This window comes from Onychostruthus taczanowskii, unplaced genomic scaffold (genome assembly GCF_017590055.1).
Source record: "Onychostruthus taczanowskii isolate IOZ18803 unplaced genomic scaffold, ASM1759005v1 scaffold20, whole genome shotgun sequence".
Classification (NCBI taxonomy): Eukaryota; Metazoa; Chordata; class Aves; order Passeriformes; family Passeridae; genus Onychostruthus; species Onychostruthus taczanowskii.
In genome coordinates this window covers 579,418-798,051 of record NW_024499240.1, presented here as the reverse complement: position 1 = coordinate 798,051, position 218,634 = coordinate 579,418, and the positions used below count along the sequence as shown (strand labels likewise).

Sequence of the window (218,634 nt, the reverse complement as noted above, 5' to 3'; positions counted from 1 at the left end):
GCCCAAAATTTTTTAGCTTTTCTTACCCTATTAAAAAAAAAAAAAAAAAAAAAAAAAAAAGTCTCCTTTCTGCTTCTCCTTTTTCAAGAAGTGGGTGGGGGTTTTTGAGATGAAATACATTCTGTGTATTATGAATTTGAAGTACCATTAGGTTGGGTCACTGAGGAATTAGATCTAAAGCTTAGGCACAGGAATGCTTTATGAGTCCTAAAGAGAGGAGAGATGAATACCAGAACTCATCCCCTTTAGCCAGATTATGGGCAAGTGTTGCAACATGTATTAGTAGAATTTTAAAAATATTGATGGAAGACACTTTGGATTTTTATGAATTGCTCACTTGGTGTTAGCTTTTTATCTGTACTTTCATGTTTTTAATTTATTGAAGAGAAAAAGCATTTGGGGTAACCATTTGACCTTTTTTGGATTAATTAATTTCTGCTGCAGCATTGCTGTTTTATCAAAGGTAACGATAAGGTGGACATTAAGAACCTTTTCGCTTGTGTATCAGTTGTCTTATACAAGTTCATATAATTGTCTTCTGTGAAGTACATTGGAGAGAGGCTGAAAATCTTGGAGTCCTGTAAACAAAATGCACTACAAGTTACTGTTTTCTAGACCATGCAAGACAGGTGCACAATAACTCAAACATGAAGGGAAAATTTATGAGTTTTTGTTTTCTTCTCTTGCTGGTGTTTAGAACTGAATCTTTACAATGGTAACATTATAAGTGAGCATACCTGTGAGGACTGGGATTTTTTTGACTGTAATGACAAAATGTATTGCTAATGGGGCTAGAAAGTAGCTGATATTTCTATTTGAGTAAGTGGTAACAGGCTTTGGCACCTGAGACTCCTGGCTTTACTCGTACCTGGAGAAATGGTCTTCATTTTCTGTTTGCATAGTCCTCCTTTTGTTGCTGCTGGTGTGAGGGAAAGAAATTTTCAGTGAGGATAGCAATCTGCCAAGGTCTAGTACAGCCCATTCCTGTATAAAATTAAAATGGAAAAGTAAGGAAAGCAGAGGTCGCTTCAGGGATGCAGAGTGGGGAATACATGGCATAAGAAGTCTGAGGTGGGATTTCATATCTCAGAACTTGAGAAATCGGAGGGGATCCCAGTTCAGGGTATGGTGAGAGAGTGAAAGAACCCCTTTACAGAGCCCTTAACCTCTATTGAAGCATTTCAACCCATCTGCTATGAAATCTCCTCAATGCTCATCACTCTTCAAAAGTACCTTGCCTCCCTCATTCCCCCACCCACATTCCACCACCTGCTTCCATGTCTTCTCTTAAAGAGTGCAGAAGTCTGATGCAATTGAATCCAACTGGTGCAGAAGTTCCAGCCTGAGTAGTGTACACACATGGATCAGATTTCTGGATCATGGCCTAAGGCTGAAACTGTAGCCAAATATTTCCTGTTTTACGTGAGACCCTGCAGCACATGGCTGTGTCCTGGAACAGTGCATTACTTGGCAATGTTGCAAGTCATGTTTCTCTTTAAAACTAATTTTCTTCTATGAAATATCCATTGGAAATGGTACTTGCTTTTGAGTGGTTGATGGATTGCAGTAGGGAGGACTGATGGTAATCCTGTTTGGCTTTGCGTTCTTCATTTTACTTTGGGAAGAATGTAAGAGAGACTCTACACTTTCCATTGCCACTGTTTTTCAGCTGGTATTTCTGTGTTGGTGAACAATCCAGAAATGCCTTATTCCATTTTACTATTTACAGCAAGTGTACTACACACACTGGGATTCAGACAAATGTCCTGAATTTGTGTAAAACAGCTCAAGAAATTTGCAGTGTGAAGGATGCTGGAGGAATCCTTACTGCATTCGAGAATGGGCTACATAATGGCTTTTCATTATGTGCATTGGTTTCAAACTACCTTTAGATCTTGGATTTTTTTTTTTTATCTTAGCCTGTGCATTTTGATTTGTTCAATGCCAAAGCAACATCTATCCTCTACTTGATTTACTGTAGCCTTTGAAGAAATCACTTTGCATATTCAGTTGTTCAGGCCATTTTAGCCCAGAATTTCTTTTTGTCTGTGAAACTGAGGAAAAAGAATCATGTGCTTTCTAGACAGGGGAAAAATAGTATGTAGGCCAGCAGTGAGGTAGGTCCAGTTTCTACAGCACTCTTCTGTTATCTTTGTGCATGGTCACATAAGGTAGGTGGGGCTGCTGAGAGAGGAGTCCAGACTTTGAAGGTGAAGGCCACTGAAGCCAATCACTCTGAAAGACTTTTCTCATCCAGTGCAGCCAAATTTATGCAGTGACCTAGTGAGGTCATTTTAATATGAAGAGGAAGACTGATTGGAGAAACTAAGGAGATGGAAATGAAATTCAAGCAAGCCATTGCCATTTTCAATTTTGTAACCTTTTCCCTTAAATAACCTTACAGGAAGCTTTTCATCTAAGTGTGGTTACTTTATGGGATTACCCACATAAGAGGAAGAAATCAGCAGCCAGCTGGCTCATCAAAAACCCCTGATGATGTAAATTTCAAGAAGCTTTCCCCAGACATCTTGCACTGGAAATATATCTGGACTTGTAAAAATCTCCATAATTACCTAAAATCCCACAAACAATTGGTCTTAGTTTGTCAGTTGCAGCTTGTCAGCTTTATGTCCCCTTTGTATGTAAAAATCTGTGCTAATGCCACTGCCAGTCATTAGTGTTTCACTGCTCTTTGTTTTGTTACATTACCCAGTGTGTTTGAACTCCACCAGTCTCAGCATTTAATCAAAAAGCCTGTGTCTCTCTAACTCAGAACTGCTGGCATACAGTTGGGAAAGACCATGTTGCATAATTTTTGAGTACAGATTTATTGCAGATTTACTGTTTTTTTCCGAGTGAAGCACTGAAATTAAGCAATCCACACACAGTATTTTGGTACTGGTTCTGAAGAGAGATGATGTTACATTTATTTATAAACTACAGGGAATTTTCTGATTTAATATTTGTTTTTGTTGAAATGAAAATGATTTGAGGGGAAAGTAGGATTTTAGGAATGATTAAAACCAAAAAGATAAGTTAATTTAACAATATAATTACCTTCTTTAAATCTGGAAATACATATATGAAGAACGATCTGTTTTTCAAATTGTTAAACAATATAAGCAGGGCTAATAAACATAACAAAACATAATTTTGTATTTATCAGGATTAATTCCACTGACACTCATTACACACATAATTCTAGTGTCTAAGAGTTTGTCCTATAATATTCTTCAAGTAATTTAACTGCAGGAAAGTTGTAAACTTTGTAGGGTTTAAAATTTTATTTACAGAATCATATGATAAAAATTAGTTATCAAAGTAGCTCAGAAACTTTACAACTATTAAAACTGAGGGCACTTGAACACTCTAAGTACAAGTTTGGTGTTTTGGGGTTATCAGCCCAAGCTTATGAGGGAGATAGCTTTTTCTTAGTGGAACAAATTTTCCTGATCTTGAAAAAATAATTTCAAAAGAGAGGAAAAGGAAATATCCCAGAGACTAGAAAGGAAGGCTGTAGATGTGAGGATTTCTTCCTCAAGTTCCCAGTCTGGCCTCTAAACAAACCCAAAGAAGATTAATTCCAGGAGCAGAAAATACCTGAAAATTCTTTTTGAATCAAAAGCAGCAGAATTAATACATTTACACTCTCAAACAATGCACTTTGTTCACCCCATCATATCAGGTAATAAAGTTCAGTTTGTTTATGGAATCTAGAACTCTATGGTTCTGGACCCTGGCTAAGTCAAACTTCAAATTGTGCTTGAGTTAAAATCAGATTTGTATCACTATCCTTTCAGGAATGTACATCTTTAAATAGATTTCAGATTCTTGTGGCTAGATTCCCCAGACTAAATGCACTGCCCTTGGCAAAAGACTTGAAAATGGAAAAGGAAGTGAGAGCTTTAAAGCTTTTGTGGCTCCCTCCTCTGCAAGCTGGCTGAAGTCCATCCAGTTCCAAGTCAGTGTGCTCAGATGCCCCTGGCCTCCAGGAATTATTCTGGCAGTCAGCAACTGATGCAGGCAAAAAGGCAAGAGCTACTTACTTTTCCATCTGAGAAAGAGGTAGGAGAGGGAGACTTGAGCTAGGATCCTGGCCTGCTGCCTAAAAATTACCTTCTTCTAGAAAGGAAAAAGCATTAAGAATCTTTTTGTATTCAGAGTAGATTAATACTACCATTAGGAAAAAGATCTTGCTGTAAACTGAACACAATTTTGCATCAGGCTTACGAAGAAATTTGAAGGGGCAAAGGATCAGCTGGAGGATTTGGAAAGGAACAGATCAGGTGTGAGGATGATGGACATTGATTAAAACTGATGTTAGTGTAGTTGACAGTAATAATATGTTGCTTACAACTTAATGTGCAGAGACCTATAGCTGATGTTTGGCAAAGAAATGCTGGATTATGTACTTGATTTTGAATGCCTTGGTTTCTAGGAGCAACTAAGAGGACAGATGCTTAAATGTGTTGAACACAAAGGCTCTGTAAGTTAATGAAAGTTTTCCTTGTGTGAACCTATGACCAGCAAGGCCCCCAGGGTCTAAAGTTTGAAATGACGTGGCATCACACTGAAAAATCTCACCCTACCTGTCTCAGTATCTCTGCTTATAAAGTAAATATTTTTAGATAGCTATATACTTCTGTATACATTATATAAACTTACAGTTGTATTTGAAGATACTTCAGATAACTGCAAAAGACAACTAAAAATATTGTAAGTAAGTGACCACTACCACAAGTGTTTTACTGATGTCTACTAAGCTGACAAAAAATTGTGTGGTCTACTGTGTACCCGCTGCAACCAACATGTAAGTGCACTGTTTATTGTCCAAATTTAGGTGTAGAATCTTATAATGAACCCTAGAACCCTTTTGTCAGAGAGAGAAAAAGGAATAAGACACAGCCTAATAGACCACCCACTGATTTATAGAGACTGAAACAAAGATGTAAATGATTTTCAATGGAAATCAGTATATGCATTGACACAGAAGTTTCTCAAAATTTTAGAAATTTTAGTACATGTATCTCCATAGAAGTAAAAAAAAAAAAAAAAAAAAAAAAAAGAGCTTGTCAGAGACGCAGTTATTTCTGTGTCCTTCACAGGCAGAATATAGACACTGGAAAACAATCTTGAATCAAGCAAAGCAGCTTCAGGCAGATCCATATTTGCCCTCACATTTTTTTTCTTTAAATTTGATCTATTCTTGGGTTTATCTTTTCAAGGGATTTTAAAATGTTTGAACCATGATTTGAAAACACAGAAGAGTCAATAACTAAGCAAATGTCTTCTTGTGGTGGATATAATTTTTCTTGAAGGTTAAAGCCCAAAGCACTATGATTTGTAAGTTAAATTCCTCCCTATTTTTGATATGCTTCCAATTTATTAGCTGGATTTTCAGCAGCAATGGTTGAGAGACTTTCAAAATGGGGTTATGGGCACATGAACCTAGAAATAAAATATGGCTTCTCTTTAAAAACACTTTTAAAATATTTTTTCTAAATTTAGAATATCAGGTTCCTACATTTCATTCTTCAGAGCAGAAGGGTTAACAAATGTTGCAGACAGATCATTATGAAATGTCTTCCTCTCTCCAGAAGGATGATTTTTTTGCACCATGCAGTGCATTGTGCAATGTTCCATTGCAATGCAAACTATAGATTTCTGTGGCTAGAGAACCTCGTGTTGAATGGGAGGTCATGAAAATTCTTCTTTGCTCTCTGGTGATTTCATCAAGTAGAATCCATTCTGCCAAAACTGAAATGGCCCCTGCTCAAGCTTTCCCACAAATCAAAATGCATATGGAGGTTTTTTACTTATTTCTGTTGAGTTTATTTTCCTTCTGAATTATGCCTTTTTTCCCTCTTTGGTGGTGATGTGTTTCAGCTCATGTTCTCCTGTCTAGTGATCTCAGTTTATTCCAACTCAACTACCATCTGCAACATGTTCAGCATCTGCATGCATCTTTTTCCAACCTGGCTGTAGGAACACGTGATCATAGAGAAGGAACTACAGGCTTTGGGCCTCTGCCCAGAGCAACAGAGCTGGCCCAGCCATCACATAGTGTAGACAGAGGAAGCTAAGTGCCTGCAGTGGCTGTCACTTCAGAGCTTGCAGTGTGAGCTGATCCACCCTCAGACGCCACACAGGGAAATGCCAGTGTGAATTACTGCTTACTGTTATTTCCAAAACATGCTTAGGTCCCATTAACACTCTCTCAACTCTTGCTCATTAAAACAAAGTTGATTTTATCAGGGAAAGGATCACAAAGCCTCTCAAACCAAAATTTTATGTGCTCCTTTAATATCAAGTTTACTAAAGCCATGTTATCAAATGAAACTTTTAAAATAGACTTGCCAGCTATTTATGCCAACATTGAATCCAAAATTAATTTTCATTGTTGAGGCACACATCCCAAAAGAAATTGGGAATTTTGGAAACAGCACTACAAAACCAGTGGGCTTTGCAAGTCTGATTTGACTATATGTTATATAAATGCATGCTCTCCACATTCAAACCCCCAGTGGAGTTTGAGTTCTACCAGCAAAAATCAGCATTGCTCTGCTGGTGTCTTTGGAGTTACATTGGCTCACATCTGAGGAAGTTTAGATAATTAGCTAAGTCACTTAGGATCTTCAAGAGCTTTGTTGTAAACTGATGGACATCTTTCATTCCTGCTTCAGACTTTGTTTATTGTTAAAATTTTAAAAAATAGCAGCATAGTTGGATAAAATGTTCCAGCCACATCCCTGACTGCATTTTACAGAGGTGGATGATGCATGGCCTACAGTATTCCTGCCTTTATCTAGGCACTTACTTTACTTCCTAGATCATGAAAGACGATAAAAATCCTTTACTGAGAAAGGAAAGATGTTGCATTTATTTTGTGACTTGCAGTTTTAATGCAGACCTTGGAGACTCATTAACAGAAATTAATTATTGAGTTGTAGAAATTTTGTCATCATTTCAGTCAGATTAGAAAAGAGTTTAGCATCAAAGTAGGTCCATGAATATTTATTTTTCCAAGAGTTCTGTAAACACTTGGAAATGGTTTTGGAAGGATCTCATATGAACTCCAGTCCATAATACAACTTCAGTAGTAGTTACTACTATTATTCAATATTTTGAGCATAAACACAAATGTTTCACTCCATTCAGTTTATTTGTTTGGTTTGGTTTTTTTTAATATTATAGGCATCCTTACATCTGACTTATGTTTCCAGTTAGTAAAATTAGATGCTTATTGGCTTGCATAAAGTAATAACTATTTTGTTTGCTGAATTAAGTGCAATCAAATAAAGAATCCAGGCCTCTTATGTATTAAATATAAAAGTTGCCATCACTGCAGTTTGAAAAATCATGTGAGGAAAGTATTGAGTTGATGGGATCAAAGTAGTTTAAATTTTAGTAGAAAGCAGCAAATTTTCTGGTTTGGACGGGTTTAAATAATACATCTGAGACAATTATTAATAGTGGGACTGTGCTGTAGTGTTGTGTTCCCACGAACAGCAAGTAAAAACCTCAGATGTCAAGTGTCATGCTTCTCAATGATTTTATTCTTAACAAAGGTAATAGGATATGTAACTTTCCAAGGTGCTAATTCTAAAAACATGAAGCAAGCATCCATTCCTCTCCTTGCTTTTTTTTGATGAGTTCTCAAAATCATGTATTTGAAGTTCTTAAACAGAGAGGACATACAAAATGCACATGTGCTTTGAAAACCTGGCCCAAGTCATTTTATTTTTGTCTCTTTGCCAAAGAATGCTAACTATTTTCAAAGGCTATTTACAAGTTAGAGGAAGTTCCCACCAGATTAGAGCTGTTTTAAGAAAAATTAAAACCTGGCTCAAATTATTCCACAGCACAAAATCTTTTTAATCTGCACATACAGTTCTTGCATCTATAAAAAGAGTTAATTTTGATAAGGGAACCAAATGCATTGAACCTACATAGCAACATGTCTTTGTCAAAGGCTGCTGTTAGAGTCCCTGTGGTTGGTAATGTAAACAAAGTGCTGTAGGTCTGTTTTGATGAAAGATCGGTCAAATAACTCTCCTTCTGCTGGATAGTGGGAAATGCTTTGGACAGCAGTTGTAAAGATTCTGCTATCATTTTACTGTGACCTGAGAAATGAAACTGCCTAAATAAACAACAAGTAAATTTGACCTACCTTTAGTCACAGGCAAAAAGTTACATAGTGTCACTTTATTAATCTGATTATAACTTTTATTCTTTTTTCTGTGCTATTTTTTCCCACTATGGTACAGAAAAAAACCACTGTGATTCATAAAACAAGTTGAAAAAATAAACTGGGGATGTTTTTGTAACTTCAGGAGTGCTTGAAATTCTACTAATTTAGAAGATACATCCTCATCCCCATAGGACTATTTGTAGTAAAGATATTAAATGTATCTTGACTGTATGACATATAAGCAAAAAGAGTAATTCTAAAGATGAACAGAATTTCTTAAATAAATTGCATACTGTAACAACCAAAAGAGGAATTCTACTTATATCTGATAAATAAAATTTTAACTATGTTTGGAGGTACAAGAAGCATAAACACAAGCTATGTGTATCTACTTATCTGTCTATCTATCTATCTATCTATCTTTCTATCTCTCTACTTGTCTATTTAAATGAATTGGGAAGGTATGAATCACATTTTTTTCTAAAGTGGATAAAATGAAGAAATATAAATTCTTGAGTGATCTAAAGGGAACAAGAGCACAACATACTCAGGGGTCTGACGTTTTCTTCTGAGGTATCTTGATTTGAATACCTTGAAACCAAAGCATTCACATTTATTCTCCCTGCCATCTGAGCCCATCTCTTGTTTTATCCTTTGGCTACATATTGGCAAATAAGTTGAAACTTTATGATGACAAGAAGTGTATGTTCAAGAAGACTTTTTGCCAGAGCCATCATTAAATTAAATCTGACTGTTGCAAAATTGTTATGTCACAAGACTTTCTAACAATTAAAAACTCTAAAATGGTTAGTATGAAAATTATTTCTCTCACTGCTCTGAGTGACAAACTTGTCATCTCATAGCTTGAAAGATGCACTGAATCAATCACTTTATTTTTTCATCTTCTTGATTTTATCTAATGGTTCAATTGCCATCATTTGATGTAAAAGGCAAAGGGCTTCCCCTGCTTTTTGAGGTTTTTTGAATAATAATTTTATTCCATTGGGATTCTGTGATTCCATTGGGATTCTAATTCCCCTCAGCATTGATCATAACTGAGGGAAAATACTGAATTCCAAACCAGTACAAAATCAGGCTTGCAAATTAGTGGTTAAGCCGTGGAAATATATTTATATTATATACAAGAACTCTGGAACAGGTTCTGTTTCAGGAAAGTACACTTTTTTAAGAAAGCTAGTAACACACTAGTTTTTGCTATTACATGTTGTATAATTAACATGCATTATATGTATATATTTCTACTAAAAAGTCATATATTTTTAATTAAAATTGAGCAGAGATACAGCCTAGGATTGTTGTTTTGTTAATTTCTCATGCCGTGGAAAATTCAAATTGTAAAAGACTTTCCATGTAAGTCTAATATATAAAAAATTTTATCTCACAATAGGTACATTGGCATGGCTCTCAGGGTTCATATTTTTAATGTTTTTTAGGCAAAATTCTGATCTGCAATTCTATTTGTGTCAGTGCAGTTATACTGCTGTAAGTTGGGACACAAGGTCTTCAGGCTGTGCTGTCTTTACTGGGCCTAGAACAAAACTTAGCGGCTCAGCTAGAGCAATCCCTGCTTTCTGTTCTCCTCTAGAAACATCCTGTAGCTCTTTAACATCCCTTTATCTCTCTGGCAATCCAAAGAGGCCCTGCTCTCTGACACCAGCCTAAAAGGTTCATTCTTCATCACAAATCAAGATGTGTAATGGAGCCTTTTCAATCTGAAAGAAGATGACTCTTGCAATGGCAGCAGTCTAAAAAGATTGTGTCAGCAGGCTGCCTGTATTTATCTGGGCAGTTATTCCTGGATGAATCATCTGCATACAGGAGTACCTGTATATCTCTGTCTCTGTAGACATATTTGGAAGGAAATCATCCTATTACTGACGTTTACATTAGTGAAATATTTGTATATTTCATATCCTACTTTAATTTACTGAATTCTGTGGTAAAGCTAAATTGAAGTAAAGCATTTGTCATGTTGCTACTTCGACTCACTGTGTAGCTCGTCTTTGTGGAAGTCACAAGCAATTGTTTCGCAAGATCTGATTCCTGCTCTTGCAATTCTCACCTTGCAGTGAGATAATGTTCCCAGCCTGTCAGTATTCACACATAACACCTCAGGGCCATTTCCCCCCTGTTACATCATACAATGGAGATTACCTACTGCAAGCTGCTCTCTCTCAGAAGTCACTATTCTCTCACTACACTAAAGTAAGTATTTGTTTAAAAGCTGCTTTCCCCACTCAAAACTTCTTCCACTGAACTGGAGAGAGTAAAAAGTGCAGAAAATCACTTACTTGCAGTGCAACAAATAGTGAAAATCACAATCTAGAACACAAGGAATGACAAGTGCTGTCTTACTTTCTTATACCACTAACTTATTCTTTAGGAGCATCTTCTTCAAGAATCATTACACATATCAATAACAACCATATCAACCCCATCCTATCATCTTGTTGGATTAATTCTTGGAATTCCCCCAAACAGCAGGAGAAAGCAGCATAGCGATGCTTCTACACTTTCACATTTGTAATGATTTTTCTTACATTTTCTCTGAAAAGTACATTTCCAAATTCAAAAATATACATTCTTTACTCCTAATGTTCTCATGACAGTTATCATAAACAGAAAGCATGAGGAATAATTGCCCTTTATTTACGCAAAGCTGACATGCAGCAATCATTGCCAATTGATGAGCAATAGTTAATGTGACATCAGCTTGTGTTTTAAAAACATCCACTTCTGGATTCTTATACCAGGATCCTGTCTTATTTATAGTTGATCTGCTTGCTACCCACATACGAATATTTTGAGGTGGGATTTTATCTAATTTCTTTTACTCAAAATAAAAAATATTAAAAATAGTGTGTTATACTTCCTATTATAAACTAGAGTTGCTGAAGCATGAAGGGATTTTATTTGTAAAGTTCAATCATATACTTTTATCAAATACAAACTATAATAATGGAATGTTCCCATAAATGTCAGCACTTTATCATCCTTAACACTCAAAATCCCTTAAAGAAAAAATAAAATGAAGAACACGAAGACAAATGTTGAGCTTAGCCAGATGTGAATTTGCAGTTAGCATTTTATGGACCAAATACCATTTGAACAGAACAGTAGAGAAAACATTTTAAGATATTTTTATTTAAATGAAATAAAATATTTATGCAGGTGAATTTCTGTGGAATACAAAAGCGAGCATTCATCAACTCTTGTTGCCTGTTTTGCTCAGCTCAGTATTATGGTAAGTGAATCTGTGTGAGTCATAGAGCAGGATCTTTATACATGTTTAGTTATGTGGGTGGATCCTCACACTGATGTGGACTTGTCATAGCCAGCTGTCAGTGTAAGTTGTGCAGTAATCACTGATAAACTCAAAACCACAATATTCCTTGCATGCCTTCCTGGGTAGAGTCTGAATCTCATCACTGAAGTATAGAGGTACACTTCTTAAAGACATACAAGTGCTTTAGAAATAATCTTACAGTACTGAAGAACTGCAGTTCAAGGTAGAGAAAACTGATTACAGATATGTTTTTACCTGTAGGCAAAGCTAGGTATCCAACCTGCCTCTTCTAGCCCACTCCCATCTCACAACAACATATCTGTATTTGGTGTTTTTAAAAACATGACTTCATGGTGGTCTGAATGTGAGCTGGGATATTAGTGAGTCAAAACTCTGCTCAGATGCTATTTGCTCTGTAGGAGGACATCAGCTGCTTTAGCCTGGGTGAGAAGTTACTGCTGAAAAGATAGTCTGTGTAAATGATTTGTATTTTTTTAGACTTGAGACAGGCTGGGTCAGGCGATACTGGCATCTATTAAGTTACAGAGGTTTTCCTCATATTATTTGCTAATGTATTACTAAATGTATTCTCAGATCCTTCCTGTTTGTTTGTTTGTTTTTTTTCTTCTATTTTTCCCTTCAGTTCTTCTTCCTCTGTGTTATCTGCACCAGTAAAAATAAATTTCCTGTATTTTCTCTTATCTGCTACTAATGCAAATCTTTTCCTCTTACCCAATCTGTATTTCCTTTTCTATTTTCCTTGTTCTTAGATTTCAAAGTTCTTTCTTCTTCTTTTTTATTATTTAAAGTATTTTAATGGACTTTTTAAAAGTCTTTTTCCACCTTCTCCATATCTCTGCTATGAACCCTTTCTGCAATTCAGAATGGATAATGAGATTATTTCAAATGTTGAGCTGCCTTTTCTTCCCATCTATGCCCATTTTACCCTTTATTTAGTGTGAGCAGGTGGCACTTAATAAATCATAGGAGAGAATCTGCAGAATGGCTGTCAGGGTGCACACAAAACTGCTGTCAGTTCTTGGCAGTGTGCTGAATATATATATGCAGTCAACAGTAACCAATACAAAGGCACATTTCAAAAAAAACAAACCCACCCCAAAATCCCAAAGGTAAGTAAAAGTGTTCTTGGGTTCCAGTCCTATATTGAGCTGTCAAAAGTACACTTTCAGTAATGAATCCCAAGTTAACACCAGCTTCATTCAGCCCGAGCTCTGTTCTGAGATTTGTGCTACTGAGATTTTGCCAGGTGTCGGGGTCCACTGTTATGTGTCTCTGCCCCGACACAGGGAAAGGTGGTTCTGGGCGGCCGCGATTGCGAAGGATGAGCCTGGACTCTTAGATTTTCGGTCTTCAGTTCTGTTTATTATCTCTTATCTACAAAGTTTTCTCTTTGCCCAGCCGAGGTCCGCTCAGCAGGACAGTCGGGTGCACTCTCCCCCGCCCACAGTGCGGTTGTGTCTTTTTTTTATAGTAAAAATTACGTGTGCCATATTTACCTTTATTTCCCAATACTATTCATCCTTATAGACAAGTGCACTCTCACTACGAACCAATCTCCAAGTGCCAACATCACCACACAAAATGGAAGACATGAAGAAGAAAGAAGAACACAGGACCACGCCCTGAATCCTCCATCTTGCCTTCATGACCCCCCTGTACCTATTTTTCTAAAATTTATATTTCCCTCTATAAAGGTATCATTCACACCCAAGAAGTTCTCATTTCCTCTGTCACAGGTTCTTCTCCTTTTGATGGATCGAAATCCAACCACCAAACCCTTTTGGCATCATTCCAGGGTTTCCGAGCCCCCCAGGGGCTCCCCTGGTGTCTCTGCACATCCACAGTGATGTGCTGAGATCCCACAGCCAGGGGCTCCTTTCCTGCATGCAGAGCATGGTGAGCACAGCTCCCTTCCCAACCCTCAGCAGTTGCTCCACAGATGGGTTCTGACTGTGCAGGAGGTCCAGCCACAAGAAAGTGCTTCTCAGAAGGGCACAGAACTCCACGTTTTTCAGCTTCCAGGTAGCCAACTACTTCCCAGCTAGCCAGGTTAGATAGAGCTTAGATTCCTCTGCTTGACAGCACAGAGCTCTGCATAAACCAGGGAAGCCAAGGTGCACTTTAACTTTCTCCACTGATACCTTCTCCAAGCCCTGGATTCCATGGGATGGATGTCGAGGCGCTTTAGCCAGAAGGCAGCCAGGGCACAGTCACAGCTGCACATCCAGGGACTCTGGGCACCGAGGGAGGGCTGCAGCCTCTTCGGCAGCCACAGGACAGACAGGAGCCCTCAGAGTGAACAGCCTCCTCCTGGTATTCAGGCACAGATCTCCAAAGGGTAATGCTCCTGCCTTTAAAGGTATGAAGAGCCATCAAGTATTTTAAATAAGCATTGTCAAGATTTTTTACCTACTCAAATAACTAACGTTGGGTATTTTTGGTTACTACTTGCTGTGGCAGAAAGTTTCTTTTAACCACAAATGCATGCAAAGGCCCAAACCTCGCAACAGTGACTCCAATGGCACTCCTAAACCAAGCTGTATGTGCATATTCTTTCCAACACAAGCACTCAAGGCTCTGTTTACTGTGGGGCACAAGTAATGCTGGTTTTATTTTCTTTTGACAACTGTACTTTGTGTGCTATTTAAATCAGGGAAAGAAAAATGTATTTCCCCGTGTCCTTGTTTTATGGAGAGGCAACAAAAAACACTGTTAAAAGAACTGGTTTTTGCAGGTAAGAACAGTCCTTTGAAGTGTTTCAATAAAAAAAAGGAAAATGGTGGAGACCTGGGAGGACCCACATGTAATATGTTTCTGATCTGTGCATTTGACTGTTGAAATTTATTGTACCTAGCAATGCTACCTGGTGCTTGGGGCCAAAAAAAAAAAAAAAACAAACCCAAACAACCCAGCTAGTAAAAAAAAACCAGCTTGTTTCCTCAGCAAAACAGGTCTAAAGGAACCAGTCACCTCAGTGCTGTTCTGTTCTGCCTGTGCAGGTCCTCTGGGGGTAGACACTTGTCCTGTGTCTCTGCCCTCATATTGGAAGATACATGTAAGAAATCTCCTCTCCAGCCAAAACTGTGACTCTCACAGCAATTCTGTCTCTGGAAATAGGTACTTTGTGGATAATGCTGCAGGGAGGTTTGTGAAAGACAGCTGCTGTACAACATGGTCTCCTATTTTTTAGCATATTAGCATATTTACTGCCCGGCAACATACACTCTGTAAAGATATAAAGAAATGTAGAAATGACAGTAATGAGCAAGCTATTGCTAATCATACTGAACCTCATGCTGTAATCAGAGATGTCAATGTAAGACTTTGCTGTTGTCATTTGCCAGTGACTGCACTCAAACCATGTTTTGTTTCTGTGTACTTGGGTCCTATGAGAAGCACGTTCCAGTAACAGCAACTGAATAACAGAGTTGGTATTCAGCATGTGACAGTTCAAGATGAATTTTTTTTTTACTGTTTTGTGAGTTTATAGCAATGAACATCATGCATCAGCCTCACATAAACTGGTGACATTTAATCTGTTTTAATACATTTATATATTGCAGATATATATTGCAGATATAGTCTGTCAATTTAGTCTGGGCAAAATTATTACATTTCTCATAAGATAATAATGATTTCTGTATTAGCTACTCAATTTTATTATTGTGAGACGTCTTTTTAAGGATCAAGGCCAAAACCACAATTATTACTTCTTCTTATCAACATTCAGCTTTCACAGGCAATTACAGCTTATGCATATTTTATAACAAGTATTTGGAGCACATGCTGATTATGTAGTATTTTCTCAATGCCTTGTAATATCCAAGAATGCTTATGGCACTATTCAGTATTGTGGGATCTTATAGTATGAAAGAACACTTTTCCCTTTACTAACTTTCATAAACCAGCATTTTTTGCCTGACTCTGCTATATCTTGTTTGTTTCAATTATTAAACATGAAAAAAGAGGCCGAATATTCTTTCTTACATTTCCTATCTCCCTGAAGACATTGCATTACTATGTGATAACAGTACTGCTGCAGAGGAAAGCCATGTGGAAAGACACCTGAAATCCCTCCAGTATTCCAAATATGTAGCCTGCCTCTGTTAATGACCAGTTCCAGGAATTTTGGTAAAACAAGGAGGAAGTCATAGGAAAAGAGTCTTCATCTTGATTTTCAACAGGTAACTAACAGGCAGCTTTTGCTTTGTAATGCATCTGTACGTCTTAGAACAGCATGGCACATTTGAACTTATCCCATCTAATATTTTCTATAATTTCTATATAAATCTCTGGGTTTTTTCAGCAGTGCTCAGAATATGCTCCACAAACTGTGAGAATAGAAGTATGTCTACACGGTGTGCCATGTGAGACTCAGCATCTGAGGTAGCTGAGGACCATGTGGTACCCACTTCCCACTGCCGTCTTTCAATCCTGAGCCATCTCTTGGAAACTAAAATTAGGGTTGTATGGCATTATACTAATCTCCAACTGTGCCTCAGTCAAAGATTTTTCTGTATCAAGGAATGCACATCTGCCCCTTTAAATCTTTCTATCTTTTTTTGTGCTGTCTCAGCAATGTTCAACAGAAAGAACTGGAGCCAAGAACTCGGATCAAGATGTACAATTGAGCTTTGAATTCTGCTATGCATTCAGCTTTAATAGTAACTCACGGCTGAGGGTTCCACAGCTTAATCATAGAATTAATTGTCAGTCATCATGAAGATCAGTAACTTAAAGAGATTCTAGCCAAGCCCAGGAAGCATTTAAAAATTGTCAGTGATTTTTGAAAAGGTTTTATTTAAGAAGGAATAGTTTTTCAAGGAAAGCTTTTCAGAACTTTCATTTATCTTTATCCAAATTATGTTTAATGTTCCACTTTCTTCTTATGAATCTTCAGCTTAATATTAATATAGGTAAATGGGGAAAATCTGAGTACAAATGAAAATGTTTTATTACTCAGGCACATTGTGTTTTGTGTGTTCTTTCCTGCTGCTTTCAGGGGGGCAGGCACCAAAACCTGATCCCTCAAAGGGTAACAGCAAAGCTTTCAGGGACTTAGAAGGAAGTTTCCCAAAACTTAATATACATGACAGAGATGTTCATGTGTTACAAAAATCTTAGAGATGGATAAAGGAAGCCATTCAAACACCTATGTGTTCACAAAAATGTCATAAACTTCATTTTTTGGCATATGGTTTTCAAATTCAGTTATTCCACAGAAGTTTATGGCAATATATTTTTGCTCATCATGTGTTCTGTGGGAGTTCTCCTACACAGTATCTTAGAACTTTAAATGTTCACAGTCTCCATGAAAATGCTTCTTTTAAGACTGAAGTTTACTACGCTATCAAGGAAAGCAAGAACTCTAGCAGACAAAATCTTCTGAATTCCTTTTTAACTCCAGAGAAATCTCCAAATAGATGGGAAACATCTTCAAAATTTAAGCAGAAAATTTGCCCTGTCAGTTGAGTTGCAATCTCTCATCTAACTTTTAAGGACATATCTTAAGTAAATCTGTAACAAGTACCAAATTATAGCTTTGGAACTTTGTACTTCTTTCACACTGCACAAGGATTATGACTTTCTGTAGGTACAGAGTTTGGGGTAATTATGAGTGGGGCTGAGGCAGAGCCTCATCCTCAGTGGGTACAGATGTTAAAAGCAGGTCAGCAGCACTGACAGCAATGAGCCATGGAGTGCTCAGGGGCACTGACCAACCACCAAAGGGAGCAGAGGGCACACACATGCAATGCATGAACTTGAGGGTATAAAAGGTTGGGCTGAAGAACAAGAAGGGCAGATGCCTGCAGCCTCCTGGAGTGGAATGATGTTTTTCTGTATGGACAGATGCTTGAAGCCTTCTGGTGAGGTATGGTGTTATTCTGTATGGGCTGAAGCCTTCTGATATTGTATGGTGGCACTCTGTTTGTTGTGGCCATCTCAACTGCAGCATGTGCTGTGGCCTATGCTGTGACAACTTTACATATAAGGAACCTTCTGTGATTAAGAAACTTTTTTTGGCATGGATTCCAAAGGGGAGAATTTCTGTATCTCTGTTATGCTGGTGTTCTCCTGACACATGTGGTTAATTTCACAATGAGATAATGTGGCTTTTACCCGAACTTGTATTTTGACATATGTGATACAATTGAATCAACTTCCTGGTGAAAACCAGCAGCTGGAATGCTGATGTGTTTGTTGCTTGCAGGGTTGCAGGAATGCAGCCACAGCCATTCTCCAGTTATCATGGCAACACACAATTCTGGAAAGGCACATATCACCAATATGCCCCAGAAACAACTTTTCTCTTCTGAAATCCTCACTGTGAAAAGGAGTATATGTGTTTATTAATTCTTTGTCAAATGAGTACATTTAGAATCTGTCTAAATTAAAGCATAACTTACAGTCTCTTGTGAATAACTGAATAACTTGGTTCAATGTCAGGTCATTGTGGAACGTGGATTGTAACAGGAATATATAAAAGCTCTGAAGGGAGGAAAGAGACTTTATTCTGGAATGGTGAACATTGTTGCCAGAGTAACATAAACCTTGTGTGTTTTCACAAGGAAATGAGTCACTTGTTTCTGTTGGCTGGAACTCTGTTTTCTTTTAATTTCATATTTTAGCTGCCTAATATAGTTTGAAAGAACCTGAGGATTGCAGTCTTTGGACTAAGATACCTTGTTAAGTAAAGCAGAGTAGAAGGGTAGCATGCTAATTGCACAGAATCAAGAGAAATTGACAGTATATAGGATAGTCTCACATGTATGGAGGAAACGTTTATCCTTTTCAAGGACAGTTCTGTGAACTATTTACATGGTTTTGAAAAGAAGACTCATTTTCACGTGTGTTGTCTGTTCAGCTGTGTACTTCCATCTGTGCCTTGTGTTCTTTGTGCAGTGATTTGCAGGTCCCTCCTTGCAGCCGTGAGTCCCAAAGTTAACTTAAGGACATAAGCCTTAGTTGCCCTAAATGAAGAGACTGTATTAATGTTAAAGCTGTTGGTTCAGATCCATACGAACAGTGAGGCAATATTTCCTTTCCTTGGACCAACAACTCGTAACCAGTAAGATTCTTCTCTATTTTCCTGGTGCTAAGGCAGCACTGAGCGTTCTCACAGAGAATTCTCGCAGAGTGTCACCCTTTCGTGCTGAGGCGTCCTCACGAGACTTAGGATCAGCACAGCTCATTCCTAAAACACTTTCTATTTTCTCTTCTTACAGCTCCAAGCTGTGGAGGTTGTGCCAAGCAAAATAAGTAATACAGACTGTTTGAGCAATTCTCAGCTACACTGGAGAGTCTGAAGGAACATAGTTGGCTGCTCCAACATAGGCTACTTTATCCTGTATGTAATTTGGGCAGAAACTCCATATAGCTCTCTTCACTACTACAGCCTTAAATGGAAGTAGCAGAGAATGAGGGCCAAATATATTCAGTGAAGAATTAAAGTGTGTGTTATGGTTTTTTTTGATAGCATAGATTTATATACATAAATACTGCACACCTGTGCATGTATACATGATGGTTGAGACACAGGAGCGATTTTAATTCCACGTTGCACGTGTGTATTGGTGTCACAGATAATAACATGTTTATTGCATCATAAATTCAAACAGACCAAGTTCCTGTTCTCTGTGGTAAAGATTACTCAAAATGCAATGGTTTATGCTTAGATGGAAACACTGAAGAGATGCTTAATTTGTGCTATTCCAAAACCAATGTATGCATGCATGTTCCAACTCACCTGAGAAGCTGTAAAACATTTCTTAATTAAATATTGAAGGATATTTTTGGTTACCTAATGAAAACAAAATCAAACATTTTTAAGTTGTTTCAGTGAGGCGCAGAGGAGAAATTAAGAACATAACTGAAATTTAAATGTCATGTACTGTGATTGACTCAGGAGGAAAAAAAAGGGCCTGGCCCAAATAGCACCTTGCATTAAGAGTTTAGACAAGGATAGCTAGTTAGGACTTTCTGGGCATTTAAATAATGCTCTGAATCCCCAAAAGCACTGAAAGTGATATTCAGATATACATATATAGAAATGTAACTGAAGTAATTTGGTGACTGCATTATTAAAAACTCCTGTTTATTTTGAAATATATTATGCAGAGTAATTAGGGATGGGTTATAAAAAAGTGCACAGAAAGCAAAATATTTACAATACGTAAAGCTTCTTTCCTTGCCAAAAAGTGGTTTAGCTTATGGAAATTGATAGAGAAAGAAACAAAGGAAATAGTTTATGTACTTGTGCTGTAGAGTGTCCTTCTCTAACAAAGGGTGACCACTGATGGATGATGGTGTTGAAGAGCAACATTAGCTTGCAGTCTTGGTGAAACATGTAACTGCTAATTTCAATGTATTTTCCACTCAATGGCTCTGACCTACCTGATCAGTCAATTTACCTAAGCATTTTGACAGCTGCAGGCTTTATAGAGTGTGTGAGTGCCTTAAAAAGAAGATAGCTGTGCTATAATTTTAAACCAGGGTTTTACTATTTGTTCTCCCAGTCTCTTCTGTTCAGACAGGTGGAGGAATGTGGAGAGTGCATCAAATCTTCATGAGTTTTGTTATGCTGCTATTGATATATGTCCAACATTTTTTATTGTGTCTTCTAGTCACAGATTTTCACATTTGTAATGAATCTTTTCTTGTTTCTGAGGGACACTTCTTCTGTGGAAATCCACAGAAATATGGAAACCATTCTTATAACATGGTCAAATAGTTCCTTTGACCATTTCAAAATAATCTGTCCAAAGTTCTTCAGACATCAAGATCAGAATCTTGAATTCAGCAGGGATTCAGTGAGGGGGAATTTTGCCAGATGGGTGTTCAGATGTTGGAAACACTGAACAAAAATAAATTAGAATAAATACTATTATTTATAATTATGTTTAGAATCAAATAATATTTGCAAGCCTTGTTTTATGAAGTGAAAACCCTAAAAAAAAGACCTTACATGTTTCCCTGAAATGTCCAGAGAAGATTTTTGGGCCTGGGTCACAGCTGTCCTACCTACATCTGCTCAGTGTTCCTTATAAGTTTACATGAGTGATGAACACTGAGAAGAGAAATCTGTAAGAAATCTTGGATTATCTCTGTACTGGTTTTCTTTCAATATTTGTTCTTTTTGAGGGTGATGAAGATACAACAGACTTCTATCAGTATTTCTTTTTGGTGGTGGGGGTGGGCTATTTCCTTTTAATTCAGTAACCACAGCTCTAAAATAGAAAGGTCATTCTATATAGTATCTATCTATCTTGGTTTTTTAGCCATTAGAAAAATAAATTTAAAATTTAGCAAAACTTCAGCCCAGTGCTGATGCCTATACAAAGCACCATTTAATCTGAAAGCACTTTAGTATAATATATTACAGTAAAACAATATGGGAGATGTTATGAGCTTTTGCCTGCATTCACGCATCTATTTATCTAGTTATTTTATTAGTATATCATAATACCTTGGCTATTTAATCACAGTCTAGGTCTTGACTTTGTAATTTCACTGTTTTGTTATAGTTCCCCATGTATTCTCAATACAACAATAACTGCTCTAGAAGCCAAACATGCAAGCAAAAGGTGGAATCACAAACAGATAAAGATGGAGCAGGAAAGAACTGTAATAGAAATGACAGAGGCTCCAGCACTCTCTTTTAGGTGCTTCTGATAGTGCAGACTGGGCTAAGGGCAAGCAGACCCAGAGCAGACGAGCTGTTTGATTTTTGGGATATTATGGTTCATCACCTTCAGTTTGGGACATGAAATGGAGGCACACTCAGGTTCTTTCCCATTCTGTTCTCAGTCATGTGCTTCATGGGATACCACTCCCTCAGAAGTGTGTTGCTACAGTTTCCCTACTATCAGCTGATAAAACTCCAAGTTAAAACTTGATTTTCACAAGCTGCTCCCTTCAAAATATTGCCAGGCTTGAAATACTCCACAGAGTGAAATTCTAAGTAGCCCTGCAAAAGGAACTGATAAGACCTTGCCAAATTTCAGACTTATTGACAGATTCTTCCATTTTTACTGGAAACTTAAGCTCACACTGTGCAATAACTTCTGCATGGTCTATACTGAGAACTAGCTTTTGTTCTGGTGAGTAGTATAACTACCTCAGACGATGCCATCTCGCAACGTCATGCTTCACCCTCTACAGCTTACCCTTTCTAAAAACCTGAGTAAAATCTCCAAGTACAAATTATTGTTTGGACCACCTAAACTAAGAGTTTTCATTGATAAAATAATCCAGCTGGCAAATCAGAGGAAAATCCACAACTTCAAACAAAGTGGTCTTTACGAAAATCAAAAAATTGCGGTAGACAGTTTCACTTTTTCACAGCAGAAAACTCTCTTCTTGTTTCTAAATAATTTTTCAAGGACAGGTACAAAAAATAGGTAAATGCAGCTTCCAGATGGAGCCTGGACTAAACAATTTGTCAAAAAATTATATGAAGAACCACAGTATGTTCTATTTAATCAGCCCTCTGTGAATAAAAAGTAATTCTTCCTGTATATCTACACATCACTTTTGCATTGAGCTAAGCAATTACTCTCAATCATCTTAAAGGCTGGTATGTGTTTGTAGAATATGTTCCTATGATGATTAGTCTTTTTTATGAGATTGAATGATGACTTGAAAATCAAGGAAGTGCTAAATTAATAAGAGTCTCCCTTCTATGCTGTCATAAGTCTACAACTGTGTAGTTGGCACATACAATACTTCTGTTTTCTGAGAAAATCTGCAGTTTGATGGTCAAATGGCAATGAGCAATGTGGGTATCTTTTTTTCTTTCCATGAGATTTAGATTTCTGTCTTTGTAGTATGGAATGCAATGTAAGAGTAGGTGGCAACTGGCATTTGAGTAACAAGTCAATATGAAGTACATGGTTTTAATTTCCACTCAGGATAAGCTACTGGATAAATTACATCAGCTTTTAAACCCAGGCTGGATTTAGCTTGTGGTCTACATACTTAGGTCTGCAGTATTAAGTAAAGGGTTCCTGTGAAAAATCAGGAGAGAATATTAATTTATCATTTTAGCTCTGTCATGTTTTAAACCGGTAGACTTGAAAAGGAGGGAAGAAAAGATATTGTTGGTAAATTTTTCAGTAAAATGAACTTATATGGGAATAAGTGTTTCCTTTTTAGCCCCTGAGAATAGGCATGGAGTAAACATGGACATTGCTGTGCAAAGCCTGGTCTGCACTTACAGAATTGGGAAGCAGTTGGTTGTCTCTGTCATATAATGGTCCTTCTGTGTAACTAGAAGACAGTCTTTCAGGCCATGTCTAAGGCAAAACAGTGCTGTGAGTGAGGTTCCTAAGTCATGAATTCATGTTGCACTCAGTAACAAGATATTGAATTATTTTAAAAAATTAAGATTTCATCAGAGTGTAATTCTTCATTTACGCATAGTACATTTTACTTCCATGAAATTATAAAAATATCAATTAAGTAACCATTATACTTTGAGAGAAAGTAAAAAAATACCATTCAAAAGTAATATATAAATTTGGCACACAGAAATAAATGCTGATATGTCAGTACTTGGAACCACTCAATTTAATTTAGTTTCTGACTTTACAGAATAAATTAGGATATGTAAATCTGATATTTATCTGTAAATATCAAGGAGTCTTACATACCTATATTTGTTATTCACATTCTCTTATGTAAGAGTTTCAAATGCCCTAAGGATTTATGATGCATCTGGGCCTTGAATTTTAATCTTAATTTGTAAATTATGTGACTTGAGATTAATTGGGTGTTTTACACCTCCCTTGCTATGTATTTCTTCTTTGCCAGACTCAGGATAATTGAGCCAACTCAGTCCAGGAAACAAGATGACAGGTGGTGCTGTGCCCCCTCTGCTGAGCCCTCCTGCTTTCTAATTGTATCAGTTATGGGATTGTAGCTAATACCATTTCAGAGTAATTTTGCTGCCCCATGTAAATAAATCAGTTCATATTCAGAATGAATGTTAGTTCTTTTTGCTTGCCACTTGATTGCATGATGAGGATGAATATTTTTTGTCTTTCCATGCAGTATAAATGTTAAACTTTAAAAAAAATCTCCTTATTCTGTTTATGTTCAATCTCTGTACAAATTTATGAAATATTTTATACCCCGAACTTTTTAACTTTCTCTTGATCCCTTAGACAGGCTCTTCTGGCTAAGGGTGAGTTATTAGGATTTCTTTCTCACGGTGAAATCCACTATTGTTCATTTCAGTGGTTCTTCATCAGATGATGAAGTACTAACCACTGTTTAATGAGATAGCTGAAGCACTGGGCTATCAGTCTTATAGGGTGTGGCAAACCCTATGTTCCACATCTGTGCACTTTTCAGTGTGGAAATGAATTGTTTGGTACAATGTTCCTTCTGTGTCATTATGCATATACTTGTTGAATAAAATGCTGATTTCCACTCACACAGAAGATGGCTTTGGTAATTAGTTCTGCTAATTAATTTGGCATATCACATATTGGATATTGCCGCTGTTCTTGGATGGGACTGGATTATATGTTTGTAGTTTTCTAGAACATTACAGCATCATAAAGTTCCCAAACAGATTTGGAGCTGCCTGCTGTCCTCAGTGACTTATCAGTGACCTCACTTGTAGGCTGTCAGAGAAAAAACAGAGCAAGGACTGCAGGTGAGAGCACTCTGTTTGAGAAAGATATAGCTTACTGGTTTGGTAAATTTGCTCAGGAGGGACTGGTTCCACGAGAAGGCTGGGCTTAAATGGGACTGAATATTTACTTTTGTGGAGATGTTGAAAAAGCTAAAGAATAGGTACTGATAGTTCCTACTCTTGCCAAGGTTTTCAGAGGGAAAGAGTAGCTAGATAGTTTCCTTAAAGAAGGAAGCTATTCCCTTTTCAAACAGCCTATATTATGTAGCCTGGGTTTATACCAGAAATTATTTTTATTTTGTTACATTTTTTTTAGAAAGAAGTGTGAGGCAGCTAATAATTAGATGTCTCTGAATGTGCTGCATAGTCATGTGCTATTAGAATGCTTTCTTTTATTTTTCAAGAAGGAAGCACTAATGAAAATGAGCAGCTATGGTAGTCCTTGCGTGCTTCATAGTTTCAGGGAGAGTCAGAGCAATGCTGCAGTAATTAATACTGAAGTTTGTCAAGAACCACAATTCTTGGGATGCCTGCAGATCAGCCCTGCAAGGGTTTCCTGCAGAGAGGGATATTTTGAGCATTTCCCAGTCGCAGCAACAGTTTGTCCCTATGCTGGAGAGAATGCTTCCTTTGGAACATGGAAGGCCAAAGCAAATACCTGTTGCAAGTCAACCTCCAAGTGTTCTCCCCGTTCACTATTTGGCATGTTTTTTTAACCCAAGACCAATGGCAGCAGATGCTAATGAGTCTGGCTGTAAACCTGGGGGTGAAGGTTTTAATATAATTTTTACTGGGGCTGGTCTGGATGTTATCCCTGGGCAGTGGAGGAGGGGAGGAAGGAAGGCAAACTGCTGGGAACACCCCATACTGGGGTGTAATACCATCCCAGAGGATCACCAGAGTTTTATGAAAGGACTCTTTTGTAGTCCTCTTAGGAGCAACACAAACACTTTCAGAAGCAAAATGTAAGCCAGTGAAGCAGTTTTGAACCGGGACTTACAGAAGTGTAACTACTGATCCCAGGGTACCTTATCTGACTCTGCATCAGCTGAATGGAATTAATTTATTATGCTTGTTTTTCATGGAACATATTTCAAATCTTAGTTGAGGAATACATTGCCTTTTAATTGCTTGTAGCTTTTAGAATGCATCTTCTTTTTATATTTATACAATGTCTCATTGCCAATGCTATGGACTTACTTGGGAAATCTCACATCACAAATATCAAAGGAGGCATTTAATAACTCTTTTGATATTAGACCTGAAATGTTTTTTGTTCCCCCAATACAGCAAGGCTTTTTTATTGGCCTGTCAGCATTCCAAGAACTGCATTTATGTGAAAGATTATGTCATAAAAAATGTATGCAACAGCTCTGTTCTAGGAATGTGAATGCTAAATAGCAATGTGCAATAGCTAGAGTATCAGAAAGCATTTTCTTAAGAAAATGTTGTTTTTCATTTCATGCGAGAAGCTTTCTCAACTGTTTGGAAAAGAGGGTATCTACCAGGTATTTTTCTCTACCCTTTTCAAGCAACTGTTCAAGACTAAGTGTAAGTGTTAAACATTGCTAGGTTCATGCACTTGAAGAGCCCCCCAGGGTTAGATTCTAAAGCCCTTTCATGGCCTTTATACTCATAAATAAGGGATTTGCTGCATTTTAAAGCATATCCGATCACAGTGGAAGTTTAAATTAGCATTCACTCCAAGGAGAACAGGGTCTCCAACCCGTGTTAGTGCTCACCTCTTGGGTACATACAAAGATCGAAATGAGAGGCTTTCCAGACACTCTGAGCATTTCCCTCCTGTTCTCTGTCCCATTTTGCTCCTTCTGAACTGCTAAGCAGCAAGATAAATGCTGGAGGAAATCTGCTATATTGCTAAAAATGAGCTTTATGTTACTGCAGCTATACCACATGGGTGTATTTTATCAATTTGTGTAATAGCTTGATGGCAACCAATGGCAAAGCTGTTTAGGTGTTCAAATCCAGCTCTCAATTAGCAGCTGTAACAATAATCCATCCTAGCAGCTATTAGCAGAGTCAGTAATGGGATGTACATTTACAACCCGAGACTGAAGAAGTAATGATTATTTCTGAATGTCCTGTTTTGGAAAACACAGTGAGCTTTTCTCATTCTTGCAATTTTTCTTCCAAGGATCTTATTGGTATGCAGTTGGAATAAAGCATGCATTAGGGTGTATCTGATAAAAATATTTGGGGCTGGAATTTTCAGTGGCTGCATGGTGAGGCACAGAGTTTAGAACTTAGACTTGTAAATGTTTTCACCCAAACCAAATTTTCAGACGTACAGTTTAAGTGACTAATGCAGCTGAGAAGATTTGCCAGCCTATGCATTTATGACTGTACAATTCAGATATTGTTTTGGAAATATTTACATTAGTGGATAAGTACAATGAGAGTAAGAAGATAAAAAAAGCCTTTGCAGTGCTCTGCAATCTGTGCTCCTCTGAGCACAAGCCCACCCAGACTGCAGTGGGGGGATGCTGTGTAGGCAACCAACACAAGGTGCTGCAGAGCATCAGCTTAGCTGAGGCTTTCTCTTCTCTTTGGTGGAATGTTCTGAGGTTTTGTGTTTGGACATCTCTAATTCATATGGAGAAAGAAAAGAACATGAATAGATTGAGTCTTGCAGATACTGCTTTGTTCTTGTATCTAAATATTAGCAAAGATGTATGGGCTTTTATAGCACTTTTTCCTGTGACTCCCTGTACCTGGAAATTGGTAAAGCCAGGCTCTGACACGAATCAGATATTCACATACCTGCCCAGTGACTGGGATTTTTTTTGCATGGCTCTCAAAAAAGTTCAGGGTGCTCCTTTATAAAGCATGGTAAAGCTGAGGGCTTTGCACGGGGCACTCAACCCCCAAAAGTGAAAACTGGTGCTTTTGCTCCAAGATGATAAAGTTAAGGAAATTAACAGCAGAATTAGAAAATAATTATTCCAGACTGTGTCACTGAAATAGCAATCTCCTTCTCAGAGTTTTGTTGTTACTTTGCTTTCCTCAGTGATGAGTTTCATATGATCCAGCCTGAGTTCTCTACTGCCATGAAGCAAATATCACAAACAGTTGGTTCACTGCTGTGATAACAGAAAATCCTATTCCTACTTAAGTTGCTGCAGTACAACTTCTTGGTGCAGTGTTTGGGAGAAACCTCAAAGCTGCTTTTTGTCCATAAAGGAGAGGAATTCTCCTTCCTTTGTGCCAACAAAAAGGGAGGAAATGCTTCTGTATGATGGCTTCTCCTTTAATGTGTAACTAAGAAAAATGATCACTGTTATTTAGGAAATTGGGCAACTTATACAACATTGTTGAGAACAGTAATCTGAACAATGGACTACATCAAAAGAGATATTGCAAGGGCAATAAATGATGAATTAAACAAAAAGTGCTTGAGGGCTGAGAGTTGGAGTTTAGCCTTGGAATATTAATTAAAATAAGAGGTGGCATTCTGAAGAAAGAGCAAAGTCTATTGGAACAGAATCATTACCAGTACAACCCTGCTGAAGATCTATGAGTCACAAAGACTGCATTTGGCTCAATGAGTTAAATGCTGAATCACCACTTTGGGAGAGAGATCTGTCCCTGTTTCACCAGGTGCAATTAAAAAACTCAGAAGATGCCTTATCATTCTGTAATAATGACTTTTCTTTCAGCACTTAAAAGGATTGAGATAGTACTGTACACGAGAGTGAGGGGGAAGGGCTTATTTTTATAGGGTTATCTTGTTTTTCCATTCCAGTAGGGGAAAAAAAAATCTGAAATGGCTGTTTTCTTTTAAGGCAAGTTTTACAGGTTATTGGTCCAGTATATTCATTCTTTATCCAGTATATTGAAGATAATTAAAAAAAAATAATTATACTATTTTCATTTTGATTTTGTTGTTATTTTTACAAAACCCACAAAACATCCACAGAAAGGACTTTCTGATGGTGATCAGCTCTGTGTTGATGCTAACACATCTCCATAGTAAGCAGTCTGTTGCAATTAACAATCCATTCTTCTTTGCTTTTCTCTTACAATTGCCTCATGATAAGAAGGACAAAGGAACAAAAGTGTGGAAAGCACAACCAGAAAAATTCCTTGGTAGGAAATAGCATCAGGTAAGGATTTGCATACACTTTCACAAATGCAAAAAGATTTTGCACTGCGCAGTGAATGTGCAAGGAGGAAAAAGCAGTGTTCTCTGACTACAGTAAGGCTAGAGGGCTAAGCTTCAAACTCTTTCTTGGAAAGCTGGTCCTGATATCATTCCATCCCATTACAGGATATTTGCCACTTCCTATGTGAAAGTGTGTATTCAATGGTCCCTCCTCTGGCACACATCCAAAAACTCTATCCAGAGCCCTATTCAGGGTTAGCCTAGTGTAAAATGGGTCAATTTAACAGACTTTAATTGGATCAGTTTTCAACCATGGGTAACAAATATGGGTCTCTTCTTTTTTCACTTAGCTCTAATTGCTACTTTCCATGTACTACATGCCTGCGTCGAATGCTGAAGTACAAAGCTGTTGCTGTAAACTGAGCACCTCATTCTGAAAAGGGAGACCTAACTGATTTCTCAGTAGAAAGCATAGAAAAGCACTCAACAGTGAGTTACTTAGTTCTTAAAAAGATTAATTTCTACTTACATTGATCTCTATAAAAACAGAATTCTCTTCTCTCAGCTACTTTTTAAAGCCTCTCATTAATTTAAGCCTACAAAGTCCTTGCTGGTAGAAAAGGAGAATGGCTGAAAGATTGCTGATTATCCACTTTAGCATGACTCATTCAGTATGAGCAACTGTGAATCATGAACAAACTATCTACAGGCGGTACCAATAAGACTTAATATCTTCCATGTTACTGGATGCTTCTAATGTTTCACTTTAGTGTTGCTTTCTTCTTAAAAGCTCAAAGGCTTACAGTATTGTATTGAAGAATTACCACTTTAAAAGTTGCACTGAAATATTAATAACCAGTTACCATTGCATAGGCTCTAGCCAATCTTTTCAGATTCTGGTGAATGTAATTTCAAACATGCTTAAAATTAAAAGGAAACATGTAAAGGTTTGTCCATGGCCACGTGCTGTTATTACTGTCTATGTGGGTCACTACAAGATTGAAGTATGTGATGCACTGCTCAGCTGCTTCAGCAGGCACAGCCACTAGCAGGATACTCCACTGGATGGGGAAGGGACAGCCAAGGGTGGGAGAGTATCTCAGCAGGATTTACAGATGTTGCTAAAAAGAGAGAAATTGTGAGATTTTAAAACATTTGGGTTCATACTGACTCCAGCATGCAGCATCCAGTAATGGGTGACAGTCAGAACAGCAAACACAGACACTTGACTTCTACTGCTATTCCAATCTTTGTTCCATCATGATGTACTACAGCATCCAAGAAATCTACTTATTTTCTCATCCTAGCCTTCTTCTTCTTCCTGAGAGAGACCTTTTTTTCCTAGTGTTGCTTCCTGGCACTAATCCCACAGTTTCCTAGCCTGTCTGGAACTACCTGTATCATTCCAGGTTCTTTTGCCTCACTTCTCCCTGTTCAGTTTCTTCATTCTTATTTTTGGTCTGGTTTCTTCTTCATCTTCCTTCAAATCTTTATTTACTCTGCCTCACCATCTCCCCTTTAGGTCTCATTTTCAGCCTTCACCTGACATTGAGCCTAGCTCACAGTCTACTTGTCCAGTCAGTCTTATCTCAATATTCTGACTGGATGTATAGGATGAGGGGCCTATAATCCAGGCTGTTACCAAACATGTCTGAGCTGTTCTATTGCTTTCCTGTTTTCAGCTTACTTACTGAAGCAGTCCTTTTTGGGGTCAGTTCTACCTTGAGGTCATTCTCTCCCAGTCAACCAATTCCCAGGCATCCTCTATTCATCTTAAAAAATTTTTGACCCTAACACAATCAATCTTTCTATTTATTTCCATTTAACCACTCAGTCTCAGTATCACCAGATTCCTTCCTCTGGATTTTCTTCCCTCTTTATCTCCATATGCTCTCTGGTATTCTGCCTGCATTTGTATCCTGCAGCTCCTTGTGCATGTTGTGAGTGCCAATGGGACGGTCTTGGAGAAGGTAGCCCACCTTACAAGATAGTTCCTCAAGGATGCCTCTCCTGCTCTATGCCCAGCTCAATTCTTACACTTCTCAGCCCATCCTCTGCAAGCACAGGAGTTGCCTCAAATGAACAGGACAACCAGGAGCAGGCTCTGTGAATTCCCAGAGAGACTTCTTCCCAGGTGGTCCTGGAGCACATAGGATTAAACCTCAGTGGATGTGTTTGCAGTGCAGGTGTGACTGCTCTGGCATTTGTGCTCCGCACAAAGCACGCAGGGAGCGTGTCAGGAGCACTCCACTGCTTGTGCAGGAGCAGCCATGCAGAGCCCCCGTACCCACAGGACCTGGGGACACACGGGTGACCACTTCTCAAACCCTTTGTATGGTTTTAGCTAAATAAAACTAAATACTTCATTCTAGGGAAACTTTATGTTAAGAAATAAAAGTTGAGGTTTCTTTTTATGTACCTGTTTAATTAGTGAAATTATTAATTTGAAATGTTCTCCTCTGTGGTGGCATAGCAAACACTTTTTTTAGTAGATGTGTGTTCAGAACATGAAAGGCAAGAGAGAACACAGAAAAGACTATTAAGAAAAATAACTTCCTATGGCCAGAGATGTTTTGCTCTACTTCTGAAGAAAATCAATTTCTCTTCATAAATTTGTATGGCTTCCTGTATTCTGTGTTCTGAACATACACTCCCTGAACAACTTATGTTGCCTGGAGTCCTTTATGTAAGCATTCCTAGATCAATCCTAAATGCTGCTTGTGTATAGCCAAGCACTACATGATAACTGAACACTTTGCTTCTGATAGTGCCCTTTTAATGAGTTGCAGGTGCCACAAACTTCATGTTCCCTTTAGTGCTTTATTGCTTACTAGATGCAGTAAAACAGTTGGCACACTGTAAATTATCAAGTGGTAATTATATTCATGGCCTCAATACAAGAAGAAAATCCACTGTTAAGAACATATTTCTTCCAAAATGTGGTAATGAGATGTGTTGCACCTCCTAAGAAGAGCTTGCAGGGTGACTCTGTATTTAGAATACTGCAATCACAGTTCTATTTTCGGCCAGCGTCTCCATGGTCAGAACGGAGAGTGACTCTGTACTCCCAAACATGTATTCCTCATTCACTATAGGATTTAATTTTTACTCATCCACTAATAGAAGGTAGTTCTGTGGTTAAAACTGGAAAGATGTGATATTTATTTACCAGAAAGGTATCCATGTGAATTTTTCATATGATCTGATTTTTAAAGGTTGAGCTGTGAGCTACAATAACTTGGTGGCTTAACCAGGCTATTCTAGTAGTTTTCCACTGTTCCAAATATCTCCTGTATGTAAAGACTCCATGACAGCCACCTCTCAGATGGTAATAGTGTCTCTGAATAGCATAGGATGCTTCCTATCTCTAATGGGCTGCTTTGATATACCAGTCATATAATGATGCTCATCAGTACAAATTACCACTGCAAGGTCAATGAATGTTAATATGTTTCCTGCAACAGAACCTTGAAGAATAATATGATCCCCTCCTCCTCTCTAACTAAGATCATTCCAGGCTGAGTACTGTTCTACAGCAAAATAAATTAAGTAATACTGTAGTGGCTATGCTGACGGTGATTTTTGTAAGAAAAATAATCTCATCTTAGAATTCTCCTCAAGTGTTATAATAATTATTAATCTTTAATGGTTTGTGTAATCTGTGAAAATTCTGTGGTAATTGTAAACAACTAGGATAATTAGGGAGCAATATTCACAGAAGATTTAATTTAAATAATTTCGGTTTTAATATTTGGAACCTTTCTCCAGGCTGCAAAACTCTACACAAGCAAACAGGTGCATGAAGTATATGTAGCAGTCACACCATGAGAGAGCTGCAATAGATCCTGGCCCTGTCACTAAAGAAATTGGGGTCTTAATAAAATTTATTTATATTTTTTTCAAGCTACTGTATGTTACACCATTTTTAAAAAGAAATTATCTGCTTTCTTGTTATTTCTTATGGGTTTTTTTCTTGCTTTTTGGAAAAATACTAATGTACACTAAAAATGAAAGTTAGCCTTTCACACGCATGCACTAAATCATGAGAAATTTAAAGCTGTATTTGGTGCACCTCTATTTAAGATAGTATGTGAAAAATAAGTTCTTAACAGGAGCCTCAAGCAGATTAACTTTAATGTATGAATCTTTAATTCACTATTGTCTCCAAAAGTTCTTCAGCAAAGAAAAAAGGTTTTCTGAATATTCTGACCTGTTTTCTTTCACAGCTAACTTAGCCACCTGTCATATTTGTAGCAGATAATTAATTTCAGAGCATACAATTATTCTAGCTCAGAATAGTCTTTGCAGCATACTACCTTCTTATTATTTCTTTATCACGCTTCCCAGGCCATTGACTCATTACTTCTGTTACTACATTTACATTTTACTCTTGGGTGAATCCACAAAATAATAAAATGATAAGATAACAGACTGACACTGCTCATTATGTATTGTAATAACCATAATAAGAGGAATAATCACATCACGCTTGTATTTCATGCATACTTCATTGCCTTAAACTCTGGCCTGTACTCACTGATGATTCACGGGTTTTATTGCCTTGGCGTTTGCTAGAAGAACTTAATCTTAAAGAAAAAATACATTAAAGAGTAATGGACAATTTATTTGATAATGTAAGGGTAAAATCATGATAAATAGGTATTTGAAAAACACTTCTAAAAATAATGTCTTTATTTAAAATTATATTTCATCATGAAGCTGATAGACAAATTAATAAAAATAGGGTTTGCTTCATAGCATATATTACAGATACAAAGGGACTCTCATGAGAACAAAAAATGCATAAACCATAGTGTACTGCTTTTTCCTCGATACATAATTCATACATGCAAATGTTCTGCAGATATTTCACTATAAATATAATTAATTGCTGCAGATTCACAGATGAGGCCGTGTGACTGTGCATGCACACAGTGCCAGCCACACTCATTTATGCTGATTTCAGGCTAGAGACTCCTGTGACAAGCATAATAGGTAAAGAGGGGGGAGGGAAATCAGCATTTAGAGACAAACAGCATCATGCAATACCATGTAGACAGTTCCTTCTAGAGATGACAGCATTTCCACCAAGAATCTGATGAAAGTGGTCTGAGGTAAAAAAGAAAAGGTCTCTCATATTAATAAATATATGTACAGAGTAACATTGCATAACATCAGCATAATGCAGTTTGGTTGAATTTATTCTATTGTCACTCAGCAATTATCTCTTTATGATGTTGCTGATTCTAATCATTGTGAAAACTGAAAATGGGTGTAAAAAGTTTCAATGACAATAACGTTTTTAATAGCTTTTCAAGGCAGAGGCTTTGTTGCTTTTCTTATGGAAACTTTTGTTATCAAGTTGTACAGAAATTTTAACCATAGTCTTGAAAAGCAGGGAATTCAGGTTGATAAATATAAACATAGGGGCCATTCTGAAAATTCCAAGCAGGGAGGAGCAATTTGGTTTTGGAGGAGGGAAACAGATGCAGGAGATGATCTAATAGGCCTCTCCTTTTCTGTAGTATGTGATTTCATCACTGATAGTACAAAGCAGCTGTTTGCACAAAGAAAAAATAAATTATTTTTATTTTAGTGCTATTTCAAAATTTTAATATCAACATAATCTGAATATTAATTAATATTACATTTAATCATATTTTTTGAAAAATTCAGTAAGACCAGGCACTGAGAAAGGAATTTTTAATTTCTATCTAGATTTTAAAATTCCTACCTAACATTATATCAAGGAAAAAAAAAAAAAAAGAGAAAACCAGGAGATTCCATTTAGTGATTTATTTCCAATGGCATAATCAGGTGAAAAGGATATACTCGGAAATGTCATTACAATTACATAATCAATTTACCTATTTGAACAAGCTGTTGAGTTCTCAGTCCTTAAAATCAAAATAAACACATTGATTTTTAAAAATCTGACTACCAAAGGCCTCCAATGCCTCCAGCAGGAAATCCATTAATCCCTTCTGAATACTAATGCCTTCTCATAAATATTTAGAGATCATACATTACCACCTGGAATGTCTAACAAAACTCCAAATTTATGTCAGTGTCTAAAGATTCATGCCTGAATAGATTCCTAGAGTGCAACTTTTGGAATTTTTATGATTGCTGTGCTCTGTCTTGTCCATTTCTGTGACAAAGTTTACAAGAATTTTCAGATTTATCTCTTCACTTGTCTTCTATAATGTTCAGCTAATACCTTCAGCCTTGCTTTCTATACCTTTTCTAATTAACTTGATGGCTAGATTTAATTTCTTAAAATTATTTTATTTATTTTACTTGGAGATGGGTTTGGTATGCCAGCACAAGATTCAGTTTCTTCTGTTTTGATATTACCCACTAAATATCTGTTCAGAACACGTTGTCTGCATCTTTAGCAGCTTGTGCACAATGTCCCAAAAGTAAATAGGACATGGATTCCATGCTCTGCTTACACTGACACTTCTGATATAGTATGTTTTAGAAGAAAACTCCTGGTTTTGTGAGTCATTTCTTAAAGCCAAAAAATATTTTAAATTATTTCCCTATATATATATATCATAAATGCTACAAAAAGAATCCAAAACAAATCTCATTTTTTTCTGACAAATCAATATAAATTTTTTTGTCAGGTTGTTTTCTTCAACCTGATTCCCTGAAGGAAAAGGGGGGAAAAAACCTTTAAAATTTTCTATAGAATAAAATCCTACCCATTGTTCTTCAACACTTAAAAGCTTATTGCAAGTGAAGATTTGTGGGAACATTTTTGTCCAGCAATATCTCTGTTCTTGTTATAAAAAGTTGTTACTATCATTTTTCCTTGCAAATTGACATCCCACACGCTTTTCTTGTATATCCTTTGAAAAGCAGCAATACTTGCTCTTCTACCTTTACCAAGATTGCAGAATTTGTAGACTGGTATACCACTCATTATCTCAAAAGATTTCTTAAGAACTACATAATTATTCCCATCTTATCTATTTTTCTAGGTCTTTAAGTATCTCAATGAAAAAAAAAATCCATCCCATGTGTAAGTTCGAATGGCCTTTCTTTTCTAGTGTTAGAATGTAATCAGAACTCCCCCCTGCCTTTGATTATCATTTTGTTTTCTCTGGTTACTGCAGATCTCATTAAGATTCTAAAATCTCTCTCATCCTTTATAAACACCATAACTAAGATACTGTAGCTAAGAATATTTGCAAGAAGTTGAGGAATGAATGAGAAGAAAGATTGATAATCTTTTAAAAAATACATAATTTTCTAATTTGGGGTTCATCAATTTGCTCTATCAAATAGTTACTGTAGAGCAACCAATGGAGACATGGAAAAATTCTCCTCTGGAGGCACATATGCTTGCAGAACCCACAGCAAACACAAGACCAAATGGCAGAATTAAAAAGATTCACTGATCTAAATCCTATTCAGAGAGATGCTAGAACTAACTTGCTCAAAGAGTACATTTTTTTCAGTTTGACTTCATCAGTTGAGCTTGTTGCTGGGTTATGCTGAAGCTGAGCTATTGCACTGAATTAAAATAAATGCGGTAACTAGCAACAGAGGTTCATTGTTGTGAGACTGCTCTGTGTAAGAGCTGTCTTTGTATTTACAGAAAATAATTCATAGCATCACTGTTCACCTATGAGAATTTACCATGGTCCATATAATAGCTATGTTCAGTACAGCTACTATTGTTTCATAATGTACTTGAGTTGTCATGGACCCACCACAAACTCAAAGGCCAGTTGGGAGGATCAGCACTGATCCCATCATTCTTGGTGTTTGGTACCAATGCTGGTGAGCAACTTTTTCTCTGAAGAGCCTTTACACGCCTTTCTAAGAGCTTGTCATCCAGAAAAAATGTTCTGAAGTTGCACTGTGTATGCATCTTCTAGTAACTCTCAACCCTGGTGCTGAAATTGTGGAAGATTACTTGAAATTTTAGGCAGAATGGCAGAAATCTCACCCATTAAATTCCAGCAGGTTTTGTGAAAATTAGATTAATAGAAAGAGAGAAGGAAAGAGACACCAAGCAGTGCCCCCAGGAGGGAGAGGCTACATGAAAAGCTCAGCAGTGATCAGTGCTGTCACACTGTCACCAGTCAATCAGCTAAAGTTGCCTGGTCTGCAGTCACTTCTTGACTAGGAACCAGTGGCTGGATCTGCTGCCTCTGGCTGAAGCAGTAGATGGAGGCAGAGGAGTGCTGTGGAGGTCGTGCAGGGAATGAGAGTGCCTGGGAACACAGTAGGAACTGGCTTTGTCACAGGACGTGTGCAATCATAAGGGACATGAAGTTGGGTAGCTGGTGATGAGAGGTTTCCAAGGCACAAACACACAGGTAATCAAATTTTGGTGGGTGTACTGTTCAGGGAATACTTTGATTTTTATTTTGATTTTGCTCAAATATATCCAATAATGAAATTGCTTTGAAAAACGTCTGTTTTGCCCACTTTCTTTTTATCTTACCACTCTCAAGTCTTCTGCTTTGCAGAAAGACAGATTTTGCTTTCCATTCTATCTGTATAGAGATCTGTGTACAAGTTGATCAATTTTTCCTACATTAATGAATTTATGTTTGGATCTGTCCCACGTATGAAAGCATGTGTGCCTGCTTTCCTAGTGTGCTGCAAATCCTACTCTGCTCCGGGGCCCTTGGGAAGTGCTTTACAAAGGAAGCTGTCACTGCACAGTGTGAGTGCTGTAAGCTGTTAGTAAGGAAGTAGTGAACCAAGGACAGCTGTAACAGGAGAACATGTATTTTACAGATTGAATGAAGAGGCAGAGGAGCTTTGAAAGGTTTATGCCCTCTATGTCACTCATTTTCATTTATCTCACATGTTCTGATGTGGACACACCAACTTTGAGTTATTCTGGATTTTGCCTTCAAGCAAAGCCAAGGTGAAGTACTTTCCAGCATGGAATGCTCACATGCTGTTGAAAGGGCCCTCCACAGCTCTAAAGAGAGATACACACCTCATACCTATAAGGCTTTTCACCACTGAAGAGCTGTTGCAAGCTAAAAAGTAAGAAAGAAAGAAAAGTAAGTAAGGTTTTAGCAGAAATTTATCTCCCTTCTTGAGGTGCGCTTTCCATGTTCAGAAAGATTCAGGTGTGGTGAATGAATCGCTATAATTAATTCTTATATATTATCATTGAATTGTGCTTAAAATTTCTAGTGGGCTGGTTGAGATAATGCTATGGAGAATGATTGACATTTTATCCTATCAGCTCTTCACCTGCTCCTACTCCTGTGAGGATGCCTGGGAATATTTTTTTGTTGAAAGAAAGCAGACCACAGAGTCAGTCATTTTTCCCCTCCATCCATGTACTTCTCTCATGACCAGGTGGAGATATTAATTTTTATCTCCAATAAAATGTGATGAAGGCATTAATTTTAAACAGATGGAATATATGTAGATTGGGCTTGTCTATTGTTCTCTACTTTTACCTTCCCTGTTTATACCATCTGTTCTGGGTCTGTGTTAGTTTAGATTGTAATTCTTTTGAAGGAAGAACTAAAGCATCTTATACATCATTAATATGTAGCAAATAATATGACAATGTAACTGGGAGATCAGTTAGTTCCTTACTATTATCATACCCTAGATGTTTTTATTAATGTTTGCCTTGTAATGTGCATAGTTCTAGATTCTTTTCACTAAGGCCAATTATTTAAAGCATGTTTTCTGGTAAAATATTTACAAGACAAGTATTTCTCTGCTGTTTCACAGTTTAATGCGTGACACTATTGAAATTAAGGGGAAACACATTAATTCAGAGTAGACTTGTGTTGGTTTAAATTTTTAAAAAGCATTCTAAGTTTATGCTTTCTTTATACGCAGAGATTTTTTTTTTTTTTTTTTTTTTTTTTTTTTTTTTTTTTGTAATTTATAATTGCCTGACACTTCTTGGGCTTTGCTGGCACTGGGACTGGCAGCACCAAAATACCCTGATAAGGGCTGTTTTGTGCAATACTTCCTGCCTTGCCAAAGGCAGGAAGTGCTAACACCCCTGCAGAAATTTCCCAAGTTTCATGGTCCAGAGCTGTTCAACAAAGACACTGAGCTTTCTGGATGCTAAATGCTAACTGATCTGGGGGTTTTTTTTATGTTTGCCTACCATTAGCTCTGTGCCTAAAATGATGCCAGTTTGTCCTTTTGAATTGTTGGCTGTCCTTGAAGGCTAAACTCCTGTACTTATTTATTCTTTCAGTAGGACAACCACAGTTTTCCAGCTTCTTTGCAATTTTTGTTGAATGCATCCCAATTAATTTCCTGGAATAACCATGAAATTAGCATCTTGGGAAGTCACAGTTTAGTCACAGTTTAATTTTTGCTAACTCTTTATGCTGTGACTGAGGTGGGTCACTGCAAGCAAGTTAGGGTGAGGCACTGTTCAGAGTCTTCCACAAGTGTAAAACAGAACTGTCAAACATGATGGTTTGGAAAGAAAATTGCCTCTGTGCAGCTCTCTTTTCTCTCTCTTTTTTTTTGTGTGTGTACAAATGTTTCCACTTGCTGTGAGTGCACAGCTACTGAGAAAAGGACAGACATCTCAAGGGGCTTTTTTGAAAGGAAGACACGGGTTATAAGAATTTGGAAGTCCATGGCAAATTATTACTGTGAACACCAGTGCTGAGTAAAAATGTTTATCCATAAGACTTGCAAGAATCTTTTAGTGATAGGGGCCTGATGGAGTTCTATGCTATGCATAATGCAGGACAATCCAGTGTTTTAGAGTAGTGCTTTTTTACCTTTGTGTGTAAGACGAGACTTGATAGTGAGATCATTATATAATTTATCTGAGAGCACATATTGCAACTTCTTTTTCTAACCCAACTAAGTAGTGTTTCGTGTCTCCACCTGAGAGAGAGACAGATCTAATTTAGGTGGTTTTTTGTTTGTGAGCATGTTTAAGTGAAAAGGGAAAGAAAAGATTCATAGGTATCAAGCTTGAAAGGGAAAACAGTTCTTTCTCTGCCCCTGTCCCCACCTTTTTCATCTATACCTTTCAGAAAACTAACTCCAGAGAGAAAAGAGCCTGCTGCTATTCTTCTTGGAGAAGGGAGTCAATACAGCGACACAGCAGACTGTAAAAACAAAATGACACAGGAAATAAAACCTTTTTTTCCCCATCCTGTGTGAGCTTAGGTGCTTTTATAAAAACATCTTGCTGGGATCCTGTGCTCCATCTTCATGATTGTCAGTCTATTCCCAGAGGGATGGAGTCCAAAGTCTACCACATCTGCTTCCTCTTTATGAATAAGCTCTTTACAAGTTGTCTGCTTAGGCCAGTTTTCTAGATAAAAGTGGCACCTTATTCACTTGTTTCATAAACTGTAAGCATCTATATTTTTAAGATCCAAGGAATCATAGCATGTGACCCCTTATCTCTAATTCCTCAACCATTTAAATTAATCTAATAGGAAAGGATTAGAGATAGGGAGATAAACAGGGGCAGGGACAGCAGCATGGAAAGAATTGTGCAAGTAAAAGTAACTGGGTGACACTCACACCCATGAAAAGGACTATTCATAAGAATTGGATCATCAGACACAAGGCAAGGCCAAATGACCCATGTTAAAATATGTGTAATGCTTACCTCTTAGCAATAAAATAAATGTTGTTCATGAGAAGATATGATCCTTCCTGAGCAATTTTCTCAGCTTCCTGAATGTACAGAGGGATGGAAAAATTGAGACATAAAAACTGACACCTGGATTTGAATCATACTATGATTGAATGGCAGACTGAAGAAAGGTCATTATGAAGGTCTTGTCTGTGAGGGACTGAGACTAAAGCCATGTCTTACCTTTTCCTTTGACAAACTGAAGAGGCTGAGCTGAAATGTGAATCCAAATATCAACGTTCTTCATGCAGACAAGTAATTTCTTTTCATTTTAACTATGCTGTTTGGAAGAAAGGTTCCTCCCTGTTTGGAAGTCTCTTATTTATGCCTACAAGAATACCCGTCACACACACAAATGTGCTTAACTGCTCCCAGCTGAGTTGGTTCATATATATGTTTTACAAAAGGACTTTATATTGAGCATATGTTTTCTAGGAATGTCTTCATCTCTTTATCCTTCTAAGAAATGTGTTGTCTTACTATATCATGCTAAGAACATACTTAAAAGAAAAAAAATGAAATGGAAAGGACAATGCAATCTCTCCATTGATTTAACAATCTAGATCTTAAAAAGATATGGGTTTTTTTTTCCTTTTACTGGTTACAAGAATCCATGCACTGTACTAAAAACTGACAGCTGTGGTTAAAATCTTGTATAAATATGTTAAAAAATATATGGCAAATTTCCTTAGTTCTGTTAAATACTCATGTAAACATATCGTCAACAAGTATTAATTTCATTTATTTTAATTATTCAAATTTTCAGTTCTCTCAGATTACTTTTACTTCCTTTGCTGGTGTTTTGAATGCTTAATTGGATTCTGAGATGGGGAAAATGTCCAGGACTGGTAAGAAAACGCACATTCAGTAGTTAAAGAAAGTAGTGCTAAATGTATTCTATGTGGTGACCATGGTTAAAACAAACAGTATGGGGGAAAAAAAAAACCAAAAGGGAGAAGGGCTTTCAGCATGGTCTGCTGTCTCTTTCTCTTTAAATACAAATGAGCAACAAAGAACAAAAACCTAATTTCTTTTATTTAGCATTCAGAATGATGATGTGTCCTTGCCCATGGCAGGAGGGTTGGAAATAGGTATTTAAGTTCCCTTCCACCCAAACCATCCTGTGGTTCTTCTGAGGGACGGCCAAAATCCGGGAAGCTCATAGGGATAGGAAACACCGGCTCTTGGAGCCAGGCACGAGCGGAGCCGTGGGACCTGCGGGCTGCTCCCGGCCGCGAGGAGACCTGGCCCCTGGCGGCACGGAAGGTTCCAGGGTGGGAGCTGGCGTGCAGAGGCTGCGCTGGCGTTTCCCGGTGCCGAGCCGAGGGCCCGCGGCCTCGGCGCGGCGCGCTAGGGGGCGCTGTGCCCCGGCGCGGGGCCCGGCCAGAGCCCGGCTCACAGCGGCCCGGCCGGGGGCACCGCCTGCTCGTCAGGAGCTGCTGCCCCACGGCCTCTGCTGAGATGGAAGGGACCCACAAGGATCATCAACTCCCTGCCCTGCACAGCAGCATGGCCAGGAGCCGCGCCGTGTGCCCGAGAGCATTGTCCGAACGCATCCTGAACTCCTCCAGGCCGCACTTGTGACCGCTTCCCTGGGGAGCCTGTCCCGGTGCTTTTTCTTATATCCAACCGAAACCTGCCCTTACGCAGCTTTTCCCTCGGGTCCCGTCACTGTCACTGCTCAGTGTCTGTCCCTCCTGTCTCCCTTGGGAAGATGCTGCAGGCTGTGATGAGGTCTGAGGACCTCATTGTTGTTCTGTCCAAGACACTGCTGCTCCTGCCTGGCAGGGCTGCCCCACGCACGGAACCGTGTGCGATACCCCGAAAATTCTGCCCTGCAGCTGTTGTCACACGTGCTGGCGTTCCTTAGGTTTTGTAGGGAGTCTAAGGTTGTAAATGAACTAGAAATTATAATAAACTAAACCTATAAAACCTTTGTGAATTCCTAATATATTTGATAAGCTGCTATTGAAGTATGAAAATCTGAAACTGAATTCTAAAGATGACTGCAAGGTTTATCAAATACTTGCTAGTCTCTAAGTCCTCTGAGAAAAACTTGTTAATGTTCTTTATTGCTAGAGATGTGTTGATTACAGCTCAGACTTTGCCTTGTTTATTTACAGTTTTTAGGTCCCCTTGGAGCATATGTTTGGAGATTTAATGCCTTTGTGTCTCCCCTAGTGAAAATGGAAGCAAAAGTACTTTATATACATCAAATTATTTTTTAAAAGCATCAAAATTCATAAAATGATGCAATAAATATTGCTAGCATCTGATAGAAATATTATCCCACAATCAGAGAGTACTTTCATAAGTTTCTCAGTGGATTAAAGCCCCAGAGACCAGAACTGCAAATGCAATATTTTTGTTTGGGTAGCTTTCCACCAAAATAAATATACTTTGGTTTATAAAGAGTTGTTGTGAAACACAGGAACTGGAAAGGTTTTTAAATGGTATGAACATTTTGCTGTCTATCTGAAACACTTTTTTGGTACTACAATGTTTCTGACAGACATGAAATCCAATCCTAAGGAAGGGAAGAACTATTAAGAGAAGACTCATAATTTAGGAAACAAGACAGATACGAAACAGTTAAACCTACAGATATAAGAGTTCAAAGTGTTTTTTTAGTGCATTCAATTACTTATGTTAGAAACAACAAAACTGGAGAACTTGGAATCACAAAATCCAAGATTATGGTGTTGGGTTTTTTGTTTGTTTTTTTTTCCCCCTAATATGTATTGTTCTTTTATTTCTATTGTTTGCAACAAAAATTATATCCTTTATAATATTGTAACAGTCACATAGACCTTTCTCATACCAGTTTTATGTCTGTGAATGCACTAAAAAATTGTTTCAGAAAAGTATTGTGAAGATGAATCAAAAAAATACTGTGACATCACAATAAAAGGATGGCTAATAAATATCATAAATGTTTATTATTAAATGCAAAAGTGTTTGTCTTCTCGGTCAGGAATTTGGCATGTCCTGAAACATCACAAAACGGACCCAGAAGGATCTCAGTTTATCAGATTGACTATTTTCCTCTATGATTTTTCAGAAATAAGAAACCTTTTAAATCACCTGAGAAATACACCATAAGTGGGACATCTACCTGGGCCTTGCTGTTAGTTCCACAGATTCCCATCAGCACTGGCATTACTGTCTGCCAGACAGAGGAGAATAAATGAAGTTGCCCAACTTTGCTTTGTCAGTGCTGCATGACTTGAGGACCATTTCAGCAGCGAGTGCTGGGGCTTCCACAGCAGGGTCGTCAGCTAGAAAGAATCACCCAACCCAGCTGGACTGAAGAGCTGGCATTTCATCCAGACCACAGAGATGGATCCAAAGCCAAGGAGGAAGCTTCCATTTTTACAGGAGATCAAGGGTGCTGACACTTTAATGTTTTTCTGAATTATGCAGTAGAGACACATCGCCTATTAGTTCTGACAATGTATTGCACTGTGTTAATCTGTAAGTACACAGGCAGAGTGTCCAGCATTTACAAATAGTTTGTGATAAACATGACAAATTGTGAATGAAGCTCAAATACATGCACTAATTCAAAATGGCAATGTGGTTTGGTCCTTTTTTTGTGTAAAGAAATCAAATAAAAATAGCACTGAGAGATATCTGTTGAGATAAATACTGTGTTTTGTTCGTGTGAAAAAGGGGGTTCAAATGTTCAATAAAATGACATTCTTTGGTTTCATTAAATTAAAAATTTAAGACATCAAAAATGTAGAACCTAATGATAATGAGTAAATTGCCTATGCTTTTTGAATTATTCATGCACTTTCTTAAGGAAAGCAAGCTCATGCAATTGTTTTCCCTATTCACCTTCATCATCCCTTATGTCATCATGATTTTTGAAGCCTCCAAGAGATTTCAGTGAAAGGTGATGGTAGAGCAGAGGTCACAGCTAGGATGACCCTGAGGGCTGCTTGAAAGTCAGTAGGTGGGAAAGGGCAAGGAAACTTCTGTGCTGCTTGAGAGCCCCCAGGTGGGGTTCAGCCTGGGCCCTCTGGCCAGACAGCACTTGAATTAAACCAGCTCACCCTTATGTGGGACCACACATGGGTGTGGGGCAGCTCAAGGAGTTGCTGTGTGTGATGGAAGCAGCAGGAGGAGTTTGAGACATTGGAAAGATTTGCTAGATGGTTTATAAGCTGTACAACTTGTCTAAACTGTGTGTAAATTGGAAGGTGTACATTTCATGCTTTGGAATAGTTTTATTCCAAAAATAGGAAAATTTAGAGGCATTTAGGGTCATACTGGAATGAAGCCTGGATGTTGCATCCTTCAGTTGCTTGAGATGTGGCTAAAGACAGTGCAATATGTCCGTAAAGTCTTCAGAAACAAGATGGCTGTTATCTGTGTGAATTAAACTTTCAGTTTTTGTTTGCATGGCAGGAAAACCCCCATATTTGTTCCAAATTATATATAAATGTTTAAAATCAATGGTTGGAATTCCATCAGGACCAACCATGGCTGGTTGGTCAAACTAGTAAAAAGACACCCACAATTCTTCTTATTATACTGCAGCCAGAGCAGGCTGGTGTTTAAGGAAAAAGGGGAGGAATGGCAAATTCTGCCCTGAAACTGAGATGAGAAAACTGGAAGGGAATATCTTAATGAAAGAATTGCAGCTGATCAGTATTTCGTGGAGGTACAATTATTCTGTTCCTTGTTCATTTGCTCGCACAGTGAAGAGAGATTATTGCTAGAGAGACTCCAGGATAGTTAAGAACTGCATGGGATGGAAGTTTCTGATAAATAATATATGAATAGAAGTGGGATTCTTAACTATTTCCACCCTAGAATGAACATAGTCGTGTAATACAACTCACTTTTGGCATCATGAGAAGACTATTTGCATAAAACATGTATTAAATAGATCTATAGAGCTGGACCAACAAGAGGTGCCTCACAAAGTTTTACGAAGAATGCTGGAAAAAACCATATAGAAAATGGGGCACTTACATGGGAAAGGATACTCTCAGACCTGTCTAAACGTGAGGAAAAGGTTATCACCCAAATTCATGGTGATATGTTTAGCTGCAAACACAACCTGTTTTCATGTGCAGTCTGGAGGCATCTTTTGTGGGCGTCCATTGACAATAGTGGAAGCATTGCCTGGTGCACATGAAACCATGAAAGGGGAGCTTCAAATGCAGAATATGCTAGATGCCTGCATGTTAGTGCCAGTTAAATACTTCACTTGCACAATCTTAGAATGCTGTATAGCCCTGCTGTATAGATTTTCAGAAGTGAATTACGGTGCCTGCAGCTGTCAGGAGCAGCTGAGCCAGTGCAGTGCATGGCTCAGCTGTAAGGATAAACAAGGGCATGCTACATTCAGCAGTGTTCCAGGGAAATGCTCTTACACCAGGACAGCTACTGTAAAAGTACAGAATTGTAGTCACTCCGTTGAAATAAATATTTAAGAATTTGCTGAAAGGGTTAATTGCCACTAAAGCTAGAGAGCTGATTTAACTGATGACAACAATCAAGTGCTTTTCATCTTGGTGGCCCATGAACAATGGCTGTTTATTTAGCCTTTGTGCTTGAGTGTGGCCTAGTGCGACCTAAATTGAAGAGTCTTTCATTTGTGTTGCAAAGCAGTCAAGGCCCTGCGATGGGGCTAAGGGGTGGCATTACAACAAGGAGGTTTTGCAAGTAATTGGAACAGTGTGTGTTGAAGGCAAGAAGTTTTGGTGGACAGCTTAAACCCCACTGCATTTCCGTAGCCCTAACGTGCTGTCTGAGGATGTAAAATGGATTCTTGGTTTGTTAACATTTGTATGTGAATTAGGATGCAGTACCTGGCTTCTCTGCATTCACAACTGATGCACTGCCGCTGCTTCCATTTGCTTTAGTCCTTTCATGTGAATCGAACTCGGCAGATTCTTAGCGAGTGATTGCGGTGCCCTGTGCAGGCAAAGAATGGGGTGAATGTTTGACACAGTTTGCAAACAGAAGTAAGGCACAGGGTAATTTAGCGACTTGCTCACCCTCTCACCCACATGCTGTGGTACATCTGGTTTCGAAGAAAGATCTCCCAAAACTCAAGCTAGATCTTAACTAGAAAAAAAGGTCTTGTTCAAATATCCCTGACTGTGGCATAGTAATAGCGGTTTCAGCACAAACATGTCTGTCTCTCGCAGCCCAACCAATGCAAAGACCACTGATGATGCAGAGGACAGCAGTCCCCTCGGTTCCTGAAGTGAGATGGTTTAAATACATTTGCCTCCTATTCTGCATTGCATTTGACTTTTTCTGCCCTAGGGTAGAACTCCTGACGTTTGAGTTAATCTGTACAGCGTGAATGGGATTTCTCTTACAACACTATTGGAGTCAGTGCATAACCAGTGATTGGGTTCAACCGAGTTGCCCTAAAACTCCTCTGAATGGCAGCACATACAGCACTTCTCAGACATTTGCAGCAAGAACCCAACTGTGTTTTCATCATATTTTAATCACTCCTGAGCAGTTAGAGAATATCCGTGATAAAGTAGTAATGTAAAAGAAAAACACCTAGAATTTAATAGAATTTAATATTGTTTCATTAATACTCAGTGAACTCTGGCCATAGACAAAATTATGGAGTACTGTTTTCCTTAACATGTTGTAGGAAGTCAGCTTTTTACTCTTTTGTGTATCCACTTGCTTCCAGAACACACCTCAGTGTTTATCTTCCTTCTTAATGTGGTGCATAAATGAGGGAAGCATTTTAAACCTTTTGAGTATTTAGTCATGATGACAGGAGTTGGTACCACCAGCCAGCATAAACTGTTTCAATTTAAAAATTTTTATGTGCCCTTGCAATTAACATAAAATAAGTATTTAAATCCAAACATTTCCATTAGTATGAAAAGTTAAGAAATTAGTAATTTGGTTTAAAGTTTCATTTGCAATGATATCCTGTCTATAATGCACAACTTGCATTCATATTACTAAGTTGGCTGAATAATCAACATATTAAAAAGACAAATGCAGAGATTGCCTTGTGTGATGCTAAATTTAATTTTTTTGACCCAAGAATTCTTAATTCATTAATTCAGTAAACACCTTAACTATAATTTAAAAAAAATTAAAAATGCTGTAACTGAAGTTTATGTAAATGATCCCAATAAAATAATTATATCTTCTAACCTTTTTTTAATAAAAACTGAGTATTATTTTCAAACTTTCAGTGATCACCACTGGGATCACTACACTGTAATGTTTGCAGTATTAAGTTGCAGGCTTATTTTTTAAATTCAATGGTAAATATTAAACTATGAATTTTGAACTTCTTTAATGTCAGCTTCACAGATATTCCAATAGAATAAGATCTTTAATTAGAAAATATTCTGGTTGCAAATGGAACTAAACTGGTTTCATCATTATATTAACAGTGACACATCTTTGGGGATGAGATTAATCTTTAGAGCAAAAGGCTTTGTTTGAGAAAGTTCTAAGTCTTTGCAAGGAGAGACTGGGAAGGAACTTGGAGATCAGCTTTAGCTGTTGTGGTTGAAATCAAATACTCTCTTAGCCAGATTTGTTCTTTCATCACTTCCAGGAGCTGTTGTGGCAGAGTGCATTGCTGCTTCTCTTGCTGGCAGCCATCAGCCATTACCTATAACTTGACACAGTTAAGCTGGAGACTGTTGCAGTTGTAAATGCTGGAATGATATAGGCTGCATTTCCCTTCTCCTCATTTCCTGAAGGTTTTTTGTTGGTTTCTTTTGTTTTTTTGGTTTTTGTTTTTTTTTTCCTGGATGCTCCTCTCCTCATTCAGGATTGCACAATGTACTTTTGACAACCACAGTTGCTGTTTACATGAAAATGGATTCTAGGAAAACACTCTTAATTTCCAGATGTCTTCAGTATAACGTTTTCTTTCAGATCTCATTCTTTCTTTCTCCTCAGAAAAATCCCCACAAAGTGCATCCATCAGTCCATCAGTCTTGATTTCATCTTTTTCCTTGTTTGGTTTTGTTTTGTTTTTTAAAGGAAACTAAGTGTACTAGCACCGGTAACCTGTCAGCTTATGAGAGGCCAGCACCACATTCTTTGAAGTTCAACCAAGAACTTCAGACCACAATTTGGCAGTTCTCAAAGCAGTCTACAACAGTATCCTCACGTATCTGGGCTGTAGTAACACATTTCCCCATGAAGTTCTGAAGCTTAATTTCTGCCGTCCTCTGACAACGCACTACCCTGGAGCCATATTACCTGGCATTCTTTGGAGATAATTGCTGCCTGTATGCTTTTTCCACTGCATAAATGCCAGTAAACAGGAGACAGCTGATTTTAGCCATGGCCATTTCAGTTCTCCAGATGCACATTCTTAACCCCCTCAAATACCTGATATTTCTGTTCTGTTCAGCTTTCCCCTAGCTTTAATCTTTGTTCCTCTCACAAGAAGATATTACCAGCTCCTATGTTTTTTGTGCTTCTACTTGTTTTCATAGTCATTCTAGCCGTGTGCTGACAAACAAAAAACCACCCCAAAACAATACAAACAAACCCCCAAACCTAAGGAAAACTCAAAAGCTCCCATGCCTTTTCTGAAGAAAACGCCTTCTCCTAAAGATGCCACTAGTCCTTTAATCTGCGTAGACTGCAAAGTGTGTACAATTCTCTTTCCTGGAAAGAAAAAACCCCAAACTTTTAAAGTGATCTTAATAGCTGGCAAGGAGAGCTGCAATGTCATTTGTGTAATTGTCCTCTGCTCAGCTGGAATTTGGAAGACCATCTGCAGTTACCTCTCATTGCTCAGCCTGCACCAGGGTTTCATGGCTGCACAAAGGCTGCCTTTGCTATCACCCTGGGATACCTGTACATCCTTCAGGTTTTTAATTCTTTCCGCTATTATCACATTTAGTTTGGCTGAGGTTAATAAAACCAGGGGTTTTGGTGGGCCTTATATACACGTTTTATTAATCAAACAGTACCGCAATACAAAAATGATTGTGGTTAGTGTGACAAAGAAATGGCATCTGCTTAATGCTCTGAGGATCAGCTCATCTTTTGGTTGAAAAGAGATGGATTTGTCAGAAGTAAACCGACTGGACTGAGTTTTTTACACACAACAGTAGAGCATAGTATGCAGCTGGTCCCTACTTCTAACGTTCAGGAAATCAGCTTTCTCAGAGAAAATATCGAGTGAAAAAATATAGCTATTACTGTCTATAACAGGAATGTTTCCTGTTGGAGAACTCAGCACCACTGGCTGAAGTGCAAATTTAAGAACGTGCAATGGGCCAGACAGAGAATTTGGTCTGGCTTTGTGGTTGCTGCTCTGTAAACTGATTTTAGCACTGCAGTCTCTTCTGCTCCGGCAGATAAATGCACCCTGTACCGTCAGGCGGAATTGAAGCCAAATTTGGTTTTCCAAAATTGTACCCAGTTTCCCCCTCCAGCTTGTGCCCTGCACCACTGCTCAGCTGCGGGATGCACAAAAGAGGGAAGGCGATAACAAAGCACAACCAGGCTAATTAGGTCAGAGCCGAGCCGGGCGCGATACGGCCACTGCAGCCCTCCTCCTCCTCCTCTCCTCCAGAACGTGGAAAGCCTCCCCTCCGCTCCCGCCGGGCACCGCAGCTTTCCCCGGCGCTGGAGCGGCCCTCGGGCCGAGCGGCGCCGCTCGCGGCTGGGGCTCGCCCCGGGCGCCGAGCGGGGCTAAGCGCCTCCCCTCGCCCCCGTCCCCCGCCCCTCCGGCAGCCCTGCCCCGCCGCCTGGCACCGCCGCGCCGGCCCCGAGCGCTCCCCGCGCCGCCGCTCCGCTGCCGCTGCTGCTCGGCCCGGCCGGGCGGGGACTTGGCAGGAACTCCCGGGCAGAGAGCGAGAGTGCCTGCCCCCGCTCCGCTCCGCTGTGGCTTTTGGGTGGAGGAAGGTCTGAGCTCGGCCGAGGAGCAGCAGCAGCAGCCGCCGCCGCCGGAAAGGAAGAGGCAGGAGGGGAGAGAGACACGGAGAGGCGGCTGGAGCCCCCCAAAGTACCCCCCCATCCCTGCACTGCAGGCTACATTTCCAGCTTCATGGGCAAAGTGTGGAAACAGCAGATGTACCCCCAGTACACCACCTACTACTACCCCCAGTATCTGCAGGCGAAGGTAGGGTCCGGCACGCCGGGCGGCGCGGCGGGTCTGGGGCTGGCCCCGCTCCGGGCGGCCGGACAGGGCCGGGCCGGGCGGGAGCTCCGCGGCTGGGGCACGGCCCGGGGGAGGCGGTCAGGTTGCACCGGGGGACGGAGACAGGAAAGAGCCGGCAGCCCCTTCCTGCCGCCGCCCCGGGAGCCCCCGCCGGGCTTCCACCGCTTCTCCTCGCTCCCGACCGTGCAGTCTCCGACCTGACTCCCCTCTCGCCTTTCCCCTCCCGCTGTCGGTCCCTCCTCTTCCCCAGGGCTCTCGGCGTGTCTCCTCCTTCCCAACCACGTCCTCGGCCACCCCGCCGCAGAGCGGAGCGCTGCGGGCCGCGCTCCCGCTGCCTTCGCCCAGCGCAGCCCCTGGAACGCGGGCAGAGGAGCCGAAGTTCGGCCGGCTGGGGCTGCCATGGCCGTGCCTCGGCCGCGGCGGGGGTGCTGTGACATCCCCAGGGGTGGCAGGGCGTGTTTACTGCTGCGGTGGGGATGGCCGTAATTCCAATTAAATACGGGCACTGGGGAAGCTGTCGGATTCGGGTGGATACTCATTGTCTGTGGAGTCGGACCTTTGTGAGCTGCCACCTCACAGTTTTCAAACTGGATTAAAAAACGCATTAAGGGTCCAGGTCGTGATGATTAATGTTGTGCACGGGTAGCTGCTGTTTGCGGGGATATTGACGTTAATAGTTCTTGCGGTGGAGGATCTCCACCTTTTTCCCTTTCTCCTTCAAGTCTTTAAGGGCAGCCAGCCCCACTGCTCTAGAAGCATCATGCTGCAAACTGGCAGATGCAGAGGTGGTTGCATCAGCTGTCTGGAACATTTAGCATAAGCCTTTCCAACCACCAGTGACACTCCTCACAAATCAAAACAGACCCATATGAGGCTTCCATGTGTGAACTTTTTTTTAGAGGTTATTACCGTGGTGTGGGTTTGCTTATGATTTTTAAATTTTTTTTGCTATTGAACTGCCTTGCCTCTTTGGCAATGACGGGAAAGAATTCCTTATGTATAAATTCTTTATCTGCACACTTGATAGGCTCTTCTTTTTATTGTGTTTGTGTTATTGTATTGTGAAATGTATTTTAGACTGCTTGGCTGAAAAATAAATTCCATTTGACAATCATGAGACATTTTACAAGGCAGCAATGAGGAGGCTTTGAAATGTGCTTTCATAGATACAGAAATTGATAGAAATGTGACAAAGGTCTTTAGATGATTTGAAATGACTAATCTGTTAAATGTGTAATTGACATCAGGCTAAAGATGGACAGACTGTAGCCATTTAAAGGTTTAGCTGCAGAGTAATCACTGCAGTAACTGTTTACATATATATTTAATATATATATGTGTATGCATATATTTAATGCATTATTTTAAAGAAAGGTGGAATGCCTAAAGGACAGCCTTTTGCATCACTTAGCTGTAAGACAATATGTACATTCTCAAATGAAACAAATGTCTTTATTCAGGAACTTTTACCCTCATGGTTTTGTGTGGCAATTGTAAGTTACAAACCAAGTACCTAACATAGAATATATAAAAAGCAGTATCACTTGACTGTTTTGACCTGTAAATAATTGAAGAGAGAGATAAACTCTGATAGCTTATAGAAGTTATTAAAGAATGATCCAAGAAATCCATGATCCTATGAGAAAACAGGATGGACCATCTTTTGAAAATGTTTCCTGTACAGATAATTTAATATTGATTTGTATTACAGTCAATGACATTTTCAAACTGCCTTGCAGTCTTTGCTATAAAATTATACAGCCTGAAATTACATTGCTCTGTTTCAGCAGAGAGAACACAGAGCCATCTGACCTACACACATGAAATGAAATATCTGAGATCCAGTGAAAGTTTCCTATTTTCAGAGATCTTTATTTTATAAAAGAAATAAAAGAAAAATTGATGTCTTCTTGGTATAGATACAGGGACCAGTGACTGTAGGTTTTGGTACTCAAGTATGCAGAATCCAGTAACATAAGAAATCTTCCCACTGTGGATCCCCTCTGGACGTAGAAATATTCATTTAATTCATAGTTTTTAGCCGTTCTGTTCTTTGAGCCCTAAAACAGCTCACTGTCCACTCTGTCAGTAATTCTGGAGAAATCTTTGGGTTCTGTTAAACGCAAATGATAATAGAAGTGAATTGCTTTTGCTGGATGAACGATGGGTAATAGTAGGTGATTATACTGGAGGGAAATCTCCTGAACCAGAAGTTCTGCTTCTCATCTTATCCTTTTTTAAATAATGATGGAAAATCTGCTGACTAATAATCTGCAAATCAATAACTAGGAGGTGACAGGAATTTCTTGAAGATGAATTTTTCTGTGAAGTGCTCAAAAATACTCGTTAGGTAAATTGCATATATTCCTAATGGCTCTTTGGGTTAAAATGTTGATGTGGTCAGCTGTTTTAATTGATATTAATATGTTACAGATTTAAAAAACCAGGTTTTGTATTTGACTTATGATTTTCACAGTCTTATTCATGAAGTATTCAAGCTGGTTCAGTGATATATTCTGTGAGGAAATATAAACATTTGCTGTGATTCAGCACCTCCCTCCTCCTAGTCTTAGGGAGCTCAGCATCAAAAGAGATTAGTGAAACCATGGACTTAAATGAAAAGAAGAAAATTAACATTGGAAGAAGACTTTTAAAATTAAATACCATTATGACAATGAAAACAGTTTGAAATGGCTTTAAGTTGATGCTGGTAAAAGCTTCATTTTTAGGACAGTTTTTACTCTGGAATGATATGCTTGACATACCTGGTAAATTTTGTGTCTTCTAATGAGTGTATGTTTTAGGACAGTTCCTGTATTGCAGCATTGTATGGCTTGTCAGAGAGCATCAAAAAATATTTTCCAAGTTCAATGGATGTTTCTAATGGTTTAGGTCCTTTCTTTAGCCATATTTCTGTAACATTGCTTTTCAGATTTCAACTCAGTTGAATCTAATTTCCATACTTGAAGGTTTACTTATAATTGAGAGATTTTTTTTATTTCAATATTTTGGAAAATTATTTTCATTAAGATACATGTGTTCTACCAGTACTTAAAGGCCTGTCTGTCCAGGAGTAAAACCTGGCTGTGCCAGGCAGAATATTTTAATATTTAACAAGACAGAGTACACATAAACAAATACAAATGTGTAGAGACATGTTTAGGCCACAATCTGTTTGCTTTGGTCAAGTAAGAAATAAAAGTGAGTCTATGTTTTGTTTTCCCATATCAAATGGAAATCAGGGTCACAATGCACACAACAGTTTACAACTAAATTGGATAATTACCTGTATTACTGGTATTCCTTGGGAGAGTAATGTGACAATATGAGTAATTCCACCAGCAGGCTTCTGTATCTTAAAGGAAAGCTCTTTGTGTAAGAGAGGATTTGTGGAAGATGGCAACATTTTCTATAGATAGCATGGCTTATCTAAAGTGTAAGCATTTAGTAGTCGTAGATAATACCTGTGTGATACTTGAATTCTAGTCATTTTGTATGGTATTAGGTAACAAACCCTAGAACTAATGAAGTCTTGTGAATCTTGCTAAATTATCTTCAAGTGGGCTTTGAACTTTATCATTTGGTAGGTGCAAAACTGCTGATTTGGCAGCTCTGAGAAGAACCAATATTTCTAGAAGTTGTGTGGGTTTGTAGGCAGGACTGTAGATTGATATAAACTGTAGTGAGCAGGCAGATTCTGCCATGTCAAAACCTTGTTCTCAGGTTGATGAGAGCAAACTTTAAAATGGGAACACTTAATTTTTATCCAAGCCTGTTGATGGCAGAGTGAGAAGGAAATCAGTTAACAGTATTAAACTAAGTAGACATGAAATTGTCTTATTAGCAGACAATTAAGTAACTGGGTAAGCTGCAGTTTGGTATATGAAATTAAGAGATCAATGTAGAACCTTCAGTTTCTAAAGCAGAAGAAGTAGGACCTGCTAATTGTTTGCTGCTAATGTGTACCTTGGCACTGCATTCAGACCAAGCACAGGTCTGTCACCCTTTAAAAAGTTCCAGTAGCTTATGAGCTGATTTTCATCAGTATCAATGATTACTAATTCTAATCAGTTTATTTAGGTTTATTCTGTATGCACTAAGACTGCAAAATCTGTACATAGTAAAAGACAAGTTTACAGTAAAGCAGAGTATGCATGTTTATAAGGTTGGACAGAAGTAATTTGCACATTTTATGTTCTGGAAAGTTGTATTCTTTGTCCCTAGTTGTGATCTCTGTGGTTCTTGACTGAGCTTTGAAATTCACTGAAGTAAAAACACAGGTTAGTTGCAGGCAAACTTTTTGTCTCCACACAGTTACTTGATCCCATTATCCTCCTCAGCTTCTTTAATGTGTTCTCTCCCATTCCAGACAGGCTGGAGGTTTATTGTGCAACTATGTAGAGAATTCCTTCCAAAAAATGTACTATACTGTGGAAGGGAAAGAATTGTAAAAATCTACCAATTTTAAGAAAAAACTTGAGCATTTTGGTGGGAAGATAATCCCCCTGACTCTATAGAATTATTTCAGAGGATGAAAAATAGAAAGACATGAAGAGTATTATCTAGAAAGAGCATTTTCTCTTCTTCCAAACATCCCAGTCCAAAACTGAGAACGTCTGTTTACACCTATACATCAGACCAGAGACTTCTCATCACTGGTCACAATGATTGTTCTACGTAATTGTTCTAGCCAGCTTGTTTTGTGAGGGGAATCTCTCAGTCCCAGTTATAGCTCCTTTGAACTTCTAAAGTTTGGTTCAGGTAGTCTGTGATGAACTAGAAATATGCCCTTCATGAGGTATTTGTAGAAACTCTTGCTGGAATAATGCTTATGTGTGCAAAAGCCTCTCTAGAAATGGGTTGAGCAAAGTGTTCATATCATGTGTTTTCGTGTACATCATTGTAACTCTCTAAACAACTCTGATAAAGAAACATGAACTGTGGAAACACTTCACACCACTATCATCTGGAAGACTGGCTTATTGAAGGCAACAGGAGTTTTACCTTCCATTTCAGATAAGCAACCTGTACTAGAACCTTGATTTATTGTTGGGTTATGCTGATCATGCTTAATTTGGAGGTGATTTGCAATGCCCTGATGGTCATAATCTTCACTTCAGAGGAGCAAAATTTAGGGAGTGCAACTTAGAGACTGTGTAATCAGGGCTGGAATCAAGGAAAAGCAGCAATGGCATTCATAAGGTGTGTTAATTTTGTGTTTTTCTCCTAAGGACTCTATTAAAAAGAGTTTTTAAAAAGCCGCAACTTTCCTTCCTGAATCCAACCTCCTTATAGAGAGGGATGGTATATATATATATGTGTGTGTGTATATATGTATATATATATATATATATATATATATACACATATATATATACAGACTGAATTTGCAAATGACAAAGTTAAAAATATTTTCTTCACTGAATCAATGGTGGAGATTGCAGGTTCTTATTAGCTTTGTAGTTTCCAGAAGTTTGAGACTAAACTCATCCCTACAGTACCCCATGCTTGGAGCTTAATTTGATACTGTGTGATTTGCGTCATTTAACAAATGTCAGCAAAATCTTGGTCCCTCTTTGTGATTCTGTAGTAACTTTACTGCAGACATATGAGCAGATCCTGAGTCTGATGGTCTTATGGGACTGACTTCAACAGAAAAGTGATAAACCTATATGTGACTTGAAATAGTCTTGAGACATTTATTCAGTGCTGTTTTCCTTTTGTATTTTGATTGTTAACCCCCTCCAGGCACCAGGTTTGTGAATGTGAAGTTTATAACCGGTAGGTAGGCAACAGCTGTAAGAAGCCAGAATTACACAATGTCTGATTTGTGCTGGTTATTTTCTAGCTTTACCCTCAACACAGGATCCCAAGGCAGTCATGAAAGGTGTGCAATAAGTTTGTGTGGGGAGAAGCTAATTTTCTTTGAATAAAACAGTTCTTCAACGTATGTTTTTTTTCAAAACTCAGCTGGTGCTCTTCATAATGATAGTAGGGTTTTTTTCCCTCATTACTTTTAAACCAGAATTGAGCATGCTATATACTTCTAAGTACTTTGCTTCTAGTTAGAGCATAAGTCTCTAGGTCTCAGTCTCAAGGATGAAATTTCCTTAGCAAATTTCTGAGCTTCCACTCAGTGATGAAAGAACGACGAAAAGGTAGGCAAAATTATTCATGTTTTCCTATGAAGAATAATACAATGTAGTAAGCATTTTTCTGTAAAACAATACCTTTAAGAAATATATTTTTTTTTTAGTATATACATCAAAAAAAACCATGGACACAATTTTTCATCTACTTTGAAGTCAAAGTAGCAAGGCTTGAGCTATTAATGTTGATAGTAGATGCATCACTCAGGTAATTGAGGCTACTAACACTGTTAGTGCTCCTAATGAAAGAAATGTGATTGTGATAGTAGTAAAGAAGTTTCAACAAAGGTGTAGTAATAAATGGGAAAGTATATCTTGGTACAGTTACGTATTTCAGTTTCAGTCTTCCATAATCAAGAGCAATTAACAATGGTTTTAAAAAATAAGTTGTCATTCATTAAATTATGCTTTTGGTTTGAGAAATAGTCCCTTGAAGATGTATGCTCAGATTTAGCTAAAATTATATGCTTGTTTTTTGTTCAATTGTGTAGACTTTGTGGCCTGTGCAAAGTAGTATTCACAACTATTTCTGCTGGGAAAACTCCTGCTTTGCTAAAAATGTGAAAAATGTTGGGAAAGCATGTTGATAAAAATCTGTTCTATTTGAGTTTAATTCACTTCAGTCAAAACAGACACAAAACAGATTCAGGTCATATCTACTGTAGTTAAACAGATGATAATTATTTTCTGACTTCATACATCTTCCTAGTCTTCCCTAGCTGAAAATACCAAGATCTGCGTTGAAATGTTATTTTAGTAAGTTCTAAGCTGAATTATGTTATCTCAGAATTGAGGAAGTCAAGGAGCTTGGACATGGGTAGGTATAAGCAGATACACGGCTCACTTGTTCTATGGTAGCTTTTGGAGCACTATGTTCTTGTTCGTAGTCTGAGATTGTAAGAGCACATTTAGTCTCAGTTGCTCCAAATTGATGAAAACATTTCAAAATATATTTAAGCTAAGCTTTTGAAATCTCATGTAAGGCCTGTGAGAAATGCTTCAGAATCTTTCCAGGTAGATACAGAGCTTACTGATACAAAAAGTAAGACAAAATGTTTGGTGTGACTCTTGTGCATTGAGAGGGAAGTATTGAGGTTTTCTAGAAAGGTAGAGTGAACGGGCTTCACTTCGTGGGTTTTACAACAGGTTCAGAAGTGAATTCCTGTGCTTGTCTCTTGGCAACACACACTGACACAATTTCCACAGCAGTTTATAGGCTGTGGTAGTATCTGTGACCTCTTCTATCCCTCAGGCCATAGCTACATAATCACTTTAATTTTACATAACTATGCACAGCAGCCAAAAAGAGCAGTCTTGTCTTCCCCCATTGCTCCCAGCAGCCCATTCTTCCCTCTGTGCTGGCCCTAGCATTTGTATGATTGGTCAGTGAGCTGAATCAAAAAACCAGTCTGGCTGAAAACTAAGCCCAAACTCCCAGCTGCAGCACCTATTTACAGTTGGAGCAACTAATGAGATACTTAAGAAGTTTGAGATTTGCATGTCTATGGGTGAAGTTGTCTCCAAAAGAAGTCCACCCCCTTGGGTCTCACTTTTGTCTCATGCAGTGGGGCTGTGGAGCTCTTCTGGATAAAAGGCTTTCTGGGGCCTTGGCCAACAGGGCTGCTGATTACACATAAATTTGCTGATTACACATAAATGCAGATAACTGTTAACATTTTTTATTGTGATTTTATCTTCTTTTTTTTTTTTTTTTTTTTTTTTAATTGTGTTATATGTTGGTGCACTAAGTGTTAAAAAACCTTTTGAGTCTGTCTTTCATTCTTAGGACCAATGATTGTGGAGGTAAGTGTGAAATAGTTTGCTGAGGGGGCTTAAGTTAGGTATAGGCCTGGGAGGAAAGAAAGAATCAAATGTAAATGAACTTCCAGAGGCCTTGTAGCATAGTGTTACATCTAACTTTCCATTTTCAGCACAGTGCAACATTGATATTTTATTTCATTCTGGGGAAAGAGGGGAGAAGGCTGGCACTTCAAATTAGCAGCAGCTGCAGAATTAAGACAAGGGTGTTAGTGACTCATTTGGAAAAGTACTAGCTAAAACATTCTGTCTCCTAGAAAAAACATTAAAGAAGGGTTTATGATACAAACTTAGAATTTTGTGAATAGTGTTAGTGACCTTCTGGTTTCCTCTGGATAGCTTTCCTGATTAGTGACCATTTGCTTTTGACTATTGCTCATGAAAGTGAGAATACACGGGGACGTCTCGGAGGGGGAAACATGGCTCCTATCAGGGCCAAAGACTCCAGAGTGCCTCTTACTTCCTTTGACCCAGTCAGTTGTCTAAAAGCTCGGATTATTACTGTCCCAGGTAGCTGGAAAAAGGGCTAGATGTAGTAGTTTCTGTGATGCGTTTGAATAAATGACAGAGTAGTCAAACTCCAGTTTCCTCAGAGACAGGAAACTTGGATCATAGGAGCAGTTTCTTTGTTCTCAGTCCCAAATTTCTTTATCCAATTCACTATTTTCACTGCTCAGGCCTTTTAATGGACTGTATTCACAGTGTTTCTATTTAGGTTGTTCTCTACTCTTTCCACATCTGTATTTGGGTGAGGTTTTTTTCCTTTCTCTGATGAATATGGGTATTTCCCTGTTTTATGCCCAGGTCCGACAAATCGCTGTATTTAGAAGAGCAGGCTGTTTTAAGAAGAGAAGGCTAAGGGGAGATCTAACTGCGACTAAATGTATCAAATAAGAATGCATTGAAAAAGTGGAGACACACTTCTTGGAGATGCATGGGGGTAGGATCACAGGATACCAGGAGCTCTCTAAATCAGCCTTCTGCTCAAATCAGGTTTATCTAGAAGATCAGACCAGGTTGCTTAGAGCATTATTTGGTCTGTTCTAGAAAGTCTCCAAGGATGGAGATGCACAGCCTCTCAGCACAACCTGTTTCAATGCTGGTTATTCTTGTAGTGATTTTTTTTTCCTTATTTGCAGTCTGGACCTCTCTTTTTTCAACTTAGGCTCATTGACTTATCCTCACACCATGGACCACTGTAAGCATCTGGCCCCTTCTCCTTGATAACCTCCTCCATAAATTTCCATTCTCTGAAAGGAAAACTGCTATTAACTCCCACCAAAGCCTCCATTTCTCCAGCCTGAACAAACCCATCTCCTTCAGTTTTTCACAAAATAGGTGATCCAGCCCCCAGCTGTCTTGACAGTCCTGCACTGAACTCGCTCTGGCTTATCAGTGCTGTTTACTGGGGGCTCAGAACTGCGCTTGGGATTCTGAATGGAGCCTTTCAGATGGGGGTAGTCACCTCCCCTTCTGAATGCAGCCCAGCAGGAACAGCAGAGCATGCTGCTGGCTTATGCTTGGCTGGCTGTGTGCCACAGCCCCCAGGTCTGTTCCAGCAGAGCTGCTCCTCAGCCAGTCACTTCTCGGCTGACATAATTTCAAGGGACTCTTCCTTTACACATGCAGAACTTTGCACTTCTCTGAGATAAAAATATTAAACACAACAGTCCCAGTATAGCAACTGGTAGTGCTCCACTTGGTCCAGGCATGACATTCACTGCCCTCTCCTTGTCTACAGAGCTGGTAGTTTTATCACAGAGGGGAATAGACAATAGGGTGCAACACAGTGGACACAAGTTAGGACATAAGGAAATTCTAATTAGATATGAATTTTTTTTTTCCACCGTAATTGTGACCTGAAGGTACTGATAGAGGTTCTGGAATCTCTTGGAGATGGTAGAAGACTCAACTGGACAAGGTGCTGAGCAAACAGGTCTTGGAGGGAAGTTGGACTGTATGACCTCCAGTTGTCCTTCCCAAGCTAGTGTGTATTCTGTAAGGCTGGCCCTGTAGCCATCCATCAGCATAAGAGGCTCTAAATAAACTGTTACTGTTCCTTTCATGCTCCATCCTAGTAAGCTGTGCTATGGAATTTGGAAAGGAAAGGTGTAGAAGGAAATCCCTTTTTCTGTTTCACAGAACATGCATTATACAAATATGCAAATGACATTTCAATAATCATAAATCATGCAAATTCTCTTATCCCATTTTAGCAAATATCTTGTTTAAGCTGCTTAAAATTTGGGGGTTTAGGTTTGTCTATTTATTTTTCTCCTGGCAGAAGATTATAGTGCTACAAAATTATGCTGTAAATTGTGACAGACTTGTATACATTCTTATACCAAACCACTTTTTTAGGTTGACATTTCTTGTTCCTGCATCAAATCTGAATGTGTTGATAAGTTTTTGTCTGGAGCATGGATTAAAAGTTAAATAAAACAATAATTAACCCCCAAATCTTGTCTCTTTCCAAGCAGACATTATACAGAGGTACAGCAGAATACTGAGGAAGGCAGTATTCTTTCTAGTAGAAAAAATTGGAAGAATTGGCATGTCCCTATTGCTTTTCACTAACAGTTCTGCTGTATTTCACATGACTTTTCTTCCAAATTACAGTAAGTTCATCAGCTGCAGGAGCTATGGATACGTGAAAGGCTTCCAAAGCCACCCACCCAACTCCTTTAGCTCGCTCTGCTTTTATTAGCACTTCTCTCCAGTGTCTTTTATATGCTCTTCCCCCAGATTTTCTAGGGATTTTCAATGGCAGGTATAATAATAGGAACTCACATGTTCCCAAATCCTGGAGTTAATCTTAAAGATGCTGCTTTTACTAGATCTTAAAAAAATAAAATCACAGCTATGGTTGTCAACCAGATTGGTTATGAGAAAAACATGTAAAACTCACCAAATGCCAGTTCATTTTTACTCTGCTAACTAAACTGCTCATAGTTGTCCATTAATTCTGAAAATAAGGTTTCTTGTTAGGTGCCAGAATATAAATTTAGGGATCCAACACTGGATTAAGTTGGCCCTAAGGTGACTTTCATTGCCAGAAAGTCAAAGATAGCAGCATTATCACTGCAAGTCATTATAACAGAAAAGAAGTTGCCAGTTGAATACGTCTTTATTTTTTTCTTTGTCCTAGAGTGTTTGCCTTGATGGTGATTGGGCTATCCAAATATAAAAATAATTGCAGATTTTTCAAAAAATATAGAACTGGGAAAAAAATGAAGATACATTTGTGTATTGGGGTTGTCTTTGGTCTTAGGAATTTTAGAGGCTATTCTTGGAATTTTATTTAGTTGAGGGCCTGGGATCAGGGAGAAGTGTTACCAAGCATGTGATACTTACATGCTGAGTAGCTATGCTACTTTCTGGGAGAAATAGCAAAATACTACAGTAAAAATGAAAGAGAATGACAAAAGTTTACTTTGCCATGTTGCCTCCAGAAGAGGCAGAAAAGCAACTATGCATATTTTATATTTGTTGCCCCTTTCCTTCTTTTAAAATTGAAAGTGGAATTCTGTGTCAGATGAATAATTGAATAATGATTAAATTAATAATAGATACCTTTTTTACTCATATGAAGTATAATGGGTCATTTTCCATGCTTACTTACACTCTATTCAGCTCTGTCAAGGTTAGTTTAAATGGCTCTCTTTTACTGATATTTATGTGAAGTTTAGAAATGTGTATACGCCGAACACCAGAACTCGTGGCATTTCTGTGGCACACCTTTTAAAAGTAGGAGTTTATCTGATTGCTGTCTTCCCAAATGTGTTCTGTCCTCCTATTGATGGAAACTGTGCTGCTGTTGTCATCCAGGGAGGATGCTGCACATCCCAGTGCTCTGGTGGTGGTTGTATACACGCATTTTTAAAATGTGTTGGATATGTAGACTGACTTAGATTTACCTACCAGTTGTTAAAAAATATTTATAGTTGGTTCAATTTCCTTGATTGACTTGATTGATTACTGTTAATTCTTTGATCTTTGAAAGTGTGGTGCCTCCTCTGCAGGACAGCCAGTGCTTCAAGTAATTTAGATATCGGGCAACTAGTGAAGTATGGATGTGCATGCATTATTTATAAAATACTCTGGGTTGCTGTCTGTGTAATGAAGGCATTCATGTGTAAAATGGGCACTAGTCTGTGATTTTTTCATAAATTAGGACCTTAGTCCTTCTCTTGACACTGATACTGAGCTCCCTGTGTTCTTTAATTTAAATGTTCCTAAAATCTAGTCCTTGCAGAAAAATCATGCACCAGAATCTTCCTTTTATGTCAAGAAATAATAAACATAATCTTAAATTGAATATTTCTTTTATTGCAGCCCCTCATTTTTCAGTTTAAATGATCTGGAAAATCTCCAGATCGTACCAGAGAGCCTGTAGCTTTAAAGCAGAGTTCAGGAGCCTCTGGGTTTCTTGGAGACAGAGGAAAGAAGGCTCACAAATACCAAGGGTTGTGTACAAATTTGAGCAATTCTGGCTTGCCTAATTATTGGAGGATGTTGGGAGACTGAGCTGGGATTTCTGGGAACAGAAAGCTGAGAGCTGTGTCTGGGAATGACAAATGTTTCACAGTTTTAGTGAGAATCTTTTGATAATTTATACTTACAGGAATAACATCTGGAAAAGAGGAAAGGAAATCATGTCTTGGAATGCCACTGAGATAACAGCAGAGAAGTAGTCTGGGTTCTGTAGTTTTTTTTAGTGTTGGCCTCATGGAAGTGACCTTTAGAGCTACTCACTGTTAGTCCTTGCTGCCACATTGAGGCCCTGGTCTTGAGAGTGGTGGTTCCATGGGACGGTTCCAGTTTGATTTCTCTGCCCCCAGCACTGAGCTTGTCTCTGGAAGTGGCTTAAATAGGCACTGAAAAGCTGGCTCTAGACCTGTCTCTTGAGCCTTGTGTTGTTGTTTGAGATGGGAAAAGAGGAAAAGGTAACTGAAAAGTATGAAGCCAAATGGAGGGAAAATGTAAGGAAAACTAATTTTGAAAGAGGAAAATTGCTGCAGGGAACAGATAAGGGAAAATAATAAGTGAAGAGAGCAGAGAAGGGCAGAAGCCAAATTCAGTGGAGAGGCTGTGGCATGTTTGCCAGAGCATGGCAAAAGAAGACACCCTCAGCTGCCAGGCCATCCATGGGGAGTTGCATCTCCAACAAAAGGAGATTGAAGGCAGTATTCTGCAAGACCTCTGTTTGGGGACTGCTAAAGTTCAACAAGAATAAAAGGTTACTTTTACAAAAACAAAGGATGATTTTGGGGAACAGACAGACAAGACCTTTGGGTAAGGCCTTGTTTTATACAGATTGTGAGAGGACAAAAGGTGCTCCTGGGAAATAGGTGACAGCTATCTTTGCCCCTTATCTGCTGCAGTCCTGTTGTGATTCTGGATATAAAGTTACAGAGGTAAACTTCTCAGAACTGAAAGGTCTGGTGTTTCTTTTTGCTTCTTGTAGTTTATACATTTGTTTCATTATTTATTACACTGAAACTAGAGTAAATGCAAAGATTTCCTGAACACTCTCTTAAGCGACGTAGTGGTGTTGTAATTCTTTTTGATATTTTAAATGTTCATAAATTCTCTTATCCTGATAGGCATGGCATGAATCTGAATCCCAGAAAATATACAGGATAGCAAAGACTAAATGGAGTTAGTATCCACTTAGCAGATAGAATATCACTGCTCCTAGCAGAAGTGGCTAAACAGAAAAGAAATCCAGAAGGCTCTCATCTCTATATAAAAGATCAGAAGAGTATGCATGGGGAATAGAGCTCAGTTGAAATTATGCAATTTATCAGTCAGAGTGAAACTTAGAACTTACAGTAACATATTATTTTGTCTTTAGACTTCATGAATAGAGAGACATGCTTTCTTACATTAAAGTTTCATTGCTCATTTGTGCTGTTTGTACTATGCCAGAACCCTTATGTCCAAACACCCTGCTCTGGTCATGTGTCAGTCAGCTCAAGGCTAAAGTCCATCACTGCAGCTGAGGAGATCCCCTGTTTGGACTAGAAATAAGATTCCAGCCTGCTTTGGTGAGCAGAGAGGTGGGCTTTGTATTTAAATTAAGATCACTTAGAGGAAAAAGTGGGACCCAGAGCAAGTTAGAAGTGCTCAGGTCATCACTGCATAATAACATTTGTAGTTTCTATAGCTGAAATAGAATGATCTGTATATTTCAATTCGTTTTATGTGAAGTGGCCAGGATTAATGTGTGTTATGGTGGAGATCATGATACTCCAAAGGAGTGGCACACAGAGTTTTTGTTTTATGTCACAGTCTACCCCTGTGGAGCAACACAGCTCACAAAAGGGCTTCGGTTTTATGGAGGAGTTGCAAATAATGCAGAGTGATTTTGCACTTTGAGTATGCTGTCCTGAAGCTATAACTACATCCAAACAAGAAAAAATCCTTTTTATTTTGTTCAGGTTTAACGTCTCTTTTCTGTAGCTTTTGCTTTTCTTTCTTTTGGATGTTGTTTTTGTTTTTGTTTTGTTTTTTTAATCACAGGTTATACTGGGGATGTTAATACTCAAAAATGATAAAATCTTAGAGTTTTGCAGCATACAGTTTCATCCTGCATCTCTCTTGTGTGCAGTCATCCCCTGAGAAAATGACATTTGGCATCAGCTTCCTTCTGCCTGTGACAGCAGGGATCCTTGAGCAGTGACTGCTGCATTAGTGCAGCAGGCACTGGTGGAAGGCCAGGTATAAAGATTTGTTATGCATTCTGCAAAATTTATCCTCAAATAGTTTCAAGGGGACAGAGCTTTTTTCTTGAAAAAAAGAGTGCCATTGTCCAAAATACCTTAATCTACTTTCAAAGCCAGCTAAACAAGAAAAGGAATTCTTCTTCTGCAAGGTGATTGCCTTGTCACAGCATTACTTGTAGATGTTAAATTTAAATCTGTTAATGGATGCATGAGGTTTCTGTTCCTGCTTCTTTCCAGGATGAAGCCTTAAAGGTTTGATGATACTGAAGTAAACACACTGGAGTGTTAGAGAGTAAAAGCTGTCAATGATGCAGAATATTGATGCTAACAAGATTTAGAGCTTGTCTGCACTTAAAAACATAATGGAATTTATAAGGAAATGCTTTTCTGGAATTATTGAGCATATTAAGTTCACATATAGATATACATGTATCTAACATCCCTATCCAGGGTTATTTCAGACTAGTTCTGGTAATTTTCCAAATGTAGACAAGACTTAATTAAGCTGACTCAGTGTGCTAAACTTGTGTCACCTAAAACTCTATTAACTATATTGTCTTCTAATTAATGATTTTAATAGTTTTAATTATATTACTAAATCCAGTAATAGCAGAAGTAAATAAATGCACAATGAATATCTATTCACCTCACTAAGTGAGCATTTTGCCTGCCTGCAGTATTTGGGACTGGGCTGCAGAGCACTTGGCAGAACACAGATGAGATTTCTCTGTATTCTTTTTAATGTCTCTTTTCTTGAGAATTATAAGTACTGAAATGACACAGGTATCTCGGATTTAATTTTAAATTGAAATGTTTCTAGGTTGTGCAGTAGTGCAAAACACAAGTAATTACATGAATGTATCATAATTATGTTAACACATTTAATTAAATACCAGGAGTTTTAGAAGTAAAAAGTTATGTTGTGCAGAGGAATGAACATGAAGTTGCTTAGCTTTATAGAAGCCACATTTACTATGATGCGTACGTAGATGTATATTCAATTTCATTACAGTAAGTGTTGGCTTGAGAGACCAACTCTGCTCAGTTGTAGCCCTCCAATTAAAATTGAGGGGAATGGAGTTAAATAAGTAACGCCGAGTAGAATTTGACGTTAAATACAGAAAAAACTCAGTTGCAGTGTGCAGCATGTTCTACTTTTGTGACTCTTACAGACTTCAAACAGAATTGTACATTTGCATCCCAGGGCAGAAATTGGCCGTGTGCTTGGAAGCATGAAATCTCTCAAGGTAATACTTCATAACTATGGAATGTATCCCATGACTGATATGTAGCTAAGAACTGAGAATCAAGTTACACATTAGGAATACTTGAAATTAAATATTTTTCTAGTTAAAGGGAGCATTATGCTGGGTAAACAATCTATGTTTTCTTTTTCCAGAGATGCATCAGAGCATAAATAAACAAAGCATTTAAATATGTATATTTGTATTTCCTGGTCTTTATTGGATTTTATTAATAATTCTTTAAGAAAAAAATATTTTTTCCTTGAGTTAATTTATTAGAGTTTTATGTTTGACTCTTGAAGTACCTACTTTTAATTTCTTTTTACATTCTTCCTTTCTTTTTTCATTCCAATTAAGTTTGGAATTTCTGATTTTAGGCAATTAATTTCCAAACATACCAACTTGTTTCATCAAGGAAGGAGCAAATATCCCTAAAATCTTACTAGGATCTGCACAGAAGCATTCACTAAGGCACTGTCAGTGGTCTTTTATGAAAAAAAAGTTACCAAGAACAAAAAATAAATTGGTGAACTTCGTTGCATCTAAGATGTGCAATATTTTACTGGCTTTTCATTCTCACAGTGACCCAGACCCTTGCAGGTACAAGGGAGCTGTTTCATCCTCAAGCAGATGCTCTTTCTGTAGTGTCAACTCTCCTCACTCTTCCTGAATCCATTCCCAGTACAAGCTGAAGCCCCATACTGGGCAGGTTTAATGAGGGGTGAGGGACCCCTTCTATCTTGTTTTCATCCCACAATACTCCTGCCTTCCTAGAGTGTTGTTGTGCCAGGGAAGGTGATGATCATGATTTTGGCTAAACAGCTCTCATAGTTGGAGAGACCCTTCTCTGTTGCCTTTGAGCAAAGAAAATTGCTGAGGATCCAGCCAAACCTTCAGAAAGCAGTACAAGAGGATGTTTATTTGAAATGAAATGCAAAGTAAAGGAAAAGCAGATTTTCTTATATTTGTTCTTTTGTTTGATGTTCTGTTCCTGTGAGCCCAGGTGGGTTGTCTCAGGAAGGTGTGGCACACTGGAAGGTACTTGGCAACTGATGCAGCTCGTTGTTCCTTCCTCGTTGTCCCCTTGGAGCAGGCTGGCAGCCCTGCACACAGGCTGGGCATCCGCTGCACAGTGAAGGCTCAGGGGCCTTTCATGCCTCAGGGAAACCCAGGGCACAAAGTGCCCTTAGGAATAAGCAAAAGGGATAGTCAAAGTGGTTTGTGTGATAATCGTTGGGTTTAAGGTAGCCTATTACTTTTTTAAAAACTTTGTTGCACTCTGTGAGTTCAATATCCTGTGACTAATGGGTACTATTAGGGAAATCTCCCATGTTCAGAGATAATGTCAGGCTCATCACAGACCTGATAAAGAGCAATGCAACACATTAATCTCATTGTCAGAAGACCTATATATACATCTCAGCTGCAAAAGAGATGGTATTTTTTGCTAATACTTTATTTCTGTCAGTTTTAACAACCTCTGCATCACAATTCACGAAATGCTTTATTGTGAAAACAGCATTTGGAACTTATTAATGTAGTTAAGACTATTCACATGATTAAAAATCTGAAGTTCTATCTGACCTTTGCAGATCAAGTCTGAAGTATTTTGCCTGTCTTTACCAGAGCTCTGAATTGCTTAGATTCTGACAAGCACATAGATTAAAATCTTGATGTGCTGTACTTTCTGTAAGTTTTTAGAAATAAATAGTTGGGGCTGGATAAATACTATACTAATTTTTCTGTTACTTTGCAAAATAAAAGCCATTTACAAAAAATCAAATGCAGCAGCACTTATATAATAGAAACTTGGAACACTGTAAATTGTGTTCTTTCAGCAATAAATGAACTTTCTTTTTAAATTAAACTGAAGTTTAGGAATGCAGTGTTCTTTGTCTCATATTTGTCTGCCTACACACACTCAGTCTGCACTTCGAACAAGTCGCCACTGAAGAAGCACATGTCCTGTATTTTAGGTCTCAGATATATATTTTTGTAGTTGAAGATGTCTTTACATTAACAAAAATAACTTCCTAATGATTATACATTAGAGCTAATGGTGCCAGTTTTACATTATTATGTGCATACATACTTGTTAGAACATGAATGACATTTTCAGAGTAACCATACCTTTTGTGGAACTTTTAAGTATTTTTGACTCCATTAAACTCTTCAACACCATGTTTGTTGAATATGCACTTTTTTCCTTACTAATCTAGTATTTCCATTTGTCAGACAGTGATGAATATATTCTCCAGACAAACTAACAAAAGACAATAGATCAGTTCTCTATCCAGGAAAACAACATGATGTAAACAGAATATTAGACAAGGGCTTTAGAGGACAACCTATCAATCTGTAAAAGAAAAAGGTCATCCTGCTTTGATGCCTCTTAACTGTGCTTTAGAAGAGGTAAATACAAAACTATAAAGAAAAGTAACTGTCATTAAAAGCTAAGCCTAAAAAGCACAAGCTTCATTATCGTGCTGATCTGGATGAACCTTAAACAATGTTTACAGTAAGGTTTGGAGAGTTGCCTAGCACTGGTGTATACACAATTAAACAACATAGCTGAACTTTTCTTTCATGTCAGCATACTGCTAAAAAGACCTCCATTGTACTCATATGATAGTCATTCTTGGAACTTACAACATAAACAGGAGGAGAGAACATTGACGTGTAATTCAATCCCATAGTGGTTGAGTGCATCGAGGGGCATGACTGCATTTTCACCTGTACAGCTTAAGGAGTAAATTATATATACAAAATAATGGTGAGGGTGTAGCAAAACCTGAACTCGGTTCGGGCACGTGAACATGTACCTGAATTTGGGAGTTGCAAGTATGGACTAATAGTTATTTAACATATTGCAAAATTAATTCTGATTGGTTTGGGTACTCTTATTTCTGTGACTAATAAGCATCCATATACTTGTCCTTGCTTTGGTACAGTAACCCATGAAATGCAAACACAAATTACTGAAGGAATAAAGGAGAGCCACAGCAACAAGGCAGTTGCTAGACTTTGAAAGTGGATAATCTGAATTGTAACTGCAGTTCTGCATGTCATTAGTCCCAGAAATACTTCTGTTTCACATTATATATAACACTAGGAATTTCCAGAATCACCAGTATTATTTTATATTTTTTCTAGTTATATTTAATTTTTTATTTAATGATATATTATTTTGGATAGTTTTGTATCCGTATACATCATAATAGTTCTTGTATTGCTTGCAACTAACGTTATTTTTTCAGTTTTTCATTAACTGGCCACCCTCAGTTCCTATTAAGTTGTTTATTTTTATGTACCTGAAAGAATATTTTTAATGAAAAACTTCATATTAATGGATGTATGTAAAAATGGAAGGTAAAGTAGGATATTAATTTAAATGTACAGTAAGTAATGTAAATTGTTACTTAATTGTACAACAATTAATGAGATTGTGTGCACTTAATGACATTGGACATTAATTGAATGGTATATAAAAAATATTCTTCCACATCCAGAAGAGAACAGTTCAAAGCTTACAAAGAAGTTTTAAACATAAATCACAGAATCACAGAATGGGTCAGTTTGGAAGGGACCAGAGTAGATCATTTGGTCCAGTCTCCCTGTTTAAGTGGGGCCACCCCAGAGCACATGGCACAGGATTGCATCCAGACAGTTCTGCAATATCTCCAGTGAGGGGCACTCCACAATCTCTCTGGGCAACCTGTTCCAGTGCTCAGTCACTGCACAGTAAAGTTCTTCCTCATGTTCAGGTGGAACTTGCTGTGCATCAGTTTCTGCCCTTTGCCTTTTGTCCTGTTGGTTGGTACCACTGAGCAGGGCCTGGGCCAGCCTCTTGTCACCCTCTCTTCAGACATTGACAGATATTGGTGAAGTCCCCTCTCAGTTGTCTCTTTTGGAAGGTCCCCCAGCTGTTCCTCATAAGATAGATGCTCCAGTCCTTTAATTATCTTCATAGTCCTCTGCTGGACCTGCTCCAGGAGTTCCATGCCTCTCTTTTCCTGATAAGCCCAGAAGAGGACACAGCACTCCAGCTGTGCCTCACCTCAGGATCAGCTCCTCTGTCCTGCTGGCAATGCTCTTCCCAAAGCACGCCAGGATCCTGTTGGCCTTCTTGGCCACAAGGGCACTGCTGCCTCAGGGACAGCTTCCTGTCCACCAGGATCCCCAGGTCCTTCTCCACAGAGTCCTTCCCAGCAGGCTGGCTCCCAGCCTGTGCTGGGGTTATTTCTGTCCAGGTGCAGGAGCCTGCATTTGTTTCAAACAGATAATATTTTCTTTCAAAAATCCTTTTTCTTAATCAACACCTCTTGACCTTTGCATTCTGTTGGAATAGTACTAATCCTGTGCAATTTCAGATAATCGCAACACTCACTCATCAGAGATGAAAACAGGTTTTTGTGTTATTTGCAGACTTGAAATTAAGGTGTTTAACCTATACATTCTTTTCACTTTCACTGAGCTGTTTTTACTGCTCACTGACCAAAAATTACTCACACTGCTGTCTGAAATTGCAGTTTATTACAGTTGTGATAGAATAATTATATTCTACTCTATACTAGAGCTGATAATAAGAGGAAAAATAATCATTTTGTGTTGTCAAGACCCTCAATCCCTCAGTGGTGAATAACTTTCCGTTTTCAAAAAAAGGCTTCTCATTTATCTGGACAAATACTTAGCTGGAGGACACTGACATACCAGTATTATTGCTTTAAAAAATCAGAATTTAGGAGTAGTGCGTGGACTCTTGTGGGAGAAGTAGATAAAAAATTTCATTAGCAATCCTGTGGCGTGTTTGCTAACAGCGTTAGAAAGTGCTCCTCAAGCAGCCCAATCAAGAAGTGAATGTATGGGGACTTTATTACCTTTGAAGTCTATTTTCTCAAATTACTGTCCTTTGAATTAGGCCTTTCTGTCAGATGTAATCATGTTATATTGCCAGCTGTTGCTGGTACCTTTCCCTCATATTTTTAATACAAAAAAGTTCCTTTAGTGTCTAATGAGTTCTTTCTTTTTGAATTAGATGGCCTTTTTTTTATATCCTGTGAAGCCAAAGAAAGGTCCTGGCTTGCAAAGTCAAGTGAATATCTTGGTGGTCTAGGTGTAAAAATTGATGAATAGCCACTGGGTAGACCAAGAGAGGAGTTCGCCATTTGCTGGTACACAGCTTTGTGCCTGCAGGTGTGAACAAGCTCCCTCTGGGGACACCCTGGGTTTAGACAGTGGCTGGTACTTAGGTTTGCAAAAATCATAGCAAAAGGAAATGTCAGACATAAAGCACATGGCTGCTGCACATCAGTAAAATCAAAGCTGTGTCCACTGGTGGAGACTTTTCCCTGTGGGCTTTGGTGAAATTTTTGTTGCTATTGGTAACATCACCCGTATTAACTTGAATGGGCTTATGCCCAGCTAATGGAGAGGGAAAAACACCAAAAGCTGTTAAGAGTTCACTTTCAGTTGCAACTATCACATTTCCTTTTAGACTGTAAGAATATCATGCTACACAGCATGTCTTGTGGCTGTAAAGAATTCTGCCTTAATAAAATTTTAATGTTTGCTAATATAAATCTACCTTCTTGTCACTGGCAGCACAGTCTTTTCTTCTAATAATGGCATGCATTTGCAGCTACTCCCTCTGTGTACTGGTGTCAACAGTCCTGGTGCAGATCAGGGGTTGTCACTGCTTCCATGATAAATTTGTATTTACTACAGCCAGAGCGTATTTAATTTGTCATGTTAATTCATAAACTGGAACTTTGCTCAAAACTAGTTTATAGAAAATAATTTATACAAAATATTCTTCACTGATTTTTTTTTTTATTTTAAGAGGAAGCTACCATCTTATTTGAATGTTACTTGTTTTTCAACAGTGACTTAGCTTTTTAAAGTAAGTGAGAGGATGTGATATTTCAAAATGTGGGCCAAAAGTCTTTTTACTTCAATAATATGACTGGATTAATTTTCTAAGGCATTCTCTCAAACATTAGTAAAATAAGTATTAAAATAAATATTAAAAGGTAAAATAGAAATAAAATACATCTTCTGGTAAATATTTTCTGGATCTAACTCATGTTGCTTTAAGGTGCTACAGAATGATGAGGTCCTATTTACTTACCAAAATAGGCCTGAAATGATACATGGGAAATGCCCAAGTATTGCAGTGTTCCCTGTCCAGTTTCACAACTGTTGTGATTATGTCATTAGATCTGATACATCCACTTGCTGTACGTTCATGTCAAGATCATGTCAGCTACACAAATCATTATTTCAGTGGAATTAATAGCCCTGTGTTGCACTCTGGAAATTCAGTGATATATGTTCACTTTTTCTTTGTTTCCAGGGAAAACTTGTCACCTTTCTGCCCAACAAACCCAGGTATGCAGGTTTAATTTTGTGCAAGTATTCTTTATTTGCTCTGTCCCTAACTACTGATGTGATTGGTAATAGATAAATGAGGAATCCAGATACAAATCATACAATAGGCTTCCCTTCTAGTGATTTTTTGTGCAAGTATTCTTTATTTGCTCTGTCCCTAACTACTGATGTGATTGGTAATAGATAAATGAGGAATCCAGATACAATAGGCTTCCCTTCTAGTGATCCCCGTAAAATTGTGATGCTTAACCTATAAATTGTTTAAATAGTTTGGGGTTTTCTTTTAAGATAAATTCTAAGTACAAATTGCTGGAATGTTGCTGTTGTGAATTGTTACTGGAATGTACTGAATTTAGATTTCTTCATCAATTCTTTCTGAAAATTGTTGTTGTTCATATTTTCATGACACAAGAAGCATGACAAAAAAGGCACGAGCCGGTTCAATTTGTAGACATAAAAAAATTACAAACCACTGTAATCCATCAAGCTAATTATGGTATTAAAAATTGACGTCTCCAGACTTCATACTTCCTTTTTTAACTTCTGCACAATGACAAAAATGGATGTGGCGTACATGTGAAGCAACATGAACTTGCAGTCAGAAAAGAGAACTATTAACTATTAACAATGGAGTTAATAAACCTCCATGGATGCCGTCCTGAAGGACTTTATGTGTCCTATTGTAGAGCACTGGAATTACTCATAGTAGTAGGGATTTGTTCTGGGAATTTACAGGGTTGCCACCCAACCATTTTGTGGCTCCCAAGATATGCAGTGCTTTTATAAAACACAGAAGAGCTGAAGAGTATAGGGAAAGTACTTCTTTATATGTAGCCAGGACATGCAGGTCTTACAGTGCCATCACAATTTAAACAGAACTCTCCAGTGCTTTCACTAGCAAGTTGTACTTGAGAATTGATGGCAAGAATATGACCCCGGTGTGGTGTGTGCTTGCAGGCTGAGCGGTGGTGGGAGGCCAGCTGTGGAATGTGGGAAAGTGGCTGAACTGCTGAAGTCATGCAGGGAATGTTAAATGTGTCTCCAGCTGGCAGGGAGCTGTGGCTGAAACACAAGCTCCAGGTTCTGGGCATTGCCGAGTGTTCCCGGCACCCTCGGCTCCTGCTGCCCTCAGCATGGCGCTGATACAAGTCGCAGATGGATTGAGAAGAAAATTAGATGCTTGTCGCCTTTTAGGGGAGTTTTAATGGCAAATGGAGTGAGGCAGTGAAGGCTGAAAGTTTCTTATTATGAACTAAGTGTTATGGTAGCACAACCAGTGAGAAGTGTGGTCCAGAAAAGCTAATGCTGCAAAGAAAAAGAGCTCTCATATTTTTCTTTTAATCCTTAGGGTATGGTTCTCTTAGAGAAAATGCAATTCACCTCTCTTTAACAACCCTTTAAATTCGGGGGTGGGAGGAGTGGCGGGGGGTGGGTGTGTGTGTGTTCTCCTGCAGCTTAGCCAACGCATTCCAGCTTCACAGTAAAAGAACCAGAGGCAGGGACTGCCACCTACCTGGCATGGCAAAGGGCAGAGCAGGAGTCTGGGGGAGATGTGATGCAGCTTGTCTAGGTGGGCAGTTAGAATTTCCTCATGTCCCCCAGTATTCCTCGATCAGCAGAGCAGCTTCTGGGAATACCCCTAAGGGATACCCAAGGGATATCTGCAAGTATTTCACATGATTTTTTTTTTATCATGCTGATATCACTTTGCATCAGCCCAGAGCCAATGGGAAAATATGCTGGGACAAATCCTGCCGAGGTGCCAGTGAGGTGGCTGCTGGCCCAGGTGCACAGGCTGTGTAATTCCAGGTCTGCAGGGAGAAGTCTATGTAGATATACCCTGTGTTGTCCAAAGGTATACGAATGGCAGGAAAGCTGAGAGGCAGCAACCGTGTTACGAATAACATAGAAATTTAGAGTACCATCTATTAAATGTTATTAAATCAACAGTAGAAAATTGCTTATTACAAACTGCAGTATTTTACTGCCCAGCCATGCAAGTGCCTAGCAACAGTCCTCCTCTGGAAATTCCTTGTTGCCTTCCTGAGGTTAATTTTCCTAACAAGATTACAGTTTCAAATCATCAAGAGAAAGCACTGACGGGCTCTTTTTCAGCTTTTGCTTAGCTAAAGGCTCCACCCAAGTGACTCTGGTCATAAGACATTTTCTTCTGTTACAGTCATAACTCAGGATGTGTCACAAATGCCATTAACATTGAAAAAGGCTAAGCCTCCTTATTTTTAATCCTGACCACAAGCCTCTTGACTCTGGATCAGTAACAGAATGGAGAAACATGAGAAAAAAGCACTTTTAAACTATTCCTATGCAAGCAATAATTTAAGGGGGTTTAGGGATTAATTCTGGTGAATCTAGCACATATGTCAAATATTACTTTCCCCATCTAAACATACCCTCCTTGCCCTGCCTCTCCCTACTGACACACCTCAGTGGAGGCAGCAAGGGAGCACATGCCCATGTCTCTGCTGTTCCCTGGAAGAGTTTGGCACTGCCACTCAAATTTGCCTTGCTTGATCACACAGCATCATCAGCACTGCCTCTTAGAGGAAAGTGTCCCCACCTTGGTAACTACCTAGGACCAGAGAGGAAAGTGTGCTGTGGGCAGTAGGTGAGAGAGCAGTGCATCTGGGACAGGCATGGAGCCTCACTGAAGAGAATCTGCTTGGGACAGGGGGTAAGGACACAGCAGCCAAGGGAACACAGGAGAGCAGCAACAGAAAGAATAGCTTGCAAGCACATGGAAGCTCACTTTCCAGCCTCCTCCTCCTCAGTCTGTGCTATGGGAATAAAATTCTTCTCACAGTCAGGAGTTGGAGTGCCTGAAAAGTAATTCTAGTGGTGCAGGAGACTGAGGAAACGTTGGGGGAAAGTTTTGCTGAGCTGAGATACCACGTGCTGTATTTGGAGCAGCTGAGGCTCAAGCATTCCCTTCTGCTCACTCTGCCAGACAAGCATTTTTGGCAGAAGAGCAAAAAGGACACCTGGAGGCAGCAATACCTCAAATTACTAGAGGCAGGCTTGCTCATCTGCCAAAGCCCAACTTGTAGTAAGAACATTCACTGCTCTCCAGTAGTCAACAGAGTCATTGCTGTATGGTATCAATAGAAGCAGCTGGTGCAAGTAGAGGGTCTAAAGGAGATGAACAGCAGACAAACATTAAGTGCTCGTAATTTGTGCTCCAAGGTCTGTAGCTCAGTTCGGATCAGTATCCTGTAACACAGAAGATACATTGTAAAGCTAAAGCTGTGTTTTCAGATGTGTTCTTTTGTAGCAGTACCAACTTTGAGCATCCCTCTTTGTCTCCAGACATTCTTTCTCCCCACATTACCCTATCAACAACGCCAGCAGAGCTGTTAGTGGGGCCATACAATGAAATAGATCTGGGAACCAGTCCAGGTTAAAAATAAACAGAAAAAATGAATACTAGGAACAAGCAGGATAAGGGGGAAATGTTTATGCTAGCATTGTTGCTGAAAGAAATTCAAGAAACTTTGCAATAGTGAATTCTCATTTACTATTGGAGAAAACCACTGATGATGTGCAAAGTAAAATGTGAGATCACTGTCCTGGCAGTCTGAGAAAAGCACTCACTATTGATATTTACCTTTATATCTTATAAAAGGGATTATATTAATGGGAATTACTACTGATTTATTACATAAATGTTATTGCCATATAGAACACTGCCTAGAGTCAGGCACTTCTGTAAACTGTAAGTAAAAAATGTTACTTTTATAGTGTAGTAGAGAAAAAGTAATTGTGAAATTCAAACTAGAATAAGAAGGTTTCAAGAGAAAATCCTATGCCATAGTATTAGAGTATTTCAGTCCTAGATTTTGTAGTCTTTGATATAAAATAAACCAACAGTTGTGATAAAAATTGAATATATAAAAACATATTTTCATAACTACAAATTAAATGAGGAAATTAATTTAATCTCAAAGTGTGAAAGTAAGGGGGAAATGAACTACCTTTTCTGAGTAAGCAATGACTGCTGTTGTACAGAATAAGGAAATAATCCAATCAGTCAGTCTGTTCTTACTGGTGAAGCCATCTTCATATCACAGGACATGAAAAAGTTCATAAAGTGAAAATGGAATGAGGAAAGCATGTAATATTTAGGGAGAAATCAGACTTGCAAAGGTGAAGATGTATTTGTAAATAGATCTTTTCAGTCATCTAAACAGCACACTGTACTTCACATCTGCAGTTAAACAAAGGAGAGCAGAGCAGCGAACAACCGGCGCACGGATGGTGAGATGGTGGGTGTGTGGTGGAGCAGGGGGTACAGGTCTTTCCACACCCAGGAGCTTTGCCAACCTCTTCTAACATCCCAACGCCTCGAAGGAACCCATGCCTTAAAGTATGAGTCTGTTAATTAGTTTCAAACCCAGCCATATCTTATCTGTCTGGGGTTTATAAAGTGGTTCAAAATACTGGATAGTTGGAAGGGCTGTCGTTTATCTGATAAGTCAAGAACTATCTGAAGAATTTTTTGAGTTGCTGGAATTTGGAAACTGGGAGTGAAAGGCAATGCATTTGGAGTCCATGGAATACAATGGAATATATTAGTTCACCTGAAATATATCATTTTTAGAGATTTCAACGCAACACTCAGTTAACAGCATTCTGCTTCAGGTTGAATTCATTGTTTCTTTGCCCCAATTAATTTTCAAGATTTTTAAAGGAAGTGAAGATCCTTTTGAAATTATATATTTACCTATTTAATAAGAAAAGTTCAGATTGAAGTAAAGGGTTTTATTGTCATTAACTGTTGTGAGGTTTGTTGGTTTTGTTGCATGGTGCTTATCCCTGATACTAATGGAGAGATTAGCTCAGACTGGTTGTGTTTTTTCTCTGGACCCTCCTTGTGAATCCATCTTCCAGATCAAATGCCTCCTTGTATATTTAAAACTCTGTCCTTACTTCCATGCCTGATTTATGGAAGATAGGGGTAAACCCTCTATCTTCTTCCTGACTTATAAAAGGGTTGATTGAACCCTTATTGCTGTAAGATAAATGATTTTTAATCAAGTCCTGCCTCTGTGACCTGCTCTCTATACTTTTGCTTTTCACAGATTGTGCAATTAACTACAGCAAAAATTAAATGGTTTCTGAGAGTTCACTTATTTTACATCTGGCAAATTGTCTCACTATTTATAATGCTCAAGATTTTAGAATGAGAGTGTAGTTAGTTTATAAAGATGTGAATGATTTTGACATGCCTTTATTGAAAAAAATCTTTGTTTCTCCCAAACATACCTAATTTCCAATCTGATGTTACTGTCTAAAGGCATAGTAGCCAGTAGGAAGGGGACAAAGTTGTCAGTGTTCCATGGCTGTTTGTTGATGTGAATGCTGGTCCCAGCCTGTGTTTATTGTACTTACAGAGGCCACTGTCTCAGTTGTCACCCTTCCTCAAACACTCAGCAGAATCAGAAAAGGGAGCTGCACACTCATTCTTTTTGAAGGCAAACTTCCAAAAGCAGCTTTGAAGTAAATCCACAGGGCAGATGGGGAAATTCATCTCCCACTGCCCATATTGAAAAATATGATCTAGGCATTTCCAGAGCTATTAAACCTTTAAGGTAGAAAAGGAAGGATTTGATGTTAACTTCAGGAAGAATTTAAGTTTTAACTTTGGGATTAATGTCTTAATCAAAATTTAAGCAAGTCCTTAACTGCTAAAAACCAAACCTTTTGAGATTTAATATGAAAATCATGCCATACTAGCTAGGGTCCAGGCCAGATGCAGATCACTTTTTCTGTAATTGCCTTAGCAGCAAACTTTAAGATTGCAAAGGCAATAAGTAGGATCACATTCAGTGAAAAAAAAAAAATTACAGAATTGTGTTATCAGCTAGGTTTTAAGGACATAAAGAGGCTGGGAATAATAGTAACAGACTGCTTCCTGTACTCCTGGTGCCCAGGAATGATCCACTGCAGCTAACTTGGGAGCTATTGGAAATAGCTCATGGTTATTTCCTATTTAGTCAAGCAAGTTTAAGGCTAGAGAACATTTATGTTCTGGCCCTTGTCAGTGAGGTTGAGTATGGCATGGATGAGCAAAAGATTTTATTGTGCAGGTGTTAAGACACTGAGTTCTCAACTGGATGCTGTGTTTGTGAGCAGGCTTTTAAAAACCAATGCACTAATGGGGAAAAGTCTTTAAACCTTGCTGTTTTCTGTTTACGCTTGAGAATAGCTCCCTAAAATGGTTACAGATGTTCCACCATCTGTAAATGAAAAGTTTAGTAATAATAATAATATGACTAAATAATAAACATGAATAGTAATAATAGTGTTGAGAGGCTTCATTATTTGTGCAATGCTTCAGGAATGAAAAATGTTAAATAAATCCAATTAGTAATTAAAATTTATGCATGTAATACAAAAATATGCCAAGTGACTTAGATTGGAAAGCAGTTAGTCAAAATTTAGCCTCTTTAGTCTGTTCTTTGTGGAAAGATGAATCCCAGGATTGTTATTTTGTACACTGTGAAAACTGAGTAAGAATTAATGGCTGTTTTATAATTCATTGACAACACACCACATTCATTAGCATGCATTTAGGAGACTACGATATTCCCATGTATATATGTCATATATAAATATTAAAAAAAGCTTGTATCAAATAATATACTGATTATGTATATTGATAACTTAATGTTTATATAAATAATATACTGTAATGTAGTTTTATTTTTTAAAACATTCATGTGTTTATATATTTGAACGCTGCATACAAGTACAACTTTTCTAAAGCACAACTTCTAGTTGCATGTTAAGATGTGACATTTCAAATACTAAGAAAACAAAGTGCTGTCTGACAGACCAGACAACAGGCTTGCAAAACTTTGTACTTGAAAATAATGAATTCAGGAAATACCTTGTGCCTGACCCCAGCAACAATCTCTTCCTCCCTAAGAGTGATCTGTGTGTTCTGTGCTCCACAGTAATGGCAAACACACAGGCTGGAGGGAGGGGGGGCATGGAGAAAGAATTTGTAGCTAATGCAAATATCTCCTTTTTGTATGGATCCATGTCGCCATTTTTGCTGACATGGGGCAAAGTTCTTTACTTCTGTCAGGGAAGCTCTGCATTCTGCAGCTGAAGGCACCATTTTATTCTCAAAGAATAGGCAAATGCATCCTAAAGTTGCCTAGGATAGCAGCCACAGCAGGATAATATTTTAAATCCAATCTGTCTCTGCTGTTCAGCCACCATTTTCAAATCAATATTGAATTATTTCTATAATTCTCCTCCCCTCTGACCTGACTTCTATGCTTTATGACCAACTGAGCAAGGAATCTATCCATAGATCTTGAGAGTCAGCATTATTTCTAGGAATTTGGAAGAATGGGATACTGTGGAGTTGTTTTATCTCTAGGATTGGTTTTATCTATTGATATACCTCTGAAAGTAAAAAAGAATAAATAAACATATGTTTAAAAAAACCCAATGATTTGTGTTGGTGGACACCCCTTCCACCTCCCTGTGAGGGTAGAACCAAGTTTAGAAGAAAACAAGGAATGTCTTTGTTATTGCTTGCTGATCATCATGAGTTTTCTGTGTGTTCCTGACGAGGACAGACAGGGGCTGTTACTCTTCATTGCCTTGCCCCTCGTGGAAGTATTTCTAGCAAAACAAAGTGGACATAAGGTGTCTGTTACCCAGAGCCTTCAAATAAATCTAAATCAAATCTCCAGTAGTCTTCTAACACTGGAATAAGTAATTACCCAGAGCATGGGGAATTCATGAGTCCGGTCCCACTTCCTCCCCATCCCAGACTACCTGCTTGTCATCCACTTTACAGTAATGGATAACTTGGGTAGAATGCAAATAATCAAGACAAGAGGTTGTTCCAATAATACTCAAGACAGAAGAAAGTCTAGCAGCAGGGCCACCTCCTAGAACATTGCAGTCCCTAAACTGTCCTTTTAGTTAAAACGCTTCTGTACTTCCAAAGAAATAAATCCTGACTCTGTGTTTGGAAGAATGGTACTGCAACTGCATAATTCCCTATTACAGGTAGAGAAAGTTCTGATTGGCTTTCTTGTTGCAAGGCTAGCCTGTCAACACGATGTCGGTTCTCTTGGCTAAACTAGAAATCTGAATTGGTCCAGATACATATATATATGTTATTTTTTGTCAGTCAGACGCTTGCTTAGATCAGATCTAGTCCCCATTATGAATGTTTGCAGGCTTCAAATGCAGTCTTTTCTGTTTGGTGACTGCCTCCGTGTTTCTATTTTCCATATTTCATACAGCCATTATCTATTTCATAATATTTAGCCATTATCTATTTCATAATATTTGCAGTAGCCTGCCAGATCACTTCAGCAAGGTAGACAGAAAAATGTCACTTTTCACTATGTGCCTGTCACATTTTCTCTTGTCTCCCCTTATTTTCCCTGTTAAAACCCGCAGTAATGAAACATGAATAAGATAACAAATCACTACTGTTTTTGTTTTCTTGTATATTAGCTCTAATATTTTAGATTCTTCTGTTTACTCAGCTCTGCAGTGCAAAGAACTTTTCCCTGTCCCACCTGAAGATGTGTCATGTCTGCCACGTTGACTACTGAGGTTTCAAGATGCTACAGTGAGGATTAGGTGACAGCAATCAGGGTGCTGTGCATTCTGCCATAATCACCAGAAGAGTAGTATTCACATACTTCATACGGCTAATACCTGTTTTATGCACTATTTTTACGTGCATATTTATGTGCAAAATTAAGCTATCAAGACCTAAGGTCAGGAAAAGCATTGAAACATCATTCCACCTGATGGCTCTCTTGACCCTGACTAAACCAGTGCTTGTCCAACAACTATTGATTGCATGTTTCAGTAATATTCTGTTTAGATGTTATTTCTTCATAGTAGGTCTTGTTTCTGAAGTACTGCAAGTATTCTGTGCTCTCTGCTGTTACAATCAAAAGCAGTATTGAGAAGAAGACCTAAATGTATCTCCCAAATGTTGTATGAGTCAACTATTTAAAAAAGAATTGGCATAAAGATCAAGATTCCAAACAGGTAACATGAAACAGGGGCAAAACTATCCAACTGTTTGGATCGTGCTCCAAGTGTACAAGCAGAATGCTTTGAAATTAACAGTAATAACTAATAATGGATTAAATAAAACCTCAAAGTACATAAAATCTTATTTAAATTCCAAGGGTAAAAAGAAGTTGATAGAATATATGCAATGACAGGTTTTTTATAAATGTTCAAATAAGAATGGAGAAACTAACAGTAGATAAGGAACAACCAAAGCTCTAATATCATAGTATTAATGCCTCCTTTTTCATTGGTAGGTTCAAAATAGCTTTAAAGTATGATCCCAGGATTATCAGTGTGTATTCCAGTGAGAGAGGAATGAATTCACAGTAGAGGAATTATAAAGTGGCACAAGCAGAACAGAACCTGTATAGCTCTTGCATCCTGTTGTGGTGTGTTAACTTCATATGTCAAACTTCATAGGAATAGACTCCTGTCTATTATCACAAATAGGGCCTTTTTACTGCTCAAATGTGGGTCTCAGGCTTTTGTGCAAAGTGGTTTTCTCTTCCTTTCCTTTCTTGTAGGAACTGTATTTCCTAAGGAAAAATGTTAAATAGGCAAAGAAGAAACTTGTGATGTTCTTAGTTCAAGGCAAAACACAACTCTTCTGCACAAACCACACTTTGTCAAGCGGCTGTAAAGCATTTTGGATGGATGGAAGTTAACTGACAAATGCATCCCAGGACTGTACCCATCTCTACAGCTTTTCGAGCTGATGCCCAAGAGCTGCTTCATTCCTTGAAATTGTGTGGAACCCTAGAGCCATAGTGTGGAGAATCATAGGGATCCCTCCAGTTAGCTTCGTCTAGAGCTCAGTGTGTCCCCACTGGATTCAGAGATAAAACATCTGATGGTTTGAGCAAAACCAGAATTTATTCCCTATTACTGCACATCAGCAGGGAAGCCTCATTAGGGTTGGAAAAAGGGTTTTTGCGATGCACATTCCACTTGTGCATGTGGACGTGTATCTGCCTTTCAGACTGAGCATACTCATATAGAAAATATTTTAGGGGGAGTTTTGACTTCCATGCTATTTCTGAAGTGCGTTATGAACCGGTGAGTTTATATAAATACTGCGTAACAGTGATAGCCTCCAAACTTCAAGGTTGCTTTATATATTGCGGTGACTCAGGGAGGCTGTTGGCAACGGAGCGGCAGCTCTGCAGCACTGGGGGCTGTGGGCGGGCGGTGGAGTCTTCTAAATACATCACATACAAACTTTCCGAAAAAGTCAAAATGCGATTTCCCTAACTGAATACAGTTTTATTCTTCCTTTTATGCCGCGGGGTTTTGGGGCTCCCTCTAGCGGGGAATTTTAGCGTTGGGAGCTTTTCTTCGGGGCTTGTTCTGCTCGGCGACTTCCAGAGCTGAAAGACAAGATGGCTGCGAGCGCCGCCGGGGCTGGAGCTCCTCCCGCGCTTCGGGCCGGGCACTTGCCGTGAAGTTAAGAGAAAAGTTAACATCCGCTATGCCCTAACGCCACGGCTTTGGCAAGGCTCGCTCCTTGGGAGCGACCGCTGCCTTTGCTTCAGCCAGCGCCTCTCAGGGCGCTGCCGGGCCGTTCCCCGGGCCCGGGGTGTTTCCCGCCGCGGTCGGCAGCGCTGAGGGGGCGGCGCGGCCCGAGCCCGCCCCGGGCCCTGTGGGCCGCGCCCCGCGCTCGCCGGCCCGCGGCGGGAGGCTGGAGCCGCCTGTTAACTGCAGATTTTAAAAGTCTTTACTGCTGTTGTAATGAAACCCGTTTATTATTAAAATGGGAAGCGTTTTAGGGTCCTCCCTTACTCTCGATTGCTTCAGAGGAAATATTTTGTTGTAGAAAAGACAGGATTTGGGGTTTTTTCACTTTCCCCCCCGTTTTTTAGTCTGTTTTACTTCCCGGTTCTCTTGTCTCAAAGCAGGCGAATCAGAGATGAAAATGGATTACTACTGTGCAATTATACCAGTCTTAAATTTAGTTTCCTTAGTACGATTTTTTTTTTTCGAGACTACGTTAATATTGCTTTTAATTATGCGTTTGGTACTTGTTTGACCAGATAGTGCCCTGCTAAAGCTCGCATTGCACGGAGAGTGTGTGCTTGTCATCCGAGATGTGTGTAAAACACCCGGGGAGTTCCTGCAAGGAGAAATGGTCGTCCGGGCTGCTGGATACTGAATCCAGCAGTTATCTTAGCTGCAAAAGTAATTAACTTTGATTATTTTTTCTTATTATTATACTGGCACAAAATGAGAGTGGGAAAATATCACTGAAACAATTAAAACTGGCAGCAAAAAATAAGAGGTTTTTCTTTTTTCCCTTCCCATACCTCCAGCATAGTTACATTTATAACTGAGTATGTGTCTCTTGTGGTCTCGATTACATCCTGTGTTTTTAGCTGGCAGCGTTTCCTCTGCAGAGGCCCTGTTCTGTATGCCAGCATACATTTCTGTGTATATTAAAAGAACAGAACCAAGATGAAATAGTAAATGAAACTAAATCCCCCCACCCCCCGAAAAGTGAGGGTTTGATACTAATGCTTGGCACAAAATAAAAAGAGGTATATCTACCGTCATGTTTCTTTTTCTAAAAGCAGGGAGTCTTCTAGCTTTGTGTTGTCAAAGAAGATGGAGCAATTAGTTTAAGTCATCAAATGTGTTCCACAGACCTCTCCCATTCTTTAGTATTTAAATATTTGAAGTCTGTATTTTTTCAGTAGTGTTTTCTGAAAATGGAGCTTGGCTGCAAGTCCTCACCTACAGAAACATCTCTTTTCAGTTTGCATTGAAGCATTTTTGGAACAGCGAGCTCTGCTAACAGCTGTATTCAATCTTGAGTAAAATCACTTCCTGAAAAAAGTGAAATTAAACTTAATATACAAGCTTGCTTGGAATATAATACCGTGGAGTTAGGGAACTTTGTGATTATGAAACTGAATCCTTTCACCCTGCTGAGGTAATTTCTTGTAAATTGTACACTATGGAAATCTTTAATCAATGTCAATGTTTTTAAAGCTAAAATTCATACTATTTGAATGTGCTTTTTATTTCCCCTCATACAGAGACTTTGGTGGGTTTGCTTGTTTTGTGTTTTAAAAAGAATTTTCTGCTGTGGTTGTGTGAGGTGGGAGAAGAGTTAGGGCACATAGAATGGCCCTGTTTGGCACCATAATTCAGGTCATGAAAATCATAGGACTGATCAAAAAAGAGAAAGGTGCAGGTGATTCTGTAAAAAAAACAAAACAATTACAAATCAGACTGTTCTTCAGTTTAATACTGCAGTGTTACACAGAAGAGATGGGAGATGTTTAGTACTTTTTAACGCATTTAAGATGAAATATGAGATTCTTTATATATTTATGCTGTAGAAAGGTAGAATCTGAACTCACCTGCATATTGGTGAGCATCACTCTTGTGGTATAGACTGAAACCATGGAATAATGCTCAGCTCACAGCCACACTTAGGCCCTTGAGACTGAACACCACCTTTTGGAGACCACACTGCTCAAGGCACAGGAACTTCAAGAGGCAAAACAGAACCAAAAGCATCCATGGACTGAAGCAACGTGTTAGAGTTGTTGACACAAGTCTATTGTTCTTGAGACTTCACGATCCAGGGCCTTAAAACAAGACCAAAAAAGACAAGTCACCAAACCCAACTTACTCAATTGTTTTTAATTAGAGGAATGGAATGTTTGAATCCTTATAGGGGCTGAGCAGCTGAGTCTGTCATTGGGGCATTCCAGTAAAACCCTGCCGTAGCTGGTGCCTAATTCTGTGGGTACCTAAGGACCAAAATATACTCCGAGTGTGTTTCTGCATTCAGTAGTTTGGAAACAGAATATAAGGGAAAAGATTCGAATGTGGTTTTCTTATATTTGGGATGAATGCCATAGCCACAGGCTACAGAGTTGATTCCTCTTCTTCCTTACTAGCATTATTGCATTACTTTATATAAATCTGTGGCCATATTGATAGCAGAACTTGAGAGAGATCCATTCCTGAGTGCTCAAGGCAGCAGGCACTGGAATGGGGTGTGAGTGCTTGCTCCAGGTTGAATTTGGGACTCCTCTTTCAATGGGGTATTCCAAGTGTTTGTTTCTTCTGCAGCTCCTCACACGTATGGTTTTCTTCAGAAGCATGAGTGGTTTCTGTTCCCTTTCCCTTCACTCATGGCATGAGTAACCTGAGGGCCTACCTTGGAGCAGGAAATTCCAGGAGGGGGAAGGCCACCTCCTATGTGTTAAGATAGCCAAGTGACTGACAAAGTGCCATTTAACTTCTCATGCTGTCAGCTTTAAAGAGAAGCCATCCTGTCAGCAGAGTTTTGCTTTAAAATCAAATTTCACTTCCTAATTTACCAGGACACAACAAGAAAAAAGGTAGTTTACAAAATATTGTAAAATCTTACCTAGTGTGAATGTGGTGGGGTTCTGTTACTGCTTTATATGCTGTTTTACATTATTGTTGGATTATCTGAATTCTTCTGTGAAAAACGTAGGTATAGATTGCAGTCCAAATATTTGTACAAAAAATACCCATTGGAGATTTTATTTTAATGCAAATAAAAATAATTGCTATCACCCCAGCTGAGTTCAGTCATAGTGCTTAAGGAACCAGAGGCTATTCCTTAGGGCTTTGGTTGCCTTATGGTTGGAACACCATATTTGAGTTGCATTTCTTGTAAAATGTAGAATGCGTCCTCATCTGCTGGGTGATGAAGCCTTCTTGGGAACAGATTTTTTTTTTTTTTTTCTTAGCACTGTTGCTCTTTATTTTATCCAAATTCATGTAACTAAAATTAACATTTAGACCACCCCAACCATTCCTTTTCCTTTTGCCACCAACAAAAGAGCATTTTTTTCATTCCTGGTCCAAATTGTTAAGATGCCCCTGAGGACCTTTGTTTACAGTGTCTTCTCATTCTTTTTTTTCCTTGACATTCTCCCCTCCCTCCAGCAGTGAGATACTAATTAAAGAGAGGACACAGTGACCCTGGGTTGTTTAGAAGTCACGGGGGAGTGGTGGTGGCACAATGACAAAACCATCACTGCAGGAAGTAATCAGGCTGGAGACCCAGCACAATAGTCACTTCTATCACCTGAAAAACCCCTTCAATTTGGACATCCATTCCAAAAGCAGATTTATTTTCCCTTTAATATAGTATCTTCATTACAAACAAAGCCTCCATATCTCTGTGTGTCAGTCTGTTTAACTGGTTATTGTACAAGTACTGGTTTTCTTAAACAATTACTGAAAAATATTTCTCTTAACAGAGTTTGTAAAGTAAAAGCAATATTAAGAACAGTATGTTAGAATGCATCATCACATTTATGTTTAATTTCAAGGAAAAAGCAGTTGGTTATCTTTATAACACCCAGCAGGATTATGGTCTTATCTAGTATAGAGGAATTTTGCAATTTTATGATGGCTATTATTACTTAATTACTAGCTCATCAAGACTTGCGGTGTTTTGCGAGCACCTAGCACCAGAGAAATCCAGGATTCATTCCCCACTGGGTTTTGTGAACTGGACCAAAAAGTCACTTTGGATTGACACCTGTGAAAACAAGATTTCTGTTTATCCAGAACACTGAGCCGCAGGGCATTTCCAGTGTAAGGTGAACGCTGGGCCCTGCAGAGCGCTGCTGGCAGAGCCACGGAGGCTGTGTTGGAATGTTAGTGCAGCCAGTCCGAGAAATCAGCAGGCTCTAGGCCTAGCCCTCAGTCTTCAGCGTTATCTGTGCTCTCTTATCTTGTACCGTAAAGGAATCCAGCTGATTTCAGTAGCTCTCCACTTGGGCTGGCCTGCGCAAATCAGATTGCAGCATTGAAGTTAGCAACATGATACCCATCATTCCATTACATGGGAAAAAAATCCCACTGTCTGCGAGCTGGGTCAGACTGCAGACAACATGCACTTTAAAATGCGCAATTAAGGGATTTTTTGATTTTTATCCTTATGGATTTTTTTTCCGATTTAGAACAACAATTATCTAGGAGAAACATTTGGAAGAGTCCTGTATGAGGCAAAGAAGAGAACACATTGTGTCTTATTCCACAGCCTAAACAGATCAGTGTCTTAAAAATAATCTTTTTACTGAGGTTTTGTCTGTTTGGTTTTTTAACTAAGTATTCTTGGAGGTATGGTGATACCTGGAATAATTACAAGTTTTTAGTGTGCCTATTTCACTGAGCATCAATCTCTGCAATAACACTTATCAATTAAACATTGTTTCTTTAGCCCAATTTAAAGTTTTAAGGTAATCCAAGTATGGTAGACATGGATCCACTGGGTCAGTCACTTCCACGTATCTAACATGCCTTTCACTTTTGAGTTAAGCTGTGCAAGAAATGTAAGGGGAAAAAAAAGAAAAGAAAAAGGCAGTATATATGTATTTACAATTATTTTGAAAAATCTTTGATTGTACCAGTCAAAACCATCCTGATCAAACACAAGGTTTTCTATAAGAATATCTATATTCTAGATAGTAGGCACTAGAATTTTGATAGCATTTGTTCCGTAAACTCTTTTTTCTGTCTTACTTTTTAATGACCCATTGATGCCTCAAAAACTAAGGTGCTGTCTGTTTAGATTGGCTCATGGCCTTGCATCTTCAGGAAGACACCATGCTCCAATACCTAAACCATCCTGGAAAACAGATTATGTCCCTCCCTGCAGTGCCTCCGTGACCCTTCGCACCTACGCGGGGTGTGAGCTGGCTGTGTAACTAGAGACCCACAAAGTTATTACTGTGTCTGGGCAGCAGGAAAGAGCTAAGAGTATCGAATACTATCAAAACCTAACACTGTGACCAGATCGGTGCCTGCTGGGACTGTTTGGCTATGCAGATGTGACCCAGGTGCCAGGTCAGCTAGGAGCACACACCAGCTGCGCTGCTGCTGCTGAGGCAGAGTGCGCAGTGCGGGGCTTACACTGTGGGGGCAGAGTGGTACCTGGAGCCCGCCTAGAACTCCTCGCTGCTTCCTGCCCTGGTGCCCGTTCGCTGAATGCCGGCAGTGTCACAGCTCTGCAGCCAGCCGGGGCTTCTGGCACTGCTGAAGGAGCACATGCAGCAGGCACTGCCCTGGGTAGGGCAGGGGTGACCTGCATCCTCCCAGGTGTTGGCTTTTGGCTGTCTGGGCATTTGGACCACTTGGAGGCAAAGACAGGCATGAATGTAGGGACTGCCCACAGGAAAGAGCCTACTTAAAATGGGAACATTGACCTTTTGGGCACCACTGGGGACTGTGAGGTTGGAGTAGAAGGGAGGCAAAAAGGGGCTAAAAAGTGCGTCCATTTGGGTCGAAGGGAGGCAAAAAGGGGCTAAAAAGTTTGGGTAATCTGTTTCAGAGCAGGACTGATGTTTGAGATGATGATGAGGCACAGCTATTGCTGGACTAAAGTTGTCACCTTTCAAAAACTTGGGAGAAAGATGACATACAGTTTGTTTTTAAGTAACCTTTACCAAGGAGAGCTCATTTGTGCCAAGTTTTCACTGCATCGTGTCATGAAGCTCATGCAGCTTTGATCCAACACAGAGTTTACTTGAACTTCATTTGATATCTCAGGGAATTACAGCATCATTGATTCCAACCAAAATGTGCCAGCCAGTGTTCTTGATATTGCTGTTGCTTATTGCACTGTCCATTTGTCTGGATTGTTATTGTTCAGATTCCTTTCTGGTTTTGTAATGGCTGCATTTCACATTAAAGTTCAATGGTTTAATTAAGGAAATGACTGAATAGGAAGTTACTGTAACCATGATTTCAGCTGTTGAAGAAAGATTTGCCCTGCACGTGAGGAAATTTGTGAACCTAAGCTTTTTGTTAAATGTGCAACATCTCCACATTATTTTTAAACCACTGATATTCAGATTTATAACTCACACCCATTTTCCTTCTCTTTGTGGAGGTTTATTAGTTTGTTTCCAAGTGCATAGTATACCACATCGTCTTTCACTGAAGCATGGTTCTAAACAAGAGATTATTTCATTTGCAAGTTTGAGATTTTAAGACAAAACTAAGGACATTCTGTGTTTGCAAATGTCTCTCAAAATGAGAACATTTTATATGCAGCTACGTAAACCCCCGAGTAACTGCTTGCTTTCAGTTTTGAGCCTGGTCAAGGCTCTGCAGTCAGACTGCATCTTGATGTTTCTGTTCCCTTGGCAGTTGGGTGAGATTTAGAAGTTCTGCCTCTTTTCCCAGGTCTAGCCAATCCTGCTGCATTACAGCGGCTCTGCATCAGAACATAAGGAAAACATATATATCTGAATATCTACAGATTTAAACTGTATCAGTTTTCTTTTCCACTTCATAGCACACCCACATAAAGCAGTTGATTCAGTCCCGCTAAGGAGTGTGGCAATGTCTGCTTTGAAGGGTGGAATAAGTGGCTGGCATTGTTGTGCAGAGGGAATGCTATGGCAGGGAGAGACAGCTATTAAATCAGGTCTGCTACAAATGAAGTCTCAGTGAAGAAAAGGAGCTCACATCTGTTCAAGTAGCCCCAAGTCCCCATTCTGCCAAACAGGGTTTATTAGTGTGATCAGCTACCAAATAATTGCAGTGGTTTAGTAAATAGTATTAAGCACTATCTGTCCTCAGAAGCCTGGAGTTTCTCAGCTTGAAGAGGTGGGGTTTCCTCTCCCCCCCCTGTCCCCCCCATATGTTTACTTTATTGTTTACAGTTCATGAAAGAAGCAAGAAGGAGGAGCAGTCCAGCACAAACTGAGATCTGTAGGTAGATACCATAAAATAATTTCTATTGTAGGGTGAGCTGCCTAGCAGGCAATCGACAGTGCCAGTCAAGAAGTAGTTGGTGGTTAATGAGAGGCACGTTGCCTGGCTGGTTTAGTATTTTAACAAAAGAAGTTCTAGCAAAGTTTTGATTCAACTCAAATTTTATCAGGCAAACTTAATGGGAAATCAGTATTTATAAAATTCTAAGTATTTAAACCAACTGTAGTTGAGGAATCTGAAATATAGATTTTAAGAGGATGTACTATTTTAAATGGCAATGTTATGGTAATACATTCTAGAATTAACCTTTTAGTTAATTTAAGACTGCCTTTTGTTTTGTTAAAAAATTAAAGGTCGTCTACAGTGGTGACATTTTAAAGACTTTACCTGATTTTTTTAGTGGAAATAAACAGATTTTTTCTGTATCCTATGATGACATTAGTAAAAACTACAGCAAGGAAACCCAACATGAGTTGTTATTTATGATGCTGCTTAGGCTGATTTATGGGCAGGTATTACATATTTTGATACAAAATATGGAATATTATTGTTTAATTTTTTTTCTTAACAAAGATGCAAACTGGGCTTTATTTTGCAGTTTAAGTGATTTTTATCTCAAAGGCTCAGCTTCTCCTATTTTTCTTTTTCATTCTGTGAGAATGAAGAAAGAAAAATCTGGTCAAATCTGCTGGTGAAACTAAGGCTTAGCCCACTGAATATAGTCACCAAGGGATTAATGCAGCTCTCTTGTCTTTTTTTCACTCTGGCTTAGGTCCTCCAAAATCATGTGCCTACATGATTAACACCCATGAACTGTCATATTGTATGTCGTCACTAGGAAATAATGGTTTATTCTATCTCAAGTTACCAAATACTGAATCAGATTTAAGAAAGTCAAAGAGCTCGTAGTCTCAGAAAAAGTTAGGAGTTAGTTACTGGTGGCAGGAGCAGTTGAAGTTAGTGTTATAATATAAGGATTTTTCTTTGCTCATATCTCCTGTCATTACATTTGTAGTTGATTTCAGAGCACTCCTCTTTCTCTGGGTAATGTTATTTCCATACATGAACACACAGAAGCTAATGGTGTGCTTACACAGTCTGAGGCACTGTTGGGAACAACCCTTCTGCGGAATGAAGTAGCAACTTTAGTGGAAATATAATGAAGAAGGGGATTAAAATGGAAGCATTTAGGCATATTTAGATTTTCAACTTTCATGTCTTTTAAGTGATGTCTGTAATTCTGATGAAAATTCTTCTTGAGTTGTGAAACTGTGGGCTCTACTCAGAAAACAATCTAAAATTCCTTGGATGCAAAATGTATTTTTTCACTTAGTGCAGAATGTGATTTATATAACATCTCAGCTGACATGATCTGACATGTTTTTACGAATTCCTTTGCAAGGCAAAAATGCCTCTAGTTGCAATTTATAGTAATGAGACTGTCTGCTGTAGAGTAACTGATTACAATGAAGGTATAAGAAGCAGGCATGTTTGCCTTTCCAACTCATTACCCTTTCCTTGCTTCTCGAGTTCCTAAGCCCGTGTTCTGGAGTAGTGGTATCTGTGGGTCTCCAAAAGCATTTTGTTTGTCCAAACACATTTTTGTGTACTTCACCATATATATAGTCAGATAGAATTTTGGACTGGAGTTCAGCTAATTGGGTTGAATACTGTATCTGGCAGATAAATTTGAGAAATACAACAAAGCTCCATCTGTAAACAAATCATGTAAACAAACATTTACATGAAAACTTCTTAATGATTTTTAGAAAGTGAATGGTAAATTGTGTCTTAGGGTCAAAAGCACTATTATGATAGTGCCCAGTTGTCTTCATGATGTACTTATGGATTATATGAGGGGACAAATGGACCAGGTCCTGAAGTGGGCAGTTGTTTACTTGTGGTTTTGATGGATAAATAGCAAAAGCCTGATGTGTATGCATGGGCATATATTCACAGATTCATGTTAAAATACTATTGAGAAAATTATCCAAATTTAAGTCGGGCTAGAGGAAGATCATCTTATTTCCTCCTAGTAAGTACTCATAGAAAGTTCCTGTAGCCATTTGCTGAAGTAATTTTTGTCTTAGAGCCGCATTCAGCAAACACAGCTGGGAGTTTTGCTCTTCTGAGAAATGAGTGTAGCAAGCTGTACTTGCAAGCACGGAAACATTGTGAAGATCTGGCCCCTGGGGAGCTTAGTGCAAAATTCTTTTTGAACATCCCAGAATGGAGAAAATCCTGACTATGCAGAGCCTCTGACAGAAGCTGCAATAGTGGAAGATAGGGGGAGGAGCTGCCAAGGCAGTGAAGAACTTCAAAGAACACTGGAACTAGGGGCGAAAGTTCAGCCTAATTCTTGTGTTATCTGAACTCGCTCACCCACCTCTCTTGCAGCGCATCTGCATAACACGTCTGGGTCTGGTTATTGCAATAACTTCACTTTTCTGGAATATGACTGGAAATGTATTCTTAAAAATGATTGTCATTTGGTTGAAAATGTTTTGAGTAAAATTCCATGAGGGAGGCCTAGACTAAGTGAAGCCACCCAGCCTGCTCGCAGGAGGGACACACACCTTCCCACCTTGCCTTCCCCAGCTGTGTGCTCCTGCCACTTAACTTGTGAGGGTCTTGTTAGACACCTCAGTGACCCAACTCAACTCCCTGCCATGTCAGAAAGAAAAGCTGCTGGATTAGTGACTTGATCAGTAAGCAAAAGGAAGAGTGGATTAAGCAAAGGGCTCATAGTCATGAAGCTAGAGCAGGAGGGGGGAAAGGAATAGAAGCTTTCTTCCTTTTCAGCATCTCTGAGCATTAAATATATTGAGGAATAAACTCAGTAAATCACAGAAGCACAGTGTAAGTGCTTTCATTCTGGGTGAAATCTGGGACTTGCTGGTAAATCTATTGATCAGACCAGGATTTCATTTCAGGTTTTATCTTTGATTTATGTGCATTGATATTCCTGAGCAGACCTTTGAAATATGATTGTGCAGTGTCTGATAAATACTTTGAATCCAACTCAAGAGAATGTGTTGAAAACAACTCTAAGAATCTATTTACCTAAATAAATGTAAAACTTAATTATGATGCAATAAAATATTTTCCCACCATGATTTGTGCTGCTGCCAGCCCATGACACTTAGTATGGAACATTAGTAAATAAGTCTATGAGTTACTCCCTGAAATAAATTGTCCTAGCCATCTTGATTAATTTACTGATTACTGAACATAAATATTCAGATCATATCTGAATTTAAATTACAGAAACTCAAATGCTGATGGTGAAGACACAGACTTGGGGTAGCAATGCAGTTGGTTGCTAGTTTAGCTCAGAGCAGAAGTGGCAGAAACCCCCTGTTTGCAGCTGATGGATAGACAGGTGTCAGAAGATGGCTTTGGTGTTCAGCTGCTGCTCCTCACCTGTCTGTGGTGCATCAGCCACACCCTACACCTTCAGGATCCTGTAGCCCTTAGGGGAAGGGCTGCATCAGCAGGAGCTGCACCCTTCTTTCACCTCTGAGGGTGGGCTCTGCAGGTGACTGGGCTGTGGGGAACCTGCCAATGCCAATGCTGAGAGCCTTGATGGTGGAGGTCTTTCATTGCCATGACCATGAGCCAGATGACCTTTATGAGCACTGAATTTACATAGGAGGAAGAATTTTCTTGTTCTGAAGATGTATCTGTTGATCACTTTGTTCTGTGTTATATTGATATTGTGGAGGTGCTGCAGATGTAGCAAGTACACAACTTCAAAATTCAGAGGGGTAGAGCATGTACTTTGAGAGGAAAAATACAATTTACAGCTTCTTTGGCAGACCGAAATACATAATGCCTCTTAGAAATGTAAGCTATTCCAGGTACTTCAGGAACTATTCTATCAAGTTTTATGTGGATGTTTTTATTTTAAAAATATTGAAAATGAGATAAGATTAAGGCTCATTATTGAACATTTGCTTAACTTCTGACGCATGACTTTGTTTCTTCACTTTGTACTCTAAATTAGGTCATTAAAATCAGATTGTGCATTATAAACAAACATGTTTGTGTTTATAGGTGATTATAAAACAAACACAGAGGTAAAGGCTATAATTTTGAAACAGATTAAATTTATATGCCCCTTAGAAATCTATATGTAAATTAGTTTCTCACACTCCAGCCGAGATCATGTAAACGAGCCCCAGAGAGCTGGTACAGTGTTGATGGTGTACTCAGGGGAGTTGGAGCACTGTAAAGACATTTGCAGGTCAGAAATGAGGTTAATTGACAGGGAAGTGTATGAGGACAGGAAAAATTTGCACAGTGCTTGTCAGTGGGTAGAGCTGTCAGTTCTTCCCTTGGCTACTAGTATTTGTCGAACAAACATGACGGGACTTCATGTCAGGGAAAGGGGGAAAAAACCAAGAGTCATCTTAGGACAACAACTTTGGAAAGAGTGGTGTTTTGTGGTTTTGTTCCAAGGTACCCACGTGTATGCACCTTCTGTACACAGTCCCCAGTCTGGCTCGTTGCTGCTGCTGGTGAGCCTGCTGCCTGCAACAGAGCTTTGCAGAACACGACCTGCTCTGGCTTTTCCTTGGGTATTCTTCAAGCCTGTGCTTGAGTGTTCGAGCCTGATTTTGCACTGCTGATGACAACTCCATCTTTTTGATGTGCCATATCATACATGACTTTCTCTGTCCTCTTCCTTTTTTTCCACGTGTGTTATGATTCCTGCCTGCTCCTCGTGGCATTAGTACCAAATTTGCTTACAATGCAAATAGTGCCTGTTTCATTCATGGATTCAGAATGTATGTCCCTATTTATAGATGTGCAAAGACCAGGCAAGAGGCTGATTTTTTTTTTCTATTGCAGCAGTGAACTGATAAATCTGAAGCTATTCCTTGGCCTTAGATACAAAAAAATAAAACAACACACAAAGGAAAATAAATTATGTCTGGCTGATTTGTGGTCACACCTTCCACTCTAACCATTGTGCAGTGATTTCTTTTCATTGTCATTAACTGTTCTCAATCTTCAAACAAATTTTAGTTGTAGGAGTCTTTTAATTTCTTTCTTATTTCTAAAATTCTCATGAAACAGTAAACATTCAAGCCTGGTCAATATGGTGAACAATGTCACAGCAAAAATGTCACAGCACTTCAAAATGGAAGTACTGTGGCTAGAAAGAGCATTTTTTCTGGTTAAAAAACTGGAATATATGACCCTGCTTTAGAACCTCACAAAGTGAAGTTTAGAAAAAATGTTTGTGTATTTCCAGATTTTGCTTCTTTTATTAATATCTATATTAAAATGTAAATATGTAAATATGTAAATATATAAAAATCAAATAGCTGCCTAGAGTAATTGTTTCCTAGAAAATACTTAGCAAATATTTTTGCTTTCTTCTTCTGTTGTTCCATAAATTTATTCTGCACAAAATGTAAAAATGCACGGTCAAAAAAGCATGTCAAAACAGTAAGCTATTCTTAGTAGTCTCTCTCTTAAAAAATAAATATTATCCAATATAATGTTGATGAACTTTCTACATAGTTAATAACAAAACAGAAAAAGCAATATGCTTTGTCATTTTGGACAGACTTTATTATTTTATTCTATAATATATTCAGCAGCTGTTTACACACTTCGACTGCTTCATAGTTTCAAACAAGTGTCTGGCAACATTATCAGGCTAATAGCAGAAATGAGATCTTTAAGAGTCATTTCACTTCATTCCACAAATGAGGATTGGATTTTGTCTTGTGTTTTCATTACTGATTATGAGCAACCTCCTTAAATTTCTCTTACATAGTAATCCTTTACAGTAATTATGTTTCATACTTGTGCTTTCCAGAATATACAGGTTATATTTAGGAAGGGCATTTGTTTGACAGTGGAAATGCTTCTATAAAGAAGTATCTTGTTGTGTCTCTTAAGTAATAAATAGTGCTTTCCATAATATGAAATGCTGGCATAGCATTAGCAGGAGATTTTGTTGCTCACTATGTTCATATTCATAATACCAGTCATCAGTGAAGGAATGGCAACAATTATGTATAATTGTGCAATTTATATTAAGTGTCTTTCCAAGAACATTTATGGAAGCATGGAAGGAATGAACAGCAAGCCAAAATGAATAGGAGTCAAAGCATGCCGCTGGAGGTACAACCCCAGTGGCTACAGCAGATGCATTCTGTGAGCACTGCAGGGAGCACAGACTCCTCTTGTTTCACAGTGAGCTGTTGGATTTAAGGGAAAAACCTTAGCAGTATAGGTGATGGGAAAATCAGAGACAGGTTGGAGGACTCCCAGAGAGAATGAGCTGATGCATTCAGATAAAAAAAATGTTACAGTGACTGTGCAGATATATTTTATAATGAGTGATAATTTTTTTTTTTTTTTTTTTTTTTTTTTTTTTTTTTTTTTTTTGAGTTCTAGTGTAGAGTCTAAGTAATTTGGTACTTTGGTACCAGTATTTGAAATGGTACAGCTGGAAAAGATTAATTGTTTTCACTTTTCAGATCATCATGGAGATTTTTTTCTTATTGTTGAATATATTCATGTGAGTATTTTGAAGACTGCATTCTTAAACAGCAGTTTCTTATTGTGTATGCAATACCTCATTCTTAGCAGATCATATACTTCTGCAGAAGTCATTGTTTCGTAATAATTTTTGTTTTTTAATAAAAAAGAAAATTTACAGAAGATTTTCTATATTAAGTCTTTGGCATGTTCACAACATTACTATGTCCCATTTCTGTTGACCTCTCCTCATCCTCACTTAGCTAGATACAGATTTCTTTCATTACCTGCATACTGGGAATACTTAAATAAAAACAATTAATTATGAGATAACTTATCTCTGAGGGAGCTTCCCATATAACGAAGTTTACTCTGTTGCTTTGGTTGTTAGAAATTCTTTTCATGCTTTCAGCTCTAATAGATGAATTAAAACCAAAATTTAAAAATCTGCTTCTGTATGATACTCAGCTTCACGTATCCCTTTATTAACACTTTACAGGAAGTGTTTAATATCTCTCAAAGTTCAGCTCTGCATTCTGCTTCCTTGGCTTGCATAGGGTATTTTAAAGTATTTTTGCATTGTTGTGGCTCAGCTTCCTGCCTACTCTGGTTTTTATCTTTCTCCATATGCCCACGTGGATGCGAGGATGGATGCTCAGGGAACTGAACAGTGTGGCAACAGTCTCCTCAGTACCCTCAAGGTGGGGAAATGAGGTGCCCACAGTCACTTTTCCACTAGTGTGTCTTCAGAAGGCCCTGAAGTGGTCAGGAGAGCAGAGTTGTAAGGAAATTCAGGATTTCCAGTGTGGACTCACAGGGGTTTGCAATAGACTGTGTTTCCCATTTAAAGCAGATCCAGGGCTGAGAGACCATCTGCCCTGCAGAGACACTGAATGCCCTCAGGGGAAATAGCTACTTTGGCTGAATTTTGAGATAAGTAAGGGAAGCCATGAATTTGATTTAGAGCAGAAATGGTAAAGTAGCAGCTTAAATGCGTAGAACTGTTTTTTAAATAATGGCTTAGTTTTGCCAGTCTACTGTTTGTTAAGATTGATAAGCATTACTGGAAAGATTCTTGAGTACTTTCAGAGGTCTCCAGGTTTCCAGACAAGTCTTTCTTTCTGTATTTGTAACCATTTCTCTGCAAACCTGCAAGCAAACTAACGAAACAGAACATGTAAATTGCTACATTGTATTTCTGAAATGCACCAGAGCTGCTCATAAGTTTTCCTTCTTTTCTTGAATAAGCAACTCTAGGTAATTTAAAGAAGCTCTGAATGATTTATAGAGGAGGCACTCTTAGACCCTGTGGCCACCTTTTTCCCTTAGGATCAAAAGGAATTGCTCATTTATAACTGCAAGCAGCAATATGCCTGGCTACCTGCAAGTCTGTTCACACCTGTTGTATGCAGTTAATAACAAAGTCCTTGAGAATATGGTTTTTATTATCATATTTGCCTACGTTTTACAGATTAGGCATCTCAGTTTTGGCATTGCTAAGTCAGTAAGACTGAGACTGTTCTTTGCAAACAAGGCATGCTTCTTGCATCTCAGAAAATATATAGGAAAACTGTTGTCAGTACTTGAACTGATATATCACTGCACAAGTACTGAAAAGTCCGGGCACTTATCTTGAGCTTTATAAACATAATCTCAAGTACAGGGTTTAAAGAGAAATAATTTTGCCTATGTTCGGGAGTAAGAGCAAAGCAGCTTTTCCATATGAGCATAGCTGCAGATTGGAAGGGACCCCAGGGGATCTCTAGTCAAACCTCCAGCCCAAAGCAGCATCAGCAAAATGATCAGGTCAGGTTGCTTTGGGCTGTATGCATTCTGGTCTTGGAAATGCTCAGGAATGGAGAGTGCACAGCCTCTCAGAGCAATGTCTGTCTGTCCTGACAGCCAGTCAGAAACTTGCTTGTTTCAGTTTAGTTCTGCTGTCCCTTTCTCTCCAGACACAATGCTGTAAGGAGTCTGGCTCTGTGTTCTTGGTAACATTGTCAAATTGGAAGGCAGCTATTTCCCTGTTTGAGACAAAAATGGAGACAGATTAATCAAGCCTTTTAAAAACAACAGATAATGTTGATAGGCACATTAGCACTTGGGAAATTATATCAAGTTTTCTTCCCAGAAAATTCTATAATGAGTTTTTCCTTAACAAAAATAAATAATCCTATAATATTAGATTGTGATCTACTAGATGTTTACAGGATTATATTTGTTGTTATGTGTTTTCCTAATATGTTAGGAAAGAGAGTACTAGTAACTGAGAGAAATGGGCCACATACTGAATCTAAGAGAGGGAAATCGGGTCCAAATCACAGGAAGCCTTGGGACGTGTGACAGCAGAAAGAGCAAAACAGCAGCATTTCAGATACTGCTTTGGAATATTCTGGAGAGCCTTCCCTGGTATGACAGTGACTGAGACCCAATCGAGCATACAGTGTTTACATCCCTCCAGCCTCTTCCCTGGGGGGTGGGGCAGGAAGAGGAGAGGGAAGGAAGCAAGGGATGATTGATGGTTTTTGAAAAGCTTTTCCCTGCGAGGGGAAGGTGTGGTCACTATACACATCTCCAGCTAACAAAGCCTCCCGTAGGTGGAGCAGACTTAAGCTTTGTCACCCCTTTGGGGTGACTGCAACACTGTCCAGAAAATATTTCTCTTGTTTTTCGGTTGAGAATAGAGATCTGAGCAGGGGAAGTAGCCTGTCACTGTTCCAGTTTGTACTGCTTTAAGACAGTTCTCCAGCACTGAGTCTGATTGTGACATCTGTGACCAAGGGTTCTGAAATAAGTCAGATCAGAGCACAGATCGACTGCTGTGTGTGGCACATCTCAGGAAGGCATGAACACACAGCTACGTTGCTGTCAAATCAAGCTGCAGGTAGATGAATGTATTAAGCCAATATAATCCAGTACTGCTGCCAAAACAAGCACTCATATCCACCCTCTTGCCCCTGCCTATTTTTGCTCAGTGTTACCTCCTCCATTACACTGGCACAAGCAGCAGCACAGCCACGTGCTGAACCCAACAAAGGAAATGATATGGAAAAAAATTAACCTGATCAGAGGAAAAAAAAAAAAAAAAAGAAAAGAAAAGGTTTCACCCAGAATCAGTTGCTAAACTTTTGCTTTTTCAGCATTGATGCCTACTGATGTTGTTGTGAAGCTGGCATGAGGCCTTAACCAGGCCAGGGAGTCTGAATTTATCCTAGCATTAAGCCTCTGGCATTAGCTTTATGCCAGCAGTGGGAATACAAATGTTCTGTGATCCAACATGAAGTTAGGGTAGTACAGACAGACAGTACCTGACCTTACACAAAGCCTGCTGGTACAAACTTATTCCATCAAATAATTTCCAGTGCTAGTGATCACCATGTGGCTGCAGTGCTTTTCATCCTTTTCATCCAGTAGACCTTAAACTTGTGTTATCAAATTGAGGCCAAATGGAATGAGATCCGTTTTAGGACTTGAAAGAGAGAAAAAAGGAAAGTTATGGAGAATGTAGTTCTGCCAAGTGTTGGTGCTTTCCTATCATTTGCTGTATTCAGATGGGCTCTGATCTATAGTAGAAATATATTAGGATACCAAAATACTTAGAGATTATTTCTAGGGAAGTCAGTAATTGAAGATTGTATGTTTTTGTAAATACTAGCATTTTCAGCTGTTGTTTGGCGTTTCAGTAATGAACTACCTGCAATTTTCTGTTCCTTCCCAGCTGTTTCCTATGGCCATGTTGAGGTGTATGGGATTGGGGCCACCGTATTGTCAGAAAGAGGAAGAGAAACCAAAAGGTGCCTGATGATGCATGTCTGTGGCAGAAGTTCTTCTACAGTGTCACTGATCAGTGGCCTGACAGAGCTCTGGACTTTCTTAGAAAATAGATTGTCAACATCAGTGGGTAATGTAAATACAGCAATGTAAACAGTGCAGAGTACCAGGAGTGAAGTTGGGAACTCCTTGCCTCCGTATGTCCCTGTCTCAGAGCCTAAGAATTGTAACGTTTCTTAGGCCTAAATTTCGTGAAGAAACTTAAGAATTTCCCCTCGCTTCCCAAAGCTGCCTTGAGGCACTGCAGAGGGCTGTGACCGGATGTTCCTCCCCCCTCCCCATCCCTAGTCAAGAAAAACTTAGGAGAGTTAAAGGGCGCAGTGTTTATCGCCTCGGAGCGGTCAGCCCCGCAGTCGGGGGGTGCCCGCGCCGCGGCTGTCCCCGCTGCAGCCGGGGCGCCGCGGGATGTCCCGCTCCGGCCGCTCGGGGGTCTGGGCCGGGCCGGGCCGGGCTGGGCTGGGCTGGGGCAGCCGGCGGCGGTCAGCGGGGGCCCGTGGATGGCAGCCTGGGCGGCCGCCGCGGGGTAGGGTCGACGCGGAACGGGGCCGGGCAGGGCGGAGGCCGAGCGGAGGGTTCGAGGAGCCGCAGCCGGCGGAGAAGGCACGGAGGCGGAGAGCGCCCTGCAGCCCCGCCGCGCCGCAGCCCGGCGGCCGCCAAAGTTGCTCCCCATCCCGAGGGGGAGCGGGGGATCAGGCGGGGCGATGATCTTCCCCAGCAGCAACAGCAGCGCGGCGGGCGGCGGGCGGACCCCCTATCGGAAGCAGGTAAGGGAGGGGAAGCGTGCGTTTGTGGCACCCCCGCGTCCCCCCCGCAGCCCCGAGGTGCTGGGGGAGGAGTGGGGAGAGGGGTGGCGACTGGCGTGAGTTGCGGCTTGCAGCCTGCTCACTTCTCGAGAGCTGGGATTTGAAAAAAGAAACTCTTTTCTCCTTTTTAATTTTTTTAACCTCCTCTGAAGAGCCGCGCCGTGACCTTGGCGAGTGCCGGGGCGGCCGCCGCCGGGTCACCTTCGCGGGGCGTGCGGGGCGGTGCGGGGCGGCCGCCGGGGGCCGGGCGGGTGCCGGCCCCGCCGGGCTCGGCAACAGGTTAGAAAGAACCCGGTGTCGCAACAGCGAAACTTGGGGCTGGATGTTTTTCACTCGCGGTGAAACGAGCGAGGGGATCCGGGCGCATTATTTCTTTCAAACAACCCTCCAGAAAACCTCTGCCGCCCTTCGGGTGCGCCCAGCTCCCCCCGAGGGGGGCACAGGGGGACCCTGTGACATTTTATGGGCAGAATGATCTCTTTGAAAAGCTCGCAGCACTCGCATCTATTGAGCTGTACTGAAAGAGGTATTTCTTTGTTTGTTTGTTTAGTCGCTGGAAATAAAATATTTGAAATAGTTGCGTTACAACCTTGCTGGACCGTTTGTCTTTGGCTGCACTTTTTACGCACACAAGATGCAATGTTGGTATTAATCTTACATTATTTACTGCTTAGTGTGTTATTTTTCATTGACTCTTCGATTAAATTTTAAAAAAGGAACAAAAACCCCTCACATTTCACGTTAATGGGAAAGCGTGCTCTGTGTGTGTGCCAGAGGGTAAATGGAGTAGAGGTCGCTGACAAGCTACCGGCTTGACAAAGCATGCCAAAAATACTATGGCAGGCTTCTTTCCAGGTGAGAAAAAAATCCTTCCGTGTCTGCTGCACTTAGTAGCTGAAACGAGTAATTTGACAGGTTCAGTCAGCAATACTGGGGAAGTTTGTCCTATTTTGCTTGGGGTCAGAATGCATTAAGGGCAGAAATAGGAAATCAGATATCACTGCTGCAAGCAGTGAAGGGTTCCATATAAGTAATGAGGACATAGGCTTGGAAATTTTGAACGCTTGGTGCATTGTTGGGGTGACACATGGTCTGTGTAGCTGACCTGCTTGACAGTGAAAGTTGGAATCATATTTTCTTGAAGCTTAAGTAAAAACTGCTATTTCCTTTCTCCTCCCTGTTATTTTATAGAAATATCTTTTTGATAAGAATCACTGGTGTGTTATCTCAGCAGCGCTCTGCAGATGCTGCCCAGCAGTGCATGGAGTTATCTTTGCATCTTGTAGTCAAAGTGTTCAAGTCCATACATAACAAAACATGCTGATTGTGTGCGCTGGTTTTGGTTTGTTGTTAATAAATGTCCTGGATACGCCCATGCTGATCATCTTGTCTGGTGCTCCTGCATACTTTATAAATGAAGCCAGTGCATCAGATAGTATTTCGTGCTCTCCCTGAGAGGACCATTAATCAAGGAAGGCCCCTTGTGTGGCTGTGCAGTGTGTCGGGTGCGGGGCAGGGTGTTGGCAGGAGCCGAGAGCAGTGGGGCCAGGCCTCGTGCTGGCAGGGCTGTGTTTTATGTGCGGATGTGAGTTTGCCTGCTGCTCTGGAGCAGGCTGATAAGATGCTCTTCTTTTCACAGTGCACTTCTTAGATTCAAGGAGCTAAAAGGGCCGACTGAATCAGAAAAACAAACAGACCCTTTTCCCCCAATAGGCAGAGAAAGAAATGAATGCGGGGGTATTATGTGGGCTTAAGACCCTTGGTACCAAAGGTTTCTTTTGTTAGTGTGTAGCTATTCTCTGCTCTAAACACTTCCTACATAAGGAGCCAGGGTCTGTGCTTTTCTGCAGTTAAGCCCATGGAAAACGCCTATTAGCTTCATTCATGTAGACTCACGTCGATTAGCCATTGGCTTTCTGATCTCCCTTTCACTCAGACTTCACCTGCAGGGGTGAGCTGATATCAAACAGTGCTCAAGAGTGCTGCAAGCCTAATTTTTCAACCCTTGATAATTAAGAAAGGTTGAGATTAAGTCCCTGTATGCTCTGTGTAACCCATAGTCAGACAATTGCATTGTAGTTGAGCTTTAGCCTGAGACACTAGGTACTGTTAGTATAGGAAAAGTTCTCAACCAATGTCTCTAAAAGGAGTAACTGGATTTCCTATGCTGACAGTGTGTCCTATGTGAAACTGAAACAATTTCAAGTAACTTAAAAGAGAAATTAAAATCTTTTGAGAAGCTTGGCTCTGTGTTTATTTTAATACATATCAGAGTAATAAAAGAGCACTTCATGTTTAGTATTATCCTGTTTCATTTTTAAGCATCTATAGCAGATTCAATTGAAAAAATGAGTGATTCACTGAGAGAAGGCAAGGTGACACTAACCTGATTTATTTTTAAGACATTGTAATATAATGTGAATTTCTACCTTAATTTAAAATATTGACAAAATGCCATATAGGTAGAGTAGTTTCAGATCTTTACCCATACTCTCTTTTTGTTTTCCCAAATAACTATGTTTTGTTTTGTAAACAAATCTGTGCCTATAATATTATGTTTGTTACCTGTCGTATCTACACTATGTAACTCTGGCATGTAGGAGCGAGTCAACAATTTCAGGTCAGATTTGACTGGCCTGATCCTATTCTCTCTTCTAAAGTACTTGTAAAAATACTAAAATGTGGTCTCTGCTCAAAAGAATTTCCTGCATTATTGAGAAACAGTCATATTAAAAATACCAGGCTTAAAATTGAGATGTTGCTTAAATGAGTGACAGCTCATCTGAGAACTTATTTGAAATGCAGGTGTAGGTCTTGTTAAAGAATGAAAGCCACACGACATCTGCAATAATAACCTATCACAACACTCATAGCCATACATCCTGTCTGAAAAAGGTGTGAGCTAAGACTTTTGCTATCAAGGTTATTTGAGCTATTGTAAAGAATGCACGTGTGTGCATGTGTAATGAAAAGGAAAGAGAATGACATACAATACACTGCTTAATACGGGTTTTTGTAGCTCTTGGTTTGTGGGGAACAAGATGATTCTCTGTCCCTCCTCCCACTTTTGTCATTCTCATGTAAATCGGGAGGCGCTCCTCTGAAGTAAATATTTCTACACTCTGTAAAATTATCGTAAATGGAAAATTAGGCTTTCTCCTGCCATCTGCTCCTTGAATCTACAGAGCTACTCCAGCTATTTGATTAGGGATTTTAAATCGCTTTGTGCGGGGAGGTTGCTCTGCTCTCAGGTTTCTCGAAGAGGAAGGCAGAAGCAGCTCTGGAGGCCTGGGAAGGAGGCGAGTGCAGGGTCCCACCAGCTCGGCCTGGGTGCTCAGCCCAGTGTCTGTGCCTTTTAACAGCTTTGCCCAGTAAGGGTGATTCTTGTTGCATTTTGATGAGTGTAATGTTTGTCTTGCCAGCATGAGGAGATTTACATAGTTTGCTGCTTTTGAGAAGATTAACTGGGTGTAGCTGCACGTGAGGAATTTAACACTGATTTGAAGTTTGGCCTGTGTGTGGAGGGACAAAGCTTTGGATCAGTCTTTTCATGTAGCTCTGTTAAGTGTTGTGTTGCAGGTTAGGTTTTCTGAAAGTTGAAGGTTAAAGTTGGTTTCTAAGGACAATTAAATGGAGAAAGGTTTTGCCAATCTCAGGCTAAAAGCGTAGATTAGCCTTTCACTCTATCTATAGGTTTAACCTATCAAGAAGCTACACCTGTAATCCTACTTTACGATTTCCCAGTTGGCTCTGTGTGTGGTGTCTGCGTGTGTGAGGAGGAACCTCATTAAACTTGCAAGACCTGGGCTGGCCATAACTCGGAACATGCAGCTCCACGGAGCAGTCTGTGCCCAGAGGGATGTGGCACATCACCTCCCGTGTGCGGGGATGGTGCTGCGGCGGGGGGAGGCTGAGGTGCCTAAGATTGAGCAGAGATCTGTGGTTACAGAAATAAATGGGATTCGTTTCTTTTTGTTTCTTTCTCTCAGAAGTATAAGAATTGTAATTTTGTATCACTAGCTCGAGGTGACAGACTATTTTCCTTTACATTGTATACAATGTTAAAGGATTTAGCTCGCTTTCGCAGAACTGAACTCTTACATTAAGTACCACCTACTTTAATTTTTTAAGTGCATCTATAAGATTGTTTGTGAAGTTCTGCTTTATTCTCAAGGCACCAAAACTACTCAGTCAGTGAGTTTCTATACTTGTATCAAAATGTGAATGAAAGAAGTAAAAGGAAACACCTTATCTTGTTCAGGCATGATCTTAGAGATTATAAAAAGTGATATAATTGTCTTATCTGTATTTGGCAATTTGAATTTTTTGTTTAGTATTTCTAAGAGGGTGAACAATATATTTTTGTCTCTTTGGAACTGTTATTGTTTAAAGTATGTGTCTTTGCCATTTAGTTTCACATGGAAGGGAAGATAGAAGTCTGTGTCTTGAACATCTGCTGTTTTGTTTCGGGTTCATTTTTTTCCCCCTGAAACTTCCAACTGTTAAAAAAATTGCTTGAGTTAACACATTTCAGAAGAGTTAGATCCTTTAAACTGTAACTGCTGGCAGGGAGGAGAGGGGAAGGAAGGAAGGGAGTGGAAAATCCTTTCCTGCAAGCTTGAGATGGCTCCTAAAACATCCGCACAGTGCTGCAACCAAGTAAATAAAAATAATGATTATTTGATATAGTAACAATTTTGGTAAGCTTTTTTAACCCCCTTTTGAATGTGTGGTTGAAATTGACCTTTGCTTGTTGCACGAGGTGGTGTGTAACAAAAGAAGTCAATGGAGACTAGTAACCTCTAGTGGATTTCCTTCATGGATCTGTTTCCAACTTCTTATGAATGTTTTTCTCCTTTTCTACAGCCAGTTGTTTTAAAACAGCTTACTTGGGGGGCAGTGTGAAGGCTCATAAATCTGTAATCTTAATGAAGAGGTGCATGGAGATGTTTTGATCTTGGAAGATGTGTTGGTGAGAAGTATTTCGAAAAGCCAGCAGAAGCGCATTTGAAAGTTCTTGAGCCTTGTTGAAATAATTGTGAGTTATTTTGCATGTGTTTCAGAATTGCAGTGTACTGTGGTAATTATAACAGCCCTGCAGAAGCCACTGTATTTGGAGCTTGCTGATGCAACAGGAAAGGGAAGGGATGAGTTAGAAACAGAGGAGAAACGAGGAGGGGAACCATGGATTAGATAAGCACAAGCCTCCTAAGCCAGCAACTTAGAAAACATACACACAACAAAAAAACATCATGTGCTGTAAGGGCTGGTTACTGTGATTAGCACAGCTTTAGCTGTTTCCCTCAAGAGACTGCAGCTAAGGCAGTGTAGCTGCAGCTGTGTATTGACTCACAAAGTAGTTTTAAACTGCAGTTGAAGTAATTGGATGCTGGTGAGAGATTGCTTTAAACAAATTCAAGATTATCTAGGTTTGTGGCAGTTTAAGTTAGTTTATTTCTAGGAATCTAAGTTTTGTAACTTTTATTACTGTTTATGTAAATTGATTTTTAACAGTAAAACTCTATACCAATTGTAAGACTTAACCTGTGCACTAAGATGTGTTGACTTAAAAATTATCTAGCAAGTATTTTGAAGTCTTAGAAGCTCTTCAAAACACAAATGTAGTTGCAACATTTCAAAACTGTCTTTTTTGGAATTTATGATGTAGTGTAAGGATATATCAGCTCTAGGGTCTGTTGCAAAATAATAGCTGACAACTACAGAAATGTAGAAATACATAATATGATTTATAATAACACCTTTTTGTTCATATGTCCTCGTAAAAGCCATGCTGTATGCTTAACTATAATTGTTTAGGAAATCGCTCATGTGTGTCTTATTTGTTTAAAGTATTCTGCTCTTGAAAAATGATGTGTCAAATAAAGTGGGTAGTTAGAATTTACTTGTTTGATAGAGTTGTAGAACTTTGTGAGGCTGCAGTGGAAACAAGCAACACATTGTTCTGCAGAGCCTCATTTGGGCTTCATTTTCTTTTGTGGAAGAATAGCAGAAACACCAGGACAGGGTGAGCATCAAACTTAGTCTAGCGGGATGCTTACCTGCTTGTGAAATGAAATGCTTCTTTACTGCAACTAAATATGTGTAACTTTATTTCACCATTGATTGTTTCTTTACAGTGTCCCTTGTTGGCAATGGCACTTTCACACCTTATTATGTGAGGTTTTTTCTGCTTAGATGAGAAGGGGATTTATTTCTTTCCTTACCTTCTATTGTTTTCTCAGATCAGAATCTCCTCTACCATATGGTGCTTTGTTCAATAAAGTGGAAATGTGAGTCCTTTGGTTAAATACAGCTCATATATTCTGTCATTTGGGTACTACAGCATAACAGTGTTAGAATTCAGTCCTTTAGGATATTCAAGGTATGTGTATGGTGCTTCCATTTTTACTGTGCTTGAGCAGTGAAGTCTAAGGATTCAGGTGGGAGTTTGGATGAGCGTTACAAGGCAGCTTTTCTCAGGATTGTTTGTCATCACAGGGCACTTCTCATGCCTGTGGTCTTACCAGCTCCCAGGAAGGCTGCTGCAACTTGGTGAAGGATTATCCAGTTATCTTTGAAAATCCGAAGCAGTGTTCACAGATTCTTGGCTACTCTGAGGTGATTCACAATCCTGCTTTAAGACTTACTTGACCCACAGAAAATTTATCAGGTTGTGCTTGTGCCACTGCAACAATCCAAAATCACTCCAAACACCAGGCAGGCAAAGGTAAAATCAAATGCCGATCCTTGTTAACAAGTCCACAAGTAAAAATACAGAATTCTTAAAACGGAGAAATGAAAAAAAACCCAAACAATATAGTAGTACAGGAGCTGCAAGTTTCCTTTACCTTAAGTGCAGGCATGTGGTGCACTACCTGCAGTCTTCTCAGGGAGACTGGTTATTGTCCAACCCTGTCACCTCAAGTTGTGTTCAGAGAGGAGACTCTGATCTAAAGCTCTGTATTTCTCTGTATTTTATTTGTACTTAACCCACTTGAAGGGTAAGGAGTAGTTATTGCTTTTTATTTTGTAAGTTGGTGATGCCTCTTTCAAGACCATAGGTTGTTTTTTCCTGCTTTGGAAGCAGTGATGTCTCTTGAGCATCCCCAGGCACAGACCTGGGCAGGTCTGCTGCCCAGCCCAGGCTTTGGAGTGCTCTTCAGCTGAGCACCAAAGAGATGGTTGGTGTGTTGCACAGGAGATCCCATGTATTAAATTATGAAGGAATTTAAAGTCTTGTGGTGTTTTTCTTTCTGTTCTGCCTGTGTGTACAATTTGCTAATAAACTTTAAACAGTTGTGCAGCAGATATTTTGCTGGGCTACTATGGGAGTGAGGGAGACCCTGTCACTCCAGCTGCTGCAGGTGACTGGCAGGTGGGTGTCACCTGTGTGCCCACCTTTGAGCACAGCCACGGTGACCCATTTGGAACTGTTTGTATTGCCACATGCGTGTGTGCTGCTCTGGCTTAGCTTAGCTAGTCGTTTAGCCAAGGCTTTAAATAACCTATTACAACATGAAACTCTTTGAAGTATGTAGTGTAGAAGTAACATACAGTACAAGTCTGTGTTAACTCGACCCCCTGTGGCTGTGCTGTGGGAGAGGAGGGACATGGTGGCTGTGCCATGCCCTGGCCAGGGACTTGCCTCCTGTGAGCCCGGGAAAGCAGCAGCCCCACTGCACAAACCTGGGCTTTGGCCGAGCTGGCACGCATTTCCATGGATTTCTGTCTGTGTGAAAGCAACCACCAGCAGACAAGATCCTTTGAAGTGTTTAGTGGTCTGTCTTCCAGATAAGTTCAAGAAGAGTTTAAAATTGTGGGTCTGAGTTTTGAGACTCTTGCTTATGCCAGCTGATATTTACATAGCCGGTGGTGCCACTGCATGGGGTGAGACTGCTGACATCAAAAAGTGCTTATTGAGACAGAGAACCAGAATACTTCTGAATTTCCCCTATGAGAAACCTGAGTAGTTGGTATATCATGGGGTTAGTGTTAAGCTCTCATTCAGAATCAAATGGTATTTAAAGTGCTTTAATATTATTCCACCCAATCTGTTTGGCTTGCATGTTCCTTATTATGATAGTACTTGTGCTTATTTTAAAATACTTCTGTGTAATTTGGAAAAAATATTTGAGACAGGTATTATATATGATTGCTCATCTACTAACCTTTGAAACAGAGGCATTTTATTTAGCATTCCAGAAGATATATCTCTGAATGCTACTTGTGAGAAGCACTTATCAAAACTGGGGTTTAAGAAAAGTGTTTCACTTAAACAAAAATATAAATTATAAGATATCTTTATAGTCTTAGGGTATCAATGCCTCCAATGCATACATATCCATGTAAATATTCCAGATTTAGGGATGTTTGTTGAGATGAGAGAACCGGTTATATCCTGGAGTACTGAGGAGCTATAGAATACATTTGAAATCTTCAGTAATTTTAATGGTGAAGAATGCTGAGATGTAATTCAGTATATAGAGTTTCAGCTGGTTAAAGGTGCTAGTGATACCTAGGACACACTGTGGAATCAGTAGAAGAATGCAGGGGCTTTTTAGTTTGTTTTTTTTTTTTTTTTAAGTGGCCTAAGAGCTGCCTCCATTCCCAGATACAATATTCTGCAATGCTGTGGAGGCTAGTGCAAGATGGAAATGGTTAAGGAAGTCATTCTTTCAGCATTAGAACAATATTTTAATTGCTGTAGTGACAAAATCATGTTAACCTTGGAAGTAGACTTTGTCAGATTGCCAGCAAACATGGTGTTCTTAGATCTCTCAGGTGTGGAGTGTCGTGGTCTCAGTCACTAAGGGCTACAGACTGGTGTAGTCATTGTAAAAAGCACTCTGGATTTCTATGTAATTGTTCTTTGTGTATTCTGGTAAGTTGTTGGGAATTCCCTGCTCTGAGGCTCCTGACAACTTGGTGCTTTCTGATTTACAGTTTCTGTTGCCATTTTATTATTGTTTTAGTATTATTAATGTGGGGGTTGGATTTCAGTACAGTAGATGATGTAAAGAAACATCTAGCCTATCTATGTGTCTTATCCTTCTGTCAAAAGACACTATTTTGGTGTGACACTTCTCTGTTGACCCTCTTTCAAAATGACTGAATCCACCTCCACCTTCATAATTTCCTGAAATAAGTGCTGTGTTCTGTCATTGTCCTGGGTAATAGTAGAAGTCCCAGGTCAGCCACACCTATAAAGGCTACTCATAAGGATTAAGATGGTGACCTGAAGTTCAAAATGGTCCTGTCACTGATATTTTGGATAATCTTAACTAAATTATTAAGGTTTGACTCTTCAAAAGGTACTTGCTAATATTAATTTCCTACATCTCAGATTTTGCACAGAAATATACTAACAAGTGGTTCAAATACTACAGCAATTAGGACTATTTGTCTTGAAAAAAAATTTATACACACACACATACCTGTATAGAAGTCTATGTTTTCTGTCCCCAGAAGCTCAGGACAGAAGAGATTGTTTGGAATGATAGAACTGTGTTCAAATTCTGCCTGTCACTTACTGTGTAAGTAGTTTCTTGATGGTCTGTGACAACATTCATCTGAACGCTGTTATTGCTATTTCAGATAATTAGCAATGGCAAAGTTCATTTTGGCAAGAAACTAGTCTGTTGAAACTATGTAGAACTCTAGTTTTTGAAGGTTGGTTTACTGTTAGCAATAGGTAAGTTTATTTCTAAGCAGATGTTTGTTGGGCAGAAAGGCAGTCAACCATGAAAATATTACTGAGAACAGGAATAACTCCCTGAAGTTCAGTGGCTAAGATTTTACAGAATTTAATCTACTTATCTTCAGTGGCCTTATGTCCTTATCATTCCTATGAAATGAACTTCCTTAGTGTTTAGGGGGTTTCTCCCCCTTTATTTTTTTTTCCTTCTTCTTTTTTTTTTTTTTAACTGGGAAGTCCTTCTTCCATTATTCTCTTGTCCCATTTAAATTTTGAAATCAAATTAAATTACATAAATTCAAATAATTGGGGGTTTTATCCCATTTAAATTTTGAAATCAAATTAAATTACATAAATTCAAAATTCAAATAATTGGGGGTTTTCTGTTTGTTTGTTTTGGGTTTTATGTTATTTTTATTTATTAATGGAAATGCAAAACACGGTCATTCAATTTATGGTGACTTTTGTAGTGAAACAATGCTGATGTACAAGATTATTAGTGTTAAATATGCAACAGTTGTGCAGATGGATAACCTGCAAAGGTAGACTTACTGCTAAGAAAAGTGCAGCTGAACGTACTTATTGAAAATGTGATTCCTTGAAATTGTCCGCAATGTAAGGCAAACCTGAAAGCAGTTGCTAAGCACTGGGCTTGTGCAGTTAGCAGAGGCAAGTGATTAATTTGTCTTAAAAAGTTAGCCAATGGCTGGGCAGATTCCCTTTCACGGCAGCATTTTAAAGTTAATTATCAATTCCAGATGTACTTATTAGAAGTATTTTCCTTCATCTATAACTTTCTGATGTTTTCAGCAGTATGATTCTTCAGCTGAGTTCTTGTACCAAGGGTAAGGACATGGCCAGTAAAATTGTAGATGAGTTTGGCTCTGTGCCCAAATGGACTGTTTTATTCCTGACTAGTGTTTGTCATCTATCCATACATAGCCCCAGACATGGTTAGAGCCACGTGTCCCTTCACCAGCCAGAGGTGGAGGCTGTCTCCCACAGGTGCTGCAGCTGTTGTGCCAGCTGTGCTGATGCCTGGCTGCTGGCAGCAGGGGCTTCTGAACCCTTTGGTGGCCGCTGGAGCACTCCTTGGATCATCTCTGCTTGTAGCTGTAGCTGCTCACACGCCTGAGTCAGACTGCTACCTGCACTGCCACGACCAGTTCTGCCTGGCAGTTGAATTTCTCATCTATTATTAATGTTGTATTAGTAGTATGTCTGGAAGCTTTCCTAGGTGTTATCTAATTCTTGTGTTTTTCATTTCAGAATTGACAATGATTCATTGTGCAGTCAGACATTCCCCCAGCAGCTATTTGGATGCACCAAGGCATGGCATCCTGCATTTGCTTAGCATACAGCTGCTAAATCTTTGTAACTGATCTTCAGAACTAAGGGTGTGAAAGGGATTGTTCATTATCATACACCGTGAGGTCACAAACATTTTAGTTTTAGAATATGCCATATTGTGTGGCTTGACTTTCTGATATCTGAATTATATTCTTAACCACTTAAAATCACTTTTCTCTCAGAATTCAAAATCTGAGTTTAAAAGCTGCATGAGTTAGAACAGTAGCTTGCAAAAGAAAAAAAAAAGTTTTGTCTCTTGGCTCAAATCAAGAGTGAAATTTTAAATTAGAAGACAATATGCGAGAAAAATTGATGGGGGCTGTGGAAGTGACTTACAACAACTCTTCTGTTTGTATGATTTAATATAAATTACAGCTATCAAGAACAGGAAATGATAAATAACGTAATATAGCATGGGTTTTTTTTAATTGCATGCCCGAGATTTTGGACAAAATTGTCATTTGTAAAAAGCCAGCAGTCAGAAAGTATTTGATCTAATAAGTGATAAGCATCTACCAAAAAATCATCCTTTAAAGAATGAGAAAAGACTGACTTGGGTTTGTTTCAGGAAAGGCTGTAAGGAAAATCTGACCCTAAGGCCAGAGCAGCATTGGTGCCTGTGGTATGTGCAGAGGATTTCACTTACTTTTCACAGACCAGTTTGTGCATGCTGCTTGTTGCCTTACTTGTAAGACTCAGCCAGAAGTACCACATGTGTTTGCTGCAGTTCTTACTTTGTGTATGAGAATCCAACGTTGATTTAGTTCCTGACTGTTTGATAGCCTAGTGCTGTTTTGTTACCACTTTCATGAGTCAGGACCACTGGTAAATGAAGCAGTCTGAGCTTCCTTTTTCTTGTGGTTTATTTTTTTTTTTTAATTTTTTAATCTCCTTGTTCTTTTGATGGGCAAAGGGGAGACACCAGGAGGAAGACTGGACACTAAGCAGCCATAGGGGCAAGGATGCTGCTTTTTGGAGTAATGCCAGCCTAAGCTATTCCTTGAACTGCCATCTTGGTCTGTGACTCCACAATTGCCTCCATTGCACTTGGATCTTTTCAGCCAAACTGAGGGAAAGGTTGTCTTGAAAGCTGAGCTGCTGGCAAGACCAGCAAAGACATCTTTGTACTTTATTTGGTACTGTACCAAAGCCATTATCAGACCAGCAGATCTAACCACCCTTTTTTGACATCCCTGTACCACTCTTTTCACTAACTGCATATCCTGGATATCTCAGAAAGTGCTGTTTCTACTTGAAAACTTATCAGGAGTTGAATTTCCATGTTAACACATCCAATCAGTAGTGTTTGAAAGATTTCAGCTTTCCATGCTGTTGTTAGTTGACCTGGTGCTACATTCAGGCCATCCAAGCTCAGTGCAGGCAAGTAATTCCTGATGTGCAGCTAGGCATCTACTGGGGAGTTCCTCCAGAAGTTACCTCCCCTTGGAAATCTTGCTCGTATTTTTGTGGATGAATCTTCAGTTTTAATTAAAAGCCTACCTTTACAACTTTGAGAATTTCATCCTACTGAAGGAATACCATTTTCCTTATTCGTAAGGAGAAGCAGACTGCGATCTATAAAAGTAGGCTCATCTGCTGGATTTTCCTATGCTGATTTTAGCAAACTCCTTGCTACGTTTCATCAAGTCCTCAGATTTGTTGTGTTCACAGTATTGTAGTGAATTGCCTTAATGTATGAAAGAGTTCCTTCTCCTCTGTGCACCCTTGACCATGTGCATTTAGGAAAATATTTACATTTTTCATAACTTTGCATAAAGAGCATTACATTTACTAATTGGTTAGATTCTTTTACTACTGCTACTACTTTAATTTAAATGTGTCATATTTTCTAGGGCTTAAAATTCAAAAGAATTCTTGAGGTCTTGAATGTTCAGCAACTTTGTGCTTTAAACAGGCCTAAAATCAGCTTCTCTAGGCCATGGATGCCCAAACTGGCTTTCATTAAACAACAGAATGGTTTTGCTAGAAATAGCCTGGATCTGTTGAGACTGATGCTGAGCAAATGCTGACAAACCCTGCTTGATCCAAGCTGAATGGGATTAAATAGTATTTGTGCTATACTAAGTATTGTGTTCTGGAGTATCCTAGTCCCAGTTCCCTGAAATGATGCTGGAAAAGTGATCACTTCATTAAGCATTCTGGTAATGATGCAAGTGTTTTTTGTATTACTGTAATATCTAAAATTCTCCTTAAAAATGAAGCAATGCTTCTTTTTCACTCTTGTGCATAAAAATTGTCTATCGTGAGAGAGAAGAGTGAAGAGGGCACAGCCACTGAGTACTGGGAGACAAGAGGGATGTACTGATGGGAAGTGTGAGCAGTAAATGCTTCCCTCTAACTTCTAAGAAGCTAAACCAATCCTACAAGTAGGTTAGGATTTTGGAGACATCTAAAGACAAAAAATACTACTTTTTTACCTTTTCCAGGATAAAATTGTCCAAATGTCAACATTTTCCTAGTATTCCTTTTAGCAGATGGTTTCCAGATAGAAGCTCATAAAGGCTTGCAGAAGAAAGAAAAATTAGGTGGTAATGTCTTACTCCATAGTGTTTAAACAGCCTGTAATTTAATTTAAGATTTGAATATATGGGATACAGAGATCTAAAATAATGTATGTAGAACTGCTTTATGTGTGTCTGCTTGAACACTTTCAGGGGCAAAGGGGTAACAAATGAGAGAAACTGTATATTTCCTGTTGTTTGTCAAGCTGTGTTTTCTGCTGCTAGTGTTTCCTGATCAACTGGGAATGTCTTGAATTGTCTGTACCATCTTAGCAGCATTTTCTGTATTATAGCAGCCGCAGAATGGTGGTGTTAGATATCTGCCTGAACCGTTCACTGGCTGGGTGAGCAGTTCTTGTTTCCATCTTTCCCAAGAGTTAAACATAGCTGCTTTTGTCATGCTAAACTGATTGTAATTTGTCCTTTGGTGCCTGTTCCTGGGTGTAAATCTCTATGTGCTACATAGGATAAAGTTGTACAAATTGTTCTGGGCATGACAGAGCACTCCTTTTTTTCCTGAAGAGCACCAGGTATCCCGTGTGTGACTGTATTACATCATACACCTGGAGAAAATAGACTTTTAATGTCAGCTATGCTGGATATGCTGTAGTGAACATTTGGCCAAAAAGGTTGGATGTGGTGGGCTTTAGTATGGTTCTCTAATGGTGCAGGAACATCTCTGAGAAATGTCAGAAGTAGCATGGTGGCCACTGGCCCCAGAAATCTGGAAGCAGTTGTCCTCAGTGCTGCCTGCACACACCTTTTACTCAGCTCTTACTTTAAATCACTTTTGCTGGGTATAAGGCAAACTTACAGCACTGCCAGTGTTCATTGCCTTCCATGAGAGGAGAAATTAGACCTTTGTCCTGGAGATGTCATTGTGCATGTAACTGCACTGATACAGTTGAACTCATGAACATATTTGGTAAATCTGCTGTTGTGTCTCACCCTCGCTGCAGGCGCTGCAGCCAGGTGCCCGTACCGAGGCCACACTCCCCTCCCAAATGGGAAATGATGCAGCAGGCAAACGTTTTAGAAGCAATGAAGTTAAACTCCAGCTCTTTTCTAATGAGATTTGAGCTTCTACGTTTCATTCTAGGAAAGCATGTAGAGAGTTGGGGGTCATTTAGAAAACTTTGAGAATGTCATTTGCAGTCTCATATGTGCTACACTCAGTCTCATTACAATGCAAAGAAAATTGGTTTGCGTGTTGTAGCATGCAGACCAAGCAGAGTTTGCTCCCTGGTGCTCTGTAGAAAAGCCCTGTGTAGAGTAGTTTTGCCCACACTGTGCACTGCTGTCTTCTGGTCTGTCAGTTCTATGCAATGTTGAAATTTATAAAGCTTTTGGACAGATTTTCAGCTTGTGCAAATGAATGCAGAACCACTGGATGTGAGTGGGACAGGCCGATATATGCAAGTGCTGAAAACTGGCAACTCCTTACATAATGAATCTGATGGTTTAAAAAGTTTCTACTGATCTTGCTCATGTTTTAGAACTGTACTGCTGTTTTAATAATACCTGGCTGCTTCTGTACAGTTTGGTGGCTTTGCCATGGAGGAGAATCACATTTATGGAGGTGTGGTCACTCTCCCATAGCAAATTACAAGTTCAGTGTCAGACTATATATATATAAAATAAATATAAATATAACAAATAAAAACAATATATATGATGTGTTTGTATACATACACCACTTGCAGCTACACAGTCTCATACAGGGACTCCATGGATGTCAAAATACCATGACAAATTAGCACAAACTCCTGGCTGAAGTTTAGTTGATAGTCACTTCAGCCTTTGCTGAAGTAATTGTAACAGTATCTTGTGTTTCCCTTTTTCTTGACTGTAAAAGGCAGTGGGGTATGAAGCCTGAATGATGAATTTAACGCTGTTAGTATTTCTTGAATTTGGTATGTACTTTCCTGGTTATACCTGAGACTCACTTTAATCCTTTACCAGTAATGCTGTGCATATCTGTTGATTATAACTACTTGAATCTGCTGCATTTTATCATATTGCAGAATATAAAAACTATAAGGACAGTTCTTGAAATTTCAGAAGTGAGGAGCAAAAAGATTAATGGAACTTTCAGTCTAGCACAGGTCATGCTGACCTCAATTCTGTGGCAAATACTGTGAAAGACTATGGAAATAATTGCAGTGGAGTAACTAGGAATGATGGTGATGCTCTGAGTATGCTTTCCTTTCCTTCAGCTCCTGGAGGAGTCATTTATTCCCGTGGAAAGTGATGCAAGATGCTGTTCTCACTGGTACTGGTTCAATTGTTACTTGACATAGGCACACAACAAGCTGCTGAGCAGCAGAATTGGACCTTTTTGGTATCAAAATTACAGTAACCTTTATGTTGCACTCAGGCAGTGTATCTACACCAGCTTTTTCTTTCCTGATTACATTAGTTAGGCCTGGAGACACTTAGAAAAGGAAAAAACATTAGCGAATAGGAATATCTAAAATGATCTGTACTTTGAAGTATGAATTGTGCAGCTCGAAGAGCCTTTTCATGAGGGCATCCAGATTCAGTCTTGATGGTGAAGTCTTATAAAAGTGGCTTTTTCGACCCTTTTTTGTTTGATGTGCCAGCTTTCCAACAGCTAGAGATGCTGGCTGTGGTGAAGAGGGTGTGGTCCCTCAGGGAGATGAAGATTTAGGAACGCAGAAGAAAGGACCTAGAGCCATCTGCCTCATCTGTTCCATCGATGTTGTCAAAGGAAGCAGCAGGAATAGACTGGGCCACCTACTAATACTTGTGTAATGGCCTTCCCAGGAAGAAAATACATTCTCTTCTTTGGAGTGGAGCAGAGGGATTCACAGTAACAGTGCTGCTGCTAGGCTGGGTGCAGTATGTTGCCCATAAGGAGTCAGCAATCACAGACAAAGGGATTTTGATAGGAATTGACTCCCTCATGCACGGTCGGGCACAAGTTCTTTAATTTATTTAACTTGAATAAACAGAAAATGACATAGCGGATCCCATGTGAGCCAAAAGAGCCATCTGTGGTCTAACCCTGTGACAAACAGTATAGCAATAATTCCAATGCCACCAACAATGTGGAGTTTGCCAGAAAAGCAGATGCTTCTTTTGACATGCATCTTCAATGCGGTGCCATTCCTATCCTATAATTGCTGTCTATGGAGGGAGGGTGGATAGGATAGCCAGATGAGCAGAATGGTGACATTGTAGTTTTTGGGGGAAAAGCCAACAGTTTGGAAAATAATAAAAAAGGACAAAGAAGTATAAAAATAATTTTTAAAAAGCTGCAAAATTCTCCTGTGTGCATCATGAAAGCAGTGACACTTTTTAAGTAAGAGACAATACTTGCATGGATTTATCAGCAATCTAAAGTCTAATACAATATGGAAGAAGAATAAATAATACTTCAGAAACTTCTGTGCAGTTTTAAACTTTTTTTAAAAAAAGCTTTTCTTTCTCTATTATTTTAAAGGACTAAATAATGGGCAGACATTCTTAACATACTTTTTTGTTTGTTTTTTTTGCTGTACTGTCAGCTTTTATAATACAGATATTCAGGCAGTTCTTGAATAAGCCAAGGTGTCTGTATATATACTCTGCTACTTTTTAGCCAGTTTTATGAGATATGCAGACTTAGGAGGATTAACGTCCAAAATACAGTGACGTATGGCGTCCCTAATAGTTAAGATATGGCATATTTACTGCTTTATGAAATTAAAAATGTAGCTACCTACAACCATAAAAAGTATCCATTTTAAACATCACAAGCAGAAGCTCTTGAAAGCAGCACATTTTTGATCACATTGAAAATTGTCTATGGTCCTGTTTGTTGGCATTGGAAGTAAATGTTGACAACAGATAATGACAAAGAAATTGAACAGCAATAGAACTGGGGGTTAGCATTCTTCTAATGAGAGTCTGTCCTCTGAACAGAAGTAACTGCCTTATGTGGTACAGGAGTCTCATTGCCAGAGCTTAGTTTTGTGGGATTTACTTAGAAAGAAAAATGGTTACCTGCTCTCTTGTATTTTCCTTCAAGGGAGCCAAAAAATGTCCAGGATAAAGCCATGTCTCTCATTTTCCATAAGTTTAAGTCCCACTTCTTCCATTACACTGTAAGTGCAGTCAAATAATATTGTTTAATTTCAGATCTTAGTGCGCTGACATCTGAAGAGATTTTAAATGGAGGTGGTGAGTAGGAGTTTCCTGTTTAATAAATGCTAAAGCAGACTCCTATTTACAATGTGAAGGGACCACTATGAACCTCTTAATGCTTATGAAGAGCTTATTGAATAATTTTTTTACTTTAATTCCATGAGTACTGTCCTCTGAGCTGCTATTGAAGTGCTTGTGAGCTGTATGTGATTTGCAGGCTATGATGTGACCATCTGTGATCTAGTCTAAACTACTGCATGACCCAGGAGTTTCTAAGTTAATTGCTGTTTCAGGTGAAGCATTTCTCCTATGAAGGGTGTCTTGACCATTTCCTGTTGTGGAGAATGTTGTAAGATTTTATACCCTGCTATTAACATGTACCAAGAGATATGTAATGCAAGGGAGGAATTTTTTATTATTTGGATTGAGTGTCACTTATTGGACTTGCTACCTTTCAGGTGCTTACATAAGCCATCAGTATGCAAGTTACACCTCTCTGAAAATGGATGTGTTTTCTTTTAATTATAATTTGAATCCTGAGGCTGGAACAAAAACTTCAACATAGTCTAGATATTCAGTACTCTGTGCTTTCTGGATCCTGAGCAAAAGCTTTGTCTGGTTTCACTGAAGAAAACAGGCCTGTGTATTACTGGAATCAAGAAGGAAGTTGGCAATTAATTCTTTTGTGTCTACTGCTCAATGAAGGTCTAACCACAAAAACATATACATGCTTTTTTGTCTGTCTGGTAGATCTTAGTACTGTGTTCTCTTTCTTCAGGTACTTGAGCATCTTGAATTTCTGTTCAGATTCTTTAAATGTGGCCTAGCTGTTGGATTGCTGCTTGTTCATATTTCAGACACTTAAGTCTTTTGCTTTATGTGTGTCTATAATTCTGTCATGGCTAGGGCACTGTACCAAGGTATTTTTTCAGGGGATTGTCCAGGAAATCCAGGTATAAAACTGAGAGGGAAGACAGATGCTGTGATTCATAATAAGCAGGTGGAAGGGGAAAGGGAGGGTTCATGACATCTGGAAAGGAACAGGATATAGCCCAGTTCAGCACTCCCCTTGCTCTCCTTTGGGATAGCTTTTGTGCTATGGTGTGGCTAGGTTTGTGTATTTTGCACTTTTTGTCTCTGAACTAGGGGAATCAGTTAGTGGAGCACCAAAAAATCCCTGACAAGGGATAAAGTCAATGGTGTAAGTGAGTTCCTGGGAACTTTGAAACTTTTTCATTTATCATTGAGAGTCTAGAAGAGCTCCCTGAACCAGAAGCAGTTTCTTGCCCCCATTGCTTACTTTATTGTTACCATCTTGCCTGCCAACTCCAAGTTAGAAAGCTTTTTTTCTTGAGTAATAACAATAAAAAAATTCTCCACACCCTATTCTTGGAGAAAAAAAATCTGTTCGAAGCATCAGTGTGGGTTTTGTCATATACTTCAGTGTGGCCAGGATAATGCTCACACTTCTTCAAGTGTCTTCATAGAAAATATATAGGTAGATTTTTGAGCTTGCTCTCATTGCTAGCAGAAGATTGCTGTTGAATTAAGCTTTAAATGTGTAATTTAAACAATACTGGTTCAATTTCCTGTCAAAATATGAAAATGTGACATTTTATAACAAGCTGGAATGGTTTACTTCAATACTTTCTGGTTTTAGTAATTGTTGCTTTCTGGTGAGAACAGGTTCAGTCCTGCTATGTTGCTATAAGATCTGAGGAGAGGAAGCAAACAGGCCAGTGGGGAATGAGCTTGTGTTATAATCAGGTGAGTCTGGGGGTGAAATTGTTAGGAGCATCTGAGCCATGACTGGGTGTTTGTGCTAGACTTTGTCTTCTTTCATTGCTGAACAAACAATCCTTCATGAAGATGTTTTAAAAAGAAAGCTGCTAGAAGTATGTTACTCGTTCATGCATTTCTGTATTTCAAGGAAGGGCTTCTTCAAATGGCTCAGAAAAAATGTATTAACTGCTTCCCTGGATTTTGCCAGAAACTTTATTCTTACTGGCGAATTGGTTCAAATTAAAGTACAACAAAGAAGAAAGAGCATGTTAACTAAAAACAAATAAAATAGTGAAAATAACTTTTTAAAAATTATCTTTATAGATGCATGATGTTATCCACCTACAGTTTTGTTTCCTTTTAGTATGGAAAAGACTGTTATCTGTATTTAGAAAAACAGTTTTCATAGGACTTGGCTGTAACATACAGGCAAGAAAAAAGGTATAACCCTGTATTTTTATCTTGTAAAGCTCCTCTTAAAACTTGTCTTTTAAGGCAAGGGGGCTTCCCTATTCGGTGTGATATGTTTTTTACCTTGATTACTTCATTTTCATCCTATTTATTGCAGTCCATCATTGCTGTAATCCCAACTATAGTATTCTGGGCATAGTCCTTTCATACCAAGATATGGAACATGTAGAGCGGTTTTTTTGGGAGAAACAGAGGGCTGGATCTCCAGGTGCTCCTGGTCTGCCTGTGATGTTTTGTGACAGGCAGAGTCTTTGCCCAATGCCTGCCTCCACCCTCAGGGTCCCACATCTTCCCAGCAGTTGTTTCTGCTCTGTGTGCCTGAACCACTAACACCTGTCATCACCACCTAAAGAAAGATGGAACAGGCTTGCATCCTGAGTATGCAAATAGCTCTGATCACAAAACACAGTGTCCATAGTTGCTGCCTTGTGCAGTTCACCAGCCCTTTCTGGAATAGTCCCGTTGGCTCTTACAGTGTCGCTATGAGATCATGCTTTTTACCTGTGGAAGGAGAAGTTAAGATTGGTGGTTTAAAAGAGAAAAAGGGGGCAAGTATCAGTGTTTTTCCTGCCTGAGGAGATTTTCAACAGAAGTCTGGAGCTTCTGAGATACTCTTTATACTGGTGTCATGCTGAAAATGCTTTGATTTTGTTGTTGAATCTTCCTGTGACAAGTGCTTACAGACTGAAGAAGAGCAGTTGGAGAAGCTACCCTAAGGCAGGAGATGTGAGTAAAGCAGCAGCAAAGCTTTCAGTTTCTACTGGTTGACTCATGTCCACTGAGAATTGAACTTGGAGAGGCCTCCAGAAATTCAGTTTTGCTTGCTGTAATGTTTCAGACATGATGAGGAAAAACATGAAACAGAATAGTGCAGGACACTCAAAATGGCATCTCCTCTGCAGCTGTCACTTTGCTGGCTTAGAGTAAGGGATCAAGGTTTAATGTTTCCTTATTTAAAGAAAGGTAATAAAGCAACTGTCTTCATCCATGAACACTCATTTCTGTTAAACACTTGGAGTTCTTCTTTGTGCTAGGGACATGATTTAATTCCAAATGAGTTCCTGTTTCCTAAGCTGTGTACAAAGTGTTGCAGTGTCCCGTGCTTTCATTGTACATGTAAAGTTTTCTCTAACCTGAAGTGTTAGGTAGATTAATAAATAAACATGCAATGCCCAATTTAATGAAAAATAATTTCAGATTCAATACTTTTTCTCACTGTTTCACACATCCACAGAAGATGTATGGTAATTTTTGTATCAGTGCCATTTACTGAAGGTGCTGCTTTCAAAATCAGGGAACTTAGGCAAAGTAAGTACTCAGGCTGGGTAAGCAGGTGCTTGTAGCTTAGTCACCTGAGCAAAGCTAGGGAAACACTGCTGATGAAATTTTGATACTATGAGATGATCCAAGTAGGAATTCTGGCTAAATCTGATAGTTAATGTAGGCTGCAATTTGTGGTTTGAATTTAGAGTAGATGTGTGAGAACTTTGTTGTAAAAAGTCATAGTACTTTTCCCATTAGGAATTTTGGCTGAGTGATTAAACTCATAATTAAATGCTAGAATGTTATATAACTTTATATGTATATTTTATTGCACAAAGTTAGAGACTTAAATGGAGTGCTACTGTAGTGATCATACTCTGTTTTGGGACAGTGACTTAGAGTCATTGTCCAAGTTATCTTCTGCTCATTGAAGTTCTGTTGGAATTCTGTAGTCTGAAGGCAGCAGGGATCAGTATCTCTCAACCCCCAGGTCAAAGGAATTAAATCTGTTGACAGAAAAGAGATTCTTCTGTTCCTAGGTAGACAAAATCCTGCTCTGACTTATTTGCAGTCCTTAAGCATAGAATGGCTTATAAGAAAGACAGGAATGGCTCATATAAGATGTGTATATTCTCCAGCTGATTTTCAGTACTTGCAGTTATTCCCATTTGGAGTTTATATTGAGAATGAAACACAGGCAGACAATTATTCTTGTTTTAAGGCACTTCATGGGGACTGTTCAGTCACTGAGCTTTTTGTTTTCCTAATAAGTACCTGTGATTTTCCCTTTGCTGTGGTGGGGCTGTGGAGGGCTGGAGGGAAGGTCCTCAGAGAGCAGCTCCTCACAGCTGGCTCCAGAATGGGCTGGGGAGATCATAGAGCAGATGGGCTGATTATTCTGTCACTGGCCTTTTTTGCTTAGATGTTTGTTGAAGATGACAGGAAGGAAACTGCTGTGTAAAAAGAACGATGGCTAATTACCTCTTGGAGTGAAAACTAAGGAGGAAATGGCAAACCAGTGTGACAATGGTATTTCTTGTGAACAGGAATATTGTCACAAGAAATAATGTTCTATTGCTAACATTCATTCCTCTTATTCTTGAGTTCAGTGTTTTAAGATGCAATGCTTATGAAGAAAAATTAATAAATGTATTTTTATGTATGTTGCAATATTGCAAATTATTGTGAGGTCCATATAGTAAAAGCTTAAGAACAGATTTGATAGGAATTTTTAGCAGAATCTACAATTGGTAAACAAAAACTTTTCAAATTTGATTTCAAGTTTTAGACAGAGCACTCAGTTAAGTTTTGTGAAAGCTGTTTCTAAACAAACAACCCCAAACTTTGGCCAGGCCTCCTCTGCAGAATGTCTTGCCAGCAAAGCACTGTGTATCAGCCAGGGGTGTGGAAAAAAGTCATACATCCCCGCTGACATCAATATGTTGGCAAAAGCCCAGGTGTGGATGCAGCTGTGCAGGCAGAAGAGAGCTTTTATCGGCTTGGCTGATGTTGTTTGGGGAGGTGATGCAACTACGCCAGCAGACAAACTCTCAAACTCTTCTCCTGGCCCGCGCTGGCAGCGTAGGAGGCTCCGCCAGCGCGGTCACGGCGTCGCGGCTGCGCTGCCAACCAACCCTTTGCAGCAAGAGCAACTGGAAAAAAAGGCCCCTTTGAACAACAGAGGGACCTCTATAATTTAGTTTTTATAAGTAGTCGTCGATGAGGAACAGAGCGGAAAAAGTGATTCAGATTTTAAAATTAAAGTTTTAATGTAAAAAACGTGGTTTGGTTGTATGGCTTTAAGGAGTCACTGTCCCTTCAATGGCTGTCTGTCGTTGGGTTGGAGGCTTTGAGAGCTGCAGGACACCCAGCACTTGTGTTTTGTAGAGCCTTTAAGGCTTGTGAAGGTATGAGTCTCTCTGGAAGCGCTGAAAAACCTTCTGTCTATAAACTCAGGAAGACAGCTATAGTCCCATTTACATTCCCATGATGTTTGAATGTGACCACTGGCACTAGAACATCTTCATGTTTAAATAGAAGCTTAAATTTCTCAGAATGGAGTGTTTATCTTTTACAGACAGACAGAATTAGAATTCCTGCTCTCTCTACACACAGACACACATTTTCCTCTCCTGCCTTTGGCCAGCTGGTGACAAGATTTTGCAAAACTCCAGTTCTTCATGACATAGAAAAACAAAGATTTTAAGGGAAAAACACTGTAAGAAATAAAAGCAAAACCAAACCAAAGACACTGAAAAACTTAATAGAGGCTCTTAGCCTTCTGTTGTAATTTAGAAATAAACGAGTTTAGATGAAGACAGGTATGTGTATGTTGAGTTTTCTGGCAGCTGTACGTGCACGTTTTGAAACCATAAACAGAGCAGTTTTGCATTTGATCACTGCATTTTGAGAACTTCACTGAAGGCTTTTTGAAGAGAATTTCACTGTGCCAGACTAAGTTTTTTCTGTTGTGAAAATGTTTTGAAAGTAGTTGCTCTGTCATTCTGCATTGCTTGTAACCCTAAAAATAATTGCCTGGTGTTACTGGAAGACGAGTGGTCTGACAGACTGACTTGTGCTGCTATTGTTGAAATCCATCAGTGTTTCCATTGCAAACTTGGAAGGGAGCATTTAATCTTTTTCCCTGGAAGAAATTCTAGATCAGTACTTCAAATCTCTTCCAAAATATTTATATTTGGAATTGATGTTTCTAAAAATCTCTATTAAAAACAAAAAAAATCTCTAACCCTATGGCAATGAAATATTGATACTCAGTTTTGAAATGCTAAATGATCAGGAATGTACTTAATTCTTTTTAGTAATTTTCAGTTCAATTAAATTGGGCAGCAACAATCTTACTGCTTATCAATGTTGGTTTTATAGCAAGCCTTACAGTTGGCTGTTCCAGGCCATTATAGCTACATAATAAACTTTGCAATATGCCAAATTGGAAGATTTCAAAACCTTCCTAGGGAAACACAAAAAAGAAGCACATAATTACCATAAAGTATCTGATATAAGGCATGCCTTTGTACTTTTCTCCCACTCACAATTCCATTCCAATTTCTTGAGGTTATCTCCAGAATAGTTTTGCTTTTCTTGTGTGTAGTTTCATGGGTGCTTTAAACAGAGCTAAACTCTAATCCTTTCCTCTCTGCCTTTGCATTCCTGCTCCCTGCCTTGTGACAGCCAAAGTCACTTTTGCGTAGTGCAAAGCCCACATGCGGTGTACCAGATCAGGGAAAATAATTTTTTGGTTCAGTTTGTGGCCATACAACTGTTTGTACTATCCCAAGGAAGAGGGTGGCACTAGGGTGGGAACAAGTGAGTCTACATTGACATCTCACTTTATATTCCATTTTATTTTTTTTCCTCTCCTGTGCCTTTCCTCTATTCATGGGGCAGTTCTTTGCTATGAGCTTGTGGTGGAAGCTCAGGCTTCTGCAGGAAAGGAGCCACATGCAGCCACTTTGTCAGTGAAAACTGTGTAGTCACAAGGTATTTACAGGCAACTTCATCTTCTAGTATATTTTTAAAGTATTCCTCTCTTAAAACACCACAGACAGGTTCTTAGTACTTTTTGTACAGTGCCCTGCTATACTTCTCTTAATGCAAATGATTTCTCTATTGCAGATTTCCTCTAGAACGTTTTTATGTTCCATTTGGGTCTGATTTTAAGAGCAATAGCATTAGATACCTTGAGGAGTAGGTAGAAGTGCTTCTGTGCTTTTCTCCTTTTGAAACTTGAATTTTTTACCATTATATAGAGCCTTTTTCTTGATAATTGTGAAATAATCCACAAATATGGAGACAGACAGCAGTATGAAAGTTCTCCCAAGGCACACCATTCATTTAAAGTCTTTTTCTTAAGCTATCTGTGCTCCTTCTCTATCTCTAAAAAAATAATAGCAATATTGTGTGATGTACTAAAAGCCAAGAGATAGAAAAGAGGCTTGTAATTATTTTTGCATTTTTTTATAGATTAAGGAAAGAGCATGGTCTTTGTGTCTGCCACAATTTGACATGTGAAACAATCATAGTGATATAAACTTTGAACCTGCTGGAACCTAGAGGAACAATAGTTCCTATTTCATTTTCACATGAGATGACACAATGAAGAGTGATAAAATCCTTGGAGTAATATTCAGTGAAAGTTATATATAATTTGACCCTGTGTCATGCATCGAGTGGCGGTTGGCGATATCAGGATGTGCCTGTGAGTCCTGTCCCAAATGTGGTGTGAAAGCAGTTGTATTTAAAATCCGTGGGTGATTAGGAACAGGTTGAACACAGTGCTCCACATGATAACCAGGCTGCTGTGGGCTGAGCTGATGTGCATGCTGTGATTGTACCTGTACTTTACTCTAACCTGCTTTTTCCTTTGCAGCAGTCCATTGTACCAGCCCACCCAATGGCTCCTCCTAGTCCCAGCACCACCAGCAGTAATAACAACAGTAGTAGCAGCAGCAACTCAGGATGGGATCAATTAAGTAAAACTAACCTTTACATCAGAGCACTGCCTCCAAACACCACTGATCAGGACCTGGTAAAACTATGCCAACCGTAAGTACTACGTTTAAATGTAAATTATAATTTTGTGCCTTAAAAGCTTGTAGTAGGTACCAAAGATGGGTGTTTGGATTATGAGGGAAGAAAACCAGATACATAAACAAACAGCTTCATGCTGTGGTATGATGGCAGGTTTTAACTTTGTTGGCAATCAGAAGGAAAAGATTGTTTGATGCTTTGGAGAAGGAAAGAGTGAGAATACAGTGGTGAACTGAAGCAACCCACTGCTTTCGTAAAAGCTGTGATTACCCGTTGGGTTGTTGAAATCACAGATAAAATTAATACCTAAATATGAAACTTGCTATTGAGAACCTGCAGAGAGGGTCTCCTCTGTTCACTGCTAAGATAATCTGTTGATACAAACTTGAGTAATTGTTCTGAATCACTGTAAACTACAATGTGCATTTGAAGCTTATCCTAGTTTCAGACTAATTCATGGCTGTACTTTGCACAGTTATTTTTATGATTAGAAATAGCTGGTCCATGTAACAATCCTGTCTAGTGGCTGAAGTTCTGGGTAGACTTGGTTTAGCAGAGAGCTTTTAGGCAATGTTGTTAACTTAAGATTTTTTTTTTGCTTAAGAGAGTTATTTGTTCTATTTTTGAATTTTTACAGCAGCACGTGCCTCATACTTTCAAATATGGGCTATGTGTCAAAAGACTGTACAGTTGGGTTGTTTATACACTGTTTAAAATCACCTGCCTTAAATGTTTTACTGAATTTTTAAAATGTCTTAGTACCTCTAGAATTCATAGTGCACTTTCTGGATTATTTTGAAATCAAAAGTACTCTACTAAATTTTCAATACTACATGTAGGAAAACATGCATATCTGTCTATTTTGGATGAAGACTTATTAAGATTTGTATTTAATGCTACTGCTGAAATTTTAAAAATAATTTTATGTTCCATCTAGCAGATAAATTAATAGGAGTATACAAAAATAGAGCACAACACAAGTAGAAAAATTGATAACAAAACCTGTTAATTTTGGATCCAAGCTTGTGTGAGGTACCTTTGGGTTTGAATATTGCAAAAAATCTGATACCTAATTTATAGAGGAGATTTTATTTTTTTAATTTTAAAGAAATTGGACTTTCAGGGTAGTAGTCACATAGAAGTTGTCCTAGTGTTATAATAAAAACAGCTTGCTCTCAGATCTTTAAAGAAAAAAAGTTATATTTGCTCATTTCTCCAATAGCAAATGAAATCCTTGTGTTTTGCAGAGAAGTGAATAGATAATCAATCTTTGAAAAGGCTTGTTGAATAAATTCAGCATTTTTACAGCTTCCCATGTGACAATGACCTCTTGTAACTTGAATTTTAGCTGCAAATGTACATTTTACAGAAGTGGATTTTTCCTTCCCGTTTTTATCTTTTGAACTGATGAAGAAACCTTGGCCTGTGCATTCATGTTATGTTAGGACAGAGCTGTGAGGTTATTTTGCACAGGAACCACCCCAGTGGCTACTATTTGTGCAGTGGTTACTATAGCTCCTTAATCTCTTTCTGAAGACATTTTGGTTTGCACAGTCTCAGATGTCATTGATGCATGACCAATATTGTCTAGCCTAGAAAAAAAATATTTTCAATATTTGCTGTAACTGGTCCCCTTCCTCTTTAATTAGCTGGAGATTGCAATTTTGTTGTTGCTGTTCAATATATAGTTGTAGTTGGAATAGCGTGAATTGTATAAATAAAGAACAGGCAAAAACTTCAGCCATTAAATTGTTAAATCAATTCTGGTGTGAATTTTCAGATGTGGAAGGTCATGACATTTATTCCTGTGAGATATTTCCCTTCTAAGGATTTTACCTTAGGAAAGGAGCTTGTCTCAAAATTCTCCATTTCTGCTGAGGAAGGAAGTGAGATGTCCAGAAACTTCAGGTTGGACAACATAATGCCTGAACAACTAACTGGATTTGGCAGTAAGATAGAAATGGCAGCTCTCTCCCTGTTCACCAAAGCTCAGTAATCCACTTTTGTAGACCATGGGAAGTTTCAGATGCAAACCATTTCCTTCTTGTAAATCTGCCTAAGCTTCTAGGATGTAGAAGGGAAGATATTCTTGAAAGTGAACCTGCCATGTTCATTGTTTAAGCTGAGATAATGCAAAATAAATGGAGAATAGAATCTTGGACACACAGAAGTCAATAAAGAGACTATTGTTTACTCCAGGTCTCTGAAATATTTTTTTATCTCTTTCCAAATTCTTAAGATTTTACTGAGAGGCTTTTAGAGTTATTTTAGCTCCTTTTCTCCATATAGATTGGGTCTTGCTATCCTAAGAGGGTGTCCACTGCAGTGCTCGATGCTAAGAATGGATAGAAAGGCTGCTCTGCATTTTGTAGGAATGATCTTGCTAGCTGGCAATAAGCAGCTTTTGGTGGGTGTACATAAAAAGGTCACTGGCGTGTTTTGTGTCTTTTGGCTGATGTCAGACAAGACAGAGGAACACCTGTGGGTTGAGGAAATCTGGATGAAAAACATCATTGTCATTGCAAGTACCAGAACCATCCCATCTGCAGAGATTTTTCCTTGTGATCATCATGGACTTGTATCATATATACTCCACTGAGAAGTTATTTTCAGTGATGGTTATGGTAGAGAAAGATTGCTTTTGACAGAATCCCTCATAATACAAGCTCAAATAATATACAGAATTCTTGTGTGGGGAATTGTTATCCTGTGACTTCTATTTGATTTAGTCAGGTTTTGCATCATTTCTTGTCATGACAGCAGTACTAATTTTGGCCGTGTTCTTACTTTGTTTAATTCTTTTTGGTGAATCACTAGAAAAAGCCCTTATCAATTGTGGAAGTGTTGGACTTGTTCTCCTGTTGTTGTAGCACAGCTGGGCAGTCTTTATGAACACAGTGAGCAAACGTTCACCAGCTTTGTGGAAAAGTATTTCCTGGCAAGAACACAGTTTGCCAGTATACGTGTCTACAAATCTGTCTCCACCTTCAACTGATTGGTCCTTTTTGTTTTTCTATTAGGTGAAGCTCTTTTCCTCTTTTTCTGGTTGAAAAGAGCATATTATGCTTTTGTTGTGAGGGCTTGGGAGTATGGCTGTTTTTCAGAGCATATTTCTGGCTTTTGTGTGGGAAATGAAGCTATCATGTTTCTGAATAGTTCATTCAAAATTGAGCCTGCTACTCCAGTTCTGCATTGAGAAACCAAATTTCTTCATATCAGTTGTGCCAGAGGCAGAAGCATGGGGAGGACTAAAGTAGGTATTGTTTGTCACAAAGATGTCATAACAGTCAGCCCAGAACCAGAGGAGTGTCAGGGGGACATGATGTGAGTCAGTCCTGGCCACAAGAGCTTCCCATCAGGTATGTGGGAGTAGGCAGAGCAATCAATGCAGTGGCCTACAGATCCTGTCTTTTCTGTGGGAGTCTGGACAGGAGCAATCGGCTGAATAGCACAGGAGCAGAGGACAGGAGCCAGTGAGGTTTGGGAAAGCCTGCAGGAAGTGCCTGACTCTGCTGTGTGGTTTCTTTTCACAACTACAGAGTGCCATTGCTGCACTGGGCAAGCCTCTGCCATGAAGAGCTGGTTTGACAGGGTTGCTGAAGCAGTGTTTACTTCAGCCATGCCTAATTGCACTCCCTCCTCCTGGTGTAGATATCAGTACTTGATATGCTTTCTTCAGCTTTTCAGATGGGTTTTGAATGTATTATTTAGGCTCTAACTCTACTTTCTTATTTGGTGACACTTAGTAATTTCTTTTAACTTATTGAATATCTGGATCTGACGATACAAGATTAAATCCATTCCATTTATTCACTGAAATTGTTGAGCCTGCTTATCTGATTAGGGACTTACATGATTGGGTCTTAGCAGATTCAGTCAGGAGTTTGTAACTTGCTTTGACATGTTTTCTAGGTGCTTTCCAGACTCTCACTAAGCACTGTGCTTTGCTGAGGATGACCTTTATGCTGAAGCCACATGGTTCCAAAGCCCTGTACTTTCCACTGTCTAGCTTATGATTTACTTGCTGGCCTGCAGCAGCATTGTGTCTGTGTAATGCTGTTTCTTCGGAAACCTCCTTTTGTGAAATGTACATCATTAAATGAGGATGATGCAGCAGACCCTTCATCCTCCTGACAATCCCCAGTCCCTGGGTGAGATTTTGAGCTTTGAGGCTTAACACAAGTCTCCTCTGTTCAGTTCAGCGTAAATCATCTGGTCAGCCCACCCTTTGGTATTTTCCCTTCCAGGCTGTTTTCTCACACTGTGCTGCTTGTAAAAAGCTGTTTGTATTCTATATGATATTTTTGAAATCGCTTTTTCCTCTGGACAGTTTCACTTAGTTGGCCTTCCCCCTTAAGTTATCACTGTAGGGTCATATTTTGGGTTTTTAATGGGATTGCATTCAGGAAAGCAGCTGCTTTAAGATAACAAAATACAGAATTACCACAGCAGGCTCTTGTTCTGTGCCAGGATGGTCTGCACACAGAAACAGAACCTTGCAGTGGCTGCCTTTGCATATGTGCATTCTGAAATCACTTGTCTTGTTGAGAGAGTAATTTAAGGGATCCCTGCTAAATACTCAGCATCATGAACACAGGCATAGCCAAAACAGCTGGCAGGCTAATGCTTTTCTTGAAACATATGACCCAGATGTGATATACAGCTTTGTTTCCAATACATACTTAGTTATATACTCCAATATTTCCCTGTTTTGAGACAAGATAGCTTGAAAGTTGTTTCAATTCCCTGTTCTTAGTAAAAGACGTATTTTCATTGTCATGTGAATTTCATTTACATGTTAATGTTTCCCTGTTCTTTGCTGTGTAATTGTGACCTCTCCCATGTTGCCATTTCTCGTCTGCTTCAAACATATTTAGAACTGGAAAGAGGTGAACTGGAGCTCAGACATTTACTGTAGCAGGGAGCTGGCACCACTGTGGTCACTGAAGATCAAGAAATTAGTTAATTTTACTCAGTATACCTCATTACAAAAAAAAAAAGGCTGGACTTTAGAAAATAGTCTGAACATCTCTTGCATTTAACTCCTTGGGAGAGTGATCTGGGCAGGTCATTGCTGCTTGGAAATAGTTATAGCACGTGAACACAACCCCTTTAGATAAATGGTGTGGCTAAGGGGAAGTGGAATGGAAGATTTCAATGCTAACTTCTCCAATTCTCTTTGAAGTATTTTCTCTTTATTCCTTTTTCCTTTTTTCTCCATTTTTCTCCATTTTTCTTGCATTTTTCTTTCATGGTTTGCTGGCTGCAGTGAGGTATTACGTTCATAATTGTGTGGAATATGATTTCATGTAATGTAATTGTGATACATCACTGTCTCTGAAACTGTTTCCTTTGAGAACAGTATTAATACTGATTGTATTGTAGCAGGAGCCTATCTATTGTTCTACCTTTTTAGGGTGGAAAGAAGCCCTCTGCAAATTTCTTTTTTTCAGAGTTACGTGTGCGTTTTTAAAAGCAGTATGGTTTCATACACATCTGAATAAATAACACCAGGTTTACAAAATAACATTTGGTTCTAGGAGGAGATAGATTCCTTTGTGATTGAGCAGTATGTGATTTGTACTGTTCAGATTGATTGCATCATGTTTTTTCTTTTTTCCCTGTTCAAGGTGTGTGATGTGGTTGGGGTTAATGTTACCTGCAGTAGGTTTTCTTTAACTGCACTTTTCACTCAGTTATGCTCTTCAGAGCTAACGTACCCCCAAGGACAGTGAAGGTGTTCTCCCTGGATGCATTCATTCATTGTGCCAGTGCTGTTGCCTCTGCAGTGGTGTGGAACATAGTAGAGAAACACCCACAGGAACCCTGGGACCTGATTTAGCTCATCTCCACTGTGTTCTGCCCAGCGGAGGCACCCAGTTTCTCAGCCAGACAGACTGTCAGAGGAGGAGTGGCTTGCCACTGTGGTGTGTGAACCGGCTCTGCTGGCTTCTGTCTGAGCTGGCCATCTTCTGAGAGGTTGCTATCAAAAATATGTATCCCATTTCTACAGCTGAAAAGAAATAGAATTTGTTATTGTACGTTCCTTTTGCCAGATGCACCGGAGAGATGTAGGTCTCATATGGAGGCTGAAATGCTCCTTTTTGTCAGGGCTTGACTGCCACAACAAATAGCGAGGCATTTGCTTGGTATGGCATGGGAACTGCAATTGGCCTGGAGATGTGATGTTTGGTTTAAATTGTCATTTCCTTTATTGTTTAGCAATGGATTTCAGCAGTCACGTCATGTAGCGTTTAGCCTGGCATGATGTGAAGGAAGACTCTCTTTCTTCCCCTCAATATTTGGACTTTAATTAGCTAGAAATAAAATTCAGACAGCTTTACATTCATGATCAAATTAAATCTACACTGTAATTCTCTTTGAGAAGTTCCAGGGTGTTTTTTTACAGTAATGCTTTCATGTAGAATGTTATTAGGGACCCATAGATATTTTCAGGGAAATTGTAGATGAGAGAAAAGTAAAAAAGTTGTCCTATCCTCCAGATGCAGATAGTCTCTTGACGTACCTCAAATTTAAAACAAATATAGTTTTAATTTTTTCTCTCCATTTTTTTATTAAGCAAAGATTGTGTTTTTTTAAAGTAAGTATTTCATTTAGCCTAACTTAAAAGCAGTTCCCCTGAGCACATTGTTTAAAAAACAAGTAATCCAAATACAGACGCGCGAAGGAACTCTGTGTTTGCCCTGTGCTCGCAGATGTGGAGGTCCAGTGATTGCAAAACTCCCCGTCCCCTGGGAGATGAGAGTTTTGTTGCAGTGTGGGGCCAGAGGAATGGTGATCCCATGGAATTTCCTTGAGGAAGTGGGGGCGAGGGAGGAGAGGAGAGTGGAAGGAATGTTTCAGCTGCAGCTGCTTGTAAAAGAAGCACTAGGAAAACAGATTTGGTAAAAGTTACCACCATTGAAGATCTCTTCTTGGAAAACAAAAGCTGATTTGGTAGTGCAGGGCTGGGTATTTGTTGTGCAGAGATGCAACCACAGAGCTGCAGGAAAGAAATGTCCAGTGGCAGCTGCTGGAATGTCTTTGATCAGGGTCCCAGTCCCCAGCTCCCCAGTGGCAGGGACCTGACGCAGATGGGACATGATAGCAGCAGTTATTCACTGGAATAACCAGTAATTCAAGAACATTTTGAAGGGCACAGTTTAATTCCAGTGGACTACTAAAAATGTTAACAAGTACTAATCAAGCTTTGTGGCGGGTTCCATGATGCCAAAATCTGTCCTTTGTGTCAGAGACCCCTTAGGCAGGCGTCTCAGTCAGAAACCAGCCCAGAACTGACTCAGCTTAGAGCCCAAGTTGGTTTTGGCCTCAGTGTGCTTACATCAAGCTTGTCCTTTTCTTTGGGAAACCATTCACCATAGAAATCAGGATCAGTATTTGCAAGCAGATTCTTTTATCCAATGTCCAAAATCCCATGTAGTTTCACATAACTTGTAGAAATCTTTTGAAGTATTAAATTTGTGTGCTAAAGATTCATTCTGCTTATCTCTGATTTCTATAATGCTAACTCCTTGAAATTAAAAAATGAGCCATCAGATGTTGGCATGTTATAAGGCCACTCATTTTTTGATAGCCTTTTAACCTTTTTTTACCCACATTATTGCCAAGCTACATTTAGGGTTGACAAACAAAAGCCCTAAACACTTTGCAACCCACATAATAAATATTCATATTTACCTGCAGAATGAAAGCAGTAGCAAATATTGGTAAACTAGTTCGAAATAATTAATTTAATTCAGATCCTGCTACCTCCAATGAAATGTGTAACCGAGGAAATAGAGGAAACAGTGTTTATCTTTAAAAAAACCTCCACAGAATGTTAAGCCTTGATCCTCAACTTTTTTTGCCACAACTCCTAAAATTTTACCCTGTTTTGACATACAGAAAATGTCAGCTGCTTCAGTTGAGTTTGAGCAGTTTCCTTACTCAAGGCTCAGACAAACTCTGTAGAAAATTGAATCATTGAAGAGTTACTGAGAGAAGAATTAGTATTTCATCATTTAAATGTCTGATCTGTATAGATAAATGTGCTGTACCTTGGGAAAAAAAGTAGTTTTAATTTGAAAGTTGATAGTGTTATGATATATGGACATAGAGCAAAAAAAACCCCGAAGAAAACTCAAAAAGAGAAGAGTTCGATTTGCGGTCTGTTTTGACACTGTTACTAGTACAAATATTTTACTTGGAATAACCTGTGTGAGTTGGGTTAATCATTTGCAGAATCAATTGCAGTGGAAGAAATATGTTCTGATTTGTACTCCTATGCTGCACCTTACATGTCTATTTCTTCTCTTACTTATTTTACCGGAAGAGGAAAATTATCTACCAAAATGTATGTAACTTCACTTTTGGTTATAAATAATTACATTTAATTAATTAATAACTTTGGCCATCTTAACTGAAATATGTTAGCCTAAAATGTGTGTTGTTCTTAAATGCTTGTTTTCCATATTCTGTGCAGTTGTGTAATTTTATATGTTATCTTTAGAAGACAGAGTCTGAGTCAGTATTTTTTACTAGGAAAACATTGTGGGCTTAGGTTTTACACATTATTAATATGTCTAATCCTAGTGCTGCTTTTTGGCTTACGTGTAGTCACTAATAAGCTTTCACAAGTCTTCTCAAAGTATCAACAATTATTCTGTTGCATTAATAAGGACTTTAACGTCTGAGTGAATACAGTAGTGAAATAAGTGTTATGTTAATAAAAGATCTAAAATTGTAAGAAAAGAGCTTCATACAGGGTACAGATACATGAGAAACCTCAAATCTTTTATTTTCAAATTCTTCATGTCAGAAATAAATCTAAAGACTTGAAAAAGATCCAAACTACTGACTTCTGGTTTCAAGGACTTTGCTGAAAGGGTAACTGAAGAGTTTTTGGAGCCCAGGGACAGGCACAGTTTTATAGTTCAGTATATAATTTCATTTAGTGTATATATCAAAGCCCAAATGGACTGCTGTGCTCACAAACAGAAATGCTTCCCCGTGCCCCAGAGATGATGGCAAGCTTGACTGAAGCTGTCTGTGTGCAGTGTGCTCCCAGAGGCCTGATCCTGGAAAGCCCAGAGCACCCAGGACCCACCACTCCTGCTGCCAGCAAGGATTGGAAACCACTCCCTGCTCCAGAGTGTGCAGGGAGGATTTGTCTGGCGGTGGGGGCTGAGCTTTCAGCTACAAAAGTGCCGAGTGCCAGATGAACTCATGATGTCTGGTTCTTTTGGCATTGTGGTTTCTTCTTCTTTTAACCTGTAGCTGTGGAATACCTCAGGCAGAAATCTCCCCTGTTAAGCCTGAATGCCTTGGCTGAGTTCTGGAGAAGACGTTTGGCAGAGAGAAGAGAGGCTTTTTCCCTTCAAGGCCTGAGGGTATCAGCATGGTGGGGTATCTGGGCAAGCTAATGCAGCAGTGCGCATTTCCTTTCCCTCATTGCTGTTTGTGATACTGTTTGTGATACTTGATCTGGAAAGGACTCTTCATAAATCATTTGCCTTTCCTCCCCCTCTTCCCCAGAGATCCTCTATTCAAACTCTTACATTTCCCATACTTGAAGCTACATGTTTTTTATCGTATGGAAAGCTTTGTCTTAGTTTTATTGTTAAGGCTTACTTGTTGCCAAAAGCCTGTGTGCTACATTTTGAGGATCTCAAATAATGAGAGGGAAAGTCTTACTCTTTGTTCCTTTTTCTCTGTGATGGCTTACAGGGCTTCCACATTTCAGAACAGAGGTACAGTACTAGCAGTGAAGGATGGTTAAGCCAGGACTGCTGCTGAAAAATCCATCATCATACAAAGGCCTCAGCGTGAATGTACTTTTTGAATGTAAATTAGGATCAATTCTTTTTGAACATCTTCCAAATATTCAGAGTTATGACATTTTAAAAATACACAAGAACATGTCCCAGTCCCCTGTTCTTCCCAAGTGAATTGCATATTACTTTGTTCCATGGGAAATTCTGAAGGTTTTTCCACCCATTTTATTTATTTCTTAATTGATTATATATTTGTGAATTCTCTTTAAAGTCTAGGACACTCACTCTGAATTATGCAGTTTTGCAAATGTCATTAAATATTTTTAAAAGAGTGGCCCTCCCAGGAAGAGGGGACAGCTCTGACTGCCACTGATCAACTGTTTCCCATCTAACACTTGAGCTGAGGTCGAGGTGATAATCTGAGGAGCACAGGCTCACTGGTTTGGATGTAGCTGAAAGGTGAGCAGAAGCAAAACTTGACTTTTAAGGGTAACTGGTTACTGAAGAGTTTCCTAGTGGTGGATATTGGTTTTGGGAGCATTTTTCATTTCTTTATCTCACGGGATTTAAAAAAACCGTAGTTTAATTAGAAACAGAGCAGAGTACATCTAAATATATAGCTGTGAAGCCAGATGCTCAATTCTTTAGAATGTTATAATGATATAGTAATAGAAACTCTACTGAAAAGGGCATCCACTGCTATTTATAGCACCACAACAAAATTAGTTTTTTTTTTGCCATGAAAAAGGGGAAATTAATTTCTCTTTTTCTCTGTGAAGATTTTCAAGTCCTTGTGATAGAAGATATCTGAGTGCCTTTAGGGTGTCTTAGATTTGCTCATCATTTTCTGGTAGTTACCGTGCCTTGTTTTGTCCTTTTCATAAGTGAGACATGGGGAAGCAGCTTAAAGTGCAGAGGAAAGAGTAAATTTTCAGAATTTTGTGTTGTAGTCAGGGGGAAGTATTTCTGAGGGCAGGGTTTTCTTCTGCTCAGTAGTGTCTTTTCCAAACTTTTGCTTTTTTCAGGGGGAGAGAATTTACAAGGAATTTCATTTTTCCTCAAGAATTTTGCTGGATTTGTGTTTGGATCTGGGTCACTGGTGTTCTGCCTTCTTTAGGACTCAGTACGTCTGTTCATGCTTGTGCCAAAGATATTTAACAGCTCTTGAGTTCAACTTCTTCAATGGTGGAGGAAATGTGAGGCTGTTTCGCTCAAGTTGCTTTCCCCTAGTGGTAGAGGTCAGCATTTGGCTATGACAGTTCTCCTTTATTTTTTTGGCAGGCAGTTCTCTGACATTCCTGTTGCTGAGATCATCCTCACTAGGCTTTCAGAAGAACATCTGACTGGGGTTCAAATTCTTCACCTTCTGCTGTTCTGACCCTATAGTAGGTTGTAGGAGAGGTTTCGCTCCTTGCCATTAATAATTAATTTGTTTCTATATACCTTTTGTTAACACTAAGATCTGTTAATTTGTGGTTTCTTCCTTTCATTGTGATTTGGTTCCATGTTAAGGGTGTGGATTCTTTTAATCCCAAAGATAATTTAAAGGAATAAAAGTATCATTAACTTACTGCAGTCTGAGTCATACTTGGTCTGTGAGTTTATTTCCCTGGCCTTCCCACACAGCGTTTCCGATCTGCAGTGAGCTGAGGGTGTGCAGGAAAGACTTTAAAGTGACCTAGATACTATTTAACTCTTTCCTAGGGGGTGGCTCCCTGGCGCTGGGTATAGCCTTTGCCTCTTTCCATTCTCAGTCCTTTCCAGTGTGGTAATTGTATCCATTATATTTTTCTGCCTCTGAGTGGTTTTCATATAAAATATTTAAGGTTTCTACTTGAATTGCTTTAAGCATCTTGTGCAATTAAATTTATTGGAAAAATCAGAAAACTAACTTTTTAAAACCTGAAGTGTAGGCATGGAGATATCCTCGGAAGTTACGGCGGCTTCTTTCCTGTAGTACGTTATTGCTTCTAAGAGAAAAGCTTGTTCTGCTGCCCTCTTGCAGGCAAAGAAATAGTCATCTCAGCTCTCTGAAACAAAAAGGTCTGTAAAGCCCAGAAACACTGTGATCACAAGCTTCCTTGCTGGCCTATAATGTTGAATCTGTTCAAGAAAGGTGTTGATATGGATTGACTTTACTGACTTTGGGCTTGCCTGTCAGCTTTGCAGTCATGCAGTGTTTGATTGATTTTCCTTGACTCTGTGTAATAATGTGGTTTTTGACTAGTTCCTTCTGTGGCTGCTGATGTTCTGGGTTTGTGAAACTCCCACAGATGCTCCTTTTAATAAACTTTTGACTGTATATCTTATTCTGCTTAATGTAGTTTCCACCCAGGTTTGCAGTTGACACAGCAAACTGGAGCATCCTAATTTTCTCTAAGCCAAACTGACTCCCCCCTTTGCACAAATGCTTTTGGGTTGAGTTTTCCCTGCTAGGCCAGGATTAACCTCTATCATCTGTGTACTTCACTGTGAAGCCCAGTGATCCAAGTGCTTCCTTAGGCACACTGCCAAAAGTGCAGTCTGGGACACTGGACTTACCCTTCCATGATGGTATTTACGTGGTCATTATGCAAAAGTCACTGGAGATGAGGGGCTGGGCCCCTCACATGAGGTTCAGTCAGCTCTGTGTGCTCTGCAGGGCAGTCTGGTGGTGCCCAGGGGTGGGACTGCAGCCCTGGCTGCAGCTCAGGGCTCAGTGGACTGATGGTGCCACGCTTCCAGAGGGCTTCCCTTGTCCTGGGCTCCTGCATTGATGGGATCTGAACAGGTTCATGACGTTTTTAAAGGAAAGGGTACATTTAAGCTACCAAAAGCAGACTTCCATGTATTAATCATACTCTTTGCAAAATGGCAGAAATCAAACTCTGCCTCCTGCTTTCTTCAGTCAATATTCAAAAGATCATCTAAGCAGTGTGAAACTGAGGTGTCACTGAATGTGACCCTGACGCATCAGCCACAGAGGTTGCACTTTAGATTTTGTGTTACAGCTTGTGATTGCTCATCTATCTAAAATTTGGCAACAGATGGATAGTATTTTTTTTATGCATAACACTCCTCTATCCCTGTCTCAGCACTTAATACTACTGCAGGCATCTTTTCAACAGAGCTGTGCAGTTTCAATCAATAATATGTGAGCTGATGTTTCTGCTCAATAACATACAGCCACTTAAATGCCCTTCTGAAGTATATTGACCCCTGGAGAGAACTGCTTTAGTGCAACCATCTTCCCTATTGAAATGGAGTTATTTGCTATTCAGCACAGCTGGGACTTGAGACTACAGAAGCAGATTCAAATAGAGATAAAGTCTACATGCCATGCTATTAAGGGGACAAGGCATCTGGAAGGCTTAGCAGTGATTTTGAGTAATTTGTCCATTTAGCTCTGTTCTAATAAGATTGACATTAAGTTACCAGAAATTAAAGGAGTTTGTACTTTATTTATTGTAGTGTCTTCATTACAAGGTGTTAATCCCAGTGTACAATAGCTGTTGAAAGCAGGATGTTACTATGAGTATTTCATAGAAGAACCACTTTAAAATGCAGTTCAGAGAAACTGGAATTTATTTGAATGTATTGGGACTTTCCCTCTCTGGCCTTCCAGACAGAAGAGAGGCAGTCAACACTTTCTGAGATGGGGTGTTAAATTAGTGCAAGATAGAGGTAAGGACAAACAGTTATCTTTATGTATAGTGTACTTGAACCCAGCAGTCAAAATCTTGGAAGTCCTGTTGGCTTTTCAGTTGTCTTAATGTTACAAAACCAGAAGGAAAGCATACAAAATATGTTGGTGTATTTGGAAAGAAGTTATCAATGCTAGGCATTATAGCAGTAATGGCATTATACTGCTAGGCATTATAGCATCTTCAGTGCAAGAAAAGACATTATGTATGCATGTACATATAGGTGTACGTATTTTTTATATATAAAATTTTCACAAAATGTGAAATGGTTTTTTTGTAGTTCAGAGTTGCCAGATAGATCAGGGCTTGGGAAATGGGGTGTGGTTGAAAGTGCCCTTTTATGGCAGTCCTCAATCTTATGGTTTTCTAGACTGATGACTTCCTTGAGGCATCATCTGTTTAAATTGAGTGTGTAAGACTTGGTTAGCAACCTTCACCAGAAATGAAATTGATATGCAAGAAAAAATTAAAGAGTAATCTTCTGCAAGTATGTAGGTTTGTGGTATTAATAGGTGTCTGCCTATCTATCCAGAGAGGAGGTAATCTCACACTAGCTAAGCCTGTAGCCAAATGATAAAATAATTTTGATTTATACTGTTCTGACTAAACAAGAGAAAAAAAACGTATTGGGAACTGTAGATAAATGATTTTGTTTTCCCTTTACCTTTTCCTTAATTCCCTCCCTCAAGAAAAAGAAATATGCTTAAGAATAGCCAAAATAATGGGCAATGCATCACATGCTGACAGTGACTGAATTTGGCTTCCTTGGCTGGAGGAGGAGGAATTGAAAAATAAAAGGTCTTCAGGTAGAGAGACTCATTTATGTTCCCAAGCTGATCTCTACTGTTTAACAGAGGGAAGAGGAAAGAGTTATGAATAACAAGAACTACTCTGTTATGTCTTCATAGTTTTATTCTTTCAAGCTGTTGGTGTAGGCTCTGCAAAATCAGTGAGGCTGAAATTTGCCAAGATTTATGGCTGAGTGTGGAAGTGCTGCTGTACTTTCAGATTAAAACAGCGAGCAGTGGTAAATCAATACCTGCACATCTGCAGACCTGCCATGAGCTCGGCGTATAAATACATATTAGCATTCATCTGGGTTAATTCCTCATCCTCCCAAATCATTGTCCTGAGTAGTGATCATTTCTCAGTATAAAGAAAAGGATAAAAAAAAAATCACTAGACTGTAGAAACAACATTTCAGCTTCAGTGATTTGAACCTTTTTGGTATTTTCTTGTTATGCTTGCAAATGAATTATTATTTAAAAAAAAAACCTGTATCTTTTGTGCCCGTGTGAAACCTTCTGCTCTCATGTCTTTGCCACAGAAGCTATGATAGTTTATTTGCAAATAATAATATTGTTTCAAGCTTTCAGTTGGTGAAAAATGCAGATTTTTTCAGTACATAATTTGTATCCATTCTGTAGCACTAGGGTAAGAAAGCAACAGGGTGAGACCATTTGCTTTCTTAAAATAACATGGTTTTGTTCTTTCATCTTGTAACAGTAGGAAACTGTAACCTCTTCCCATATACTTGAATAACCTGGTCAGTAGTTGCACGTGCAAATTGCAGCAGAAAATGTAGATGATACTCTGTTTTCTTAAGTAAGATTGATGGTAATACTAAAAACTGAGTTAGCCAACAATTCCAAGTATCTTTTAATTGAATAATCTTTTTTTTTCTTTTTTTTTCCTTCTTTTTTTTTTTTTTTTTCTTTTTGTAAAGTCAGGGTTCTCCAGTACTGCTGAACTGCATACTGGACAGTAGAGATTAGGAAGTGCAGCCTGCTTTGTGAGGCAAACACTGAGAAGCAGACTCCTTGATTTTTTTTGTGTGATGTAGCATTGCTGGAAACTTCTTGTTTGGATCATCTTAATGCATGTTAGTTGATTTATGATAATTTATGATAATTCTGAGATTTTTTTGTTTGACTATCTGAATAACTGCAAACTATTTTCATACAAAGGATCTTCAGTTCCGTGTCATATGGCAAAACTTTCCGCTTTCAGTGGAAGAGCATGTCACATAAATTATAATATTCTATATTAGAAGCAGAATAGTAGCAAATTAGTTTCTAAACCATTCTATCTGATTTGCACACATCGCTGCATATTTAAATATTTTTCTCAAAGGAACAATGTGCATAATTTGTAAGGAAAACCAGAGTGGTCTTTCACTCTCATTGGTTAACAAACTCAATAGAACTTTGGCAGGAAACAGCACTTTTAATGTCAACCAGCAATTGTGTCCCTGCAAACAGATGTTTGAAAACCATAACTCTGCATAGTTTACACATTTAAAAATACTTCATATGTGTGTTTTTAAATGGTAAAGAGAAAAATCTTCTAAAAGTGTAGGCAATAATTAGTTAGGAAAAATCACTTTAGTTTTGCTGTGCTATTGATTTCATAAACTGTGAAGATTATAGTAAACAATTTCCTTTTCTGAAAGAATAGACGCTTGTTTTAATGCATTACTTTGATTTTTATTTTCTTTTTCTGTCATTTAGGAGTAAGCAAGCTATGATTACTTAGACAATACTTGCACTTCAAAGGGTGTCAAAGAGGCAAATCTGTTTGTGTTTCTGATAGGTTATTTATCCTGCTTAACCTATAAACTGTAAAGTAACAAGGCTACTGAACTGACAGATAGCCTAGCAGATGGTTCAGAGATTATGCAAAATCACCTCAGCTTGTCAGAAGTCAGGTTGGGTTACTGCAGGGGCAGAGGCAACAAGAAGCACAGAACAGGATCATTTTTCACAATTTGTTGCTTGAAATTCCATTTTTCTTCACAGCATGTGACATCTTGTGTCTACAGTTAAAACAGCTATGCAATCAACAAATTTAGGACCAGCATGTTTGTATTCTGGCTTTTATAAGAGTGATTAGGTTGATGAGAATCTTTAGCTGTCTGTGAAGTATGAAAGCTGATCTCCAGTGCAGAGCAAGGGGTCAACTCTGCCACTTTAGCTGCTATTGCCCTCTAATTTTTCAGTGTCTGGAGCTTTTGCCTCTCCCTACCATAATGTTGAGCAGCATTCTCTTGTTAGCCTACGGAAGATTAAATGGAAATTAGGTACCATATGTTTAGTAGTAAAAATTATGTTGCAGCTGAGCAAGGATAGGCCAAAATTGAGGGCTTTGACAAAAATCTTTCCCTGAAGAGAGGGTGATTATTAATCACAGCTCTGCCAAGTATCTGAATGCACATCCTCAGAGGAGCGGCTGAGGCTGCAGATACTGATAAACTTGTCAGAGCTTAGAATAGAAATTGCAGGTTCATCCTTCAGAATTTGCCTTTTTCTTTCCTTTAAATTAAAAAAAAAGAGCCCCCAACACCCTAATGTAAAGATTTTTATACTTATCATTTTTAAATCTCTTTTTAAATTGATTGTGTTTTTTCTCAGAGTAGCATAAGCACAATTATGCCTGACAGGGCATAATACGAGAGCCTTCCCCTCCAACTCCAAAAGCTTTTTGCTAGGAGTGGGTGTGCATGTGTGTGAGTGCATACTGAACGGATTATTTTTAATCCCCGCCCCCCCCCCCATGACTGTGTCATCATAGTACTGAAGTATAACCACTTTTTCACATATTGCAACATTCTTAACCTTATAAAGTAAATCTAAATAAACATGTCCTTACATATTTGTTGACTTAAGATTGACAGAGAACACACCTCTGCAAGCAGCTGTTGAAAGTCTGTTCATTAAAGCACTAGAAAGCCACATTGGGAAAGCTGCTTTATTGTCAGCTGTAATATTTCTGAAATGTTTAAAATGCCCAGAGACATTAAAATGCAAAGTCTTCCTCAGCTGTGCAGGACAATGTGCAGTGGATCTTGCTTAAAGATGTTGTGCAGTGGTTCTTGCTTTTAAAATAATCAATTTGTTGTGCAACAAGGATCATATTAATTGAAAAGTCTTTGGAAGATGTAATAAAAATAGCTGTAGGATGCTAACGGGACTCTTTCCTGTTGAATTTCAGTCAGCTTCTAAGGAATGGATAGAGGTTATTCACATCTCTACAAAGCAAGAGCAGAAGGAAGCAAACATTTCCTGATTCTAAAAACATATCTTCCCTGTCCCCACAACTTATCTTTGTCTGATCCAGGAAATAAATACTCTTGGGAAAAACAAATTGGGTAACTAAAAAATAATAATTTCCAAAATCTTTTTTTGTGTGTCACTGTCCATTAGGATTTTGAATTCCTGATTATTTTTACTTCTAAGGAGCATTTACATTTGTGTAGAGCCTGTACACTAAAAGCCAAATACCTATTCATAAAATACTGCTTTTTATCTGTTGAAACCAGTATTGTCCAAGAAACTTACAAGGCATTTGTTCACACTTTACTAAATTGTGTATGTCCCTTGTGCAAAGCATCTGGTCCTGTGAGGACAGACAGTGGTAGGAGATGAGAAAATATCTGGGCTTGCATCTGGTTTTGCTGCTTTTGATTACTTCTCAGGAAAATCTGGAATTGTAACCCAGTGAGACTGAAGAGCAGATTATTTGTACCAAAATAATAGTAGTTTGCACTATGGAGATGTTGGTAGTTGCATTGGTAGTGATGATGACATGCACTGATTCTTATTGAAAACAGAAATTAAATTAAAAAGAAGAGTTAAACATAGACATCTTGTGCAGAAAGCTTTGGTGATCTTAATGAAGAGTTTACAGCAGTATATAAGCATATTCATTTGTAAGTAAAGGCAAGGTTCCTAGGAGCCTAGGGTGTTTTGGCTTTTTTAGTAGGGTGATCTTTATTCCCGTGGTTTTTTTTAGTACCCATATCTCAAAAGTAGTCTTTACATTAATGGAAAAAATGTAATTTTTGTAATTTTGTAAAGACAAAACAGTAATTGGCTTTTATAATAATAAATTCTAATTTATTTGGAGGTATTATTTATCTCCCAAATAAAATAATAATAAATGGGAAGGAGAACTATTTGGATATTTGGGCACTTTGAAAATACCATCTTTCTTCTGAAGTACAGAGAGTCAAAGGGACAATTATTAAGAAAGGAAGGAATTAGCTTCATGTCAAAACCACATGATCATTTAACACCATGTCATCAAAAGAACACTTTAATTTAGGTACTCAAGTAAGTTCTATTTTGCATATAGTGAAAAATATGGTCTAATATGTGAAACAGGGCACATCTGGTGGCATTGGTTAAGCCAGTGGTTGAATATCTAAAACTAGGAAAGGAGACTTTACAAAAGCAAATAAATTAGCCAAATCTATAACAATTTTGAAACAGAACTCATACTAGAATAAAGCTAGAATATCCATGCACATTAACTTGGAAAATAAAAATATGAAAGTATAACTGCAACTTTTTATGTAATGTTTTATTATGCACTTAAAATGATTGGTCCAGCTTTTGGTGGTAGATGCTTATTATGTTCTGTTAGAAAACCTTTAGCTGCATGATGGCCTTGAAGCAACTGAGTGTTCCAAAGAGTTTCTCAAAGAACAGTGTGTCTTCCAACAACAGAAAACAAAATACGGACAAAATGTTCTCAGCAATGTTTCCTTCTGAACGACAGCATAGATGTGGTGAAGAAGAATTTAAAAATGGAAACCATATGGTTTGATTCTGTTCTTGAAACTCAGTCTTCTGCTGGATTGAATAAATTTCTTTATCAAGTTTTTGTAAGAAACATTTACCCATAACTAAAGTGGGATCAGAGTTGTCTACGCAAGGACTAGTAGTGTTGTATTGACAACTATTATCCGAAATTCCCCATACTGAAAAATTGAAAATTTGATACATAGAGAAACAAAAACTCCCTGTGTTTTTCTAAGCTTAAAAGGGACCAAGAGCTTAAGGTTCAGTACACCGCTTTCCCAAAATGCAGCAGAGAGGTAGAGGTATGGGAGCCAGATAAAACTTTTTATGCTTGGGTTTTGGATCCAGGAGAAAAGATTGATGGGGCTGATCATGTTCCCTTGGCTGTGCTGTTGGCTTAGAAATGCCCTGAACATGGGAAGACCAACGTGGAACAGGAGTGAGCTGTACCAAGTGAGCTCTTGCTGACAGCTCCCTTGGCTCTTTTTCTCAGACCCAAGGAATTTTCTTTGCTCCTTCTGTACCAGGTGTTAGAGAGGAACTGGGAGCTCCAGCAGGGATTAGACCTTCCCATGGGCTGTTAGGGTTTTCCTCATCAGGTCTCAACTGAGATGAATGTAATGGCTTCCACCCCACAAGCAGGATGGATGGTGGTGTGGGCCTGGCTAGGAAGACAATCAGTTGCATATAAATGTTTTGAGTCACTGTGTTCAAAACAGAATACTCGGTGTTTGGGGAGGTGAGTATCTTAAAATTTGCACATCACTGATTTGCCAAAGTCCATCTTTCTTGTGTGCATTGATTTGAGGTCATACTGAAAGACAACATGATTTCATTTCAAACAAGAATTTGCTGCTTTTAGAGTACATGCAAGGTACCCACTGACCGTGCTGTATGGTGAATAAGGCCATCCTGAGTAAGAAATATTTTTTTGGTTTTTGCTGTTGTCTTTAATTTTTAAAGATGATTTACAGACTAAGCAGGCCCACCTGCTTTTTCTTTTTAGTGTTACAATTAATATATAGGAATTGCTTATGAAGTATTTGCTTTATGCATTTTCATCTAGTTACTTACCCTAGTAACAAATTACAATTTGTTTTGATGTGGATGTATTCAGCAGCTGCATTTTATTTTAGGATTGATTGATCTGCTTTCTTATGTGACACTCCTTGCCAGATCTGCCTGTTGTGCTCTCTTCAGTCTTTGAGTCACCTGGTGTGAATATTAGCCTCCTGTCAGAATGTTTTGTCTTCAGCCAGGTTCTCTTTCCTTTCACAATTCCACCTTTAAGTTAATTCATGTACTTGGAGCCACTTACAAGTTATGAAATCCATGTCTGGTTTTACTGCACCATTCTGGATCTTAAAAATAAGAGCATTCCATGAAGGCAGTGATAAGATTCTAAGATGTAATTAATCTAGAACAAACACAGAAGATATGCAGCATTTCTGTATATCAGAGGAGTTTTGGCAGCTCTACAGTAATGCAAACTGTAACAGCAGTATCTCTAGGAATGTTCTTTTATATCTGGACTGGATTTAGGCAAAGGGAGATCACTGCTCATCTTCAACACGAAGTTCTGGACAGTTCAGGATGGAGGACCTAAGCGACATCTAAAGGCAAGGACTTTCCGTGGTAGCAGAGATCCTTCTGGCATATTTTTGTCCAAGTCAATATCTTGTCATGGAGAAATCCTTCACAGCAAAAGCTGGAAGACAGGTTGAAAGTATGACAAAGGGAAGCGCTGTAAGCATGGTGGTATGAGGTATATTACATTATGTTGTGGACACAGATTTGAACAATTCATTCCAGACAAACCTTATCAAGCCTCTCGCTGCCTGTTCTTACTGTACCTCCCCTAATGCACACACAGATAAGTTCTTTCAACACTCAAAACAACACTTGGGGCAGAGACTTCAAGCTACTTCATTCCCCATTCTTTGTCATGCTCATGATAGCATCTTTTCATGCTCACATTTCCACATATGTTCATCATACTGCCAGATGTACAAGGGGAGAAAAATAAATAGTGGTTCAGGTTGATTCATGTATTTGATTTTCTAAAGACCCTTTTCTTTCGGCATTGTGGAGGTTGCCAAAATTAGGCTTCAGAGATGTTTTAAATGTCAAATGTATCCCTAGCTATTTGCAGTGAATCTGTCAGGATGATTGTTTGCACTGGTTTTGACCGTGTTGCTGAACAATATGATTTAAAAAAATTATGTGGTGGTGCTTCACTTCAAGTCTTCCACTCCAAAAGTATGTAAGACAAAGGTATAGTGCAGTGTTTGACATTCTTATTGACTGGCAGTAGATTTTGGGGCAGCATGAGCCAGGTGAGGGTTATTTTTTTCATTTCTGCGCTGTGAGGATGTAATTAGCAGTAGTAAACATTATCCTGTTAAGCAGCTGTACTGTATTTCTTCCTAGCTTGGCTTTGAACATGTTTCTTCTTTATCTTCTATCCAGCCAGACATTTGTATTGGTGTTCTGTACCACAGCTGTATCTCATACACTGGGTCACAGGCAGTTACTGAGCCCACCCCTGTTAATCCCATACCCAGTGCACCCTGGCAATTATTTACCTGCCTCTTACCCAAGCCCTCTCTTTCTCAATGTGTGAGTTGATCTTGGTACAAGTACTGTATAGAAAAGAGATGCAAAGCTGAAAACATCTTTCCATCTCCAAACATAATTCAGACTGAGGAATGTGTTAATAGCACTCAAAAGAAAAAAAAAAGGGAGCTCTCTATTGCTGTTGAGCATGAGTTTGATGTTATTTTGGGGAGAAAAATAACTTGCTTAATAAGAAATACCTACTTGCTTGTCACCAGCCAGATTAGCAGTTATTTCTAAAGACTAGTACTTAATTTAAAAGAAAGCATGTTTTAAAAAACTGTTTCAGCTGAGAGGGAATGACCAAACACCAATTGCTGTAGAAGTGATTCTGCTAGCCATGGAACAGTGCTTTGCTGTAGGTACAAAATCTCACCAAGCATGCAGTAAGGCTGTGGAGCAGGAGAGAACCCTCAGCAAGTGCCTTAGACAACTGGAAGTATATAGGCTTTGAGAGGAGTTAGGATCTTCAGGCAAGACCTAATGTCATAGGCAGCTTTGGAATACAAATTTTCTCTTGCTTGCTATAATCCTTTTTGTAAGCAGGCAAAGCATACCAGTTTGTATCATGACTGATGTGTTTTATAGCTCATTGATTTCTGCAGGATCTTGATAGCAGTTGCACCCAATAAATGAGCAGTTGAAGACAGGAGCTTGTGTTAAAAGCAGGACTGTATAATGCAAGGGGAAGAAAAGTTTTCACAATGGTCATAATTTGAAGGAAGCACTTGGGGGAAACTGCAAGGAGTAATTCCCCTGGTATCTGTTCACATGCTGGGAACAAGAAGGGGGTGCATCCTGCTGGCCATGCTCAGGGGGCGTGAACTGCTTTTCTGTGCCTCATGGCATGAGTGAAGAACAACTCATACATGAGGGAAAATCGTAGGAGAAATCCTGGCGATAGCTGCTATTGTTATACAGGTTCCCAGTTTGCTCCTAGACTCACACTGCTGAAATTTCTTGGCAGCCTTCCATGGTGGCTGGTTCTTTGCAGGTGCCGTGCTATCTAGGATGGTGCCATAAATCACTAAGCCATCTTTGCACACTGGAAGGTGGTCCACAAAGTTTCTGTAAAGAACAGATGTGCAGAGACCTGTTCATGGGCTGGAGCAGAGCAAGGCAGCCCCCAGCCAGCTGGCCAGGTCACTGTGCTCACAGAAACACCAGGGTTGTGGCTCTTCACCACCACCACTTTCTGCACTTTCAGGAACTGACACAGTAGCAGAGACAAGATCATCCTTCAGGGATTTTTTTCCCACAAAAGGCCATGTAACTCTTCACTTTAAGAACTTTTAGGGAGCCTGATAGGATATGGACAATGATGGCTGTCAAATGTCGTGCTGGGTACAAGCACCCTGGAACAAATTCTACTCTAAAAATGATCAAGATACCTAATTCTGATAAACTTCTCAGAGTGCTTCAGTGTTCTTATACCTGGGATTGCTGTCCATCTGTTTCCCAAGCTTAGTTGCTGAGATCTCTGTGTGCTCACCTTTGGGCTGCATAGCAGACTGGGCTTACCAGGTACTGAGAAGCTGAGAAACTGGCAATAAGAAAAAGAAACTTGAAACTTTTCTGAGGGGTGTTTTTGTTTTAGTTGAAATTGCTTATATTTACAGAAATGTACAGATTTTTTTTGCCGACTTTGTTGATGAGCTTTCATTAGTCACATTCCAGCTTCCACTTGTGACATTCCAGAACAGGATAATATTAAATCAGATGTAATATTTTTGATTTTGTCAGTTGGGTTTTTGCTGGGTTTTTCTCCCTTTTTTTTTTTTTTCCTCTTTCCGTACTGTGCTAGTGAGCAAGCCTAGCACTGACAAGGAAACTGGTCTGCTTTAACTGGTCTATACACTGAGAGAGTCCCAGCTTATATCTATAATATGATGTCTTATACATACCAGGATTTTAACTGCCTGCAATTCTTTTCTACAAAGCATTGTTTTCTGGCTTATTATGTGGTGCCACTGAGAATATTGAACAAGATTGTGCTTGAAATTGTTGATTTTTTTGTCACTTCCATCTATGTATGAGTTTGCATTTCCATAATTATAGTCTATATAAATTGTTTCATTTTGCATAGAGCAAAGGGTACTACGATATAAAATAAAGTGATTTGTGTGTTTGTTATAATAGGATGTTTTTTTCTCATTTTCCTTACACATGTATAATACATTTTAGGTATGGAAAAATTGTATCCACGAAGGCTATTTTGGACAAGACTACAAACAAATGCAAAGGTATGTATATTTTCCTTTATACTGTGTTCCTCTGAAAGTCATAACTATTCTATAAAGTGTGTTGGTATTGTATTTTAAGTTGATTTTACCTTTGTTGGTTTGGTTTGGGGTTTTTTGCCCATTCTTGCTCCTAAGTGAGTTTTATTCTTGCTGGTGGTTGGTGTATTCAATGCATTTGCCTCCAGTGGAGCTGGCAGACAGCCGGTGTCCGTGGCACAGCCAAGCCAGAGTGGAGCTGACAAGCACAGTGCTGGCTGGCAGCTCGCCTCTATTTTAAAAACAAAAATGGAGTTAAAAGCAGCTTTTCCCCTTTTGCCTGGAGAAACTGGGGAAGCTTGCAGATGACCATTCAACTAAACTAAGCATCTTAAAAAATTACACATTGTGGAAATAAGCTCCATTGATTAATGTATCTTGAAGCAGCACTTAATTACATGTTCCAGTACTCTAATTGTGTTTTGTTATATTCTATTGAATGTATTGGGAGCAAAGAGAGGGTTCATTTTCAATGAAGTAATTGCAGCTGGAAAAAAAAAAAATTAGAACTCTTCTAGATAAGCGGAATATATCAGTTCATGGATTTTCACCCCTCACTGCAATTGCAGTGATACAGATCCCAGCATGCTTGTGGTGGGAGAAGATGTGGTAGCAGACACTGAAATACCAGATTTCAGATTTTAATTTTTTACAAGAGAATATTTCCTAAGCAAAGTGAAATATTAAGTCAGCTGATTGAGCAGTGTTAATAAACATAATGCCCATAACAAGCAGAAAGCTGATAGGCAGAGGAAGGACAGTTCATCATTAATTAAGACAAAGCTTTTGTGCAGAACTTGGAAGCAGTGCAGGACACAGCTTCTCAACTCGCCATCTTAAGCAAATTGAAGAGGCACTGACAGTTCAGAAACTGAAAATTCTAGAAAATTTTTTCCTAGCTTGTATGCAGATGTCATTGTGACTAGGAAAGAGGATATGCCCTTTTCAATTATTTTAATTAGTTAATGCCTATGATTGCACTTACCGGATTTAGCTTGTCCATTCTGTCCGTTCCTGAACTGTTCAGTAGTCCTTTCAGAGATACAGAAATTCTCACATTAATTCTTTAAGAGATTTAAGATGGCTTTTCAATACAGGATTTAAATCTCACTGATGAAAAGCAGTAGCTAGCAGCCTGTTGTGACAGTACACTGCAAGGTAAGGCTCCAGGGAAGCTCTCTGCGTGTCGCTGAAATTGCAGTGGGAACATAAGTAGGCAGAATGTAAATATCTAACTGGAATTTAACCAAAAGATTGACAGCATCTCTGGCTTTTGCCAAAAAACACACCATAGGGTTTAAACTAACTGGGACAAGGAGCAATTGAGTTTCTATATCATCTGGAAGGTGGCAAAGCCAGCTTTGATGGCATGCTTGGTGTCAGTGTGTAACTTTGTCTGTGTTACACCCTGCAGCGTGTTGGTGATAACCCAGGCTGCCATGGGTGTGGAGAGCTAGTTTGGGGTATGGGAAGTTAGTCTTGCCTTGGCAGCACAAAGCTTGATATGAACTAATTCACTTTGTTTCATGTCAGGATTTAACAATCCACACCACCACGTGTTACACAAAACAATATGCTGCTTTCTTCAGCTTCTTGGCAGCATAAATAAGCTTGCACTGATGTATAAGGATGCTTTAGTTGTTTTTCCTGAGTTAAGAGCTTAAAAGCTTGTTCACTCATAACATTAGACAACCTTTTCTCAGTATAGATAGCTTGTAAGAGGATTGTAATATATTTTGAAGAAATATTTCCATTTTTTACTCCTCCAGAGGTTATTTCATTGTGGGGGTTTTTTTTGTTTGTTTGTTTTCTTTTACCCCAACTTTGACTCTGGAAAGGGATTTTATTAGTACTTGGACAGCTCACTGGTGGCAAAGAGGGGGATTGAAAAATGCATAATGAGGTTTGCAATAGCATCTAGTGGAAATAGCTTCCAAACTCTGACTGCCTTTTGGTGAGCCTTGTGCCTCCAATTCCCAGGCTGGATTAAAAATCCCAGCCTGTAAGGTCAGTGTCTGTTAAGGCCAGGGTATATTGCAATGTGGACATCCTGGAATCCCTTAGTTACGTTTTCTTATTCAGAATAAGAAAAGCTGTTATTGCAAATATATGGAATTTGTTTCAATTGATGTTGAGCTTATTTTAATATTTAAAGATTGCATATATGGCATAGAAAATGCTTTCAGGACAGTTTTTCACATTCTGTCAATAATAGGGAAAACCATTTGGTTTCACTGAAGGTGGATTTTCACTCACTTTTAAATTTAACTGTCTTTTATGTATGTACAGTGAGAAAAGTAATTTACCAAAATAAGGGTAGATGTGTGTCCTTCAAACTAAATTTCTCTCCCAATTTTGAATAAGCAAAAAGTATCTTACACACTTACTTGTCATTTATTCAAACTGCAATAAGAATTTACTTCATAAAAATTAACAGATGATGCTTTATTTGGTGATCTCTGAAATAATCTGCTGTTAGAGGTTACATACCAGATAATACAAAGCAAAGCACTGTACTGCTTGTTAGCAGTTTGGCCAAATTCTTATAATGAGTGGACATGGAAGTGGATTTGTTCCACTAGGGCAGATTCAAGGTTCAACCAGTTCAAGGTTCAAGAACTTTGCTAGGTTTTTTTGGGGGGGACACTGCATGAAGACCTGGAGTTCAAATTGTCCCTCTTAAACAACAAGAAAACTGTATTAAATAACCGTGCCAGTAGCATAACTGTTGGCTGTGAAGTGTTTTTTGTAAGCTGGTTGCTGTCTTGTTAACAAAATGGTGTTTTCTCTTTCAGGTTATGGTTTTGTTGACTTTGACAGCCCAGCAGCTGCTCAGAAGGCAGTTTCTGCTTTAAAGGCCAGTGGAGTCCAAGCACAGATGGCAAAGGTGAGTTAAAATAACCACCTAATTCTTGCAGTGGGTTGTGAAGGTGAACAAGCTTGTACAGTGGCACAACAAGGGCAGTGTGGATTTTCCAGCTGCAGGGCCCTTTGCTGAGAGCACAGTCCTCAAACCATGTGATTATTAAGGTAATAAAATGGAGACTTTTGTCTGCCATATCCCAAATAATCTCAACTAATTAAATAAAGAAGCATGAAATTGTAAAGCCTCCAAACTGATCTTGTTCGTTGCATTTATCAATTTATTCTTTTCCATTGGCTTCATCAAACAGAAGTTCATCAATGGTTTGTAAAAACTACAGCAGGCTTAATGAATTGGTTTACAGCACAAAGATATGAAAGGTTTAATAGATTGTCTGTTACTGAGGTTAGAAGCCTTGTGATTTAGGGATTAATTTTTAAGTATACCATGGCAAAATTTAGCCTTTGAACTTTTTTTCAGCCCTTCTAGTATATTTTCTACTAATGTAAGTAAAATTTGAATCTGAGCATTCATGATAGATACTTTGAAATTCTTAGCCAGCTCTTGGCTGACCTACTTTTGCATCAAGGCAAATCCAGGAATTATTAAAAAATAACAGAATGAGAGCCATCTTCTTTTTCTCTAATTTTTAATGAACCTTGCCTCTGAACCAACTTATTAGCCAGATGTGATCTTCAGAGCATCTTCAGTGCTCTTCTATGAAATTAAGGAGATGATGCTTTAGTAATGATACCATCTGCATTCTTGTTAGGTCAGATGGCCTGGTTCCAAAAGAGAGCCATAAACACCTCTACAAATTTGTTAACTAAAGAAAATATTACCAATATAATCTGTTGAAAGGATTCTGGTACCTCTTAAAGCAAATTTGTTTTTAGTTTGAAAATTATATACTAATTTTAAAAAGCTAAAGTCTAGTAATCTCAGAGGCTTTTTTATTAAAGTTGTCTGCTAAAAATCTAGCAAATCTATAGTTATCCACTAGGTACAGATTTTTTTCAGATGAGATATTTTCCACAGCTTCTCAGCTAAAGAGAACAGTTAAGCTAACAACATAAATGTCTTTGGATGGATTCCAGGGCAACAAAATGGAAACCATATGTTTCATACTTAATGCATGTTTCATTACAGCCATGACACAAACATACATACTTACTGGAAAACACTTGGGATTTTTCCCTTTTACAAGGTTTTATGTATGCTTAATAAAGGCCATTTATTAAATCTTTAGGTTTTAGGTGATGACTTTAAAATATATCCCAGATTTTTCAAAGTTCTGTCTGCCATCTTATGAATATGATATTTAAGTAGGAGGGGCAAAAAGAGATTTTCATTTTATTAATGAACTTTGTCTGATTTAATTGTTTTCTTGAGTAGATGGAGAAGCTCTAATAATTAACTGTAGTAACCTAATGAATAGTTTCTTAATCTCTTTTATAGTATGTATTTCTGACTCATTTCCTCTGACAGTTGCGAGATCGATAATATTTCTTTTTGTTAGCATTAATGAAATAATGTGCATCAAAATATCCCAAAGGTTTGGGTATTTTTCTGACCCTGTTACAAGCTTGGTGACCTGTGGGAAACCTGTAACTATGAGTTTTGCATTCCAGTGAATCTTGTTCTGCTTCTTAACATAGAGAATGTTTGAATTATTAAAAAGACCAACCCCAAAACCAGCCCAATGAACAGGACCACAACAAACAGTCACTAGTGACTATGAGTTTGACTACTTTGATTTTTGTCTGCTTTGAGCCATTGGATTTTTTTTTTTTCCCCCTGGGCAATGCTGCTCCCCTTTTGTCTGAAAAATCCTGTCTCTGCTTAGATGCTCCAAACTGGGAATGGCCAGTCACAGTTGCTTGGGCAAGATTCGCAAATCCCACCCTTCACATGTGAAACACTATAAAAGTTTGTGGTTTTGTGTTTAGCATTTTATCCTTTTGCGTGTGACACCTGTGCCGTGGGTGGCGGTCCTGCATGACACTGCTTCAGGCTTAAGCCTGAGTGTCCCAGAGAAGGATTTGAGGAGTTTCCTGTCTGCCTGGGCAATTGATTTCCTTACTGACCACCACAGCCGCTGCAGTTTCAAAGAGGAAATCCATGCCTGTTGGGGTGATTGATCCATGGGAAGGTGTTGTAATTACTCTGTGCCCAGGGTGTGAGGAGCAGCACAGCTCCTCAGTGCTCTCACCCTACCCCCAGACATGGTTCCTGACCCACAGCAGCTGAACAGGGAGGAAAATGTTATTGCTGAACCACATTCTGGCTCTGGCTGCCATAAAGTCCTTTTTGCAGTGTCCTGCTGTAGCTCTAGGGCAGTGAGATAAAAACTGCTCATGTCAGCAAGTTCATCTGCAAATCCTGCTTTAGTGGAAGTGGTTCTGATTTTTATATATTAAAATTTTTGCTGTTTTTTAGAGGTAACTTCAAATTACAGTTATATTATTTTTAAAAATATTAAGTAGTGGATTACATTATGATTATGACTATGATGATGAGGATGATGATGATGGTTATTATTATTTTCCTATCCATGGGGTAAAATCATGCTGTATTTGGCAGTTTGCTTCCAAGTTGATCTGACTTGAAAAAAATCCCACTTGCTATGTTTTGCTCCTGCTGAGCAGAGTGGGAAGGCCCAGGGCCGAGATATGGCTTCAGGCCAAATCCTGCCAAATCTGTTTCAGGGATCACTGTTGGTGGAGAGGTGGCCACCGCTCAGGAGATGCCACGATAATGGAACCCTGTGTCAGTCCACTGCTCATGAAATACTGACACTGCTCTTTCTGAGATGTGAATTGGGAACCCTTGGCTAAGACCAAGCAGCTTGGGAAGAATTTTGCTTTCTGCTGGTTACCAGTGTCTTCTGGTCACTGCTGAAACAAATGCTTCCAATGTTTCCTTTTGGCCAGAAAATGTGACTAAGAAGTCGCATAAGATGGTAATTGAATAGCCAGGGAATGGGAGTAGTTTTTGGATGGAAATTTAAAATTTATTTAATAAGCTCTTGCCCCTCTCCTCTCTTCCTCTTGAGCATTGCTAGTGGTAAGTCCATCTTTTTCAGGTTATGTAAGTGCCTGTGGGAGGGGATCAGAGGATGTGAGCTCTACTGGCAGCCAGCTTGTTTCAGGATCCGCCAGTACAAACCAGTATATTATCTCTTACTAAGAGATCAAATTCATCAATACAAATACTCTTGCAAGAGTAATGTTATTTCTAAACTAGTTAGTAACTGCTGGGTGTCCAATTTTTATTCTGATTCCTTTTAATTTACCAAAATTTATTTTCTTAGAGTATGTTCTTGCTCCTAGATAATTATATACGAAGAATCATAAGTTCAAAAGCAATGATTTTGTAGAGCTGTGCAGTCTTAGATAAGATTAGTAGTAGTATTGAAAAGCTCTGCCAGTTTGTTTGTTAGAAAAGTTGTGGTTGCTGTCAGAGTGATTCTTCTGAGAACTCTCTTCTCTTCCCACCACCCCACAAGTAAAAGTGAGATAGCTCTAAGTTTCTGCATTATTCAGAGCAGGCAGAAAGGGACTTTGTGCATAGGAAGATAGATGCACACAGAAAATGAGCTATATATTGGTTTTTTGAATGGAAATTTAAAATACTGAGACTGTGTAAGGATGTTTTAGAAATGGTGAGGTATAAATGCTATGGAGATATCAGATACCTAAATTCTCATAGGCTTTTGACTTTGAGGTTAACATAAAGGATCCAAGTCACTGCTCAGACCAAGTTCTGCCTCATCAAATGGTGTTAAGTGAATTCAATTGTAGCTACTGAAGCAACTGTTTCAAATGGAAAGTTGACTAATTCTTACTTTCTGGATGTAAACTAATGTATAAACATAAAAGGTAAAAAAGAGCTACTACGTAAGAATGGTTAATAAAAACCACATTTCTTCTCATCTTTCTGTCCAGCAAACTTAAGACAGGAAGAGAATCGTTGTGTTTGCAGCCCAGATAAAGTCAGCAAGAGTGCATATAAATTATACTGACAGCAATATAGAGCTGCACAAGCCAGCTAGAATACCAGTGTGGCTCTGCCAGCTCAGACTTCACTGAGTGTTAACTCCTTCCTGGCCTGGCAGAGACATTTGTACAACCAGATTGTCCATCTCCTGGTAGGTTGACAGGTCTGAGATAATCGAGAAAGGCTTGTATCTACATAAGGAATTACCTACTACTTTTTGCAAAGAGCTTCCAATGTACTGTAGGCATCACAAGAAGTATTAATAGACTTTCTCACAATTGAACTTCAACCATGTGTTTAAAATCAGTGTAGTATTTAAAATTGTTTAGGCCATCCAAGTCCAACACAGCTGTGATGGACTCAATGATGCCCTGCATTTTGTTGTTGAAGACCTTGTCTTCTCCTGTCTCTTCAATTCTCTCTCTCCTCGTGAGATTTGTAGTTCTTCTATATATACACCTTCACTGTAAGATAGTCAAGATAATTTATAACTTAAATGGCTGATATTCATTATTTTCGAGTTTCTGTTTCCTGGTGTTTTTTTCCTATGGAAGCATAACCCCTAGAAAACATATACTACTTACAATAGAAGCCATGAAAGTAGTCCGCATACATGGGAGATTTCTGTGGTCAGTGAGACTTGTTAATTTGAGCCAAGGAATGCTGTTCTATGCACTAATGTGCATTTTTGTGGGAAGACTCACTGTTTATCCATCGAAGATTTCCCCAGAGTTGCACATTTTTAGGACTTAGGACTTCAGATTCATAACGTTACAATTTCCTCCTCCTTAAAATCTTTGCTTCCGCTGACACAATGAAGTGTGGTCCTGCTTATTTGTATTAGCTCTCACATTAACTTATCACTAAATACTTTCAAATATTTTAAGCTTGTGCAAAAAATTAGGGCCAACTTAACAATTGCTTCTTATTTGAATAACAATGTGCTGACAATGTAAAGGATGTTCTCCCATCACATACTGATTTCCATCATTCTTAAGGCACAATTTGTGTTTTCTGGAGTGGTCTACAGGCCCTCAAAGCATCAGATCAGATTCTGAGACTTGTTATGTGGGGGTGGGTTTTAGCTTACGATGAATATGAGCCCATTGTCTGAGTTCATGTTGATCCTCTGGAGTGCAGAAATGACCTGAATTTGCAATCTTAGTATTTTTCACTCATGGTTACTAAGGCAGAGTTGTGATGTACTCTCCATGTACAGGTAGCTTTATCTTTCCTTCCTAAGCTGTTATACCTTAAACTTTCTCTAGGTGACTTTTTTCCCAAGTGTATTTGGAAAAGATGAATAGTCACATCATATAAAGTGTGAACTTCAGGAGGGAAAAGCTGCTTAGCTGCTTGTCCTCATCTCTGTAACAGAAATCAAGGCTTTTCCACAGATAATGTATTGAAGGCAGATCTTCCTTTATGTTGCTGATGAAGAAGATGGTTTTAATTGAGCAAAATGAGAAGCAGCTAACTTTTTTGAAGTTCAGTAATGTATTGCTTATAGTACTTGTCTTCACTGTGACAACCCTCTGGAGAATTAAATCAGTTTTCATTCCTACAGAGCAAAGTAAGAAAAATAGTTTAGGTTACCATGGTAGCTAGTGCACTCAATCTAACTGGAGAAGGTAGGTATGTCGCAATTTTTTTATTCTGCATCTGGGCTTCTGAATGCCAAAGAACAGATGACAGGCAAACTGGAGCTAACTCAAGCAGATTTCTACAGCAGTTTTTAGCAACTGTCTTGAAAAGTTTTCTTTTTACCTAGTTTGTACTACTTTTGGTAGGTAGTATTATTAAATCTTACTGTAACAGATTTTAAATAAATATAATAAATTTTTCTCCTTATAATCGTAAAAGTTCTTAAAAGTCATTATAAAATAAATTGAAGGTAAGCCAAATTTTGCTTACCTGGGGGCCACATGACAATCACTTCAGGAATTGCAAGTGCACTAAATAGACAGCTAACAAACACTTGCCTTGAGTAAAGAACTTCAACCCACAAAAGTCTTATCTCAGTTGCTAAGTTGTGCTGTGGCTTGTTCTGACAAGGGTCTGGTGCCTTCTTTTGAGCTGTGGTGGGATCATTCAGGGCTCCCAGGGAGCACCTTCCTGCCCTTCTAGCAAAGGGAAAGCAAAATCACTGAGAAATAAAAAAGGAATGTATTAATGAAGTGATAGATCACAAAGCTTATTGTAGTTAAATTCTTCTTCTTAATACAGATGTGCCTGTAAAAATAAATTTAAATGTTTAGTGTATTAATCATATGCAGTTCTGGAGGACTAGGAAAGATTATGGTAGTGATTTTTCCCTGAATTGTGTTGTTAACAGTCTGTGGTCAGACAGCATTAAAACTGTGGCTAAAACAGACATATTTCAGTGAGACACTGGCCAATTGTGAATTTTGAAGTAGTATCTATATGAAGGCAGACAAGCATTTAATCCTTTCCCTATCAGGCAGAGGATCTTCCTTGCTGTGAGCAGTGCCTAGTCACATGTTTGTGAATGGCTATCTGTTCTCTCTGACCTTACACAGAGCAACAGAAAACAGATGTCCTTGCCTTTTGCCAAGTTTCTTGCTAGCAATTTAGGAGCAATTCCGCACGCACAGGGAGGTTTTAGTTAATTTCTTTCAGATGATGGTAGAGCACTTCACATTATGTAGGAGTCCTGGTCACCTCTTTCTGCAGAAATAAATATTAACAGTTGATCATTCCTGTCGTTTTTGTAAGAAATGCTGTATCTTTGTCTTTGGGAACTCTTTGGGAAAAAGCAGTGTGTTACTCTGCAAGAGCTCTGCTCTCCGTCTTTATATTGTTATGTTCTGGTAGAGAACTTCTGGAGACACAGCTGAAGGTGTTTGGAGAGAAAAGACTGATAGAAACCTGATGACTTGTATTGCTAAAAACAAGACTTGCTAGTTTTCTTAGTAATGTGTATACTTACAGTAGCCCACTAATTCCCAGACATTGCCCATAATCTGAAAATGCTGAGCAATTTCAGCATCTTTCAGGATCTGCTGAAGGTTCTGTTAACTAAGGAAAACCCTGCATGAGATATGAAGACACTCAAATTAAGCAGTTTTCCTAAATTGTATAGAATTGAAAAAAATTATATTCAGTAGATTATAAGTTAATGGAGGCTTGCTGTCCAAAATTAGAGAACTTCCCACTGACTTTAGTAAATATTTTTCATAATTTCCATAAAATAGTGCAAATAATTTCAAGAGATTTAAGGTATATAAGGGGAAAGTGGCTTATACAATTTAATTTAAGCAGAGGAACACCTACCTTTAAATCCTGAGAATTATTAGTGCAAAGGCAAAGTTTGAGCTGAGTTATGTTGGAAGGTATTTTCTCTGGTTTCACTTTTTGTTTTTTTCTCAGTTCCAGAAGAGGAATTAAAAACTCAGATATCAAAGGAATTTTTTTTCTCCTCTGAGACAGAATAGTAATAACACTGTGAATTAAGCAATGGTGAGACAGGTTTTGGTAAAGAAAAAATTCACAGAACTTAAAGTATTAAACTCCTGCTTGCCAGAGAGAGAGGGGGATGACTTAAATAATTTTTCTTTCTCCTAACTTTCTGAGTTTTAACTGTTACCTGTAACCATTTTCCATGACAAAATCTTGTATAAAGGCAAACATCTGTGTGTGCAGTACCATCTGTGTAAGATAGCACAGAGATGGAAGGAGAATCCTAGCTGTGGCTGCTGTTTGGAACTCAGCTTGGAAATCCAGCGTGTTTCAAGGAGAAGGAGCTAACTTGCTGCTTACAGTCTCCCAAAATGTACCCAAATATCTGTTTCAAGGTTTAGTAGCCTGCTGGACATGACAGAAGCTGCATGGTGAAGTAAGTTATTCAAAGGAAGAGAGGATGTCTTTCGCGCATTAATTGGTATAAATCTTCCACTGTCAAACTGTATAAAATTCCAAATACACTCTAGAAAAAGTTCAGTCTTGCTTTGCATCTATGGCAACAATAGTAAGGGTTGCAAATGAGTGTTATAAATGAGCCCTTTTGTGAACCAGTGGCAGTCCCTTTCTTTCCTTGAAAAGTGAAGAAGTGGATTAAATTAATCTGTCCTGACCTAGTTGGACTTGGTGATCTTTATGGGTCCCTTCCAACTTGAGATATTCTGTGGCTCTGTGATTTATCCTTAGAGCTGAACTGCTGCTGTTCCCCAGGGTGGCCTTGGGTTTGCACCTGCAGTGCAGATACCACCTCAGTGCACTGTGGAATGTGTTTGTTGGCATTTGAACTATTTTGCTGGAAGAATTACAGATGGAAAAAATTTCAAGTTGTCTTCCAGGATTTCACTGAGACATCCTCATCTGTTGGCAGCTTCTTTGCTTTTTGTTTCCCTCCTGTGCCTTCCATCTTTACCAGTTCTAGCTATGGACATGTGTAGAAGTGTCTTCAAACTCCCCTTTGTCTGCTGTGGTCTGTGTGTTCCATCAAAAAATCAAACCAGAAGTAACTGAATCCCTGGGAGTATTCAGGCTGAGCTAGACTGATGTGGAGATAGGGTCAGGAAAACACTGGTAGTTTCCAGTCAGCCATTCAGCATGTACCTGACCATACCCCAGTAATTAATAATGCAAAATACAGATTGTTTCATGGGCTACAAGTAAAATTCTTCCATCACAAAATGCTTTCTGTTCAGAGAAAACAATTTCCTTAGAACAATTTCCTCAGATGCACTTCTTTTTTCTCTTTTTCCCCAAGAGCTTTGTAATGTGGATTAGTGCTGAAGTTGCTAATATTCTTCCAAAGTGCAGCACTGCCTTCCCTAGCAGTAGTGTTAGATGATTTTGTGGCAGGAAGTGTTCTGAGAGGTGGGTGAGTACAAGCATCTAATGCCCAGCATGTGCAGTGAATGACAGCAGGTCCTTGTGCCCCTTTTGGCAGGGAAAGTTCATGGTCTCGTCCTGAATGCAGTGCCGGGATGATGTGGGAGTCTGGTAAGCCCTGGGCTGCAACAGGAGCCTGAGAGAAGGGGAGTGTGCTCTACCCACTTAGCTGAACAGGTTCTCTGAGTTTCTGCACTTGACTGAATTTCTTTCTCTGTTGGGCAATTCTGAATGTAACCTGTTGGTTGGTTGGTTTTTGTTCTTTTGGTTTTTTGTTTTTAGCATGTAAATTGCACTGTTACTACTGTGAACAAAATGGGGCCTTTTTAATCTTTCAAATGTTAGAATTTTTAATAAGAATACTTTTCTGTTATTCTAGAATAAAAACATTAGGAAATTAAATAAAAATATGCAAGAAGTCTGACTTTCCAGCTGATAGACTGTTTTAAATTATTTAGGGAAGTTTTAGGATATTTGCCTGCAATATATTTTACAGCCTATAATAAAAGGTAAAACATTCAAAACTTTTCCTTTCAAATACTATTTGGAATTTCAAAAAATCTTGCTATGGCTGCAAGTGCAATTTTGTAATGCTAATGCCTGAAACCTCCTTTAAAGCTTTTGCTAATATAACTCATTAAAGAAGGAAGTTAAGCCTACACATCTCAAGGTGCAAAACAAAATTGCCTAATACTATCTAAGTAACAAACCAGTTCTAACACTGTGAAAGCTGTTCTTCATCTCACATTCCTGCCTGAGGAAATTTGAGCTGAATGTCAAGATGTAACTACTGTAATGCTGCCCAGCTATTAATATTAATGTCAGCTATGGCCTCACAGTGAATCCATTTTCTTGTCTTCTCCTTCTGTTGATTTTTCTAATAGGAAAAAGAATTCAGATACCCTATGATAAGATAATTTGAGCCCCAAACTTGTCTGTGTACTGTATAGATTCAGTGTTGTTTTGGAAGGGGGATGTCTCTACTAGGTAACAAAAGAAAAATCATACAGGGTAATCAAATGCCATTTATAATGGACCTTAAAGGCGCCAATGAGGGCAACACTTGGGAGCTGGAAAAGGTGGTTTTGTAAGGTGTGTGGGATTTTGGTATGGCTAGGAATTACAGTCATACCAGTGGCAGAGGCATGCACATCAGGAGGATGAAATGGAAGAACGTTTTCCTCCTATAGGACTTTTATTCCAATTTCTTTAAAAACCTCTTTGGAAAACTTCAAAATATTAACTCATTTGAACTGAATGTGAGGCTTGGGGTAAAAATGCAAATAAGTAAACGTTTTTCAACCTAGAATTTGCTTTCCCTTTTTTAATTTTCACTGTTTTTGGAACAGGATAATTCCTTTCTCTGCCTAAAAGGTGTGACCTCCCCCCAAGGCCAAATGCTTCTTTTTCTTTTTTTCTTTTTTTCTTTTTTTTTCCCTCCTAGGAAAAACTAACCCAAACTGAGAGGTGATATCTGAGATAGCAAGTTATAAAATTATACAATATGCTACTAAAAGTACTGAAATATTATTAATATAGGGGGGGCTTAAGGACAAATTGCTGCCTGTTCTGCATGAGAGGATAGCACCATCCATCCAGTATAATCACTTTTAAGAAATGCTTTAATGGCAGGAGGCAAGTGTTGTGTTTTCGTATGGTTTTCTTTTTGTTGTCTGGTTTGATTCAAACTTCTCTGCAAGCCAGTCAGCCCTCTTTTACAGAAGGAAAATATATTGTAGCCTATGCCATCAAATATGTTGGGACCAATACATATGTTAGGACAAAGGGCAGAAACTGATGCACAGGGAGTTCCACCAGCAAATGAGGATGAGCTTCTTTCCTGTGCAGTGCTTGGCACTGGAACAGGCTGCCCAGAGAAACTGTGGAGTGTCCCTCACTGGAGATATCCAGGACCTGTCTGAGCACAATCCTGTGCAGTGTGATCTAGGATGACCAGACATGGTCCTCTCCAACCTTACCCATGCTGTGATTCTATGAAAATTGTATATGTATATCAATAAAATTGATTTCAGATCATATCACTGCTGATGCTAGAAGAGTTCTGCTGAATGCGGGCATCCTGCAGAGACTTAAATTTATACCAAGGTGACAGTGGTGACATTGAAGTTCTGAACAACTTTAAGGGCCATGTCACATCAATCTGTGTAGATGAAGAAGGTGCTTCAGTACAGAGCATAGGCAGTGATCACCAGCATTGAAGAGGTGCTCCCTTGCCACCGCTGGGAAGTCTGTAGACAAACACTGGAAATCATCAATTCCAACAAAAAAGGTTACTTTGAGGTGTCATTTCATGGCACATACATAGATAACACAAAGTAGTGATAGCCTAAGTTCAGGGGAATGGCAAAAATGTGGCTACATTTTTCTTCTCCCTAATTGCTCATCTCCTGGCCGCCCTCCTCTCTCATTTTGTCTGTTTCTAGAGAAAGTTTTTGGAAGACTTTTGTATTGTTTGAATGTATAACGTAAAAGTTTGGTGAAAGGTCAAAAATGCTCATGTGTGGAAGGCCATGACAGTGTCCCACTTGCTTCTATATCACTATTATTTTTGTATTTTTATTGCAATGTACGTATTCTTAAATCCATTTTCTCATTTTTTCCTCATATTATTTTCCGATTGTCATCCCAGTCTTTTCTCTTCTTAATTTACATGTGGCTTTCTTAGTGCTTTCCACCGCTCTTGCATTTCGTGTCTGCTAATTTCTTTCCTTTATCTCATTTTTACTTTTTTTTTCCTTTGAGAAAAATTCAAAACATGGAGTTTTAACATGGGCTATAAACTGGTCAATTATTCACCTTTATCTCTACTTAAAAATGTTTGTGTCAGCAGTAATAGGATAAAGGGAACTTTCTCAGGAATGCTGCAGGCAGTGGCAGAAGATGGAGGTCACTAATACTGGAAAGAGCAGCCTTTAAAAAGGGCCTGAGAAGTAAAAATCTGCACCAGAATTCATATGCAATTGTTTGTTTTAAATTCAACATGTAAGTGGCACCAACAATAACAACTGGTTTTAATTCTCTTTCAGCAACAAGAACAAGACCCGACTAACTTATACATTTCCAATCTGCCTCTTTCAATGGATGAGCAGGAGCTTGAGAACATGCTGAAGCCCTTTGGGCAGGTGATCTCCACCAGGATACTGCGGGACTCCAGTGGGACAAGCCGTGGTGTTGGCTTTGCGAGGTACCTCGGGGCTGTTAGCCATGCTGGCAGCCTTCTTCCTTTGCTTGGATTAAAACACAAGAGTAGGTGGAAAAGGCAGAAATTACTGGAAATTATAAAGTTTGTAAAGAGAAGGAGGATTGAAATGGAGTTGTCCAGCAGGGTTTTGTTAATTCTTCCTTTGGTAGCGCTGTGTCTCATCTTGCTTAGATGGCTAAATCTAAATTTATTGCTCTTACTGGACAACTATCTAGAGTAAGAATTCACTCTAAACCACTTCCTTCCCTTTTCTGTACTTCTCCTTTCTCCTCTATCCCTGAGCCAGTAAGCAAGGGTTACGTGATGCTTCACAGAGACTTCTCCTGTGACTTTTCTGGCTTCTGAAGTTTGAATCACAGGCAGCAGACCAGAAGGAAGAACCTTCTTCTCCACCCCCACGCCTTTTTTTTTTTGTTTTTCTTCATTAGTTCCTTGGAGAAAATGAACTCATCATTGCCCTTTGAACATCAGCCCTTTGAATTTTCAGGCTCATTAACATGATGTCAACTGGGAAAGAAAATATTTTTGTTCACTTAACAGTAAATCTCATCTTAAAATATTTGTGTGCTAAGTCAAATATCTCACCCAAATCAAAATTAACAAATATTTTCCATACATTAGTAAATGCCTCCTAAATATTCTGTCCATATGAATCAACTTTTTTCTCTAGTTAATGTTATTTTTTCTGGGATCTCTTAATCAAAGTTTTTTCTGTGCTGTTTTTATTTATGTAAGTTCTGCTTTAAACAATCAAAATTTAGAGGTTTTAAATTGAAGGTTTCTATTATCAAAAATAAAAGCGTGCTTCAAGCAAAGAATTGGTATTCTTAAAATATAAAATCTCTGTGAAATCAAATTTCAGTAATTCAGATGTTCAGCCAATATAAAGTGGCTCTGTATTTGAACAAATATCAGAATCTAAAATTAGTGCACAGAAAAGAACTGAACAAATTTATCTCCTGGTGTTGCCAAAATTTTTAGGGATTGGTTTTCCTGTGAGTTGGCTGGGGGATATTTCATGGCACTGTGATTTTTCTTTTTCTTTTTTTTTTAAATCTCTCCCCCACCAGCCTCCTGACCCCCAACTTCATATGCTTGTCGAACTATCAAGTTTCAAGAAGGTATAACAGAGGAAAAAAATAAAAAATAATAGAACAATATTCACTATTTAAGAGGGGAAAACAAGCAAGTTTTGGCTTTGCTAAAATTTCTTCCTGTCCCCTTTAAAAAAATCAACAAGTGAGGTAAAATTAACTGGGCATTTTAATTTCATTAATATATGTGTGTTTTATATGCAGCTTTCACTTTTTGGTACAGTGAAGGGTAGAATCCACTAACACCCACTGTAAAATTCACTTGGCATTTTGCTCTCATTCAGCCTCTTCTCCCTAAACTTGTTTACCACCTCTGCCTTGAATCTGTGGTATGGTAGGAAATATGGTAGGATATATTTTTTCTAATATATTTTCTATATTTCTTTCTAGCTGGAAGTGTTCTAGAATCATATGCAAAAGTCAAAAAGACTTGTGTGTATCCAGAACCTCACTTGTATTGAAGAAATTAGAATAGTTTTAAAGTACTTTCTCAGTGTTTCTCTATTATGCATTTTGTGTTTTATATATACATGAGTGAAGTTATTTTTATGTGTTTATTTATATGCATAAATATAGTATACATAAGTTACAGGATAAGTATTGCTTCTATAGCTAATTAGAACTTCTTTCCTTCTACAAGGTGAACATTTTTCTTGTATTGGAAAATTCTTGGATAATTAATTAAAGTTAAAATTTTCCAAGAAACCTGTAGACATTAAATAAATATTTTCATTTCTTGCCTTTGGGAAACTTTTATTAGGTTAATAGGGAGTAATGTATTTTATCAAGTCCAGGCTTGAGTCTGAAACTAAATTATAGTGTTTGTGTCATGTGAGACAAAAAAAAAAAAAAAATTAGATTTCTTTGATGTAGATCAAATAATCCAGAACTTCTGAAAACTCTCTAAGAGATATTTTTGGAATCATTTGGAAAACCTCTTGTTCAGTCTGGCTTTTTGGTGATACTCATTGTTATATATGCTTGTATTTTGTCAGCCTGTGCAGAAAGGATATCAGAATTAAAAAGATACCAAGACTTAGGAATTTTTAGTCCTGGTTGCTTGCTGCAGAGGCCATTGGCCTAATTTGTGGATATGAATTAGAGACCTTGATGAGAAAATGAAAAGAAATTACCTGTTCGACATTAACCAAACATCATCTTGCAGACAGCTGCTAAAAAAGTTCTTTCAAAAGATATTTTGTAGTAATTGCACATCTGAGTCATTCAGTGTGGCTGTGTCCAAGGTGACAGTCGGGGCTGGCACATCCTCACTGCAGGTGAACTGTCCCAGGCCAGCAGGGGCTCTCCAGCCCTCTGCCCAGTCTGTCAAGTCTAGATCTGACAGCATGAGTGCACAAACCTGCTCAGGATTTTGGATACATTCTCAGTAGCCATCACAGCTATGCTGGTATTGGCTCCTGTTTGGAACTTGGAGACAATTAAATAAGAGCCAGGTGCATCATTTAGTGGAGATGATGTGTATAAGCTAAAAGCTGCCAAGTCAGTTTGGGTCATGCAGTCAGGCAGGTTTATATTTGAGTTTATTACCCTTAAACTGTACAGACAGCTCTGAATCCTCTCTTAAGAGTGGCATTAACCTTTGCTGCATGCAGCATGGACACTAAGGATTCAATTATGAATGATAGTGAGTCAGTCCTTCTGCTTCTCTCAAGACAAGAGAGGTACTTGAGGCAGCTTGGACAGCTACAATATAATTTCTGAGTAAATAACAGTATTATTTTCAGTTTGGCACTGGCTTTGGTCTCACAGTGCATAAAATGTTAATTGAGCTTGACTTTACCTTTCTGAAATTATGTATTCTTAGAAAACATCTTCTCCATTGTTCACACATGGGAAAGCAAGCCAGAGCAGTGAAAAGAGGAAAGGCAAGAAATATGATTTGAGAAAAAGCAAGAAATGTGCTTAAAAAAAAAAAATCACAAACATGGGAATCTGGTTGAGTGTTTAATTTATGTAAATTATTCTTTATTTTCAAAGGATGGAGTCAACAGAAAAATGTGAAGCAGTGATTGCTCATTTTAATGGAAAATTCATAAAGACACCAGCAGGAGTTTCTGGTATGTTGCATATATTTCTTACAAGATGTATGAATGGGTTAGTGCTCACATGGTGGAAGCCTGTTACACTGATTGTTGTATCTGGCTTCTCATTTAGAGGCAGGCTTATTAAAATTAAACTCTGTCTTTTTGGATGGCTGTAATGCTTGCTTGGAACACAGTATATTGCTTTTCTGTTGTAAACCTTTTCTGGGAATCTAGTAGTGTTCTCTCCTAGCAGAGAAACAAGCAGCTAAGATGCCAGCTATGTACAAATTTACATCCCATGTAATCCCAATTGAAGTGAGGAAATAAATATCTATCTGAACGGAATTTGGCTGCTTTTCCATGGACTGGGCTTTTTTCAGAGACAAAAGTGGGCTGGTTTTGTCATCTGTTGATGATTTTTTGAAGCATTTTTAAAAAAATATTTGCTTAGAAAAAAATGGAATCTGCAGCAGCGCCTGGCATGATCATTCACTGGGGAGCTGCAGCTCTCAAGTCAATGTAGATTTTAAAATCCTTCTGGAAAATGGAAGGAGGTCAGCATAGAATGCTTCTTCTAGAAATATTGTGCAAGGCAGAATTCAGAGAAGGCCTAGTAAAATTTTGTTGTCACACCAAGTTCCTCATCAGTTTGTCTGCTTTGTCAGAACTGTTTCTAAGAGACAAAATGTATATTCCATGAATACTGAAAAATGAGGAGAGGAAATTCAATGCTGCTGAGTAAAATAGAAAGTAAAGAGGACAATAAAGAAGGAAAGAATACATGCCTGACATTCCAGGCAGCTTTCAGTAGGCATTTTATTGAGAATCCCAAGTGGGAATTTTACAAATTACAGTGTTGATGTGGTTGGGGAAGCTGCCTTTATCCCACTGGTGAAATGTTCTGTGCAGCCGGACCCTGTCACTGAGGAGGAGGAAAGTAGCCCTCGGCAGGCAGACAAGAATGTGGCTTGTTTAGTAAAACTCCAAACATGCCTCATCCCTGAAAGATTGCTCCAGTTTGAGGCAGTCTGTGCTGCTGTAAGGATGGAAAATGCTTCAGAGCACAGGAAACCACTCCCTTCAGCAAAACTAATCTAATGCAGTATTTTGACTTCCCTAGCCTTGCTTTTGCAGACCTTTTACACAGGAATTAATTGCTGATGTTATTATTTAGTTAAAACTTTGTTACCAAGCTTTGGCAAATGTAAGCAGATTGTTGCATTTGTTACTTTAGTAACATTATAATTTTTTCTTTGTTACATTTAGTAAAAATGTTACAGCTTATGTAGAAACAGACAGTAATGACACTAAAGAACTGCAACAGAAGCTCCTATTAGTGCATTTTAGTTTTTTAATTTTTATTTTCACTTGCATTCTCCTGTTCTCAATGAATGAGCCATCAAGCATGTCATTGCTAATCATGCTCTGTCCCCAGTGGGTCTTTGCTGAAGCTGGAGTTGTACCCTTACATGATGAGGTTCAACTAGGTTGAAATAAAAGCTTGCTGCATGGAATTGTAGGAATGATTTTTGCAGTCTGAAGGAAACATTTAATATAAAAATATGATGAATTAGGGACGAGAAATTTGCAGAGAACTGTCCATTTTCTGAAAGTGGAAACTAAACAGGGGTCTCAAGATATAATCCACCTCACAGGCTTGAACTTCTAGTACTTTGCAAAGCAGCTGTCCAGGCTCCCTGTCTAGAACAAGTAGAGAAAAACACAGCTCCAGAGACTGTCCTTGCTGTTACAAATGGTATCTAGCTCAGTCAATCAGAAATAGATAACTCCAAATGTTTGAAAGTCACATGGGTCTCACCCTCCATGATACTGAAAATGAGACAAATAATCAGGTGCATAAGGGAGTTGTGAGAACCTTGGTTTTTAAAGACCCTCAATTTCGTTGTACAGGCCACAGCCTCTGCTCTGTTTCTGTGCTGGTGCTGTGAAGTTTCATTGCTCCTTGCAGAGGTTTTTGTGGAGATCAAATTCTTCCCAGAGTTCCGTACCACATAGCAAGCACCTGACCAATAATGCAGCCTATTAGAGAATTCAGCTTACACATAATAGTACACTGCAGTCTGCCAAAACGTGGGGTGGGGTCATGAGGCAGCTGTGATTTTGGACTGCCTGCAGAGAGAAAACTGGATGACAGTAGGAAAGCTCTTGAACAAGCAAAGATTAGGAAACTGTTTTGAAATAGATTAGTGACCATTGGGATTATAAAGGATCAACTTCAAACACATGCAAAACAAAATCATAAAACCAGATCTATGTTTAAATTAAAACATTCTGTCCTAGAAACTTGGCTAAAATCAGCAAAGGGAGCTGGCTCTAAAAACACTGTTATCAGGATGAAGAGGGTATGAGAGATGGGCCTGTAATGAAATAGGTGTGGGAGGAAGAACATTTGTTCAACAAAAATATGCTTTCATAATGCAGCTTTGTTATTTTAACTAAGTTCGGGCTTAAATGGAAGAATGGGTTAAACAGTTATAGAAAGCATGAGTGAAACCTCCTCTGGAGCATGAGAAGACACAATGAATAAAACCTCTAAGAATCTGGGAAGGCCAGGGATTAACACAGGGTGGTGTCAAAAGTGTCAACTCCAGAGTTAGGTGAGTGACTGGGCATTGATGATGCTAAGCAAGCTAAACCCAGCTAAACCCTGGCTATTCAGGCTTTATTTAACTTAATGAAATATATTCAGTATTTAGTGTGTCCTTGTTTATCTTCATTAAAGAAGAAGAAAGGTTAGCTCAGAGAACAATTTGAAATGCACTGCAAGTTGATATAACCTGAAACTCCTAGAAGTGATGTGTTAGTTTCACCATTTGTTGTTGGGCTTTGATATTGTGTTAGCTGGTTGTGTTTTATGGACTATGACTTCCTCTCCATTTTGTCACTGAAAATCAAACTCAGAACTTTAATTTTTGTACTTTATTACCTTCTCAACTATGATATATAACTATTATATGATTGTTATAATTTTTAAGTAACTTCTGCATTTAGTTTCACTCTCCTCCTTAAAGAACTATTGTTTTCAGTGAAGAATGTAATATTTAAAGCTTTTCTAGTCTCATGTGAAATGTATGACGTGAATTGGAGGAAACAGACCAGACTGGTATCAAGAGCCAGGAGCCAGCAGAGGAGCAGTGAGAGCAGAGCAGCAGCAGCATACTTAGCCTTCCTGCTCTAAAGATGATACTCAGTGTTCACTGGCTGTTCATCTTGTGTGGGACCCATAGTGATTGTAGAAATTATCTTCTGGGCAAAATCTTGAAGGGCATCTCCTCCCCATCACAGTAGCCTGTAGCTGTGTGGTGATACAGAAGAATAGTTATATAAACAATTACTTAAAGCAGCTGTGCTGTGGAATATGTAAAGTATGTGTAAGTCTGAGTGTATTTGTCTCTCTTATATATAAAATGAAAAATATAGAAGTTTAAAAGCTACAGAAGTTTCATGCTTGTTCTATAGGCTTTATTGATTATTTAATATTTCTTTTACTGGTAAAGAACTTAGGTGATTTGGATTTAATGGGTGTAAGGTAAGGAGCATTTTTGCTGAGCAGCCCATGCCATTTTTACTTCAGTAATGGATGAAGTAAATGGCTGGTTATGGTGATGATGCAAAAATCAAAAGTTATCCATGACCCACCCCTCTCTTCCCACTTAGGATAAAGAGATTGGTTGCTCAGATTCCCTTTTAGGGGAGAAAATTGAGTGTGTAAAAGCCCTGCTCCTGCCTGTGTTCTTGACTAGACTGGGAAGAGGTCCACCAGGGATGATGCACACTGTGGTTTGAAATGATCTGGCCTTGGACATCTTGCTAGGGTGGGGAGGAGTGAAAATGGAGCCCTGAAGTAGCTGTGTTCTGTCAGTCATATTCTAGTGTTTCCTAGTTTCTTACCTTTACAAAGTATCCAGCACTGAAGATCTGTAGTGAATTTAAGCTACTTGACTAAAAATTCAATTTTTCTTTCAATTATCTTTCACAAATCCTTTAGAAAAAACACATAAACCACTGCTACAGGGTATTAAGGGCTGACAGTGCTGATGTTACTCCTTGTTGTCACACTGAAGGCAGAGGAACAGAAATGTCATTCTTTTGATCAAGACCCTGAGATTAGTTTAGCTGGGCAGAACGTGGTGCTGAGGTACCAGGAATGTAGGTTTGATCCCTGTATGGGCCATTCACTTAAGATTTGGACCTGGAAGGGACCCACAAAGATCATCAACTCTGAATATTTTCTGAAATCTGTGAATTAGAGGTTTTACTGCTCTAACTCCCATAATTTGCAATTGCTGCTTAGTTTTAAGAAGTGACATAGGATTAGAAGAGAAAAATGCTTCTTAAAACCACTCAAAATATCCTTCTGTCACAAATTATTAAACCTTGTATAAATTATTAAAGCAATGTAATCCTGAGCATTATGTTTAAGTGAAGACTAGGATGGTGAAGAATAATACTGAATTTCTCTTTAAACATATAAAGCTACCCTGATCTTGGGTTACTCAATTTCTTTTTTAATTCCCACAGCCTTTGGCAAAAGTTTCTAGCTGTACAGGCTTGCTCTATCATTAAAGTGATGTTTTAGTGTCATAATTCATTAAGTCCCATATGCTTTGCACTAGAAAATAAGCAATGAATCTAAAAGATGCAGTTTAACTGAAAACTGTATTAAAGTATTTTTAAACTATTTTGTTATATTTTTCAGTAACTGAAAGTAGGGTTTATTGAAAAGTTGATAAAATTAGCCATGTGAAGTCAAGGGTGCAAACTCAAGGTCCAACAAAGAACATCAGTTTTGTTTTTGCATTTATAATATCACCTGGTACAAATTTGGGTAGACACTGAACAAAGACAAACTGAATTCTAAGGTACAGATGTGTGCAAAGTGTCTACAACAAGGAAGAATTTACTGGACTAATATTACATTAACATCTCTCTTCCATAAAAACACTAGCCCTAGAGGAGAGTGATTCAGGGCAGGAGGAGATGGTCAGCACTTTGCACAGCCAGGTTCTAAAGCCCTGACCTGATGGTGAAGGCCAGGAAAGCTCGTGGTTCCAGATCCCCTCAGTAGCTGCCGCTCCACAGGCACCTGCAAACCCCTGGCAGGGCTGGTTGGCACTGCCTGTCAGAGGAGTGGACATGTGAAACGTGGTGTCCTAGCTGCAAAAGCTTAACTCCACTAGAAGTTGTAGCCTTTTACATCGGGTACCTCTCAGCTGTGAATGCAACTCTGAATATTTGTGCTCTGCCTTTGTCTTGCACATACATACAAGTCACTGAATGATTAATTATCTGCTTCATCATTGGGCCTGCATAGTTCCCAGCAATTAAACAATAAAAATGACTCTCCCTTCCTTCCTGTACTACAAAAGATTGCTTAACTAATCTGTGGGACTTGTGAGAGCTTTTGTTCAAATATGTATCTGTCACATGCATGCACTTATATGCAAGAGAGAATGTGTTGCATATTCATGAAAACTGTGAGAAAAAGTAAGCTGAGGAAATAAGGTTCAGATTTAATTTTGAAGAGGGTGAGGTTGATGTTCCTTCTTTGGTAGGAGGGAGATCAGTAGGTTGAGATGAACTCAGGAAGGTTTATCTGTTTCTCATGAGCCTCCCTCTGGTGACCATCAGTCATTGTGGTGGTGCAGGAATGAACACGGTGTTTTTCAGGTCATGTGTATGGAAGGAGCAGCCAAAAATTGCAGTTGGGCTTCCCACTGGAGCTGTCCCCACTGTCAGCATTCAGATCTTGAAGCAGAATCAGGGAAGGCAAATGCTGTGCAGCCTGCTCACAGGAGTGCTGTATTAAATAGATGGTCTGCATGGGGTTTTTTAGTGTGGGTTGGAGCGTTCCCAGTGTTTGGCGCCTTTGATGGGTGCAGTGAGGAGGAAAGGAAGGTGGAAGGTCAGAGAAACAAGGGTTCCTATGGCTGGATCTGTGTTCAGGAAGATGGAGCACTAACCTCTAGTAGGTCACAAATTGATAGCTTTTTAAATGTTGGGCTTCTTCGTTGATGCAGGTTTTGGATATGATGTATGCAAAATCCTGTACATGTGGATAATTCTGACTCCATTTTTTCTTCCTCTTTAAGTTTGTCAGAGAATTTTTGCAATGCAATACAGAAGATGTTTAGTCATCTAAAATGTAGCTGGTTTGAGTTATCAACTGACAAAAAATTCAGATTTATTCTTATAATAGGTTTTTATGAACATTTTATTCAAGAAGTTGGACAGGTTTACTCTGCTTTTTCTTTTTTTTTTTTAAGAAAAGATCTTTACGTTGAGACAATGATGGGAAATGCAAGCACAAATTAGGCTTTCAAAAAAGTTTTTTATAATTCATTGTAGGGATTTTTAATGAAAGCATAATGCAGCTTTAAATAAAGCATTTACTACCTGTGAGGCTATGATACAGAATGTCAGGGCCAAAAATCTTTTTCTGATGTCTTTCTGTACTGTTCTCATGCCAGAGAAATTTAATTTTGAAATTAAATTTTGATTTTTCATCCAAAATTTTATAGTGCATATTTTGGAAGTCACATATGCTCCTCACAAAACTAGATTTTTTTTTTAGATAATGTAAAAGTAGACAAAGATATTCAACTTGGGGAAGAGCTTTTTTTCATTTAAGTCCATTAACTTCAGTATTTGGACCTCCTCTCTCAGAGAATGGATTTCTGGTTTCCACACTGTGTGAAACCAATCAAAATTGTTTCAGACCAGAACCTGAGAAATTCAGCCATATTGGCTAACATATTCTGAGATTACCTCCTATTATTTCAGCAGAACTGTATGCGGACTAAAATGCTGTGTGCTACGACCAAGGTTATTAGATATGGCTTTTATAAAGCAGCATCAAATCATCCATCACCGTATTGATATAGTACCTTTTTGCTCCAAATACGTTGAAAGAGAAGTTGCTCATAATAGAAGAGCCCAAAGCAAAACTCAATTTTGGTAATGCCAGAAATCCCCTCAGAAATACAAGGTTTTGAAGACAGTATCTTCCAGTATTTCTCCTACTTTTCAGTTTCTGTAATTTCCTTGCTCATTTACTCCATCGTCCATGGGTCTCCTATATTTTTCCAGTGCCATTAGCCTAACCTTCTCCTAGTTTATGATTATAGGGTTTTAATTACCATTCTCTGAAGGATAATACATTTTAAATTTATTCGGTTGTCATGTTTAATGTTGTAGTCTGACATTCTGTATAACAGCACCCAGGTAGGAGAGGTCCAGGTCTCTGACCTGTGTGGTCAGTGCTGGAGATGAGACAGGGAACCACACACCAGTTCTGTCTCCTTTTTTATAGAGAAGGCTGTCACAAGATGTGTCATGCAGGAAGTGGATATTTTTCCAGTAGAAACAGAGCTAGTGTTTTAGGTGTGACCTCCAAAGTCGGGGATGACTGGTCCATTAATGTTTGTTTTGTGCCAAAGTTTTAAAAGTCAAGCTCTTTGTGAGGTTACGCATCCCTGAGGGTTTTCAGTACTGATCATCTTTGCAAATGCAGACAGGGTGAAGAGACATCAGCACTCACCATGGTTATATTAATAGATTTTGTTGAAAATTTTTCTTAGGGTTGTTTTTTTGCAGGTGGCCTTCCCACCCCATGTGTTTACGCGGCATTTGGAAACTTGTATGTTTTCGGGTCCAGCCATGTCTCATGAAGATGTTTCCAAACAGAGAGTGACTGGAGGAGTGTCATGGTAAAGCTTAGACAGCTCATGTGTCAGGAATTATTGGCAGAGAAGCGTTTACATCCAAGTCATAACAGTGCTTCCACCCTGTGATTAGGGAGGGTGTGGTGTGATGCAGCAGAGCTGTGCTTCAGCCACAGGTACTTGGAAATGTGGAAACTAAGAACAGGGAAAGAAGGAATGCTATGCAAACCTTTTCATTGCTTCAATTCTGACATTAAAAATTGAAGTCATGCTCAGGATTATGTTAGGAAAAATAATAATAACAATAACAAGAAAAAATAATAAAGTATGGCGATGCTGTTTCATGGCAGTATGCAAAAAAACCCCAAAAGGACAATCTTGAAGAATTTCTGGTTGCATTGGGTGTTCTTTATAGAGCAGGGATAACATGGGAATGGACAATTGTGGCATTTTCTCGATGCAAGGCCTCAGGACATAAAGGTGCCTCTTCTGGATAAGTAAAACACTGTAAGTTTTAGGACATTACTGAAACCTCCAAGTGGTGGAGAGAATGTATTACACACCTCTGGCCAGCTTTTTTCTCCATTCTCCTTAGATATACTTCCAAAGAGACAAAGCTCAGAATTCAGATGGCAGTTTTTGTTGAACCCAGACCAAGAGACACATACTCAGGATATACAGACCATGTTTCCTTCCAGCAGGTTTTACAGCAGTAGTTTAAAATCAAATTGATAAGGCATTCCAGATGCTCTGCGTGTGGCAGCTGTCTTTGTGCTGTGCTGAACGGCTGTTGATGGTGTAGTACAGCTCTGTGTTATTGAAGTGTCATATTCGGAATAAAACTTAAAACCATACCTCATTTGGAGAGTTGAACACCTCTGTATCAATGCTACTTCAACTCATTTTTCTTCTTTCTTCTCAGTTCCTGCAGAACCTTTATTGTGCAAGTTTGCTGATGGAGGACAGAAGAAGAGGCAGAATCAGAATAAATACATACAGAATGGAAGAGCATGGCACAGAGAAGGCGAGGTGAGACTTGTAAGTCCTCCCTTCAAGCTTTAGTGTGGGTGTGCAATAATGAATGCTTAGGAAAATGATAGGCATTGAGACTTCTTGGCTTGGGTCTTTGGCATATTAAAAATGTGCAAGCAACTCTCACCTGACAGTTTGTGTCTCTATAAAAAAAATACTTAACCACATCTTTCTTCTGAGGAGAAAAGGCAAAATTTGAAATGCCGAGTCCTGTCTCATTGAAGTGAACAATAAAATCTCCTTCAACTTGGTCATAATACAAACTTCAGCTTTCTCATATTATTAAACTATCAGAAACATAACTGTGCTTACATGCAGAAATAATCCTTTGATCTATGCAACACTAAAATGCACATCACTTTCACAAGATTAAAATGGTATGCCAGTGCCATGTAGCATTATTATTTTTAGTCAACAGTTGTTTTAAACTTTAATGTTCAAGGTAATAGTTTCATGTTACTGTGGCTAGCAAGCTTAGACACCTCATTTATATTACACAGGAAAATTCAAATGTGCCTTCTGAAAAACTGCACTCCCCATTCAGTCTTATAGGTCATAGATTGTAGGCAACACCCTAACACAATCATCTGCATGCCCTGAATCTCAAACACACACGTACTTTTAGCCAGGTGTTTAATAGATTGCATTTTGTTCCTCATAATTGGAACATGGAAACTTGTATTCACAAACAATATTGCTGATTTGCTTCACTGTATAATTACTTCTGTCAATTAAACTTTCCCTAAGTTTTGGTAATAAATTATTTCAATACAAATTTTTAGTTAAAAATGAGACAACTAAAGAAAGAATAAGAGAAATAATTTACAATTAAAATTAATTTTGTCTACTCTTTATTTTCCACTTTTTTTTTAAAGGCTGGAATGACACTCACATATGATCCAACCACAGCTGCTTTACAGAATGGGTATGTTGAGTAATGGCATACAAAGAAAAAAAATATGTTTGCATTATGAAAAATGCACTAAACTAGCATTTAATAAATATTTCTGCATTTTCTAGATTTTATCCATCACCCTACAGTATTACAGCAAACAGAATGATCACTCAGACATCTATTACGCCATATATTGCTTCTCCAGTTTCTACATACCAGGTTTGTATTTAGAGCTTGGCAGCTGAAATGGTTCATTGGAGCTTATGCTTATTTATCAATTGTTACATCTGGCTTGATGAGGTCTCCAATAATGCTACATTTTAATGAGGTGGCCTCCTTGCACTGTACAGCATGGAAGTGACAGCCTGAAAACCTGAGTGTGTGTTTCAGGAAGCACAGTGCTTTAATGAGACCCTGGTGTCTTGCAAAATCAAGTCTCTGACTTGTGCTGATGGCTGAGGGATTTGTAGACACTTCTGCATTTCACGGGAGATTTTTCATTTTCTCTCAGTCAAATTCTTTTAATGTCACCAGTATATTTGAAGTAATTATTCTTTATTTAAAGCCTTATTGGATTAATTAAATTCATTTTTAAAGATGGTTTTTTCATGCATTTTGATCTTTTCTCTGGTGGTTTTTTTTTTTTTTTCTCAGAAAGCCCCACACAATATCTTATGTAGTTGTACTAAGAAGGATACAGAAACATTTTTGGCATTAGAGAAGGAAATTTGAAAAAAAGAGCTCCGGGTTCAAATTACTTTAGGATTCAAATTCAGTGTTTTTGTATTAGGAGTAAAGAATTTAATAGCCTAGGACAGTATTTCTAAACCAAAGTCTACTTTATTTTGAATGATAAATTAAAATATAAATTGTGGACATTTTTGGTCCAAAGCTTTCTGAAGAGGGATTTTGATAGGTGCCATCTTGAATCCTCATAAGGGATATTGATATACAATTCAACACACTGGGAAATTATATGGAACAGTTTTAGCACTTCGATATAGATCTCTTAGGAGTCCTCAATTTTAGGGCATCGTACATGTCAGATTACAAACAACTTGCTTTAAATACAACTAGTGTGGAAGTCTCAGATGTGTTCTCTGGAATTTCTGCTTGAGACATGCCAATTATGGCAGTGTACTCTAAATGATGGGCTTTTTTTGGCATTTTACTGTTTAACACATAGATGAAGTGAGCAGCAGCGATTCAGGTCATAAATAACCCAAACTAATTAAATTTAGAGAATTCTTACCTCTGTGTTTCAGGGGAAGAAGAGGCTGTTTGCTTTCTAGTGAGACAGACATGCTGAGCTTTCTGATGTGCTCTGTGTATGAATGGGTGTGCAAGGGGGAGGAAGAAGGCTGACAGAGGCACTGTGGGCCATTTCATCAACTGCCTCCTGCAGAAATGTCCATGTCGCCTTCAATTCCAAGTGAGGAGGATGAGGAAGAATTGTCTAATATTAGTCTGGAGATCTAATGCCATCTTGCACGAGCAAAGTATTGTGTAGGAGTTAAAACAGTGTTCTGTGGCGTGAAAGGCAGCTGGATTATTTTAATATTAATTTCTGAGGAAACATGCAACACAATGTTTACTCTCAGCAGACAGTGCTAGACTGTATTTTTCAGTGTACTGAATCATTCTGCTTGCTACTGCATTACCTCAGAAATTACAGTAAGTTCTTACCCAGGAAAATATTTCAGTAAAATTAACTGCTATTCTTTATTAAAATATAAATTATTTATCAATATAAGACTCTCTGATATTCAGAATCCAAGTAAAAATTGGAAGTTGGCATGGAAACATACTACTTAGCAATATGGTATTATTTTTTGGGCTTATTGAGATAGACAGACCACAATCCATTATGTTTCCAGAAATGTAGTTACCAGTATTTCAATATACATGGCATGGAGCTTAAATTATTGTGGATGGAGTTATTAATATCATTATGCTTGAAGTGACACAGTAATTGGAATTGAAAATTAAATTGAAGTATTCTGTAATGGGGAGGAAGGAGGTTCGTGGCCAGAAGAGTTTCACAATTTGAGTATTAGTCACATCTTCATTACTGATCCCTTCTCACTGAAACCTGCAGCTTTCTGTCTTCTACACCACAGGACGTATAACACAAGCAAAGGTTTTGGGTTTTTTTTCTTTGTGGCATGGTATAACCTGCTGCTAAGATTTATTCTTATTCAGGTAAACAAATTTAATAAAGTTTTGGCTAGTGTTTGTTCCTGCAACCCCAAATACCCAAATGACTGCACTGAGCCAGTTACTATCACAGTGCAGATTAGCCAAAGCTTTAGTCAGGCTGTACCGGTATTTTTGCCATTAAGATATCGCCTGAGGAAAGGGAGTGTTCCAGTCTTTTCCATTCCATTTTTGAACTCCTGTTTGCTCTTTTCCTGACTGAAAAACAAAAAAAAGACAAAACCCAACTCTGGTTTGAAACTAAGAACCAAAAGGAGGCAAGAAATATTTCCATCTTCCAGAAAATACCTCACCTGGATTTTTTTCAAGGCTGTGTGTTTACCTGTCCTGTTCACAGAATCTGGGGATGATGGCAGAAACATTTAAAAGGCTTTAAATGTCCAGCAGCAGTGGTGAGCCTGCTCTGTGTGCGGTGCAGGCCAGGTTCCTGCCTTACCCAACACACCTACACCAGGTGGGGAGGAAACATTTTTGTCCTTTCCTTTAGTATTTCTTGCACGCTTTTTCGGAGAGCTGTTGCAACCAGCTCTTTTTCACCAGGATAACAACGTAACCTTTACTCTCCCTTTTTATATTTCACTTTGTCATGCAAAGTTAGGCATTCTACTGCAATTGAGGTATTTGGGCCATCACCTATTTTGGAGAGAAAATATTCTTGTTGCAGGAGCAGGGACTCTCATCAGAACCTCCTCCTCTTCCTGTGTTTTGGGAATAACACACCACAACGTCTCAGAGAACAGCACTCCTAAATCTTCTTTTTTTCTGGAACAAGATTACAGCAGAATTCCTGATTGTTTTTTCAGTTGTGAAAATACAATAATTTATTTTAATCAGATCACACTAGAAGGCAAATGGTGCTATACTTTCTAAGGTCCCAATTACTTTTCCACAAATGAATTTCTGAGACAGAAGGAGCTTCCTTTTTCAACGTAGCAGAAATCTGCCATTCATCTATTTGACCCCTTTCACTGTACATGATAGTTTCTGAAACCTGCACTAAAAACATTGTCTTCTGTTCTGAAAGGTGTATGTGATATATGGTCTCCAAATCTTGTCTCTGATTTACAGGTTACAATGAACACATTTTTCATAGGAATCAATGTTGTTCCAGAGAGGGACTAATTGGGTTAAAAAGTCAATAAATAAGGGAGGAGGCATGTTAACATTATTTAAGTTATTACTATATCTAAGTTGGAGTAATGTGTAAAATTAAAAATAAAGTGTCAATTTTGTTCTAGGTTCAGAGTCCTTCTTGGATGCAGCCTCAACCATATATAATGCAGCACCCAGTAAGTTTTTATGCTTCTCCATTGTTGTGTTTATTTATTATATAATCACTTTACATACTTTAAACCACAGGAAGTATGCCAATTCCTGACCAATTACTTCCATGGATCAAAATGAAAAGTGGAACAAAGACAGTAACCTGAAATGGGCCCTGATTTTATTAGGAAAAAAAAAAAAGAAAGCTACCTTTAGAGTATCAGTGTGATGAGGACCATTAGAGAAGACTTCCAAGAGGAAACTTAGTGTTGTTGGGGTTTTTTTGTTTTATTTTATTTTACTTGAAATGGATAGCACTTTGCAAATGCCAAATGCTTTACATACTGTCTACCTTTCAGGAGCTGAAATTGGAGACCCAGTGTTTTAGAATAGGTCTGCAATAGTTCAGACTGGATAATTTGTGAAAGACAGATGGATGTAGTGATATGAATGACATTATGGGCACTCACTAGAGAAAACCTGCATAGCTTGTTCTGGCTTCACTCATGAGTAATGCTGGTCTCCCTGCACTTCTGGCTGTGGCATCTGCACCAGACTGTCAGGCATTCTAATCTCTGCTCTCCTGCGATATTTTGCTTCTTGTCTGTGTCATTTGCCAATTAAATACCATTACATCTGAGACCTACTGGGTTTCTTGAGATGAGCATTACTAATAATAAGAGGCACTTCAATACATGCACTCCCATAGTTAACAAACAGGTCTGTTTCCAGATGCAGAAAGGATATGGACTTCAATTAACCTCTCCATGCATATTATAGAATGTAAGTCTTCTTGGCAGAACATTTTCTTCTTGGGCATGTAGAGAAGGTGATGTTGAACAGAGCATCCTCTCACACACTTAATTGTTGTTGTATTTGGGGTTTTTGATGTTAAATACACATACACAGAGTAGGTTTTAACTTCCTTCTCTAGCAATACAGATTTTCATAAAACAACATCCTGCAAATAATGCTGTGAAAGACAAAAGTTGATATGTTACAATGGTGTATTAGTTTAGGTGTGTTAGTTTCACAGGTACACAAGATGAGATTTCACAGTTGAAAATAAAGACCTAGATTCTAGACTGAAGTTCAGTTTTGGCCTGTGCAAAGACAGGTGCTGTCTTGCTCATTTGCTTTTCAGAGAAGCCTGCAGTCTACAGACAGGAAATTCTTTCAGTGTTTGATGTGCCTGTGACTCATTTCATCTACACTGATCACATGGTTGTTTTTCCAAGTATATTCCATACTTCTTTTTTTTTCTTTTTTTTTTTTTTTTCATTTTAAGGATTAGTTATTGATTCAAAGTACTTGCTTTCAGTACACTGCAATTATTTCTGTTCATTTTGAGCCTCCATTAGTTTTGATCAACACCTTCTGCAAGAATAAGTCATACAAAGTATTTGGGAATGTGTTTTTATGGAACGTGATTGGTAAAATGAAATTTCTTTATAATCCTCCATTTCAGTTAACTCTGAAAACCTGTGTGCTGTCCACATTTAGCAATCTAAAGTGTTTAGAAGTTTAGAGTATAATTTTTATGAACCTAACAAAATGGTACATAAGCAATAGAAATGTCATCAAGAGCAGCTGGTATTTAGACAAAGAATCAGCATTGCTAAGTCACTGTTCTGAAATGTGTGTGCTAATGAAAGCAGCCACTAAGAAGGCTGTCTTGTGTGTGAACATCGTGTGTGATGGGTAGGAACTCAAATGTTCCTCCTCCAAAGCTGCTATTCCTAAAGATGATATAAAAGTTTCTTCCTGAAGCATGAAATTCCAGAGCTTAAGCTCAGTGAATCTGTACCAGGTAACTTGTGCAAATTTTTGCTTTCAAGTCAGCATCTGGTTAAACTCATATTTTCCAAAGCATTTTGAGCAGGTCTCTCAAGTGTATTGCACATCAGTTGAATGTCCAACAGGAAGTCAAAGCAGGTCTTCTACCTTGAGCATCTACAGATGCTCAAATAAAATATTCAGAATGCCCCAGACTTGTTTTTCGACTCAGTGACTGGGATTAAGGACAGTTCTTGTGGTACACCCCCTCAGAAGGACAGCCCATACTTAGACTCTCAAATCAAAAATTAAATCTGAGTGCTGCAACCATTTCTTTGTTTCTCTGTTTTAACAGGGTGCTGTTCTGACTCCCTCCATGGACCACACCATGTCACTACAGCCTGCATCCATGATAAGCCCTCTGACACAGCAGATGAGTCACCTTTCATTAGGCAGTACTGGAACAGTATGTAGCAATTTGATACCAAATAGAACCTACCAAGTAGAAAATACTGCATGTAGATCACAGTATCCCTGCGCAGCTTGCATGTGGGAAAAAGTAATCCTAGAAGTCATTTTATGTCTAGTAAATTATTAGGAACTGTCTCCATTTTAAAATTATATTCAGCAGCTTCAGTCCATTAGCTGATCAGAAATTGGAAATTATTAAATAAAAATAGACCAAAACAAATGAAAGGCATCCAGGAGGTAACTTCAGGGTTGCATCCAAAATATTAAAAATACTTGGTTTTACTCTTTATATTCCTTTCTGCAACTCTAATCTCTTGAAGTGTGGAACAGAAGTTAAATCAGAAGAGATTCAGACTTGCCTCTAAACTTCAAGACCCTTCTTTTCAAATCAGATGGAGTTAAAAAAAGAAAATATGGTGACTGAGGTTAACAGAGAAGGAAAAGTCCTTTACATAGTCTTTGAAGTCTAAATTTAAATTTTCTCAAAATAGATAAATGACTTTTCTGGAAAGCCTATTGATTTCAGACACAAAAGTCTTTCTCTCATGTATATTGCTTTAGGGAAGCAGTCAATATCTGTTAAGCAATACCATGACAGGTATTTTGAATACTTTTATATTGGGCTTTCACTCACTGTAATGGTCTCTGTCTTTCTAGTACATGCCAGCCACAACAGCTATGCAAGGAGCCTACATCCCCCAGTACACACATGTCCAGACAGCAGCAGTTCCTGTTGAGGTCAGTATATTTTATAAAAGACCAGAGATGAGAAATATTAATACAATTTTTTTTTTTCTAGGAAAATGAGTGCTCAGAGGCAAATATTGTAACTGTGAATGTACTGTGAATGCCACATGTATTAAAACGATGAAATTTCATTATTCTCAACTAAAGAATTACCTGTACTTATGGTAATACATACTCAGAGCAATCTGCTCTATGAGCATAGCTCAGGCAAACCCTGTGTTTTGTCAAACATAACTCCAATAGTAACAAGCCAGGGAATGTCTTGTAGTTTTGATCTTTCACTTTGTTTACCTGTGTACAAAATTATTTGCCAGCAGACCTTGATTGTAGCTTTTTGCAAAGCATCCTGATTTGACCCTTGCATGTCTCAGGATACTCTGCATGTTTGTCTAATAAATCTCTCCATCGAACAGGAATTTATTTCTTTCATTGGAGAGCATATCATAAGTAAGCTAACAGGATACTGTGCATGTTTGTCTAATAAATCTCTCCATCGAACAGGAATTTATTTCTTTCATTGGAGAGCATAGCATAATTTATCTACTCCTTTGGCTTACCTTACAGCCTTTCATAGGTCAGTACTACTTTAACAGAGGAGCTAGACAAGGCATGCTGCAGCTCATGTATTCAGAATGAGTGCCATACAGTCTCTTCCAGAGCCTGTAAGAAAAAACCATTTCATTTCAAAGTCTGTTTATCCAAAAACTCCAGAATTTGTTTGATTAATTTTGGTGCATCTGCCTATGTGGATCAGAGGAGTTCTTTTGGTAATTACCTGATTGCTCTGTCTGCCAGAGCACTCTCAGCTGAATTAATTGCCTGATTTCTGGGGAGCCTAGTGGAAAGTCCCATCTACAATTCTTTGTGTTGCCTAGTGCCAACTCCATCACAGTTGTTATAGTGTTTCTGTGGTAAGTTGATATCATTCTTCTCCCTCCCCTTCAAAAGGAGAGGGACAGAATGCTCATTTACATCTACAGATAGAAAATATTCTAGCAGTTATTTCCTCTCACTGTTTATTTCTATAATGTCAAAAGTTTGAGGGTTTTTTTTTTCATTATCATCAAAGCATTTGAGGAAGTGCAAAGTTTGCATGATCATTTAATTCGTGTTTGCTGAAATATTCATGGAGGTAAAGTTAACACCTCAGATTTAGAATACCTCACTTGAGAAATGTGATGAAGATTTGAGATTTGAAGACTGTTAATTGCATGAGTCAAGTGGAAATAAAGAGTGCAGGTAATGCTGCTTGATTTTGTGTCTCATGGTTTGTCTTCCTTTTTATTTGCAGGAAGCCAGTGGTCAGCAACAGGTTACAGTAGAGACATCCAGTGACCATTCTCCATATACGTATCAGCAAAATAAGTAACTGTGAGGTAGGGGCTCATCCTGTCTCATCAAAGATGTGAATTCAAAGATGCTTTATTTCATAATTTACAGTACTCTGTATTGAACTTTTTTTAAAATGTCATATAAATAATACTGATGATACTATCTGGGGACAGTGAAGCTGATGTGAACGTGGCCAGAGTCAAAAGCCAGGGAAGAAAACCTGGGATCCAGAAATTAATTAATGAATTCTGAGTAATATTGTATTAATAATTTCTCTATACCATAACTGGATTATGTTGGATTTTAATTTGTTCATTTTAGCAGCGTGCTGTATACAGAACAACAATGAATTAATGCAAAAATACAAGAATCAAAATGCTAAAGGGAACTGTACTGATAGACATATCGTGCCTAGTTTTGTGGTGCATGTAAGAGTAGAAGCAGCTTGGTGGCTGACTTACAGACCACAGGCAGGGAGGCAGTCTGGTAGAAATCCTTGCTGTCCTTTTCTCCTGAAGACTTCCCTGCTCATCCTTTTTTCTAGAAAAAAAAGCAGTTTGGTGCAGAGTTTTGTCAATTTGTTTTTAATCCAAGTCCTCATTTGGCTTTAATTCCAGAGTTTTACTTTCATACTCCAGGTTTCCTCTGGTTCTGCTTGCATGGCCTTTTTTTACTAGCAAATTGTTAGTTTTACCTGAACTTACTTCATACAAAATTGTTTCACTTTCTGTACATTTCCGTCCTAAGAATGCTACTTGCACTAACTGTTCCCTTTTCCATGATCCATGTTTTAGAGTTCTAGAATTTAGTACTAGTCTTTTTTTTTTCTTTTTTTTTAGTGCTTTGTAAGCCAGGCAACTTGGCTACATAATTTTTTACATCACATTTTCTAAGACCTCACACTGAAAAATTCCATTCATCTGCAATAATGTGCTGGAGGCCATGTTAGAAGGGCTTTTCTTCAGCCCTTGTGGCATTTATTTGATACTGAAAAATCAAAATCAGTTATGTGCTACCATTGTGTGATATCTCTCTAAAATGTATTGATCCAACAAAACACACATTTTGGCATTAGCTTTGATCCTGCAGGTCAGCTGTGCTGTTTGACAGCAGTGCTCTCATCCCCATTGCTGGCATAAGAGATTCTTATGTGGAAAGACAGAAACAAACCAATGGGGAAACTTGGCAAATCCAACCGACGGCAGAGCCTGCGTAGCACAGCATGTGACCTGTGTTATTCCTGTAGTCGGGCCAAATGCTGGCATCTAGAGGAAGCCCACATCCTTGATTTGCTTCCAGGGCAGGCAGAAAGCAAAGCCACAGGCTCTTCTCGTTATCCATCTCCTGGTGTTAAAATCATGACTCCTGCACGTTTCCCATGCCAAGGCTGTTGCCTGGTGTTAACCGCTTTTCACGGAATTATTTGTTTTGCCTTAAGTCTTCCCTGTGGGCATGTAAAACCTCCTTACCAACAGAGATCTGTGGTAGCCAGCGAAGCGTAATCCTGCATGTCACATCCCCATCCTGCCTCTCTCTCCCAGCCTGTCAGTATCTTTCCCCATAGACTGAGGCCAGGCAGGAGGAACAGCCTTAAGTCTCCTGAAAGGATGAGTTGTTGTTGCCATCTGAGACACATTTTTGTATTGATGACTCTTTGTAGAATTCCAAGCTCTGTGAGCAATTCTGTGTGTTTGCTGTAAGTCAGTTCTTCACTTATTTTATTCTTCAGAGAGGCACTGTTACCTGTATTTATATGTAGTGGGAGCAAGTGAAGTCTGTGTCAGCAGAGGCTGTAGCAGTGGGCACATGGGGAAGGTTAATATTACCCAGCTGATTTCAGCCTCAGAGCATGGCATTTGGTATTTCTGTCCCTGGAACATGCTGGCACTTGTCTTGTTTCAGACAGGTGAAGGGGAGGGAATCAACAGTTATTTCATGCCCTAAATACAGGGAACACTGCAGTCTCTTGATTGTTGTGGCTTTGTCACTGTTGTCAAGCTGAAAATTCTTTCTAAATGCACATGCAGCACTTTTGGGAATGTCCTACTGAAAGTCAGTAACCATATTCCCATAATCTGAGGGGTAAATTGCAACTAGCACATTTGCATGAGTGGATGCAGTCAATCAGAAATACAGTGTTTTCCTCTGGCAGCTACATTTAATAACTTTATAGCTTCTTTTCAAAAAGTTGCTCCTATGTGAAAAATAGTCAAAAGGACTTGAAAAAAAACCCCAAACCTGTTTTATATACCTACAAATGTACAAGCCTTAAAATACCAAACTTTGCCTTGCTTTGAAAAATTTAAAAATTGTCTCAACTTCTATGTCATTAGCTGGGTATTTTTTTAAACCCATGTGGCAACATAAGCCAGCACGTTAAGAAGTCTGCCTTCAAATTTGATGAGCCCTGACTTGCTGTTCAGTATTGCCGTCAGGGAGGCGCAGTAGCTGTGTCTGTCTCCGCTGTCGTACGTAGCCGTAGCCTCGTTGAGGCTGCACCAAAAGAAAGTCATTGTTCCTTTTCCAGAGCCTTGGAGATGGCACAAGAGTAGCACATTCAACCACTTTTGGTCAGTTAAAAGGAACAACAACAGAACAGCAAAGAAGGGAAGAGCTTTGCGTGCAGCCTCACGGTGCCCATGGAGCTCTGTGTGCTGAGCAGTTGTTAGGGAGAGAGGGGGAAATGCAGCAGGGGCTCTGTCCTGGTGGAGAGCCTTGTCCTGGGAAGGGCCAAGCACCTGCAGTGCTGCCTGTGTTACCTCCCAGGTTTACACTCAGATTCATTTAGTCTTCTCACAGCTGTCTAAAATAGGAAATTAGTTTGTTTTGTGGACAGCTACGTTAGAAAAAAGGTGTGTGATTGTAACTGTGCTCTAGCTCTGACCTTTCTGTGTTACAGATGTCCAGTGTTGACCTGGCCTGGAGAAGGGTGCAAAGGCTGAAACAATCATGGATTTTACTGATCAATTGTGCTTTAGGAATTATTGACAGTTTTGCACAGGTTCTTGAAAATGTTATTTATAATGAAATCAACTAAAACTATTTTTGCTATAAGTTCTATAAGGTGCATAAGAAAAACCTTAAATTCATCTAGTAGCTGTTCCCATGAACAGGTTTATTTTAGTAAAAAAAAAAAGTTTTTATCAAGTGTTATGACGCAAAAAAAAAAAAAACCTTCAAATTTCTGGGTATGCACAGATGACCACGAAGACTTATTCACGTGCATGACAGAATTTGTGTTTTGGTTTATTTTTATTTTGTTTGTTTCTTTTTATCTTTTTTTTTTTTTTTTTTTTTTTTTTTTTTTTTTTTTTTTTTTTTTTTTTTTTTTTTTTTTTTTGTATGAAATGGATTTTCTGAAGTTTAAAATAGTAAAACATCTAAAATGATGTTCTGTGCTTGCAGTGTGTGAGTGTTGCTTTAGTGCAGTGTTGCAGTTATAGTGTCTGGTCTCTTAGCTTTCTGTTTTTCTTTTAATGTAGTGTGAAGTGTCTTATCCTTTTCTATAAATTCCAATTTGCCTTAAATCTTTCAATGCTGTAGCTGTTTCAGTAAGTAGTCCAAACTAATGGTGTAGAATGCTTTGACCAAATGAGCTGGTCTATTATGCCTTGTAAAACAGCAGCATAGGGCTTTTAAAGGTAGTCAATAAAAATTGCTGAAAATTTGGCTTTTTTAATGTGTAGTAAGTGTTTTTAATGATTTTTTCACATAATATGTAAGGTAGTGAAATGCAAGAGGGGAAAAAATGTTTTGTGTGAAACACATTTTCTGACTGGGGAAATTTTAATAGTATAAATTGTTTGTAAGGCCATATGCCAATAGTTCCCTCTGGTAGTTTGAATGACTTAGGAACTCTGCTGTATGATGCAATGTAAAATCTTTTTTTGCCTTTTTTCAGAAACTAACTTGATGTTCTAGTTTTAGCATAGGTAGAGTAGGGAGTTTGGGGTGGAGATATCACCGAATGTTTTTGTCCTTCCTTTATACTAATGATAGTGCTTTAGGATGAGGATTGTGCTGAGAGGTAGCAAACAGAAAAGTTGCTATTACAGCAAAATGGCAAAAGCTAAAGGACTCGTTTTCAAACATATGCTGAGATTTACCTAGAAACATAATTGATTGGGTACTAGCTCTCTATAGTAGGTAAATAAAAATAAAAAGACTTGGCACTTTTAAAAGGTAACTTTACCAAAGAACAAAGAGCCAGTAACCAATAATTCTGATTTGTCTCAGCATTGCGTCTTCTGTACTCTTTATTTTTGCCGGACCAGTTTGCGGTTAAGAGAATGTGCCTTTTTTGTACATTTGCATTTAGGTTTTATAATTTTAATTGATGTATGGACACAAAAGCATGAAGGAAGACTTGGATCCAAGCAGTGCCACACTTTACATCATCACTACAAGTGTTAAGTGTAAAGAAAACCAATTTTGAAACTATGAAATTCCTGATTCATAAATACACAGTTATTTGTACTTCACATATTAGATAATTCACTGCTACTAAAGCTTTTTATTACAATTGCATATGTTTTAAATTGAATGATAAATTAAGTTGTCTTCCAAAACTGTGTACTTCTCTGGTCAGCTGTATATGATCAGTTATCTACCTCAAAGTTTATTTCCTTTTGTATTGGGACAGGTTGCTGGCCCTCCCTGTTTCCACAGACCAAATCATCCTAGCTCGGGAGCTAGGGCTAAGCAGTTGTTTCTTTCAAGTATTTTTTAGTTTTTAAATTTTGTGTGAGTATTGGAGTATAGATGTCGGTGACATTTCATAGTTTCAAAAGTAAATTGCTGCTCTGAGAAGTGTAGATTCTAGTGAAATGCATAGTCATAAGAGATGTGTTTTTGTTTTTTCTTTTTTTAAAAAGTTGTGGTATTATTGGTTCTATGCTCCCTGGAATATTACTGCTTTGTAAAAGTCCAGACTTCCTGCAGCACCTTGCCTGTATTTGGTAACTTTCCAAACCTGGATCTCTCACTACTTGCTATTTTTGCATTAATTAAAAACTGCAGTATGATAGCTCTGTTAGAGGGAGGGAAGAGTTGCTGCCAGAAATGTCTGAACTAAGTGCCATACTCATTGTCTGGGTAAGATTTGGGAAATTTAACCTCTGTACATAAAGAAATAATCAGTTACTTAAACATCACATAGTAGACAGCCATTAAATTATAAAAAATTAATTTATGAAGAAAGACCTTTTGTACAGATTGAAAAAAAAAAAAGATTTTCATAGAGATATCTATATGATCAAGAGAGTTAATTTTTTATTTTTGTTTTACTAGTGCCACAAACTTGCCAGTGGTAACTTATTTGTCCGGTTCAAGATAACTCTGTAGTTTTGTTTCCTAGGACTTGTTGTTAAACGCCAAAAGACATTTTTGAACTGTAAATTTGATTAGATTGTTAGCTTTTTCTGTTTTATTTCTTTGAAAACTTTTGAATAAAAAAGATCCAAAAAAATGAAAATGCATCGTCTTTTTCCTTCGGCCCTTCCTTTATTGGGGGAAAACCCAAACAGGTTATGATAAAACTTATGCATTTATTTTGAGATGTTTGGAATTGCTTTCTGCATGACAGCCTGGGTTTTTTTCTCCTCTATCCTTCGTCAATACCAAATTTTAACTCTTTCACACCACACTATGACGTCATAATTCTTTCAAGCAAAACAGGAAAAGATATATGAAAAATATATTATGAGATGTCAGATTTGGATGCAAGAACTCTGTTCCGCTGTGTGTCAGCCCACACAGGGAGTTGTGTGTAACCAGGCTTGTGTGCTGTGGCTGTAAATGCCATTTTCCCGAGGTAAGGCTGGAGATGGAGGGTCACTTTGGTAGATCGTGGCACAGGACCACTGCCTTCAATGCTTTTGCCTTCCCATGTGTGCTGACATTGGCTGGAATACCCAGTTCTGGAGAGCAGAGATGACACTGCGCTGGGATTCAGGAGATCTCCAGTGCTGACCTTCCAGCTGCCATCTTTGAACCCTGCATTTCCTTAAAGGTGATCTCTGATTTTATTATCCCTTTGGCAGGATCAGTAGTGCTGGTGGTGTGTGTCAGGTAGAGGACTGCTCTGACCAAAGTAAGGCTTGGGAAAGCAAGAGGGGAAAAGTCAAGCTATTGCGTCTGCTCAGCCAAGTGCTTTACCAACTGCGTGGTCTGACATGGCTTTGGGTTGATGTGTGTGGCAGGAGGGGGCTCTGGCCGAGCCTTGGGGTGTGCCCAGCGGCACAGAGCGGGGCTGGGTGATCCAGAGGGCTCCTGCTCCTTCCTGTGGGAGCTGGACAGGCAAAGGGGAGGCTCGCTGACCCCAGACTGTGCTGCTCTGGAGAGCCCTCTCCATCCTGGGAGACAGTTCTTTCCATTGCTCACCTGGCTTTGAGGGATCCCAAGGGCTCTGCCAGCACTGTGGGAAGCTTGATTTACAGCTGCTTATGCAATGAAGACATCCTCAACAATTATAGCACTAATTGACCGCGGGGAATGGCCTGAAGCTGTGTCAGGGGAGGTTTAGGTTGGATACTAGAAAAAGGTTCTTCACCCAGAGTGTGGCTGGGCCCTGGAACAGTCTCCCTGGGAAGTGGCCACAGCACCAGCCGGACAGAGTTCAGGAAGCGTTTGGACAGTGCTCTTGGGCACATGGTGTGACTCTTGGAAATGGTGCTGTGCAGGGCAGGGAGTTGGACTCAATGATCCCTTCAAAATCAGCATATTGTGTGATAAATGGAGATTAAAAAAATCACACTGTGCTACTAAACATTCAATTCCTGTAACTAAAAAAAATACCATTTAGCCATTTGGGGAGTCATTTAAATATTGGCCCAGTATGTTGCCTGTCCCAAATGCAACACATGAGAAGATGAATACAGAAAAGTTTAAAAGGGTTTTGTTATATTATTCATGTTCATCACCATACTGAATTAATCTCAGATTAATAAGCACACTTTTTAAATTAAGTATGAATACACCTCGCAAGTGTTGTTTGTAAGTAGAATAATACAGGCTGGAAATATTTTTTGCTCTTACTTCTCTATTTGCTTTTCTAATTATTCCTATGATAAACTTAGCTCTCTTAGTATATTTGATAAGAAAGAATGCTTTTTTCAGGTTGGAATCTTTTGCCTGATCTAATAAGGGTGTGTGTGTCATTCCTATCAGGCAATATGCAGTAATACAATGTCTTTACATAATATACTTTTATTGTATATAATAAAAGTCATTACCAACTAGTTTGCTCAACATTGACTCCATCCTCTTGCACACAACCTGTTTTGAACCCTACTTGCAAACGTGCTGTTAATAATGTTTTTTACCTGTTAACAAATATGGGTAAGTATCAGATTCATGTGGGATGACTGTGTACCAATATAAATAATTTGTGCAAGATCATGCACCAACCCTGTTGTTTTTTGGTTGTTAGTGATTGCAAAGTTACCTTTCTTTAGGCACTGAACATATTTTTTTATCTTTCTCCGTTTTCTAAATTAGCTACTCTGGGCAGGTGCAGGACAAGTGCAAGCAATGCATTAACAAGGAGTATAACCAAGTGCTGTTGAGCACTGAGCCTTGCTAATGACTGCATGTATTGGGCTAGAGCAGAGTAAGTCGAAGTGGTTTAAAGCACTTTGCTGGTACTGTGTGTTAGCTTTTCAGGGGGAAAAATTAGTAAGTGCGGTTTTGCTCTCCCCTTCTAGATTTAATTTATGCCATGGTACCTCCACCATACCAGAAAGTCATGATTGACCTAATCTTCCACAGAAACATTGTATCAGAAATGCCTTTTATGTGCCAGAATATTTGGATGGGTTTGTACTCCTACTCCTCCTGTGCACACTTCACTGCACTTGTTCCTTTTGCTGTAGTCGACTGCTCCAAAATTTTTTCTGAACTTCCACATGTGTTGGAATAAGATCATCTGTCCTGTCCAGCAGTGCCTTCTTGTGAAAGCCAGTGTGTTTGGTGGCATTTAAGACGTGTTACCTTCCAAACACTTGCCACACTGACGTACTCTTTCAACTGTGAAAGATCATCTGTATCGTTCCCCCGCCAACAAATTCTGGCTTTGATTAACCCAAACAAATCTGAGGCTTTTGGCTTTCAGACTCAGTCCAATAATTCTCTCCAGAATAGGGGTTAGGATATACAAAACCTATTCTGTTTGGCAACTTCTCTTTCAGTGACTAAGAAAAGCCAAGCTGATGTCAGAACAGCAAAGATTTACCGTGCAGTGATCAGAGGGAGGGTGTAAAAGCCTGCATGTGGAATGAGTCAGTCTTTCCTTTTCAGGACAGCTCTAACCACATCTACCATCTGACAAATCTGTGCAGCCCACTTCTGTAGTAAAGAAGAAACTGTATCACAGACAAATACTACTCTGGGGTGTTTTTCTGTGTCCAAGAAGAAAGGCCAGCTTCTCCACAGGCAAGCCTGAACTGTTTAAGTTATCTTGCCCTTTTCAACACTATCCCCTCACGCAGTATCTGCATCAGTGGTGTTCTGAATTCTGTTGTGTTATGTTGGTCTCCCTTCAGCTGAATAAACTGACCTCTTTTGACAGCTTCACTGCAATACAAAGGGATTTTTGGAGCGCTGAAGGAATGAAGGTATGTGGCACCCTAAAGACTTCCCGCATGCACCCCGCAGGTGTTCAGGTCAACCTGCTCAGGCAGCTTTCTGAGAAGAGTCATTGTTTCAGAGCCCCACATGCAAGGGTTAGCAAGGGGAATAATATTTGTAAAATGGTTTCTGCACATGCAGTCTGCTGATTTTAAAGAAGTCATCTGCAGTAGAAGTTTTCACAAGTATTTTAACCACCTGAAACTCACACACAGGGATGATGGTTTTAAGCAATGTCTGTGAAGCACTTAAGGGTAATGGGATAAAGCAGTGATTAAACAAGCCCAAGAGAAAATTTACTAGTAAATGTTATGTTTTGGTAAATAGTTTTAGCTTTTTCCAAATACAAATAGAAAATTATCTTTCCTTTATGTGTTTCAACCTTTTCCCAATGGGAAATACTTTCATACCAATGAGAAAACACTGCTAAATTTTTTGTCTCTTTTGTTTGTTTGTTTGCCTTCTAGTGAATGTTAAAAAACCCAAAAATGTATTTACAGGCATTTTTTTACCAGCTTGTTTTTGTATCAGTTTGTTCTGCTATCTTTAGCCAGTCTTGAAGAGATAATCTGTAAGCAGAATAGACATAACTAGGCATGTGAAGCAGTTATTTATTGACCAGCCCTGAAAGCCCACTGAAAAGAAAGAATTTCACAAGCCATTGGGCTGAGCATGACTGCTTGCCCAGCAAGGCAGCAGCAGTGGCTTTGCTGGCCATGCAGACATTGGGCAGGAGGGGAAGGGTCAGTCCCTGCAGCTCCCAGGAGCAGACCCTAAACGTTGCCACATTTCTGTCTTCTGCCAAGCTCTGTCAGGGCCCCTGGCATGGATGCCTTGCCCCAAGAAACCGAATGACCTGATGCTTCCTGACTTGCCTTGCTCTTTTCTTCCTTTAGATTTTATACCCTTTCCACATTGCTGCTTTCCCTCCTAAACCCTCAAGCTCCCGGAAGTCCTTTCCCACTAGCTCTACCTCTGTCTATAATTTTACCTTTCTTATGTCTCCAGACTTTCTCACAGCTTTTTTTCCAGCAGTCTGAACAGGGTTACACAGCTGGGCTGGATCAGAGTTGGGCCCTCTTGTGCAGGGAGCTGTGGGGACGGGAGAGAGGCACAGGACAGGGGCTGCAGTAAGGGCTGACATACTCCAGGTCTTTCTTGAGTCAGGAAAATATTCCACTGCAGTTGGAAGAAAGGGTATTCAAAGCTCCAAGTGTTGCTGTCATTGCCAGAACAGAATGAAAACTAGATTTCAAACAGCTCTAAGAGGCCAGTGCAGCTCAGGAGAATGAAACGCTCCAGAAGTTAGCAGCTGCATGGACCATCAGTTCCTGACCTCCTTCAGCCCTGCTCTGCTCACTTTCCATACTTCAACAAGTTCCAGCTGCCAGCAAGCAGAGGGTTCTGACGTGAGTGGGGAGGAGGCAGCTCACCAGCAGCTCACAGGCTGCACGCAGCAAAAGGCCTTTTGCCACTTGTGCATTCAAGCAAGTCACTGTGCCCTGAGCTGCAGAAGTTAGGGAACAAAGCCAGCAGTAGGGAAGTAAGCTTGTGTATAAGAGCGGGAATATTTGGGGTTTAAGTTTTTTTTTCTAGGTAAGCTGTTCATATTTAACAGTGGTCTAGCTCTGTCTTTGCTGTGGTGTCTCTAGAAACAGCAAGCCTTACCCTCTATTCTAGGGTGAATTTTGTACAACAGAATTGAAAATCCAGATTTCGGTTATTAGAAAACAAACAAAAAAACCATAGGCAGTTACAGAAATTCCTCTCCACAAAAATATTTTGCGGATGAAACTAGCCAGTCGTCTCTGGAAAAACAGTTCAGGACAAACCATAGCATTCCGTGTGTCACAGCCCACATGTGCACGGCTCCTCTCTGCCAAGTGGGGATCATCCGATCAGCCCTGCGGTGCGTGCTGCTGCCCTGCTGCGAGCTGCAGTTCATTTCCTAAGCAGCGTTGTGCTACATCAGCAAAGCCAGCTGCCGGGCTGCCCTGGTCGAGTTGGACTCGCGAGGTGAGTGAGGGGTGCAGAGCAGCGGAGAGATGCTCTGTGCCACACTCGGGCTCTGCTGCCGCCCTTGGCTGCGGGTGCCGTGCGAGGAACAGAGCGGGCAGAGCCTCCCTCCCACGGCCGCTGCTCTTACCCAGAGCTTAAACACTCCCGGTGCAGCCAGCAGAGGGCATCGGGATAAACAGAAATCATCACAAAAGGTAAACACCCATCCGTAGCACATCGTTTATTTACCTGTTATTAAAAGCAAAACCTCTTCCTGCCTTTGCACAATACAGTGCAGGCACTCGCATTTCTTTCTCACATCTCAGAAGGTGTTTTTAGTCCTCGTTAAGATAACAATAGGGTTGTCTTTATTAGAGGAAAATAAAAACTAGGGGGTTTTTTGGTTAATGAAACATGTAAGGATACCTTCAGTGCACAGCAGGCAAGGGGGAGGAGAAAATAAAAGAATCTAATAGAAACCACAATGTCACCTGAAACAAAAGTGCTCCATGCAAGATCAGGGAGAATTGGTAAGCAGCTTGTAAGTGACAGACAAACACAAAGGAGACAAACAGCAAGGGAATTCTGGAGAAGTCAAGCAGCCTACAAAGGTTCAACCCAGACCAGAGTTAGAAATCTTTTTCCCATTAAGTCAAAGCCTGTCTATTTTCATATACTCTTGGGAGAATCTATTTTGTTATTGCTATACCTTTATAAGAGCCATGATAATTGGAAGTATATTCATTCCAAACACAGTGTAAAACAAACAAATACAGTCTCAGGAAATAGATAGAGCTGTGAAAGTAAACTGGTGTCTTGGGGGTTAAATGAAAAATCCATACTCCAAACCAAAATTATTCTAAGTATTTGAAGTGATATAGAAAAGGTAGGTCATTTTTTTGCAAAGTTCATTCAAGAAAAACTGTCAGTGATCACTAAAGAGAGCTTCTTACATATCACTCCAGATTACTAATAGAGATGTGGCAAGTGGGCGAAGGGGCCTGCAGAAATAGATATTTTTGCTGCCTGTCTCCCTCTGTACAGCTTGAATCTAATGAATAATTAACCTAACCCACAGAGGATAGTCAGTGCTTCAGTTAGTGCTTCTGATCTCAGAAGCTTTTTGCAGGATCCCTTTTGGTCAGGGAGAATCATGTTGCCAGTGCATTTCAGATTATTGTGTTCCCCTCTGGTTCTGCTGCACACAGCCTTGCAATTCATCACCAGTGCCTGAGGGCTGGTCAGGGGCTCTGACCTGCACAGACTTGCTCTTAGATGTGGACTACAAGAAGCATTTGTTAATCTCTGCCAGGGATTTTGTCAGTCTTCAAAGTAATTAGATGATTCACTTCTGGACCAGGCCAGATTGCTGTATCAGGCACAATAAAAGACCCAAAGAGCAATCAGAACAAGTAGGAGAGTTCACAGGCAGTCATGAATAAAAATACTGTAAGTCTGGAAATATAAAGTATTTCTCTGTTTTGCATACACCCTAGCTTTAGGCTAAACAGTGCACAAACACAGACTTGAATTTCTGGAAAAAGATCTGATCCAGGCATGTGTTTACAATTTTTGAGGATTTTTTTTTTTTTNNTGGGGGTTTTTAATCTTTTTTTTTTTTCTTTTCAGTCTCAAGTGCTTGTGATTATCTTCTTTTGGCATCCAGCTCAATGTCAGCATGACTATGTTTGTCACAGGTTTCATATGCTGCTGCAAGCAGGACTCAAATTAGGATTGGTGTGACCAAAGGACAATAGCTCTGCCAACAAGACAGACTTTTTTTGATCTAGCTAGCAGATGCTCTGCTAGCGTCTCTCACTTTTTTGCCTCTCTCTTGCCTAGAGGACTGGAACCAGCCTGTCAGTGCGATCGTACTCGCGGGAGCTACAACTGTTTGCACAAGATCTGAGCCTAGCCTAATACCTGCCTCAATAACTGCTTCCAGCAGCTACTTGTGAAGGCTCTGGTGGGAAATTCCATTTAATAGATCATAACTTTAAAGCAGAGATTTTTCCAGAAGTGGCTGCTCTTTTTATAGAGGCTATTTTGCACTCTAGTGGATTATTTTAGATAGTAAAAAATTTGTTCCTGTGTATCTTTGGTCATCAATGACTTGCAAGACTAGTATTGCAGGAGGAGGAGGCTAGAAAGAGAACCTGATGAGGTTCAAACCTTCAATTTCTTTTTGTTCCCCTCCCCTGTTACTTGACAGGAGTTTTGAAAGAAGAAGAACTAACAGACATATGAAAGACCTGGCATAAAATATTGGACCAGCTTTCCAGGTGTCACTGAGGGGCAGCAGGTCCAGAGGTGTCTCTCCCGTCCAGACTTAAGAAGATCTCAACTGGCTTTAGCTTTTCATGCAAGCCTGAAGGCTACTGACTGCCAGTCATCCTGACAAGGTGATGACTAATGGGGCAATTAACTCCCTCCCTTAACTTGCTGTCTGTCATGGCAAAAGGAAACAAGAACGCTTTTCCCTAAGGAAACAGGTTGGCAAATGGGTTTGGGTCTGTTAAAGCTTTAGTGTTAATGAAATTGCATATTAACAAAATATCAAAAAGTTGTTCCAATGAAGAGCAGGTTCAAGCCCATACTGTCTGCTTTGTAAATTACTTTTTAATTCATGTTCACATGTTGAAAAATTCACTTTATAGCCAACCTGTAATTCCACAGGAGTGAATTGCAGAATTGATGTAGGGTACTGAGGGAGAAAGATACAGTTTTACATTGTCCACTTCATACAGTAACAGCTTTTCACGGTGTAATTAGTTGATTTGTGTAAAATGGTTAAAAAGTAGCAGTGTCAGTAATTTGTTTCCATCTCTTTCAGAATGTTGTTTCCAGTTCATAAACCAAAACTGATGCGCATCTGACTGGTTGTTACTCATTACCACCAAAATCCAGCTTCTAATCATTAAAGCTGGTGCTTGCAGAGGTGCCCTGTATCTCTGATGGGTTGGTATTTGTACCCATAGAATCATTAAACTTTGCTTCCAGACCTGCAGACATGCCCAGAGCACAAAGGTCAGTTTGTGATGCATCTTTGCTGAATTTCAGAGCTCAAACTGCCTTTATTTGGGCAAGCCAAAATTTTTCCTTAGTTCACACCTTTTAGGGAACAAATTTTAGTATGGATCTCAGCAGAACTTCCTGAAAGGAAAAGAGAAAGGGAAAGGAGTCACCAGTACTGAACTAGCCTGCTCTTTATGGTGACCAAGAAGCAGGCAGACTATAATCCAAGAGCCACTGTGAAAAGCTACATGACTAATCTCTATTTTCATTGTGTGGCTGCTGCAGGAAGGAGGATGTAGCACAACAGTCAATTTATTGGGAGAACAATGTAGCCATTCATCAGGGCTTTATTCTGAAATAATTTAAATGACAGTAGAGCAGCCCACTCTTGACTTAAGAAAATACAAGTCATTCAAATTCCATATCTAATAAGGAAATTGTTCCACTGACTTAGTGGTTGGCATAAATTACATGTAGCTAATATGTTCCTGTTGCAGACCCTGAGGATTCTTTGTTTATGCTAAATGTGAATATATTTTAGCACATGAATTACTATCCTCCTGCCTGCTTCTTGGGCGCCTCCAGAATAAGTAATACGTTGGCATAACTTTGCCATTTGTCAGCCAGCAGTCTGGTAGCACATTTGCTCGTCAATCTAATTTTAACCTTTTCTCATACGAGCACTTGATATTTCATGTAAATCAAGCAGACAGTCTGTCATTCAATAGGATACTATCTTCTGAAGTGTGTGCTCTATTGTATGTGCTCGTTATTAAGTAGCAGAGGTAAAGTAAAACTAATATATTACTTCTGGTTTCTTAATAGCAGAATGCCAGGAATCTCTTTATTACCACAATAGAGACAAATGATATGTCTGCCAGAGGTTCTGGACAATGGGCCTGGTAATGCATTCAGCACTTTCTGAATTGAAAGGTCTGTCCTGAATGGTAAGTAGTGCAATACATCATTATAGGCTTCAGAGCACATATTCTAAGTCTGTTCCTGCTATCACTCTAATTTGCAGTTAATAATATTAAAAAGTATGTTCAACTGATGAATTAAAAAAAATATTTTTAAACAATTTCCCTGTGATTCCAAAAAATGTCTTAATAAAATATGATGCTGGCTGCAAAAGAGAATATAATTCATCATGAAAGACATATAAATTAGTTAATGATAATTTATTTTCATAATTTGCATAAAGAACATGAAAGGTTTAGTGGTATATCCTTTACCTTGTAAGGTTTTTCTGAAATTGATTTGGCTAGGAAAATAGTATATTTGAAGCGTAGCTGTTTTGTCAGTGTTGCTCTACTATTCCTGAATTTAGTATCTTTGATTTTTTAAAACACTAGTGCTCATTTATGCAGCCTAAATAATAATAATAATAATAATAATGCTCATTCTGGCTTATTCAGATATTTTACTGCATTAAGACTATTTAAAAAAAAACTATAGCATTGCAGTGAAATTATCTGTGGTGCTGTTAATAATTCAGTCCTGCATGAGATCTGTAACCATTTATTTCATGGTACAATACTTACCTGTTTTATAAATTATGAATATCATATTCTGATCTCAATTTTCCTTGCTGATACTTTGAGTCTATTAGCACTACATTACATTTCGCTCCACTCAGGTTTATGACTGATAGAATAAAACTCGTGCGTTTAGTGCTCAGTTCTGTTCTGAGCAGTGATTTCTGGCGCTGTGTTTGGTGTGCACCCTGAGTGGTGCCTGCCTTTGTCCCCAGCACAGTGCTCAGCAGTCCCCTCCCCAGACAGCAGAGGCAAAGCTCATCCTCTCCTGAAGCCTCACAAAGTCCCTTCTCAGTCCCTACATCCTTCAGGTGCTCTTTACTTACGGATTGCACCATGCTCAGAGTCCATCCCCACTGTCATGCCCCCTCTCCAGCAACTTCTGTATAAAATTTACCTCTTCTGCTATAGAATTAATTTGCCTGTGTTGAATTTCTGGGTATGAGTTGTATAAATACATATGATATTTGTTCAATTTCTACCACAAAGTTCTGTTTCTGATTGAAGCCACACTGTAATAGAAGTAAAAACATATAAATTGCTTCCATCACTACCTCCAGCATCCTTTATAACTCCAAATCAAGTGAAGGCAGTATTTGTCTTCAGGATGTAAAGTGATATAACTTAACATAGCACTTGTTTGACCAAAAGGTTTAACCAAAATTAAGTAAATATCTTCAAGGATGTAGGCCTGAGGTTTTTGGCCTTGAATAAGCATATCTCAGATGAATTTGTCCCATAAAATATTCAGATATTTCTATTACTTAATTTTGTATAAAAAAGGTATAAAATATTTTATTCTCCCTGCTTTGATAAAGTTCTCACATGGGAGTTTGTTCGGTTTCTGTATCTCTGTGTTTTGTGCCAGGCAGCTACATTTTTTGTTCTCAGGGATGCATCTAGGCAAATTTAATGCAGTCAGTGAGGTAGATTGTCTTAAGCAATGACAGCATTTAATTTCACTGAGCCTCTCAAAAATAATTTTACATGTGGTTTTGTTCATTTCATGTCTGGTCCTCTGGTTTACCCCCACTGTCCTTGCAGCTGTGAGTTTTACCTAGTTCAGGGAAGTGTATATTACCAATAAATGTTTGCTCTGAAGAAAAGCAGTGAATTTCTGGGGATTAAGGGAGTCTGCATTTTATTGCAGGCAAAATATGTTCTGGTCTTACTTACTGTTTGTACATTAAGGCACGCATAGTTGTATTTAACAAACATCTTCTTTCTCTTCAGATTTTCTACTTTCAATCCTTAGGGACTACTGAAGAAATAATCAATCACGAGGACTTAAAATTACAGAATTATGTGTGGGATGTATCCAGCCACAGATTTTTATTTAAGAAGGAAATTGATTTTTAATTCTGCGTCTGTATGAAGAAAAAAATAAAAATTAAAATTATGGTAATGAGTTGCTACAACTGCAGACAACTTGGGTAATATTTTTTCCTGGAGTACATATCAAAGTACAAATTCAGTTCTAGTTATTAGCAATGTATTCCTCCAGGTATCAAGGCCAAAATCCAGCCATGTCTTTTGGAAGGTGTGTATAGGCAAGCACAATGGGGAGGAGTTTTGTCTTTCTCTTTTTATGTGGTTTTTTACATGTGATAGAGAAGTTTTATTGCTATTTACTATTAGCAAGCCATTCTGTAGCTATTTATGTTCCATTTCAGCACATCCACAGGGCTTCAGCATGGGCAGAGTCAGCACAGGGTGCTCTTGCATCCCCAAACATGCACGAGCCCAAAGGCTATGGCCCAGGCAGGCATGCTGAGACAGGCTGGAAAGGAGCAGGTTATCTTCCTCTCTGGGTCTGGAAGAGATGGGGTAGTGGCTTTATTTGCTGCTGTAGGTAGAGGGAAAAGTGTCAGTACTGGTGGTGAGGGTCCTCAGCTGGGACCCCTGGGGTCTGCCCCCATGTCAGAGCAGCCTGGCCAGGGCAAGGGGCTGGTGCCTGCTGAGCCCCCTGTGCCACTGCAGGGTGCCCCAGGCACTGCAGCTCCCATTTCCCTGCCTCTTCACAGGTCTTTCTAATTCTCAGCTAGGTGCATTCCTAAGACAATATTAGATCCTCATCTCATCTCTGGCTACTTTTTATGTCTTTTCTCTTTTCTTACAGTGCTCCCCCAGCTCCTTAACTACTGCCCAGGGAAATGATGTGAACACTGGGCTGCCTCTGCTCTTTATGCCTGGCTTCCCATCCAGCTCCTTAGAAGAGTGTTACAGCTGCTTGCTGCTCTGATTTGTAACCCAGCTGGCACTGGTGCTTCCTTGTGCATTCCCTAAGGTAATTCTGCCTCCCTGCCATTTCTGCTTTTGTCTGGGTCTTGTCTGGGATTCCTCTGTTCTCCATCCCAAACTAATTGTATTTTGCTGCTCAGATCAAAGAGCCTGGTTTTATGTCTATTAAGATAGACATACAATGCAGTTTATGAGGAAGAAGCTCCGTTGGGAAGTGTGAAAGCAGGTGCCTGTAAGGTGGAAGCACTGCCCTGCAGAAAGAGGAGACATTAGGATTATAACAGATACAAAACTTCAACATTATTTTTCAAAATAATGGATTAATTATTCCAGTGTGTTGTGTGTCCCTGTGCTAAGAGAGCCTTTATTTCTTCCCTCTGAAATGGGAAAAGAAAGTGGTTGCTTAAATCCCTATTGACGTACAGCACATGAATTCCAGTTTTGATTTTATGAACAGCCTCTATCATCCTGTCTTGTCTGGACTGCCTCATTCTCATTGTACTGTGGTGTTAGACACACTGTCACCATTCCTATAAATAGCCTGCTTGGTTATGAAGGACCAGTAGTGTTTCCTCTGGGAAGAACAGGATTTTGACTAATGGCATTTTAGGCCAGTTTTTGTCAGACATTCTATAGGAGATAGGGTTTGGAGGGTAGAATGTCTGCTAAAGAAAGGCACTAATCAAAGTATTAACGTTTGAAACACAGACACTTGGTGAGCCTGGAAAATCCACAGAGAAAACTGAAGTTTGAAGGAGCAGGATGGTGGTGTGCTTTTAAAACAGAGGCTTGACTTCAGGGCTGGTGAGAAGCAAGGCAGCTGCCATGTGGAAAAAGAGAAGCTCTCTGTGATCCTGCAGAAAGCTGGGCTGTGGTGCAAGGATGTCTGCAGTGCCAGGGAATCTGCTCTGCACACGAGACATGTTCAAGTGCCCTGGGGAGCAGCAGGTAAGGCAACGTGTTTTTCTGTAAATTTTTGGAGCGAATGAGGGAGTACCTGTGTGTAGAAAGCCTTGTGTTTCAGGCCTTTAGCTGTTAGTAAGACCTTTTGAGTGTGGAGAACATGGGCAGGCAAAAAACCTCAGAGCTGGTTTAGTAAGGATGGAGGTTTTTAAACTTGTGGATGGAGTGAGGATCCCTTGTTTAAAGGATACAGACGATTTGGGCTGTGTGACCCTGTTCTGTGAATAAAAGCCTTGGGGACAGCAAGGAGAACACGCATCCTGCTGGCCACGCAGTGAGGGAAGTTCTATTGACAGAGCGAGAGGTCACACACAGCAAGGATCTGAATGACAGGTAATGAGGCTTGGTGGTTCTCTTCTCCTGACTGTTAAAAGAAACAAATGCCAAGATATTTGAGGGGTTTTCTTACAACTAGCAACCGATCTGGAATTCAGATGCCATGTTCTACAGCCTGGGCAGATTCCAAGGGTGCATTGAATCGACAGCAGCACCCTTTGTGCAGGGCAACTCTGTATGCCCTACTGCAAGAAAAGAAACAGAGCACTGCATTCAGGGATGTGACTAGCTTCTCCTGAGCAGCGAGGAAAGCTCCACGCTTGCCAGTTATCCCTTCAGTGCGTTTCCTCAGTTGTGGCTGGGGCCATCTGATGAGTGTTTCCCCTTCGCTCCCCGCGCGGCGCAGTCTGTCTGCTGTCAGCAGCTAATGAAGTCGCTCGCAAGACGCCATCCCCTGGGGAAAAGCAGGGCTGTGAATAGTCCTGTTACTTGCATCTCTGGCTGCAGTGCTCTCAGCGCTGCTTTTGCTGTGCCACTTCCGAACAATGGTCTTTCACTCTGGAGCTGCTGCTATTCCCAATGCCAAAAGCGGTGCCTTTCCTTCTGGCAGAGCTCAGTGAGTGCTTCTGTGCTGTCCCCAGTGACAGGCACACGTTCTGAGATACCGCAGGCTTACCAAGAATGTGCAGAAAGTGAAAGAGTAAATTTATTGCAGCGAGTGCTTTTAATAATAGTCCTCAGTGAACGTCATTGTCAGATGCTTCATCAATGCACATCCTACAGCAAGGAGGAAAAAATAAAGGTTTCTTCAGAGGACAAGGTTATTTCCATGCTACTGAAATAGAAAGGCAAGCTGTTAATCTGATGAAAACATCATTTCTTTGCCCAGCTAAGCTTACATGTCTAGGTGTGGTTAAGCTTGTGTTTAAAAGGAGTTGTGTGCTGGTCTAGACAGAGGTGAGCTATAAAAGAAGCAAAATCAGCAAAAATAAATAGAGATAAAGAATGGTGAATCATGATGACATATTGCTCAAAGTATGTAAGATCATGTAAATACTTATCATGCTGTGTAGGGCATACAATCATTATTTGTGCAAGTAAAGCCAAAAGACTATTCAATTCACTTTAATGAATATGTTTGTGATTTAACGCACAATAACTTTGCAGTTGAACACCTTTGTAAGAAAATTTAGCTAACAATGCCAATAAATGGTGAAAAATGGAAAAACTAATTAAGGCAGCATTCACTTTGAACATTCCCTGTTCTCTTTTCAGGAGACGTCAGGGAAAACTTATCTTTAAAAGGTTTTTTCTTATACACTGTTTATTATTTTATATCAGAGTTGATGGTCTTAATAGGCTCCCCCAAACAAAGCTGTTAAATTTTAATTCTCAGAAAGCTATAATGAGGTTTTCAACAAAATGAAAATGAAGATCTTTCTGCATTGTGATCCTAATGTCTGAACCATTCCTACATGAGCAGAGTTACAGTTGTTGTTGCATACGAACCTTTGCTCAGGTGCCTCATCCTCCTGCATACATAGAACCAGAACAAAAACCAGCTCCTTGTTACTCATATTTTTCATTCTAATTCTGGTTGGCTGAATTAGTTTAAGTGATTCATGACCTATGTTAAAATTTAACACAGCCTTTAATGTGTTGGGCCTGACACATGGTTCCTTATAATATTGATATAGCTCACCGACCAAGCAATCTGCATCAGCATGCTGAAGCACGCCTTGAGGGGAAAATGATATAGTAGTCCTGATCTACTTCTCTGCCAAAGCTTTAATTAAACATTCATGCTATCAGTTAATAGTGAAGGAGCTTGGGGAAATGCATGAGATGCCAGTGCTGTCATTAACAATATTTCTTTCTGAAAGTTTAGAAAGATAGGAATATGCCTCCTAAATCAGACATCTGTGACCTGGTTAGCATCTCAATGGTATTCAAAACTCTGATCTGTCTTGCTCTCTGGTATCTTATACATAAGAAAACACAAATCCATTTGATTTTCTGTACTCAGCATTTTTCTAGTAGCAGGCAAAGCAGATAAAGCTTAGCAGAGCAGAACTGGAATAGTGGTGCTCTGGCAGTGGATCTCATCCTTTTCCTGGGGTCCAGAGTTGTGAACCGGGGGTAGGCATTTCCTTAGGGTTTGTTTCCCATTGCTGGGACCCAGTCAGCCTGAAGGCTGGCAAGGCAATCCTCAGCCTTCTGCAGGCCACTTGTGTGGGAGGTAGAGCCTGGTCCAAATGAGGTTTCATTTACCCTAGCTGCCCCTGAAATGAGGCTCTGCCAGACTGCTTAGGGATGGCACTTGTATGATAAAGCCTTCTGGCTGTGTCTGCAGAGGTGTCTTAGGAGGATCACGGGGAGATTGGTTTTTCTTCACTCAGTGTAACTGTCTGGGGGTAGAGAATACAGATGCTGCCATTTCTCCCCAGGGCAGAAAACCTGTTTGGAATGATGAACCTTGGCATCCTTAGAAGATGCTTCTTCCCTCCTTGAAACCATGCTAGCAGCAATTAATCTCATCCAACAGCGGTGGATATTACAACCACAGCCAATATCTCAAATGGTTGTTTAAAATCAGCTTCAGCAAGCTTTGCTCCCTTTCTGACCCTTTCCTGGCTTCCACATCTCTTGTGCTTGGCTGTCCTCCACCCAGGCTTTCAGGCTCAGATTTGGAAATCCCCTGCTCCTGACAGTGGACTGTTATTTTTTTGGCAATATTTACCTGCCATCCTTGTGGAATCGAGTCAAGGCCTCTGTGGTGCCTGTGCTGTTATTCAGAGTGTTAATAGACATTGTAAACAGATAGAGATTGTCAGATTTCTGCCACAAGAACAGCACTGAGGAATTTCCTCAGCCAGGAAGGCTGCCCAGGCTGGAGCTTGTGATGCTTTGTCTGACCCTGAGCCTGGATTTGTTCTAGTTGTAAGAGGAGAGAAGCTACTTCTGAGGAACCACCTTCCTCAAGCTTCACTATAACAACAGAAGCAGCACAATACCAGGTTCATGAAGAAAATTATGCAGCCTAAAAACCATGAACTTAGAAGAATGTCAGCAAAAGGCCAAGTCTTGAAAGATTAGTTAATATGCAATTTCAGAAGCATGAGCTAAATCAAAGTGTCATTGCTCAACCCGCAAGCACAGCAAATAAACTTAAGAGGGGATTTTGAAGCAGAGAAAGTAGAGAAAAACACTCCTTTTAAAGTGGTCAGGACAAATCAGATGGTAACATATGAGAACATAAACATCAGTTCAGGATGAAGGAAAATAGGCTTCATTATTCCCCTTGAGCAAACTGATGATATAGGAGACCTAGTAAAAAAGAATGTTTTTATCAGTAGTGTGATGCACAGGCATCGTGAATAGCTGTGTGTCAGCACAATCTGAATAAATAACTGCAATGGTTTTGTTTACTTCTCTGTTTGCTTAAAACTGTGAATATTAATCAAATTTCACAAAATTTGACAGAAAATGGTGATGTCATGAGAACGTGACAAATAGGCACTTTCCACAAATGCTGACACTATTAAATAATCTAAATTCAAATTTTTACCATGACTTTTGACTGTTACTTCATGTACCCATCTGGTCTAATCTTCATATTAATATGACACAGGCAGAAGAAGGTGTTTCTGTTTTTCCTACAGGCAAGAAAGTTGACACACTACACAGCTGGAGGGGAACTTGCCTGGCTTTGTAGTGTAGAAAGAAAACGTGCTCTGGAGCATCTGATACGCCCGAGTTAGGAACCAGTTTGCTCTTGACTGTGTCTATGGAAATTGCAGAGTGAGGCACCTCCTGTGTGTCAGCCCAAGCCCTGTGTCTGCTGCTGCCTGGAGGTTTGATTGTTGCCATATCCATGACTTGGCATGGTCCTGGGAGCAAACCAGTGTTTGACCTGTTTGAATTCTTTCTTGTTATTTTCTGTCCCTCTCAGACACTGCTGAGTACAATTTTTCTGATTTGAGGGCACTCAGGTGCCTCTTCCAGATTAATGTTAACTCATTGACCTCTTTACCTTTTTCTTATACTGCTTTAAAATGTTGTGGTGTTCCTCTGGTAGTTTGACACTCAAATGTCTCTATTGATTAGGATGGACAGGGTCTTGCTCTAACTGAGAAAAACTCATCCACCAGATCAGCATCTTACTATGAATCAAAAGAAAAATAATGGTGGAAAGAATCACATCATAACTGACTGAATAAATAACTGACAGCTATGAGTCAGTGTCTGCATTTCTTCCCTAACACAACACTACATGGTAGACTGGTTTTGAACAGGTCTTGTCCCATAATTTCAGGTAATGATTAACTCCTAATGACTAAAACATCTCCAGGAGCACTGATGAGACATTTCACAAAGCTACTCAAGTTCCAAAGTATATTCAAGCTTTCACTTTAGCACTTTCTTGCAAAAATACTTATTTTAACATAAGCTATTTTAAAACTGCCTCATAAATACAAGTTCAGCAGTACTATTGGGGCATAGTTTTAAGCTAAAATGATTGTATTCCAGGAAAATACATACACAGTGTGTGCATGCAGTTTATTATTTATTCCATTTGTAAAACAGAAGCCATTTTAGTGCCACTGGCAGTGCAATCATTTATGGGATGAAATATAACTGTACCAGATCACATTGTAGGATAAAAGACTAAAGGAATGAGCAGTGGAAAGAACAAAAACCAGAGGAAATCTGTGTGAGTAGGTTTGTCCTGGAGGAAAAGCTCCCACTGCAGGGTTTCATTCCTGAAGAGGGTGTGTTAAAGCATGCAAGATAATAAAGAGCAGCAGATGTCTTAAGAATTGGTGTTATGAGGAGTGTTGTAAGGAATTTAGCTTTTGAGAAGAAGGAGGATTTTAACACAAACCGGATGAACTCTGTTGCAGCAAACATGGCATTGATTTTCTGGAACCAAGATTGCTATAATTGCTATCATTATAGTGTACCAGATCATGTAGTTACAAAATAATAGATGAAAACAACATACACATGTATATATACACACACACACACACACACCAGTATAATAAGTGAAAAAATTTGGGGGACACATCATAAGTAATTTTGATGCCTGATTCTGAAAAGCAGAGTGTGGTGAATAAGTTAGGGAGAAAGAAATATCAGATGGGAGAAAAATGGACAGGAAAAACCAACACTGACACGTGTGAGAGTGCAGTGTGTGTGGCCTGGGTGTTAGGAACAAAGGGATGTGATACTTTAAAAATAATTTGCACATTGTCATAGAAGACGAGCCAAGATGTTTGTGTACAAATCCTGCAAACGCAGGCTGGGGCTGCAGGATCCAGGATGACCCCAAATCTTCCACAATTAGTGAAGGATGGGGGATGGGTGACCTACGGCTGAAACACACTTAAACTAATGTGTAGTCTTTTAAGAAAACTAGAAATAAAACCAGAGAGAGGTGGCCTGGGCAGAATGGGATCTGTCAAGATAAATGTCTTCTGAAGGGCCTCTGAGGAGCAGCATTTTGCAGCGGGGTCTCACTCAGACTGCAAGCATGAGAGAGAAACTCCCAAGCACTGCCTCACTGTGGGAGATTTTAACTCGTCAGAAATAGAGTGCAAAGCAAATGTTGCTGATAACAGCAGAGCCAGTTATTCCAGGGTGTAAAAGCTGGCAGATTTCATCAGCAAGCAGTCCCTGGGCTGCCATGATGCTATTCTAGGTGATCTTTGTTAGGTAGTGATGACATAGAGCAGCTGGTTGTAGAAAATAACCTGGCTAAAGTTATCCCAACTTGGTTAAATTGAAAATAAATGAAAGGGAATAGGCCTGTTGGTTTCTCAAAATTTGTCTTTGTGAAGTATTGTACCTAAAGAAATTAGTTAATGATATTCATTGGATGAAGGCTCCAAACCTATTAAAATTTAATTTAAATAATAATTTAAAAATCTGTAATTTGTACTGTAAGGAGACAATCAAGAGTGCTAGCACCTTACAAATTCTTTGAAAATAAATAAAAATATTAGGAGTTAGCAAAGAGAGTGAAAGCCCCCACCACACCAGATCATCAGTGAAAATGGTATTTTGGGAACCTGGAAGTGGAGGGTGCAGTCAGATCTGTCAAGTTTGCAGACATACCATCTGTAAGAATATTTGAAAAAGTGAAAGTTTCTCCTACCACACAAGCAAAAGGGAGTCTGGTAGGTGGCAAGTACTGTCGCTCTAGTAGAGATTAAAGACTGTGTAGGTACTGCCCAAGTCAAACTAATTCTCTTTCTTTTTTCTTTTTTTTTTCCTGTAAATATGATGGTCCAGATCTTGGAGAAAAATGGAATAATCTGTAGAAATAAAAGCTAATGTTTACCAACTTGAAAAATTTATAAACAAGGTGCAGTAGGCCCATAGTGAAGTGGTGTTTGTATCCATCCTAAATTGCTTAATGAAATAAAAATAAATTTTCAGGTGAAGGATCAAGTTTTGCTTTAAAGACCTCCCAAAACAAAGGAGAGAGAAAAGGTAGAGGAAAAAGAAACCTGACATCTACAGCTTCATCAATTAACCTTAGTAATCTGGAAATTTTTGTATGCATTTTGCAAGAAATAATAAACAATTGTGTGAAGACAAAATACATAAAACTATGAAGGAACAGAGACCTGGAGGTGGTCAGGTAGAATTTAATAATGCAAATGCTGGATCACACCCAGACTGAGGTAGAAATGATTTCTGTTGTAAATTGTGGTGAGCTGGTTGGGTAAGAGGAAGACCGTAATGTCTTGGTCAGTCATAGGAGGATCCTGAGAGAACTCAGGTGGAGCCATGGGAAAAGGCAAAGGATACCTCCTTAGGTATCATGTAGGAGACTTAAAGAAGGGATACCTGAGTGCAAACACCATTGTAGGAGGCTCCTGTGGTCAGAGCTGCTCTGGGAACTGGGAACAGTCTGTCAGCCATAATTAGGAAAGTACACTGAAGGAAACGCAGAAAAGCAGTACTGCACAAAACAAAGAATGAGGGATATACAATTGCTCACTATAAATACATCAAGGGGAGGGGAAAGAAGGGCAGGGCAAATACTAGGGAGGAAAGAAGCTATTTAAGTTGCCAGACAATGTTGTCATTAAAATAAATGGATATATATTGAAAGTTAGTCCATCCAGGCTGGAGCTGAGGCAGTTTCCAGCCTTGAGAAGAATGAAGTCTGAAACAGTCTCCTAGTAAGAGTTACAGGGGCAAACCACTGTAGGTGTGGGTATCACAGTAAAATGGAAGTTATTTGCTTGCAAATTGGATGATACAATTCACGTAGCTCTTGTATAAAGGTGAGTAGAGCCACTTTCTCTTTGCCTCTGCCAGAGAGCCAAGCACTCTGACAAGACTTTTGATGGATTTCCATAAGTTTATTGAGACAGCTGTGTAAGGTGAAAGGACAGATTTTCGGTATCTGTAAGAGCCCTTGCAGTGTTGTGCCCTCTCCTTTTTATTACTGTGGCAATAGTATTTTTTGAAATTTCTGTTGATCTATTGGTTCTGATAGAAAGCATGACTCTTTGGCCTGTGTCATACTGACATGCTACAAAATATTAAGAATTAACTACTTTTAAAGATTGGCTTAAAATTTTGATAAATCTGTTTGTTAAGTGTCAAACTAGAGCACAACTAACATGAGAAGGATAAGGTATCAGTGGATCTAATGTTATTGACAGCATTTACATTATTCATGATTTTGAACTCTTGGAAAACATTATTAGAGAAAATCTGCTCTGCCTTATTCTTTTGGTATTGCTCAGCAAAATACTTGGAATTGATTTAGTTTGATTTGATTTTTATTTAGAGGTGGCTCTATTTACATATTCCTAGTTTTGCATGGGTTTATTAGATATTTAATATTGGCAGTCTGACCAGTACTTTAAGAATTGTAGAAGCAGTAATCATTCTGTATAATATTGTTTTTCCAATGTTCCTGTTTGCATGTGAGCAGACACTGTTGGTTTAAATTTCCTTCCTGCTTTCAGAAGAAACACGTAAGAATAAGGCAAGATTTATAAAGTACAGTAATAATTGACACTGATGAAGATATTGCAAATGATTCCTGACACTTCAGAAGCTTGTTACCAAGCTTATAACAAAAACAATGGAAGTAATGTTCTGTTTAATCTGAGAGATGGAATTTGAAAAAAGGATGCAAACAAAATTACAATTCTAACATAAGTGAATAGTTTTACAATGATGTGAATACCTCCAAAGGTTTTTGCATAAGTCACAAAGCAAAATATTGTAAAAGGTAATATCAGTATCACCTTTTTCCCAAGAGTTTGAGAGTGCTCATTTTCCTCCTCCAGAGGAGCATAGTAGCCATAAGATGGCAGCACTCTGCACAAAAGGCTTTTGAAGCCATAAATTCTGCTCTTTTCCCAAAAACAGACGGCAGCCGCTGGCAGAGACAAGTGGCCTGAGCGCTGGGTGTCTGTAAATGGACCCAAAGTGAATAGCTCCAGGAGGCTTCAGAAATGGAGCTGCTTTCATGCAGTACCTGAGCCCACTTTCATCACTATTTAGCAGCTGCTTGGGTGCTAGGCTAGGCATTCTGTTTTGGTTATTCTAAAATAACCTTATTCAAACCCTGTGTTTTAGCAAAGCACTTTTCCTCTGGAGGTCTAAGCACAGGAAAGTCAGCCATAAAATTATTTTCTGTGTGTAAAACCAGAGCAGAATCACTTATTTCAAGTGATTTAATCCCAGCTCCATAGTTTAGAATTTACATATGGGTGGTCAGGCCTGAAGACATCATGTTTACCCAACCTTACAGTCTTTTCCAAAAGCAACCCTGGTCTGCTGCAGGGCTAGGGTACAGGGTTGCCTTTCCCTTGGTGCTGTTGCAACAGCAAGGCCATCACCTTGTCCCTTCTGTGACGGGGCCTGCTCCATCAAATTCAAACCAGGTCTGATTTGAATTAAGCATTAAGCTGAACAAAGTAAGTTATGAAAAGCTCTTCAGCTGAAGTGCAGGGGTCTGAGGAGCTGTGGAGTCAGTGCTCAGTGTAGTTCCCTTCCCCAGCATGATCACTCACCGGCACTGAGCTTGCTCTGCTCTCTCTGCCCCACGTTCTTATAGTGTAGGGAAAGCAAGGCATGCCACGTAACCAAGAAAAGCAAACACAAACCAAGGTGAGATTTGATGGGATGTGTGGAAGCCCCTGGCATAATTTGAGTGTCATGGACTGGTTGGCAGTCCCACTCCATTTTCCTACGAGTTCCACCTGAGCCCTTCTGCAGTTCAGAGGTCTGATTATTTCTCTTTGAGTGTGAGAGTGTTTTCAAATCTGAAAAGCAAACAAATCTTTCACGTTTGCTCACCCACGCAAAAAAAAACAACAAAACAAACACCTGAGAACAAAGGTTTCCTCACGCCCTTGGCTGGAACCAGCCAGGTCAGAGCTGTGGGCAAGGTGAACAGAAGTTGCAAACACCCTGAGTTTGCTGCCTGCTGCTCACTGTACTGTAGGAGAGCAGTCCTTCCTCCTCCTCCCCTGCCCCTCTGCTTGCTCAGAGACAGATTGTTGACTTCATTCCCTGCCCTCCTCTAACAGCAGCACGCTGCTCCGGAAACAAGAGGAGACCAGAGCATGAATCACAGCCTGAGTCACCAAATCCCAACACCTTGTTTTGCTCAGAGCTGGAGGGGAAAATTCCTCTCCTCTGTGTGATTCTCCATCTCCTGTGACTCTCCCTCTTCTTCCAAAACTGCACTCCATGGTGTGTAGCCATGCTTGCAAACAGCACTGGAGGGTAGGAGAGACCACATCTCACTGGGCTCTGTGGCAGTGTTTTATTAGTATATTAGTACATGCTAGTATCATATCCTAATGGGATATGATATTAGCACACCCCAAAACACAGGAACAGGAATGAAGCAGCTCCATCACTGTATGTTCAGATCTTTGCTTTCAGCAAGCTCCAGGTCACTCATATAGGACTTAAATGGTTACAGCAGTTTTTTTGAATGGATGTCATTTTCTGTTGGAGCAATACCCATGTCCCACCATGATGATTAATAAAGAAAGAGAGAGCAGATGTATCAAATAAAAAAACAAAAGCAGCAAAATAATTAAAGAAGCAAAAGTTTCTGATTCTGCTGATTTGTTACTTTCACTTTCACTGTGAATTTCCCCATTAATACAACTGTTTGTTAGGGATTGTTGCTTCCTCTTGAAATGCTTTTGCCAGCTCTCCCTAAAGCATTGTCAGATCTGTACTGCAGCAGACAGAGACAGGGCAGTCCTTGCAGTGTCTGTGCAGTACTTGTGTGTGGTTTCTGTCTGTGCTGGACTGGCCTGTGTGCAGAGCTCTCACACCACTGTGTGGATACTCACTCACATCATCTCCAGCTCTGTAAAGATGAATCAAAGCTTCAAGCTTAGAAACTATTTTCAGCCTTAATTTTTTAGCTGACAGGCATCCTCTGAAACAACTGCCATTGCTGTCCTTTGGAACTGGGTCTATCAGGCTGCTGGGGCGTATAATTCTGTGCAGACTTTCCAAAGAAAATGCTTTCCATTTCTGCTGGCCCAAGATTGTGGAAGCACTTGCCTATGCACCTATGGAACATATGTCTTCTTTGGGAGAGAAGTGTTTTAACCTTTAGGCTTTTGTAGAGTCTTCACTTACTACCTTTCAGGTTAAAAAGTTTGACTGAAGTCTTAAAGTCTACTTTGATTCCCTGCTAGAGATTGTCAGAAGCTTTGAGGATTCGATTGGAAAGCGAATCAGACAGAGAATAAAGCCACCAGATGACTCAAGTACAAAGCTACTTCCCTCTGACCTATAGAGTGCTCTCCCAGATGCATTGAGGAGTAGGAAAAGTGTGGAGAGAAGGAGACTCTACCCCACAAACTTGAGAAATCTTTTCTGAAGAGCAGGAGGTGCCTCCCTGCACCTTTGTAAATATTGGGAATCATCTCAGCTGGGGGGCATTTAGACTAAATTGTTCCATGTTTTTCTAGGCTTTCAGAGTGTGAGTGTATGACTAGATCACTGGGAATTAAGAGCTGGCTTTTGTGTGAAGCTGAGAGGTCAGGGCTATATTTGTGCCAGGAATGAAGGGAAGACTTGCATTGTTCAGCATTGCCTACACTGAATGATACACAGCTGTTTTCTCTTCTGATGTGTCATTTAAAAACTGTAACTCTGATTGAATAGAGACCAGAATTTGCTCCAAAATGATATAGTGGCTGATGGAAACAATCATAATTGTGTTCTTTCTGTACTATAAACTTCCTTTTTGTTGCATCTCATTGAATCAATGCCTTTAATTTGAGTGGGTGATGCAAGACTGTGTTAAAAATTTTATGAAGAATGGGAAACCTGTTGTCAAATCAAGTAATGCCATGACCCCAAAGCATTTTACACATCCTTCCCACATCAGCATGGCTACTCCAGATTGAGATTCTACTCTTCTAGTGATAATTAAAGCAAATAAAGCATTGATCTAGTAGAGGAACTTCCTGGTCAACTTACCTTTCATTTTCACAGGTCATGTTTCAAAACAAGAATCGTCTGTCTGCTTCCTGTCTGGGTATTCTTACCTTGCCCAAGGTTTTCTCTTGGTGAACACTGTCTCTCTTTCAGGACCTCTCTTAGGCTCCTGCTCTCCATTTTTTTTTTCCTTGTTTCTTTTTATTGTTGTTTATTCTGCTACTTTCTTTTCCTTCTCTGCTCTCTCCAGACAATCCGGGGAGATCTAATAGATCTCTTAATAATCTAATAGATACCTAATAATTTGCAGAATCTTAGCAATTTTTTTTCAGGAAAGGCTTAATTCAGATAGTCTTTGGCAGCCACCTCATCAGAGGCAGGCACTTAGCCTCCAGCCATGCTATTCTTGCCAAGACCTATATAAAATATTACCTCACAAGCAAATGGGGAACTGATAATATCAAATAGAATTTGTAAGTTTTATGTAGGCTGTATTACTAATTCTCTCTCCACTTCAAAGTTTGATATCTTGAATCCAAGAATAAGTGTTTGCTAATTGCCAGCTGCTCAGCTGGCTGGTCCTTAGTTTGAGACACTGCTGGTGGCTGAAGCACTGCCACCGAGCCCTTGGAAGTGTTGCTGTTACCAGGGGCCAGTAGCCTGTGAGAGCTACGAGGTGACCTTCACTGAAAGAGAAGGCACTGGGTTTTGGGGGGCTGCAAGGCTGTAGATACAGTAACAATCTTAAAGGACACATGCACAAATGTCAGACCCAGGGAAGTAGGATATCTGAGTGGCGTATTACAGGAGGATGTTTTTCTTAGCAAGAGCAAACACTTTTTGTTGATTCCACTTCTTGTTGACCTTATGTAATTACATAGAGTGTTCTCACAGAGTTGTGTCTTCACAAACTGAAGGAACATAATCTAATCAATGCTTTTCTCCTGCCACAGAAAATTGCTGTAGCTGAGCAAGTGCCTTACAAAGGGCACTCTGAGGCATAGAGAGCAGTTGAAGGAGATTTAGGAATGTTGTTGTAAATAGAAATGTTAAGATACGGTTCCACAACAGCCTAAATTGCCCTAAATTTGGCCTAACATATTCTCAACTTTCCTGCCAGTTCTGCCTTGAACTTTGGACTGGGCAGCCTCAGGGTTTAAGGGAGAAAACCAGATGAAAACCAGCCCTCCACCTTGCCCACAGAAGGGACTGGGTTTGGGTTGGATCAGTTTGAAACACGGCGTGTTTTGACATGAGCGATGACTACTGAGAGCAAAGGGGTGGGAACACAAGGGCAGAGCAAAGGTAGTCCTGATGTAATCCAGTGTGAGTTGCTATTGAAACTGCCCACAGTCTGTGTAAATACTAGTAAAATTGGATGTGCCTGGGAATATTTCCAGGCACTAGAATGAGATTGCCTATGCTAATAGACTGTTAAAATGCTCCCTGGCATGAATTTGACCTCTTCCAATCAACACTCACTGCAAACAATTTCTGGGCACAATTTGGTTGCTAGAATGGTCCCAAAAGGTACTTTGCAATCATAAACTTGAGTCTTTCTGTGCCAGTTGGTTTCAATGCCAAGGAATGTTTCAGGCATGTTGAATTTAAATAATACAGACCCATCCCTACTTTGACCATTTCAAATCCTTATGAAAAGACAGGACTCGTCTTGAAAAAAATTATTTTTGAAACAGATAATAGTAGAGCATAAAAGATGGGAAGACATGAAATCCAGAAATAAGGAATTTTATTTCCTTTTAATGAGGTGGTAAGAAATAAGTATTTTGCATTAATTTCAGGCTGGGAAGGTGGAGGAGAGATAGCAATAACTTGTTATGCAGTTGTTTCTGTGCTACAGAATATTCGGCCACTTATTAGGCAGAGTTAAGGCTGACACGATTCTTTTTTCAAGTCAGTTGCCGTACTGGAAATGAAATTATTCCCCCTTCTATATATTAAAAAAATCTACAACTGCAGCATTTCCCTTTCAGTTGGAATGTTAAT

At 39.1% G+C, this 218,634-nt stretch overlaps 1 protein-coding gene across 3 annotated transcripts; it reads left to right on the top strand.

Moving 5' to 3' along the window:
* The first annotated feature begins 49,700 nt into the window (after positions 1-49,700).
* RBMS1 (RNA binding motif single stranded interacting protein 1) lies at positions 49,701-191,990 on the top strand. Of its 3 annotated transcripts, none has more exons than XM_041403284.1 (14): positions 49,701-50,010; positions 126,925-127,100; positions 150,924-150,982; positions 153,814-153,905; positions 165,785-165,942; positions 169,053-169,132; positions 177,707-177,813; positions 178,692-178,741; positions 178,837-178,930; positions 182,167-182,217; positions 184,323-184,433; positions 185,096-185,176; positions 186,477-186,561; positions 189,417-191,990. In XM_041403284.1, exons 1-13 carry the CDS (start codon positions 49,936-49,938, stop codon positions 186,552-186,554), a joined length of 1,212 nt encoding a protein of 403 aa, XP_041259218.1. In that variant the 5' UTR covers positions 49,701-49,935; the 3' UTR covers positions 186,555-186,561; positions 189,417-191,990. The 3 variants fall into 3 exon arrangements, with proteins under 3 accessions (XP_041259218.1, XP_041259217.1, XP_041259219.1); XM_041403283.1 differs by having other exon boundaries at positions 177,707-177,822; XM_041403285.1 differs by lacking the exon at positions 49,701-50,010 and adding an exon at positions 100,937-101,267 and having other exon boundaries at positions 177,707-177,822.
* Positions 191,991-218,634: the final 26,644 nt, after the last annotated feature.

Coding starts and splice junctions, on each gene's coding strand:
- RBMS1 (XM_041403283.1), top strand. CDS start 49,936: ATGGGCAAAGTGTGGAAACAGCAGATGTACCCCCAGTACACCACCTAC. Junction 165,943..169,052: donor CGTGGTGTTGGCTTTGCGAG/GTACCTCGGGGC, acceptor TTATTTTCAAAG/GATGGAGTCAACAGAAAAAT. Junction 177,823..178,691: donor GAGAAGGCGAGGTGAGACTT/GTAAGTCCTCCC, acceptor TTTTTTTTAAAG/GCTGGAATGACACTCACATA.